Genomic DNA, 267,071 nt, shown 5'->3' on the forward strand with positions numbered 1-267,071 from the left:
ACTTTGGAATGGAGTCTGAAATCAGTATGATGCCCCAGCTTTTTTTTCTTCCTCCGGATTGCTTTGGCTTTTCAGGGTCTTTTGCGGTACCATGCAAATTTTAGGATTTTAAAAATATTTCAGTAGAAGATGCCATTGGAACCTCGCTATGGATTGTACTGAATCTGCGGATGGCTTAATAATATAGACATTGCAATAGTTCTTCCAATCCATGAACCACAGGATAGCTTTCCATTTATTTGTAATTTCTTCAGTTTCTTTCATCAGTGTCTAATAGTTATCACCATACAGATCTTTTCCTTTTTGGTTAAATCTATTCCTAAGTGCATCACTGTTTTTGATGCTATTGTTAATAGGATTATTTCATTTCTTTTTCAGTTAATTTGTTGTTAGTGTCTAGAAATGCTATTGATTTGTTCATGTTGATTTTTGTATTCTATAACTTTACTAAAGTCACTGATTAGATTTTTTGATGGAGTCATTAGGGTTTCCTCTATGTTAGAGTATGTCATCTGTAAACAGAGACAATTTTACTTCTTCTTTCTTGATTTTGATACCTTCTTTACCATTTTTTGCCCGATTGCTCTGGTGAGGATGTACAGTAGTGTGTTGAGTGGGAGTAGCGAGAGTTGGCAACCTTGTCTTGTTCCTGATCTTAAAGGAAAAGCTTTTAGCCTCCCACCATTGGCTTTTATTATGTTGAGATACGTTGCTTTTACAGTCAGTTTGAGAGTTTTTATCATGAATAGATATTAAATTTTGTCAGATGCTTTTTCTGCATCTATTGAAAGGATCATAAAATTTTTATCTTTTCTTCTATTAATGTGAGGTATCACATGTATTGATTTCATATGTTGCACCATCCTTGCATTCCAGGAATGAATCCCACGTGATCATGGTATATGATTCTTTTAATGTGATTGATGTTTTTGAAAGTTTACCAAACTTTGTTTCTGGTACAAATCTCCCTTGGATATAATGTATCTTTTTCATATATTGCTGGATTCTATTTGCTATTATTTTGTTAAAGATTTTTGCATCTCTATGCACAAGGATTATTGGTCTAAAGGGGGCTTTAAAATTTTTTTTAAAAGATTTTATTTATTTATTCATGAGAGAGAGAGAGAGAGAGAGAGAGAGAGAGGCAGAGACACAGGCAGAGGGAGAAGCAGGATCCCTGCAGGGAGCCTGATGTGGGACTCGATCCTGGGACTCCATGTTCACACCCTGAGCCAAAGGCAGGTGCTCAACTGCGGAGTCACTCAGGTGACCCTAGGGGGCTTTTTTTTGTTTGTTTTCTTAGAATGTGTTTGGTTCCTGTTTTTGATTAGTTATTTTTTATTCCAATTTTATCTCTAATTTTGACTAGTTATACATTTTAGTTTTAATTTTTTAATTTCGTTTTTCTAGTTGGCAATGTGCATATTTAACTTATTACCTTGTACCTTCAAATAATATTGTACTACTTCAGGTACAATGTAAGAACCTTACCACAGTTACTTCCATTTCTCTCATCCTGTCCCATTCCTTGTACTTTTGTCAAACATTTACTTCTGTTTATGTCATAAGCTCCATTCATTGATTGCTTTTATTCCCATTAAACAATTACCTTTCAGGGTAGCCCTGGTGGTGCAGTGGTTTAGCGCCGCCTGCAGCCCAGGGTGTGATCCTGGAGACCCGGGATCAAGTCCCCTGTGGGGCTTCCTGCATATGGAGCCTGCTTCTCCCTCTGCCTGTCTCTGCCTCTCTCTCTCTCGCTCTCTCTGAATAAATAAATAAATAAATCTTTAAAAAGCAAACAATTACCTTTCAGAGAATTTAAAAATAAAAAGTCTTATTTCCTACATATCATATATGTCATTTCTAGCATTGCTCATTTTGGGGGGTAAGGTACACATTTTGATCAGGAATCAATTGCTCATTTGAAGAACTTCTTTGGTTATTTCTTAGCTGATGACAGCAAGTTTTTTTGTTTGTTTGTTTGTTTTTGGTTTTTTGCTGCTATAAAATTTAGCGTAGGCCAGAGACTTAGAATGAAAAAATAATGTGAGCCATCTCAATGCTTTTTGATACTGAGTACTTTTTGAAATCATGTTTGGGATGTAGGGGTTACATAGGCATTGTTAAAATCTCACCTTTAAAGTGTGGCTACTAGAAAGCTTAGAAATGTGTTTGTGGCTCACATTTTTGGCTAAAAATACATTTTTTTCCTGGACAGCACTGATCTCTCTAAACAGTCTTTTAAAAATATAAATGCCTGACAGTTGCTAAAAACCCCAGGGGCTTCTCATCGTCCAGAGGCTACAGCGGAATCCAGCCTGTGCCACAGGCAGCATCCACCTTCATCTCCGTTAGTTCTTCTCTTGGCTCAATGTGTTTCAAGCCTCGGGCTCCTTCCTGTTACCTCCTTAGGACAGTCGCCAGTTCTCTAACCCCTGGCTCCACGTCCTTTGACCCCTTTCATCCTTCAGGTGTCAATATTAGGTCCTTGAAGACCCTGCCTCGCACGAGTCTGCCCTAACGTAACCCTTCCTACAGGACCTTGCCCAGCCTGTGCTCTATCCCACCATTCCACTGATTTCCTTTACAAAACATTCAGAATATGAAGTTGTTTTGTTTTGTTTATTTACTCACAGTCTCACCCCAATAGGCTGGAAGCTCCAGGCTGAGAAGCATCTCGCACATCCTAACACTGTGTCCCTAGCACGTAATATTACTTTAACGAATGAATAAAGTCTGAAGCCTCTCTGAACAAATGTAAACTTTTCAGTTCACTAAGGAGAAATGAACTCTTGATTTTCTTAAAATCTAAGCCAAATACTTTTTATGGTATGGTTAGCTAATACCAAGGTATCACAATACATGGGAACGACTAGCAGGATTTCTGATTTTCTGTTGTGCTTTCTTCTTGAGAATAAGAAAAAGCTCTTTTTTTTTAAGGATACTATAGCCTAGAGAAATAAAAGGTCCTCTTAGCTTTGTGGCCAGAATTTGAGGTCACGGCTCCTGACGTTCAAGTGTTATCTTCACTATTTAAGACAGAACAATGGGTAACTGCATCTCTCTTCCCAATGTATTTCCATGGTCCTAACACTCATCAGACCTCCTACTCTGCAACTAAACATATTTCTTTATAGTAAAAACCAAACTAACAGAGGATATTTGTTCATTTAATTTGCTCCTTTAATACTTGTGGGATGTTCTCAGAGAAAAATGATCTTGCAAAAGGGGTGGCATAGAATTCACGAAGTATCTCGTGACTTCAGAGATCGGCTTTCCGACCGTGGGCCATGACTGTTCGTAAGCGGTGGCTAACTCGGGACGGCGAGGGCTAGCCAACTGAACTTGATTTTCAGCTAAGTATTAGCTGCACAGAAAGAAATATGGTGTTTTTGAAAATTCAACCTTGTCTCTCAAAACTGGCTACTTTTCCTAGTTAAGCAGATTTTGTGGAGCTCCTATTTGTTTTCTCTTTTACATAAGCAACTGCAAATAGTCTATTTTGGAGGCCCTCACCTTCAGCTTAACATAGAAGGAAAATGCAAATTGCTAATGTATTTTATAAACTTCCAATTACGTGTCTATCGCTCGTTTCATACACTTAGTTAAAAATCTGATGCTTGTGATAGAGCTGCTGGTATTTATTTGTCAATTGACTATACTTTGAAAAGATGTTGGAATGCCACAAGGGTTGTAAGATTCAGGACTTATTTTAGGGAAGAGGTAACTAGGAACACTTGATTGTGTTACCTTATTTAATGCTCAGGAACTACTTGCCAGGGTTGTCATGACCCTACTTTACTGCTGAGAAAACTGCATTAAAGAAATTTAAGTAACTTGTCTTAGACCAGACAGGTAATAAATAGCAGTGCTTAATTCAGCCCCAGGGCAGTTTTTTTTTTTAATTTGGAATTTTAATTAAGTCCATAAACAGCGACAGGAGAAGGAGGAGTTCTAATGCTGGACGTTACCTGTAGGTGAAGGGTTTCCGATTAGTCCCCTTGTAGTGTGCCGTCACGCAGGATAACAAAGAAGCCCAGTATAGTTTTTCCTGAAGAAGAAAGCCGATTTCCTGCATTCAGTACAGACTTCTCTGCCATTTGCGTGGAGTTTCCACTGTTTACCTACAACTGATTAAAAGGGGCAGAGCGTGGAGCATTCTATTTCCTTCCAGGTGAATTCTTCACATTGCCTGGCTTGTGGAAGTTCTCCTTCCACAAATCTTCTACGACTATGGACCCTCGTAACCCCCAGTCCTCTGCTTTCTCCCCACTGACCTGGACAAATAGGATGGCTTGTTGTGCATAAGAGAGAGGCAGCGAGGCCTGGGAACCCAGGTGGATGCACCAGCTTCTTTAGCTCTGAACCTCCCGCCAAAGGAAGCCCAACAATGCCTGCACCAGGGTGGCAGCAAGTCTTGGAGAGACTCCAGGGGGTGCGTTATGGAGAGTCCTCGCCGTCTAAGCCCCACCCAAGCAAGCTGTGCACCTGGGGCTCGTTTGTGAGTACTTCCCTGCACCCACTCGTGTGTGGCTCGCAGCGACGTCGGGGGTGCAAGACCTTTCTCCAAGCTGGGTCCTTGGCTCGTCCTGCATTCAGAGTGAGCCTCAGGAACCGAGGAGAGTGGAAGCTCATTAACCCTCACAGAAGTCTTGTGAGGGGAGTTGTCCCTTTGAGGTGAAGGTGAGCAGGTAGGCTGCAGGCCCCACAGGCCTCCCACTACCTTGAACATGTGCTGGCAGCGGGGTTGGTCAGCCCCAGGGCGGCTTCCCGGCAGACCTTTGTACCCCGGGGCGCCTGGGGGCTCAGTGGTTGAGCCTCGGCCTTGGGCTCAGGCTGTGACCCCAGGGTCCTGGGATCGAGTCCCGCGTTGGGCTCCCCGCAGGGAGCCTTGTTCTCCCTCTGCCTGTTTCTTATGAATAAATAAAATCTTAAAAAAAAAAAAAAAGACCTCTTTACCCCAAGCCACCCCCCTGGGCTCCCTTATATCGTATTGACTTTGGAAGATTTTTGGCCACGACCCACAGAAAGCCGTGCCTCAGAGCCCAGCCCGGTCCACGCACGTACAGATCTATGTAGAAACACAAGCCCGCAAACTGTTTCTACTTTCTTTCGTTGACTGACACCGTGACGTACTGTGACACTTCCCATTCCACTTTAAAAAAAATTGTTATGACTAAGTTGATAGAATGAGCCATCAGATCTGTATCTTGAAAGCTGCTGATATAAAAAAATGCCCTCTAGACACCTTGCCGTCTGCCGTCCTGTTATAAAGAGTGAACACGCTGAACGTCAGTGACGAATCGAAGCTGCATGGATAAGACCCATGAGCCATCTGGATGATGTGGTTTGAATCTGGTTTTCTCTGGTGCTTGACAGGCTAACGGGATCTTGAGCTTCAGAAAAGCAGCTAATAGAAAACCCAACGCCTACGAGTTCCAAGTGGATATAATCCAAGCAGGTGTACGTAAGCCGGAGGAGACCCATCACATCCACCTAAATCTGGGTGTACTGGTCTGAGATTTTGAGAGCGTTCTTCAGGGTCTTTGTGGAAACACTTGAGTGTAGAACCCATTGCCACCAGGGCACTAAGGCTTTGAGTCCAGTGCAAAGGAGTTACTGTGTTGTGGCCCAAGACTAGTTCCCCTGGCCTCTTCCCCCCAGCTCTGTCCCTTGCTGTAGATCTGCCCCCCCCCCCCGCACACCTCCCTGTGCAGAGCTCAGAGCTGGACACCCCCCAGGACTCGCCAAGATGAAGCCCAGGCAGGAGGCGGACGCGTGTGGGAGTCGAGCTCTTCCCTGCTAGAAACGTCTTCTCTGATTCGTCCCTGGTGGCACGACCTTAACCGCACTCACTGTACCAGCAGCAAAGTTTACTATATATCAGCGCGCATGTGTGCACATCCATGTAAAAGAGTGTTCCGGCCAAGGGAGGGCTTCTGATGTTCTCAGAGGCATCGATGATTCCTGGTATAAAAATCCTACCTTTTTGGGGGTATTTACGACAGAAAAAGGTGCTTTGTTTGCTGAACACCTAATTCTTAGAGCTCCGCTTAAATAAAAATGAGACGTTTAACACTTGCCGACAGGGTGGGCCCTTCTGTGAACAGGAGGCGTTCGCCTCCTTCTATAATCAAACACAAATGTGTTGCGTATCAAGAGCTACAGATAGAAACTACAGCAAATTATTTCACTAATTCAATATTTTATTGGCGTCAAAGCATTTTAACTTTGAACTTGCATATGTAATTTCATTAGTCATTTTCGAAGAAACACTTCCAGAAAATATTATCCACTTTTATCAGTTGTGCTGCTAGAATTAAATAGAAGAGGGAGTTAGCTCTAAATTAATTTATTGAAGCATTTGCAGTTATATCCACTTAGGTACAAAACTTTTTGTAAGAAAGATAACACTTTTATTGCATTATATAATCTCATATTTTTGCAGGAGTCATAATGCAAACTCATAAGCATAAATATACATGATGCAACCAATCAGCAATGTAACCAGTAAGAGATTTAAGATGTAAAACTAGAATTTAACAGGCAAAATACTTAATATGGCTTTTAATGGAAAGTAACTGTTTAGAAATGATTGGTTATTGCCCCATTCTAGTCATTCAAGTGAACATGAAGTCATGGTCTCTATTTAAAAGCCAATGTTGTACATTTTACAACGTGTACAGGGATATGGTTCGTGGGCTTTCTTCAATATACATATATACACATGTACAGATGTACAGTACGCCGACGGTTCTAGTACCCCTGAACGTGTGGATTGAAACTATTACAGTATTTCTATTATAAAACTACTTGAAAAGTTGGCATCACTTCTTGGCTGTTGAAGTTCAATCCTACAGAATCGGAAGGAAAGAAAAAAAAAAGGCAACAAAATGTCGGTTATAAATACAATCTTTACAAAAAAAGTTGAATAGTGGTCCCGCACTCATACTTTATGTTACAGTGAGAACAGTTTCTTCGTTTAAAGGTATTTACAGCTTGTTGTCCTTGGTTTCTGTGTGGAATCTACACAAGGTAAGCGTGAGACTGTTGTAGGCAGGCCTGTTGGTTTGGTTTTGCGACTTGTTCGGTTTTTTTTGGTGGAAGTTTCAAATCTCTTCTTTTGAGTTGTTGTTGATTTCGGTTTGCCTTGTATTACTGCTGCTGCTGCTTCTTTTGGTGTTCGGGGAACACGGGGTGGCTTTACTTCTAGGAACAGGAAGAAAAGATTTGACTCTTGAAACACCCAACTCCGTCTTGGATTGCCTGTTGCTGCATTCGGCCGCTTGGTGGCTGCTGAGAGGACTGAGCTCCTGCAAGAGAAGGGGCGACAGGTGGGCCCGGGCCCGCGGCGGCAGCCCCAACCCAGGAACCCGGGCAGCGCCGGCTTCTCCCGCAAGAGCGAACAGCAGGCGGCGGAGAGGACGGGGGACGGGGGACGGGGGACGGTCGGCAGACCCGCCGTCTGACTTTCACTCGGGCCCCGGGTGGTGTCACGAGACTCCGTGACTCAAGGGCCAGAGTCTGGGACCTTCTTGGGGTTCGAGCCCCGGAGAAACCCCCACGGTGGATTAGGCAAAGCTGCCGTCTCTGTAGGCAGCTCCTCCCCAAATCCACTGTCCCCTAACTTGGGTTAGGGTGTCCTAACTTTTCTGCCTGGGTGTCCCCTAACTCTTCTGCTTTCCTAGAAACTGAACACTGAATGCTCAGAAACCGCGCAGGAACCGTGTAAGAGCTGAGCGGGGACCGCTGGGGCCCCCCCCCCACCCCGGTGCGGTTCGCTCGCGCTGCCGTAGCTGCCAACAGCAGGTGCGCGCCACCCGCCTCCCTGCCAAGCAGGTGCTGCTCGCTCCTCCTCTCGCTGCAGCCAAGCAGGCCCGTAACCATGGAAACAGCTTGACAAAACGATTTAACAGGCAAGGAACTGTGTGGACTCGGCTGGCCATGGAATTTTCTGGGGAATCAAAATGGGACGCCCGGTGAGCCCAGTCCCGACTTGTACTTTGGTCTACAGCACCGGGAAACCCACACGCATCACCTTCACAGGAAACCGCCTGCTGCCATGAAGGCGACAGCTGCGTGGTGCCCGGCACCCATGAGCCGGGGGTGGGGATCCAGACACAGGGGTGCCTTGGTTGGTGTCGGGGCCCAGAGGGAGGAAAGGGGGTACGTGGCGGCCTCCCGAGGCGAGGGCGGGGGTGCATCCCCGGGGCAGCGGAGGGGCGTTCCTGCCACCTGTGCAGCACGGATGGGCCGAGGCAGCGGGCCCACGGGTGTTTAATCAGGGTGCTCAGTGCTTTCGGGGTACACCCCAGGACTTCTATTAGACACAATAGGGCGACTCACGGATGGTGCGTGTATTAAGCTCAAAGGAAACCACTAGTTGGTGCAGAAAGGTGGCGCACGTCAAAAGCGAGTTTTAAGTTCTTAAGGTGATGCTGTTCCGTCAGGGCGATTCATTCATTCAGTATGGGCCTCGCCGCTAGGAGGGTACAGCAGCCCCTGCTGTCCAGCTGGGGAACCCGGGGGGCGGGGGGTGCACAGGGGAGGACAGTGGGTCACATGTAAAAATAAGTTACAGAAGGTGTATCAGCCGCTCCAAAGGTATGTTTAGAAATGGGGGGGCGCACTGCGGACCAACGCCGCCCCGGAGCACCGGGTCTCAGCACGGGCTGCACACCCAGTCACCAGGAGGTCCGGGCTGCACCCCAGAGCAATTATATCAGCACGTCGGGGGTGGGGGAGGCAGAGGGGGAGCACGATGTGGGCACTGGCGTTGAACAACAAAATCCTCCAGTGGATTTCATGATGCAAAGAGGAGACCTTGTGCCTTCGGGGGAGCCTCTGGGCAAACCTATCAGATTTAAAGAGGCGTGCTTGCTTTTAAGTTAGAAGGCCAGCCCGCCACGGCCTTCCCTTACTGCTGCAGCGCTAAGGGGTGCCGTCGGGACAAAGGTTGTCCAAAGCGATGTCCACGAACCCAGAGAGCTCATACTTTAAAAAGAATTACTTCCTGGTATCGGAAGACCCTGGGCATCTAACCAAGAAATGCTAGCCGGGTTATCAGGATCGAAAACAAGCGACCCTGCCAAGCTTCCAGAAGGCCGTCAGGTGTGCTGCTTTGCCCCCTGCTGGTAGGTTCTGAGATCACCTCCTGCTAGCCCTTGCTGGCGGCGGCGGGAAGGGGGGGCGGCTCACCCCGGGGTTCAGGGCTGCAGAGCCGGCAGAGGCAGCTGTCCTGATGCCCCTCCAAGCGCACATTCAGACAAGCCCATGAGTCTCTGTAAGAGCCCAGAGGGTGTAAGAGGACGCACGTTCTGAAAGGTCCCCCACAACCAAGCTGTCCTCGGTTGCTCTGAGCAGAGCCTACGCTCGGTACTCTATTTTGTGGGCAGGGCCTTGGTGTGGCAACCAGTAAGGTCCCATGACCCAGGAATGGGTGCGCAACCTTGACACCTCAACAACGGCAGCTGGTCACTACCAACCAGTTAACTTTTTTTATGTAGGAGAGAGACTCGGCCTCGTGGAGAAACAGCGGCTCGTGGTTCTTCCCGCACTTCAGGGCCTGCCCGTTCCACGAGGAACCCTAAAGAGCGGTCCTGGAGGCCCCAGAAATCGGCTCGGGAGGAAGGGACAGCGCCCAACCAAAAAATATATTCCAGCCAGAATTCGCCTGTTACCTCCCTAGTCTACACAGTTCCCGCCTGCGGAAGGGGTCGGGAGGCAGACATCAGCATAAGCAGGAGCAGAGGGCTCACGCTCCTCTTCCCGGATCGTCCTGGGTATAGATCTTTATTTGGGACCTCGGCCCTGCCGATGCTTCCCACCGCCTTCCCCCCAGACCTAGAGCTCACGTAACACGAACCAGGACGTGCTGAAGCGGTGGGAGAGCAGGGGCTGCAGGGAGCGGGTGACGGATATTTAATAGCCTCACGGTGCTCACTTTAGGATCCTCCTCTCTGCAAAGCCGCCCCCATCCCCGGGTCCTCATCAGCCACCACGGGAGTGGGTGAGAACCGACGTGCACCCCACTCCGCGGGACTTGGTGAGCAAGCCACCTCTCACCATGAAAACCTGCATCCTCACAGCACGAGCACGGGGTGGGAAAGAGCTTTATTGTTTCTGCTCAGCCAGGAGTACCATGCGGGGCCATCTCTCGGCATTTATTAACCGATCACAGAAGTTATTTTGAGAGGTCAACGGAGTCTATTGGAATCCTGGCTCTTGTACTTGCCGTTTTCACTTGTTTTAGGAGGAAAGCGTCTCCCGGAAACCACTGCGTGTTGGAGCAAGTTAAGAAACGACTAAAAAGGACTCCCCCCCCCCCCCCCCCCCGCCATGATATATCTTTACATTATTCAGCCTGTTGGAATTCTAAAACGCAGGAAATCTTAAAGGTTCTCAAGTGAATACTTTTTAAAATAGAACAACCGAGACGGAAGTTACATCTGATCTGGTTTTGGCACACAACGCGCGTTTCTAAGTCACTCTTCCAAGCTGTTATCTAAACGGTGATCTTTCTAACCCTCGTTGACTACTGAACACACTCCTCTTCTTACAGCTGTGGTTGAAAAATAATTTTGTGATTCATACCGAAAGAAGATCTGGAAAGTGAATTCCACAGCAATCTTTTTTTTTTGTCTCATTTTTGCAGGGAAAATGGGCGCTTACCTTTGGTGACACTGGCATTCTTGGGTTAACACTTGCTGAAAAGGCAGGGCTGTTTCCTGAACTATCAAACCTCCTTAAATCATCCCTGGAGTCAGCAATCTGGAAGACACAATTTAAGGTCACTAGAGAAAATCGGCAGAAGCGTTGCTCGTCTCCTCTGACCCTCGGGAGCTCTTCGAGCACACCCTCAAGCCCTGTACTGTTCCCAACAAAGACTCGAAGCCTTTACGTGAAACTACCAGAAAAATGCATGAGAAATAATCTCTAAGGGAGGAGGATCTATTGAAAACACTCCAAAGATGATCAGATGAGCCCTAAGGGGGGAAAAAAATCCATCCTGGCAAAATTGTAAGATTTTAAGTATTACCTTATTTTTCCAGTAAGTCTTTCAGCTCATTTCCAGCGAGATTAGATAAGACTGTCGATTCGCTCTTGTCCCAGAGATTAGGACTGTTCAGATGTCAGAGCTGAGTCTTTCGGTGGAAACCGCACGTTAGAACTACCGTCTTATCTTCCCTTTCAAGTAAGGGCACTTATCAAGGAAGTCGGGGCAAATTCGCTGCAGCTAGCAGAGCCCGAACAGGCTGAGCTCGAGGCTACCGACCCTGCCACTGAGCTCGTGGGTCACTGATTTCTGGGCGTGGGTCTCCGTTTATTTTCACAGCTTAACTATATGCATTGCGTAGGCCACACTCCCTCGGAGGACAGCTGTGGCCGTCCCCCTGTCTGTACCCCAGGCCTGCCGTGAAGCGCGCTCACTGATAGGGCGCTTGTCCGGCAACGTTAGGAAAACAAAAAGGGAGACACAGTGCTGGTGTGATCGGTGCGAATGCCATCAACAGGCGATTCTAACGTGAGGTCCCTGAGAGGTCAGCAAGGCCGTACTTACTAGGACTCCTTCAGTATATGAAAGATGCTGTGGAACAGAGCGCTTCCTAGGCCAGTAAGGAGGGGGTGACTTGGAGCATCACCCACCCTCCTCAATCAGGAAGTTTTCTCCCAGGGAAGGTGTGTCATGATGTGGCCCGAAGAAATCTCTCCTGGGTTGGGGCTGCCCATCCACGACCTCCCCCTTCGTCCCGCTTACCTTGCTTATGTCAGATTCAGATTTGCTGGAGCACATACTCTGAAGCTCCTGGACGAGGTCTGCTTCGTCGTCCGAACCCAGAGAGAGCCTTTGTTCCAAATTCAAGGTCAATGACAGATCATTCTCAAGAGACCTAATGCAAAGTTCAGAAAAGGGTTTTTTTTTAAGGTGGGAGCGAGACTCTAGTTTTGGGGGGGGATTTGGTGTGGGGTAGGAAAAGGGTTTTTAAATACCCTTTAAGGGGGAAGGGAGAAAAAACGAGTGGGAAATATCAGAGAGGGGGACAGAACATGAGAGACTCCTAACTCTGGGAAACAAGCAAGGGGTGGTGGAAGGGGAGGAGGGCGGGGGGTGGGGGTGACTGGGTGGTGGGCACTGAGGGGGGCACTTGATGGGATGAGCACTGGGTGTTATGCTGTATGTTGGCAAATTGAACTCCAATAAAATGAAATTTAAAAATAAATAAATGCCCTTTAAGGGACACCTGGGTGGCTCAGCGGTGGAGCGTCTGCCTTCGGCTCAGGGCATGACCCTGGGGTCCTGGGATCGAGTGCCGCATCGGGTCCCCGCAGGGAGCCTGCTTCTCCTCCCTCTGCCCGTGTCTCTGCCTGTGTGTGTCTCATGAATAAATAAAATATTTAAAAGAGTTTGAAATGTCATTTGACGGCACAGCTCACTCTCCCAGGATTTTGGTTAACTTCCCACTCAGGATTTTATCCTATGGAGAAATCTACCTGCCTTACACCATCCCAGGCCCCTTGCTGTCCCCGTCTCTTCCCCCGTCTCCAAGCCTAGATGAAACCACGCCACGAAACACTATGGGGGAGTGGGGCCGTGCTACCTGGGGAGTGCTACCCTGGGACAATCAGGAATTTTAAAGTGGGCTCTTCTCCTCACTAGCAACGTGGCCATGGGTCATATTTTATTTTCCGGGTTATCTGCATTTACAGCGTTCCTGGGGGAATGACACAGGCTGGCGTATATAATGGGTTTAGCGGTGCGCCTGGCGGAAAGCAGCCTGCGTTAGGCTTCCTTCATGGATCTGCTCTCTACAAATCGGCGAACCTGGTTCTAAATGCTGCTTGTCAAGTGACAGGGCCCACGATTTATCGGGATACAGTGGGGAGCTGTTATTTACATACACGGCCCAAACGTTTCTATTCTACGATTAACCAAATCCTCCTTGTGCCTCAAAATCCGTAAATGGACACAATTCCCTTAGAAGCAACATGACAAAATGATCACTTAAAACAGCACCTAAAAGCAAGTTTCAGTGTCAAACATCAGTCATCCAAAGCCCGTTTAAAAGTCCACAGATGTAGAATTTTACCTCTTTATGTCGAATGCATTAATCATCAAGTTTGAATAGAAATACTAGCTTCACTTTTTTTAACCTTTTCAAAAACTAAAAGCAAAAAAAGGCTTGATGTGAAGTTAGATTAAGCTTTAGATTTCACGTGAAGGAGAGAATGTGCCACCCCAACGTGTCACTTTGGCACATGCGTTATTTTGATCTGACGTCCATCAAGACCAAGCCCCAGCCGACTCAAGGAAAACCTTTACCTCTCCCTTAAGTACCTAAAAGAATTTAGAATTTAAGAAAGAGCTACCATCCTGTGACTCGCCCCCTCCCCCTTGGAGCACCAGGTCCTTGGCTCAGGAGGAGCCTCGACTGCCCCACTTGCCCTCGAGTCTCCTATCTTTGGGGCTCCCAGACCTATGAACTGAAATTCATTTTTCTTGTAATTTTTTTTCTTAAATATTTTATTTATTCATGAGAGAGGCAGAGACACAGGCAGAGGGAGAAGCAGGCTCCCTGCGGGGAGCCGGATGCGGGACTCGATCCCAGGACCCCGACCTGAGCCACCGAGGCATCCCCCTGGTCATCTGTCTTATGTCAATTTGATCATTAGACCAACCAAAGAACGGACAAGGGGAAATTGTCCTACCCTTACACATTCACTGGATTTCAGTTTAAAACCGGCATGTGAATGAAGCGCCGGTTTTTTAAAATCTGTATATTGACAGCCTTAAGGGAAACTTACTTTTGTTTCGACAGAGAAGCATTCCTGTTATAGTTCAGCTGAGATAGAGCTTTAATTTTGATACCTGTGTAAAGAAAAGTGTAATCACTTTCAATAGAATGAATCATTGTCCCTGTGCATCCTGAACTCTGCACTTTGATCTTGTTTTTGGACCGAATCCATCTCTTGAGGAGTGTTTCTCCTCAGGACAGCGGCTGTGGATGTAGCTTCCTGCACAGGCGCTGCTTTTATACGTGAACATCGCTAGCACAGATTACCTCTAAAACATGATTTTGAAAAGTTGAAAATAAAAATAGAATAAAGAATGAAAAGTAAATTGAATTTCATACATCCTCATAGACAATCTCTATATAGTTTCTTTGCCCATATTTCTGTCGTCATTATCAGAAAGGGTGACTAGCAGATTTCCCTAATTACAATACGGGTGCCTGGGCTTGGTCCCGGACTCCTGAAGCCTGACTTGACATCATGGCTTTTCTGTTTCAGGTCGGGAGAAAAAGAGGCCGTGTCTTTACCAAAATTTATGATCACCCTGTGACTCTCTGTGTAGAATGCAAAGTGGTTTCTATTTTGATAAACAGTGGTGTCAAAAAAAAAAACAAACCCAACCAACATCTCTGCAAACATTGTAATATCAAATCGAATTTTTTGGGGGAAAAAGAAAACTTACCTATAAAAAATGAAATATCTTGGGTTGCACAAAATTTTACTAATCTTTTAAACAGGACTTCATGTCTCAAAGGGTATATCTGATATACCAAGTAGTTCTAAAACTATAAAATTATAAATGACTTTATATTTGATTCTTTTAACATTTTACATAATATTCTGGGTTTGACTTAATGTTGCTTTAAAGTCACATTCATTTGATTGATTTTTGTTCGTCAACTCTCAAGTACGCACTGACAATGCTTATTGTTGATGTAATTACTTGGCTCAAGCAAGAGGCTCATCTTAAACCCTACAGAAATCGTAATAAACTTGGAAATGATAGTGGGGAGCCTGGGTGGGTGCTTGCTATCTGAGGGCTTAGGTATTACTCCCTGCCCATGGGATTAGAATAGCACGGAGAGAGGAAGACACCGCTGGCCTCGCAAGGGACAAAACGATGGACTGCAGCTCCCCGTGTTTCTAAGAGAGGTGACAGGGACACCCAGCCAAGAGTTTCTGACCCTGTTTTGTTCCCTGGAAATGGAGAGGATAATCTTCCTCTTAGAGTTCTCTGGCATTACACATAGGGATAAACAGGTGGAAGGTATAAGCCTCGCTGCTGAGGTCACTTCGGGAGTCTACACCACAGTAGGGGGCTGACCTCTAATAACTTTACTCCCTGAATCAAACACTCTACCTCTGGGAAGTAATGGCAAGCTCTTAGGAAATGTCATATTATAAATACATAGCAATCACCTTAAAAAGGTGTAAAAACTCATTTTCTTCAGTGACTTTCCATTCAATCATTAAAAAAAAAAAATCACAGTTTATGGACACACACTTGGGGTAATTATAAAACTCTAGCATGTATTAATATTAAGCCCGTATTTTGTTGATTTTTACATAGGAGATCACACTAATGAACAAAAAATTTTCAAGATTTTAGGCCCAGTCTCTTTCTATAGCAACTCTGCTGCTATAAAGTTGGCCTGAAATTCTACATAACAGAATTTGTTGGGGGTGGGAGGGGCTCCTGAAGACCCAAAATTAATTACATGTATGAGAAAACCACAATGCGCCTATGAGGTTGGAACATCTTTTCAAAATTACTCAAACACGGATTTCCTTTAGGTAAGACAATTTGCATAAATACCGATTACCCTATCATCAAAGCCAAACGGTGTATGTCTAACACCAGAGATAAATGTGTTTATTCTTGTTAGAATGAAAACTTACATATTTATTTTTTATAGAGGAAGTTCCACGAATCTGTTTAATAATTTATGAGAATGTAAACCCTAAGAGGGCAGGGATTTTTGTGTTTTTTTTTCTGCTCTAGTTGGCAGGGTGTAAAATAGAACCTGACACATGGTACAACATATGAAAAAAATGTGTAAAAACGATTGACTCACAAAGGCCTTAAATGGGGTATCAAATAGATCTCTATACATACTTCAAAAAATTAAAAGGAGGAAACTATGCCAAAGCATAACTGTTGCATTACATAGACTTAATTGTGGCTGCCACAAATAAACGATTTCCCATGTACGGGGCGCTCCCAAATATTTTTGGAAATGTACCTACTACACCCTGTTCATTCCATGAAAATATGAATTGAAAGACTCAATTTTGTCAAATGCACAGTGGAAAGAAAAGCAAAAAAAAGCACATTTGCCTTCGGCAAGCAGACGAGGAGCGCCCGCGGTCCTCCAGCCGGCACGGCGGCCTCACTTACCTCCCTCGCTCAGGCCCGGCCTATTCCAGGAGGGTGGAGAGTAGCGGCCGGACTTCTTGCGAGGACTGGTGCTCACTCTTCTCCAGGCTCCACTCTCTTTCTTTCTGCTACAATGGTTGTAACTTGAGACTATAGATAAAGGGAAACCTCCTCCTTTGAAATCAGCTGTATGCTGGTCCAGCTCTGAAACAACACAAATCGTGGTTTGCCAAAAAAAAAAAATAAGGGGGGGGGGCAGCGATCGTGCAGTTTCATCGTCAAACAAAACGTAAGCACTGCAATTCGCCAAGAAACACTCTCCGGAAGTCACGGCTGCGCCGAGTTCCCCAGCAGGGGTGCTGTGACCCAGCGAGCTTTCCTTGGAGATCCGGGATTACAGAGCCGATGGCTAAGAAAAGAGGGTGCTCTGGGGCAACGGTGTGACCTGTACGTTAGGGCGGAGACTATTTCTTTGCTCATGAAGAGACAAAGAGGCGCCCCCTTCGGATGCGGAGCCCCACGCGGCCCGGCGGCAGCCCACCTACCTGCTGTCTGCAGGGGACAGCCGTGCAGCACGGCTTTGTTGAGCAAGATGCTGAGCGCAGCTTTGACCACGGCCTGCTGTCCTTGGCTGGGGTGGCTCTTAGCAGCTGTCACCCCCAGGCCGGGCGGTCTTTTCACAGAGGCTCTTGACAATATTGCTTCTTGAACCCTGGGCGCGATGATGGCGTTCCACAGCTTAGCCATCCACCTTGCAAAGAGAAGGGCGGTTCGCGGTTAGGACACTGATCACACCACACCGGGTGGATCTGGAGATCGTGGAGAAAGCGTTCGCGTCTCTACACTCCTAGGTCGTTTTGAGACACATGGAATCATCCCATGTCAAAGATGTTTGGCTTTGCCTCAAAAATACAATGTTTTGCAAATGAAAACGATTTCTGTAACTCTTTCCTTTCACCTTTGTAAGATCATCGGGAGCAGGAATCAACACTTAATCAATGCTTTTTTTTTTTTTTTTTAACAATCAATGCTTAATCAATGCTTTTTTATGTATCAACGCCATACGTGAAATACATGGAAGGGAAAGTGAAGTTACAGGCAAAAGTCCAGAAAAACAATTTCCTGGGGATCTATGTCTAAATAGCTTAAACTTATCTGCCATAGGACCTTAATAAGATACACATATTTGAATATTTCTGAGATTGGGATGGATCTTATAATCGGTGGCAAACTTGACCTGTCCATCCACCCCACGGCTAAGGCTCGGTGTCTGCACGCGGGGACAGGTCACCAGCCGTCTCCTCGTGTGCCCCTTTGCGGTAACAGCTGTGGCACTGAGACTACCCAAGTTTGGGGCATCTGATAGCAATTAAAACTCTTTCAAAAAAAGATTACACTTTGTTGAGACATGAAAAACAAGACAAAACAAAACAAAAAACCCCCAAAACAAAAAAAACCACCACTTGATTCAAGGCTGTAGAAACCTAAACCCCATCTGTGGGTACGACAAAGCTTCCAAAGCTCTTAGATGTCGGCATGAGCCTTTCGAGACTGTTAAAACTTTTACCCAGGTATCAGGCATGGGTCTTTTGTAAGCTTCTCTGTTAATGTCTAATGATACATAATTCAAGAGAAAAAAACTCTATCATAGGAGATTACAGACAACCTGGTGTTCTGTACCAGGAGTCGGACTTGCACAGGTCCTCCTAAAGGTGCTAAAGGGGTGAAGATGATAAGCTTTGTTTTAAAAACAAAACAAAACAAAACAGTGCTTCCTTAACGTGGCTGTTGGGAGATAATCCCCTCGGCACTTGCACACATCTAGCGTCCACTTCCGTTCCAGACTATCTTTTCAAGGTGAGCGTGCATATGGCAAACAGCCTTGGAGGAGAATGAGAGCCAGCGTCTCCTTCTGGAGCAGGAGGCAGATCTGTTTCCTTACTGGGATAATAAAAGTGATGTTACCTTCTAAGGCAAAGGGTGGGCACACTTGCTGGCACCCTCTTCCAGGAGCTTGGCATCCAGGGGCCACTGTGCATCACCCCCAGGGACCTGGGACGGGGATGCCAGGCCGACCTGCCCACAGGTGGGGCACAGGCCGGGGCTGCACAGGGAGTGATGAAGCCCTGGGCCTCTCACCCAGGGTCGCGCCCCTCTGCAGCCCAACTGCTTAGCTTGCAAGGAGGGTAAACGGCTCGGGGCAGAGCCTCACCAGCTGTTGCCCGGGGCTCTGCTCCAGTTAGGAAAGGCCCAAATTAGCTCCTAAGAATCTCGAGACTCCGGCTGTGAAAAAAGCTTATGTTTAGTTATAATACCAATGAAGAAAGAGGTGATCGTATGAATTAATGTGTTAGACCAGAATTCCTCCTTTTCCGCAATTAGCGGTTATGAAATGGACAGTGACAATAGCGAAGACAGGTTATTTGTATCCCCTGCTTTCCAAAATGCATTTCTGCCCCGGATGCCACAAAGTACAGGATCCACGCTAACAGCTAATCACAGAACCTTACTAAGCTGGGTTGCGACACAATTTTTCCTCTCGATTTTCTATTGCGTTAACTTTATTGTTAATATGTCTATTCTCATAAGCTGTAACAAAGGAAAACAGTGAGTATTCAAATCTCGTTAATAGAGGAAGAATTTTTTTTTTTTTGAGAGTTAGGGGGAGAGCAAGCACAGGGGGAAAGGGCACAGGGGGAGAGAGAATCTTAAGTAGGTTCCATGCCCAGCATGTGGGGCTCAATCCCAAGACCCTGAGATCATCACCTGAGCTGAAATCAAGAGTCGGGTGCTTAACCGACTGAGCCACCCAGGGGTCCCAAGGAGGAAGCTTTTGTTTTCGGTTACGGGATCCTTGATGAATGGCTCATGTAGGCCTCTCCCAGGAGACACTGCACTGCATGTTCAACAGGACCCTGAGGGGACTTTCTTAACGATTTTATATTTTATAAAAATATTTTTATAAAATATTTTTATATTTATTCATGAAAGACAGAGGGGCAGAGACATAGAGGGAGAAGCAGGCTCCATGCAGGGGGCCCGATGCAGGACTCGATCCCAGGACCCAAGGATCACGACCTGAGCCCAAGGCAGACGCTCAACCACTGAGCCACCCAGGTCCCCCGAAGAGAGTTTCATACCAGAAGGAAACTGCTACTTATTATTTCTCAGTAAAAAAAGCTTCCTTAGGAGCTACACAACAGACAAGTCATGGTCGTCCCCTGATAGGACGTGAGGCACCCCTTGCTCTCACACATTCCAAATTGGCTCTATTTTAAATACGTAAATAAGGAGAGATGACACTTACTTCACTGTTGCTTGGGCATGTCCTGGGACTACAGGACAAGACAGGAAATACTTTGGTCCAAGAAGTGCTTCAGGTGTGCCCAGGCGGGCCAGGCAGGAGTTCAGCTGGCGCCAGACGGCCAGGGCCCAGTCGACGGTCTTGCACACGGGATCACAGGCTGAGGGCACCTGACCCCTGAACTACAGAGACAGAGAGGCCTGACGTGGGGTTTGGCTTAGAACAGTGCTGCTGCTTTTTCCTTTTGTTTTTAATAGTTCAAAAATAAAAAAATATAGACATTGGAAATGGTACAACAAAAATGTAAGCTGGATCTGATCCACTTGTGGCTCAGGGAGGGAAAGCTAATATACACTATTATGTGCGTTCCGCGAGCTACAGATCTGCAGGCTACTACGCAAGATGAAAGCATTAAGAGCAGTAAGAAGACTAAGAAACCTTAAACAAATTCTTAAGTATCAGTTCTGGAAGAAATTACGATCTGAGAGTACCTCACGGGGCCTGCCTCTGTGGCAGGTTCACCTTGTATTAATTTTAATTGCCCTAGAAGGAAGGTCTCAGCTAATACCCCAACTCTATCGAAATGTGCAGAGCTCCGGTGGCATAAAGAAATTGAAAATTTTCAAGATGGTACGTAACGTACATGGTTTGATGGCAGCAATTCCTTTTAGAATTATACTCTACAAAATCAAGTCCCTTTTTTTTTTTTTCTAGTACAGAGGGTTCACAAAAGGACAAAGATTTCTTTAGTATCAGGAGAAACATCCTTCAATTATTTAGAAGACAGACACAGCAGCTAACTCAGTGTCTTACAAGAAAGGGATTCATAGAAGTCTTTGTTTTACCAAGTAATTATGATATTAGCACTATGAGTGTTACCCATAGATCGTTTCTATGGGTATGTCCTACTTGAATGGATGTAATTTGGCCAAATCAAAATAAAAGAGTGGTTCAGCGATCCCAGCAGCTCTGCTGAAACAAAATTCCTGGGTTACGTGAGGCTCTGGGATCTCTTACAAGTTCCCTGCCGTTCGAAAGAGGACCGACTGTATTTCTCTCTCTGATACTCTCCCGGTAAGAATGAGATCATGTACTATAATTAACGATAGTTGAATATTTGCTTATTCATACAATTATAATCACTGTTTTTAAAATACTAGTAGGAGGCCCGGTGTTGTCCTGAAAGGCCTCTTGACTTGCACTCCTTTCAGGAACTGGAGGAAGAAATTGTGATCAAGTGCCAGCGCAGGTCTAAGCGCCCCCTAAGATCTGGGCCTGCTCCGCAGCTGTAAGACGTTGGAGGTTTTGCAGGAGTCATTCATTCCATTGCACATGTGCCCAAGGAATCTGTTTTATTAACCTAGTTGAAGTGGCTCTTGGTAAGTGAAAGGCACCGTCCCTCCCCCCGTCCTATTCTTCACAGCACACCCCACATTCCCATTCTCAAACACAGTGGAGAAAAGAGCACAGTTTGAAGCTTGGAGCTCCCTTTTAAAAAAAAGTAAAATAAATCCATTATAAAGTATGTGTACGTGTGCCAGTGAGCGGGGTGTGTGGGGGGAGGTGCATTTTACCTGCAATAGTGCCACATCTACAGAATAAAACTGGGACTTTGCAGAGATCAGCACGGCCCCTGTGCAAGGATGACATGCAAATTCATGAGGCAGTCCATATTTTTCCCTTAAACTATGGACTTTGGCTGATTACAATTTATCAGTGTAGGTTCATCCTTGGTAAAATATAAAATAAATATAAAATAAAATATAAAATATATTTAAATATAAAATAAAATAAAAGGACCATTCTGGTGTGTGATGTTGATAACATGGGAGACTATGCATGTATGGAAGCAAGAGGTGTTGGGAAAATCTGGGTACCTTCCTCTTGATTTTAATGTAACCTAAAACTGCTCTTTAAAAAAAAAAATAGGGATCCCTGGGTGGCGCAGCGGTTTTGCGCCTGCCTTTGGCCCAGGGCGCGATCCTGGAGACCCGGGATCGAATCCCACGTTGGGCTCCCGGTGCATGGAGCCTGCTTCTCCCTCTGCCTGTGTCTCTGCCTCTCTCTCTCTCTCTCTCTCTCTATCATAAACAAATAAAAAAAAATTAAAAAAAAATATAAAATTTTTAAAAAGTTCATCTTTTGTGATATTTATGTGAATTTTTTTGGCAAAGAGATTTAAATATTAATGATAAAATTAATGGAGACATCAGTAATTTGCAAAGCTACACACCCATGACTGTCATTACCTCACCTTTCTTCCCACTGGTTGGCGTCATACGATGGCCTAGCTTTGGCCTACCTAAAGCGTGTATTTATGACCTACGATGGCCTAGCTTTGGCCTAAAGCATGTATTTATGACCAATGGACTCTCAGACAGAGACGGCCACAGCCCTCTTTCCCCCGTAATAGCATCCAGGTTCCCGCCTTTGAACATGCTTGAGTCAGGGTGTGGCGCCTGAAGCCCTGCACACATCCTGCCATCGTGAGGGGAGCTCCAGAGACTCCCCCAGAACTGGGACCTGACATCATGGCAGTGAACAGATGTCAGCAACACCTACCACAAGACATCGGTATGTGAGGGGGAAAAAAACGCCTCTCTTTGTGAAGTAGGCAGCACCGTGGGTGTTGTGTTATTATTTATAGCTTAAAATATCGTGATAGATGCCGCCCTCCAACTGCAGCCGGTTGTGCTGGATAAAGGGACAGAGTCTTACTAACTCAAGCTCTAGTGTTTCAAATCCATCTTGACACTCAGATACTAGCTCGACTCAAGAAAATTAAATAGCAACGCACCAGATTTGATTGACATTAATTCTGGTATTTTTTGGGGGGGAAACTACAGAATATTTTATTCCAGAAAAATTGCCAGAAGTCATAATTACTCTTCAAAGCGTGTCAAAAACGAGAGCATTTTAATCTTCCACGTGCCCTTTAAATACTTGCTCTAGCACAGTGTAAGAGTCCTACATTGAAACTGGCTTGAGTGGATGGAGAATGTTTCGAAGGCTCCAAGGAAGCAGCAGCTATTCTTAAAACAAGCGGATCGTTTTCTAAGAGAGCCTCCTATAGCATTCGGAACTTGGAGAGACTCCTTGAGGACGGTTAATAACGACACTAGTAAAACCTATTTGCTTTTCTCTTTTTCTCCTTTATAGTTAACATAGTCCAGAAACTGTTCTGGGTTTTATATGTATTATCTTACTTAACCCTTGGCTATCTAAGAATATTCCTTGCCCAAGGCCATGCGGTCACTAAGTAGCAGAACCCCAGCCCGGCCCCCGGACACTGATGCCCCTTTCTCCTGGCAGAGGCTGCGGCTGCCGTTTGTTACCTTATTCACTACTTTCCTTCGTAGGAACCTCTGTAGCAGCCCCTGCATGGGCTCGCCGTCCCACCGCAGCTGAACCCAGCGGAAATGCTGCTGCACCGGCAAGTCAGAGCCCTGGAGACAGGCCTTGGCAATGGTTCCCATGAGAAAGCAGTTTTCATGAAAGTAGTAGCATTCAGACGTTCCATTTCCTAAAACAAACCAAAAGCCATGGCCCGACCTCAGCCAGCCATGTGATGACACAAACACAGAGTAAAAGAAGCCTAAGAAAGAAGAATACGAAGCACAACTCCTCCTGGGTAACAGAAGGACTAGGATAATCCCACAGAAGCTGGCTTCGGGGGCACGGTCTTGGCACTATCTTTACCTTTTTGAAAGGTCCAGGGGCTTTCAGTGCTGCGATTTTCCAGAGGTGCCAGGAAGTCTCCCAGTAACTCTGACAACGAAGATTTTTCCAAATTCTCTAAGATGACGATGACTTTCTTGTTAACAGGGGACTGTTTCACTGGGATCAGACAAGCTGTGGTCAGAAACAAAATTTAGGGATCACAGTTTTTATGGGGGAAAAAAAAAAAAGCCTTTATGAGCTGGTTAAAAATCGAAGTCCGAAGATACAACGTGTTGGCTAAGTTGTGACACGATCAGAATGCTCTGAACTTGCTGGCAGAGTATGAGGACTCCGGAAAAGAGTCTGGCGTTGTTTGATAGGGTCGAAAGTACACACATACAGTGATCCAGTGCTGGTGGCACAGCAGATCCCAATTAGGACCAACCCCGATTCCCATCAACAGAATAAACAGGAGCATATTCATAGGATGGGCAGGACAGTGAGCAGATAACAAGCGGCCACACGGAAGACTGTCCCAAACAACAGAGTAAGAAGCAAATCACAGAAGCGTCCAGGATCTCGCCTCGTGAAGTTCAATTACGGGCACTACGAAGTATGTAGAGATCCACAAGGGAGGAAAGGGACTGAACGGTAGTAAAATGATAGAAGCAAAATAATGATTCTCACCAAAGATGAACTAATGGTTTACCTCTAGAAGGGTTTGTGAACTGGAACGGGGCACACCGCCACATCCTGGAAGCCAGGAACAAGCTCTCTCTTGGCCTGGCTGGTGCCTAAGTGGTTATTTAAAATTATTCCCTGCGGGGGGGGGGGGGGGGGCGCCTGGGTGGCTCATTGGGTTAAGCATCTGCCTTCAGCTCAGGTCATCACGGTCCCGGGGTCCTCGATCAAGCCTCCGCCTTGGGCTCCCTGCTCAGCGGGGAGTCTGCTTCTCCCTCTCCCTCTCCCCCCCTTGTGCTCTTCCGTGTGCCCTGTCTCAAATACATATGACCTACAAATAAAATTCAATGACCTATAAATATAGGTAGTATGTATTTTACGGATGTATACTTCCTCATACAAAAGGTCAAAAACCCTTAAATGACCTTTATTTATTTATTAAAGATTTATTTATTTATTTATTTATTTATTTATTTATTTATTTATGATAGACATAGAAAGAGAGAGAGAGAGGGGGGCAGAGACACAGGAGGGAGGAGAAGCAGGCTCCATGCTGGGAGCCCGACATGGGACTCGATCCTGGGACTCCAGGATCGCGCCCTGGGCTGAAGGCAGGTGCTAAACCACTGAGCCACCCAGGAATCCCCTTAAATGACCTTTAAATGACACCTATGTGAAATAATTCATAAAATTATAGGACCTCAGAGAGATAAACAGATCCAGCCTTTCATTTTACAGACCTCAGAAAGGTTAAGGTGGTTGGGCTAGGGTTTCACAGCAGTTGTCAGGAAGGACTAGAACTTGATCCATCCTTCCTTCCATCCTTCCTTTTTTTTTTTTTAAGATTTTTTTTTTTTTTAAGATTTATTTATTTACTTGAAAGAGACAGAGTGGGTATGTGTGTGCCCGTGTGCCGTGTGAGTGGGTGAGAGACGGGCCTCCGCCCTGGGAGCCTGAGATCAGGACCTGGGCTGAAATCAGGAGTCGGATACTTAAGGGACCGAGCCACCCAGGTGCCCCGGGCCTTCTAATCTTGGCTTGGTGGACCTCCTCCTGAAGAAGGCGGCGCTAAATTGCATATTGACCCAAAATGAGAGATGGAAAGAAACTGGAAGGTTACGGGTGTACGTAGGAGACCGTGAAGTCTGTAGACAGAAGGTACTTGAAACAGCGCCGAGCACCTACTAAGCACTCAGACGTCCGTGCTGCAGTTACGACGTTTATACTATCGCCTACACACCAGTAAATGGATCACAAGTTAAAATCGCTCCTTGATTTTTAAGGTTCCAAGATCCCTCAGTCCTAGCCAGATCAGCCTTGAGAAAAAGAGATCAATTTAAAATACGTGAGGGTCATTTTACCAAGTATTCCGCTTCCCACAGATACTCAGGGTAAGTAACAGACTCCACGCCGGTCCGCCTCGTGACGCTAGACACGAGGGTCCCTCGCACGTGGCGGGCATCTCCTGCATGTCCTCGGGCCTGAAGCAGCCCCGGAGCCGCCTGCCGGGGGCACCTGCGGGTGCCGCCCCTTCCACGCAGCCCCCGGGGGAGCGCTGCCCGCGGCCCTCGGTGTCCCTTCAGAAACACCCGTGGCGGAAGGAGGGGCGGTCAGGTCGAGAGTTCCCTGAACCACCCGATGAACCGACCGACCCCTTCTTCCTGCTGGGGAGCGCGCAGGTGCGGGCGCGGGGGTCGGCCTCCCCGGGCCCGGGGAGCAGGTGCGGCCCCCCCAGGCGATGCGGCCTCGCGCCCGCCCCGAGCCCACGCGGCCCCGGCGCCTGTAACATGCACCTGCCTCCGGGGCGCAGCATCCTCGCGGGTGGGCGGGGTAGGGGATGGGAAAGGCCTTCTGGTCCCGGGGACGGCCCGGCGGGGACCCACGCCCCAGCTCTGGCCGGAGATTTCTTTTAACCTGTTGCCAGAAAGCCGGCCAGCTCCATTCCCTTACCTTAAGCTACTTCACAGCTCTATTTTGGGAATGAAGCTACTCTTTTTGTCCTTTTTTTTTTCCTTCCAGTTTCACCGGCTTTATCAGCTTGGCTCCTCTGCTGCACACTGGTGATCGTGATCACACACTTCCTGGGCTAGGCTCGGGGCCACAGCCCAGTGCTGGACACACTGGTCTTAAAGATTCTGGGGAGTCCGTTCCAGGGCAACATTCATTGGTTTAAAAATAATTAAGCTATTTACAGCTAAATCCAAACTTGCCTGTGTCTAAAGTGCCCACAAGTCCACCGCCTCCCGGCCTGTCTTCCACCGTCCACTTACCCCGAGGCTCTCCGGGGCGGAGGTTCCGAGCCCAGATGAGGAGGGGCAAGCCTTGGAAGAGCTTCAGGACATGCAGGCCCAAGGGGCTAAACTCAGTTATGTGCACTCTAATGACCACACTCCCCGACTGTCATTTCGGTCATTCTACCTCTATTACTTCCCAAAAGGAAAGTCTTCTCAAGAATTCAAAGTGTTACCTTAACATACCAATCTCGTGCTCAAAATCACTTTTTTTTTTTTTTTTTACTACTTACTGTCACATGTAATTTTTAAAAGTATCCGTCTTGCTGACCGAACTCCGTACTTTACACTGAGGGAAAAATTCGACCCAATTCTAATACACATTTACACCCTCTTTAGCAAACAACAGGGCCCATGGGCTGTGACGACCTCTCACAAAAGGCAAGACGAAAAGGAAGATGTGATTTTTCTTAATTTTTTTTTCTTTTAGGACGATGTTATTTTAAAATAAGCACAAAATAACCCGTGGTTACGTCAGTGCTAGGTGTTTTATTTTAAATGTGCTTTTCTGTTCCATATTCCTTTCTTCGTGGGAACCATTTTAATCTCTATATAAGTTCTAGGTTCTTTTTTTTTTTTTCTTCTTCTTCTTTTTTGAGAGAGTGAGCAATAGAGAGTGAAAGCACAGGGGGAGGAGCAGAACAAGGGGGAGAAAGAGAATCTTCGGCAGGTTCCATGGCCAGCACGGAGCCCCCGCCCCCCTTGCAGGACTCCAGCTCACAACCTTGAGGTCGTGACCTGAACCAAATCAAGAGGCAGATGCTTAACCGAATGCACCACCAGGCCCCCCTTAAAGCTAATTATTTAAAACACATCTATTACTCTTCCTTTTTATATATTTTGCTCGTATATTTCTTTTATTCATTCTCATGACTCTCTCCGCTTGCTTTCTTCTGCCGTCATGCAGACGAGCAAATATGTGTTCTGTGCATAGTGAAGGTCAAAGTTCAGCATCCTTGCCCAGCCTCATTCAAGTAGTTTCAATCTCTTTTTGTAGAGAATGTAGGTTAAAAGCCAGGAATAAATGTATTCCTTACAAATTGGTATATCCTTCACTTATAGTAATAGGATTTGATCAACTTAATTACTTGATAAAAATGCAAGATGATTCCTAATTCCTCAGTATTCTAAAAACTGCAGTGGAAGAGCCTCAGAACACCTTTTGCCTCATCCCGACCTCTGACTCCTCTACTCTCTGCCCTTTCTCATCACTTCTTGGCCGAAAGAACTTTCCCTGTTATGTGCTTCCTGCAGAAGTGACCCCACAGCCATCGACGACTCTTCCCTTTGGCTCCTGTGAGATTACCCTGCCCTACCCGGAAGCCGCGTGGCCCCTTCTACTCTACTCAACAGGCAGGGCGTTCTCTCCACGAGCTCTCCACCAGTCACCAGTTAATAGCAGCAGGTCTTAGGGAGAACACGATGGGCATGATGGACAGAGTTTGAGGAGATGAGGACGGACAGCTGCAAGGGAAGCTCCGGGGCCAGACTACAAGCTTCTTGACATCCGCTCAGAGAACTGTACTGTTTGTCCTGCAGCCACCTGCGTGTAACGGCAGGGAAATGACAAGAGCAGCTCTGCATTGCACAAGGAACCCAGTGGGAGCTGCAGACCCTAGTGAGGGAGGGACCAGAGGAGATCAGAAGGGTTAGGGATGAGGTCTCCATAGTCCCTTGAGCAAGAAATGACGGGTGGAGGGGGAGGTGGAAATGGGAGACAGGGACCAGATTCAGCAGAACTGAGGGCTGACTGGGCACGGAGAACTAGTCACACTGAGGAATGTGCGGCAATGCTCAGGTGCCCTCCTGGGGCTGCTGCATTTAAGGTCTTAGAGATGGGCGGCGCCTGGGGGCTCAGTCCCTTATGCGTCTGCGTCCGGCTCAGGTTATGATCCTAGGGTCCTGGGATGGACCTCCTTGCTCAGCGGGGAACCTGATTCCTCCCCTCCCCAGACCCCTCCCCCTTGCTTGTATGCTCGCTCTCTAAATAAGTAAATAAGACCTTAAAAAAAGGATCTTAGCAGATGAATCTGCATTTGCATCTTACTTTTATTATTAAAAAGAGAAAAAAGGTATTTGATAATTATAAATTACTGAGCTGAATAGAGAATAAAATTCTGTTCCCACTAAAGGTGGATATACCACTTCCTACACAAGAGGATAGTTACAATGGGGATTTTTTTTTTTTTTTTTTTTGGCTCAGTCTGTCCAAAACCTTCATTTTTTAAAACTCTGAACCACTCTATCTTTATGCCCTATCGTCACCTTCTCCACCATCAACTTTTGCACTCTCTCATCTTACCTCCTTCTACATTCACTCTAAGAGCTTCTTCTACTTGTGGACACCCGAAGAGGACACATGACGGGCATTCCCTTTGCCTTTGCCTGCGCGATTTCCTCTAACAGGAGATTCACCCACACGTCAGCCAATACTTATTAGCTATCAGTGTACAAGGCAAACTAGAAGAATAAGGTACAGTACTAGCCTACAAGGAGCTCACCCTGTGTGCGTGGGCCTCGGCCAAAGCTCAAATATTCCCTGCACCGCCTTGACCTATAGTCAGGTGGACACATAAGCAGTCTACTGATGCTCATTAGAAGGACAAATCATATCTGGAGGGATGAGAGAAGCCTGCATGTGAGGGGTTCTTAGAGAATTTTAACAGATCCAAAATGGCAGAAACCATGTCTGTTTTGATCAGTACTGGACTAACATTTTGCATGGCACCTGCCATGTTGGTAGGCACAATGCGTGTGGGGTATGCTTGTTTATCATTAGATGACAGCTGCAGCATGAACAGAGACTGGACAGTAGAAAAACAGAGGACATGTAAAGAAGAAACAGCATATTCTATTGGAGTGGAGAAATCTATTTTAAAAGGGTCCGATTCTGAAGATGTCCGTGAAAAGATACATTACAAAAAAAACAAAAAAAGATACATTACATCACTAATGATCAGGGGCCTGCAAAGCAAAACCACAACGAGATATCACGTCACACCAGTCAGAATGGATATCATCGGAAAGGCAAGAGATGACACGTTCTGGCAAGAGCGTCGAGCAAAGGGAACCCTTGAGCAGGGATGGTGGGAATATAAGTCGGTGCATTTCCATGCTATGGAAAAGAGTATGGAGGTTCCTCAAAAAATTCAAAATACCACATTGTCCAGCAATCTCACTTCTGGGTATACATCCAGAGGAAACAAAATCAGGATCTCAAAGGGTAATATGCACCCGCACGTTCACGGCATCATTATTCACGATACTCAAGATATGGAAGGAACCTAAGTGTCAACAGATAAATGGATAAAGAAAATGTGGTCTATACATAGAACGGGATATTTTTTACTCGAGGAGAAAGAGGAATATCTTGCCATCTTCAACAACGCGGTGGACCTTGAGGGCATTAAGAGTTAAGTCAGACAGAGAAAGAAATACACTGCATGACGTCAGGTCTATGTGGAATCTAAAAAAAGCCAAACCTATGCAAACAGAACAGGGGCTTGGGGCCAGGGCGAGGGGAAGGGGGAGGTATCAAAGGATACAACATTCCAGTTACATAAGATGAGTAAGTTCTGGGGAGCTCTGCATGGTGACCACAGTTAGCAGTCTTGTATTACATACTTGAAGGTCACTAAGAAATCAGACCTTCAATGTTCTCACCACAAAAAGAAAATTGTAATTGTGTGAGGTAGGAGGGGTACAAGCTAATGGTGTAGTAATTACTCTAATATGGACGTGTATCAAATCAACATGCTGTACACCTTTAGCTCACACGATGGCATGTCTCGATAGTATCTCAATTAAAAAAATATAATAAAGGGTCAGATAAGCCAATGAGGTGGATCAGTGTCCTTGAATGGAAGGCCTTGAATGGCCCCAATGAACCGCTTAGTTCAGTGAGCGATAGAAGCGTGTGCAGGGCAGGAATCACAGACAGCTTTTACCTAAGGGTCCGACTGCCCGTGAAGGATGTTTGAGGAGGAGAAGCAGTAGGCCGAGTAGCCATGCACGGGAACGTAGAAGAGATACAGGCAGAGGAGACATAAGTAAGATGGTACCAGCGGGAAGGAAGAAAGAGGCATGCCTGGGACCCGTCTGGCAGGACTGACCGTGGACCAGGAGGGACAAAGGTGGGGGTGTCCATGAATGGGGAGATCTGGGAGTTCTACATGGTCCTCATTTGGCTTTAAAAACTGAAATAAGTGCCAACATCGAAGGAAGAAAATCCGACATCTTCACATAAAAAGGGATTTCTAACTTCTTAAAAGTCACAAAACCACATGACACTGGATCTACGTGCCATCAGCAACCAGCTGCTGCAGCTCAGAGCTGCTGCCCTCCTGCACATGGAGACAAGGCTCCCGCCGCCCCCCGCCCCCCGCCCACTGCCTTTCCCCTTCGGTGAAGTCGCTTGGCCCCTGTGGACATTCAGGTTGTCGAGTCTGCTGACAAGCCCGAGTTTCAAGTGGGAGAGGCTGAGGAGGAGGAGGAGGAATGCTTCAGACGCTCCCCCAGGTTTAGCAGGGCTGTGTTGTCTCCATCCTTTACGACCTCATTCACTGCTAATTTTCTTAGCTCCCTATGCTCAGAGCAGAGAGAAGAATTCAATCTGTAGCTGCTATCTGCTGCGACAGGGTGAGAACAAAATATGTCGGCTTCTTACTTTGAGGTAAAACAATACTGAACGTTGGGGAAAAAAATGTACTGGGCTTTTGTTGGAAGACCAAGGCGTGGGGGGCGGATAGAAATTCCGGCACAGGTGAGTTCCTGCGGAGTAGTGGCTGGCAGTGATGAAGGACAGGCTCAGCAGCAGTCTGAGTCCTGCTTGGCTGTGTCCTTGCAGAGGGTTCTTTGGTCAGGGTACTCTAACCTCCTGGTTCAGATTTTTTCATGTTTATAAATCAGGGTGTTTAGAACGGGGCCTAACAGAGTCAGAGCTTAATAAATGTTAGTGATTATTAGTAACAGCAGCAGGAAAAACAGCCTTCTGCAGCTTTCACTACTTTCTGAACAAAGACTAACTCAAGCACCATCATCCTATGCTGATTCTGGTGGGATTTTCCTGTCCTTAAAATGCGGGTCTAGGTCTCTGGAACCCTCAGTCCCTCCCCAAGCCTGCCTCTTAACTCTATTTCTTGATTTACTAGCTGCTGGCACTTCCTCCTTCCCAACGCTGACCTAGCCAAGAGGTTATCTCCCTCCATCAGTGGCTCCAAAGATGAGAAAAACCTAAAAGATTTAAATGTGCATTTCAGCTCATCTATCACTGATCTTGCAACTGCACCCCCTCCCCAGGGGTCCCTGCAGCTTTGAGCTCTTGGAGACTGGAGTCCAGTCCATGTGAGTTTTGTGTCAGAGCTGCTAGTCCTGCTGTGCTATGCAGGGTATGCTAATTCCACCTGGGGTGAAACTTGGTGGACTCTGGAGCCTAACTAAGAAAATGCATGAAAAAGTCATATTAATAAGCGTATTTAATCCTGGTTCTGCCCCCCTGTAGCTGTGGCGAGATACCGAACCCCTCTGTGCCACTTTCCTCATGTTTGAGACAGAAATGACACCTACATGCACTGGGCTGCTGTGGAGATTAAATGAGTTAATGAATGCACGCAGTGTGTTTAGCAAAGCGCCAGGCACCGACCTGCCAATGGTTAGCTGGAGAAAGTTTAATTCAGGTGCTTCAATGAGGGGTGCTTTGATGGTAGAAAATCTATGAATAATATCATTTACTAAAAACCTATCTACTTCTTATTATCACCATGCAATCCTGAACAGCGTCATTGATAGAATACTTAGTCCTGCAAGGGTGGGTGGCTCCCAACACCCCCTCCTCCCTTAGTATACCTCTGGTGCCAGTTAAATAGTATGTTCACAACAGATGATGATTTGTACACAAAAGATGGGGGACAAAAAGAAGAGAATGTAGGATGAGCAACAAATGCAATGACAGATACATGAAAATAAGTTTTTTGTGTGTTCATCTGGATTCCCCATTTTCATCCCAACACTGTTGAATAATTGAAGTCACCCTAAATCTACCCCGCCCCCCCGCCAAGAGAGAAAGTTTATTTCCTTTCAACAGTATCATTGAAGATCATGCCCTTTTAGTTACGACAATTCAGTTTGCTGGAATGGTCTTACCACTACTGATGAACAGGTCTACGAGCTGTTCCTTGGAGAAACCAGCATCCACTTCGGCTCTCACTATTTCACAGGTGAATCCCGCAGCCATTTGTCTGTGCTGTGATAAGGAATCAGTGATTAGTTCTCTACATGCTTTCAAATTCTCAGAGAAAAGGAGAGGATGCGCAAGCAACGGGTACCTTCATGCAGAGTGCAAGCTGATGTGCTATGTAGTCTTGCAAGCTTCCCTCTGGGCCATGGAAAATGACATTATGGTATTGCTCGACCTATTAATAAACCAAGAGGAAATCTTAGGTGAAAATGTGAAGGAGAGGGAAAAAAAAAAAGCAGTACCCAAGCAGGAAATTTCCTTTCTGATTGTCCTTTGAAAACATTAAAAATAATAATTTCAGGATTCATTTTGTTCATTGGGCACTTGAAGTCTTTCAATTTAATGTGAAATACTGGCAAATATAGTATTTATATATTTATATAGTATTTTATGCAGTATTTACTTATAGGAAGAGCTGACACTGTATTAAGCAGCATACTCTTTCTTCCCTGTATCTTCCATAGTGAGGTTCGGCACGCAGGCTGGGAACATGGTTCTTAAGTGTATTTTGTCCCTTGCAAATATTTTTATTACCTCTTGTAGATGCTCTGTAGTTTGAATTTTCCCAATGTTTATTTTGCTTTTGAGTGATATTTAAAATAGCAATGAATTTCATTAAGGAAATTCTGGAAAATACAAGGAAAAATAAAGTAGAATACAAACCACGGATAGTGTCAGCACCGAGAAGCAACCACTGTAAATATTTCTATGCTTCCCTTCCCAGCCTCAGCAATCAGACGATAAAAATAAATAAAAGGTATTCAAATCAGCAAGCAAGAAGTCAAAATTTCACTCTTCACAGATGACATGATACTCTATATAGAAAACCTGAAAGACTCCACCAAAAAATTGCTAGAACATGCACTTGGCCAAGTCGCAGGATATAAAATCAACATACAAAAATCTTCGGCATTTCTCTATGCCAATAACAAAGCAGCAGAAAGAAAAATCCAGGAATCAATCCCATTTCAATTGCCCCCTAAACCGTGAGATACCTAAGAATAAACCTAACCAGAAAGGTAAAAGATCTGTACTCTGAAAACCAGAAAATACTTTTGAAAGAAATTGAAGATGACCCAAAGAAATGGAAAACATTCCATGCTCATGGATTGGAAGAACAAATATTGTTAAAATGTCTATACTACCCAAAGGAATCTACATATTCGATGCGATCTTTATCAAAGAACACCAATACTTATCACAGAGCCAGAACAAACAATTCTAAAATCTGTATGGAACCCGAAAAGACCCTGAATAGCCAAAATAATGTTGAAAAAGAAAACCAATGCTGGGGGCATCATAATGCCGGATTTCAAGCTCTATTACAGAGCTGTGAACATCAAGCTGTGGTCACGGTACTGGCACAAAAACAGACACACGGATCAATGGAACAGAACAGAGAACCCAGAAATGGACCCACAACTACATGGTCGACTAATCTTTGACAAAGCAGGAAAGAATAGCCAATAGAAAATAGACAGTTTCTTTAATAAATGGTGCTGGAAAAACTGCATGGCCACACGCAGAAGAATGAAACTAGTCTACCTTCTTACACCAGACACAAAAATAGATTCAAATGGATAAAAGACCGAAATGTGAGGCAAGACAGCATCAAAATCCTTGAGAAGAACACAGGCAGCAACCTCTCTGACCCGGCCCGTAGCATCTTCTTACTAGACATGTTGCTGGAAGCAAGGGAAACAAAAGCAAAAATGAACTACTGGGACTTCTTTAGGATAATAAGCTTCTGCACAGCAAAGGACACAATCAATAAAACTAAAAGGCGACCTACGGAATGGGAGGAGACATTTGCAAATTGCATATGGGACAAAGGGCTAGTATCCAAAATCTATAAACAATCTATCAAAATCATCACCCCCGAAATAAATAATCCAGTTAAGAAGTGGGCAGAGGAACAGACCTTTCTCCAAAGAAGACATCCACATGGCTAACAGACACATGAAAAAATGCCCAACATCACTCATCATCAGGGAAATACAAATCAAAACCATGATGAGATACCACCTCACACCTATCAGAATGGTTAGAATGAACAACTCAGGAAACAAAAGATGTTGGAGAGGATGTGGAGAAGGGGAGCCCTCGTGCACTGCTGGTGGGAACGCAAACTGGGGCAGCCACTCTGGAAAACGGGACGGAGGTTCCTCAAAGAGTTAAAAACAAAACTGCCCTGTGACCCAGCAATTGCACTACTGGGTGTTTGACCAAAGGATACAAAAATACTGATTGGAAGGGGCACATTCACCTCGATGTTTATAGCAGCATTATCTAGAATTGTCAAATTATGGAAAGAGCCCAAATGTCCATCAATGGATGAATAGATAAGAATATGTGGGAGATTTATACATACACACATACACACACACGCGTGCGTATAAGTACATACATATACTTACTTTCCATAAGTGGGATTTCAAGTGTTAATTATTGTGCAGACCCCAGCACGTGGAGAAGGGGAAACTAGGTCCAACCCCATACGTACAGCAGCTTACACACACACACACACACACACACACACACTGGAATATTACCCAGCCATTAAAAAGAATGAAATCTTGCCATTTGCAACAACATGGATGGAGCTAGAGGGTTCCATTTCGCTTATGCTAAACAAAATAAGTTACAAGAAAAGACAAATACCATATGATTTCACTCCTATGTGGAACTGAAGAAACAAAACAGATGAACGTAGGGGAAGGGAAAGAAAAATAAGATAGAAACAGAGAGGGAGGCAAACCATAAGAGACTCGTAACTATAGGGAACAAACTGGGGGTTGCCGGAGGGGAGGGGGGCGGGGGGGATGGGTGAAATGGGCAAGGGGCATTAAGGAGAGTAGTATTAGGATGAGCACTGGGTGTTATAGGTAAGTGATGAATCACTAAATTCTACTCCTGAAACCAACACTATCCTATATGTTAACTATCTAGAATTTAAATAAAATCTTGGGAGGAAAAAAAAAAATCTTGGGAGGAAAAAAAAAAAATTTTTATGCTTCTTTTAGCTTTTTCCTTTGTATAGCTGATATGTGTATGTGTATGTATATTTGTGTATTTTTAAAGAGGGATATAGGAGTGTAATCTTTTTACAGCTGTTGCATATCAGAGAATTATCTTTGGCTTCTTTCATGAAAGATGTCTTCATGACTGAGATTACTGGATCAACTCCCTATATTGTTCCACTCTGGGATTCAGTATTTCAAAGAAATCTGTGTAGAGAGTGATCACTTTTACACCGTAGAAAAGAAAATCTGCCTGGATGCTTATAGGAATTTTTTTAAGCTTTTTTTCCCTCACATGTGGGGAGGCCTTGCCTGAGAACATATAGAGATACAGGATGCCCTGGAACAGAAAGCCAGTGGCCATCTACAGGGGGCAAAGGGTGATGTCTGGAGTGAGATGTGGAGGGGAGTCACTGTCTGCCAGGGCTGAGCTCCCACTCCCAGCCTACATGCCTGGGAGCAGCTTTCTTCCTGGAAAGATCTTACACGAAAGATCTGCAGGGTGAAGTAACAACCTAACCAGTAGAGGTGATACCGCTCGTGTGTCCAGACAAGCACACAAGCACAAAAGAGCAATATAGATGTCAAACGTGAACAGACCCTTTCACATTGCTCTAAGCCTCTTTCCTGTACTGATGGGCCTCTCTGAGGTCCCAGGGGAAGGCCACATCCTTGAGGGTGGCTGGGGTAGATTTGGTGAAGAACATGCCACTGGCCCATCATTACAGGAAAGGAGGCTTCGAGCAACTCCTGGAACATGGAGGAAAACCAGGCTTGACTGCTGGGTTTCAGACCATGAGCTAAAAAGGCAAGTGGTTCTTTGAGGGGACCACAAATGTGGGACTTGGGACCGAATCTTAGGCTCTGAAAGACATCATGCCTGTAGCCACCAGAGATCTTCCCTGAATACAAGCGTTATTTCACTATGCTAAGGCTAGGGCAGCATCAAGGAGAATGATGTACCGGAAAGAAAGAGGACAGTGGCTACAGCTGCCCAAGGAACATCAGTGACCTGAAGCCACGGGACGGGCCCCACAGTAGCTGGCCTGGGCTGTCTTCTATGGTTTTGGGGATGAGACAAAAAATGGCAGTAGTGCCAGCTAGGACCAAGACTGGCACAGGGATTACCCCAGACATGAGAAAGGGAATATCCTAGAAGGTTCAGACAAGGTTCTGTTTCCAGGCAGCGAGGGTATGGATGATTCTTAAGGAATTATCATTAAAGAATAATCTGTTCTCATTGGTACCTAAGAGATGGGGAGGCTGAGGGGATGGACACATTGTACTTATATTTTAAAAAGTCACCCTGTTGTCTGGTTGTGGCCTCTTTCTCCCAATCTCAAACATAACATGCTCAATTCTTTCAATCCACAGTCACACACCCTCCCCCCCTTTTTTTGGCTTAGAAAATTTTTCTTCTGTTTTTGGTAATTTCTCTTCTAATTCTCTTTATGTTGAAGGAAGACCAATAATGCTGAAGTTCCCTCTCTGTCCTCGGAGAGTGTATCCGTCCCCTCACCACCACCACCATCATCATAACTCTCTGGTCCTCTGCTTCTGCTTTGGGGAAAGCTCCTTCCGTGGGTCTTTCCCAGCACTGACGCTCTTTACCGTCGTCTCAGGCACACGTTTCACGACGTCACTGCGTGTTTAGTTCTTAGACTGCCTTACCCAGCCACCTCCCTGGCAACACTTTTGCTTTCATCTTAGCCTGCTCTCTTCCATGGCTTTCTTGCCTTGCTTCTGCGGTTGATCTGGCATTGTCTAGGGAAAGAATATGATTTTCCACATTCTTCTCCATTTTATCCCTGCCTTTATAAGGAGGAGATCTTTTAGAAGATCTTTTATAAGATAATGTGTCTTATAACACATCCTGTGTTTTCCGAATGACGGCTCCATTCTGTTCTGCGGTGTTCCTCCGTGGGTAGGAGGTTGTTACCGGTGTTCACATTCTGTGAAACCTTTACTGCAGGAAGAACCTGCAGTAAAGCAGGATGGATGGGCCGTCGTTGGCTTCACTCACTTCCCACTAATTTTTCAGCTGGTTCTGGCCTTGGGTCATCAGCTGGACGGTGGGCGGCTGTCTACACCTGCCGGTCACACCCCAGGACAGGGCCCTGGGTGCCGCGGGCCGAACCTGGGCTGTCCACTGTGGGGGACGATGCCCGAGGTAGACTGCAGCCCTGGGAAGTGGGGTGCTCCAGCACCCATCCTGCTCAAGATGCTTAAATACACTCCCCAGATGAGCACCCTTGCCAACACCCACCCACCAACTTCCTGCTCAGGTATTTCTAGCTTTAATCTCTGCATGAATGTAGATGGAGGAGAATGTCATCCTGCCGCCCAAAGCACAGACTATGCAGTAAGGACACACATCCGATTTTCTAACTGGTATCAACCTTGCTTTTCTGAATCATTTGTAAGATGGTAATAGAAAAATAATAAAAGTGTTTTCCTGCCTCATTTCAGGTAGGCCTCAAATAAGTGGGTTTAAATACTCTCTTGCTCCTGAAGGGGACTGGAGAAAAAAATGATTTTTTTTTTTTCCAGATTCTTGCCAAAAGGAGACCGCAGTTCTATTCTCCTCTGCTATTGTGAAGTTTTGTCACTTTTCAAAAGCACTTTAGTGGGAAATTGTGTTGGGTATTGCAAGCCAAGTGCAATTTTAAACCAGAAATCTTCCACTCTCCAAATTAATCCCAAACTGCCATGACTTATTGGGTAGAAATTCTCTCACAAGGAATGGATTGTTTCATACCAGTGAAACAGGATACAGATTTTCAAGATTTACTGAATATGCTACCCCTGAGATTTTCAACCAGGATTGCTATTTAATCTTGTCTCACTTCTGAAAACAAGAGTGCTCTATTCATTACAGCCATCCTGTCAAACTGCCTTCACTGTCTTAAGATTGATTTTGAAATCCCGTAACAGGCAAGAGACCCGATTTCATAGATAAGCTGTCTTCAATTTCAACACCTCATTTGTTCTCAGATTGTAGATTCTTACAAAACACAGACAGGAAACATTCTATTTAAAATTGCATTGAAAAGGCCATTCACTAGCAGTAAGCATTTGGTCTTCACATAGTCTAATACCCTTCCTGTAATAGGGTAAAATAGAAATCAGGAAATAAAGGGAAAAAACAGGCGTACAGACAGACTCCCAGGCCCTGCATACATTCTAACGCATGCGTTCCACTAGGTTTTTCCTCATTTCGGATATTATCAATTTTTTGTTGATGGTATTTTGTTCTAACTCATCAAAGGATGTAGTTGTGCTGGTTACCATTTAAGATCTAAACCACCGCACCAAAATAATTACCAAGAGCCTGTGGCTCTACTGAGACTGATGCAAACATGCGAAGCTACGCAAAGAAAACACATTTAGCTGCTCTAGCTAAAAATTACACTTCTCCAAACAGCAAGATCTGAGGTATTATAAATACACAGGCTTCATGCTTCCAGCAGAGGGCTCTAAAGATAGATAGGAAGACAGGCAGACAGACGAGATTTTGGGGAGACGGAAGGTAAATATTTTAATTGTTTTGAAGGGAGGCCTGCTGTTTGAGGAAATCAGACTCAACTTCCCAAAGGTGAATTAGAGTCACCACCACGACTCCTAAGTGTGTGTTTGCAGTGGCGTATTTTAGCTTATTAGTAAAGGGACACTGGCCTTTTTATCACAATCAGTACCAAGCCCTTTTATTCTTGGGTCTCCACAGCGTATTCAGGAAGCTCTTATCACATCTCAATTAGCGCTTTGTGACGCAAATGATTCTGGCTTAAAGGGAAACAGTGAGCTCAACAAAGGCCCATCCATCCCTTGATTGTTTTCCCCTCCACAGCGTTTCTCTGTGGGATGGAGTGTCCCAGAGGAGGTGCCCTCTCCTCTATGGTCAAGGGGGCACCTGTGATGTGTTTTCAGATGGCGGCACTATTTTAAAGCACTTGTAGAGTCCGAGGGAAACTTTCTACTGTCGAGAGACGGTTTTAGGCCTGGTTGTGAAAAGATGAAGTCAGGAAAGAATAGAAAATAAAAGGTTTTACTGAGCCAATAAAGCTGAGATGGCTTTAGCTTAAAGTGTCATGGCTTTAGAGTCAGGACTTAGATTCTTACCTCTTCTGACACTGATTTTAACGAATTTATATATGACTTTAGAGCCACAAACAACATGGTTACTGTTACTGTATTCATATACAATCCTCCCAAACAATACTGGCACATCCAGCATCTGGCCTACAGAAAGAAAAGCTGGAGTCCTTCAGGGTAGAGAGGGAGGGTTGTAGCCACATGCTGAGGTCCCTCGTTCTAGAACAGGCATACAAGAATAATGGGAATTCAAGAGAAATTACGATTTACGGAGAGAGACACACCATAGGTTTTTAAAAATTAGCTTCCTGAAACTTTAGGAGCCGAGATCGAACTTGGTTACTAACTACAAATAAAGATAGGCCCTCATTTAGTAACACACAGACATAATAGTTTGGGTATTGTAGTTATTAAAAAAAAAAATCCAAAAACCCCACAAAAACCCAAACAGCCCTAAGATGTACCTTTGGATCGAACTGCTCCCTTATCACCCAGCCTCTCGCACTCATAAACTCTTCCTGGGGCAGACCTCCTCTGGCCGGATGCTTGCCTTGCTGCTCAGGATCTTCTGCAGTTGTCGTAGGGGCCAAAAGATTCCCTGGGGTCGGGGCCACCCTTCCTCACACCAGGAAACTGGCTTCTTCCTTCTGCTAAGACCTTACCCACATTTACTCCTCCATGCCCTGAACTGGCCTGCCACCTGCTAACAGAGCTGATGGAGATTTGTAGCCTTAGATACCTAACCATCATCACTTACAACATGATCTTTGCGGGAACATCGCAGATTTGTTCTGAGAATCTATCAAGGTAGAAATTCCTAGTTGTGATTCTGGACGGTTAGCATGGCATGTATTGGGGTGGATGGCTAACAGGCCGTGGAATCTTAGCAGTTATGTCCCGGGGGATTCAGAGGCCTACGTTTTAAAGTTGTGCTTGGATTATGATGATCTATTCAAATATTTTTCTAATATAATAATTATTCATAGTCACTGAAGTATTAAAAAAAAAAGGTTGCAAATAAGCCAATAAACAGTGCAACTGGCTAGGAAAAGTCTGAGTTAATGCGCAAAGTTCAACTATTATAATAAGTTATCAGCGATTCAAAACTCGAGTTAGAGAGGTTTCCTTATTAGGTGTCAGAATGGAGATTTAAGATCTGTATTATTGTAGTTATACAATGAAAGTCTTTTAAAAAAATAACACCATTTAAAAAAAATCTGATTTAAAAACCACACTCCATGTGGTTTTCTGCATAAAGGCTTTAATACGTGCATTTTAGGTAATACAATTACACACACAGTTAAAACTGTTTACTACAATTCCTTCTTAACCAGGAGGTTAATAACCAGGATAAACTATTATTACATGAATGAGGCTGGAAGACAGACGAGGTTCAACTCTTTAGGTTCAACCACTCATTTGTGGAGAACCTTGGACAAATTACTTTGAATCTTGGCTTACTGACCTGTAAAATGGGAGTAACGGCTATAAATACCTACCCCAATGCAGTGATTAAATGAAGCAATCTACGTATCTGACCACAGAGCTTGACGTGTCATCCTCAATGAAGCCAGATATTACTAGGTTTGCACCTGGTACACATTTTCAACAATTCAAAGAGCTCTCAATGGGCCTACGGCGAACACGGCACTGGGTGGACAGGTCACTCTCCAGCTCAAGCCCTACTGGTGGTGGCTTCTCACACTCGGAATAAAATTCAAAGTCCTTGCCCTGATCCCATGTGATCTAGCTTCTGGTCATGTCTCAGACCTCATTGCCGGGACAGACCCTTCTGTACCTGTGGTTCCAGGTGCTCCAAACACCCTTCACAAGGCTACCACCTTCATTCACTTCAGTTAGCTTTGTCCATAGGTCACCACAGAAAGGTCTCCACCCAAAAATTCTTTCTGCCACTGCCTCCACTAGATCTTTATCTCCTTACCTGCTTTATTCTCCTTTATACTTGTGCACTTTTCCATATACTTGTATACTTGACCGGTCACGTCATTACAGACGCATTTACTCATTTGCTTCTTATTTGTCTCGCCCCCACTAGAACGTAAGCTCCCTGAGGTCAGGGAATGCACCTTACGTACAGGTATATCCTCCATTTCCAAAACACTGTCTGCATTTAGAAGGCTCACAATAAACAGTCATCAAACAACTGAATTCAGCAGGATACCGAAATGTGTCAATGCATTGTTGGGGGGAGGGGGTTATCATCTCATATGGAAGATGAAACATTCACAACCATGATACTTGTATTATTGCCCAAGTCACTTTGAATCTTGAAGTGATTGCTAAAATGCATGATGAATTTTTGCTATCTTCATCCAGGGGTTAATTGTTGAATTTTAAAAAGCTGTTCGTTCGTGTACATTCACTGAGAATAGGACTGACGAATAGTTAGTCTCTGGTTTGTTGATCACTGGTAGTTAACCGTGCCTTATGCATGAAGAGGCACACATATAAATGCACTTGGAATATTCGGGGTATAATGTACTACTGGGATTGCATTTAGCAGACGTGCTCACTCAAGCCTAATGTGCAGGTGTAAGCTTCTGGATCACCGTTCCGTGCATTTTATCACCCGAGTGAAGGAGAAGCCCTGAGCCAGAACCTTGCCTGGTACAGAGAAGCTGGGACAAGGGGGATAAGACCAGCTCATTCTACAGGGAGCCTAGGCTCTCATTCCCGAAAACCAACTGGTCAGGCAGCTTCAAGAGTCACTAAGGCCCAGGTGGAAGGCAGCCCCCTCCCCCCACTTGTATGCAACCCTCAGGCTTACTCTGAAGAGGAATACATAACAAAGAAAACTAGTGAAAGTCTCCCACTGACAAGACATCATCTCTTCGAAATTGTAAAGCCTCTGCAGGTTCCCCTGCTACTGTAGCTACTCTTACGAAGGTCACCCCCGCAACTCTGAGTGTAGCAAGAACACCAATAGAATGATTTTGAACACGTCTTTTCATGGGGAACAAAGATATCCATTTAGAGTTAATAGAAACAATTTTTGTAAAGGGCCACAGGTAAACCCATTCATTTTTTTTTTATAAAGAAAATGCTTGCTCCCTTTCCAAATTAAGGCAGCGAGCAAAATGAATGTTTGCTTTCAAGTGTCATACCTTCAATATTAATTTTAGTTGGACAGATCTCGCAGAGAGCCCCCTGCATGTCGCAGGGACTGCACAGTCCTAGCTGAATCGCTCACTGGCCTCGCGGCCTTGGGTACATTATGACGTCACCTTGGCCTCTATTTCCTTATCTATAAGATGGATGATGCTATCTACCTCGTAGGGATGTTTTGAGAAATAAATTGAGACACGTAGGAGCATCGGGCACACTGTCTGGCATGTAGAAAGTACTGGACAAATGCAAAGCGTTACATTCACTCACTGTCTAGGATTTGCTACTTTCTCTCCATAATCATATGCTTCTTCCCTTAACAACAGAACTAGTTTTTGCTGGTGCGTGGTTGCCCAGCAAAAGATCACATGTCCCAGGCAGGCGTGAAGACGTCTCAATTCTGGTCAGTGGGTTGGGGGTAGGAACGGTGTGCAGCTCCCCAGAAAGGAAGGGCCTTCCCTCCAGGCTCTCCTCCCTCCGGGCAGAACCTGGTGACTTCCACCAAACCCACATAAGCAATTCTCCAGGTCACAGTGGCCCGCTGGGAGAGAAGGTGCTGACACCCTGCAGGAATCACCCTGCCCCACATCCCCTGGCCGGCTCTCTCGCCCGCTGGGATTCCTGTTTGAGAAACACAAACGTCTAGACTGTTGAAGCTCTAACTGTTTGGTTTCTGTTGAAGTGGCCAAATCAATACTTTAACTAATATTAGCCTGTTTAACTTAGTTTTAAAGTATAAAAGTTTAAAGGAAAGCATCTTGAGATTTATAGCCATTCTCCTCCATATTGACGATCAGCTCCTTGATGTCAAGTGCTGAGAAAGACCATCTCCTCCTGCTCCAATCGTAACACTCCACAGGTCACAGGTGAACACCCGGATGGCTGTGACAGCAATCCAGAATCCAGAACTAAGTGCCCAGCCGCCTTCCCGGGAAGGGGCTGCTGGGAAAGGTCACAGGGTGAGTGGGGCTCACACTCAAACACGAAAACGGGCCACCCAGTGTATTCCAGCATCAGAGACTCTTGGCAGCCACCACCTACCAGCCTGAGGTAGTTCTGTAGCATCTGAAGAGGGATCATTGACGCATAAGTCACACTACTGAGGCAGCCTTCTTGAGGACCTATGAGAAAGCAATACACAGAAGGAAATTGGTTCTTCCATATATATGTACTTTTTTTTTTGAGAGAGAGAGAGAGAGAGAGAGAGAGGGAGGAGAGGCAGAGAGAGAGAGAGAGAGAGAGAGAGAGAGAATCTCAAGTAGGTTCCAAGCCCGTGCAGCCCCTGACATGCTGCTCAACACCACAACCCTGAGATCATAACCAGAGTCAAAATCAAGAGCCAGACGTTCAACCAACAGAGCCGGCCTGGCACCCTGGTTCTTCTTTATTAAATACAAATGATCAAAATACAACAAAACCTGTCATAACAGATACAACAATGTCTGTTGACTTACATCTGCAGAGCGGACATCTGGCCAAGAGGTACCTTGGTGTCTTTACTGCTTTGCACTGGCTGGTCCACGGCCACTGCTCCTGGCCTCCCCGGGGCTCCCCAGCTGCCCTTCCTTCCCCCTGGAAGCCCATCCACCTCCTGTCTATCATAGCCAGGGCCTCCAGATCCTCGCTCAAGTACTGTAGCTAGTGTCTGCTCCAATCCCTGGAGTCACTGCTTTACTGTTCATAAGCAAGCGGTCTCAGAGGCAATCCCAGCCCTTTGGAAGTTCTGGCCTGGGGAGCATTACTGCGGCTCTGGGGGTTACCCTTTACGTCCTTTCCCAAACTCTATCCCCCTCACTCCCCTTCCAAGTTCTGCTACTCTCTCAATACAGTGCTCAAGCCTGCAGGAATTTCCTGGGATAGTCTCCTCCCCCTTTTTATGACTTCATTAAGTGGTTCAAAGAATAGAATATAACTTTCTTAGTTGAACTTTTCAAGACTCCATTCCCAGATGTGAGAAATACATGAGGAAATCCCTTTCAGGGCGAAGGGCTGAGAAACTGTGTATGCCTGTTCGCTCCTAAGAAGAGAGGCGATCAGAAGCTCAGCGGTGGTGGCCTAGGTAGCTCAGCTGGTTAAGCATCCAACTCCCGATTTCAGCTCGGGTCATGATCTCAGGGCTGTGAGACTGAGCTCCGCAGAAGGCTCCCCGGTCAACACCTGCTCCTCCTCCTTCTTCAGCTCCTCCTCCACCCCCACAAACAAACAAACAAATAAAAATCTTAAAAAGGAAAAAACACAGTCACAGCAATCAATAATCAGGATGGATACCACAGGTTCAGAAATACAGCTTTTGAGTTTTTTTCTCCTTAATCAAATGTTTGAAAAAAAACAAACAAACAATCATCTGATTACTTAGTAGAGGGAGTCGTACGCGCAGTGCTAGAGAACGCAGGACAGAGACGCAGATTTAAGAACGGACACTGCGAGCCAATCACGAAGCCAACGCTCTGTTACGATCACCTCAGTCTGGACCATCCTTACCTGATAAAAGCACAGTGACTTGCTCGGCTTTATTCTTCTTCATAAAGTCCCACGGGGACTGGGAAAAGCTCTGACCTGCTGACCATGGCACGTTTCCTAGTTTAAAAAAAAAAAGAAAGAAAGAAAGAAAGGAAGTAAGATGTCAAAGAAGCTTAAAAGTAATTTTTTTCTTTTAAGGGGCAACGTGCAATCTCCTACGTGCGAACCGTAAGGAATCCAGAGCTTAAACTGCCAAGGGCACGTGCAGAGTATGTGAAGAGTCATGTTAACTCCCCAACACACTGTCTATCGAAGGTCAGAAGGAAGGCCCTCCAACTACAGGCTTCTCCAGAGCAGCTTTTAAGGAGTAAGATAGAAATCTGGAGAGCAAAACCACTACTCAATATTTCTAGGGTTAAGTTTTTAGGAACAAAGCTGATAACTTTTTTTTTTTTTTAAGATTTTTATTTATTTGACAGGGAAGGGGAGAGAGAAGGAGAGAGGGCGTGAGAGAGCGAGAGCGCACACAAGTAGGGGGAGCGGCAGAGGGAGAGTGCAAAGCAGACTCCTCGCTGAGCAGGGAGCCCAATGCTGGCTGGATCCCAGGACCCTGCAATCATGACCTGAGCTGAGATGCTCAACCCACTGAGCCACCAGCAGGCCCCGGGCAATAACTTTACATGGTTCTTGCTGTGCCTGCTTTGCAAAGTCCAAGTACTTTAGATGAGGTAACAGGTCCTTTATGATCTGTTCCCTTTTCAACAAATTTTTAGATTCCAGAAAAAAAAAAAAAAAGCCCAGGTAACTTCAGGAGCTCAGAATAAAGCCAAGCCTTCTCAGAGTCTGGGCCCTCTGCTCACTCTTGCTCAGAAAGGGTCCCACTCCACAGGTGTCTACTCCAGGAAGGGATTCATAGTAGGCACTTGTCACATTCCTCCTCTTCCACAGATCTTAAATCCATAAATACTCTGACCACGCATGCCTGCCCTACCTATAACTCATCGGTTATCTGTTGGCTTGGGCCCCTTTAATCTAGATAGGTTATCGACGTAGTATAGTCACTTACATACATGTATTAGTAACTAACGTCATAGTTGCTCATTGTCAAGCAGCTACAGACAGACACTAAGCTAAGCCCTTTAACCACAAAACTCAGTGATGTCTGTGTCTGAAATGCTGCTATGGAGCCCCACACCTTGGTGATAAGCATGAACACTGGAAGCATCAGGCCTTAGCATGCGCGGCTCACACAGGTAGATCTCTCTGATGGTGGTAGATATCTACTTGCTTATGCCTGCTTCCAGATTAGCTGGGTGAGGGCTGGTGATGAAGGGCCATTTTCTTCGAAACAAGTCTGTGCTGACTGCATTTATTAGACCCCTCGGTCACAACCACACCTTGAGCAATAGTCCATTGTGTGGGCAGAATGTGTTTCTGAGAATAATTTATGACACTGTCTTAATGCAATGGTTTAACCACATAATAATTCCTCTTTAGTAACTGTAAGTATTTCAATGTTCTTGCCGAAGATTCATAAAATTAAGTTGTCAGGATTGATCTGCCTTAAAAACTAATAAAATATACGTTTTGTAAGTGACTTAGCATATATTAGTTAATAGAATAGAACACTTTCTGATAGAATAAGCTGACCTATTAAAAGCATGGTGAAACTCACCCTCTCTCCTCAACCTTGACTCTTCTTTTGCAACATAGTGCTGTTGACGGACTGGGATTTGAATCCTGTTTTACTTCTTAGCTCTGTGATCTCAGGCAAGTCATCTTGTAACTAGTTTAGTTATTTGTAAAATGAACCTGTTTTAAGGAGTCGTTGAAGTGCTGCGTATAAAGCTCCCAACACAGTTCTGAAATAACAGCAGCTTCCCTGGAGATGCTAGTTCTCCTGGTATAAGAGGAAACAAACTAACCAGGGACATTTAAAGAGCACCTAGCTATGCTTACAAGAAAGCAAATCTTATTTTTTTTCTTTTTAAGATTTTATTTGAGAGAGTGAGCACGTGCGAGAGAGAGGGAGTGAGCAAGTACACAGGGGGAGGAGCAGAAGGGGAGGGATAGGGAGCAGGAAAGAATCCCAAGCAGACTCCACGCTGAGCCGAGCACAGAGCCTGAGGTGTGGCTCGATCTCACCACCCTGAGATCATGAACTGACCCAAAACCAAGAGTCAGTCACTTAACTGACTGAGCCACCCAGATGCCCCAACACATCTTACAAGTTCTTCGGAGTCTGTTTCATGTGCCTATCAAACAGAAAGAACCACCCTGACTCATCCCACGTGGGAGCTCTGATTTTTATCTTCAATGAAGAGCACTTCTTCCAACTCTAGACTTCATTAGGATTCCTGTCCTGGAGAGAAGGTGTTAATGTACTACAAGCATCCCTGGCACAGCCCCAGTACAAGTCTGGAGCTATGTTCGGAACTTGTGCCTCAGTAAGCAGCTGCAACGTGGTTAGTTTCTTGCATTTATCAGAAGAGCAAGTGCAATCACAAAGCCTCATCAAGGGCTTTCTTGTTCTCTACCAAGTATTATCTGACACATAAAAGCATTTTTTTATACTAACAGGAAAAATTATGTAAGGGCTGCATTGTGAATACTCAAGTTTTTCAGCGCAAGCAGCTGTCACAAGTGAGCTCTGAATGTATTTAATCAATGAACTAAGTGCCAGGTTATGGAGCCCATAAACATAAATAAACCCAGAAATTTAACTTTCTCCTTATCACAGGATTATTGATACCTAGCATGACGGATCGCACGCTGCTTGTACTAAGGCCAATGCTGGAGTCGGTCGTGTTATTAAACGTCACATCCTCCAGACTCCGCCATCCATCAGATGAGATTGCTTGGAAATGATTTGTCAGAGCTTGACTCACTGCTTTTGAAAAATCATCCCATGATGTCTGTTTGCGGATATTTAAAGCGCATATTGTGTTTTCACATTCAAAGTCATCTGAACCATAGGTGCCTGGGGGTATCTCACCCACTGAAATCCTTAAAGGTACTTTAAGAGCGTCTGTGGGAAGAATGAAAGAATTAGGAAAAAGAACCTTGATAGGAAAAATCAGCAAAACTCTTATATACAATAGGCAGATACAAACATTTTAAAAACAAAGGGTAGCTATCAAATTTCTTTAGCTGCTATTAACTGAATGCTCTTCTACTAGTAAACCTTGGTCTCTCAAACTCTTCACAGTTTCTTTGGAACCACGTTGCTTGAATTGTTTATCTTCCCTTGTATCTTTGGCCTGCTGTTGTTCACTGGCTCTTCCCTTCAGCCAGACTCTCAAGTTCTTTAAAAAAAATAAAAAATTGGGGAAAACGAGAGCGCTCTCTTGATCCCCGATTCTCTAAGCATCCCTTTCTCTTCACCTTCAACGACAACATCATGAAAAAAGGCAGGTTACAGCTGTAGAGGATAGTGGCTTCAGACTCCTACGCACGTTGGTCTGAGGCTCAGGGCCAGCCTCCCAGCAGCCACGCATACTTGGTAAATTGTCTTGATCTCTCTAGACCCCAGTTCCTTCTACAAAATGTTAGGAATGTGCTAGTAATAGTAAATTGTTGTGAAGACTAAAGGAACTCATATTGGAAATGAATTTAACACACTATTGGTTACATGGTAAATACAAGTGAGTGTTCAATAAATAGCAAATGGTGCAGTGGAGGCTTTTAAAATAATCTTTCCAATCTCTCTTGTGACACCAGCTGAGTGAGGCTCCCCAAGGTGGGCAGTGCACCATGTACTTCCATTTTCATGAATTGAATTATGTGCTCCCCAAGTCACTTGTGCTTATTCTTGAATCTTTTATATCTACTGAACTCATGACTATAATCAGCATATTAAATATTCCATATACTGATGAAATGTACTATTCCTATAAAAATGAAGTTGAACATTTTAGAAACTCTGAACAAAGGCGGTATTAAAGAAATCATCTAATGAGGTATAGATGAGACAATTACATAAAATTAGAAAAAAAAAAAACTTTGGACAGATGCTGCCTTTAGTTCGCTTTATCAATATCTGTAAGTCCTCAAACACCAGAAATCATAGATGAAGCATAAGAGGCGTGGTTTTCAAATAAGAATATATGGAATTTCACTCAGCCAAACCATACTAAAATAGAGACCTTCACTTGAAAGTTGATGAAACAAATATTTGTATGATTAAAATTAAAATTAAATGTTAAAAACGATTCCCTTCTTAAACTGGCTTTTTCTATGAACCAACTATTAGATTAGTTTCTTTTCCTTTTTTTTTTTTTTTTTAAATTTAAATGTTTTATTTATTTGAGAGAGAGTGAGGCTGACAGGGGGGAGAAGCAGAGGAAGAGAAGGGAGGGAGAAGTAGACTCCCCACCAAGCAGGGAGCCCAATGTGGGCCTTGACCCCAGGACCTCGGGATCACAACCTGAGCTGAAGGGAGACGCTTAACTGACTGAGCCACCCAGGTGGCCCTAGGTTAGTTTATTTTCCAATTATCACTCATTCTCAGCTCTCATCTTGTCAACAGCATTTGATACAACTGATCTCTCTCTGTTCTCTGATACACCCCTACAGGATTCCCTCATGCCTCACTGGTTACTCTTCAATGGTTCTTTGCTGGTCCCTCCACACTTTCCAGATTTCTTAACGGTGGAGTGTTGCAAGGCTCCTTTCTCTTACTTTTTCTGTGTTTGCTTCCTTAGTGATCTCATCCAGTCCCATGACTTTAAATATCGTCTATAAACTGCTGACTCTCAGGTTTATGCAACCAGCTCATACTCATCTCCGGAATTCCTGCTGACTTGGCATCTCCACACAGATACCCTAACAGACATCTCAAATTCATACTTCGAAAACGGAGCTCCTGATCCTCATTAGCAAAATCTGCTTCACCTTGACAGGTGATGGCCACTCCATCCTGCCAATCATTGAGTCTAGCTACCTGGGGCGGATGCACAAATTCCGCCCCACCCCACCCCCATACATCAGATTCAATCCATCAGCAAGTTCTGCTGGCTATACCTTCAGTTGTGTCCAGAGCCCCATCACCTCTCACCAATCCTAGATTGAGCTGTTGTCTCTCACTAGAAGACATCAAGGGCCTAACAAGTTTCCCTGACTTCTCCTGTGACTTCCTACAATCATTCTCAATGAAGTAGCCACAGCTACCATGAAAATGTAGAGTGGATCCTGTTACTCTGGAGCTCGAACACTGAAATGGTTATCCATGAATTCCTACCGGATTAGGCTGCCATCCCGTCTTATAACCGCTCTCCCCTTGCTCATTCTAACTTAACACTTGGCCCCCTCTAGGGCTCCTCGGACACAGCAGCATGCTCCTACTTGAGGGTCTCTGCCCACTTGATGACGGTTGGCCTGGGAAGCTCTGGGCCGAGGTGTCCACAGAGCCGCGCTGCTCACCTCCCTCAAGTGGTTGCTTCCTGTCTCACCAGGGAGGCTACCCTGACCATCATCTTAAAAACTGAACCCCATCCTCACACTCCCAATCCTCCCTAGTTGTTTCCACCGCATGTATTACCACCTCATATACCATGTAATAAATTATTTTTTATGTTTATTGTTCATTTTCTGTCTCAATGTTAGAGTATAAGTTAAAGTCGAAATACTAATAATATAGCTGGATGACTGGATGGGCTGAGAATCTTGATATCAGAAGTTGTAATGTTTTGTAGGATCTGAAACTCCATATTCCATAAACCCACAACCTTTAGAACATGTGAACCTTTTAGAACATGTGTTGAGGAGTGTATATTCTGGGAGCCGGAAGAGACCCAAAAGATCAATTATTTTCACAGGCAGGTAGGCAGGTAGGCAACTAGGCATCGAGAGAGAACTAAGTTTCCCACATTCATATGATCAGCTGATGGCAAAGTATCCCGGCATGATTCTTCATACCCTAGGAGTTTCATGTCTTAGGGAGACCATCTAAGTCAGAAGAGCAATAATTATTTAAATATTGTCTAAGGTCATTAAAATACAAAGGAGATCGAGCATTATTTGACTAGCAACTCATTCTGGAAAAAGCCAATTCTACACGGAAAAAAAATAATTACCACATTTATAATCAATAAAATGTTCTGGAGTTCGAGGGTTCAAAGAAGGCTAAGAGGAGAAGGAGAAAACTGGAGCTGCATGAGTATCTCCCCATTGTGGCAGAGGCCCCAGCAGCGCGGAGGAAGGATGAGCAAAGCTGCGAACGGCACTCACTCAGGTTCTCCAGCAGATGCTTGCAGTCATCGGTGGCGACATCATGCGCGGTCCTATTGCACTTATCTCTCCTTTCTGGCTCAAGCCCTCCGTGCTTACACAAGATTTCCAGGCAGTTCTGCAAAGGCAAGGGCTCTATTACCTCACGTCCAAATGAAAACTCAAATGAAAAATCAACTCAAACAACCTGAAAGATCAATAAACTCAAATGAAAAATCCAAGGGGAAAGTCATTTGCCTCTAACAAGCAAATCAGAAATTCTCAGCTGGAAATCGTATTTCAATTCCAGCAACCCAAATACACACATCAATCTAAACATTGGCTCAAAATGGGGAGCAAAGAGTGCTTCACTCGAATGTGAATCGCAGCATCACATGGCTCCACAGAACAGCTTCTTAGGTTTCGAGAGAAAAAAAAAAATAACTACCAAAAAACCCCCAGCTTACTAATCATTAATTAGCAACTAATCGATCACTAATCACTAATCAATATGTTACAGAGTGAAATTAAGAAAGAAACTGACTTCAGCAGAGTATCCTTTTACGGCATCCTGGCAATATAAAGCAAAAGGACTTCTGCTACGCCCGCTGCTCCTTGCTGTCCTCTGGACGACGAACTGTTTTCCTGCTCACGTAAGCGCAGGGCTCCAGTTTTAACAATTCTGTCTCAGAGTCCCCACGATCACATTTATATTTGGGATCATCTACTGTCCTATTTTTTTTTATTTGAACAATATGAACGTCATGTTGACTGAGTTTTTAGAAAAATAGTCCCAGTTGATGTTCTATGTCCTCTCTCTCTCTTTTTTTTTTTTTTTAAAGCTTTTTCTTCTTGTATGTTGCTTCAGGAAATCCCCATCAAAAAAGTTACAGTAACCTATGAACTGAAAACTCTTAAGTTCTCCAAATTTTTTTCATAAAAAATTAGTAGAAGACAACATATGTATAAACATTTTCAAGTAAGTAACTGCGTGGCGGGATAGAACATCAGGATATTCGCCAAGGACCTGCGCTAGATCAACTTTTACTACTTCATGATTTATGTTCCGACTTCTCGCCAGAATAAGCACAAAACTGAAGAGACCAGAAACCATTAAAGGAACTAACAAGCAGACAAGCAACGTCCTTCTCATCTCTGCCCTACACACACAGACACACAGGCTTTGGGTTGACTTCACTTCTAACAACAGTAAACCAGGTAGTCTGAAAATCTTCCTCTAATCTTGCCAGAAAACATCCTCCTTTTCTGTTTTGTAAAACACAGAAACGTACTTTTCCCCCGTTTTTATGTAGATATTTTTATCGTCATATACTATCCTCATAGAAAAGCTCACAAAGAAGCTTGAAAAAGTCTCACAAAGTGAACACAACCATGTAAGGAGCCCTCTGGAAGCCTCCTGTACATTTTGTCCCTGTCACTAGCCCCGTCCCTTCCCCCCACAGATAATTACTGTGATGATTTCTAAGACCAGTTTGGTTTAACCCGTTTATCGACTTAGTATAAATGCAATCATATTGCAGTTTCATGTTTATATTTGGCTTTTCATTCAACAGAATGTCTATAAAATTCATCTATATGTTAGGACTAATCACGATTTATCTTTTAAAAAAAAAAAAAAAAAAGCACTGTGGGACGCCTGGGTGGCTCAGTGGTTTGGCGCCTGCCTTTGGCCCAGGGCGTGATCCTGAAGACCGGGGATCGAGTCCTGCGTTGGGCTCCCTGCATGGAACCAGCTTCTCTCTCTCTCTCTCTCTCTCTCTCTGCCTCTCTGTGTCTCTCGTGAATAAATAAAAAATAAAATCTCCAAAAAATAAAAGGCACTGTGTGGTATTCCATGTGTGGTATATATCAATACATCGTAATTTCCTTATCCGTTCTCTTGTTAATGCACATTGGGTTCTACTACGGACATTCTAGTATGCGTCCTTTGATGGACACGTGTGCACATTTCTATTGGGTGTTATGTACAGAGCTGGCTGGCCTGCTGGGTCACAGGCTATGGGTATGTTGTTTCAGGTCAGTATATACTGCAAAGAGCTTTCAGAAGTAGTTGTACCAATTTCCACCCCCACCAGGAGTATACGTGAGTTCCAGTTGCTTCCTATTGCCCCCAAAACAGACTTTATACATGAGTTCATAAGGAAGTGAAGGAAATCTCTAATGGTCAAAAAGAAAGAAAGAAAGCTAAAACCTCCCATTAAGTGAAATCCGAACAGGAAGCCAGCACTGGTGTGAGGGCAAAGCTGATGTAGGGAATCTTTTCAGATGCTGGGGGGATGGGAGGCTAGGTCTTTGGAGACCCCAAAATGGAGCAGCTGGACCAGAGGTCTAGAGGGAACTGATTAGAACTTTGGTTTCTCGCTGTGCCTTCTCAGGTTGGAGGGATCTCTCTAACATGTGTAATCACAGTCTATAGGGGTTCAAATTTAAAAATGCCCAAAGCCAAAAATGAACTGAAAACAAAGCCAAAGATATAAAGAACAGTCCTTATCAAATTGTTATGATGAATTTGTATAATACCAATAAATGCATTAGGTAGTAAATGAGAAATTCAGAAATGCTGATTTAGAAATGAACTTTAATGGGAAATCGAATAGAATGCAACTGGAGCAGTAAACTTTGTGAATTCCCAGAGAAGAGAGAAAAATAACACATTTTTATGCAAGTTAGTACTTGCAGCAAAAGCAGGTAAGAGCCAAAGCAGACCTGGATCCTCATTCTGCCAATGCCAATATAAATGGTTTTATCGATGACTTTTGGTAAATCATTTAACATTTTTGTTTCGGTTTCCTTATCTTTGTTCAAATATCTGTATTTTTAGGGTTGTTAAATGAAAAGATGCATAAAAACGTTCATATTCTTAGCATATACCGAGAATTAGTTGTTATCATTAAAATCAACAAAATCGCCAACTGGAAAGTAGCCCAGATATTCAATTAAGTGGTGACGAATTACAGCACGTCAACAAATGTCCGAGATCTCAACATAATTCTAGGTGATGTTACTTCACAGTTACAAACAGAAATGATAAAAGATGAAATGCAAATCTGCAAGATTCTTTTACCTTTGACCTTCAAAGTGGGGTGTATATGATCTTTATTATACTCAGCTAGGTCAGCTGGGACTAATATAAGCAGTGACTTTCTCTATAAGGAAGCAAGCAATGTCGGTCCCCTGGAGGCTAGCATGACAACACAAATCCAAACCCACTACAGGTGTGAATTCTACGCCATGCTGGACTCTCTGCGGAACACGGTGAAGTTCAAAACCTCCACCCAACTGACACTCAACAAGCACAGCTACTGGAGCGCATACTGAGTGCCGGGCTATAGTTCTGACACTTTGCAAGCATTTGGTGCCCATCAATCCCCACAACTTTAAGAAAGAAGGACTAAGCCGTCTGCCAGGTCCTCTGTTAGAACTGAGGGTTGTGACGATGAGTAAGGTAACAGTTGTTACTTCTTAGGGAGGAACGCAAAGTGTAGTAGAGACATGGGCAAAATGGAGCTGAAGTGAGGTCCATGGTTGTGCGAGGTTGGAAGAGGAGGGAAAGGTAGAGAGAGGAATCAAAGCTCTCTCCTCAATGGGAGGGGTTTGTGAAGAGGATAAATGCTGTGATGCCTCTCACTGTTTCTGGAATTGGTTCCCAGGGGTCCTGAACCAGGCAGGGTGTCCTACCCAAGTGATGTAGAGCAAGAGACCTGGACGACTGGGTTTAAACCAAAGTCCTATTAATTATGACAGACACACCTCCATTGTAACAGACACTGCAACAGACAGTGGTTTAAGCTTTCACTTCCGTTCACATCCCACTCACCAGAGCTTAGGTAGGTGATCTCACCACCTGCAAAGAGGCTGGAGAATGTGGTCTTCACTCTGAGTGGTCATGGGCCCAGAACTCAGCAGAATCCATTATTACAGAGGAAGGGGAGGAGCGATGTGGAGGGTCAGTGACCCACCTCTGCCATGGTCCTTTAAGGAGAGCAGAGAAGCAAGGTAGAAGTGCCAGGAAGACGAAGGAGAAACCCCGAGTCCAGAGAACTACATACAAGGGCAAAGTCAGGACAGGGAGTGGAGAGTCCAACACTGGGCGGAGGCGGGTAGGGTGAAAGCAGGCTGCAAACATGCAGGACGGGCCAGCACCGGTGCAGGGCACGCCCCGGGGGCTGGGGGGTGCCCGCTGTATTGCAGGCCAGACAGAGGGAGGCTGTTAAGGTGAGAAATAATGGCATAAGCAATGAGGTAGATTTAGGGGTGAGGGGCCGAAGACAGGGAGAGCTGGAGTTAGCTGTGAAGGGCTGAGCTCTAGGGTTGGCATGAAGGTATGTTTTGTGCAGGCGTGAGGATATGTTCAGGTAGCAAAGTGCCTGATTCTGAGGACCAACCGGTGCGTTCGGAAGGTGTGCTGGAAAGGAAGGTGATAGGAAGGAGCGGCAGCCGTCCATTCACTCATCAGTTCAGCCAACAGTACTCGCCGGCCAGAGACTCTGCTGGACACAGGACATATGAAGATGGAAAATTGATTTTTTTGGAGGAGATGGAAAGAGAGACAGGCATGCAAACAATGAAAGCATAAGCGCTCTAAGTGAAGTGTGGAGAGGGCCCTGGGAACATCTTACTTCTGGAAGCCAAGACTTAAGTTGAGATGTTTTCCAGGCAAGGAAGAAGGGTCAGGATGGGAGGAGAGGCCGTCTGAGGTAACGGGAACACAGACGCAATGACAGGGAGAGAAGGGAGAGCAAAGGATGTTCACACAGCAGCCAGCAGTGCCTGCTTACAGCACAGAGCGCATTGCGGGAGGAGACAGGAAGTGTGCTTGTGGAGGTAAACTGAGTCCAGATCAAGAAGGGACTTGTCTGTCACCATACAGGTCTGGCACTTATCCTCGAAGTGACAGCCCCTGGAAAAGATGCTAAGCAGGGAAATTACATGACCAAGTCCCCCCGCCTGAAAGGCCCGTCTCGGAGTGGGCTACGGGAGCAGAGGGTCTGCAGATGAGGAGACTTGCTGACCCCGCAGAGATCTGGGCAGCAGACAAGGACGACCCCCCGAGGGCAGTGCCCACGAGACATGGAGGGGGCAACATATTCATAATTCACATGCAAAGGAATAAAATCTAGAGTTGGACCAGTCATCTGAATTTGGTAAGTGGGGAAGAGGAGCAAATAAACGCAACGGCCAGGTGCTGGTACTGGATGAAGAGAGGACGAGGGATTGCAGCAGCCTGGCTGAGGAGCACCAACACAGGAGGCCGAGGGTGCAGCCGCGTGGAGCTGTCTGACCACCAGTGGGCTTACCAGAGCATGGCCCAAACTGGTACACTTCGAAGGGTGACAGGGGGGGCTCTTAGTAATTCCACTGGGATGACAGGCATCGAGGATGACCGTAGCGGGCAGAGGAACTCTGCTAGCAGGGTCTTCAAGAAGACGCCGTGTAAACCCTCCCGAGTAGCACCTTCCTGGACAGCCTCAGGAGATGGTTAGGTAGGGCTAGAGGCAACACACTGGAACCTCTATAGATTATAAACTGGGGATCAGTATGGTCACTCAAAGGAAAAAGTACAGAGTGCAAGGAGGGAAAGGATCAAAACCCAGATCCATGAAAGCTGTTAGTGGGAAGCAAGGAGAGTCCGTGTCTTGGGTGAGGGGTAGAGCGGGGCTCTGGTTGGCTAGGTCTAGATTAGAATCCTTCAGAATCCTGTTAATCACTGCTGCTCAGATTAAGCAAGGATGCAATAATACTCTTCACTGAATATTCTGGAATAAGTGTTAAAAAAAAATAGCCTTCCCTTTGTTTGCTAACAGCTGACGTCAGTCTGGCCTTTTCAAAGATAATTTTATAAATAAACATTAAGGGGGGAAAGAAAGGGAATAATTGTGGAGAACCCACAGCACAAAAACAGATTCCAAAGAGCAGATTTCTATTTATCATGATTAACATCCAGTTCCAAAGAGTTGGGCCGACTGCTAGGTATCTTATCTTTGTCCTCTCCCAGCCAGTTACCCAACTCCGCGTGACAAGGAAGAAATTTAGTGACTCCCAATCACCTTATTCTTTGCAGCCCTGACCCAGGGAAAGGAAATCTAAATCTCGGGGCCCCTCGTGGGCCTCCATACTTAGACACACCCCCTTCTCCGGACCATCCAGTCAGGGTGGATGCTGCTGCGTGAGGGGAAGTGCCTGATACCCCCTGGATAAAAGACAAGAATGTATGGGCACACCCCGATCCCAGCACAATGCAGAATGGCCTAAAGACGGTACGGAGAGGGCCATGCCTCATCAGAGGGCAGGGGGCCTGCCCAGGGAGGATGACCTCTAGGATGCTGGAAATAAATGTCTGGGAGACAGGTAAAAAGCCAGCTGTGCAGATCTGGGTTTGGGACGGATTACTGCAGAAACCACAGGTAGAGCTGAAAGACCGGATAAGCTCTTAAAAAACAGGACCGGCCAACTGTAAGTGGAGCATGGGAGTTGCTCGTGGTTAAACAAAAGAGAAAAAAAACCCAGAAAAACCAAGAGAAAGCCTGGTCATTGTATTTGGAGGGGAAGTGAGGGTGAGGCAGGGGTCTGAAAGCGGAGGAAGGTGTGTGAAGTAGCCCACCCGTTAACCCAGAGATACTGCGTAAGAGCCTGAGCGACGGGCCACCAGCTTCGGTCACACGCATAAGCTAGAACCATAAGCGAGCCCTGCAGCCAGACACACACACTCTCCTCCAAAATAAAGAGTCCCTTTGTACGAGAGCTTCAACAACAGAGATATCAAATTCAGATAATCTCCCTAGTGTTTCTGCCGCACAAACCCGACATGTCAAAGGTCTCGTGACACAACAGGGTTTCATGAAGGAACTCTTCTATTGACATTGCGACGAAAACAAAGGTTTATGCTCAATGATTAGTCACAGGCCTGCTTTAGAGACGCACTCCATCACCAAACACTCAGTGGTGACCTGCGTAAATGGCTTAACCATTGGGAGAAAGACCAGGGCCTGAAGTGGGAAAAGCACTGGTTTGGGAACCTGATCTTCCGTGAACGGGCCTTGGGGAATTAATTACACTATTTTCTGAGACTCGATTTTTTTTCATCTACTAAATGAGGAGGTTGGTCCGGATGAGCTATATATCCCTTCGAGCCCTGAAATCCCACAATTCTTTATTGAAAAATATGTGGACACTGGAGTAATGATGTACCTGCTACCTTACGTAGACTGGACACATACATGCTGCTGGGCAGAAACATTCACTTCTTAAGCTCAGCTTGTGGTCAGAGTAGAATAGAATCTTTCACCTACACAACGATTAATTCAGAATTGCAATTAGTTTTTTCAGGAAATTAGTCTTCGGGCCTCAGTTGTAAAACGGATCCCCTCTCTGGAGAAGTATCTCAACCAGGATACGAACGCTGCATTAGGCAAATGGTGCAGAAGAACCTTCCAATGCCTCTGACTAGGAAGGAAGGCGGCGTGGTACAGTGTGAAGATAACGAAATCAGGCAATCTGGGCTTCATTCCCGACTTCTCTCTATTACTCCCTCCAGGGTTTAAATGTCCTAATCATAAAATGAAGAAGCTAGACTAGAAGATGAAGTATCCATTCCGGGGCTTAAAAAAAAATCTATTATTTTAATCTATGATTTTACTCGGCAGGGTGCCAATGTTGTCAGTCATGATCACTTTTTAAAAATCTCTCTTTTCTCGTTCAAGATGTATCTTATGCCCTTAAAAAAACAATACAGGGAGAGTCATATTCTATGAGAGAAAGTGGTCATACTTCCCTTTACTCAGCAATGACAGAGCATCTACTTGTTCCCGGGGCCTGAGGATCCATGAAGACGGCATCCTTGATTACAAAGAGCTCCAGGACTAATAAGGAGCTCATAATTAAGGAGCCAAGCAACAACACAAGTGCCCCACACTGCAGGGTGACTCACCCGGGGAGTGGTTTCTCGCTCTGCTTTGCAGAAGAGGTTCGCAGCTGAACATTCTAGATCAGGGATGCTCAGGTTTTCTTTTGTTGTTGTTACTATCGTTTGGCTCCAGGCTGAGTATGTATACAACCCACTCCCATCAGTAACATCTTGCACTATACTCAGAGATTTTCTTGAGGGGGTAGCAGTAGGTTGAAAACAACCTCTTCAATGCACCTTTCTACCATCAAATTAAAATTCACGGTCTTAGATTAACTGTGCATTTTTAAATGCAAACTTTTCACAGTTTGCATCTCTGTCTCCTAAAAACCTGTATGTCACACGTGTTGCATCCCATTCAAATCAAGACGTGTGTTTTAGGTTCAGAAGATTTTTGTACCTTTTTGTTAAAGGGTAAAACGGGAGCAAACTACTAACAAGTAATAGCTCCACACTGAACTAAATCATGCCTTGGTCTCATTAAAAAAAAAAAAGTTCAAAATGAGCAGCTTTTGTTCTAGATCATAATAACAAGAAGTTACCCAAGCAGGAGCTCCAAATGCAATTTCTAGCTATTCCCAGATATCTCCATCTGGATGAACATCTCAGCACTTAAATCCAGCAGGTCTAAACCCACGTTCTATCTTCTTGATCACAATGACGCCTCTTCTATTCTCTTTCTGGAAACATCCCTGTTCCCCTTCCCGTCAGCTCCCTCTTTTCCTGCATCTAATCTGTCTTCAACCTGTGGATACTTCTGGTCCGTAACGTCTCTCATTATTTCTCCCACTCTCTTCATCTTTCACCTGGTCTCTCTCCCGGCCAATATTTTTTTCATAACCCCCAACCTTCTGTTTGTTACTTCTAAATTAATCATTCAAACTATAGAGCTGATTATTTTGCTCCCTTGTACAAAACCTTTTGGTGGCTTTAGTCTGACCAGAAAATAAAGTCCCAACTCTTTAAAATGTCACTGAAGCTCATGTCATGTTCTGAGACCCCAGACTCATCTTATTTCTCACGACCCCTCATCAGCACAGCCAATGCTGAAGGCCACCTCCCTATTTCCAGTCTCTGTTTCTGCTGCTCTCCAATCTGAACTACTCTCCAATCCCAGTGATGAGCGGCAAATTTAATCCACCTTGCAAGGCCAAGATCACTTCCACTGACTCCAGAAATAGCCACTTCTAAGCCTAATATCCCTATGACTCTGCTCCCTGAAATATGTGCATTAAAAAAAAAAATCATAAAATTTGCATTTTTATACTGTTCCAACCACAATTCTGTTACCCTTGTTTTAATTTGCTGGGCTCTCTTATCCTACTCTTGTCTTGTATCCTGTACTCTTGCCACGAAACTAGGAGTTAGCTGATGGCATAAACGATTCCTGAGAATGTGAGCTTTTACAGTGTCTTGTGCTCAGAAGCATCCTAATAGCTTTTTATTGCTAAACCAATCAAAACAGAAAAAAAGTGTGAGTGAATGGCCGACTGTTTCTGTAATAATCAGAATCATTTTCTACTCTAACTGGTGAGTGAAATCTTGAGCTCCCTCTTACCTACCAGTAAAATACACAGGAAGGGTATAAGTGAGGCAGTTCAGAGGTGAGGGCTTTTGAAGAATCCTGGCTCTCCCTCTAACCAGTAGCATGGCCTTGGTCCTTGAATCAAACAATCCAGTAGACTAAGTCAACACCAAACTCTTTCTCCTGATTTTACATGGGATTTTAAAAAAATGTCTGAAATTACACCCACATTTGTTAACAAACTCCAAGTATGATTGTTATAAGAAGTCTCAGGGCGCCTGGGTGGCTCAGTCAGTTAAGCATCTGACTTCAGCTGGGGTCATGATCTCGGGGGGCCTGGGACGGAATTGCACGGAAAGTCTACGTTTCCCTCCCCTGGCTTGTGCACATTCTCTTACCCTCTTTCTCTCTCAAATAAATCTTAAACAACAACAACAACAACAACAACAAGGAAGTCTCATATATGGTTAACTGCAAATACTACCGGACAGGAAAAAAGTCAGTTCATATTGGTAGCTGATCGTCTCCTGCAATGGTATCCCTCAGTCTCGAGCCATTCTGTTGAAATCTACTCAGCCAATAGCACACAATTTTGTCATCATCAAATTACAGCTGTGTAGTCGCCCTAGCTGCTACCAGACACACCTTAAAACCTTTCGAAGCAGCAATATGGGCAGCGGTCCAGCCTTCTCTGTCAGCGTGGTTAACGAGGTCTGCAGGAACCACAGGCTTGGGTGTGCCGTCAGGACTCTCTTCGCCTTCATCCAAGCCAAAGACACCGGACTCGGGTTCTTCCTCATGCAAAGAGTTCCCGCTAGCTGGTGTTCTATGGTACATGAGAAGCTTGAGGCTGTCCACGTTACCAGTGTCCACAGCTGCGTGAACCGGTGTCCAGCCATCCTGAAGATAAAATGACCAGGAGGAAAGGGTTGATTACAACATTAATGTTGAGAACAGTGTTATTTAAAGTTCACCTCTAAACGTTCTTGGGCATGAACCACTGAGCTCGGAGAAGCAGGCATTCCAATCCTGAATATCACTGATGAGCTGAGTCAAGTTCTCTGACCTCTGCCAATTACCATATTTCCCATTTGCTATGACTCATGTTTGCTGTTTTGTAGGAATTTCCACTCAACAGTCAACCACTTGGAGTTTAATTTAACAATACAAAAGAGAATGAACATTAGCATACAGATTTTTCAAAATTTATATCCAATTACAGTATTATTAGTAATGTACTAAATGAAGGCTACTATAAGCTAGTTTTGCTTATAGGGCAGAGTCTTAACTGGTGATCTTAAAATTTTGTGCCAATGATTCCCAAAGGAAAAAATTTAAATAATAGGGAAAAGGTAGACATACAGGAAAAGCAAGGCCAAATAACTTCGTGAGATGTCTGTGGGCCATTATTGAGGGTTCTGTGTAAGCTTAGAAAATGTCCCAACTAAAATTATTAGGCCCATTCTCTAGAATATATTCCTGTGAGGCCTTCCTCATTCACTTAACTGGCTGCTAGAGTAAACTCAGTGGTTCTCAGGTGTGGTCACCAGGCCAGCAGCCGCAGCGTCACCTGGGAACTCGTTAGAAATGAAGGTCGTTGAGCCTCCACCCAGACCTACTGAATGAGAAACTCTGGAGGGAGACCCAGCAATCTGTGCTTTAACCAGTGATTCGGACACAACCGAAGTCTGACAAGCACTTTTCCAGGGAAAATCTTGGTCCCCTTTCCATCTCTCAAGGGTCTTCCTTCCACGCAGGCACCAGTCTTTACTACATTTTTAAGACTTTCATAGAAGAACAGAATTATTTTGGTGATTTGTGATTTTGACTTGTTGCCCTCACCTTTATTTTCTTTTTGGCCTATTTTTTTCATGTGGTATTTCATATTGCTCTATTAAATATCTCTCAGTGAGCTAGAGAACACTTTTTTTTTTTTTTAACAATAGGGTAGAGGATAAGGAGAAAGACAGTAAGTGGTAACAATGTACACTTAGTGAGTTATCTGATTATTTGCTAAAGCCATCTCTTGAGGAGGATTTTTCTCTGGTTCTATACTTCATTCCAATGAAGTCAACTTGGCTAAGACAAGGCTGTGGCTGGGCGGTAAATGGAATACCTTATAGTCCTTGGGCATACTCCAGCTAGTAAAGCATTTCATGGCTTACTCTTCGTTGGGCTGTGGATGCCCTTACTTGGGCAAGCCTTGATTTGGCACAGAGTGTAAGCGCTCCTGACCTTCCCTAGTCAAATCTCTCAACTTGTTTCCTAATTCTTATGTTACAAAGACAATCTAATCATTTCTGAAAAACTTTCAATTTCCCATTCCCCCTTTGATTTCTTATTAAAAGACCTAAAAAATAATTATTCCCTTAAGTTTCTCTATCAATTATACTGTTTCTCTCTGTACTTGGGAGACTCTCTACTCCTTATGATTTTGTTCAGTCCATCAACAGGTAGCTTGAGAGCATGGACTTCTGTGTTCTCTAACTTACAGGATGTGACTTAATTTTTTATTTTTATGCTGCACTACTTATTTTTTTTATTCAGTTTGGTTATGTAAAATTTACTCATTTTTCACATATAAGGTGGAATTTTATATTAAATATGTGTAATACCACAGATTTCTTAGATCAACTATATAAAATAATATGAATAAATGTACCACTGGGCTATTTTCTCAGGTTTTCAAAAAATGAGTAAAAAGCTTTTTCTTTTTTTGTTTTTGTTTTTATTTTTTTTAAAAAAAGCTCTAGCAATAGAACTCAATGGAAAATATTTATCCTGGCTTATATCCCTGGTTATAACATTAATTGTTGGTTCTATTTTGGTAAATTATTTAAGAAAACTCAGGATCTGGTACAGCCACTATGGCAAACAGCATGGAGGTTCCTCAAAAAGTTAAAAGTAGAACTAACTTATGACCCAGCAGTCACATTACTGGATATTTGCCCAAAGAATACAAAAACACGAATTCAAAGGGATACACGTACCCCTATGTTTGTAGCAGCATTATTCACAATAGCCAAGATATGGAAGCTGCCCAAGTATCCACTGATTGATGAATGGATAAAGAAGAGGTGATATATATATTATATAGATGTGTGTGTATGTCAGAGATAATATATATTAATATATATATATCTTATGGAATATTATTCAGCCATAAAAAAGAATGAAATTGCCATTTTCAACAACACAGAGCTTGAGAGTATAATGCTTAGTGAGTCAGAGAGAGAGAAATTCCATATGATTTCACTCATATGTGGACTTGAAGAAACAAAACAAATAAGCAAAGGGTGAAAGAAAGAGAGACAGACAAATCAAGAAAGGATCTTAATAAAAGAGAACAAACTGCTGGTTACAGAGGGGAAGTAGGGGAATGAGGGGGAGATGGGTTAAATAGTTAATGGTGATTAGGGAATGCACTTGTCATGAAAAACAGACAAACAAAAGAAAACATAAAAACAACTAACCACCTAGGATCTAAGGGTGACCTGTAACGTAGATACTATTCCTTCTTATCCTGGGAAATCTTAAGGATGTTTCCTATGAAAGGAATGCACAGCACAGCCAATTTTCTATCAGAAGAAATCCAAAATTCAGATAACCTTTGGAAATTAAGTATCTACCCTCATCTTCCATTAGGAATATATGATAGGGGTGGTGACTTACACAGTCCACATTCTGGGAAGCTGCAAAGACAAAAATAAAGTGATTCCTGAGCACAATGAAGAGCAGATCACGATGGAAGCTCCTCAACTCCTCCAGCGCAGAGAGGGTGCAGCCAGAAAAATGCCTGTCGGTAAACACAGGGCTGATTCCTCAGTCTCAGCGGGCTGATGGAGATTTGGGAGGCTAACACAAGTTTTGTTTCAAATGCACTTCTGTGTGGCTGAGCCAGAAGTGTTATCCAAGGACTCTTCCCACGCATCCAACTCTCAATGTCTTCAGTTTCTAAACTGCTGACTATCTGTGCACCTTGCATGGGAGACATCAGAACTGTGTGGGATGGAGTCAAGAGCGACACGGCGCGCATAGCGGATTTCTGCAGATAGCACTTCCTGAATGACCCTGACCTCTGTGAGGTGCTACACATCTCAGCAATAACAGACCATCAGTCACAGGAGTGAGGGCGAGCACAAACAACCCCCCTCTCTCAGGGCTGGCAACGGGCACTATCTTGTCACAAAATTCCCTTTTGTGTACGTGTTTACATGTGTTACAACAGAGTCCCGTGTCCTAACCGGGGATGGTGGTGACCATGGTGACAGCTAACATCTGTTCATTGCTTACAATTCCCAGGCTTACTATACCAAACTACCTTACGTAGATAACCTCATTTCACTTTAATTCCCCTAACAATGGCTACTGTTATTAGACTCATTCCGTAGAGGGGTCAACCAGGGCACAGAGAAGTAAGCCCACTTGCCTAAGCTCACGCAGCTTTGTGAAGGCATGGCTTGAGCCCCAAAGGCTTGATATATCAGAGCCTGATCTCGCAGCCATTATGCAAATAATTTTGTATCATCATTACTGCCACTATGGCAGCAGGTGATACTTCTGCAGCTCTTTGTAAAATGTACATTTTGAAAACATATCCAGAATCGGACCGTTTCCCACCATTTCTACACAACCTTGATACAAACCACCATTACTTCTTCCCTTACTTAAAACAACAGGTTCCTACACATCTCCCTTGCAGCTTCTCTGCCCCACCTAAGGTGATTCTCAAACCTGCAGCCAAAGTGACTCTTTATCAAAGGGAGTCAGTTCATGCCCTTGTTCCCTTCAAAACTGTCCATCCAGAGGCCTTATTCCAAATGCTCACCAAGGCCTGCAAGGCCTTTTGTGGCGAGCCACTGGCCACCTGGCCTAACCGAAGTGCACTGCGGGTACCCCCACTGTCCCACCTCCAGCCTGGCACACTGCTCCCCAGGTCTCTCCATGGCCCACATTCGTGCTTCTTTCAGGTCTTGGCTCGACTGTCACACTTTCAGTAAAGACTTCTCCCACCAACTCCTCTGAAGTCACCCACCACCCCAGGCACTCCGATCTTCTAAACACCCAGCACCTATCTATCTACTCACTTGTTGATTGTCACCCCTTCTGTCCCACGAGGATATAAGGCATAGGAGGGCAGGACTAGTTTATTTGCTGCTGTCCCTTCTGTCCCTAGGACAGCGGGCACTCAGGAAATAATTGTCGAATGATTAAAAACTTAGACTTCCATGATCTCCCCTGATCCTGAAAACAGCCAGGACACAGGTATTCATTTTCCCATTTTGCAGATGAATAATTTTAGGTTCAGAGGATAAAGGACTGGTTAGACGAATAGACAAGGCTTCTCATTAGCAGACACCCAAACACAAGTCAGAGGTCAGACACCATCCATGTTTTATATCCAAAAAGCAAAGCAAAACAAAGCAACCTCTATCTTAATATATTTTGATTTTCTGGCTATAGAGTTGGCAGATAGGGTAAATTTGAAGACAAACCCCCGCCCAAAACTGGTACTCACTCTGGTTTCCACACTTCGGTCAGTTCCGGCTTCCAGTAGGTATTTAATACACTCCTTATTTCCATTTTTACAGGCCAGGTATAGAGGTGTCTGTCCTTCATCAGCAGCATGATTAATGTTGGCATCATATGCAATTAATAATTCTACACACCTAAACATAAGATTATGATTAATCACAATAAAACCGGTTTGCGTTCTGAAGCACCTGACCCAGATACTATAATGCTAGAGGAGGTCTGTATCTTTCTACATCAATTGTTTTTACATATATCAATTACAGTAGGTCTTAAAATATGGATACCATTTTGTAGCAGGGATGGAAGATATATTTCCAATCACAAATTTAATTATTCCCATGAAAATTTAAAATGGCGGCATTGATCTGGTGCTAAAACTTCGTTTTGACACCTTTCTGTAGCCAACTTGTGAAAGTGGAGTCCTTGTAACATGTTTAATTGGGATGAATGGCTGAACTGTGGTTGACATACATACATTATTTGTGGTTCAAAATAGTTTAAACCTTGAGAAAAGTCATACTGCTGAGTCATTTTGAGACTTTCACTTGAGAAAATAATTATAAATAGCTCAGACAGCAGGGCACCATGTGCCTCCACTATAAAAGGCAGCAGGGAGGCAGAGCTAGGGGCTGCCTTGGGGAGAACAGCAGAGGCTATAGCCTGTCTCCTGAAGGGGGGCTAGTGAGGAAAAAGACAGCTAAGCAGAAACTCATTGCTCTGAGAATCAGGGAGGAAAGAAATGAGGTAAATTTGAGACGTTGTGACATTTGTGCCAAGTCTTTATGAAATCAGATAAGAATAAATGGAGAAAAGTGGACTAAATCATAAACAAATGAAGAAGAAATTTACATCACCTCCTTTTTTTTTTTTTTTTTTTTGTTCTTCAGATATATGCTTTCTCTCCCTACCCCCCACCCTGGGGCTTTTCTTGAAAACAATTGGTTTATATATATTTTTAAAAATAACTTACATATTGACATGTGTTTATATCTCATACACATTTAAACTGATCAACCCCAGGGTTCTTCTTTTTGGCAAAGCTACTCATGCCTGGTTTCCTAGGACTCTTATACCTTCCAAGTAAGTGGCACTACAGACTGCGGGGTGACAGTAAATGTAAAAGCACAGCTGAAGAAGAAATCCCTTCTGGAGGACTCAGGATACATGCACCAAGTAACAGCAAAACCAGTATCTGCAGTTCTCAACAATAAGCTCATGAGGTATACATCAGACATGCAGAAAAAAGAATGTATACTTTAAAGATGCATTCTGAATATTTAAAACTTACATTTATGATTAATAACCTTAATGTGAAACTTAGAACCCATATTACAGGAATTACGAAATATGTTAAGGATACTTCTATCAGTTTGAAACAGTCCGCATTTATTCCTTCTCGGCCTTTTGGCTAAGATCAAGTGAAACAGTCCGCGTTCCCTACAGGATCTTTCAGAACAGGCAGAGGAAGCAGCTTAGTGACTTTATATTTTATTAAATTGTAACTCATAATCTTAAAAACCCATGTCTATGTTCAACAGACTTGGTAGGCTCCTGAAGAAATCACTGCTAAACTAACATATGTTTCAGTTGGTAGGTTCTTTTGGGTTTGTGCTCTAAGCACTTTCAGTAGGAGATGTTTCTGCTTTAATTTTTTAAAAATGATATGACAAGGTGAATATATTGGGATTTAATATTGAATAAAGTGTCACTAGGAAGTTAAAATTCTTGTAATTAATATAATTCTAGGATTTATTTTTAATGCCATCATAAGTAAAAAAGCTTTTGTGTGTGGGGGGGGAGGGTAGAAAACAGTGAATGACAGTCTCTAACAGTGGATGTGTCACCACATAGCTGTTGATAGACTATAAACTGATTATCTTCATCAGAAGCAAATTCATTCATGTGAGGTTGACACACATGTTTCTCTTCTTTATTTCCCTCATACACAACTATTCACCCTTAAAGAAGAAGAGAGAATTTAGGATCCTACTTTGCATCTGAATCTTCAAATATATTTAGTGAATTTATTTGCCAATGGATTTTAAGCACTAGCGTTTACACATTCAGCCAGAACTGAAATATGTGTGCAAATTATAGAGAGACTCTTTTTATAGTGGGGGGAGAAAGAAGAATTCAGAGCATCACTTACTTGAAATGTCCCTGAGCAGCTGCAGCACACAAGGGTGTGAAGCCATTTTTATCAGCAGCATTGACTTGGGCTTCTGCATTCAGCAGCAATCTCACACAGTCTACGGATTTTAATAGAAAGCCATTTAAATTCCCCATTTAGAGTTACGGTGAGCCAAGTTCTAAACAAGCTCTATGTAAATGTTAAACCCAAAGGACCTCTCCCGTGCACAGTCCACCTGACAATTTTAGTATGGTGGATAGATGGGAGACTCCACAGGCTATTTTACAGAGAAAGGAGACTCTTTTCCTGAAGACGTAAATGCCCCAGACTCACCAACTAAGACACGTGTGTGTGTGTGTGTGTGTGTGTGTGTGTGTGTGTGTGTGTGTGGCTTCGGGAAGAGTTGCTAATGAGTGAAAGGATTATTAGGTGTCAGAAAACATTTCACCAGATTTTCCCATCACTCTATCCCAGGAAAATAATGTTATTGGATGGAGAACTAAATCTACTTATCAAATTGAAGTACCATTCTTTGTATTTAAATAGTTAAATTCTCATTTTGTGATAATTAACCTTTAAAACACTTCCATGTAATGGTCATCACACACTTGATTCCACGGGTGAGGTGAAACCATACAAAGTCACCTGACTCTGGCATAAATATCATCTAGGCCTTGTGTTCCTCATGGTATTTACTAGCTTTAATTTCTCTATATGAAGGAAAATTCCCACAGGACTTTTGAAGTAAAGAAGAATCCCAAAGTATTTTTAAAATCACGAGCTATCTTCTTAGCTCACTAGATCCTTCCATTTAGTCCACTTGAACACCGTGAAGCTCTGAAGCTTCTCTGAATTACTCTACAATCATGCAGCTTATGTGCACCATGCTATCTGATTTCGGATTTGCAGTCAAAACATCTTTTTCTGCACTACCATGTTTTAGTAAATCTGACCACAAGACTTCACATTTTAAGATAGAAGAATAATTCTGACTTCATCAATATGTCACTTATAGCTGTACAACTTCTCAGTTCTCTTAAAAAAAATCCAAATAACTATAAATTGTTCCGAAGATAGAACCGTTTCAGACCCGTGCCCTCTAACTGCTAGATCTTGCCCTCACCGTAGCATGTGTTGAACCCCTGTCACTTCGACTTTCATACACAGGTATTGCTAATAGACAAATTAGAGCTATTTTGTCCTAACTCAAGTGATCACAGACGGAAGGCTTTATTCTAAAATGTGCTTAGTGCTAGACCTCCAATTTCAATATACACAATCTATTTCATCGTGCATAAGACTAAAAATACTTTTGCTAGCTGCAATAAAATCTAACTTAAAAAAAGCTTATTTATTTATTTATTTATTTATTTATTTATTTGAGAGCGAGAGTGAGCATGCATGGTGGAGGAGGAATAGAGGAAGAAGGAGAGAGAGAACCTGGAGCAGACTCCTCACTGATTGCAGAGCCCAACACAGCTCGATCTCTCTACCCTGAGATCAAGACCTGAGCCGAAATCAAGAGTCGGCCGCTGAAATGACTGAGCCCCACAGGCACCCCTAAAATCTCACATTTTTACGGAACTATAATTTCCAAATTTTTTCAATATTTGCAAAATCTTTAAATCACGTAAGAAAAAAATGTGTCCACTACTACCTGTAGAAGAAAATCAAAGCCAGAAGAACCTTTTGCTCCTAACAATGGTTACCAGTGCTTTTGGCTCTCCATCCTTTTGCAAGAGGGTGGTACAGTGAGGTCAGATCATGCCATCTTTACCTGTATGTCCATTCTTAGCAGCAGAATACAAGGCAGAATGGCCATCTTCACAGGAGTAATTAATGTCCAGTCCTTCTTCATTAAGCAGCATTGATAATAAAGTGACATTTCCCTGGGCAGCAGCTTGCTGAAGAAGGGTGGGCCTGCCAGCCAGGGGGGCAGGACCACCACTCATTAGCAAAGGGGTTAGGGAGGGTGACCAGCCTGTGGGTTAAAGTGACCCTAGTTAGAGTAGGAGCAAGGACAAGAGACGGATATTACCCACTTAATTCCGAATTACACACACACACACACACACACACACACAGATGTATGAATACATATCCTTAGAGGATTATGCAGTTTCTAACATTATCAATCTGTTAATATTTACTTAGCACAAATCTGTACTGTTATTCCAGTCTCATACCTGCTAATTAAATTAACATACACAGTGACATGATTTTTAGTTGTCAGTCTTACACAGATAAATGTTAAAGTGGTGGTTGGTTTTAGGAAACTAAGGTGGCTGTCTCATTTTAAGAGTTCAAATTCCACTGTAGGATTTCAAAACAATTTGAATTTTAAAATTATATACGAATTCCCTCAATTTCAATATCAATCTGAAAAAAGTGAACTGACATCTCTAGGTATAGGATGGAAAGAATTGTAAGAAATGGAGATTTTCCTTTTTCAATAATGTTTCCAAAGGCATGTAACTAAAAATTTTACACAGACAATTAGGATGGACCAAATATTGCCAAGAAATCTATTTATATTCTTGAATTCCCTTAGTTGGGGATAAAAATAACAGAGGGGGCCAAGTGCTATTCAGTATCAAGAGCTAACAGAAGCGCAACGTATATAATTGAGTCTAGAATACTGTATTCCAGCCCAAATATGCAATATGCGATTCTGCAGACTTTATCATCTGGCCATCTTTATAACTTGTGTACCAGAAACTTTTAACCAGCCAACGAAACAGGACACTCTACCATAAATTTTTAACAAGAATCATAAGAGTTATCATAGTTAGATATTTCTCTCATCAGTATTTAGCAGCTTTAGAAGAGAATCTGTTAAGTGTGTGAAGTCGGCTGCATATAGCATGGAAAATTTTCTGAATTCTTCCTTGGTCAAAAGGCTGTAAAAACAGTAAAGTAAAAAAAATGTTTATTTAATGTGTCATATAGGTATTTTATGTGTTTTAGATACAATTAACTTTCAAAAGAAGTCATTTTACTTTCTTCCTTATGAAGCCCCAAATACCTCAGGGTAATGTCAGCGTATATAGAGGGGCCCATGTGCACATAGCTACTCCTCAGGGTCAACAGCATAAATCCAGTAACATAAATCCAGTTACATAAATCCAGTAACATTCTCTGTGAGGAGGACACAATAGATGGACCTTTTATTAGGTTTCCTCCACCTTTAGGATATTAGGATAATATTTTAGGTATATGGGTATTACATTAATAAGTAATAGATTTGCATAACTGAGACTTAAATTATTTTAATCAATATCGAAATCAAAGGATTTCCTGGTATTTTAAAAATTCTTTGCGAAAAAAGTTTATACAAATAAAACTCGACTGTCCATTAGAAGCTGGATATTACATCTTCATAATTAATTATTTGGGTCCATGAATAATTTATTGTTTTTAACCCTGTTAGACTGCAGTGACATATAAAATTCAAATGCTCATTAAATATTCATCTAAACTTTATGATATCTTTCCCATCGATAGTCACTAGCTCTTCTTACAAAAGTAGTATTTTTACTTCATACTTACAAGAAGGCTCCTCTCTGGTACATTTTACCTTTTGTATTTTCTTAAAAACAAACAAAAAAAAACAAGCCCACAAAAATTAAATCAGTACTTATTAGAAATGGATGATAAACAGAGAAATTATAAACACCAAGGTATGAGAGCTTGACTGCAAAGCAAACACAAAGGTAACATGAAGGCATTGCACGGTGGCCCTCCGTGGAACAGAAGGGAGTGTGGCTCACAAGGCAGTGAGTCCTCTCCTTGAGCTCCAGAGGCCTTCTCTCCCCGCCCCTCCCTCCTTCCCCCCCACCTTCCTCTCTCTCTCTCTCTCTCTGTCCTCTCACTGTCCTTCCCTCTACCCCCACCTCCTCTAGCTCATCCAAAGAGTCCTGGTTATTGACAGCCTCTAAAGAACATCAACAGGTATAAATAAATCAAATGGTTTGCTCTTCTTTTGGGCTTTGTTTTCATTCTTCCTTTTTCAATGCGCTTCTAGGCTTTGGGGGACAATTTAAATACAGATACGTTTTCAACTGCTTTCTATGGAAACTTGGGATACAGCATCCTGGGAAACCCTCTTTTTACTGCTAAGCTATCTGAAAGAGAAAATATTCATTCAAAAATTTTCTCAATCTTTCCACCACTCAAGACTCTGTTTCCTGTCATACAAAACAACAGAGGAATATAGATTAATTTTTTTTAAACTCTCTAAGAGACGGGCAACAGATTTTTGAAATCTTTGACAAAAGAACAATGCTTTATAAATACCCATATTCTTAAAGTTTAAATACATTTTTTTTATCCCCATATCGTTTCCAATTGCTTGAGCTATTTTAATAAAATAAAGACTTTATGGTTCATTTGAAAATTCCCGACAATGATGAGAATGGTGATATTTATTGACGGGTTAGGTGATGCTAGAACAGGCCTGCGTCATACAGCTACTTTAATGATGTTAGAAAAAGGTCACTCGGCTTTGTGGTGTCATGTGCAAACATTAGTAAAGGTGAGCATCTTGCAGAACATGCGCTGGGCTACTAAGGAAACAGGCAGGACATGCGATGCAAGAGGGAAGAAAAGTTGAGAACAGCTTCTGGCATCAGCTTCAGAGTGTGGAGAAGGTTAATGTCATAGCTCAGGTCAATCTAATTTTCAGATTTCAACTTTAAGCCAATCATACATGGAGGATAATTTTTTTAAAAAATATGTTTTAAGGCAAAAAATGTCTGAATCAAATTAAAGAAGATGTACGAACCCACCCGTTGCACCCCCCCCCCCAAAAAAAATTCCCCAAACGAAACAAACCAGAAACAAATTTCCAAGGGTATGAAAACTCAGTTGCCTGGGGTGATTTCTGGTTTAGGCTTCTGTTCATCTAACAGTTAAAATGTGTTCACTGGACAAGTTCGGGGGAACAAAAAAAAAATTCTAATTCATTTAGAATTTAAGATGCTATTTAAAATGTAACATTCGGCCATCCCAACTGCTAATAGAGTAATTTACAACCTAATTCATGAGAACGGGATCTTCTACCATTGCAGTTCTCCTCAGGGGTGCTTTAGCTTTACTCACTGTCGCAGATCTAAGCTGATACAGAAGCTCAGAGTTTTAGAGTTTTTAAAAATATGTGGGATCCAGTGGTTCTCCGAGAAGGGAGAGGTAACGTACTGCTGTTTGAAAAATTCAACAGGCAAGTTTAAGAAATCTTTCTGGTCTGGAACTATTATTATTATTTTTTTGGTTCGATGATTTCATTTTTGGATGAAAAAAACTAAGGGCTCAGAGCAAATGTGCTCTTTAGGGTGATTGAGAAAGAGGCAGAAATGACCTAACCCTGCCTTCTCAGACTCTCCAGAGCTCTTTTCCTCACTGAACTGGGAACAGACATCTATCTACCAAGGATTTGGCAGACGTGCTCTGTCCTCATGCCTGGCTCGTACCAACCACATGGCAGGAGCGGCTATTTAGAAGATTGATAACCTCCAATGAGCTTATGATCTAGGGAGGCACAAGCTCACCCAGGCACAGAGAGATTCAGAAGTAGGATGGAGGGGCACCTGGGTGGTTCAGTGGTTGAGCGTTCACTTTTGGCTCAGGGGGTGACCCCGGGGTCCTGGGATCGAGTCCCACATCGGGCTACCCATAGGGAGCCTGCTTCTCCCTCTGCCTGTGTCTCTGACCCTCTCTCTGTGTCTCTCATGAATAAATAAATAAAATCTTCAAAAAAAAAAATAGGATGGAAAGAGCTCTGGTGCTTCCTGGTTGCAAGGAGCATGGCAGCAAAAATAGGGGCAATCTGAATGAAAACCAGTTGAAATCCTGTATCTCATTTGGAAAATTTAGGCTGACCTACCTACACCCATGGTTGATTTAATCACCCTTCCTGTGTAACCACACCAACTTTTTTATTCCCCAGACAAGATGGTCAGGAAAAGCTCGCTGCATGACTACTCCTCCTTATAATCAAGCAGCATGGAAATTTATCATCCCACCAAGGTAATCCTGGAATTCTGGATTATTTTGGCCAAACTGCAAGATCAGAACAGAAAATGAGGAAGCAGTTTCACCTATCTTTGGTGGCTACTACTTCTTCGGTTCCATTATTCATTCTCTTTTGCTCTCTGGACACAAGCCAAGGGTTTTATCCCCAGGGATTATTGCTCCTGTATCCGAAATTCCACTCTATCCCAGACAGGTCATTCTGGTGAGTACATTATAGACTAGGAATTCTCTGGTCTTAAAAATTTCAGATCCTGCTGAAACGTTCCTCGGTAATAGATGCTGATTTTAAAGCTTTTCCACTGAAACCAAGACACTGAAGCTGAACCTGGGGCACAGTAAGGACCGAGGCAATAACTGGTAAAGCATCAAGGTACAAAGCAAAGATGGTTTTGTAGTTTTTAAAAACTGACAAAAGTTCTATATCCCAGGAAGTGTTTTCTGTTTTAGTTTGTGCATTTACATCAACAGCAATGCCACTGCCCCAAACATTTTTGGAACTTGTGCTTTGAGGCTGCCTTAAGAGCTTATGGTACATTCTTGGATTCTCCTGAATGGTAGCAAAAATTCCTCCTGTGAGCATGGATTTAGCTCTGGACAATAGCTAACATCCTTTTAGGCCATGGGAAGGGCTGTCCAGCTCAGTAATACCATTTTGAATAAAAAATATGGAATGCCGAATGCCTGTGAAGCTAGCACAAAGTAATAATAGCATAGGTCAACTTTAAAGCAAATTCTCCAAGATTTTTTAAGCAACAATATCGATGAAGCAATAACATCACCTCTATTTATTCATCACTCATGCTGCTCTAAGTGCAATACCAAGCTCTTTGCACGTGAGGAGAGTTAATCCTAATAGCCACCCTGCCCCCATATGAGTAGCATAAGCTCCATATTAAGGATGAGAAAACTTGCTCAGTCCAAGAAAAAATCACCAAAATGCACAGCCATAAATTGCGGATCCTAGATTCTAGCGCAGCTCTGACTGCCATCAAAGTCCGTGCCGTCTCCAGTTCCCAATTACGCACCAACACAGGAACAGCAGCCTCTCAGGGAGCATAATTTCATGGAGACTGCTTGTAATTAGATAAGTAAGGCCTGGAATATTGCTCTCATTCCCTGACAGTCAGCAAGAACAGTGCTACCTATGTTTCTCATTCCCATTCCCCACACCCTGAGTTTTAAATATAACACCACTCAAACTTTCCTTTAATTCTTAAGGTTCTCTCTCATTAGGACCAGTGGTCTCTGGTAGCCACTAAGATCCCATGGTAAGAGAGACTTCTGTCAAGTTTCAACAGAACTTCGACACTCCAGCATTATTTTAGAGCCACCTTTACTCAGTGAAGAACTAATCCAGTCATGTCAAGCATTGCTTCCTCTACACTGTGTAACAAAAAGGAGGAAAGTCCAGTTTTTTTTTTTATCAACTCCCTTGTTTAAGAGTCCCCCATTTGGGGACTTCATAAACCACATCTGCCATGAGGACCTCTTCTAATAGAGCCCACGTGCCAGGTTATCCATCTGTGCTCAAGTGTTGGAAGACAACAGCCTGGAACAGAATAAACGGCTTTTGAAACAAACTAAGAACAGAGACTTAAAATACACATACTCTGTTTTTGAGGTCAAAAAGAATGCCATACCAATATTAAAACTTGGAACATACCAATGGCAGAGCAAATAGAATCAACCTGATAATCCCAGGCAGACTGTCGTGTCAATGGCCACTTCAAAAGATGTTTTTAACTTTATCTCAGAAGGGACAGAATTGAACGCAGATTGTCTGGTGATGACCCCCTAATACTGAAGGCCTGTGAGATAAATATTTAAAAAGTCTTTCTTCCCATGGAAATGCTTCAGTGTCTCTAAATCCATGGTCTCCGTGTGCTCCCAAACTGCTACTTTCAGGTTATTTTAAGAAAGTACTTAGCATAAAGAAACCACAATTCATAAAGCAAGATGAATCACCATACCCCGGAGCCTTTAAAGAAAAATACAAGAAAAGAAAAGAAAAGAAAAAGGAAAAGAAAACGAAAAAAAAAAAAAAAAGAGAGAGAGAGAGAGAAGGAGAAAGAAATAGGAAAATAAAAAAAAAAAAGTCTCAAGGCAATGTGAAGGAAATGAAGGCAAGTGAGAAGACAGGCCGCATTTTTAAGGAAGGGTATAATATTTCAATCCCTTTACCTGATGCTGTTACCAGGAGGCTGTCTGAGGCACCTGCTCTACAGGATGAGGCACTAACAGGGTTTATGGAAGAGCAAAAGGCAATGGTGGCGGGAATGACAAGGGAACGCTCGGAACATGCAGGTTGGTTCGGTCCAGGGGTTTCAGCGGGCCGGGGCCGGGCACCCACCTGAGACGTGGCCAGGGCCGCAACGGCACAGCCTGCCGGTGCCACAGTTAAATCTATGGACGGTTTTGGTGGCAGCTGAGGGGAGGATGACTTGGGGACAGTCTCCTCACTTACTACCCTGCTCCCGTGCGGCCCGCTGGAGGGGGGCGAGGCCGGACTTCTGCTATCGGCTCTGGCGCCTGCGCTGGGGGCCCTGCTCTCCAGGAGGCCCTTGAGCTGGGGGTGCGGCGCGGAAGGAGTCTGGGAGAGCCCTGGCTTTTTTGGCGGGATGGGAGGAGGGTTTCCTCTGTCCACTCGGGCTACCCCGGGGGTCTTCAGGCTGGTGCGGCCGACGGGAGGGCAGGTGCCGAGGCCGAGGCCGAGGTCGCCGCCGGGGCCCCCCGCCGGCCTGGGGGGCGGCCCTGCCTGGGGGCCCGTGAATCGCGACAGCGCCTGGGTCACCGTGTTCCGGGCCAGCTGCTTGGCCACGAGGCTGTCGCGGCTCGTGGGAGACACGTCCCTGGACGGGGGGCTCTGCGCGCTGTTCCCGTTCTGGTCGGGGTCGTTGGCGCCGGCCTGGAATCGGAATCTGGCGGCCTGGACGCGCGGGTTGGGCCCCGGGGGGAACGCGGCGCTGGTGCCCGGCGGGTGCGAGCCGGGAGCGGGCGGCGGCGGGGGGGGGGCCCTGCGGGGCGGCACCTGCGGGGGGCGCGGGGGGCGCGGGGCCCTGGGGGGCGGCGGCACCTGCGGGGGGCGCAGGGCTCTGGGGGGTGATGGCACCTGCGGGGGGCGCAGGGCCCTGGGGGGCGGCGGCACCTGCGGGGGGCGCGGGGCTCTGGGAGGTGACGGCACCTGCGGGGGGCGCGGAGCCCTGGGGGGCGGTGGCACCTGCGGGGGGCGCGGGGGGCGCAGGGCCCTGGGGCGTGACGGCACCTGCAGGGGGTGCAGGGGGCGCAGGGCCCTGGGGGGCGGCGACACCTGCGGGGGGCGGGGGCGCAGGGCCCTGGGGGGCGGCAGTACCTGTGGGGGGCGCAGGGCCCTGGGGGACGATGGCACCTGCGGGGTGCGGGGGCGCAGGGCCCTGGGGGGTGGCGGCACCTGCGAGGGGCGCAGGGCCCTGGGGCGTGGCGGCACCTGCGGGGGGTGCGGGGCCCTGGGGGGTGGCGGCACCTGCGGGGTGCGGGGGCGCAGGGCCCTGGGGCGTGGCGGCACCTGCGGGGGGAGCGGCGGCGGGGGTCACGGGGCCCTGGGGGCCGGCGGCGCCTGCGGGGGGCGGGGGCCCGTTCTCCTCGGGCCTGCGGGCGGCGGGGGGCGGCGGGGGCGCGGCCGCCAGGTCCCCGGGGGCCGCCTGGCGCTCGGGGGGCGGCCGGCCGGGCGGGGCACCCGGGCCCGCGGCCCCCCTGGCGCCCCCGGGGCAGGGCCGGGCGGGCAGGGGCAGCGGCGGGCGCCGGGCGGGGTCGTCGGGCGCCGCGTCGGTCTGGCAGGCGGCGTGGCAGGGGGCGGGGGCGGGGGCGGGGGCGGGCGGGGGCGAGCGGCGGTCCCTGGCCTGGTCCCTGGCCTGGTCCCTGGCCTGGTCCTTGGCCTTCCGCGGGGGCGCCAGGCCCGGCCTGCGCAGCTGCTCCAGCGCCCGGCGCAGCCGCTCCAGCTCGTCCCGCAGCCCCGCGGCCAGCGCCTCCTCGCGGTGCAGCCGTGCGCGCAGCTGCTCGCGCTCCGTGTCCGAGTCCGACAGCTGCTTCTCCAGGTGCGCCTCCAGGTCTGCGCCCCTCCGCCGCTCGGCGCCCAGCTCCTCCTGCAGGGCCCGGCCGCGCGCCCGCTCCTCCTCCAGCTGGGACACGGCGGCGTCCAGCTTGCGCGCCTCCTCGATGACCTTGGCCGACAGCTGCTTGCACTCCTTGACCAGCATCAGCACCACGTGCTTGTTCTTGCCGCGCTCCTCCTCCAGGCGCGCCGCCAGCTTCTTGTGCTCCTGCTCCAGCGCCTGCAGCTGCAGCTTCTCCATCTCCAGCTGCAAGAGGGCACAGGGCAGCCCGGTTAGCACGCGCACGGCCAAGCCTCCCGGCGGAGGAGCCAGGAGCGCCTCTGGGCACTATCCCTATGACCCTGTGACCTGGGGGGGGGGGGCGGGCACTCCTGCAGCCCTGCAGCGAGCACACGGGGCTCAGTGGCTAACGGCCGCCGAAGTCACGGCCGCAGAGGGTTTTTAAACATCTACCAACTGTAGAAAAAGAACCGCAATCTGATACTTCCCATCACAACACAGAGTTCGGAAAGTTCTGTTTTGGTAAAAATACAACTCTGCAGGGGAACTGTTCTTTTTTATTTATTTATTTTAAGGTTGAATGTCTTCGGATTATTAACAAACCCTGGAGGCACAATATAAAGAAAAGCACTGAAAACGGAGGACTTGAGTTAAATTCTAAGCTTCTATATTTGCTACTTGTATGATTTAGCTGATTTTTTAGCTTCAAGCTTATGATAGGTTGCCGTGCAAATCCTACAACATCACACATGAACATTCTTTGAGAACTGTAAGAACTAAAGGAATATTTTACTAGGACTATAATCAATGTCAGGAAACCCAGAGTCCAGCTCCACGTCCTCCAATCCTATCTGTTTGCTTAGCTCCCACTCCACCCGCCTCCCTGGTTCTCACCCAGCCTCAGGGTCTTCCACTTTCCTGTCTCTCCGCCCAGAATCCCACCACGCACGGTCATTCTGGGCTCCCGGGCTAAGCAGTTTCTGGCCCGCACAGGGACGGCCAGCTGGCGAGGTGAGTGGGGGAGTGGGAGCCCTGTCCACTCCCCCATCGTCTGCCCGGGCGCGGGATGGCACCTGCCTGGAGAGGAGGGCACCTTTCCCTTCACGAGAAGACCCTGTCTGCTCACCACGCCACAGGCCACTAGGATCCACGCTTTCCAAAGGAACGCTTTTCTAGTCGATCAGCGTAGGGGAGGAGCTTTTTAAAAACCTCTGTATTTCCAGGGGGGGTGGTGGTTTCCAATATGCGTAAAAGCACCCAACGCACAGAAGTTTGACGTCCTCATTCCTCCAGGCCTCTGTGCAGCACCTGTCCGCTTTGCTGCAAGGGCTCCTTCTCAGTGCCCAGCTGAAAACAGTGGTCCCTCCCATCCCTGTCCCTCGTTGTCGCCCTTTGTTTTTAGCGCCTACCTGCCCCCCCCCCCCCCCCCCCGCCCCCGGCACGTGGCTCCAGGAGGGCAGGGACTCTGTCTCCTTTGTGCTGCGGCTCCCAAGACCCAGAACAGTACCAGGCACGCGGTGGCGGTCAGCACATGGGTGAGTCAGGAATGAAATCAATCTAGTTCAGAGAAACCACAAACTTCTGCACACTGATGGCCCTTCTGGGAGCACGGGCCTCACAGCCTCAGAGATGCACGACTGTAACAGGTTTGCACAGGTGTCTCACTTCTTTCCAGAGGACCACCTGCTGCCATGAGGGGCTCAAAAAGGACAAATCCCCGAGCTGGGTGGCAGCAGTCAGGAAGGTTAGGAGGCCTCACCCTCCCAACTACAAAAGCATCCCTTTGGTAATCCATGAAAGGGATTTCTGACTCACAAAGGTTAAAGTAGATCTACCTGATAAGGACGAAGAAGGGACTCCCCCCATCCCACGGACCACCACCCCAGATGTTACATGTAAACATGCTCTCGGAGATCCAGTAATAACAGAGGAAGAAGAGGCTCACATGACCGACCCACTGGTTGTGAGAACGTGCTCCTGTTCCTCACCCTGCTGAGAAAATCCATTACTTTCCCAGTCATGGAACCAAAAGGAGAGAATGGCTCATTAGAGTCAGCGATATTATTCATTGACTTTAGGATGCTTCCTGCCTTGAAAAAGATGAATGGCATTGCATGGGTCCCGTTAACAGGTGGTCAGGAATACAGGTAATTCCCCGAGAATAATCAGTGACAACTGTTTATACACATACACTCGACTCTACTATATGTGATTTTTGGGGTGTCTTCATAAATAGATTAGGTAAGATGTGGGGAACAAGGGCGCTGTCATATATTTATATGCATATTTTATTATGTAGGTGCCTCACAGAAAATTTGACTTTTAATAGTCAGAAACACATTCAACTCTTCTAACTGCATCAAATAGTTTCTGATGAAGGCATGGCATACACAGAGTCGGAACTGTGAAGAAAATTTTAAATTTTGTATTAACCACTGCCCCAATTTTTTTACAGCAATGTTGGGAAAAAAGCCAAACTAGGTCAATTTTCAGCCTTTTTTAAAAAAAAGAGGAGTTCCATAATTTACCTTGGAAGCTGGAGAAAAGAAAGATGCTTTGCAGAACTTTAAGGGCTACCTTCATTTTACACAACGACTAACTAGAAGCCAAATTAGTGCTCTCTCTGATGTCATTGAGTTAACCAGTGTCAGACTCCTGGAACTCAGATTTCCACTTCTCTCCAGCTTCTCTCACCACATCATAGATCTTGCTCACATTATTTCTTCACTAGGGGTCATAAGTTTTTTGAAAAATTTATTTTGAAGACTTACACCTCACACTTGAGAATCAAATTTAAGAGAGACTTCTAACAGGAGATCGACTCAACAAATCTCACATATTCATACAAAAAATTATACTCCTATAAAAGCACTCATAATTCTTTTGCATCTATGTTCTTGCATCACTCAGAACTTACACGTCCTATCTCAGATGAACACAAGTCTTCTAAAACCTTACCATAGATAGTGGAGCACAGAGGAAGCCGCACAGTCAATCCACCTACACACACAGGGCTCCAGCCTCAATGGAGTTCCGAGCCCGTCATCAATCCCTCTACCCTGGTTTAGCCTCCTCTACCGTTTACACTTCGGGGAATATTTAGGCTTCTGCCATTCTCCGCAGAACATCACCCGATGACCACTCAACTAACTCTCAGTCTACCGTGATAGTCTTTTAACAAGAAAATTCATTCCCTGTACATCCTCTCTCTCCCGAAGTGTATTTTTTTTTTTAAATACCCACACCAAGTTCTATTTCCCTCCCTTTACTCTAAGGGAGAAAAATTTCCATCTGTTCAAGGTCAGATGTTTCAACAATTAATCTGTCACCTGAGACTTGCTCCATCAGTTATTACATGGCTCTTTATAAATAATAAACATCCCCCTCTGTACCAGCTGCTTCCAACTGGTTTATAAACATATTCCATACTTAAAAATATTTTTTATATTAAAAAAATTCCATGGCCATTCTGGCCCAGGGACAAAGTTTTTGTGCTTGCAAGAGGTAAGAGATGTAGTACCAAGGTCTGATCCCAAACTTCTTAGCTGTGTGACCTTGGTAAATTCTCTCTAAAGATCAGTTCTATTTGGTTCCCTTATCTGCACCATAGAGTAATACTTATTACTTTATAAGATCAAATGAGGCAATGCATGTAAAGCATGTATCATTGTGCCTAGCATTGAAAAATGTTATGTTTTCAATTCATAATATAATAATTATTTGTGCTATTTAAAAGTATTAATATAAAATGAAAAAAAAAAAAAACCTAACTGGATAGGCTTAATAGATTTGAGAGAGTAGAATAAAAAAGGACAACGAATTTGAAAATAGAACAAAAGAAAGTATCCTATTTAAGGAATATAAAAAAAATGATTGAAAAAGTGAACAGCACCTCAGGGACCTGTAATATAAAGTGTTACAGGGACAATACAAAGTGTTTTAAATTCTACATAACTGGGGTCTAAAATGAAGAGAGAATGGGGAAGAAAAATGAAAGAAAAAATGGCCAAAAAATTCACAAATTTGGTAAAAAAAAAAATCTAGAAAGCTCAGTAGTCCTAAATCACATATATGTATTATATATATATATAAAATCATACCTAAGCACATCATAGTATAAATACTGATAACAGGGATAAGAAATGATCTTGAAAGCAGCCAAAGAAAAAAAGACACACTATAAACACAGAAACTATAATATAAATGATAATAATATAAATTATTATCTCTATTTGGAACAGAATACTCCAAGACTCGAGAAGCTACAGTCTTTCCAGATGCACTTGCTGAGCTATTAAAAACCACCAACAATTTACAGAAGACTAAAGTCTTACAGATTATGTTCTCTGACAACAGAATTAAATTTTAAATAAATCACAGTAAGATATTAGGAACAGGCCAAAATTCAAAAACAAAACAACATATTTCTAATGAGAAATCACAAAGTAAATTAGAATATATTTTGTGCTGAATGAAAATAAAAACACAACATCAAAATCTGTGGGATGCAGTGAAGGAAGAGAATTTAAAGCATCTAAAGCAGAGAATAGAGAGAAATTTCTATCTCTAATTGTATATATTAGAGGAGTTGTCTCAAATCAATCATCTAAGTTTCACCTTAGGAAGCTCAAAAAAGGCAAATTAAATATAAAGTAAAAGGAAATAATAATATAGGTAATAAATCAATGAAATAGGAGACAAATACTAGAGAAATAACAAAGCCAAACATTTTTCATCTAAAAAATAATATTAAGCAGTTAGCAAAAGAAGACTGAGCAACATAGAAAACACAAATCATAAAAATTAGGCTTTTATGAGGGAATATAACTACAGAAGGAATATTAAAGAATAAGGATTAACTTTGTGTCAATAAATCCAACAAATCAAATTCCTCTTAAACACACAACTTTTAAGATTGACATAAATTGGAATGGCTTCATATCTTTTAAGGAAATTGAATCCACAAATAAAAACTTTCCCCCAAAGAAAATTTCTAGCTCATATGGCTTTACTAATGACATCCACCACACATTTAAGAAAGAAATCGTGCCAAACTTATACATACCCTTCCAGAAAATAGTGAAGGAAATGTTCCAACTCACTTTACGATCCCAGAATTGCATTCAAATCAAAACCAGTCAAGTATTTTTTTTAATTTACAGAAAAATGATCACTCACGAATATAGACACGAACTCCCTAGAAAAATATAGGCAAACTAAATCCAGCAACACACAAAAAGATTAATAAAAGGTGACCCTCTGAAGTTTACTTCAGGAATGCAAGTTGTTTCAGTATTTGAAAGTAAGTGTAATTCATCACCTTAAAAGACTAGAGAGAAAAACCATGACCACATCAATAGATGCAGATAAACCATTTCACAAAACGCAAAACCTATTCATGATAAAAATCTCTCAATATGGAATAAAACCTCAGTGACATTACGAGCATCTATAAAGAAGCACAGCTAACAGCATACTTAATGGTGAAACACTCTTTCCTCCCTGGGAAAAGGAGAAGGCCCTGAAGTCCTTCTGTCAACAATAAGTTCAACAATAGGTTCAACAATAGGTTCTAGTCAGTGCAATGATGGGGGGCTATGGGGAAAACAAGGCAGGCAGGCAGGCAGATAGGCGATTAGAAAGAAGTGGTAAAACGGGCTCTATTCATAGACGATATGCTTATTTGCCTACAAAATTATATACAATATACAAAACAACTGCTAAAACTAAAATCAAGTTTAGCAAGATCACTGGATACTATGTCAACCTACAAAAATAACTTCAATACCTGTATACGAGCAATAAATATCTGGAGAAAAGTTTTCAAGCTGTGTGATTTACAATAGCAACAAAAACATGAAATACTTATGAATAAACCCAGGAGAAGGCATTTAAGACCACTACACTGAAGACAACAAAACTTGTCAAAAGAAATTATAAAAAACTAAAAAAAAAAAAAAAAAAAAGGACAAATATGCTACGATAACGAGTTGGAAGACTCAATCTCATTCATGTCCATTCTTAAGAAATTAGTCTACGGAGTCAATAAAATTTCAATCCCTGCAAACTTTTGGCAAAACCAACAAGCTGATTTCAGATTTGGTTTTTGTTTAGTCTTTTTTTTTTTTTTAAGATTTTAAGATTTTATTTTATTTAAGATTTATTCATGAGACACACATAGAGGCAGAGGGAGAAGCAGACTCCCTGTGGGGATCCTGATGTAGGACTCGATCCCAGGATGCCGGGGTCACACCCTGGGCTGAAGGAAGATGCTCAATCGCTGAGCCACCCAGGCGGCCCTCAAATTTGTATGAAAATAGGCAAAACAATTTTGATGAAGAGAAAGTTGATCTTTCTCTACCTTATTTATTTCACTTAGAATAATACCCTCTAGATCCTTCCATATATATATACACCATGTGATTTCACTTACATGGGTATCTAAAAAAAAAAAAAAAAACACAAAAAAAACAAAACAACCAAATGAACAAACAAACAAAAGAAACAAATGCTTAAATACAAAGAAAAAGAAAAAACTGATGGTTGCCCGAGGTGGGGATGGTGAAGGGACAAGTGGAATGGGTGAAGGGGATTAAGGGGTACAAACTTCCAGTCAAACACATCGCAGAAATGAAACGTACAGCAGAGGGAACACAGTCAATAAAACTGTCATAATACTGCATGGTGACAGATGCTACTTACACTTATCGTGAACGCTGCATAATGGACAGAACTGTCTCATCACTACATTGTCCATCTGAAACTAACATTGTAGTCAACTATACTTCAATACTAAAAATTTTAAAAAAAGAAATAAAATTGAGAGACTGTTCCTGCATCTAAAGCTTAATATTTAACTACGGTCATCATTTACCTGAATTTCTAGTATAAAGCTAAGATCAATTCATGATAAAAAATTTAGAAGATGGTTCAGTGGTTGCTTGGATTGGGGAAGGAATTTATGAGTTAAGTATCCCAGGAAACTTTCTCTGGTGATGTAAATCTGTTCTATCTTATAAGGGGTACCAGATTCCACCAGTGTATGCATTTTTGAAACTCATCAATTTGTATACTCCTCTAAATTCTACTTTGTGTGAATGTTTCCTTAGAGATCTGTAAACAACGGTGAATTCCAGGCTTGTGTATTTGCTCTTTAATTAGCCCACTAATTCTGAAACGACTCCGTGTTCACAGCTTGCATAAATGAGAAAATGAATTGAAGTATAATGGAAGCCAGGTTTCTCACTCTTGGAGAAGTTAGTTTGAAATAGAGAAAGGACAAGAACATACTCTGTGGCTTTGGTTTAGAATCAGGGGCATCAATTCAGTGTGAATTCATGGTTTGATAATAAAGAGACATATAAATATAAATATGTGGGTTTATAAAAATAGATAGGATTATGATAAGGATACCTAATTTCCTAACTCTAGGCTTGTTTCTAAATACTGTTTTCCATTAAAAAGGAAACTAGTGGTCCTGGGACTAATAGCTAATTCCAGAAAAATGGGATAGGAAAAATATGAGCCTGGAATATCTTGCTGCAAGAAAATAAGGAAGTACTCAAAGAATGATGAAAACACATCAAAAGGAGCCAGCTTAAAGGAGCTCTCAGTGGCTCAATCTGGGGTGGTTCTGAGCAGTGATCCAGGGGCTGTGGACCCTAATGAGGCGGGTAGAGATAGCCCCCAACTCAAATACATATTATTATAATTATACAGGAGTCCTCACCTCCTATATACATAGGTTATGGAGTCCCAGTTGACTTTGTTATATTACCGTCCAATTTGTATCTACTTATAACCATTTTCAAGTAGTGGCCCAATTCCCTGAAGGGGAATTTTTGCATGAGCAGTATCGCCAAACCCTTTTGCAAAAAAAGCAGTGGATTGTGTGGAAGAGCTTAGAAGAACTAAGACAGCTTCATTGGTGGTGAGAAAGTGGGCGGTTGCTCCAAGAATAGCACCCAGACTGGAAGCCATGAATGAAGAAACACCAAACAACTGTTTTTTACAGAATGAAAGGGAAAACTATGTAGGTGGGAGCAGAGCAGCAATGTAAAGGCAATTAGTTCTAATTCAAAGCGGAAAAGAGAGGAAAGCAATTACGGTCAATCGTAAAGCGAGAAAGCAGAGCGCACGCGTCCGAACCACAAAGTACTCCTATGACATTGAACTACATCCCGCATTGCTCCCCCAAATCATTCAGTACTCACGGCATCCTTGTTCCCTTCTCCACCTGGTCACCTCCACCCATCTACCCAATCTTAGTCAACAAATATATAACAATAAGATACCTGGAAAGATTTTTTTTCTTTACAGGGGTTATAGCTATCATCCAGGCTCTGCAGTTCTCCTCTAACTCTTCCTCTTGATCTAGAGTTTCAAGAGAGGGAGGGCAAGACATGGATCCAGCCAACTACCCTCTCTTCAAAATCTCTGCTCAGAGCCACAGACCTTAGTCTCCAGCTCCCCCTTTTCTAATCACTCCGCAATGCTCCTGGGAAGTCATAGTGAATTACTGTTTATAAAAAATATTAATGAATGAGCTAAAAAAAAAAAAAAACTATTCTCGTACAAGGTACCCTAAATACTCTTTCTAAAAAATATTATTTTAGATGATTCTCTATCATTTTATTCTTGAAAGTCTAAAAAGCAACTTAAATTGTATTTCTATGTTATGAGGCAACCGCTATAATGAAGTAGAGAGTACTGAATAACAAATGGCAGAACCAAGTACAATTATTCATCACAGGAAGAAAAAGGCATATGAAATAAATTAAAAACAATTCGATTGTTCTTTTCTGGCCCATTTGTCATTTCTGTGGTTGTCTAGCACCTGTAACTCCTTCCTACTTTTAGAAGAATTCTCTACCTTATGATTCTTCCCTGTTAGAAGCTAAACATGCCCAATAGCTGCTTTCCTGGACTTCCCTGTAGCCAGGGAGAGGGTGTGGGGCCTAAGCTTGGACAACCAAATGCATCTGCTCTTAGGCTTCAACTTGGAAGTGAGTGATGCAAAGAGCAGGGCTGGGGGAGGACCCACTCAAGACCCAGAGCATGATGTAGTCATGCTGTCTGGTGTCAGCAAGCTACAGTCCTCACCTCTCATCAGCAGAAGCCTTACCCACTGCAGACTCGCTTGACAGTGGTCACCTGTCAGTGATGCTAGCTCATTAAGACCTGGTCCCCTAGCTTTCCCAGCCATGCTCTACCATTAAACCAACCAAAACGTTTTCCTGCTTAACCCCATGAGCTAGCTTCACTAGCTCACAACTAAAAATCCTACCTGGCACAGCTAGTGCCTTTCAGCGTACCTCATTATACTAAGCTGCCACCTAGAAGCAATAGCTACTACACAGAGCGACTGTTAAGTTTTTTTCACTGGTTAAAAAAAAAAATGCTCCCTTTTGAATTTCCTAGTTATTATTTTGGCTTCTGACTTTGAAAGGCTCTGTTCAAATTAAAAGGTCTTTCCTATTCCAGGGCTAGAAATTGTACTTTATAAGTATGAATAAATGATTGAAAATAAATTAGCATGGAAATTCCATTAGCATATGATGCACATGATAAATAATAAAAACCCAAATATCATTTCACCCTAGGTTACTGGCTCTAAACAGAAAGTAGATTACTGGAGGCAAAGTTCCCCACGATGATTACTCATTAGCTTATTCAAAGTGGCTTTACAGGCTTTAGTGCATTTGCCAAATTGACTCTTGCCCAAATTTTCCTGGCACACAAATTACCAAACAGTTAACCCTCCTATTAGTAGTCTCAGCAGGAATCAATGCATGAATGAGCATGGAGCCTCTTCTCCCGCCTTGAAAGGCCAACCAGAGCAGTGTTCAGGCCAAATGTCTTAGAATTACCAAAGAGCTATGGCCAGTGTCAGATAATAAATACTTGAATTGTAGATAATGGGACCTTTGCTTTCCCCAACTTCTGCTCTGGCAGTAATTTAAAGAACTGGACTCATTTAAAATAATGGATTTTTTTTGTCTTGCCGCTTTTAGATTCCTAAAGCTTCAATTTACTCTATATGCAAGAGAAATGAAGATGTTTGGATAAAATATTTACTTTCAAGATGAACAGCGTGACAGGTAGTTTTGGTGCTAAAAAGGTAACTTTGGTGTTTCTGCTCTTATCAGCTGATGTGATGTTTTCTTTATAAGAGTCAGGATAAGAGTACAAAGTGTAACTTCTCACATGCTATGATCTACCAGGAGAGAATATTCTTTATGGATAAAGAGCAGCAGTGCCTATCAGAGCAACCTTTCACTGAGACTACGCGGGCCAATGAGTTTGACCATAAAGGACTCCTGTCTCCCCGTTATACATGGGAGACAGATCACTGGCTCATTTCGTATTAGCCTCTCAGGACCCATAGGACAGAAACAATTTCCTTTCACTCCCAGCCAGGTTGGAAATGACCCAGTCATTCAGAAACAAACAGGATGTAAGTTGATTTAAAAAAAAAAAAAAAATCAGCCAGATAATAAAATCTTTGATTCGACTTGAAATGAGTTCCTTCCTTTTTCTCTGACAGGAGAAATGGTAGATATGAATGCAAAACTGAAGTAAAATTTAGGAAAAGCATGCATTTTCATACATTGAACGCAAGTTACAATGAAAACAAAATATTTTCTTGATTTTTGATCACGCAGCATAAAACCCAGAAGGCACACTTTATTATGAAATAGCTCATTTGACACGTTAAGAATATAATTGAAACGTGCCTCATCCAAGAAACACAAACGAGCTTCAGTGACATCAGCTGAAATATACTGGCTCTCGCTCATGCGGTTCCTGGGGATTTCTGAAAATCTCCAGTAACCTCAGTGGTCGTCTGCAGGGCTTCGCAAAGGGTTTGCAAAGTCCAGAGTAAAACTGTTTGGTTTTGCCGCACGTCCGGGGAAGGCCTTCTATCCCTCTGTACTAATTACCCAGTGCTTTAGCTTTCTACCTCCTGACATACTGAAGATGAGGTTTGCTTTCCGTCCACACCTATCCCGGAGCACGGGCACACATATGTCAATGCAAGGATATGATTATAGGGACAAACACACACATGAAATGACAGCATCGTAAATATTTCCAGTATACTGCACTCAGGTTAATCATCCACCAGGTGTTACGTGTGAACTCTAACTAGTTCTCTGAAAAGGACAAATAGAGGAAACATTTAAACCTATGCTTTAATGACGGATGGAAGAACAGATCACTTTAAATTCTCATCACTCTGGACGATATGAGCCTCTCTGACTTCCTTACCTCTTCTAATAAACGCAATCAGGAGTCTTGGCAGCCTATCGGAAGGACAACATTTAAACCTCCATTTCCTTAGGGCTGATGGCAGTAAGTCAATAAGTTTTTTATCACTTAGGACTCTTTGAAGCGTGTACTCAAGTACAGTAAATACGTGTGTGTGTGTTGGTGGGGGAGGTGAGAAGGGGCGAGGAGGTTGGTTTAAATGAAACACATGTGAGCAGGAGCCTGGAGGTCTGCAGCAGACACCGCCACCAGCCCCCAGAGGCGAGTCTGAGACTAACCAGGACTTCAAATGACACGTTGTGAGACTGCATATACCACACAAATTTCATTCTATTCTCCTCATGCTAATTTCATTTTCCAAAGACATCACTGAAAAAAAAAAAGTAATTTCTAGTTGCAAAGAAATAGTTGAGACAGAAGCTGGATAAAGAAGTTGGGGGTGCCACTATCTGATCAGAATCTTGGTTCTAGGAGGAGTCCTGGGTGGCTCAGCGGTTAAGCATCTGCCTTCAGCTCAGGGCATGATCCCAGGGTCCTGGGATCGAGCCTTGCATGGGGCTCCCTGCATGGAGCCTGCTTCTCTCTCTGCCTATGACTCTGCCCTCCTCCCCCCTCTCTCACTCTCTCAGTGTCTCTCATGAATGAATAAATAAAATCTTTAAAAAAAAAAAAAAGCCAAAAAAACCACTAAAAAAAAAAAAGAAGAAGAATCTTGGTTCAAATAACTGGATCCCCCATCCCCCACCCAGCCGCTGAGCACGTCTTATGGCACTAGAAAAGGGAAATCAAAAAATCAAAAAAAAAAAAAAAACACCCACATATTTTAAAGACAGCACCAAAGTAACCTTTATAGGAAACATAATTTCTTTGTAATATTTATTTTGTAGCTCAGTGTTATTCCTGAATTATATTTGAAAGAGGCCACCAGAATCTCTCCATATTTTGCATTTTGAGGCATTTATCCTCACCCTTCTTGAAAATGACCAGATTAAAGAACAGGCAACAAGCCTGGAGATGGTTTCTTCATTCGACGCGGTGCTGGAGGAAAAAAATGACTGTGTGAGAGACTCAATACCTTCTTTTGTCGGCTTTCAGCAGCAGCCAGCTGCGTGGACATCCTCTCCTGCATCTTTCTGCAGTGGGCCATGACCGCTTCAAGGATGGAGAGGGGGTTGGTACAAACTGGCTTCTTCTCTTTCTCGCCGGCACCTGCCTCATAGTCTCTCTGCAGTGCCAAGAATGGGTCATTCAGATTAAATCTCCCATACCGTTCCTGGATGAATACCTCCTTCCTGCGAGCCTAGAACGAAATCAGAGGAATGTATTGAAGAAAGAAATAAAAATATACAGAAAGATATTTATAAGAAGGTTTCGTGATTACTTTTCCAAATGGTATTCACAACTGTTTTGAGTAACGGCTTGTTGAGCGAGAAGTGAGGGAATGTGACCCCAATCCCTGACCAGCCTGGCGTGCCCCTCAGTGGACATTCGAATTTCCTTCCTTTAAGAATGTCTTTTAAGTTACGAATGATGCAAATACAGTTCTTTTTTTCCCACGACGCACATTTCTTCAAGGATCTGTGTTTTAGGTACAGTCTTTTTTCATTTAAGGTCAAGTCAGAAGTACCAACAATTAAAATAACTTTTAGCAAAAGTTCAAAAGTGAAATTATCTCCATATCCTGATAGAACTTCTATTTCACCTAATACTTATCAAGCTAAGTCACCAAATATAAATCTACAAGTTTTGTATAGTCAGAATTTATAAGGATCTTTGCTAAAGAAGAAAATGAGATTTTTATGTCAAAGAGTCACAACATTCATATTTTGTGAAGTCTGACAAAGCAACAACAACAACAAAAACCTCTAGAAGATTTAAGATGCAAATACCTCCTCATTGTTGAAGGGCATTACAATCGAGTTCCCAGAGTCCCAGAAAAGAACGTAACCTCATTTCACTCTCAGTGTCAGTCCTTCAGCGTCAAAGTTAATTTCACATCCACATGGCACTAAATGCAATTTTCTATAATTAGCCTACAACAGTCTTTGCATAAGACGGAAAATACTAGAAACATACTGAAACGAGCAACATTTTCCAAACTCAGGTCATGTGGAATAGCCACCAGAAAAAAATTATTCTATGTCACTGCCAGCGGAAAAACTAAATGACTTTACAATAAATCAAGCTAATTGTCCAAAATGTTAAATGTGTTTTCTAAAGAAATATTACATAAACTTCCTCACTTTAAAAGTAGCTGCATTAAACAACTAGATTTTTCCATTTTTAGACCACTGTGGGCAAGCCAACAACTAGATAAACACAAGGGCAAATGACAAATGGGAAAATCTAACATTTCTTTTCCTATTACCAAACTAGATTAAGAAATACAGTTTACAGAAAATCCAGTTCCACCGTTAAATTTCAGCTAGCTTTCAGAGGACTGTTTTAAAGTTACAAGTCAACCCGACTTACGAGTCAAAAAGCATTCGCTATTTCTCGATTCTTCAAATTCAATGAAGTGATCAATACATGAAGTATCACTTCCAAGATGCGATTTCAAAAGCGATTTCACTTTGCCTTCCTTCACTTTTCTTTTACCTTTTATTCAATGTACTAGTTCGTCCCCTACCCTGGATAAAAACTTGAGATACTCCTATGGTTTTTCTCTTACTTTTTTTTTTTTTCCTCTTACTTTTCTCCAATACAAGTCCTACAGTCATTGTAGGGCATAAACCCATTTCGATTTTATTAAAACATCCAACTTGAGTGGTAGGACAACTTCCTTTCCGCAGCAAGGACTGGCTGCAGGGTAACGTGTACCACCTGGGAAAAGAGGGTCTGTGAAAACCTTTCTCCCTTTAGACAAGTGTCTAAGGGGGGACACTAGTCTCCCTTTCTAGGTGGTGTTAGTTCTCTCTAGGTGAGAAGGGCCTGGAGGTAGATGATGAAGATGGAGGTGAGAGGAGCAGATGACTCTATCCGACTGGTTCATTTTGAACGCTATCGTTACCAACTTAGTGCAGTAAATATTTAAAGCCTACTGCTTCCCTATGAAGTGCCTGGTGACTTTAGAGGGCCACCACCCCGTCGTCCCACTGCTGGGGTCTCTTCATCTATAGTTTCCCTTAATGTAGCTCATAAATTTAGGACAGACTACATAATCTGAAAGGACCAGTAAAAAAAATGAAAACATAGAGCTCTTAACTCAAAAATTAAGAATTCCAAGATGGTGCCAGGATACCACTTAACCAAGCAAGGGACCTTCCTAAGTGCATGGCCCTTTGCATCTGCCCAGGTTGCACACCCATGAAGCTAGCATTGCATACATTCCTTATGCAGCATCTAGAATCTAGTTTTTGTCAAGTGCTCCAGACTTCTCTATTGAACAGGACCTGAATCAATCTCATTCCCACTCTTTGGTGCTCATGGCCCAACCTAGTCTATGGGAAACGCTCATGAAACTTCATTTAAACAAAATCTGGGAGTACAAGATGACGGGGCACCCAGTTTATAACCTCTATTACAGGAAGAGTCCAGTCACTGTGGGCCTGGCGGGGCTGTCTTCTCCTTAACATCTGCTTTGAGCTCCTTTCAAGGAGGAGCACTTTTCGGAGCTGACATTGTGCCAGCCCACCAAAGAACACACAATGAGTATGTCTTGTATTCTTGCTGCACAGATAAATGTAGCCTCTAACAGACCTAGGGAGACATAATGTGTAACCCAGAGCCCCCTAAGGCAAGAGCTCAGGCCATTCTCCCCCGTTAGAGGACGTCAAATTTCCTCACAAAGGGACAATCTCACCAGGAACCTGCAGAGGAAGTCAGACCCGTGTCAGACGCCTCCTCCTTGCAGAACTAATTCCTGAGAAAATGATGACCAAGCATTAGTTGAGCCAGAACTAGGGGATCCCGGGAAGGACTGGATTAACTCACCAATCTAAAATAAGGCAAGAGCATTTTCAGGAAAAGCACAGGGGGTAGCAGTTGGTTTCCCATGGTTCATGATTCTTTGTACTACTTACACCCCAAACCTAGAGTGTGTGTAACAGAGGCACCCTGCTTGCCAGAGTTGTCAGAATATCTTTCCAAGGAAACCTCACTTTTCTGCTTAACGCCCTTCAAGGCTTCCGTATTCATTATTAAGCACCCTCCCCCACCCCAGGCCTCCGTCCACGGACACCTTCCTGGCCATCGCCTGGGTAACTTCCCACTGACCACTAACCCTCACTCTTCTGCTCATCTCAAATGATTCAGAGTTTAACCTAATTTGGAGTTAAGCAAGCATGAGCACATGCCCAAGCCAACGGAAACCCCTTGATTTTACCCACTTTTCAACTATTAATGTTTATTCCTTTCAACATTCTTGAAAGAATGTTTACCTTTCTCAGGACATCTTATTTTGTAACAGAGTATTTGATTCTTTACGTGCTATGTCACTTTTGGTAAGGGCAGATCAACAATACAGACAAGTTTTAATACTGAAGGAGATCATGTAACAAGAAAAAAAGAAAAAGACTGACGTTTATCATACTGGGTTTGAAGAGGCCTTTCCCTAAAAAAAGGAAGAGCTGAATGTGCAGATAACTTCTTGGTTTATGCATCAGAATTACTTGAGAATGAAATGCATTGCAGGGAAATGAGTCATTATAAAGACATAGACTATAATTATGAAAACAGACTTTTAAAGGAACCCTTAAAGCTAGCTAGAAACATAATTTCAATCAGAATCTGAAGTTTTAGGAGATCTTGTTGAGAAAGAAAGAAAAACATGGCCATTATTAGGAGAGGATTTGACAACATAGAGTTTCTGCTTTGGGCTTTAATTGTACAACCAGATCAACTGAAGTAGGTTGGACCTGATTAGTAATAATAAAAGGAAAAATACTTAAATATTCAACTTTTCCTAGAGCATGTAATGGTCTAAAAAAAAAAATCTAAAACTTGCATTGTGGGTCACAATTAAAACATATCACCAATTAATTTTTAGACACATTTAAAAGCTTATAGCTAAAATTATTTTATGAAAGGCCAAAATGACTTTGTAATATTTAAAAAAATAAGACTAATGAAAGATAACTTTTATTGAGAACTTATTATGTATTGCTAGGTGTCTTATATTCATTTTCTCCTACAAATAAATCCAACAGATGGTCATTATTTTAATTCACATTTTACAGACAAGCAGTCTGAGGCTCAGAAAGATGAACCTTACTCTCCCAAGGTTACTTCAGATGGAGCTGGTGTTCAACCCAGGCAGTCTTACTCCAAAGTCCACACTTTGAATTATTATGATTATTTTGAAATACTAAAAAAGGTTCAAAAATAAGTAATGTTTATAACACTATCCAAACTAAAGACGCAAATATGACTTCATATCTCAAGAAGTTAAGCATATTCTCAATGTTCTACATGTACTTGTTACTGACCATATGGCTAATAAAATTTAGTCAAAGTTAAGAGTCTTTTTTCTTTTTGAGATTCTTCAGAGAATGTCATTAAATGTAACAAACAATTTAACAGAAAAAAATGGTTTCTAAATGTGCTCCTTCAAAAAAGCATACTATCGAAAAGCACTGATGAACTTAAAAAATATGGAAAGCATTGATACAGATCTAACTGCAAGACTAAAATTTCTGTCCTCGGCTCTGGCCTCCTCAACACAGCTTCCACTGTCTCGGATGCCAATGACATAAAACCACAAGGGATGGTTGAAACGATGAGCCCAATCTGACAAGACAGATTTTCTCAGGAATAAATATAAGTCAGTTCTTGAGCACAAATACAGAAGCAAACCATGAAAAACCTAGGGGTTGCAATCAACACCATATTCAAGGAGCCAACAATGAAATGGAAACTGTCCCTCCCCCACACCTCAAACCAGCAACTCAATTCCAAGGTTCGTTAATTAACAGAAGAAGACATCAGAACTAGACAATTCCTGGACTACTGGGCTCGCTTCTGGGTAAAATATTTAGATAATGATCAACAGAGAAAGGGCCTGAGAACAGAACTGAATTTTAAGAGTAGAAGGAAACAGAAACACTTACAGTCACTTAAGTCCACGTATTCTTTTTTTTTTTTTTTTCCAGTATCTGAAGGCATCTTGGGTTTAAAGAGGTATTGGACTCTTTACATGACTCCCAAACAACTGGATTGTAGCCATGACAATAAAAATTTGAGGGCCAAAGCTATTCTAGAGATACAATAAGTTGCCCTGGCCTGAAGTGAAATCTGTGTCTCGGGCTCTGCGGCAAACATAGGCTGAAAAAACATGTGGTAGAAACGGGTACGGGAATCTCAGAAATCAGGAAGGTCAGTGGCTTCTAAACTGTTACACCCCTCTCAAACCCTGAAATACTATTATTCAGAATCAAGAGGGATGGAAAATAGGTAGAGATTTTTTTTTTCCCCAATAGTCAACATAAAAATGTACTTATCTCACCTTAAATTTTGTCTTAGTGGAAGAGTTCAAATAGACCAAGATCCAAATAACAACCTCCTCCCCCACAAAAACCCCCCAAAAACTATAATTAAGAGCTCTTCTGAGAAGAAAGGGGGATGGATTCTACTTGGGAAAATTCTACTTGGGAACTAGAGATAAGCCATGGTCCTTAGAGCTCATTCTTACTCTAAGATGAGTTGACTAATGTAGGAGAAGGAAGGGTCTACTTGGGAATGGGAAACTGGAGATAAGCCATGGTCCTCAGAGCTCATTCTCACCCTAGGGCGGGTGGAATAATGTAGAAGAACGTGTTTACACATTCCTATACACACACACACAGGCCTGCAGACACAGACACATGTCAGGGGGGGTAAACAGACGACGGAGGGTAAAACCACAATATAAAAATTACTTAGTCTTTTGGGGGCACAGTCACTGACGTTCAATGATTGTTAAGTCTTAGAAATTCACTAGCCAGGAATGAAATATCACTTCTTGGATTATGAATTAAATCCCGAAAAGTCTGAAAAGTCTGTTTCAGCGAATACATTTCAGAGGCTGTTTACGTGTGGCAGGAGCCACACGGCCCGCAGAAATGAAGGGGGTCACGCGATACAGGCCCTGCCAAGCCATACCGGAACAGTAAGCCAGAGAAGAGGCACATTTTCCCTGCTCTCTCTCTCCTCCCTCATTCCCCAGCCTCCTGCCACCTTCAGTGTCACAGCTGCTCATAGACCTGCTAACCTGCATGTGTGGAAACTGTCACGGCAGGAATATCCATAGCGCATATTATGAATCGTGTATCAAGACAGACTCGGGTGTATTTGGTTCCTAAGGCAAATATCTAGAGGTCACACTTCAATAAACCACTAATGTTCTCTCAAAACACAGACCATGCTAACAGAAGCCATGAAATGGTCTGGTTTCAGGGAAATCGGAGCGGGAAGTAATCTTCCAACCTTTATTTGGAACTCGGACACCACTTACCACCTTGCACACATCCATCTCGGCCAGACGTGCGGCCCATGCACATCTGTAAAGATAAGATTACCTTTATTCCCTAACTAGGTCAAGCATGGCACACAGGGCCGCAGCGTTCTGTGCTCTTGCTCAGAGTACACGTTATTAAGTTATCGGCACACTTGAAGCAGAATCCGGGAAAGGCCTCTCAATTTGTCCTAATTCATCTCTCCAGGCAGCCACCGCCCATCAGTCAGAACTGGGACACAGATGAACCTGCCTGCCAATGCTGCCCTAGACATTAATTACTACAATTAGCTGTATCTTTCTTTACCTATACTCGACAGCTAAAACCACGCCTTTTCACATCTCTGTGATTCAAAGAACAACTAGCAATGTACCCCACTCACACCAGTTAGTTATTTAAGGTTAAGAGAAGTAATGGTTTCTGTCACTGGGATTAGTCATTCCTAGGTCTGTTAATTATAAGTGAACTTTTCATATCAAAAAAAACAAGACTTTTAAATTTCATGAGGCACTGTTTTTTCAACATTAGTAAAAAAAACTAAGTGTATTTATCAAAATCTATGAGCATATTTTTACTATTTCATATTTTTCTTTAAAATAATACATGTTCACTAAACAACACAGGAAAATACTGTTAGAAGGGGGAGAAAAACTATCATACATACATAATTCAATCACTTAATAGAAGGAACCATTAAATTTGCCTTGTATTTTTTCCAAACATGCATTTTTTTTACTTTATTTATTTGAGAGAGAGCACGGGTGTGCACACAAGCAGGGGGAGCATCAGAGGGAGAGGAAGACGCAGGCTCCCCTCTGAGCAGGGAGCCTGATGAGGGACTCGATCCCAGGACCCTGGGGTCATGACCCATGCCGAAGCAGATGCTTAACAGACTAAATCCCCCAGGCGCCCCTCCAAACATGTACTAAAAAATAGTTATCCAAGGACTTAAGGGAATATATTTAAGTATCCTTTCCCACTTAGTTTGCTATTTCCCATTTCAATGATCTACAGCAATATATTTTTTAAGTTTTTATTTATTTGAAAGAGAGAGCACGCTTGAGCCCATGAGTGGGGGTGGGGTGGGGTGAGGCAGAAAGAAAGAGAGTCTCAAGCAGACTCTGAGTTGAGCCTGGAACCCGATGCACCATCTCCATGATCCTGAGATGCTGATCTGAGCCAAAACCAAGCATGGGAGCCTAACCGAATGAGGAACCCAGGAGGCCCAAATCAGTATTTGGAATAGTACCGCATAAACGACAATCTCATGGTTTCTGAGTTTGCATTTGATTGTTCTAACCTACCTGGAGGTAAACCTGTAGGAACATTTGCTACAGTAAATCCATAAATATTTTAAAGCTTCTGAAACTATCAAATTCCTCTTCAGAGAGAGTGTGCCAATTTATAGTCCCACCTAGTTTTTTTTTTTTTTTAAACTGTTGTTATGACAGACATCGGTCCAGAATTTCCTTCTTTACTTTTTAAATATCTTTGTCAGTTTGGGGATTGGAGTCCGTTAACCTCATAAAATGAAATGGGCCACGATGCCCCCTCATGTATTTTTGGAAAGGTTTATGTTTATTAGTTTAGTTTTATTTTTTTTGTTTTTTGTTTTTTTTAGTGTTTGATTGCATTTACCAGTGAAATCATCTGGGTCTGGAGCATTCCTTTGGGGAAGGTTTTTCCAATGAATTTTTAAAATAGCTATGAAGCTCTTTGGATTTTTCCTTTCTCATAGCAATTTTATACATTGTATTTTTCGGGATATTTGCCCACTTCATCCAGGATGTTCAAGCTGTTCATAGTATTCACTTAGTATCTCTGTGATGTCGATAGGATCCGTAGTGATAATCCCTTTTTTCTCATTCCCAATATGGTGATTTGTCTTCTTTTGTGTTCTTACTCATTTCAGCTAAGGATATGTCAATTTTCTTTCCTTTTCTTTTTCTTTAAAGTAAACTCTAGGCCCAACATGCACCTTGAGCTCACAACCTTGAGATCAAGGATCTCGTGCTTTACTGTCTGAACCAGCTGGGCACTTCAGGAATATGTCATTTTTGATGATTTTTTTCATGAGCCAGATTTTGGCTTCATTAATACTCTACGTTGTCTATTTTGTATTTCACTGATTGCTGTCCCTTAAGAAAAACTTTTCTTCCTTCTACTTACTTTGTGTTTATTTTAATCTCCCTTCCTTATTCTTAAAGTAGAATCTTAGGTCATTTTTAGATCTTTCACCTTCTAAATACAAGCATTTAAAGCACTAAACTTTCCTCTGAGTACAGTTTGGGCTATATCTCAAGTATTTTGATGTATTTTTTGCTGTCATTCAGATCAAATTATTGTCTAATTTCATTGTTTGGTCTTTGACATGTAAATTATAGATTTTTTTTCACAAGTTTCCAGATATTTGGAGTTTTCCTAAATAGCTTATCCTTATTGGTTTCTCATTTAGTGCTGTGAGGTTACTGAATACAATCTACAAATGTTAACTGATTAAGATGGTTGATAGTGTTATTCATATTTGCTATGTTTTTACTGTTTTTTTCTCCCCTAACAACTACTAGCTCTTCTATCAATTATTGAAAGACATATTGAAACCTGTAATTTCAAAACTGTTTTTCCCTTTGAATCTGTTGACTTTTGTTTCTCATATTCTGAGGCTCCATTACTAGTCACATAAACATTTATGTCTTTGTGAGGAATTATTCCCTTTATGATTATCGAACAGTATCATCTCTACAATAATGGGTCTGTTTTGAAACTTCTATTGTTTCCTTTATCTTTCCATTCAGAATTTGCCAGTACAAATATTTTAATTTGTATTATTAAATCCTATCAAGCAGTAAGACAAGCCTCCTTCACAATAACAATTTCTAAAACTTTGTTATGCTCCCAGCTTATTCTTCTAAATGAAATTCAGAAATTGATAAAATAAATCTCAAAGAAAAGCAGCTATAATTTTTATTGCTATCATGTATAAGTTAGATATATATTTGAAGACAGATTTTCTCATGAAATCACATCTTGCTGCTAGAAAATAATCCCCTTTATTAAAATTTGCTGTTGTATCTTATAAAAGTTGTCTATTTTTAAATCAATTAGCATTAATTTGAGAATAAGGACATTCTTTTCCATTGTTTTGGGCAATATCCCCACTTTGCTAATTATCTCTGTACATACTTTATCTTGATTAAACGGCTAGAGCATTTCTCAATCCAGGCCGCTCATCAGAATCACGTGTAACTCTGCAAACACTCAGCTTCAGCCCAACGTTCAATGATGAGTCTATGAAGATTCCCATAAGTACTAATGCCCTAGCCAAGCATAAGAACCAATTTCTTGTTTCTTGTTTTTCTTTACACTTTAATACCATCATTTCCACACTTAATATCTTTACGCTTATTTCCAGCTAGGTAAGTCTTTAGGGCATTAATTTTTCAAAGCAGCTTCTGGATGAGAACGTTTTATTTCTCTGCCAATCTAGGACTTCCATTTGCTTCTTACACGAATAACACCTCGTTCGGGTGACAATGTTCTTGGGTCGTCTCCCTCAACACTAGATACTATCCCATCACCTCCTGCATTTACTTGGGCACAGGAGCAAGACTCCTTGCTAGGTAGGTTTTTCTCCCTTTAAGGGAAACCTTCTACTTTTCTTCTGCCTAATTAAATCAGTTCCTTTTCTAACACTTAAGACCATTCCTAGCATAGGCTGGTATTTTCCTGCCCCACAGCCTTTTTAACCTAAGGATTCTGCTACATCTCATTGGTAGCATCCATTCTGCTTGTCCTGGTCTTTTTCAGGAACATCAATTTTCTCCTGGTGGGTCTGCACTCCCTGTCCTCCACATACATGTGTCTTTGTCTCTACATTATCACTTTAATTTTTTCCTCTGGGTTCTGGGAAAACCTCTTATTAAATTCGTTATGGATTCAATTTTGGAATTGGATTCAATGTTGATTGAACACTGAACATTCAATGTTCAATATGGATCCAATGTTGACTTTTCAGGATTGCTTCTAATATATGCTTCAATTCTCCTCGTGCACTTTAAACTATCACGAGCGAATCAGGTTGGTATCATTATCCTCACTTTACAGACGAGAAACCCAAAAGGGCTTGCTCCAGGTCATAGGGCTAGAAGCGGTGGAGCCAGGACTCACTCCAGCAATCTGTCCCCAACATCTGTGCTTTCGGCTCCCCGGCTCTGCAGCCAGTTCACTCTTCATCATAGTCTGGCTCATCCACCATTCAGTCTCACTTCAAAGTCTATGTTTCTTTGAATTTTAAGACACAAAGCAGATGGTGCCTAAAAATTACTTTCTAAAATTTACTTGTTTCTCATAACAATGTTGTCAGATGTAGGTCGTTCCTCTGCATTTTAAGTGTTAGGTTATCTTCCCTTTTCTCTGCTACAAAATCTTTCATAAGCCTTATGTTCTTTCTTTTTTCTGTTTACTCCATCTTTGGACCAGGAGGAGTCAACCCAGATATGGTGTTCATCCTCAAGCAGGGCAGGAAGACCAAGTACCCTCAGCCTCCCGCTGGTTGCCATTAAAGTGCTTCTCTGATATGGGGAGCCAGTGAGCAGACCTGAGCAGACCAAAGCTAGTTTACAGCAGAGCTCCCTTCAGCTCAGGGGGGAGAAGGCCAAGTCAGAGCCAAGCCCCATGAGAGAAACAGGCTCCTCTGGTGGGATTTTTCCCTGCTGCCCTGCCTGTGGAGGACAAGTAATCTCTCCCTTGCACCTTGCCCCTAGGGACAAGAGCATGTCTGTGCCATCCCGTGGCCCTGGCGCCCAGATACACCACCGGAAAAGGTGGTGGCAACAATGCTGCCTTCTGGTGCTTCTCCTTCACGCTCACAAAAGGTGTGTTAAGCAGAGCAACTCCCTACTCTGCCCATAGTCTGCCCTTGCCTTTCCCAAAGCAGGAAGGTAGGAGATGGCTGGCTCTTTCCAGGTTACAGTTCCGCCACCTGAGAGAGCATCACAGGGGTCTCAGGAAAGGAGTCTAAGCCCATTTATGCCTCGGTCTGGCCATTCGGATGTTGCATCTAGCAGGTGTTCCTTCCTTCATAGGCCACGGGTAGAACAGCAGTGGAGAGGGTGGCCTCAGAGATCATACAGAATGGGTCTGACGTTCTCTGCTACTTGGTAGTTATGTACACTTGGGCTAGTTACTTTACCCACCCTCCGCCCGCCCCCCCCCCCCGGGTCTTTACCAGCAATGGGAGGATAACCAAGTCCCCAATCCAGGGTTTGTTGTTGTCGTTTTGAAGGATTAATGAAATAATGCATGGAAGACGCTTAGCTGAACAACAGTAAAACACGTCATCATTATCAGGTATCATTTTAATAATGATGACATTATTTCTTTCTTGTTTTTGCCTGTTTTTACATCATTTAGGCTATCTCATTAGAGAAAGGGGAAGTTCTAAGTCAGATGCCAAAGTGCTAAAGTTTCCATTCTAGAGCTCCCGGCAGCTGGGCAATTGCTTTCACGTGTGGGTCTACACATTCACAACTATTCCATCTCCTCTACTGCATCACACTCTCAAGGAAAAAGCCGTGGGCTCCTAATTGTCCGTGATTCTTGAGGCCCCGTCATGCATGTGGAAGGCCAACGACTGAGGGCACAACTCATGAGATAATGGCACATGAAGTAAAATGGAGCCAACATGCTCCTGGATGGAAATGAACTCATCATCGCCCAACACGTTCAAAAACACACACGAACACAACGCTCCACCGGCAGAGAAACATATTAATAAATTCTTTTAAGAGATTTGTTTTAAAGGATTACAGAGCAAAAAGCAAAGACTCAAAACAAAATACAGTGGAATCCTATTTCAGTAACACTCTTTAACGTAAAATCAGGTTTAACGTAAGTCAGATGATGTGTCCTCGAGCACCACATTTAGAGAATGGAGATGTGGTTATGCCATTATCGTTATAAGCTCTGCCCTCATTCATGGAAGTGTTTTTCAGGTTTCAGAGGACATTTAGATATCAACACGCAGCCCTAAAACGACCAATCTACATGAACCATTCATTTGCTGAGGCTCTAAATCATATTCTTTATGGTACGTTCTCTAAAGCTTGTAGGTACGGAGTAAACCAGCAGAGTTTTCCAACAATGAATAACTGCATCAAAAAATTTTGCCACGTTTTTGACAAAATGGTCATCTGGTGAAGAGTCGACTGAGAACATCTGTAAGGAAATGTTTCCAATGATTACAAAGAGTAAAACTGCATTTGACCAGTGATCTTAGAATAAGTGTTTGAAAAATAAGGCTTCCGCCGAGTAGCCTGGCACTGTCCAGAGAAGCAACTAACCACCTGCGGAGATGGAATATTCCTGTGCCAAGGGCACGGGCAGGAACTCCGCAGGTACTGTCCACCCCGCTTCACACTTGCTGGATCACATTCCTGTTTCTGAAAATTTCCCAACAGATTTTCCCTCCCTCCCCCCACTTTTGTATTATTCACACTGTCATGACTGCACAGAAGCGTTTTCTTAGTCGGCTTTAATCATCTAGGGCTTTTGACTCATAACAAACAAACAAAAAAAAACTGGCATTAAACATCTTGCCTAAAATGAACACAGACAATTACCCAAACAAACCGACCCATCTCAAGAGGATCCAAGGTGGCCTCCCTGAAATGTTTCAGTATTTCGGGAAAATAATGTGGTTCTCCAACAGGATAGTTCCGGAAGTGCCTATTTATTTGCGACAAGGGAAAAGAAATGTGGAAGCAGCAGTGGGTGGCTGTGGGAACGCTGTCAACAAAGCATCCCCAGCCACAAAACTTTACAGCGAAAAACAAAGAAATAAAGGCCGTGTCTGGTCTGCTGGGGCTAATATAACAGAGAATGTCTGTGGGCCGAGGTTGTGATTAAACATTTTAAACACAGTCCTTTTCATAACTTAAGGAAACACAAGTTGGCCTGGTTAAAGAGTTCCCCAGGCCAGCGAGGGGCTGGTGGCGACGGCGTTACTCTGTCACGCCCCCTCCGACGGAACTAGCCGTGGACACTGAGGAATAACTCACCAAAAGCAAGAACCTGCTGAGCATCTGCAAAACTGAACCAGAAGGCGCTTCACATCCTCCCCTTCCCCCAGCTGAAGATGACTCATTCGAGCAAGGGAAAGGAATGTCAAGGGTTGGAAGCCGTCGTCATTCAAACCCTGCTAATAATTTTAGCACCCTCAGACGCTCCCCTGTCCTTGCAAGAGTGCATGCCTACTGCTACGTGGTCCCCACGGCAAACCAGAAAGCCCTGCCGCCGCCAGCAAGGGATCGGCACGCGGAACCCCGGGAGGGTAACGTCATCACATGCCTGCCGTCGAGATGGGGGCCCGGCAGGTGGCCGACGCGCCAACCGCAGGCCCGATACTCCCAGCCACCGTCAAGTCAGAGGTGCGGGGACCCAGGCAAAGGTGAGGGGAAGACCTGGTCTTGTTCAAGGAACAGACGGACCTCAGCAGGCCTAGCGTCACTTGCAGGAATGGGCAGGACGCCTTAGCGACCATCGGCGGTGGTGCGTACGTGGACCGGCATTAACATAAAATCAAACAGGTCACGCTCCTCACAAGCCCACCCGCCTCGGGTCACACCGGTGGGAACGCTTGGCTCTGTGTTTCTGCTACACTTTCCCGTTCGCGTCATTTACTCAGTGAGAGCTCAAGCCTGCGGCTGGGCATGGGCCGCGTCTCTCCAAGCAGCTTCCCTGGTCTTCCTCCACGGGGCATCTGTGAGCAGAAGCGGGGGGGGGGGGGGGGGGGTGCATCTTGATGGTCTGCAGTAGAGAATAAATCATAGGACGCTGGAGGCTTAGGCTATGCATCATGAAACAGTGACCTGTGCCATCTCCTCCGAAAGAGTTTAGACCGAGGTGAATGGCCAACATGTCCTGAGTCCCCAACAGTTTATGCCGGGCTGTGATCAAGTGCCGAGAGGAGGAGACCCGAGCGGCGGGGTGAAGGTCTATTCTTGTAAGAACCCATTTTCTCTTCTCCAAGCTACGCCGCCCACGCACGAGTCTGCAAGCCTCTGTGGCCTCGGAGCAGATGACAGCACCCATCTGTGTAGGTGGCCCATTACAGCGCTCGCTGGCATCTGCTGCAGGAGGGAGCCTGGGGCCCTGCCATTCCACCCCCTCCACCTGGACCAGCTCCCCAACGCAGCCGTTTCCGGCCTTCAGTATCCTCAGTCTCCCCTTAATATTCCCGGAGAACACGGGTGGTAAAAACAGCCGTCAGGGTGGGAATCGAGGTGTCACCCTCCACCCAAACACCGCGGTTCCTGAAACCCTGGGGCCAGCCAGGCTGAAACGCTGATTAGACGGACCCAACGCCTGTGGGCACAGCCCCTCGGCCACAGTAGACAACTCTGCCGCCCTGGTTAGAGGTGATCGTGTCCTTGTCACCTGCATGCTGTGGCTTTATATACAAGGGGACACACGCCCGCACAGAAGCACGGGGCCAGGAGCAGGGCACCCCCGCCAGCGCCCCCACCCGCCTGCCCACCTGACGGGCCTGAGGCCGGGCCTTGGGGACCCGGGAGGCGCCCCGCCCGGGGGTCACAGCTGCAGCCCTGGCCACCGTCCCGCGCCGGCGGGCACCATGAGCCCGGGGACGCCCCTCCGAGGGCATCGCACACCTGCCCTGGACGCACAGGAGCCTCGGCCGCGGGCGGTTTCTAAATATCCGTACGCGCCGTCTGGGCCACTGCCACGGCGTTTGGAGGCTGAACACGCCGTCCTTGCTCACGGCGGAGGGCCTGCTGCGTCGGGCGGCGGGGCCCACAGGCGCCCCGAGGCCACGGGCACCGGCCGACAGGCACCCCGAGGTCACGGGCGCCCCGAGGTCACAGGCATAGGCCGACAGGCACCCCAGGGTCCCAGAGCCGAGCTGCGCTGCGAGGGGCCGAGGCGAGGCCCCTCCGTGAGGCGGGCTCAGTAGTAGCAACGCCCCGACCCTGTCACCGGGCCCCAGCACTGAAGTGACTTTCCCAGAGCTCCCGCACAGCCGACACACACGGGGCACACCACGCGCTGCCCGAGTCTCTTTCAGGGAGGACGATGGGACAAGTGCCCCCATGGGGTGACCGAGGCTACAGCCCTCGTGCCCGGATCCCGCCCAGGCCCAGGGTCGCATCATGGCCCGTGCGCCCCGCGCTCTCCTTCCCTGCTTGGTCCAGAACTCGGGTTGGAAACGAGCGCCAAGAGCTGGGAGTCGGGTCCGCTGGCGGGAACGTTGCCCTTAGAATGGGCCCATCAGGAGGGAGAAGGGACCCCGGAGGGCCTGCTCGTCCTGCGCCGGGGCGCCTCTCAGGCTGAACACCAGGCCCACGGCCCCACGGCCCCACGAGTGCCTGCCCCTCACAGGAAGCAACATGCCCCAGGCTGGGTCAACTCCAAAAAAAAAAAAAGAAATATTGTTTTTGTTTCACAGGTATTAACAGGGATTTACACTGGAACCACCCCTGGGGATGAAGGGTCTAGATTACCAAATGGTTAGAAGAATGTTACTGGTTAGAAGGAGGCGAATGGTGTTTCCACATATAAGCTTTAAAAAAAAAAAATAATAATAATAATAATAAACTGTAAGGTATGATTCTGTGAATGGAATATTTATTGGTTATTACATTTTTATTTTAAATTTAAACACTTAGAAAAAGAGATACCATAAAGTGCCTTCAGCCTCTAGTCCCTGTATCCACGCAGAGCTTTGCCCGTATCCCAGAGCACGCGGATCATATGGGTAAGCAAAGGGATCAGAACCCGCAATTTCCTAACGTCCTTGGTTCCAACAGCCGTCATCTGAACTCCCCGTCAACGTCCTCACATCCTTGACTTCCATCACCACCCGTGGATCTCCTTTTCCCCTAGTTCATCTCCCACGCCCCAAACACTGTTTTTCTCCATCCAGTGTGGAGCTCATCTTTCTCCAGATGCTTCTGTTCCTTCAGTCATTTCTCACGGCGGTAAGCGTGGGTCCATCCAGCATCTGCCACCTGTGCTCCCCCAGGATGCTCAGCGGGGCTCAAGGACACGGACACCCTACTCTGAAGCCAGCACACAGTCCTAGTCTCCACGCTCACCTGGTCTCGGAGCCGAGAACCCCGCAGGTTCAGTGAATCACACTGGTGAGACGGAGGCCTATCCTCCCAATGTGCCCCTGGTTCCATGGTGGACGGTCCAAACCTCCTCCTCTAGGCTCCTGTTCCTCCTCCTCCTCCTCGTGGCCTCCTTGCTTTCTCCTTCCTGCGGGTGATCTTTCCCCCCAGCACTCTCAAAACTACCCACTACCACTTTTCTCAAAGGAAAGTTTCTTTGCCTCTCCCCTGGGGTTGTTAATCCCATCCATGCCTTGTCTTCCCTCTCTCCTTCCTTTCATCTCTAAGCTGCTAACAATGGCCCTCTACAGCCAAACCTACCTCTTCCAGAACGTTGAATTCAACTGTCTGCTAAATAACTTACTCCAAGTGTCCAATAAGGCCAGAAATTCATCAAGTACCAAACTGAACTCTTCATCTTCTCCACCGGACACCTTTACCTGAACTCATTCCCTGTCTGGGGCTGTGGTACCACCAGCCTGCAACTCACCTGGCAGTCAACGGAGAGACACTTTCACCCTCTCGCACCCACAGCCAACCAGTCAAGGCTCATCATTGCGACCTCGTGGAATGACTCGTATCTTTCCCCTCCTCTCTATCCCAGCCACGGCTGTCTTCCTCGAGCGCCTTGTCCCCCTCACACTACCACTTGCAACTGTCTCCTGCTCGGTCTCCACACGCCCCCTCGCCAGTCAATCTCACTCTTTGCTGCTAAAAAGAATTACGCTGAAATGCAGGTCTAAGGTATCAAGGCCTTGCTCAAAGTCTGTCAAGGGCTCTCTTTCTTAACAATAAAGCCCAAACTTTCATCGAGGTCTTCTACGATCTAAACCCTTATTCTATCTCTACTCTCATTTTTTTTTTTTTTTTTTTTTTTACATACCAGCACCTGCCCCTCCTTCTCTTTACCCCCTAAGCTTTGTATTAACTGCATTTTCTTATTTTCTGCATTCTTCACAGTCTGGCATCTGAGGTCTCAGTGATGAGAGCAAGAGAGAGAGAGAGAGAGAGAGAGATCGATCCCTCCCAAGATCAGCCTGTCCTTAAAGACAGCCAGCGACTCCCCTGCAAACGTGCCAACCAGTGCAGAGTCCATGGCCCCTCTGTCTACCTCCTGTCAGACGCTCACACCTGCACCCACTATTCCGCACCCTGATCTCCCCCAGGGCGAGGCAGCCAACAGCGAGGGGCAGTCTCTCCATCCTGGGGCCTCTGGAAATTATTCAAACTGGCCAATACTAAGTCTGCTTACGTAGCCTTACCCATTCCTTCCCATGTAAACCACACGCTCTCCCTCACTCTTTCCACCTCCAGACTGACCCTAGGGCTTCCCCATGCGGTCCTGGTGGCAATGCTGGGCCTACTTCCAGGGACCTGAGTACAAAAACCTCTCTGACACAAACCTTCTTCCTTTGTGACCGTCATTTCCACAATTGTGTGTCTTACCGTATGTGATTAAAACAAATCCTGGGTTAATTTTAAAACCAGTTTCATCTACGAAACTATTTACAAGGCCCTGAGCTCACCATGCTGTCTTAGGTCTCTGAGCACTCAGCTCGCTGGTAAGTCGTATTCTTCCTGAGGGAGTCGACGTCTAGTTTGTCTTTCTGTGCAAAGCCTTTTCTGACCACCCCAGGGCTGAAGCCCTTCTCTTTGTGCCTCCACTGTATGTGGCTCGTGCCCAAACTCTTCGGTTCCATCTCAACCAAGTTAATTGCTTCAGTCTCTCCCTTCCCCCATCCAAAGCCAGGACATGAACTATCATGAGACTGGCCTATACTCATGTTTACTGTGAGCACTGAGCCTAGTATGCAATAAACGACCATTTCTTTATGAATTTAAATGTATATTCATGGGACACCTGGGTGACTCAGTGGTTGACCATCTGCCTTCAGCTCAGGTTGTGACCCCAAGGTCCTGGGATCGAGTCCCACATCGGGCTCCCTGCAGGCAGCCTGCTTCTCCCTTTACCAGTGTCTCTGCCTCTCATGAATAAATAAATAAAAATTTTTAAAAATTAATAAATAAATGTACATTCATAGTGCTCGTATCGAATAGTGCTAATGACCAGCACTATTGCTGCTTTGCAATAGAGCTTTCCATTTAAGACTTTCCAGCTAGAAGGAAAAGAAGTTAATCAGTAATAAATAGCTCCAGACTTAATTTATTCTTAGTCATTTCAACTATATCCTCCCCAAAACAAATACAAATAACATCTTAATGGTGGCCCAATGAAATGTGCTGACTTTGGAACGTATTTTCATAAATATGTCTGGCTAGGGTCTGTGATATAACCTTAGGATCAACCACAGTCCTTTCAAAAAACAAAAAAAACAAGAAAGCCAATCTGATTCTGAATTGGGAATCTATGCTAATTTCCTTTTTATCTCCCTACTTAAGATTCTTTTATAATTCACTCCAGTTAGGAAATGATATAAAGCACGGATCTAAACAAACCGATCTTTCTTTTCTTCCTCATGAAAGGCAATTTAAAATTTCAATGCTAGCTTGGTTAGAATTCAAGGTAAGTGCATAGTCTGAGGAAAAGAGTATTAAAGAACTATAATAAAATTAACATTTAGAAATGAACAAACATTGCTTTTTCAAGTGTTAAGCATAAATTTTTCCATCTTGACATTTGGAGAAATCTCATTTAGACCATTCAAGTCTACTGCTTTGAAGAAGTGGCGAGCTTCTATGCAGTTCTGAATACGGGAGCAGGAATCCACAGACTAGTTCCTCGGGCCACAGGGAAGGTGCTTGCTTGGGTTTACTCATGAGCTCAAAACCAAACAATTCCAGCCCTTCAAAGCTACACAAGCAAAAAGGTTCAGGCTTTGTTTCTGTATTGGTGCCTCTTAGCCACGCCCACTCTCTGAGATGACCCGCAGCAGCGTAAGGGGCAAGCGCTGGCGGGGCTCACTTCCCTGGGTGGAGCCGTGAGCCTGAGCAGGCCAGCGGCCAGGCCCGGATGGGTGCTCGGGCCCACCAAGCTCCCCACGGAAGGCGGCTGAAGGTGCTCGGAGGAGTGTTTGCAGGAGCGATCTGAGCCTCAGGGACAGCACGACGGGTCATCAATGTGTCCTGTCCACATGAGAGACAGGCACGCTAACTCACACGGGCTCATCTTGCTCAAAGCTAAAGGGTCTGGTTAAGCATCTGGAAAGAGACCCAAGACGCTAGAGACGTAAAGCCACATAATTGGGTCCTGAAGGGACACTCTGGCTTCCAACTGCCCGGAATCGAATTTGGTCTCTAAAATCCCCGAGCTCTGCGGCCGTTGCAAAGTGGCTAACCACTGAGGCTATGACGCGTAGGTCCCAGGTTTGCTGAACGGCTTAAGGCGATGACGCACTGTGCACAGCAGGTCGTGGGACACCATGACCAGTGTTCAGCCCTGTCACTCCCAGGAGAAGAGAGGTGACGCCCCTCTTCTAGGCTACCTGGGCCAAGTCTGGGCTGGAGCAGTGGGTAAAGGAGGCTTCATTACCAAGACTGATGTTCCTACTCCCTCTTGTTACAAGTTTCACGCACAAGTCACATCCTTGGATTAGCAAACTACAAACCACTGCTAATGACCCACTGGCTGTTTTTTTAAAGACCTTATTTTTAAAGCATGTTCAGATTCACAGCAAAACTGAGAGGCAGGTACAGAGATTTCCCATCCACCTCCGCCCCTACACACGCACCACCTCCCACATGGCCAACACCCCCCCCTCCCCCCAAGTGGTGCAATTGTCACAACCGATGGAGCTGCACTGATGCGTCGTCACCGCGAGTCCAAGTTTACCTTCAGGGGTTCTCTTGGTCTCGGACATCCTCTGGGTTTGAACAAACGTCGAATATACGTCCATCGGCATAGTATCATACAGAGTAGTTCTGCTGCTTCAAAAACCCTGTGCTCCACGGAATCATCCCTCTCCCCCACCCCGCTCCTGCCACACCACAGACCTTCTGACTCGGGTTTTCCTTCTTTTTATAATGTCATATAATTAGAACCATGCAGTAGGCAGCCCTTTCAGATTAGCTTTGTTCACTTAGTTACATGCATTTAAGGTTTCTCCATGTGTTTTCGTGGCTTGGTAGCTCATTCCTTTTTAGCACTGAGTGCTATGCCACTGTGTGGCAGGTACCACAGTTTACCCCTCCCCTACTGAGGGGCACCTCGGTTGCCGAGCGTTGGCAGTTATGCAGAAAGCTGCTATAAACCCCTGTGCGAGTTTCTGGGTGGACATAAGTCTTCTGCTCCTTTAGCTCACTACCGAGAAACGTGACTGCAGGACTGCATGGAAAGAGTGTCTTCAGTCTCATAAGAAACCTCCACGTGGCCTTCCCAAGTGGCTGCACCATGTTGCATTCCCAGCAGCAGTGGAGGAGAGCTCCCACCGCTCCACGTCTTCCCCCGCACTGTGTGTTGTCATTGTTTGGACTTCGGTCGTTTGAACAGGTCTGGTCCCTGTGCCAGGCCCCCCCAACACACACTCACACCCCTGCCATTGGGAGGAGATCATCCGCCACCCTTTGGTGAGGGACAGCACGCTAGGGTGGTGCCAGTAGCGGTAAGGAGCCCACCACCCGTTTTCCTACAGTATACCCAGCCCTCAGGATCAGTCAACGGAAGGTACTAGAGCCCCTGGATGGAGACATAAAGGAGAGATCAACCATAAAGGAATACTTAAAATGTGAAAGTTTGTAAATAGTCTAGTCCATGATGTTGGGGCAGAGTCTGATTTCTTCATCAAAATGACTTTTTTTAATTCCTTACTGTGCAAGCTCTGTGCTTTTAAGAGTATGGGAAATGGCTTGGGAAGGGTGGTCCCCAATCTAAGAAGGCTGTTGTGTTATTTGTTTAGTTTCAATAAAATTATTTGTAGACCCTGCAAAAAAAAAAGTGCTAATTTTTTTTTTCATTTCATGTTTTTTTTTTTTTCTTCACATATTTCTCTTTATAAAACTGAAGAGAGAAAAAAAAAAAAACTGAAGAGAGAGCTCTTTAAGGATACTGGGAGGGTCAATAAATGTAATTCTTATAAAAGATACCTTAACCTTCCAGTTCTATCAGCACTGTACTTTTCAGAGTTAACCAGGCCCAGTCCTGTGCCTGAGGAGGGTTAACCTGAAGAAATCAGAGTTGAGAAACGGAGCGGGAAACTGAGCTCTGAACACTGGCCTCGTTTGAGTCCTTGGGTCCAGCTAGCCATTCCTAAAAGCTGGACTTACACATGAGCCGTTATATTTCTTGGGAGATATTTGGTTTCTGTGACTTGAAACGAAAAAATTTCTCAATAACAAGGCATTCAATTCCACGCTTTTGTAAGGACAATACCACCAATCCCAACACAACAGTCACTTGTTAACCAACGTCTGTGAGCCCGATGGAATTGATCACCACCGCTAACCCTCACTGACAGTATCCCTTCTAGATTCTTTCCGATTTCTGCTTCCTCCTCTCCTGGTACATCCTGGCAACCTTCTTTGCTCGCTACTCTTCCTGTCATTTGCCCTAAGCAATCTCTCCCGGTTAAGGAAATACCAAACACTTGTATATAAAGGATGGTCTCGAGGCCCCAGAAAAGTGGCATCCACCCAGTGCCAACAAGGTCCTCTGGCACCTGACCTTTGCCCTCTCAGCCTCACCCTACCGCCCTATCCCTATCCTACCGCTAGCCCAACTGAAGCCAACCACCCTACATAGACCATGGTAGAAACAAATCCTTACTTAAAGCCAGAAAATTCAGGTGTAGTTTGTGATGTGGCAATAGAGAACTGAAATATTTGCCCAAGCGTTACACTCTCCTGAGGGGCGGTATGTAGACTCCACCTAGAAGTAAGGACTACATTTACAAGATGCTCAGGAGCACTGAACCATTTAAAGCTTTCTACAAACCCTCCGAGTCTCAGAGCCCACCCTTGGGGTTAGCAACAATCACAGTGAAATGGGGGGAAAAATCAGACTCTGAAGCCAAAGATCAGAGTTTTGCCACTAAGACCACAGGAGAGTTAACCCACTGAGCTGGATTCCCATTTAGTAAAATGGAGCATGTTCTAAAGAATGCATAGCACGCAACAGGAGCGTGGTCTGCGATGCTAACAGTATTATTACCGAGCCTCACACGGTACCTGATGCCGTGTTGGAGGGCGTAAGACTACAGGCAATTCTCTCCATACGCTATTTAATCATTACAGAAGGAACAGAAACAAGAATTTAAGAAATTCATTAACATATATTAACTCTGCATTAATCACAGGCGCAATCTTTGAAAACCCTCCTAAGCTGTTGAAAGGATTTATAGATCTGAATTCCGGGTTGTTGTTGTTGTTGTTTTTTCCCCCAAACAAATGATAAGCTGTTTAACAAGTGATCTAGCTTGAAGGATCTGAGGCAGAAATTCTCCAAAAATGTACTATTTCATTTCAGGGGTTGGACTATTATATATCACCTTTGACTCTGTCTTGACAAAAATGTTAACGAAAACAGTAGCATATAAAACACTGAAAGAAACCTGCGCTAGGATGAAGATTTCAGGACTTAACTACAATTTCTCTAGGCTTTTTCTTATAAATCTTTTCAATAATAACCATTTATGCAGCAGCTGGTAGGCACTGTACCATTTTATTATTTAGAATTTTTCCACTACTTTGAAGAGTTTTCCACATTTTTGTTTAATCATGTATAGAAATGTTCCAAATGGGAACTTAAAAAAAAAAATCCTCTAAAATGCAATTTCCATAGTTTCATAATCACATCCCAGAGAAACGTTAAAATTTATTTTAAGGCCTTCTCCAACCACCTTATCTAAAGTAGGAACCTACCTATTATACTCTTAGTACAAAGTCTATCACATTAGCAATTTTTTCACGCAGTTTGTTCCCCTTCCCCTCTCCCTATCCACGTCACGAAGGCAAGGTAACTGTTAGATATTACTATAAGAATTTACACTTGTAGCCTCATTAAAACCTGCCACATTAAGATAGCTATTTATACTCTATTGTCAAAGTGGTAAATGAGATTTAAGTTACGGGAATACATTTCCTCAAGTCTCCCAGCTAATAAAGGCAGAGTCTGGACTTAGTCCCAAAGCCCTGTATTAATATCACAGAACTGCCCTTAGAGTGCATCTGTTGGTTAGTAAAAATCCTCTAGTAACTGCTAAAGGGATCACGATAAATGAAAAACTTCAGCACACTTATAAATGTGACAAATCGTTATTTTTAATATGCTAGCACACTATTCATTGTAATGGGATCCAAACACTTTACTCCCGTCAATGTGCTCTTATGAGCATTCTAGCCACACAGTTATTTAATAAAAAAAAAAAGAAAAGAAAAGAAAAGAAAAGAAAAATGCTACTTCTAACTAAAGAAGAAATTAGGTCAAATCTCTGATTTCAGGAGTCACACAGCAAAGCGACAGGAACCTGAGGCCCAGCTCTGGTTCGACCTCCCACGCCAGTCCTGCCAGCTTTCGGGCTCGAGCCACGCAGCCCCACCCCACTACCCTCAGTTTATCACTGACAGCCCAACAGCTCAGGTCCCACATAGTAACGCACCTTTACTTCTACAAAATCACCCTAAGATGGTTTTAAAAACAGGCTTTACCCATCACATATTTTGTTTATGACCATGAACTACTCTAATAATAACACATAATAATTACCAAATAACCAAATCTGATTAATCGAACTCCTAACATTACATCTCAGAAAGTTTCACTCTCCCTAACTTGTGTGGAGTATAAAAACACATACACATGCTCATTATGTATATGAGTATCTATACAAGAAACACCTGTTCACATATTCCATAAACACTTAAGGCATGTTTTAAAGGTTCTGAAGGACTGAAAAGTACAAAACTATAACTAAGTAGCACAAGTTGCTTAAACCCATAGACTTCCAAAACATTTCTAGCTTCGGAAATAGCTTAGATGGGGAAAAAACTGCTTTTTATGAAGACTAGGATACTCAGCCACCACCAACTCCTCTGTCCAAGAATCAAGGGAGAAGGGATTATTTTTGATTCTTATCAGCATCTCCCAGCATCAGGTTGGGGTCAGGCGCATCACAAGGTTAAAAATGAATCCTTTCCCTCCCCCCTAGTAACGTCCTCCTCACACAGGTAAATTATCATCACCCAGGTACGTAACCTGCAAGCACACGCCTAGGATCCTGCAGTCATCTTTATGGTTACAGCTGACTTCAGCAGAACATGGCTCTAGCTCTTTGAAAGCATTCTGGGTTTTTCCTGTGGACATTTACGTCCATTGTCATTGGGGAAAACTATGTTTTCCAGCAGGAAATAGGAATGATGAGGGCAAAACCAATTAATCAAGAGAGACTGCTCGGTGTGGGATCCGAAGGAACAATGGCTGTAGGTGGGACACAGGTGAACATGAGCAAGTTATATTTCAAAAGCCAAATTATCTGACCAGTGCTTCTGTAACTTTCTGATCTCAGGATGATTCTTGAAAAATATTAAAGACCCAAATAACTCATTTATGTGGACTACAACTGTTGTCATCTATCTTACTGGAAATTAAAATTGAGAAAATTTAAATCTATTCATTAATTTATTTTAAAACAACAAACCCATCGCATGTTAACATAAACATGTTTCATGGGAAAAAAATCACTATGGTTTCCAAACAAAAGTGAGGAAAAAATGGCATTATTTTAGATTTCTGCAAATTGCTCTAACGTCTGGCATAATAGAAAATATCGAGATTATCGTATCTGCTTCTCCATTTGATCTGTTGCCTAATCATACATCACATAACCTCTGGAATACTTCCATCTACACTCATGACAGGATTAAAGTGAGAAAATAAAATACCGTCTACACTTGTAATAAAAATTGTCTTGGTCTCCCGGACTTAAAGGATCTTGGGGATTCTGAGGACACTGAACTACACCTTGGGGTGGGGGGGTGCTGGTCTAGATTCTACAACCGTTTTCATTTTACTTTCATCTCTACCCTTTCGTTAAGTCTTCTGGAACATTTCTGTCTCATATCGGTTTTGCTACAGAGAACGAAGAAGAGCCCTCTATACCCACTTGTGCCAGAAAGTTAATAGGAGAACAGCAACCCTCACCTATCAAAGTGGTGGTAGCCTCAGGATCCTAAAAGGGTCTACACCTCTCCAAAGATAAAGTAAATCTCAAATAAAAAGCCAGGGCCTTTTGGTAGAATTTCTTCTTCTCACCAAAAGTCATGTGCATAAAATGCAAAAGAAGGTAGGGGAGGATGATGAATAATGGCTATATGCCACATGCAGAAAGTCAGAGACATCAACCGGTGCAGTCAGATTGAAAAAACCACTTTCTTTTCCCATGATGGTTAAAAAATGATGGGGTAGGAAAGAAAACAGAAAGTCAAAGCGCAAAAGAGGAAAAACAGAACAGTAACAATTACAAATAGTCGCCATTAAAATCCACAACCAGAACAGCAGATGCAGGGAGGAAACCACAGCAGCCACAGTTCCCCTGGCTTTAGGGAGAACATGGGGGGAAAAGGGACACCTGGTTGGGCCACAATTCTCCAAAAGCTCTTCCAGGCTTCATGGCACCACTCTAACCACTAACTAATCTCTATATGTCATAAGGCGAACAAATAAAAAGCCACAGTGAAGTATAGAAAAGTTGGAGCACTCTAGAGATGTAGCCTCAACACCACAAAGTAGTACATAAAAAACTGTCCTCTACAGAAAAAGAAAACAGAGGCAGGGGGAAAAAAGATATTCACAGAAAAAAAAAAATCAGAAAATGTGTATTTCTGTGTAACAGAACAAAGACATAAACAGAGTGCAATCAATACGTCTATGGCTATGCCAGAGTCCTCAATCTAACCTCCTTGATACAAAGGCACATCTGTATTTCACAGTGGAAGTTTGGAGTCCACCTAAATCCATCCATTCAATAAATATTTATTGAGCCAGATGCACTAGAGTGGTGAACAAAACAAAAGCCCTGCCTTCACAGAGCTTATATTCTAGTGGGAAAATAAAGACAAATGTAAGTATGTTAAACATATAAACATATATAGTATATTTAATAGCAATAAATGCAATGGAGCTAAAGAAAGCAAAAAAGGAGGATGGGAACTGCACGTGATATGGACAGGGGTGAGATTTTAAAAGAGAAGGGTCGGAGAAAGCCTCACTAAGGTGACAGTTGAGCAAAGACCCACAAAGGTGGGGGAAAGAGCCACGGGTCTGTTCCGAAGCGCTTCCTGGCCAGAGAAAATAGATGCAAGAGCCCCACGACTGGAACAGGCGAGGCAGCCAGCATCGCATGCCAGTCATCTGGCATGGATGGCAGGGGAACGAGGAGGGGGACACCGCAGACAGAAGTCAGGGAGACCTTGGAGCCCAAGGCCACTGAAAGGCCGTGGCCCCAGGATGGTGACCACTGAAAGGCTGTGAGCTGAAGGACGACAGACAGGCTCAGCCTCCTGGTATAAGAGGACCCCTCTGGCTTCTCTGGAGAAGAGGGACTGCCTGGGCGGCCGCACGACAGGGAAACCACTGAGGAGGCTACTGAAACAATCCAGGGTGTCAGTGGGCAAGATAATTACGCCGAAAGATGTCCTAACCTCTGGAACCTGTGACTATATTTTGGCAAAAGGGATTGTGCAGATGGGATTAAGTTAAGGATATTGAGATGAGATGCTGATCCCAGATTATGTGTGTGAGCTGATTACAGTCACAGGGGTCCTTGAAAGAGAGACGCAGAAGGGTCTGCAGAAGGGTCTGAAGGAGACGTGACTACGGAAGGAGAAGAGGGAGGAGAAACCACTTACTACACAGCTGGCTCTGAAGATGGGAGAAGGGACCAGAAGCTAAGGAATGCGAGCGGCTTCTAGAAGCTGGGAAGGACAAGGAAATACTCTCCAACAGACCCTCCAGAAGGAACCAAGCCCCCGACCACCCACTGTATACTTCTGACCTCTGGAAATATAAGTTAATCATCTGTGTTGTTTTTAAGTTAATTATCAGTAAGTTTGTGATAATTTGTTGCGCAGTGCTATAAACTAAATGTTCATGCCCCCCCCCCCCCAAATTCACATGTTGCAACCTAATCCCCGAGATGACTGGCATTGGGAGCCGGAACCTTTGGGAGGTGACTGGGTCAAGAGGGTAGGTTCTGCATGAATGGAAGGGGGTTCCCTTGCACCTTCTACCCTGTGTGGACATGAACCAGGAGGCGGGCTCTCCCCACACACTGAATCTCGATCGTGGACTCCCCAGCCTCACAACTGTGAGAAATGTTCGTTGTCAAAGTCACCCAAATCTAGGACATTTCTGTTAGAGCAGCCCAAGTGGACCTAGACAACAGGAGCTCACAGAGAGAGGTGTCCACGGAGATGGGAGAAGCAGTCAGGCTGTGGCTTAGTTAGAGCCCACAGGATTTATAGAGAGGCTAGATGGGGGGGGGGGGGGGGGGACCAGGTCTTCCTCCAAGATTGTTTTTGATTTTGTCTTCTCCTCCTGGCAACTACAAGAATGGGTTGACTTTTGGTTGGGCTAATGTTGGAAAAAGCCTGATCAGAACAGGACCAAGAGAGAACGGGCGACGAGGAATGGCGTCAACTAACAGGCACCTCAAGGAGCTTCGCTCTAAGCGGAGGGAGCACGCAGCAGCAGAGGGAAGGCAGGCAGGTCAGATGAAGGACGGAACTCGCTGACACACAGGGCTGGCATGACTGCTCAAGTCACTATGCGAGAAGGCGCAGAAGCCGGTGCACAAGGGGCAGCCGAACCAGAGCCCAGAACAGAGGGTCTGTTCTCGGTGAGCAGGGATGGGAGTGTGTGGTACAGATGCCAGGGACCGGAGTGAGGTGACGGGGACAGGATATGGGAGTTCGGGTTGCTTCTGGCTCTCAGAGAGATTCAAAGCAGCCGAGAATGAAGCAAAGGGAGGAGGTGCTGGAGGAAGGTCTCAGAAGACCGAGGAGAGCACGAAAGAATCCAGGGGAACAGGTGAGTCAAGTGCTAAGATACGTGGTGCAACTGCCAAGCAGCATGAAGCGCCCGGAAGAGGATCCAGTTGTGAATTCAAAGGGAGGCCGTTCGGCAAGACTGGGTGGCTTTTCTCCTGCCTGTATAACCCGCGAGGCATGAAGGGGGCAGAGCGTTGAAGTTAGCAAGCATCAGGTGTTTGCCAAGTGAACTGGGCAAAGTGAGAGGACCACGGGGATTGGGAGGGTCTGACGGAGGAACTGCGGCAGAAACTCATGTAACCTACGAGGGTGGGCGAATTTTGGACCACTGAGGTCTCAGCTTAAATCCACGTATGCAGTGACTTAAAAAACCACAATATGGAAGAGTATCCTGCAAAATGTTCACAATGTATCACGAAAGCAGGTGGCCTGGGGGCACCTGGGTGGCTTAGGTGGTTAAGCGTCCGACTCTTGATTTCTTGATTTCAGCTCAGGTCATGATCTCAGGGTTGTGAGATCGAGCCCCACATGTGGCCCCATGCTCCGTGCAGAGCCTGCTTGAGATTCTCTCTCTCCCTCTTCCTGTGCCCCTCCTCCCCTGCTGTATTCTTACAGAAATGTCTTTTTTTATATATATAGAGAGAGATTTTATTTATTTATTCATGAGAGACACAGAGAGAGGCAGAGACACAGGCAGTTGGGCGTGTCAAATCTCCCACGGAGCAAACAGGAGTGTAAGACGTCAACGAAAACTACAACAACGGTAACAGAACATGGTTATTACACCCAGTTCTTAGTGTCTTCATGATGGAGGTTTTATTTGAATCCAACGCTTCGTGAAAGCTCCTTTAGCCCTATTTCCACAGCCTTCTCTGAGAACAGGGCTGGACTGAGTGGCTCTGAGCCTCCTGATGATGGCTTTTGGAGAAGCTGTCCTGAGACTGGCCGCTGGCGGCCTTCTTCCTCATCAGAGTCCCTTTATAGCTACAACCAGCATCAGCCACCCATTTGGCTGGCCATCCCGCTTACTGAGCAGAGTCCTTCCAGCTCTCAGGGACTGTAATCAGCACCAGGGATCCTCGGTGCACCCTGATGTCCTGCTACGTGAACACACCTGCTGTACAAGTGACCATCCCTCACACCAGTGGTTCTCAAACAAAGATCAGAATCACTTGGTGGGCGTGTGAAACCACAGAACACTCTGCTCTTCCCCCGGGGTTTCTGAGTCAGTTCATCTTGGGTGGGTTTGGGGGGTGGGGGAGTCTGAGAATGAACACTTCTAGCAAGTTCCTTTGTGATGCTAATGCAAGTGGTCTGGAAACCACTTTAAGAACCAAGGCCTCGGGCAGCCCTGGTGGCGCAGTGGTTTAGCGCAGCCTGCAGCCCAGGGCATGATCTGGAGACCCTGGATCGAGTCCCGCGTCGGGCTCTCTGCATGGAGCCTGCTTGTGTCTCTGCCTCTCTCTCTTTCTCTCCCTGCATCTCTATGAATAAATAAATAAAATCTTAAAAAAAAAAAAGAACCACCAAGGCCTCGGGGACGCCTGGGTGGCTCAGTGGTTTAGTGCCTGCCTTCAGCCCGGGGCATGATCCTGGGGTCCTGGGATTGAGTCCCACATTGGGCTCCCCGCAGGGAGCCTGCTTCTCCCTCTGCCTGTAACTCTGCCTCTCTCTCTCTCTCTCTCTCTCCCCGTCTCTGTCTCTCACGAATAAATAAATAAAATCTTTAAAAAAAAAAAAAAAAAGAACCAAGGCTTCAGTCCATTCTTCTGCTTAAAAATCTTGAGGGGCTGTGCCCTGCCCATCGTGTTAGGTACACAAACGTATCAGCTCGGCATTCAAGACCTCCCAGATGAAGCCTGGCCTACCTCCTGCTCCATCACCCTATGCCTGTGCTCCAGGCCAACCTACCTCCTGTGGCCAGAGTGTACACCGATTCTGTGTTCCTGACTCCCCTCCACGCCTCGCCGTCTAGTTACTGATGTCGTCACTCTTCAGAAGGCTCCCGAATGCCCCCTCTGCCCAGAAGGCATCCATAACTCAACTTCATTAGAATGTTTTCGTCTGCGATCTTCTTACACACAAGCCTGCCTTGCGTTAGAGTTCATAGCAATGACACAGCTCTCTGCCACTAGATTATATGGGGCGGTGGTTAAGAAGATGCACTTGGGGTCAGCAAGGCCTGGGTCCAAGTTCTGTCCCCACTTGTCAGCTGTGTGACAGAGACGACGCTGCTTAACCATGAGTCTGACCGTGAGATAACAACAGCATCTCCTTCAAGGGAGACTGGTGGGGATTAAATGAGATTATCCATGCCAAGTGCTAAAGAGCAGTCCCGGCAGATAAGGCTCAGGAGATGACAAGCAGTTTTCTGGGCTTATAAGAACATTACCACATTTCTTTGACCCTCCTTCCAGGTGGTCAGGTCTGCGTCTCTTCCTCTTGAATCTCAGCCCTGCGACGGCTCCATGGATCCAACAAATGTCTTTTTTTATATATAGAGAGAGAGATTATCCATGAGATAATCAAAGTAAGTTAGTGACCCAGATTCCATCGCAGATTCTGTGTCCTGTCTCTTAGGATGTTCGCTGATGGACCCCAGCCACTTTGTGACAGGGGAGCCCAAGCGGGAGAAGAGGAGAGGAACCCAAGCCCCGGGCCACAGGGAGCCCTCTTGGAAGCCGGTCCTCCAGCACCCAGCACCCTCACTACCCACCACTGCCACATGCGGAGCAGATCGTCAGCTGTCCCCACCAAGCCTAAATTACAGATTTGTGAGCGAAATAAATGACATCGTTTAAAGCTATGAAGTCTTAGAGTGGGTTTGTAGCATAGCAACAGGTGACAAAGCAGGCGCCTATTATTACCGTTGCGTCCTTTCTCCTCTCTAGAGAAGAGGACTGTAGGTAAGCATCATCACAAGACTCAAACTTTTCTACAAGGAATAAACTCCCAGGGGTTCCCTTTTTGTGAGGAAACACAGAACTTCCTGGGAAAGAATTCATTTTAAAGCAAAACACAACCTCAGTTTTCATCGTGCCTAACCTTGGCAGAACCCTGCAGAATCGACAATAAATAGGATATATGTAAGTAATAAATGGGGCTTAAAAAAAAAAAAAAAGCTCTGTAAAGTCAGTAGTACAAATAGCTGTACTGCTTTTTAATCTCAAATAGCCCAATCATGCTACACAGGGGAAACTAACCCCCACTTTGAAAAAGCAAGACATACAGGAGGCCACCGTCTGCTCGCATCTAAGGAAGGAGCAAGAGACAAAGCACAGCAGGAAACACCCAAAAAGAAGCAACTTTGGGGGAGAGCTGCACACAACCGAAGGACACACAGTAGGTAAGGAGCAAACTAGAGAAGCGTGGTTATTTTCCTTTCCTAAATACATTAAAAATGTTAATATTTTGCTTAGTCATTAGTATTCTTACGTTGACTCCTTTTTTTTGTTTGTTTGTTTTTTACTCGGTCTTCCACGGTGAGTCTGGGAAGCACACCAGTCACGGGACATGCGCTTAGTGCCCAGTACTTGGGCTCTGCTGCATTTATCACAAATGGGACGTGTTAGTCCTGATTAGCCTCCTTTCCGAGGCAGGAGGTCCCACGAGCGCAGGGACGGTCTAGATCCTGCTGTCCCCCGAGCGCCCAGCACCTGCCAGGACAGAAAGTGCCAATACATACCTGCCGGTGAGATGCTGGAGGACTGGCACGGAGAAGGCCACCGGGAGAAGGCGGCCGATGCTCAATGACTCCAGTGTGAATTCTCAGGGGGCACAAACACAATATCCTTTAAAAATAACAAGGGTTTATTCCCTGGCACTGAAATTGCTTTAGAAATTACTGGTTGCTGTCACGAGTTAGAAAAATAATGTGCTCTTCTCCCGGAGGAGTTATTTTTATTCACAACCTCCTCTCCCGTCTACTCAGGCCTCGTAATACTCCCAGGAGCGAACCACCTCGCGCTTAGAGCCCTCGCGCAGGATTCAGAGTTCCACGGAACCTGTACGTTAATACGTGTCAACTGTAACTGCCTCCTCAGATCCCTTCTCTCCCTTTTTCTGTCAATCTGCTTTCCAAAGCGGTTAACGTAATCTCCCTTAAACACTGTTTTTGTCATATCCTTTCCTACCCGAGCCCACGGTGAATTTCAATCCTCCACTGTTTGAAATTTAAACTCATTAAGAATTTAACATATTAACGATTCCCATTAAGGGTTTCTGAGGTTCTCCCGTTAATTGTGCTACCCATCATCCCTCCAGACCAGACTCCCACCTTATCATCATCCCTCACAGGGGCACAGAAATGCGCGGAAGCCCTGATGCAGCCACGCAGAGGGGATGAAGGTCTCCTCTCCAGACACCAGCGAGGGCTCGCTATTTTGTCAGGACGCTACAAGAGGACGTAAACGACCCTCCAGAGTGTGCGTGAAGGACTTCTCTCCAGTCGCTCATCAGGGAAAATCACTGTCAACTCCAAAGTAATTTCTAGGGATTACTTAGACGCTTGTCTAAAATGATCTCTTTAAAAACTATTTGATTCTGTTGATGTAGCCTTTGTGGGAGGGAACCTGAACTCTCTCCCAAAGTCAATGATACATCTGCATTTTAACACGCTGATTACTGAGAATATCGAACTCTTTATTGGCAGCGAATCTATTATTATCCTGACTATATAACCCACCCTCACAAATTCCCTGTAACTCTAACTGGAAAAAAAAAAAAAAGAATTGAAGGATTACATAATTCAAGGAAATCAATACAACAAACAGCCTTTCATGAAAACCACTCAATTTAATGACTCAATTTACCACCTGCCATTTCTAAAGATGCAAATGAAAAGAGAAAAGGTGATCCAGTATCAAAAAAGATTAAAAAATTAAATAAAACGTGAGTACAAAAGACAGAGTTAATGATGACTACAAAGGGAAGGATAAGGAAATGGCAGTTCCTTGACTATTGATTGGATCCTTGTCCATTTTATGAATCTTTACCTTCCTGCAGTAAACTCGGATCGTTCAGCCCGCAAATGTCCCAACGTGTTCTCATGCAGAAGACGAGAGGATCCTCATTACGGAAAAGCGCCAACTTTTTGCGCTCGGTATGATAATTAGAGGAACCGTTTAAGAACTCCATGGATGCTCTTGGGCGTCATCCTAGCTGCCATTCAGGCCCTCCGAGTCCTGCAGGATGCGCTTGTTTGTCGTCACCTGGAGCCGATGGACCAGGAGCGAAGCGCAGATGGAGGGGTGAAGGGCGGCGACCGCCCAATGACTCGTGCGCGGCTTCGGCGGCCCAGCAGGTGACAGGTGCGTGGGGAAGGCCCTGGGCACCCACCGCGTCTAAGGCAGAGCCCCCACCGACGCCTCGAGCTTCCACTGTCAAGGGCAGGGGCCCCGCGGGAGGCGGCCACGCCCGGGGTCGGGGCAGCGCGGAGCCCAGCGCGGGGACCCGTGGGGACACAGCTTGCGGTGCCAGGCCCTGCTCGCGTCCTGCTCCCACGGGGGCCTGCAGTCCTGAGCGTCCCCCCAGAAGCGGCCCTGCGGCCCCCGGGGAGCCAGGAGGTTGGCCAAGGCGCCCGTCCGGGTCCCGGAGGACGGAGCCGCCTCCTTCCAGCCCCCCGCGACTGCGAGCAGGTGGCCGCGCCACCGAGCCGGAGCCTCCACATGGCCCAGAACACGACGTCAGCGAGGAGAAGGCGCGGGCCGCAGGCGGGAGCTCGGGCTGGCGGCGCCCAGGCCTGTGCTGCACCGGCCGGGCCCACGCGCCTAGGAAGCCACTTTCAAAACGGACACATATGATCTGACCCCCAGCACACCCTCGAAGCTTCCCGAATTGTGAAGCCCTGCTGGGGGGGAGTGGTTCTGCTTTAGGGCAGCACCTGACACACCACTGCTCCCCGTCCAAGGTCCAAGGTGCCCTCACAGGCAAGCACTCGGGACCGCGGCAGCCCCGCACCCCCGCACCCTCCTGCAGCAGAGCTGGCGAGGACGTAACAGATGGGCCTTGGCTTCCAACCCGCCGCCCCCAGCCTGGGGAGAGCTCGGCCCTGGGCAGGAAGAGGCACCAGCACTCTCTGAGGTAGGAAGACCGCCACCACTGATCTTAGGACACGGGATGGCCTGTAACCCTCAAAGCATGAAGAGAAGGGGAAGGTTTAAGGGGAAGATCTTTCTACTAAGATTGAGGTTCGACTGGAAACAGTTTTTTCAAGAACCCTCTTTGTGCCGGCCCCCGGCTAGGCGCTGTAGCCTGTCTTCCCATTGAATTCTTCCAATTTGGAGCCAAGTCCGTGACCACACACCGAGACCAGAGAGATGTGATATCAAAGCACCCACCCAGCCCCATTTACCTGGAAATTTAAAAGCTGATTTAAAGGCCAAACGGCTGTCATACCCAGACATCAGCACACAGACAGTCCTTACCCCCTAACCTGGGGAGTCTCAACTTCTCTGCACATAAAAGTTACCGCTCAGGCTTGAATATACAAAATCACGTCTTATGAATTATTTCAGAGCTTCCCCAGGGTTTAGTCTCTGCAATATTCTAACCATTAGAACCTAACACCTGTAGGAGCCCCCTCTCCCCTCACCTGCACGGCTGAGTGCCTAGTTGGTGCCTGATACCAAGAGTGAACTCGATCCATGGTTTGCTTTCCATGGAGGAGTTTCAAGAGAAGTGTTAAGGGCTTGTCACATCTAGCAGTTTATTTTAGCGGAGGGCAAGCGTGTGGACTCCAATGGTCCACTAAAGGCAGGTCAACATGCACACATTCAAGCAGAACACATCCAGACCCTGTTGAAACAATTTTTTTTTTAATCATTCCTAGGTCACTTTCAGCACTACGTGAAGCAATCCTCCGCTCCTCTATCCAATCCTATGTGAAAAAGTTAAAAAGGAATTTTATTTTAGAACAGATACACCTTTAGAAATATATAATAAATCTTAAGGTCCGAAAGAAGAGGGCTTTTGACTACAAAATTCATTTAACGTGAAATTCTAAACCGAACTGGGACAGACTGGATGGGAAAAAGTGAAACTGAAGATAGGATCTTGCCTTTCACAAAATTTCATGTGGAGAACTTACCTTATCAATCTTATTTTAGGTGCACAGCACCTTAACTAAAAACCATCATCGGCTTGTCTTAACCGTCTGAAGAAAGATACTGTTCACCTGCTAAGTGACAAGAGTGACAAACAAGCACATTTTCCATGCCTTCTTAAAGGGCAATAATTATAAGCATCTGAGATACATTTCTTAGACAACCACCGTGACACCCTGCCTTCACTCTGGCTCTCCTGCAAACACTTCCGTCTGCCTTGTAGCTAGGGTGACCTTTGCAATTTTTTTCCCCTGACAATGATGATCAATTTTAAAGATGGACATTAAATATTTACATTTAATAAATTAAAATTTTAAAGCAAAAAAAAAAACCAAAAAACCCCTAAACACAATATAACTGGGCTATTAGGATGATCTTTTAGAAAATCGTATCACATCACTGGCATTCTCAAGCTTAAACACTTCAACGGCTGCCCTGAAGAAGACAAAATCCAACCTTATCATGGCCTTCACCCTCCAGCATGGTCGGGCCTCCGCCTGGCTCTGCATCTGATCCTGTGCCATTTGCTGGGTCAGTCTCTGATTTCCTGCAGGTCCTATAAATTGTCAAGCTCCTTCCTCTCTTAGGGCCTTTGAATGTGCCGCTCCCTTTGTAAGAACACTGTTCTTCCAACTAGATTCACGCTACCCCGCCACGTCTCAGGGCTCCGGGTGGGCGGGGGGGGGGTGGGGGGGGTGAGTGTGTGTGTCACTTTCTCCGAAGAGAACTTTCCTGACCCAATCTAAAGTAATCTCCCTTCTCATGGCATTCTTTCCTTTGGCAATCGTAATTTGAACTTAGATGTTTTGGTTTATTGTTTTAATGTCACTCTCTCCCACTGGACTCTAAGAGAAAACTCAGGCTCCTTGTTTCCCACTCCTGAAACCTGGGACATCCTTTTGAATGAACGCACACATGGACTGCCTTCTCGAAGATCCTCACCAGGCTCAAATGGCATTTCAAATATACAATACAGACTTTTCCTTTCTTATTTGTTCAATACCCATTTACATTTTGACTCCAAACACTGAAAGGCAGAAGCTAAAATCTCTTACGTTTCTCTCCAAAAGAATCACAAAGAGAAGGCAGATTTTTGAGTAGTGCCTTGGATCCTTGTTTCTTCTTCTAATCAAGACAGAGTTAGTCACGAACATGGCAAATGAAATTCCCATAAGAATACGTGGCCTGTAGCTTAGCCACTGAGTGTTACAATGAGGTGGCTAAAAGGTTATCAGAATGCCTCAGAGGTGCACTCGGTATTCTCAGATCAAAGGAAGTCATTCTTAAAAGGAACTGTTAAGTGAACAGTCCCCCAAATTATGAAAATCTTCAAAGTGCACAAAATGTATTCCTGTTTTCATGCCATTTGTAACTCTGCATCTATCCCGAGCCCAGTGTAAAACAAACAAGCTTTAATTTTCCTCACAAATGTCCTAATGATTCACAAATAATCATCAGCAAGAAGATGCTGCTTGAGTGAGTTCTGCTGCTAAATAATAGTGATAAACATTTTGCTTTCATAGCACTATCAACCTCCATTTCTTAATATATAAAAAAGCACTATTTTGCCTGGTGTTCCATTTTTTCTTTCCTTTCACTAACAGTAAATGTTCATGAGGGAAAATAAAATTTCTCAGAAGAGTGAAAATTGATGTTTCCTATGTCTGTCTTACTGGGCAAAATATAACGCTAGTTACAAATCATCAGCTATTTGTATTTTATGAAGAGTGATTTGCATTCAGAAACAACACACTGCGTCTGGTCAACTCCTCTTCCTGTTTCTCCAGACATGGAACAAAGGCGTTATCTCAGCGGACAGGAAAGGAAACAATTTATGTTTTCATGAATTCAGCTCTGCTCAGCAAATTAATTCATTCATTAATTAAAATGAACAAAAAAGGGTATATTTTGGTCAATCAATTGCCTGAAATCATAGGAGAATTCTGAAATACAAAAGACTCCATGTTCTACTTAGCTGAAATCAGAATGCTCCTCTTTTATCATGACTTAGCAGACATGTCATAGGAGGAAAACCTCACAATACTCTGTAGCATAGCAGTGGCTGCTTTCAAAACCAGAGTGGAAGCATTATTCTGTTAGGTGATTTTAATTTATTTGAAGAGATTGCCTCTGTTCTATTGAAGACTCAACCCTGAGCCATAGAACTATAAAGGTTTTTTTTATATATATATAAAAAGCATTTAATTTCTACGTAAAAAAACTATAATACAATTTTAAATAAACGTGGTATGTTGTGAAATTTGTTTAATGGGCATTTTCAAATGTTTAGTTTAGAGGGAAAATAAAATATAAATAAAATTTTAAAAATCACTACCATAATAAAATGTATTTTTAATTCCAGTATAGTTAATACATAGTGTGTATTAGTTACAGGTCTCCAATATGGTGATTCAACAATCCTATACATTACACAATATTATGATAAATGAATTTATCACTCATTTATCACACAACCTACTTCACTCATCCCTCCACCAACCTCTCCTCTAGTAACCATCAGTTTGGTCTCTATTTAAAAGTTTGTTCTTTGTCTTTTTTCTTTGTTCATGTATCTTTTAATTCCACATATGACTGAAATCACATATTTGTTTTTCTTTGATTGATTTGTTTGACTCAGCAGTATATCTTCTAGATTCATTCATGTTGTTGCAAATGGCAGGATTTCATTCTTTTTTCTAATATTCCATCGTGTGTGTGTATACACACACATACGTACATAAACATATGCACACATCACTTCTTTATCCATTCATCTAACAATGGGCATTTGGGCTGCTTCCATAACTTGGCTATTATAAATTATGCTGCAATAAACATATAGGTTGCATATATCTTTTCAAACTAGTGTTTGTGTATTCTTTGGGTAAATACCCAATAATGGAATTACTGGATCACAGGGTAGCTCTATTTTTAACTTTTTACGGAACTTCCATACTGTTTTCCACAGTGGCTGCCCCAGTTTGCATTCCCCCAATACTGGATGAGGGTTCCTTTTTCTCCACATCTTCAACACTTGTTGTTTCTTGTGTCTGATTTTAGCCCTTCTGACAAGTGTTAAGGTGATAGTTAACTGTGGTTTTGAATTGTATTTCCCTGATGATTAGTGATGTTGAGCATTTTTTCATAAGTTTGTTTGCCATCTGGGTGTCTTCATTGTAGAAATGTCTGTTCATATCTTCTGTCAATTTTTAATTAGATTTTTTTTTTTTTTTGGTGTTGAGTTGTATAAGTTCCTTATGTATTTTGGATACTCTTTGTTGGAGAAGTCATTTAAAATATCTTCTCACACTCTACTGATTGTCTTTCAGTTTTGTTCATTGTTTCCTTTGCTGTGCAGAAGCTTTGTATTTTGATGTAGTCCTAATAGTTTATTTTTGCTTTTGTTACCCTTGCCTCAGGAGACCTATCTAGAAAGATGTTGCTATGGCCAATGTCAGAGAAATTAATTACTGCCTATATTCTGTTCTAGGATTTTCATGATTTCAGACCTCACATTTAGATCTTTAGTCCACTTTGAGTTTATTTTTGTGTATGGTATGAGGGAGTTGTCCGGTTTCATTCTTTTGTATACAGCTGTCCAGCTTTCCCAACACCATTCACTGAAGAAACTTTTTTTCTCATTGCATATTATTGCCTCCTTTGTTGAAGATTAATTGACCATATAATTGTAGGCTTATTTCTGGGATTTCTATTCTGTTCCATTGATCTATGTGTCTATTTTTGTGCCACTATTACTATTTTGGGTTTAACTTTATTTTTTTAGTGGTCTCTACACCCAATGTGAGCTTAAACTCACAACCCCGAGCTCAAGAGTCACCTGCTCTTCCAACTGAGCCAGCCAGGTCCCCCAGTACCATAATACTGGTTTTATTACTCCAGCTTTATAGTATATATTGAAATCTGGGATTGTGATACCACCAAGTTTAGTTCTTTTTTTAAGAATGCTTTGGCAAAAAAGAAAAAAAAAAGAAAAAGAAAAAAGTAGAATGCTTTGGCTATTCAGGGTCTTCTGTGGTTTCACAGAAGTTTTAGTTATTATTTGTTCTAGTTCTGTGACAAATGCTATTAGTATTTTGATAGGGACTGCACTGAATATGTATATTGTTTTAGGTAGTACGGACATTTTAACAGTATTTGTTCTTCCAATTCATGAGCATGAAAGTTCTTTCCATTTCTTTGTGTTGTCTTTAATTTCTTTCATCAAGATTTTATAGTTTTCACACTACAAATCTTTCATCTCCTGGGTTAAATTTATTCTTAGGTACTTTATTATTTTTAGTGCAATTGTAAATAGGATAGTTTTCTTAATTTCTCTGCCAACTCATTATTAGTGTATAGAAATGCAACAGATTTCTGTATATTGATCTTGTATTCTGACCTTAACTGAATTCATTTATTACTTCTAACAGTTTCTCAGTAGAGTCTTTAGGGTTTTCTACATTTAGTAACATGTCATCTGCAAATAGGGACAGTTTTACTTCTTATCAATTTGGATACTTTTATTTTTCTTGTCTGATTGCTATGGCTAGGACTACTCTGTTGAGTAAAAGTGATGAGAGTAGACATCTTTGTCTTATTCATGATCTTAGGGGAAAAGCTCTTAATTTTTTTTACCATTGGGTATGATGTTAACTATCAGTTTTTCATATAAAATATGTTGAGGTATGTTCCCTGTAAACCTACTTTGTTGAAATTTTTTTTTATCATGAATGGATGTTGTACTTATAATGAAATGTATTTGAGCAGCATTTTCTTGACCAATATCACTTTATAGAAGTGTTTCCCAAATGGGGGCAACTGTGGAACCCAAGGGAAGACCCGTGCAGAGGTGCTACTAGCATCTAATAAACAGATAGACCAGGGCTTCGGCAAAGCATATCACAACGTACAACATAGCCCTCTTCTCGCAATAACCACAACAAATACCAGTCCCAAGTATCAATAGTGCTGAAGTGAGATAACCTGCTTCAAAGCAAAAACCATTCAAAGCATTGTTTTAAATTGAGTTTTGAACCCAATGAACTGTTCATGTTTTTTAAAAAGGAAGATCATTCTAGACAAAATCTGAACATATGTAGTCACAATCTGAGAAAACTAAAGCATGGCCCAAATGACATGACTTGGAACAATTTTAAACATATAAAAGGGGGACGCCTGGGTGGCTCAGCGGTTGAGCATCTGCCTGTCACTCACAGCATGATCCCAGAGTCCCAGGATTGAGTCCCACACTGGGCTCCCTGTATGGAGCCTGCTTCTCCCTCTGCCTATGTCTCTGCCTCTCTCTGTGTCTCTCAAGAATAAATAAGTAAAATCTTAAAAAAAAAAAAAACATATAAAAGGTATATACAAAAATAAATAAATAAAAGGTATACACAACGTTGTAAGTGGAAAGAATTTTGGCATAATTGTCTCCACTTATATTCATTTTGAACTTTCATTTTTAGACCTAGTACACAGTAGGTATTCACCAAATATTTGAGGGAAAGAGGAAAGGAAAGATCTATTTTCTTGTACCATACCCCAGGATATTTTATAACATTAAACCAAACAAATGGACTACATTAGGTTATTAGATGTCCTCCAAAGTCCTCCCTTCCTCCATATTACTGAAAGGAAGCCAGCCAGCCAGAACAATTACCCAGTCTCCAACTCTGCTGGGTGTGTCCACAAAAGTTCTCCCTGACACACATGATGTTGCTTTTCTTCATTCCCTCTCTTGCTCCCTTTACCATAGGTTTGGGATGCAGACATGGCACTGACACAGTTTCAACCATGCCAAAGAGTCTAATACCCTATGGAAAGCCATAAGATAGATATAATTTGGGCTACTGAATGACCTACTTGGCTTAGAACTACTTCTCCAGCACAGATCGCTCACTTCCAGAAGGGTACATGAGAAATAAACTTCGTATTTAACCTATCATACTTTGCGCCTCTTTGTTTCAGTCACTTATACAAGGCAATTCTATAATCTGATATCCCCTATGACACAAGTACTATAAATGCATTCTGTCTGAAAAATTGTTAAACTGGTAATTTAAAGAAGTTTCAGTGCAAATAATACTTGAAAATCTGTGTTTTATAGTAACTATAGGTTATGAGGAAGAAATGCCATGTCAATAATACTGCTAATTCTCATTTATCAATCTAAAAGGAAAAAGAAGGCATACAAGAAATCTGGATCTGATTGTCCAAGGAATTCATAGTTTCAGTGATGTAATATTTATGTAAACTCACACTAATGACAGCCAGCTGGACCCTGTAAAATGTAGGCTGAAACACAATTTTGACCCCTAAAATTCTGTAATTATAGCATTTTCATCTTCTTGTCCTTGTTTCCCTTTGATTAAGGCACTGATAAAAATTCTAGAAGCAAGAAGGAAAAGAAGTGAAAGCCAGAAGATTCCACAAACTAAACCTTATCAAATAGATGATCTCTTAACAGGTTATATATTCAAATTTTGAATATGCAATTAAATTTAATTCAAATGGCTCTGTATCTCTCATGGTTTTCAGAAAATGTAGCTGCTTCTCCTAGAGCACATTCTCAATTAAACTTCAGTTTTTTCTTCCAAACTTCATTTGGCATATCTGTTTAGTCAAAGATTTATTCCTACTTTTTGTGGATGAGGGGCAATCACTGATAAAATACCTCTTATGCAATTAAAATATATTTCAGTTAAGCAGTTCATATTTTACAATAATGCTACACTTATTAAAATATAATCTCCCCAACAAAAATTAATCTCCTGAATATTATATGTTATAAAGTCAAGGACTTCTCCTGGGAAATATTTTTACCTTAAACACGAAAGTAATAAAAGTACCAAGATACCTATTGTAATTTCATAACATCTTCCCCTCCAAATCATATTTATGAATTGTTCTGATAAGTTTATTGCCATTAATCCAATAATCTACATAATTGTTTGTGATAACTTGAAAATCAAAAAAACCCAAGGGCCACCTGGGTGGCTTAGTCAGTTAAGCATCTGGCTCTTGATTCTGGCTCAGGTCATGATGTCAGTGTCATAAGATCAATCCCCGCATTGGGTTCCACACTGAGCGTCGAGCCTGCTTTGGATTTTCTCTCTCCCTTCTGCCCAGTACTGCCCCTGCTGCCACTCACACTCTTAAAAAAAAAAAAAAAAACAAACTCTTAAAAAAAAACACATCAGGGTAGCATGATTTAAAAGTAAAGCTTGGTCTAAAATATCTTTTTAAAGATTCTAAAATTCTAAAGGATTTGAATGCCTCATAACACAATCATTTCTAAATTTTCATATAGTTCATGGTGTAAGCTATATTTTTAAAGGAATCACAATTTATATATTAATTTTAAAAATATTTCCTACATTCAGAGAAATATTACTTTTGACATTTTTTTTAAAACAAGATGTATTTGTCTCCCAATTGAATAGCAATATACTGATTGCTGATTGAGCAGATTTTGAATTTTAATTCAGGAATATCTTTATCGCATTATATGAAATAAAAATAAAAGTTTCACATTCTCTCTCCTACCCATTTTTTTTAGCCAGCCACTAATTTATATTCCATTAGTAAAGCAAAAGGCAACTAAACGACACATCTGAACCCAAGTAAATAGTACCCTAGTTTCAGTAGTTCCAGTGAATGCACTCAAGGGAACAGTGAGTGACCACAGTGAGTCTACGACGGCTACGACAAATATAGGAAAATGGTATCATCTACTCTTAAAATTATCTAAACAAATCAATCACAATTCTCAAAATTTTAAAAATGACAAAAGCTTTAAGAATCTCCAAACATACCAAGTTCATGGATGCTACATTTTCTACCGGAGATGAAGTCACCATCTCCCTGGGCTTCCTTTTTGTTTGTCTAGATTTTAATCTATAAACAAAGTAGGCTGGTGTCAGCCAGTGCTTCTCCACAGGCCAGTCCCCTAGAAGGTGATTTGGAAATAGGCAGAGCACTTTGTTTTCACGGTGACCGGCACGTAGGGCAGGGCGAGGGGTGTGCCAACATCCAGGAACTGTCTCAAGTATCCCTGAACTTTCAAATGTCCCTCTATTCATTCCTTTCATAGAACCTTCTCAGTATGACCACTTGAGCTAAAGAGCAACTCCTTTTACACATAAGTTGTTTTAATTTAGTTTTAACAAACATTAATTTTCCAGGGCCTCAACTTCCATGTAAATGGGCACTTTTGTTTGGAATTTTACCAAGATTCATTCACCATCTCAGGGGAAAAAAAAAAAAATCACCTCATGCATGGCAATTCGCTCAACTGTATCGGACTCCCGATAAGCACGCCTGGATCAGGATTCTTTTGCAATGACTGCACTCATGGCAATGCCACCAATAGGTGCAAACCGCCACTTACTTTATCATGTCTTCCACTAGACATGTGTGAGCATTTGTACACTGAAATGCGTATTTTGTTATAAATTATTTCCTGTTATCACAATCAGGGCAGTGTACTGGTTATTTTTAACATAACCTACTTACATATACAGTTATCTATACACTTCATTGTGGAATAGTTAAACAGTAATGCAAAACATTTTATAAAAGAAACCAACCCCCCCCCCACCAAAACCCCCACTAAATTTGGAGGGATGCAAACCACTGACCTAGATTATGTAGTAAGGCTCCTTGCAACTCCAACATTTCTTGATTCTACGGAAAACTTTCATTTTGGCAAGCCCTGATCATTACCAAACCTTTAACTCTACTCTTATATTTGAAAGCATAGCGATTAAGTTAAAAAGAGAAATAGGGACGCCTAGGTAGCTCAGCGGTTGAGCATCTGCCTTTGACCCAGGGCGTGATCCTGGGGTCCCGGGATCAAGTCCCACACTGGGCTCCCTGCAGGGAGCCTGCTTCTCCCTCTGCCTGTGTCTCTGCCTCTCTCTCTCTCTGTCTCTCATGAATAAATAAATAAAATCTTTAAAAAAGAGAGAGCGAGAGAGAAATAGTACGGTTGCTCAGATGACAGGTAAAAACACAGACTCTGCTAAACTTTCAAACATTTGCACAAGTGGTGGGAGATGTCACAGTAGCTGATGCCTTTTTCAGAAGGCAGAGACAGAAAAATACCAGAGGTAGAACTGGAGCCTCCATATCCATTTGGTCTCAAAAGTCTACACTATTGGGCTCACAGGTGTCCCTGTCCCTCCTTTGGGCTGAGTGCAATTTTGTCTGTGATATACTGTCTTAGCAATTCTCCCACAAAGTTCATTTGTCAAGAAAATATACGCTGGCAAGCAATGCAAATGCTTCAAGTGTGGAATGAGGTGAATACCTCTCACAACCAAACCTCCTGCACAAGTCTACTTGGCAAAGCTTGTCATTCAGAAAGCACCACCTCAACTCAATATTGGCAGCTGGTATAACCCTACTCCCATTTTTCTGAGGCAATCACTCTCTGTCATCAGACTGAGGAGTAATTATCCCCACGGTACCAATTTCCAGCCTGTGAAAATTAACTGTAGCCACCCCTTCCCTACACAACTGGATTCTCAGCACACCCACCTTCTTCATTATGTCTGACCATCCACCGTTGTTATTATACCTCTTTCCCCCACTCTATTAGCTCCCATATGGGGCAGAAATTCAGCATCTATAGATGTTCATATATTAAATAACCTCCTAAGACAAAGTTTGAGGACCCCCCACCTTGGGGGGAGAGAGGGGGTGTTCAGAAAATAAGCCCGTACTTCATAGATAATAAATATAGTCATCCTGGCCAAATAACCAAGATTATATACAAAGTATTTACTATAAAAGAAATAAAACAGAAACACTTAGGTTTGGCTAATACACCAAAACAAGTACAAGACTAACAACCACCAATGACAAAACTGTGCATCAAGAAAACTTAATGTTATGTTTAAAGCAATAAAAATCTTAAATATTTAAATAATGTATAGAATACTTCACAAGCTGTGAAAATTTCAAAATTTCTAGAAGATCGGATGAAAACGTAATGCAACAATGGGAAGGTATATGTAGTTTTTAAGAGATAGACATGTTAGTTTTTAACTCTTCAGAGTTTCAGAAAATAAGAAGTCATTTATAATTTACACAGGAAGGAAAAGCTCTATTATCAGCAACATCTTTTATAAATGACTCTCTTAATTTTTTCCTCCCTGACCTCACAGGCACATATGATACCAAACTTCCAATTTTCTAAAAACTTATAACCAAATAACCACATGAAACAAAACAGCTTAAGTCTCAAGTTTCTCATGCTAAACACTTTAGTCTCAATCCCCATCATTAGACTGACCATCTGACTTCAGTGTTTGGGGTTTATAAAGATTATGGGTTGGCATTTGGGGTGAGGGGTACATTTTAATCGGATGTAACATTTTAAATATACATGGTTCAAAAATTAAGAAAAGCAGCTTTGCCATTGGCCCTGAAGAAAGAAAATGATACAGCAACGGGGCTTGGCCCCAGAAGCTTCTTACCCGCAGGGCCTCGATGACCAGGTCTCTGGCCTCCAGCTCCCCTTCCATCACGCTGAGGAGCATCCGAAGCTCTGATTTACTGAGAGTGTCCACATCAAACTCTTTTTTCTGTAACACAAATATTGAAGAAGCAATCACAAAGCTCTTCATAAGACAATTCACACATCTTCAGGTACGCAATGGATCATTTTTATCTCAGTGGCTCAGCAAATCCCAGCAGCGCAGGGGCCCTATTCAGCAGCAGACAATCTATGCCCAGACCTTCTAGGAGGGGGTAGAAACCAGGAGGCCTAAATCCCAAATCTCTTCACTAAGGAGATCTATTTTCCCCAGCCTGCCTGCCCACCTGGATTCAGAATCTGTTCAAATTGGGGCAGAAATGTTAAGGTCTCTGGAGTTTCTATCAAAACAGGCCTAGTGTAAGTTCAGGAAAAGTTGCAGGGGTAGCAAAGAAAGCACGAGAATGTATTCCTAGAAGGGCCCCAACCAACATAGAGGCTCCTGGGAGGTTATTATAAATTCCAGGACATCCAATAATAACAGGTCATGTTTATAGAAGGCTCTGCAGCAGAGGTAACCAGCTGGCAGCCTTCAGCCAAATCTGGCCTACAGATGTGTGTAACTTGGGCAACAAAGTGTTTTGTTTTTTCACTCAGCCAGCATTTAAAAAAAACAAAATTTTGTAAACCCTGAAGATGTCACCCAAAAATCCAGATCTCTGGTTTCTCTTCAAAATTCAGGTGACCAGCTAGCCCTGGATTTGCATTCCCACAGAGTAATAATCTGCAGAAGCAGGTAGGGGCAGTCCCTTTAGAAGGAGCATGCTCTTCACTTTGCTGCCCTGCCCTCCCCACCACACACACACACACACACACACACACACACACACGCAGGCATGTGTATTCAAGAGGTCTGGCCCCCCCACTCGCATTTAGTCAACTGGGTCCGTGCTCAGGCGAGTCTGGAACCTGCCACGTGGTGATCAAACGCTTGCTTGGGCAATGCCTCCGTAGCTCCTTCCCGTTCCAAAGGTAGGCCAAGTAGAGCAAGCGAGACTTCCAGAGACTCAGTTACACCACGAGGTATTAGCACCGTGGCCCAGGGATTGCAATCCTCATCCATCACTCTTCCAGCCCTGCTGTCTCTTCTCCACTCCTGCTCTGGTAACTGCATCCAGTTTCACCTCTTCAAATCCCACAGATATACCACGATGCCCAAAACTCTTGTCTCCAACTCTGCCCCCTTCTTTCCTGACAAGCTTTCAAGCAGGTCTTTTGGCAGCCAAATTAGAGAAGATCAACTTGAGCCCTCACAGCTCAGCTTGGGGTGAATCCACAGCCCGGGCTCCCTTTACATGCACCATCCAGAGAGCCCTTCTGGGCAGACTCCTTGGATAAACCCACTCCCATCAGAGGGAGAGGGACACGTTCGCCCCCAAATGCCTCAGAATGCCCAACCCTCAGAAGCCATTCTTCAGGCCATTCTGGAACATCATTTCATATTTGCATGGCACCCAAGGGTTTCCAAAGTATTCTCAAAGAACCAAATCTAATATGTAAGGTATTATTGCCCATCTTAGGTTAAGAGAGCCTCAACCCAGAGAAGTTGGATGACACAGCCACCTCGTTCCACCAAGAAACGACAAAACGACAACCAAGTGCTATGACTTGTCTGCACACTTTACAAGCACAGGGACTGCATTCTAGAGATGGAAAATGGTGCCATTCTATCAATCAGCCAATAAGAACTCGTTTAGCACCCAGATACCTGACTGTATATTATCCTCGTGATGACACGTAAGCAAACACTGGCAAGCCCATAAATGATTCCAGGGCCTTTCAAACAGGCATAACCAGAACTGGCTATTTCTCAGTTTCAAAGAAACCTTCTAGGAGGAGATAACAGCACAAAGGGGAAAGAGACCAGAGCTAGCAGGTTCTCCACAGAAAGATTTTAAAAGGGCCCTCCTCTTAAAATTGTTGCATTTTGCACACACATTAGAGCAGTTATTTGGAAAGGCAGGGGCTCAGGATGGAGAAAGAGAAAAGAAAAACCTACAGCCAAGCCTTAAGGATGGGTCATTTCTAGGATGCCCTTGCTCAGAAAATTAAGAGATCTTCCCTGTTGGGGCGCCCACGTGGCCCAGCTGGTTGAGTGCGAGCTCTTGGTTTCAGTTCAGGTCATGATCTCAGTCATGAGACTGAGCCCAACGTTGGGCTGCACGCTCAGCGTGGAGTCTGCTTGAGGATTCTCTCCCTCTGCCCGCGCCCCCTCCCCCCGGAATAAATAAATAAATCTTTAAGGAAAAAAAAAAGATTCCTTGTGAATTGCAGAATCTAATATACTAGGGCTCAAATTCTGCTCCCACTACATAGTGCTGTCACACAGGGTCTTATGACCCAGTCGTTCTCAAAGGTGGGCCGGCAGAAGCAGCATGGGGAGACCTTGTTAACAGACTGGGGGAGGCGAGGGGGCACCTCTGGGGTTCCTGATACAGGTTTGGGGTGGAGCCTTGAATCTGTCTTTGTAAAGAGCTCCTGTTGCTGCTGCTGGTCCAGGATTACCCTGGGAGAGGCATTTCCTGGATCTTATTTGATCTGAACCTAACGTTTCACCCGCAAAGTTCTTACACATGAAGGAAGAAAGTGCTAAATAAAAGTGGTGATTGTTGTTATTTGCACGAGAACACCCAGGTGTTTTATGTAGGGAGGAGTGAGCTATTGGCTATAAGCCTATTTCTTTGAAAATCTACCAGCCTCAGTCCAATAAAAACTCAGTTTATTGACTATGATGAAAGACAGACTCTTTTATCCTGCTTCTTCCCACTGAGATGGGAGAGTAAGCTGCAATTCTTATGTGCTTTAGAGGGTAATGTTTTATTAATGCTGCTGCTGGTTGTTCTAAAGATTTTAATTAATTGTATATTTTATTGTCCTTGTTTCCCCGAAGCTTCATAAGCAAGGCACTCTATTTTAAATACTAATAAATTATGAAAGACATTGCCAAGATTCTGATTCATATTAGAGTCAAGAGTGCTTGCTCTGGTTCCATCATCATCAACATAACATGTGACCTGCAACCAACACTTCTGTTTTTTTAATATACCGCCATCAATAAAAACGGAAATTCATTAAAATAAAAAAGTTATAAAGGTTCTTGCTAAACCACTGATTAGGTCACACCGAAAGGTAAAAAAAAAAAAAAAAAAAATGTTTCCCATAACAGTGTATTAAGTGATGCACTATTCTATTTATTTTTATTTATTTTTTATTTTTAAGGATTTTATTTATTTATTTATTAATGAGAGACACAGAGAGGCAGAGACACAGGCAGAAGGAGAAGCAGGCTCCATGCAGGGAGCCCGATGCAGGACTCGATCCCGGGTCTCCAGGATCACACCCTGGGCTGAAGGCAGGTGCTAAACCGCTGAGCCACCCAGGGATGCCCCAACACTATTTTAAATATAGGGTTTGCCTGCCTGCCGCTCCCTCCCCTAGGCTTCTCACCCCTGGGTCCTCACTAAAAACACTACCACTTCCTGGCCTTCAAGAATAAGATAATTTTAATACTAGTTTCAAATTGTCATTCTACAGTGCTTGATGTTTCTGTCCACTATCCTGGCAAACAGTAAGTATATGAAACCATGTTAAATGTCATTTATTTCACAAATAAATTTGAAGTACTTTAGTATTGAAAATATAAAAAAGCCCAAATGCAAAAATCCCAATAAAAAAGTATCTTTGTTTTGGGGATCCCTGGGTGGCTCAGCGGTTTAGCATCTGCCTTCAGTCCAGGGCGTGATCCTAAAGTCCTGGGATCGAGTCCCATGTCGGGCTCCCAGCAGGGAACCTGCTTCTCCCTCTGCCTGTGTCTCTGCCTCTCTCTCTCTCTCTCTCTCATGAATAAATAAGTAAAATCTTAAAAAAAAAAAAAAAAAGTATGTTTCATATGAAGTGGTATTTATCTGACTTGACACGTGTATAGTACAGAGGTACTCAGGTATAGAAACATTATTAATGTTTTTCCTCTAAGAACAAAATAATGGCTCTAAATTTCTTAATTTTTAAACCATGTTGAGGTATGACTGACATACAAAATGCCGTACTGATTTAATATATACAACTGCATTTGCAGATATAGGAAACCATCACCAGAATCCATGCCATGAATAAATCCATCACTTCCAAGTTTCCTCCTACCCGTTTTTTTTTTTTTGGGGGGGGGGGGCATAAATCTTAAATAGCAAACTAACTTGATAACCTAATTTTCAAAAAAAGAAGATAGGATAGATGCAAACGCCACCACTCCCATAACAAATTAGGATCTCCGACAGGACATCCATGAAAACGTGACACGTCCACACCCTCAACAATGACAACAAAATCACAGCAGACATGTTCACGCCCTAAGCTTTATTATTACTGTCCTTGTTTTCCTAAAGAAAAATCCAGATCTCATTTTTAAGTGACAGCAAGGCAGTCAAAAAAGAAGGGGGGGGGGGAGCTACATTTCAACTCCACAAGCCACACCCCTGCCTGTCATGTTTGTTGTTTTCCAGGAAAAGTGCTTAACACCTAGTTTTAAAAATCTGACACAGGCAGCTTAACCTAATCCAGAGTCTGGTCATCAAATGGAGAGAGAGAGCTCGAGCCTTCTTTGGGATATAAAGGCATATACAAGGGAGGAGACACAACCCCAATCTCTTAGTGTTCAACACAGCAGTCTTCAACAAGCTCTAAATTACTTGGGGGTGGGGGTGGGGGTGGGGGTGGGGAGGGTATTCTTTCAGATTTTCTTATACAGGCTCAGAGAGGGAGGGAGGGAGGGAGAAGACGAAATAGAACCCGGCTGAGTTAAGTCTTCTTCAATTGCCAGAACTAAACCTACGTAGGCCAATACCAGTTCCCTCCACCACCACTCCACACTCTCACCTGGGGCGGGGGGGGGGGGGGGGGGGGGGCGGGGATCTAAAAATATTGGGGTTTATGTAGGGAATTTCAACAGTCACAGCCAAATAGGGCCAGAAGATCCTCACCATATCCTTTAAGAATATAAGGAGTCAGAGCATTGACCATTGACGGCTGCCAGAAAGCACTTAAGAGAGCCGATGCCCCGCAGTGGCAGGAGCACCTCCCAGATCTTTGCCCGAACTTCTGGTCAAAGATCTAGTGACCAAACAGAGAGCCAGATTCATTCTCTGGCACTTCCCGCAGACACCGAGAACGTGTCCTCTGGTTTCAAGTCTCGTGGGCTACCCCGCGTGGGATCAACGAGTTTCCCACACGGCAAAGAGCCAGTGGGCCAGGAGGACATTACTTCATGTGCTCGGGCCTTCAGGTTTCTCGTCGGTAAAATAAGAATGTTGTCCTAAGTGATCTCTAAGATCTCCCCCAGCTCCAAATGTCCGGACTTCACAGGCTATCGGGGTTCCTAGGTTACTGCACTGAGGAAATTTAGGTCCTTTTATGAAGCCTTTGAAAAGTAGTTGAGATAAATTGGTTTTTGCCTCTTTGCTCTGAAGTTACAGACCTGTGTTTTCTTTCCAGTCTAACAGTGCGTGCTAATAATTAATAAGATGCATTCAGAACTTCCCACGTAAGCAAAATGTGTGGCTTGGGGATGAATAAGAGGCGGTGAAGAAGGGGGAAGGCAATGAAATTCACCTTAAAATTTCAAGGAGAAAATAAAAATCTGAAGACTGTATCACCAGCATGGAAAAAAAAATCCACCTTTCCAGGTACACAGAATATTTACAATATTAACATATGAATTCAGACACTTCTGTGGATTTTCATGAAGAAAAGCACATTTTCATGCTCTAAAATGATTTCAAATCTCTCACATTAACTCCTGCTTTGAGATTATTCCCCCCCCCCCCCCCCCATTTCCTCGACTGGGAGGAAAGAGAGTTACTGACAGGGTTTGCATACCTTCGATTTTATTCTTCCTAATGATTTCTCCTCTAATCCGTGGGAATCCTATCTTTCTAGCTATCCTATCCTAGCTCAAATCCCACTCTCAGAGGTCTTGATGGACTCCAGAAATCTCTCCTCGTCTACGCTCAGCCCTACAGACTGCTCTACTGCTTCGTTCAGCAATTAATCACATCCCGCCTCGTGTATTTCTATATTTTCCACCCACACTAGAAATGTGAGGCCAGAGTATTGCATCCTCATGTGATTTTTACGTAACACGCATGCCCACCCACTTTTGGTATAAAATGCCTATTTCGTGCAGTCAGAACACAAAAAGCATATAAATCATGTGTAAAGGACACATCTGGGGCGCCTGGGTGGCTTAGTCTGCTAAGTGTCTGCTTTGGGCTCAGGTCATCATCTTCAGGTCCTGGGATAGAGCCCCACGTGGGGGGTGGGGGCAGTGGTGTTCCTGCTCAGTGATGAGTCTGCTTGTCCCTCTCCCTCCACCCCTTCTCCCCACTCATGCCCACTCTATATTAGTAAATAAAAAAATTAGTATACACACACACACACACACACACACACACCTGTCTTACTAAGACACAAGGTTGTGGCCCACTCTAAGGCCAACCAAGTAACTGGTCAATCATCTTCCATCTTCATTCATCATTTGTTGTTTCAAAAATCAATTAGAGTAATCTAATCTAGGGCCACTTGGTGTGGGGCTTTGAAGGACCATACTGAGAACGGGGGTTACCTCTTCATGGCTTCGCACCTCAAATCAACCCAGCCTGAGGGTTTTCATGCAAGACAAGCAACCTAGGATACTGATGGGAGATAGAGCTCACAAGTAAACAGAATGCCAGGAAGGAAACCTGGTATGGAGAGAACTAATTTTGAGTATAAGCAAACCAGAATGAAAAGCAGAGAAGTAGCTGGGGCAGGGATGACAAGCTCTGATAATTAAGCGCAGCTACATCCCTTTTTCTCCTTTCAGAGCTCCTGTCTGTCTGCATGACCTCTTTGGGAAAAGAAAAAGACCACATCTCAGGATAAAACAAATGCCTATTTCCACTCTAATCCAGCTTTCCCCATGTTCCAACAGCCCTACATGGGACAGCTCCACATGCAAACTCGCATCCAGATCCAATAATTGCCCTTTAAGAAGCTTATCATGCATTGAAGAATGTCAGCTTGACAATCTGTAGGTGGCGAATGGCAGCATGCTGATTTTCAAATGAAGAAGCTGAGACAGAGAGTGCCAGGTGATATTCTTACAGTTACAGAGCCCTTCTGTGGAAGCACTCGGGTCTTTGGAATCGTCTTTTTGCCTTTTCAATGAAATGTAAACGTGTCAGAAGCCAATCATTTGTGAACAAGCATGCAGAGTGATGTTAACTTGGTTATACTGCATTTACTATAACAACCTTGTAACTCCATCCTTTATCTGCTTGGCTATTTACTAACAATATATCTCAAGAGCGGTTTTTTTCCCCTAAAAAAAAAATCAAGATTTCTATGGGCATGGCATCATACTGTGTGCAGCATTAATAACATGATCTCATTATTTTTGTACAAGGTATTTATAAAAGAGTAACACATTTTTAAAAATCCTTTGACTTCAATGTCATCATCATCTTTCCTGTACCTGTTCTCCATTTTTTAACCTAATGTCTAAAAGACAAGTTTCCATGTTATTTATACAAGTCTTTCAAAGGAGCCCCAGTAGAGAAGAATACAACTGAGCACACTGAGATCATCTTTTCTAAAGCAACACTCAGATATGCTTAGGTGGCAAAGTTTATGGGGGCAGAAGGGAGACAAACCGCTCTCTCTTTTCCTGGGCACGTTTAAAGTTGAATTCTAGCCCCCAGATTGCTGGGCATTTGCAGATTATTCCAAAGCCTTGTCTGTCTTCCTGCCCAATCTTTCCTTTTACTCCCTTTTCCTGTTTCCAAACTTCCTTCCATTTCTGCCTTGACCTCCCCTCAATCACCCCCTCCCTTCATACCTCAGTGGGTGACCTGACCTTGACCCTACTAGAGGAACAATTCAGGATGGAAAGGATGCAGTTACCATTCCACCAATACATTCCCAGCCTCAGTCATTATTCTGAAGACAGATCATCTAAAGGGAAAACTAACAGTGTTAGAAATTATTACTATCATTTTGTTAAAACCTGTGAATCTGAAAGGTCGCTGAGAAAAACAGCTTGGAAAAAGACAATATACAAATGAAAACAAGAACCCAGAAAATCAGAAAAATCAGCGTTATCTTCCAGAAACAAGAAAAAACTCTATAACATCTATAATGTTGATTACTATAAATCATAAGCCACTAATTTCATTACAATCTAGTAACACACAAAGTAAATTTCCCAATCAGCCAAACAACGTTAAGTATTATGACACAGCTTCTTGCTGAGTGTTTGTTTTCTTCATTCGATATATGTGAAACACCTACCACGTATTTGCCAGGCACAGGGCTTAACCTTCGCTTTCTTTTAGAGACAAAACCCACACTGCGTTTCTTGAAGGAGGCTGCCTCTTCCAGCTACAGCCCTGCCGTCCATGAGATCAGCAGCAGATATTTGTAAACGGCTGAATAAGTGCTCAGACTGTGAAACGTTTTCTCACCTCATAAAGTTACATGAAACACAAGAGGACAGAACCAACTGGCAATCTAGCCTAGGCATGGATTCAATCACTGAGAAGACAAATGCCTTTCTCTACCCAAAACTGCTCCTATGAGAAATGGAATAGCAACATACCAACAATAATAATAAAGCCGAAAAACAAAAAAAAGAAAAAAAAACAGGCACAGAAGTATACATTTAAGAAGAAAAAAAGGGTGAAAAGCATCATGTTGAAAAGCATCAGTTATATTCTAATTGTGGGGGAACATTTCAGTCTATTTCCTCAATTTCTAACCTATTTTTCTAACGTACACAGTTGAGATTGAAGCTGAAACCTCTATGCTCATCTTGGAAAGCCACTCACATGTGCCCCAGGCCACCTTTCAAGAAACCCGAAGTACCAGCCACGTGGTACACAGCTTCCTGCAGTCTCCACCGCAGGTCCTCCTTCCATCTCTAGGCCCAACTCGGATGCCATCTGTCTGTGGAATGTTTCCAGGTCCTTGCACTAGGGATCCCCTCCATGACCCTTCCTCCCCAGATTCCTAATACAAAGTATTTGTGCCTTTCCTGACACCATCATGTCTGGTTAGATTCCTTGGTATTTATGTTTCTACAGCTGGAACGCAATGTGTTACTTCTTATGGCAGCAACGATGTAACTCGAAACACCATCATCTATGGTAAGTGGGGGATAATGTGTTAAATCTAAATTATTCCCTACTTAATTCTGCTGTGAAACTTTCAATATTCTGTAGCTGCCATATAACTATGGTTTTTGTTTCTATTTTCAGGAAAGCTTAGCACAATTGGCCAAGAAAGTGCTTTTCTTTACATTTACATTCAATACTGTCACCTGGAAACAAAAATTTCCAAGGTACCAGCTGCTAATTTGTTGAATATTCCTTTTGTGCGTTTGATAGAAGCACTGTCCAAGTTTCTTCAGTATTATCACCATGACAACAAAAATTTATGTCTACTTTTTTGCATATTAGTTGCTCCAGAAAAGTCCAGAATGACAAGAATGTCCGTCAGCTTGCCAACCACGGCTCTAAAGGGATCTCCATTTTCCTCTCACTCTTAAATTCTTTGGTGACAATAAAAAAAAAGCAGGAAGATTTCTGTTTTCCATACTGCCTCATCCATTAGGAGTTATTTTCAGAGTAGAAATAGCAATATAGCCTATAAAAGTCATCCCATTTGGCTACGGCACTGAAAATAACCCAGGTCTCCTCAGCACGGTTCACAGCGAAGACTATTAATATGATCCTATTGAATAATGTAGCTGTTACCCAGCTTTACACTTGGGATGCTTTCAGGATTTAAACAGCTAAGAACAAGGATCACAAACTAAATTTAAAACACTCCACTGAAAATCACATTAAGCTGAAAACTATAAATTAAACTTGTCTCTAAGCAACAATCTAAATAGTCAAAACTTAGTGAAAACACTCACTTTCAAAAATAGCCTACTGCTTTGGAGTCTCCATTGGCTCGCGACTGCCAAATGTACATATAAAAGTGCCTAAGATGTAAACTAATTCGAAAGGAAATAAATCTCTAAAAGGCCCCCCCCCCCCAAAATAAAATTTCACTAAATAAAATGAAAAAAGCTAAGTCCTCAGTTGCCATGAATCCAAAAATGCATAAAAATGTCTTTGATTTTTAATCATTAGACCTCCAACCTGGCTTCAATTTTAAAATCAGTCTATGCATCACGGAAAGTGATACGGGCGGGAGGGGCCTCTGTTAAGTGAACAGTAAAATGGCCCAGGTCACTGCATAAGCCATCATCAGGATTTTACTAAAAAGTCATTTCTAAAAAAAAAAAAAAAAAAAAAAAAAAAAAGGGTATTGGATCAAGCATCCTACTGCATCCTCCGGAGATTCTACAGAACAGAAATAAAAAGTGTCACTGTCACATTTCCCCCGTGGCCATGGTCGTCACCCAGGGCGAAATGACAAAATCCCGCCTCTCCGCAGCGAAAAGTCGGACTCCTGGAGGCTTTCGGCAGCGGGAAGCGAGCACCGACCTTGTCAACGAAACCTGCCTGGGGTCCAGGGCTCTGGCGGTGGGGCCGCCCCGAGCTCGGCCGCCGCGCTGGGCGGGTCGGGGCGGGCCGGGCCGGGCCGGGCCGGGCCGGGTCGGGCCCACCCCGCGGGCAGGTGCTCGGCGGTCGGCGGCGGCCGCTCGGGGGCGCCGCACACACCAGTCCCGGCGCGGGGACCAGCCGCCCCCACGTCGCCCCCCGCAGCCCCCAGGTCGCACCTCGCAGCCACCTTGCAGCCCCCAGGTCTCCCCCAGGTCGCCCCCTGCAGCCCCCAGGTCGCACCTCGCAGCCACTTTGCAGCCCCCAGGTCGCTCCTCGCAGCCACTTTGCAGCCCCCAGGTCTCCCCCAGGTCGCCCTCTGCAGCTCCCAGGTCGCCCCCCGCAGCCACTTTGCAGCCCCCAGGTCGCTCCTCGCAGCCCCCAGGTCGCACCCCGCAGCCACCCTTCAGCCCCCAGGTCCCAGGTCGTCCCCTGCAGCCCCCAGGTCGTCCCTTGCAGCCCCCAGGTCGTCCCCTGCAGCCCCCAGGTCGTCCCTTGCAGCCCCCAGGTCGTCCCCTGCAGCCCCCAGGTCGTCCCTTGCAGCCCCCAGGTCGTCCCCTGCAGCCCCCAGGTCGTCCCTTGCAGCCCCCAGGTCGCCCCCTGCAGCCCCCAGGTCGCCCCCTGCAGCCCCCAGGTCGTCCCCTGCAGCCCCCAGGTCGCCCCTCGCAGCCCCCAGGTCGCCCCGCGCAGCCCCGGGAGGAAGGCGCCGCTCGCTCCCACCCCCCAGAGGTCTGCGGCGTCTACACAGCCCGTTCCGCGGGGTATGTCACCGAAGGGAGCCGGATTCCTCTGAGCCCTGCAGCTCACGTCTTCCGTGCAAAGAATGAAAAGTCGATTTTTCCCGAAAGTTTCCGATGAGGACTCGCAAGTTTTGCAAGCGGCACCCGGCAGCCCCGCTCCCCGGGGCGCTGGCCGGTCGCGCCCCCTCCCCTCCCTCCCCTCCCTCCCTCCCCTCCCGGGCTGCGGGCTCCCCGGGGTCCGCCTCCCGCAGGAAGCGGTGCGCCCCGACGCGGGGAAGAGCGGCCCCGCGGGTCCCGGCCCCCGCCCCCGGCACCCGGCCCCGGGCTCCGGCGCTGGCCTCCCCCCGCGCGGCCCGGGCTCGGGGTCGGGGTCGGGGTCGGGGTCGGGGTCGGGGTCGCGCGGGCGCCGCTCGGGCGCACACAATGGCCCACCTGCCCGGGCCGCGCCGATGCCCCGAGGCGGCCTCCCCCGCGCCGCCAGCACCGCCCGGCCCGGCCGCAGGGCCCCGGCCCCGCCCGCCCGCCCGGCCCCGCGTACCGCCGCCTCCGCCGCGCCGCCCGCCGCGTCCTCCGGGCCGCGGGACACGCCGGGCTCGCAGCTCGCGCCGGACGTCGCCATCTTCCCCTGCGCGTCCGCGGCCGAGCTCGCGGCGGCTCCGGCCCGGCCTCCCCGCGGCGGCGCTCAGCTCCCGGCGTCGGCCCCAGCTCCGGGCACGCGGCCGCCACCGCCGCCGCCGCCGCCGCCGCCGCGCGCCCCCGCCCCGCCCCGCCCCGCCCCGGACGAGCCCCGCCCGCAGACCGCGCCCCGCCCCGCCCGCCCCGGACGAGCCCCGCCCCGCACCCCCGCTCCCGCCGCCTGCGAGCCGCGGCCCCGGGAGGGAGCTGCGGGCAACGGGCGCGCGCCCGGGCGGGCGGAGGGAGCGCGGCCCCGGACCAGGGAAGGCGGGCGGCCCCGGGGGACCCCGAGCCCGAAGGGCCTTCTCGGCCGCCGCCTCCGCCCCGCCCCTGGGCACCCCACGGGGCCGCCCCCTCCGCCCCGCCCCACCGTGGAGCATCCCACGGGGCCGCCCCCTCCGCCCCGCCCCTGGGGTCCCACGGGGCCGCCCCCTCCGCCCCACCGTGGAGCATCCCACGGGGCCGCCCCCTCCGCCCCGCCCCTGGGGTCCCACGGGGCCGCCCCCTCCGCCCCACCGTGGAGCATCCCACGGGGCCGCCCCCTCCGCCCCACCCCACCGTGGAGCATCCTACGGGGCCGCCCCCTCCGCCCCACCGTGGAGCATCCCACGGGGCCACTCCCTCCGCCCCGCCCCTGGGGTCCCACGGGGCCGCCCCCTCCGTCCCGCCCCACCGTGGAGCATCCCACGGGGCCGCCCCCTCCGCCCCGCCCCTGGGGTCCCACGGGCCCGCCCCCTCCGCCCCGCCCCACCGTGGAGCATCCCACGGGCCCGCCCCCTCCGCCCCGCCCCACCGTGGAGCATCCCACGGGGCAGCCCCCCCGGCCCCGCCCCTGGGCACCCCACCAGGCATCCTCTTCTTCCTTCTTGGAGCTGCTGTTTGCTGTCGTGGGGGGTGCGAGGTCCCCCCCCCCCCCCCCCCCCCCCCCCGGGCGCGCCCCCTGGTGCGGATGCGGGCTCCGCTCTGGCCCAGCCTTGCCCCGCGGGAGTCCCGCTCCAGCGCCCCAGCAGAACGCGTCCTGCCTCCTTCCTCCCGCGCCCCCGCCCGCTTGGCCTGTTCCCTTGCGCACAGCCTCTTTTGCAAGAACCGTGGAGCAGGGCCCCTTGTTTGTTTTGTTTTCTGACCCAAGTCTGGGGTGGGTCTTGAAGGGCTAACCCAAAAATGTCAAGTGTCACTCTTGTAAAAGGAAGCTTTCTACTTTTAAGAGAATCTAAGAGACCCCCCATGAGGTGGGGACAACGCACACACGCATAATTTTTTTTTTTCCTAAAAATTGAGTTTAGGAGAATGACGGGCCTCAGAACATATACCATGAGATGAACTAGGCCCAAACTCTTAATTTTCTCTTCCCACATCTGATTCCGTTCCTACCCTTTCCTGCCAATTCCCAGGATGTGAAAATCTATCACCTTATCAAGACCATATGGTACAGGCCTCCCCAAATCACCAGAGCCCAAAAATGTGTCGAAAGCACAAAATCAAAGGGAGGCATTCAAGCTGTGTCTCAAAAAAAAAGTAAATTCAAACCACAACCCGATCCTGGACTTAAAATTCTGCAAGATGAATAACTGGAATGTTCAGTCCAAGGGTTAACAGATCAAAGCTCATTTTTAAAAAAAAATGGCAACTCCTAACGAAAGGTTTTGGCACTCTAATTGCTTCACTTTCCAAAGTAGATCTAAATATGATACAAACCAGGGTAGAGAAAATCTTTCCTGCAAAGGACCTGAAAGGGGTGGATCAATAAATTGTTAAAAGTTCTTTCCCCCATGGGGTCTACATCAGGCAAGAAGTTTCACCTGGAACCCTGGGGTTAAGGGTCGCAGGTTAGAAATCGCCTCCAGGTAATCCTGTAAGCAGAGGTGATCATTTATTTATTGTCTTGGACTTTATTCTGGTAGCTGCTCCCTCTCTGCGCCCTCCGATTTCCATCTCTGTTCATTAGATCACTTTCTTTTATCAAATATTCTCTCTGATACTGCTCGATATTAGAATAAGTAGACTATGCAATGAAAAGCATTTGACAGTAAAACTTCACTGCTGAACTGACGATAAAAACGCAAGCTTCGAGCCCAAAACCTCCCTTGTTCTTTTCAAAATTCATTTTCACACATCAAAAGGCAATGAATTTTCTTGACACTGATACTTGTACTGATGTTCAATTACTGCCAGAGAAATTAACTGGCTCCCTTCTTGGGGGGGGGGTGGGGTGGAGAATAAAATAATAAACCTCACTTAGGTGTTAAGAACTAAGGATATAACATGACAGTATCTATCTCTGAGAAGCAACCCCCATTTATTGTATACATGCAGTTCAAGGTTTCAAAAATCATCATTGCAAAGAAAGAGCTGCTATGAGTCTAAATGTAATTAAAGCAGAGTTGCGATTCAAACCCTGAGTGATTTGTTCCCTCTTACCACTCCCCCTTTTGCGGGGAGGGGGCGGGAATAAAAAATAAACAGTTGGAAAAAGTCACAGAACAGCACATTCTCTAAGAGCCAAAATCCAAGACCTAGGAAGGAAAATAAAAAGCATTTTGTCCCTACCTGCCACTGCCTACTGCCAAGAATTAATAGGACAGGACAGGCCCCCTTGCCGCCCAGCAGTAGCACCCTAGGAGTTAACCCTCTCACCCGTGGCCTGAGAATTCTCTCCTGAGAATTAACCTCTCTTGAGACTGCAAATTAACTCTTTCTAAAACACTTTTTCACACAAAGACAGGCTCTACTATAGAGTCAGACCAAATAGATCTGAAAGAGTGGTGACTTCCAGGCTCTAGAAATTCAATCTTTGGAAGCTTCATTAAATACCTTAAAAAAAAAAAAAAGACAACCCCAGGGCTAGAGTGAAAATTTCTGAAAAGCAGGGGAAGGTAAAAGATAGGCAGGAAGGGGAAGTACATGCAGGAAAGAAAGAAATCCCTATGCCAGAAATGAATCATGATTTTTAATCAGTAAATTTCTTCTGGGGTTAGAATGGAAGGAGAGATCCTGAATGCATTGCAGAGAAAACCGTTAGTTGCATCGTCTTCCCCTTTAATTACATTAAACGTAACGATGTGGCTGACCCACTGACAAATGAATTTATTTTGTCGTATTAAACCAATTGTTTTCTGGACCCTGGAAGAGAGGTGCGTGTGCTGAGCTGCACTCCAAGGTTCTCTTCTAAGACCAATGAAATGGGTCGTTGCAGCTAGGAACGCAGACTGTGGTTGGGGAGCCCAGTGCTTTTCTGATTAAACCGTGGCCTTGGCCTCACCAGCCACATCCTCCAACCCACTAAACCAAAAACCCAGAGAGTTATATATAATGATGCAAAAGGATTCTTCCTTCCATGTGAAAAGATAAAGGAACATACACATATCCCAGAACAGTTGCTCTGGTAGAGTAAGAGAATTCTTTATTTCAGTTAAATGACAACATTTATGTGAACTCCAAAGAGCAAACCATATGTTACCATGTCGTCCTATTGCCAAATGACAAAATTACTGAGTAGCGAATCGTTTCTGACTGCATCCCCAAGGCTATAGTTATACAATTTAAATATCCCAGACCACGTTTATCCCTGTCCACACCATGGTGACCCACCTAGAAGGCCCCAGATCTTGACACGGGGAGCTCTGACAAAAGAGAGCAGATGAGCTTGAGTGCCCTGTATCTATCGCATGCTCTTGAAACCAAGACGTTGCCAGAAATGAATTTTCATATGACCTAACTACATTCCCTCATAGTCAACTTGTCATTATCTACATGTGTTTGGGCTCTTTGTGGATTTTGCCCAGTAAATTTAATCCTAATCTAGTTAGCCGCTCTTGTCAACAACCTATGGTTTTGGAAGGCCTTCTCCACCAACTGCAGTTGGCGTGTGCCAAGGGAATGCAAGCTAATTTTCCCTAAGCTGAAGTAAAACATAATTAGGAAATTAAATCTGCTAGGTGGGATGCAGGCCAAAGCCAAAACATAAATATATCATTTACAATCACTCCGAGCCCCTTTTAACACCACGTTTAGCTGGAAACTGCATTTGGTCATTCAATGCTAAAGCGATGTCCAAATAGAAGGTTCCATTAAAGAGTTAAACGTACAGTTAAGAACATTATTCCCCAATCCAGTCACTCAGAACAGAAACTTGGGCTAATTGAGAACAATGAAGCAACGTTGATTCAGTCCTGTTGAATGTTTTTAAAATCTTAAGCCATTACTTGTTTTCAACTCTCATCTGCAGAAGTCATTTACTAAAGTAAGTTCTAGTGCAAAAGATGTTTTAGTGCAAAACCATTATGGAAAAACAATTTTAACAAAGAAATCTGGCCCACTGCTGCCCCTCATCCACCTGAATTGGAAATGGATCTGAATATTTCCGTTTATTCAGCCTCATTAGCAACCCCACAAGCCTGCAGTATGTAGTTACTAGGCAACCACTAAGGCAGGGGTGTTTATACCATTAGGCATCAATTATAACAAGCTTTATTTTTCTTAGAAAGTTTAAAAACTATATAAATAGGTTGTGAGATCAGACCCTTTTCTCATTTGATTAGGAGTGGAGAGCTAGCTGTAAAACCAAAGCTGACATTTTCTTTTCACTATGGGCTACGTAATGTTCAATTCAAAAGGAAATATAGTGTTTGGAACACTAATAAGGACAAAATACTGATGCCTTTCAATTTTAATAAATAGATGGTATTTATGATGGACTCAGTGATGATTTACTTATGGTGCAATACAGGAGAAAAGCTCTCCAATGTAAAACTGAAACAAAAAACCAAATACATCAATAGGTTCCAGGCAATCATAATCAATTAGCTATATGCTAAGTTAATGGAGTTTCAAATACTTTTGGAATTTTTTCTCTAAGATTTATTTATTTGAGAGAGAGAGAGAGAGAGAGCGGGCGTGGGAGTGGGAAAGGCAGAGGGAGAGGGGGAGACAATCCATGCAGAGTCCACGCGGAACACGGAGCCCCACGCAGAGTTCCATCGCGGGATCCCAAGATCACGACCTGAGCTGACACCCAGTTGGACTCTTAACTGACTGAGCCACCCAGGTTCCCCCACCCACGTTGGAATTTTCAAGACATAAATTCCATCTTACATCGCCCAGAATCTCACTTGACGATAACAGTTGTTTTGTCTACCAAGGCACTCTTTCATTCAAATCAATTTAGCCCATTGAGGATTGCCTGAAAATAAGAAACCATTATTTAAAAAAGAAATAATATAAATAAATGTAGGAGAAGTTATTCAATTAACCGACAAATACAAAATAAAATTTAATTCGCAATATTTGTAAAACAATGTCGTGGCTAGACTCGAGGATTAATTCTATTTATGATTCAAGAACTAAAAGAAAAAGCAGTTTAATTTTATTTATGATTCAAGAGCTGAAAGAAAAAAAAAAAAAAAACTTGCTGTTTCATTCCAGGGAAGGGGAAGTCACTTATAGAAGAAAGGAAAATACTTCTGACAAATCAACATATAAGTAGTCTGGAACGTTTTATTCTGGCGATTAAAGAAATTTGACCCCTGAAGTACTTTTATGCTAGCAATACAATATTTTTTTCCTTATGGAAAAACAGAAATAACCACGTACTGACCATTACTGTCACAGTCGACATCCCTTTATCGTTGTAGCATTCTTTTAACGATGCATCACTTTCAGCCTTTACATCTTTGTTGTTAAGAATCAATTCAGTTGGAAAGGATTTTACTGATACTTTTTCCTTCCTTCAGATCTGCTGAGGACCCCACTTTGTCAGTTTTCAGCCTCTACTTCCTGACTACTGACCATCCAAAGGGGATGATGCCATTTGGGTCATGAGATGCTTTGCTTGACATATTCTGCTTGGATCAGCCCTCGACCCCCACCCACCCAATGTGGCCATAGATACCAACTGGAATGGTGGTGGCGAACCCCCTTCCCAGAATTTAAAATCGGAGCAAGAGGCAAGAGGGAAGTTGAATGCAAGCCTCTTCAGACGCCCTGAGCTTGAGCAGCGGATAAAGGCACCCTGCTTATGAAAACCACATTGTTTAGCTCTATTTCCTGGAAGGAATCATTTTTAGAGCAAGAGAAACACACAAAAAGGGAATCATACATTCAAATGCGAAAGGCGAAGCAATAAAGCTTTAACAGGAAAATATTTTTATGAACTTGTAAATCAGAACATAAGTTCTGACTTTTAATGCAATCCAATTTATCAATCTTTTTCTTGTGTCGTTAGTGTTTTGCGTCCTGTTTATGAAATCTTTGCTCAGCTCCTTGGCCTCGCAGATGCTGTTTTGGGTTGGCTTCCTTGGAGTCTCATCCCGCACATGCTCGGCTTAGAATTTGAGAGGAAATCATGTACAGACGTCTTTGGACTTAGGTTTTTTTCCTCTCTGGGACTTTGTCCTTCAAGCCCAACATACTCTGGCAATCCCGAAATCCTGACCTTTATCTCTTTGGCCCAGTAAAACTCATTTTTCCCCAACTGCTCCCCATCCCATCCTCACCCTTCTCTCAAAAATCATAGCCCCTCAAGTCCTGCCTGCATTTATGACTTGCCAATACCTTCTACCAGTTGTTTCATATGTATGTTGTTTCACTTCTTTGGGTTGTTTTTAACAGGAGGGTTGGCCCTATACTAAGGACCCTGTCATAATTAGAACTGATACCATTTGTGCTTCTTTTAGAAGGCGTGTTTGTAACTAACAAAACTTCCTAATGTTCCCTTGCCTAACTGGATTGTATCCAGGACCATATTATTTATTTTCTCATCCTGTGGATGAGAGGACCCTTGCTGAGACTTTCCAGTTGCCATTGACAAACAGAATCCAGGCACTGATGTGCTCCCTCAACCAGAGTCAGACATGAAAGACTATGTTGGGAATAAAGGATGACATTGCAGCAGTAGACGTATAAATTCTATTACCACTCCTGAAAAGGTAGTGATGTGCCTCCTATTTCTATGGAGTAGAGTGCCTGATGGCTTTCAGAAAATAAAGGAAAAATGAGAAATTGAAAAGAGAAGGAGACAAAGACTAGAGTGAGGTTGGCCTTGGGTTTCCCTTAGTTAAGAGACTAATGGTCAAATGGACGTCTTTCAAAGAACAAACACATCTGAAATGTGGAGATTCTGGTTCATTCTGGGAGACGCTGGAAGATTTTCTGGATTTCAAGGTCAAATGAAGATTGGAAGAACATTAACTCCAAGCCTGCAGTACCTAACACTGAGCCAGCACATGACAGGCAGTCAATAAATATTTCGTCAAATTAATTCAATGGAGCCAATGCATGGATAGATGGAAAGATAGGTGAATAAGTGGATGGAATAAACATTACTTATTACCCACTTACTTTTTGTGCCATTGGCCTCTCAGGCATTGTGGTAAAACTTAGGGATTCCTTCTCAGCAAAAAAATAAAAATAAAAAATAAAAAATTAAAAATTAAATGCATAAAACAAAACAGAACATCATAAAGAAAATCACTTATGTTCAAATCCAGTGATTAAAATTCTGCATATAAGAAAGGAAATTTTGTAATGTGGGAATAGATGTGCTTCTCTCTTTTATAAGGAAATAAGATAGTATAGTGGTAGGCCCATAATTATCGTAGTTTTGAAGTTTCCATGAATGTAAATGATATTTAGAGATCTCTGTAACAATTGTATGAGATTTAAAAATATCTGTGATTTCTATGGAGACAAAGTCATTGGTGCTCCCAGGTCTATTATGGTCTGTTGCCTAAATTCATACCTGAAGTAAACTATCAGTGAGAGATGAGTGAACATGAAAATATATATATTTTTTGAAAATATAATTAAAAAAAAATTTCTTCGACTTCCCATGGAATTCTACCCATGAATCCAATAATTTAAGAAGCTCACTCAATAGATATTAAGGAGAGTTCACACTTGTTAAAATAATCATTTCTACCCAATTTGAGACATTTAGTGAGTTCTATATATAAATATATCTTATATGAGACATTTATATAAAGTGTTTGCATATGTATACTATATATATATTATATATATATATTATTGCAGTGGAAGAGGATGGAAATTTAGATGTATTAGGTTAAGTAGGGCATACTGAGGACAGAGGTTAAAGATTCCCAAATGCCACCCCTGCTCATCCCCCAAACAAAACAAAACAGCTCAGGACATACACTGTATGCAGTTGGTTCCATGATTAAGAACTTCTTTCTAGCTGTGTGAACTTGGGCAAGTGCTCCTCTCAGTTATCTCATCAGCTCAGTGGCTATCATAATTGCTCTTGCCTCTACAGGGTTGTTGGAAGGATTATACTGAGTGATTCATTTAAAGCACTGAGAACAGAGTTTGGCCCCCAATAAATTCCTAGTAAGTTTTGGCTCATTACTATTTTCGTGCTCTGCGTATACCTATTAAAGCATAGTCACCCTTATGCACATGACATGTCAGAAATAATTTATTGAACTTATTAAAATGATTCTACAGCTACACAACAGTCCTAACAAGCTATTTTGCATAAATTTTCAAATTTTACATCAGGTATTCTAATATTTTAGGTTAAATAGTAAAAATTCTCCATAAGTGCTTGCAAAAGTCACAATTGAGAAATGTGGGATGGATCCTTGTAAGTCAGTTCTGGCCAAACTGATGATTGCCACATTGAAAGCACACCTCTTCTCACTCAACAAGGAAGTGTTTTAATTAAATAATACATAGTATTGATCCAAAAATATCAATAGGGATCGGGTAGTACTAGTCCAGGCCATAAGATCTAAGTTCAGCCTAATCTAAGTCGATGGGCTAATTCCGGGAAGCAGACATGTATGACTCTTACAATGTGTTTTTTTTTTTTAAGGGAAAAATTGCCCACATTTTAAAATTGAGAAATTTCATATAAAAACTCGGTCTTTCAGCCTCTCGGAAATTCAAAGTATCTGAAACCACCGTGCTTACCTGGAGTCCCTTTGAAACTGAGGCTTGTGCTATCCAGCTGTCTAGAATCTCCACTGCCCTGTTTTATTTTTACTTTACTTCCTTGTTTCCCGTAATTACATGACTTTGTTTTTCCATAGAATTTTAACTTCATGATCTCTAAGTCAAAACATTATAGTTTATGTGATTCCAGTAAGATTGTATGTATTTATTTTGATCAAAACGTGGAGGAAACTTGGATTTAAAAACATGTCTAAGACCTACTGATGCAAGTATCTTGTCATCCACAAAATGCATGCTAACAGTTCAGAAATCCTTTGACAAAGGTCAATACAAGCATCCATGAGCTACATTATGAGCTACATTATGTCCCCCTCAAAATTCATTTGTTGAAGGCCTAACCCCTAGTACCTCAGAATGTGGCTTACTTGGAGATAGAGTCTTTACAGAGATAATTAAGGTAAAATGAGGTTATTGGGGAGGGGCTCTAATCCAATATGTCCGGTATCCTTATAAGAGATCAGGACACGGACGCAAAGGAAAACCATCTGCAAACCAAGGAGAGAGGCCTCAGAAGAAACCAATCCTGCTGCCAACTTGACCTTGGACTCCTAGCCTCCAAAACAGCTAGAAGAGAAGTAAATTTCTGTTGTTAAAGTCATCTAGTCTAGGGTACATTGTTATGGAATCCCCAGCAAACTAATAGAGCGCCTGTTCTGAGTGAACTCATTCTTCCTGTGTTCTCCCGCAGGTGAGTTGATATCAGCCGGGTCATCTCCAGAGTAAGCTCACATCTCTAGAGGAAGAAGTTATGGACAGACCTGCGGCAGCGTGGGGTGCCTTGGTGCTTCTCGGTGCAAATGTGCCAGTATATGGGCTTGTTATCTGTAATCTCAAGCAATTTGTCCCTAATAATAGGCATCGTTCTAAAGTTTGCTTCTTTTCTTTCCTTTTTAGGGAGTAGGGGGTACTGAAAACGAGATCAGATTCAAGGTCATTTCTATCTCATCTCATTCACTTGATTTTGAATATGCTTCAATGAGTTTGACCAAAAGAGAACTTAATAGCCAGCCCACCGGGAACTGCACAAAGCGTGTCACATGTCTTATTGATGCTTGCAGTATACCCCGTATGCAAACTTTTCCATCAATACACCATGGCTTGGAACTTTCCACACCACACAATTCCAGGGGGCTCACCTCCTCCAGTGGTCTAGGTTGAATACGAGTCAAAAACACTGGTTGTCATTTAACGTGGAGGCCGTTGGCATTAGAAGACCCATTTGACCTGAAGCAGGTGATTATCTTTTCATCACTCTAAAATGGGAATGAGCATTTCAATAGTTACTTCACAGGGTTGTGGTGAGGATTGAATGAGATTAACATGTACAAGTGCCTCAGATGCTGAAAAGAGCTACACAAGCCATATTGTGATTTTGAGGTACCTTCTAGTCCTCAGGTTCAAGGATCTTTCCGCTGGACATCTGCTGCCTCATCATTAAGACATACCACCAGCCTTTGGTTGGGTCAGGCCATGGTGGAGCTTCTGTCCTGTGCACACACATATTCCTGAGCTCTTCATTAAGGAAATGCCTCCGGGGTTATGGAAGGAGTTCCCCTTTCCCTTATTACCACATTTTCTTAATAACAGTAAAATTTCCCTTGTCAGAACACATCAAGATACCATGGTGACAATTGCTATAGAAATGCTAGACTTAGAAAGGAACAAGGTGATCTCAATTCTGTTTCCTGCTACCTGTGTTCAACAGCCTAGACCAGACCTGTGCTGGCCAGATGACAGAAAGGGAACACCTGTCTCAACTCTCTTGCTCACTCTGCTCTAGAACCTCACATGTCCCCTTCCTAAGGCCTTCCAGCGGTTGTGCATAGAATTAATTTCTAGCCTGACATTACCCGGAACACATATATACTGGGATAACATGAACAAAAAAAATCTTTTATGTAGCTATCCATTTGAATCTAGAGCCTAGGCCATTAAATCAAATGACTACTGAGAGCCAGGTATGTAGGATATTGGAATAAGGGTGGCCAAGGGTTGAAGGTGATAGAGAACAAAGGGAACTTGAGCCAATGGGAAGGCACAGGCTCTGTCCAACTAAAGGGGAATATTTCCTTGAACCGAATCAAGAACCAAACCCAGTGATGTCAGAGCTTCTCATTTTCTAAGAGATGGAAAAAATCAGATGTTTATGTAAAATTTTCCAATTTTAAGATCATATCTGCAAGTCAGATCTGGCCATGGCTGCCAGTGGTTGATTGATGCCCTGACTCCAGGAGTCATCTCCTCCCGCTCTTAAAGCATAGAAAAATGGAAGCATGCTAAAAATGTGCATTCTAAGTGGCCTCCAAAGGTATCTCTACTGAGTAAGCCCCTTTTGAAGGCTAAAGAGCTGCATATTTTAATCAGCAGCCCAGAAGTTTCATCTGGAGATCACTCAGGGCCCAGCACTTGAAGCACACTGCTGAAGACTGCAAACTACTCACAAGCTAATACCCGCCTCTGTGTACCCCCCCCCCCCAAACACACACCCAGGGCCTCACACAATACCAAACATGGGAAGTTTTAGGAGTGAATGAATTCTTCCTTATGACAGGGTTGTATCATAATGCTAGCAGATGTTTCCTAACAGGTGTATTAAGTCATTTTCATCTAATTGTCTTTAAGCAGCTAGCAAGGCCCCCAAGATACAAGATGCTAAGCAATTAACTTCAGATTGAGGCAGAAGATAAGAACAAGAAAAATTCTGGAACATGGGGCATGTTCTGGGGAGAGCAGATCTGGGTGTGTGTCTTTCTTTGCTTATTTTTATTTTTTGTTGTTTTTTTTTTGGGGGGGGGGTGTCTTTCAATGTGTCATCCCAAAGTCTGAGAGGCACTGAGAAATGCTTAAAGGGGTTGGAGTAAAGGTAACTATTTTACCACAATAGCAAAGTTCGACCCATTGGAAAACAATTAGGCCCTGAATATGTAGCAATTACCATTTATCTTCAGGTATTTTCATTTGTCAAAATCACGGCGATCACTAAAATACATCTATGAATTAAGGACAGATAGTAATAGAAATCTCTCGATCAAAATAGAATACATATTGATATTTTATTTCAAACTCCACATGTTCTTGCCTTAATTTCCCTTGAAACTCATTTATATATTCCTCTAATTATCTTTAGAGTGAATCACAATTTTTCATTTATTAGAAGTACCTATGCAGCAATAGATACTTTCCCCCAAGAAGGGGTAGTGAATTTTTAATCAATGTTGATGTTGGAATACCATTGAAGAACATTTAAAAGGATTAGGTTTTCTCAAATTAATTATTTTGGGGGCCAGCAGAGTAAGAAAAGATAAGAAAAGGATATAATAAAAACAGTATGTAGTTACATTTAGCATTTTCTTAATAATTATAAGGATCCCCTCCCCTCCAGAGATCTTCTTTTTCTGATAGCAACTGGAGTTTCCTTGCCTTCCTTTTTGTCTCAATAAACAGGGTTGCTAGGACCCCTTGAAGCTTTCCAAGGCTGGTCCTCTTACCTCAACTCCAATAACTCTGTCCTCTCTGCTATCCCAAATGGAATCTATCCACTTGGCCTTGTGACATTATTTGATTATTCTAATATAAGTGTTGGCAAACTTTTTCTATAAAATGGAGGTGATAAATATTTTAGGCTTGTGAGCATACACCGTAGCAACCCCTCCACCTCTACCCTGTGCAATGTGAGTCGCTGTAGATGTTGGGCTGGATTCATCCCACAACAAGCCAATATTTTGCTTATCTTTGTTCTAATGGAAAATCATGTACTTTTTTTTTTTTTTTGCATTATTTACAATTATACCTGGTCTTCCCAAATAGACTGTAAGGCCCTTGCAAATAGGAAAGTCTCCATCCTGTCTTACAACACCTAGAGAATTTTGGCCTGCAATGTTTTGATCATTATATGGGATGGATAAATATTTGGCGATCAACTGTTGTCTGTTCAATTTTACCTGTGTGTGTTCACAGGGGGGACGTCTCAAGAAATGACAGAATTTTTGAATGGAAGAGACCTTGGCTCTCATCCATTCTCCAACTTTATAGATGAAACCAAGCCCCCTCCCCCCCAAAAAATTTAAATTAATTAGAGTTAATAAAAACAAAACAGAACAAAACCAAGGCCCGGATGGGCTTGTGATTTTAGCCATGCAAAGGTCACACATTATGCTTCAAACGAATGCAATTCTAGCAATGGCAGCTTTGTCCACCTTCTTTTAACATCCAAATGAAATACACTGAGCTCTCATGCCACACAACCAAGTGTGTCCAGGGCCCTTTTTTATATTTCTAAGGATTTTCTAGAGGTATTTTTAATCTCCTGATGTTATTCCTTTACCCACTACTCTGAATTCTTACCTTTTGACCTGCTCGCCCTCAAATCTCTCAATCATGCCATAGGTTTCTTTTTTCTGCACAGTGAAAGATCTATTTTTAGCTTTTCCCGTCAAAAAAAAAATTCCTCCACATTTAAACCCAATGTGCTTTTTAATAAATGTAAAAATCCAATCCCCTGCTGATTCAGAAATTCATCCTCCCAACCCTGCTAAAAAAAAGTCACCAACATTTATATATTCCTAGCAGCCAAGAAGACGGTTGAATTTTACTTGTAGGCATTTCAGCATAAAAACACTTATTCTTCAAAATATAAAATTGCATTGTTATGCTAAGTATGTTTTTTCTTACTACACACGCTGCCCATACCTTCAGAGATTCTAACTCCCTCCTACTAACCCAGAAATCCAGGCTTCTCTAGTTAAGGATCAGGAGCCTAAAGGAACTGAATATAAGTCCAGCCTTGGCAGCCAACCGGGGTCAATTTACAGAGTGTCCAGGCTCAGATTCCCCAGGACTGACAGAGGATGGTAACATTCTGCTCCTTCTGGAGGCAGCCAATTGTACAGGGTTCATGTGCAAACAGCAAATAGCAGTAAAGGCTCTCATTTAAGGAGAAAGCAGCACGGTGCTAACTCTGCTCAGCGATGATAGTCATGGGGAGAGACTTCCAACTGGATTAATGGAATTGAGGGGTAAAACAAAAAGATGACCCAGAACCGCGGGTATTCTCTTAACTATACCCGGCCAATCCTCATAGGAAATGAGCTGGAATATAGATCATCTGTGGTGGTCAAGTAATATAATGTCTGATGAGAATTCTCATTCTACAGTACTGGTTCCCTAATTCTCAACCAATCCCTTTGAGGATTCATCAAGGTATTATCTAAATGAAGGAACAAAACTGGGTAACGACCTTTGACTTTTTATGGGGCTTATGTCTCCATGTGCTCTTATGTGTTACGTGGGATATATAGCCTGCATAAATTTTTTACAAGATTTTACTTATTTATTCATGAGAGACACACATAGAGGGGCAGGGAGACACAGGCAGAGAGAGAAGCAGACTTCCTGTGGGGATCCTGATGTGGGACTCGATCCCAGCACCCCGGGATCACGCCCTGGGGCGAAGGAAGATGCTCAACCACCGAGCCACCCAGGCATCCTGAGCCTACATAAGTTTTGAATCTCAACGAAGTTACCATAAACTGGTTCTTTTATGGACTTTGCACAATAGAGTAAAAGTGTGGCAATGGTCCATTCTCTAAGTCCCATTTGATCACACGGGAGGATGACATTTCTCAGCCTGAAGAATAGTTTGGGGTCAAGTGACTAGTTCTAGTAACTTGGCTGTAAATAGAATTGACACATACAGCATCCAGGCCATAGCACAGAGAACAGCTGTGATCTCTTCTCCCTTGTTCGGGGATGTAGAAGCCAACAACTCCACAAGGCATCCTTGAGTCACCACCAGGATGAGCAATGTCTCTGAGAGCCTCTGGGAGTAAGAAAACATGATCCTTGTGTTGTGGTGAGATGCGGGCAGTAATTTATTACCACAGCATCACCTAGCCTATCTTGACAATAGAAAAATAGAAAGAAAGAAAGAAAAAGAAAGAAAGAAAGAAAGAAAGAAAGAAAGAAAGAAAGAAAGAAAGAAGAAAGAAAGAAAGAAAGAAAGAAGAAGAAGAAGAAAGAAAGAAAAAGAAAGAAAGAAAGAAAGAAGAAAGAAAGAAGAAGAAGAAGAAAGAAAGAAAGAAAAAGAAAAAGAAAGAAAGAAAGAAAGAAAGAAAGAAAGAAAGAAAGAAAGAAAGAAAGAAAGAAAAAAGAAATTTGATGTTTAAATTACCAGGGGAAAATTATAAAAATAAAATACAATTAAAAATTTGAATTAGAGAATCTTTTAAAGGAAATGCAGTCTTGTGACATTCTGTGATATTCATTACCTGGGGATGATGAAGTATGTTAATGAGGAAAGTCACAACCTTGGATGGCATAAAAAATTATACAAACAATACATTTTTAGAAGTTGAAAGTGAATTTAATGATTCTTTAAGATTTAAGGCCTTTTGGTTCTGATCCTAGGTAGAACTATTTTATTCCCTAATAAGACTCTAAACATTTAGCAAATCCATAAAACTGTTCACATTGTAAGCAGTACAGTTTATTTTCATGTATATCTATGTTATGCAAATTAAACTATGAGGCTTCCACCCTTAATTTACATGATGACCCTTCTCCACGTTAAAGAAGACTGGCTTCCAATGCTCTTGGTCAAGGGTTGCAGCCTAAATCCAGCCTACTATCTGTTTTTGTAAGTAAACTTCTCCTGGAACACAACCACGATCGTTAATCTATGTACTGTCTATGGCTGCTTTTGCTCTTCAACAGCTGAGCTGAGGAGCCGCAGTGGAGACTCTACAGTTTGTAAAAGCTAAAATCTTCACTCTCTGGCCCTTTATGCAAAAAGATTGCTGAGCACTACCCTAAGGAAAGGCAGATCAGAGCAAAAATGTAAAAACAAACATGAAAAAGCTTTGTCCTTTGAACCCTTGGATTCTCCATGTTTTTTTTTTTTTTTTTTTTTTTTTTTTTTAAGATTTTATTTATTCATGAGAGACAGAGAGAGAGAGAGGCAGAGACCCAGGCAGAGTCAGATGCAGGCTCCATGCAGGGAGCCCAACACGGGACTCAATCCCGGGTCTCCAGGATCACGCCTTGGGCTGAAGGCGGGTGCTAAACCTCTGAGCTACCGGGGCTGCCCTTCATGGTGTTTTTAACTACAGGCAATTTTTATCTCCATGCACCAATTTTACCTATACTGTGCTGTGACAGGCTGGAGTTTGTTCTGAGCACCCCATCCCACTCATAAGTGGAACCCTTATCCCAGTGCAATGATGTTAGGAAGTGGGGCCTTCGGGAGGTAACTAGGTCATGAGGGTGGAACCAAAGTAGAGACCAAAGAGTTAGCTGACTCTCTTTCTGCCTTGTGAGGACACAGAGAGAAGATAAGCATCTGTAAATGAGGAAGAGGCCACTTACCAAGAACCTGATCCTGCTGACTCTGTTATTTCTAAGCCTCCTAGTCTGTGGTACTCTGATACAGCAGCCTGAGCTAGGACACATGCCTGGTCTAATGATCTCAAGTTCTGAATGAGAGGAGTAAAAAGTACTTTACATGTTACCACGTATGAGATTCAACTTCAATGTACGGCTCTGTTGCTTGTAATTCTTCTTCCAAATTATCTTGCCCATTATTGTCAGAATAATCTTTCATCTTATGGGGGGGGGCAGAAAGGGAAGGACATAGGGAGAGGGAGAAACAGACTCCGTCTGCACTAAGCAGGGAGCCCGAAGGATGTGGGGCTCCATCCCAGGGCCCCAAGACAATGACCCAAGCCAAAGGCTGACACTTAACCAACTGAGCCACCCAGGTGCCCCAGGGACTCGAACTCTAGATTTTTTCCACAGTGTCACATGATGGCCACTGCAGCACCAGCCATCATATTTAATATTCAAGGCAGAAAGAAAGGGGAGAGGCTAGTATAAAAGGGAGAGGTTCCTTTTATCAACAAAACAAAAACTTTGCCTCAAACCCCAAGCTGAGTTCTATTCATGTGACTTATGATCCAGAACCAACTCTCACGGTCACATGACCTGCCTTAACCACGAAGGGGTCATGGAGAGGATTTGGCTTCTCTGAATCCTAAGTAGAGGCAGATAAGGACAAGGGGGCTAGAAAAATGTGTTGGGGCCTACTGTGTAGACATTGAGCTCCTGTCTCCACGTTCTTGCAATGTCTCTCCCCGTGTAAAATGCTCCCTCCATCTCTGGTGACGCCAAACCCTACTCTATTCTTCCGGGGTCCAGCTTCACGTTCCATGTCTTTCACTGAGCATACCCGGAACCTTCCGACCACCATGATCCCTTCTTTCTCTGAAAACATGTTTCCCACACGTAAACATATACAAATCTCTTTAGTTTTCTAAAAACCCAACCTATGTTCTACTTAACGTCACATGCATTCATTGTTGTCCTCTTGACAGAATAGTTAGTTCTGGATGGCGAGACCGTCTGCAGTACCTTCTCTTCAGTATCTTCTCCAAAAGACAGTCCCTTAATAGGGAAATGTAGATGTCTTCAAAAGGGACACTTTTTACTTAATTATGTTTCAAGGACCCCATAGGATTCACTAAGAATTATTTTCTAAAACTATTGCATGAATTGTGACTTTACAGTCATGAAACTGGGCCCTTAAATCAAACGCAAGTATGACTTTAAGGCCAGATCTTATACATTCGTACACTTAATATTTTTAATAAGATGAAAGGTAGTGACTTTAAAATGCAATGTGTTTTTACATCAAAATTTTTCTTTTTTCTTTTTGGAGGCTGATAGTTTACGGGACTGTAAAAAGGCTAATTTGTGTATACCACGTAGGAGGTCACTTTATGATAGTTTCAAAAAAAAATGTGGATTAGCCAGGAATTTTAAGCAGGGGTTTGCATTCTTAAGTAACTCAAGAGGTTGGAACTTCTTGTTGTGTTTTTTTTTTTTAAAACTCTTCTCCAGACCCCCTAACTGACTTTTTAAAAGCCCTAGTCCATTTTTTTAAAAAAGATTTTATTTATTTATTCATGAGAAACACACAGAGAGAGAGAGGCAGAGAGAGAAGCAGGCTCCATGCAGAGAAGCCGATGTGGGACTCGATCCCAGGTCTCCAGGATTATACTCTGGGCTGAAGCCAGACGCCAAACCGCTGAGCCACCTGGGGATCCCCCTAGTCCATTTTTTAGCACGTCATTCCTCACTAGGTAAATCTTATTTTTTCTCCCCATTCCTCTTTAGGGCTTCGTGTTTTCCGTTCTGAACTGAGTACTTTCAGATCTGCTTTTTCAGATGAAATCTATGTCTTTCTCTCACATCAGAATTTTCTTTCTCCAAACAACCTACCAAGTAGCACAAAAATTGCTTGAACTTCCTAGGTGGAGATTGGAGTGACTGCATCTAATTGAGAAGAACTCACATCACTGCAAATGTGGGGACACTTCCAAAAAAAAAAAGGTGAAAGAGGAATTATTGGAAAGAATTCCCAGGTGCTTCAACATGAGTCTGAGCGTTGGGTACCAACGTCAGCTTCGAACACGCTGCCCCACCAACCCAAACAAGCTCTTAAGATCCTGAGGCCCTGAAGCAGGAGAAGCTCTATAGGGTACTATAGGGTACACACGATTTGACGTTAGAAGAACCTGGTGGGGCCAGAGGCACAGATGAGAGGATGCGGGGCCCCCTCTCGGCCTGCTTCTCTGGGAGAGGGTCTCGCATGGAGAAATAAACCATGTACCTTTTGAAGTTTAGCCACATCAATCACAGGTCTCTATATACTGATTAACTGCCTCTCTCAGCAAGAAGGATGAGCCAGCTAGCTCTCTCAGCATAAAAGAAACCAGTTTTGCAGCTCATGAATTAACCCTTCTATTGCCGGGTAAATTATTTTTCAGGATGATGAAAAACAAAGAAATGACATGTTTCCAAGGATTGGCTAGCAAAAAAGTAAATAATCATTATCTTCTGGCTAAACTTTCGCTGAGAGCTCTAAGATCATTACCTACTAATGTAGAATGGCGGCCAAAAACCCAAAGGTGGCGACGGAAAGAGAAGTCACAAATTGAGTGTTCTTATGCATTCGGTTGGCAGCAGTCTGAATCCATGTGAGATGAGCAAGAAACCCACATAGACGTGGGTTTACAGAGGACTGTTGAATGCTTGCTGCTTGGGAGGACTGACTGGTCTAATTTCCCGTGTAGGATTTTCTGGAGTCGTGCTTCTAGAATCTCAGTATGCCTACGGATCACCCAGGAGCTATTCACATACTGATGTTAATGCATCTGGACGGGTCCTGAGATCCGGCATTCCTAACCATCACCCAGGTGATGGGCTGCTGCTGGCCTATGGACCACACACTCAAAGGTAACGTCATACTAGAAAGCTCTGAGCCTTAACTCATCAGTCTTAACCCAGTCCCCAAAGCAATGTTGTGAGCTTCAGTCCACTTATGCACATTCTACTTAGACGTGTGTTCGTTTCAAACGAACATAGGGGTTGCTTTATTAAAACCTTGCATAAATTCAAACAATATTAAATAGAACAAGTGGACAGAAAAGGAGACTTGATTCACCTGGGCGTATGAGTTTTCTGACTCTTTGGCATATATGGGACATTTGAGGCAAAAACACAAGCGTGAATTTGCACGCAAGGATGTCTTTGCCGCGGTAAGCAAGCCAGTTACCCAATTCTGCCGCTTGGATTAATGCCCAAACAGGGAACAGTAATGATACCTTACTTTTGTATATTTAGTTACAGGGCACAGTCGTGGGCATTATCTCTTTAATCTCTCTAATAACCCTCTGGTGGAGGTGTTATTCTTCTTTTACAGTTGAAGAAACAGAAACTGGGAGGTGCCAGGCCTAATTTCCCAGCTAATAGGTGGCAAACTCTAAACCCAGGGTTCTGAGTCCACTCCTCTTTCTGGCATCCTATAAACTCTCAATGGTTCTCAGCCTTGGTTGCATGCTGAGATCACTGGAATGGCTCACAGAAGGCTGACGTTCGGCTCCCACCCCGAGACATGCAGAAGTAACTGGTCTAGAGGAGTGGTCTGGGCATCAAGACTTTTTTTTTTTAATTTTTCAAGCTTCCAAAAGACTTTATTTTATTTTATTTTATTTTCCAAAAGACTTTAATGCAGAATTTCTCAACCTCAGCAGGATCGTTGTTTGGGGACAGATAATTATTTGGGAGGAGGGCTTTCTTGTGCATCGTAAGATATTTAGCAGCATCCCTGCCCTCTCCTCTAGACGCCAACTAGTGACGCTAGTTGTGGCAAACAAATATCTCCAGACGCGGTCAGATGTCCCCTGGGAGACAAGATCATGTGGTTGAGAAGCACCGTGCAAGTTACCAAGTTGTGAATAAAATGGCTGATCAATAGCTTCATTAACAGCAGCAACTATCAGTTTGCTCATTTCTTAATTTACTGCAGGTCAAGGAGTTGGAACAACTCATCATTTTTGCCTTTTCCCAATTACCTCAAAATTAGGAACCGAACTTGGCAAACAATTTTGAGATACTGTGTTTATGTATTGATTATCCGATCTAAAGGAGAAGGGAAAGTTCTGTTCATTTGTAGTTCTTTAATTCACTCAATTATATGTTCTTAGTTTTAACCACATGCTGAGCCAGGATTTCTCAATCTTACCTGATGATAAGAATCACCTGGAATGCTTGCAAGAACAATAGATTCCTAACCCAGAATTACTGGACCAGAATTTCCAGAGAAAGGCTAGATGGTCCAGATCATTTAACAAGTGCCCCTGGTCTTTAAGGAACTTCGAGAAAAACTGGGTAAGGCAAGGGAGACGCAGAGATGAAGAAGACACAGCCCTCCTCTCAAGGAGATATGGATCAAATAAGTATGATGGTAAGAGCAAAAATACAGTGTGTAGAAGCCTATAAGGCAGCATAAGGAGGGAGTAATAAGTCTTATTTTGGTTGAAGAGGCATTGCTCGGAGAAGGGCATATGTAAGATGATATCTGCCTTGGATGTTGAAGCACAAATAGAACTAGTGGGAGGTACAAGGCATAAAAGTACATTTCAGGTGGAAAAGGCAGCAAGAGAAAAGGCCTCACAGTTCCAGTTTCTAGTTCTATAGCCTATAGCTTTACACATAGTAGATGCTCAGTAAATATCTATTTTTTGGTCAGCCTTAACCCCACTGCTCATTCCTCATGGTGCTCCCTTGCCCGTGATTCCGCACAGCCAGTCTGGTGCTCAAATGGGCGTGAGAAAAATTTGCCTTGACTAGAAGGTTGCCAGTAGGTCAACATTGTGCATCTCATGTAAGCCCCAATATACCTAGATTTAATTCTTTCTTCCCCCCTCAGAGTTAGCTTTTCTACACTTTCTTGTCAGCCTTCTGGTAACTATTGATTCATGGAAAATTTACCCAATAGCTCTTTGTAGAAGTTGAATTACTGTGTATTATACAATTTACTGTGAGGGCAGAAAAGGACTCAACAAGCTCCTCGAGAGTATCGAAGGAAACTCGTATTTCCAGGTTGTGTAGAAAACAAGGGCAGTAACCTGACAAGGGCACTGGCATCAATCGCAAGCCTACCTGAGATCGGGGGCATCTCTGAATGTTCTTCCTGCTTTAAAGGCTGGTTCCCAGGAAGTCTGAGAAGGCAAGTTCCTTCCAGAAGTAGGAAGCCAACTCCAATGTAATCTCAGAATGGCTTTCCAGAACTACCCACTCACTATTTCCTTCGTTGTTCTTTCTTATCTTTTCCATAGTATTTATCATTCACTGCCCTTGTATTATTTATCAATTTATTTGTTGTTTCTCTTTGTTTTACTAGATTGTAAGTTCCACCAGGTCAGGGACCCCGGTCATCTTTAGTCACGGGTGAATCCCTAGTGCCTAAGAAATGTCTTTCATAGATAGTAGCCACTTGTTAAACAACTGTTGAATACTGAGTAGGTTCTAGGTCCACCTAGGATCTTGATTTTCTCCTTTGTAGACTCAACGTGGTTGCCATTCCTTGTGTCAGCATCTAACTGTTTCTCTGGACTGTTGCATTAATTATGGTAGAGATAGGGTCTATCCTGTTTTCTATTTATCTCCTGGCCCAGGATGTAGGAGATTCTTAATAACTATTGATTGAATTAATCGATCAGTGAATGAATGAGCAAATCAAAATAGAAGGCCAGCACTAAGTGGCTTTCATTCCATAAGCCCCATTTCCCCAATAGCGCACTCACCCTCAGTGTAAATGTTTGGTTCAGCAAATTCCAGGAATGAACAGCTCTGATCATTAGAGCAGTCAGCTCTTCCTGGGACAGTCATAAGACTAGAACAAATGAAACGGCTAATGAGCAATAATCCTGCAACACTTGAGGTAAGAAAAAAGTCAAAGAAGAAAAAGTTCTACATCGGTGACAGGGAATCTGTTTGAAACAGTTGGTCAATATAGGTGAAAGAGAGGGCCTTGCAAGCCAAGAAATATGGGCATCTCCAGTGAGGAGAGAGCAGAAGTAAGAAAGCCCAGTCTAAGGGTGTATAGCATAACCCAGAAGCCCAATGGAAGCCATAGTTGAAGCTTTATCCCTTGAGTTTATGTTTACTACTAGTAGGAGGCATTCTACTCTCGGGAGGCATTCACAACCTAAAAACGGATTTCACATTAAAAGAGGAATCTCTCTTGACATCTCCTTTAAATAAAACCTACTTCATGCTCACTATACAAGTATGTTCTGGAATTCTCGGCTCTCAGAAAAGGAGCTCTGATTTTTGTAGGGTAGTCATTGTCAGTGCCCTCAAATATGCCTTACAACGTCTTTTCCCATTATGCCACACAAATAACATAATATTTGCATGACACACTTGCACAAACAGGCAGGGCTACTCCACCTGCCAACTTGAAGGCCTAGGAAAACAGGATGTCAGGCAGCCTGGAAGTCCTTTGAGAGGTAGCAATGGGGCTACAGCTCACTGTTTAGAAGTTCTACACCAGCGGATGTGCTATCACTTTCCAAAAGTTGTGGAGGGATGATTTCATGCTACTTTTTTTTTTTCATCCAAGAACTATTTATAGAGCACCCATTATGCACTGGGCATTTTTCAAATCAAGGGACAAAACAGTGAATAAAACACAGACCCCTCTCTCAAGGTCACACTCTAGTAAGGTGAGATAGAAAAAAGACAACTAAACCCGTATCAGGTGATAATCAGGCTCTGAAAGTAAATCCAGCAGGGTAAGCAGAACATGCAAGGGATGGGTGTGGGGGCAGAAACATGAGCAATTTTAATGTAGAGAGTGAGAGAATGTCTGTTAGTTTCCTACTGCTGCTCTACAAGTTACCACCAACTCTGAATTTATTATCTTACGGTTCCGGAAGTCAGAGTCAAAAATAGATTCCTTCTAGATGCTCTAGGTGAGAATCTAGTTCCTTGCTGTTTTCAACATCCAGAGGCTATTTGCATTCTTTGGATGGTTGATTCGTCCATCTTCAAAGCCAGCAACGTGACATCTTTCAAATCCCCCTTCCCTTTCTCCCAATCCTCCTTCTATAAAGGACCCTGTGATTTAGTAGGCCCGCTTAGATAGTCCAGGATCCTCTCCCTACCCCAACATCCTTAACTTAATCACAGCTGAAAAATCTGTTTTGCAACATAAGGTGACCTATCTGTGGGTTCCAAGGATTGGGACATCATCATCTTTGGGGGAGGCATTCTTCTACCTACCACAGTAGGATTCTCTGGTGAGGTGACCTCTGAGCAATGGACCTGAAAGAAGGCTGAGGAGAGCTCTCCTGAGCCATGCAGCTACCAGGGATGAGGGTTCTCAGCATTGGGAACAGCAAATGGAAAGGCCCTGAGAAGGCAGCGGATTTGGCTTGCTTAAGGGATGGGAAGGAGCCAAGTGTGCCTGGAGCAGGATGAGAGGGGCACTATAGTAGGAGAAAAGATCAGAGGGGTAGCAGGAGCTCAGGCCAGGTGTGTAGGGCCTAGGGGACCACGTCAAGACCACATGGATACCCTCATCCAATCCTTATAATCCCATGATAAGGTAGCCACACTGATTGGCCTCCTTTTCTTTTGGGGCTCAGAGAAGTTAAGTACAGCCAGCTCGAGGCCCTATAACGGGCAAGGGGGGAAAGCCACGTTTTATCCCAGACTACCTGATTCCAGAGCTCTCACCGGTGAGCCCTCGACTGAGCTGCCTCTTGAATGCTCTGCCATCTGATGAGCCAGGGTCGAGCCGGAGCCAGTTGGAAGAGTGAGAAAAGCCCCCATGGTGGAGAAAATACCCTTGTCCTGCAAGGTCACTACTTCAATTATGACTCAGAAGCCATGTGGGTGGGACAGAAGGGATGAGGGGCAAAGGCCCAAGTTACTGTCCTCCTAGTATTCCCCCAAGTGATGACAAAATTAAGGACTGTGGCAGCAAGGATGCGACTAGAACAAGCCGGGTAACCTCTTTGTCCTTGGGGTTTACCATCTGTTAGTGGGGATACACAGTAGTAAATGTGGTTGAGATTGCAAAACAAAAGAGAAATTCAGACTAACATGAATTTTCAAAACAGAAAGATGGGGCTCTGTGCCATGAGAGACCCTGTGTATTAATGAAAGATCGTCCGAAGCTTCCTCTGTAACAAGAAGTCTTCCGGTGTGGGCAAGCCCGCACGCGCCCACGCACACACACAATTTCTGATATTTAATTGACAATGTTTTTCAGAAAAGCACTGATCACCAGCAGTGCCTTTATTTTGCATCGCATATATTAGCTCTTTTCCTCAGCTCAGAGATCTTGTCATACTTCCTGGTAAAAGACAGGAGTCTTGGGGATGATTTTGCAGGTTGTGTCCCCAGGGGGCTGACTCCTGGAAAGGACAAAAAAAAAAAAATTCTGGAGGTTTCTTCGTCATAGAGGAGTCTTTTATTCCTTTTTCCCCGAGCCCCATGCTCAGTGAATGCAGTTCATTTAGGGGGAATTGTCAGACCCGGGGTGGTTGGCATTGTTGCTGGAACAGTCCAGCCATGTGGACTATTAATAAAATTATATGTTTATAGAAATTGAGCAATTTAAAAGCAGAGCTATGTGTTCCTTTCCAAACACCTTCTCGGTTGTTTAGAATAGAATTGTTAAGCATGTGAGTTGATTCTTTAGTTTCCAGCGTTCACAGCTCCCACTCACGTCTTTGAAAATTCCTTTATGTCATCTACTTACTGTAGTCAAGCTGCAAAAGTTAAATAATATGCATTAAGAAAAAACCAGACGCCTGGGGCTGCTTGTGCTTTTGTCATCATGTTGGAGTCAGGGGACCTAGGAGGACCTGCTTGGTTCCTGGTGCCCTGGCCTTGCAGAAACAACCCAGGGCCCGTGGTGTCAGAAATCATAAAGCAACCCCCTTAGTGTGAGCCACCCCCAGCCCCCTGCCCGGCCACCTGCCTCCCCAATTCCGTTACACAAGTGGGAGGGCCGTGGAGCGGGAGGCCCACGTCGCCACATTGTGATGGCCAACGTCTCGTGTCTTCCCACCTCGACCCCACGCCGCCCCAGATGAGTGTTCTCAGGGCCACAGAGCAGCCAAGAAAGACCCAACAGATGGAAACAAGTAGAACAAGTCTAGATGGGGGCTGAGAAATGTCCCCCAGGGGAGATGTCACTTTGCAGCCCCTGTGGTGAGCTTGCACCATGGAGCAGGCAAAGAGCACCATGAGGGACCCAGGGGTAAATGGTCTTTGGTGACAGTGGAGAGAGAGCCCCGTGGAGAGTTTCCTCATGTGCAGATAGTTGATGGGGCAGGTACAGTCTCCCCTTGTAGACACTGAAGGTCCCCGAAGTGAGCAGAACGTGCTCCTGGGACTTTGAGGACTTGCGGGCCTCCTGTCCCAGCCTCACCCAGCTAGCTGGTTCCGGCCTTTGGTGTGGCCCACACTCTGCTGACAGGGAGGGGCAACCGGGAACACATCTGGGAAGTAATAGGTGTGAGCTTGGGCCTTCCCGCTTACTAATTCCATCAGTTTGGGCAGTTTGCTTAGCCCCTGGAACCTCGCTATCCACACAGGAGAGTGGGCTTCATGATGCTTCTCTTACTGGGCTGCTGCGAGATGCGAATGAGATCACATAAGGGGAATTAATTTATAAGTCAGAAAATGCTACAAAAAATGTAACTTATTGAATCAATAGTGGGAAAGCCCGGAATTACTGCCTTGGCCTTGTACTCACTCATCTGATTGCTTCATTCTGTTTAAATGCACTAACCTCTCCCCAAAGGGGTTTTGATATCTTGTGGGTAATTGGTGGCATCAGGAACTGATTCGTTCTTATCACTAGTTTCAACTGGCCAGTAATAATGTAATAATGCAGAATCGCATTCGTTATAATGAAAAACAAAGAAAAAAGCCCACCAACCCTACTTGGGAAGTAGTCGTACGAGTTCAGAACGGTGCAGCTCTTTTGGACAGGCTGACCGAGGAGCGGGCTGGCGGGAGTCGAGGGGGGCTCTTCCTATCACGCCCCGGGTCAGGCGTTTATGTCCGCAGAACAGCCGATTTCTTCACGTGGGAGCTAATTTCTCTTAGACCAAGACAACTGTGCAATTCTCCACTAGGCATGATTTAAATGTATCCCCAAATCCGGCACGTGGCACGAGTAACACGACGCCTCAGAACGTTCTGCGCCGCGTGACGAGGCCTACAGGTGCACACGCTGCAGACCCGACTGCTGTCGGAGACCGGCCTTCCTCTTGTCTGCACTCACCTGTGTCTTGCTCTCCTTTTTTATGTCCTTCGGATTGCTCTTCTTCCCTTACTCCCCCCACTTTTTAAAATTCAGTTCTTCTTCTCAGTGAGACCCCGAAATGCTTAAAGGGGGTCCCAGTCCACCAGACAGGCTCCTCCACTCAGTGAGTCAGATCAGACTAAGACAGTCGGTTGCAGCTCCGGCTGTTGGAAGGCCTGGGTCTCCACCAGGAGCATCTCTGCCCGGGGCCCTGGAATAGACCACGAGGCCCTGGGCCGGACAGGGGCAGGTACGTGCAGGCCCGTTTGGGAAAAGAGCAAGTATCTACCTTAGGAAAACAAGAGGCAGGTGCAAGCTGGCCGCTCACCACGCTCGGGGGGGAACGGCAAAGGGCAGCAAGGCTGACACGCGCAGGTAGGCCGCCGAACGCCACGCGGGCGCTGCAGATGGCTTGGGTGACCTTTGGTGAGAATGAAAATACCACCCATACCCCTAGTTGGATATTTCTCATTTTGCCTCTTCTGAGTCTGACAAATCCGTGAGAACGCAGAGGCGTATGTAACCTACGTCTTTACCCTTAACGTTATTGCGATTTTTTCGTGTTGTCCCATTAATTAGAGTGATTTTCTCCACATGCTCCAATTGTCAGAGTAGGAATAAGAGAAATGTCTTAATGATATGATTTATGGCAGTGGCACAGAACGTTCAGAAGTGGAGAGCACGGGGCCTTTTGGATTTTTTCTGTTTTTGTGACCAGGCTTTCAAAAAAAAAAAAAAAATAGATGTGAACTATTCAAATTAGTTTTTCCAGGACTAGGAATCCTCAGCTGCCATTTTAGTTGCTTCTGCATTTCTAGCCCTGAAATAATATATGCCGTCTGCGCTCCATAAACACAGAAATGGAGTATGAATTTGATTGTTTTATTACTTGGAAGCCAGTCCTAATATCTAAAGATTTTTCATATTCTTGTCATATCCTTAAACTCAATTTAAAACAAAAAAAAACCAAAACAGAACTGAATTCAATCAGCCTTAAAAACATACAAAGTAGAATCTTCTAGAATCTTCACTTGGGTTGATATTTTCGTTTTTTCAGTCCTGCAGTAAAACATGTATATATATATACATATATATGTATATATACATACACACACACATATATATATATTTATGTATATATATATATATTTAACTGCCATGAATTATAATATGAAGGAGTTGCAATTTGGGAATCCTTTCAAATCTTAACTGAATTTCCCATAAATAACACATATAAAAGGATTTTTATTTTTTTTATTTTTTATTTTTATTTTTATTTTTTTTATAAAAGGATTTTTACTAGAAAATACTTATTCACCTTGGCTTAAAATAAAAGCAGATTCGGGATCCCCGGGTGGCTCAGTGGTTTAGCACCTGCCTTTGGCCCAGGGCGTGATCCTGGAGACCCGGGATCAAGTCCCACGTCGGGCTCCCGGTGCATGGAGCCTGCTTCTCCTTCTGTCTGTGTCTCTGCCTCTCTCTTTCTCTCTATGTCTATCATGAATAAATAAATAAACAAATCTTAAAAAAAATTAAAATAAAAGTAGATTCCATTACTTATGGTGAATTTTTTTTTAAGATTTTATTTATTTATTCATGAGAGACACAGAGAGAGAGAGAGAGGCAGAGACACAGGCAGAGGGAGAAGCAGGCTCCATGCAGGGAGCCCGCCGTGGGACTCGATCCCGGGTCTCCAGGATCAGGCCCTGGGCCGACGGCAGATGCTCGGCCGCTGAGCCCCCCAGGGGCCCTGTGGTGAACTTTTTTTGAAATGACTGATAGAAACCATCAGATACTGTAGACAGGCATTAACAGAAACATCAAGTTCATGAAGGACATTTTACAACACACGTCGTCCTTTACGTGGCATGAACACCTGCCTTCTTCAGGTTGCTCGTGGGACTTCATCCTACACTGAGCGAAGAAATGGAACAGGGCTTAAGATTTTAAGTACGTCTTCCTGGTGTCAGTCGTTCCTGTCGTCTAGGCCGGGACCCGGGTCTGGGGCATTCGTGTTTGTTTGGTAGCAGGCAAAGCAGCTGGACGGGTCTCTGGGGCGTGTGAACAGTGAAAGGGGCTCTGCTTGGCCTTCCCCTCCCTCACCTTCCGCGACCCCCCGGGGCCTCTCCTGCGCCCCCGAAGCCACTTGCTCTTCCCTACTGTCCCTGTCTGCCGCCACCTACACACACCAGTCGGGGTGGCTCCGACGTCCCCCCAGGGCCTGAAGCCAGGGAGGCCCTGGCCCCGGTTCTCTGTCCGCCTCTGGCCCAGCGCCCGTGCCTGTGCCTTGGGCGTGAGAGCAGCACTGGGTTGGCTGGAGCAGCGGATTGCCCGGCGTCGCCCCCTGGGAGGGCGACACATCCCACCAAGGGCCACCCGTTCCTCAAGAGCGAGTCGTCCCTGCACTGGCGAGGTTATCATGAATCTGGGGTCACACGCCAAGTGTTGATGAGATCCAGAAAGGGCACACGTGCTTCCTTCTTCGCTGCGACTCTACCGTTCAAATGTTTCTCATGTTTGGCCAATCAACCCTCTCATTTTCATCACCACCTAAATCAGCTTTACGATGGTAGAGGGGGAGCCCTCGCAGCGTGACCCTGGGGTCCTGGGATCGAGTCCGGCCTTGGGCTCCCCGCAGGGAACCTGCTTCTCCCCCTGCCTGGGTCTCTGGCTCTCTCTCTGGGTCTTAAATAAATAAAAATCTTTAAACAACAACAGCAACAACAAAATAACATGATACTTAGATGAGTCAAAACTCCTAGCTAAGAGCAAGAATGCACCGAATGTGATGAAATCAGACTCATGTATTTAAGATGCGTAGAATCTGACCTACTGAATAGCTATTGGATTTTCCAAGACTTCCACCTCTCCCCCTTCGTTGGCCTTTTCTCTTCCATCTAAAAGCCTCTACTCACACCTTGTCCCCTTCACTGTCCGGCTTCTCACTCTCCTTATTCCATCCTGCAACCACCCACCACTTCTGCGTCCGGATTTGTCTCCCACCATAAGCTTTCCCCAGGAAGCCAACCGTGGTCTCCCAGATGCTGTCCTTCGGGTGATTTTCAGTCTTACTGTTTTTTCCTGAGGCATTTTGGGGTTCCATTTTGGTTCCTCTTTCCTCCTCGTGCTGCATTTCCTTGCCTGTTTTCGTTTATACCCACACGTCTGGTCTGGGTTAGGGTTCTCCACAGAAACCAAACCAATAGGATATATAGACAATAGGAGAAGATTCGCTATAGGAATTGGCTCACACGGTTATGGAGGCCGGAGTTCCACGACCTGCGGGCGAGAGAACCGGGAACGGTGACAGTGTCATTCTGTGCACGACGGAAGGCCTGAGGACAGGGGGCCCGGTGGTGTAGGTCCCAGCCTGAACCAGGAGTGCCTGATGTCCAAAGGGAGAAGGAGGTGGATGCCTCAGCTCAAACAGAGAGCGAATTCACCCTTCCTCTGCCTTTTTATTCCCTACAGACCCTTGATTCCCACCCAGTTGGATGATTCCCACCCGCATGGTCTTCCCTCAGTCTCCCCGATGCACGTGCTAATCTCCTCCAGGCTCACCCTCACGGAAGCTCCCAGAAACAACGTTTAACAAGTGACTTGATATCCCGAGCCTAATCAAGCTGACGCAGAATTGATCATCACAACTTCAGATGTCACCTGAAAGTCCCTGCGTCCCAGGATGAATAGTTCTGGTCCACACCTCTTTCCTGAGCTCCAGGTTTTCATGTCTATTTGCCCATCAGGCGTCTCTGTTCAGAGGTTTCATAGTGATGGTCTCCCGGACAGCATCGGCCTCTCCGCAGTGGGTCTACCCGCTGCCCCCATGAATCTTTTCTCAATCTCTTACCTTATACGTGACACTTCCTTAACTCAGCTGCCCCAGTCAGAGATGAGGTATCGCCTCGGATTTCACCTTCAAAGCTCACACCCTGTCGAACCCTGTGGCCCGTGGATCGGGCTCCTAAATAGCTTGTGTTTGAGGCCCACGTGGTCACCCGGGTAGCCAGGGCCTGGGCATTACTTGCCCATTTGTCATAAAAGGCCATGTTCTGATTGTCCCCCTTCTGGCCTTGGCCTCACCATCCTCCCACAAAGCTGCTAAAGTGACATTTCTAGCGTCAAAATCCGATCCCTCCCCTCCACAACTCAAAAGTCTGCAGTGGCCTGACTGCCTTGGGATACAATTGGGAGCGTTTTGCTTACAAAGTCTCCCGCATCGGGACCCTGCACCACCTCCCCTCCTGTCTGTCCTGTACTTCAGCCCCTCTCCCCACTGAGCACTTTACATACCGGGAATATGAAGCCAATTCTGAGTTTCTCCAAACCCTCACGGTCAGCGCCCCGCTTGACTCGCGTGCTGTTTCTTGCCTGGCTTGCCCTCCGCAGTGATCTGCCCGTTGTTTCACACATGGGATCGCCTACTTCCATGCATGTAGGCCTTATTTCATCATAACTAGAAGAATCCTTTCCCTTTGCCTCTGTCTCTCTTAACAGTTTGTAACCTTGGATGAGACGTTTTGGGTTTTCCACCCACGTATTTGTATCACATACGGGTGTCTAACACGTAGTGGGAACCCAATAAATATTTGTTAAAGCAGTGAATAAGTGAATGAGTAAATGACTGGAATTACTAAAACAATCAAGAGTTTGAAACTATGTGATGCCAATTTTTTTCTGTTTCGGCTTTTATCTTGATTCTGTGCATCATTAATTAAATTCTGGGTGGATGGCAAGCCTTATAGAGCATTTAAGATGAAGTTAAAAATATTTGCATGTAAATGAGACAATACTCAGCCTCACAGAAGCACTATCTCTTGATACTCCAAATAAACTCTATTACCTGTTGGGAAATAAATGAAAATGAATCCACTGTGGTAATGGGTTTTCAGACCAATTTTCCAAGCAAGAGCTCATTTCTTGCTGGAAGTAAATATGCTTCCTGGGCTCCTGAAATCAGCTATTGCTATGTGTGCACATGCACTGAGAATGGGCTCGCGGCTCATTCAGATCTGTGAGGTTTGCAACGAGCCCTGAGTGTAAGACATCTGTAGGTTCCACGGATTTCGTTTGCACAAATTAACAAGCATATACCCTTAAGTTTTGAAATAATTTGAGCTGTGAAGGCACCTCATAATTGAAGCATTTGCTCCTGTCTCTAAACAGAAAACGATTTCTTAACTCTTAAGAAAAGAAGTTTCTTAAGAATCTTAAGTTCCTTGCATTCTTCTTAATGGAAGTGCAAGGCAATAAAACAGGAAAATACCTCCATTCTTTTGATGGCTCTAATTCAGCCTCTCTTTCCTTTTCTGTTCATTCCCTTCTTAAATCTCTTCAATTCTCTTCGGTTGCTGATGGCAGGATGGGAGGACTCAGTATGTGTCAGCACTAGATGAAGCCATCGTTTGAATGAAATTTAACCCTCCTAATAGCGCCATGAAATGGACACTATCCCTATCATCTCCGAGTAACAGCCTCATGCGGGCAGAGGGCAAGTCATACATGCGGCTCTTAATTGGGAAGCCCAGAGCTTGAACCCAGGTCTGATTCCAAAATCCTGCCTGTCACCCTTTATGGCCTGCCTCATCCAAAGCATGGGTGAAATCTGTGGGATGAAAAATTATCCCAGCTCCTTTTGAACTTCCTCATACTCTGCTTAGCAAGAATTGCACACGTCCCATCATCTCATTTTACATGGTACTCGATGAAGTAGGCACGTTTGCCGCTACAGGGGCTGTGATTCTACTTTGTGAGCTGTAATAACTTGTTGGGATAGCTGTAGCTACGGAGCACCCCCAAACAAGAGAAGGGAAGAGGGAGGGAAATTTTTCTACTTCCTAAACAATTTATTGAAATAAGAAAACAAAACAACAACAACAACAACAACAAAAACCCCCCAAACCCAGAGAGACTTCAGACTGAGCAGCACTGCCAGACTCGTTTTTAAAGAAAGACACGGTAAATATTTTGGATGTTGCCGTTTCTGTTGCAGCGATTCTGCTCCGCTGTTGTAATGCGAAAGAGACCAAGGGCAAGATGTAAGTGAATGAGTGTGGCTGTGTTCCAATAAAACCTTATTTACGAAAACAGGTGGTGGTGGGCCAGGTTTAGCCCATGGACCACAGAGTGTTGACCCTTGCTTTAAAGTGTCCAGATATATTCCTTACATTGTGTCAGCAACCCAGGTGTTTGGAAAGACCTAGATGCTTAGTAGAATGGAGGTGACCCATAGGAGCCCCACAGCCTTTTGGCCCCAGCAGGATGGTTCCCATGCTCCGTACGTAGCTACAGCACCACTGCTTAACCGGGCGTTAGAAGAGTTCAAAGGGAGGCAACCGATTTAAACTCTAGAAGCAGGCTGTCTGGCAATTTGTGGCATCAAACTGTGAAGGCTTAGAAAAGCGTTTGACAGTGACGGAACTGTGTTCATACAATTTAGGATTGCAATCTTAGCTGGGAGGATTTAGATTCAGACTCAAATACAGATAATGCAAACAAGGGTGCTATAAATCTTTGCAGTGAAACCAATAGGCGACGCTGGGCACAGCAGATTTATGGTGCAAACTGATAAATCGCATTTTTTTTTTCCTCCAAAAACATTAGAAGAAAAGAAAACCAGAGCCTGACACACAAATTTCAATTTCACGGCTCTCTTTAAGGTTCTGCTTTATTAAAAAAAAAAAAAAAATGGCAAGCCTCACTTAAGGTCATCGTCATTGTTATTTTCAGAAGGATGTAGAATGGTAGAGATGTCTACGGACACAGGGTATTGAGCTGGGTGTGCTACTCCGGCCCTCCTCAGCTGTGTGCACAAACGTTTAGGCCTCTTCAGCTTGCACACAAACTACACAGCACAGGCCCGGCACACACAGGAACTTCTCGACAACTGTTTGCAAAAATGATGATGTGCCTCTTCTTGATCTCTTCTGTCACAAGGTGTAAGTCTCTGTTTTCCTGAAAATAAAAAAAGGAAACTAAATCTGAGCGTGGCATTCTAGCAATGACTCAAGCACTAAGGGGAGGGGCTTAGAGCGCTTCCAAATCATCCATCCCATAGTCTACAAGCAGCTTCCTCATCTTTAGGATCGTTCCTTAGCAGTTAGCCAATTGCCCAACCTTTCAGCAATAGAAAAGACAATGAAATTCTCTTTCTGTGGCTTTTCGGCGCTGTTAAAAAAATAATCTGTACGCAAACCTATTGTATGCATTTGATACTTGCTTTAAAGGAAACATGTTGTCCTTTCCTGTATTTGTGTGTGTGTGTGTGTGTGTGTGTGTGTGTATGTGTGAGAGAGAGAGAGAGAGACAGAGGGACAGAGAGACAGAGAGACAGAGAGACAGAGACCAGGAGAGGGAGAGGGCTAAGGTGCTTCCTCTGGGTAATATACATTGATGGGAAGAATCAAGCTAAATTTCGTCCTATTTGCCTACTTTACTGATATTTCAGAAGGGGAAATATCCACGTAAGCAGAACCCAGGACATATATCCTTCATGTCACCTCCATCCTAGGCCCCGGGGGCCAAGGTTTCCAGGGCCTTATACCCCAACTCTAAATTCCATGCGGTTGAAGGAGAGACAAATGATACCCAAATAGACAACTAGATTAAAAGAGCAATTACAGGTGATGAAGAGACTGGTCAGGAAATAAGATGATGCGATAAAAGTGTTTTATTTTACATGTGCTTTCTATTTGTGATTTTTAAGGAGATGGGTAAAAACTAAAAGTGCATTTCAGGTGTAGCAGAAAAGAGCCTACATTTTCTGGTATTTCATCAACTGAGTCCAAGTATGATACTTGGACGCGCACAAGTGTGTGCGTTCAAGTTGAAAGTAAGAAGAAAGTTACTGTTTGAAACAGTCTAAATTAGAATAAACATAGAAATAAAACAAAGACCCACACCATTTAATGTTAATTTATAGGTCTACCTAGACCTAAGTTTTCTTTATGCGATGTCCCAAGGCTCAGGCAACGGTACTAGCCTCATGAATTTTTGGACGTCCGTAGACCTGCATTATATCATCTTTTTATTTCCCAGTCACTGAATCAAAGCCATCCAAACCCACCCAATCTCTTTGTTTTCCTAGTATTCCAGAATACATTTTGGAACATCTATAGTCATCAGAGTATTTTAACTCTCTATGAGTTTAGTATTAACTATTGTTAAAAAATGTATACTATTAACTATGTACAAATGAACTGTTTAGTATTGTTAGTATGTATTGAGCAGCTACTATGTGCCAGGCATTTTATATTATCTCTCCAATCTTCCAACAACCTTGTGTGTGTGTGTGTGTGTGTGTAAAGGAGTGTATTATTTGGATACGTTGGATACGTCCTCAAGGACATGAGGCTCAAAGAGGTTTCATTTATTATCTGTGATCAAACAACAGCTTAGGCAGGGAAAGGATTTAAACCCAGGTGGGTCTGGTCCCAAAGCTCATGTTAATTTTCAGATTTGATTATTTGAATTTTTATTATAAATAAAAATATAAATTTTTATTATAAAATATGTCCTTTGTAAAAGTGGGTATGTTAAAAAAAATGTGTAATGACTAATAATACAATGACAAGGACTCCGCTTTGCATAGAAACCAGATGACCAGAACTTAGAAGGCCCTTAGAAGGTTCCTACCTGATTACACCCTCTTCTTCTCCTGCAGAGTGAACCGCTATCCTGAAATCTGTACCAATCTTTCTTCTTATTTTATTTATAATTTAAAAATCTATATAGATATCTCTAAACCTGTGCTGTCCCGTAGAAATATAATGAGAGCCACATGTATGATTTAAAAAATCTCTCTTTTTTTAAATTTTAAAAAATTTTTTTATTTATTTATGATAGTCACAGAGAGAGAGAGAGAGAGAGAGAGAGAAAGAGAGAGGCAGAGACATAGGCAGAGGGAGAAGCAGGCTCCATGCACCAGAAGCCCGATGTGGGATTCGATCCCGGGTCTCCAGGATCACGCCCTGGGCCAAAGGCAGGCACCAAACCGCTGCACCACCCAGGGATCCCTAAAAAATTTCTTATGGCTACATTTAAAAAACTAAAAAGAAACAGATGTATTTTATTTAACCCAACGTATCCAAAATGTTATTTCAACATGCAATCAACATAAAAATTATTAAGTATTTTCTATTCTTTTTGTTGATCCTTCAAAATCTCCACATCTAATGTGTATTTTATACTTAGAGTACCTCTCAGTTTGGACGAGGCCGACTCCAAGTTCTCAGTAGGTACATATGACTGTCGGGGATACCGTGTTGTCAGCACAACTTTGAATAATATATTATTTAGCTCTAACAGGTTTGGGACTTTGTATAAACTATGTCGATCTTTTGGGAATTGTTACTTTTGCTCAAATTATGTTTTTGAGATTCATCTGTGATGATGCATGCAATTATTTTCATTTTCGTTGTTGTATAATATTTCATGGTGAGAATATACCACAGATTATGTATTTTTCCTAATTCTGATCTACCTTTGTGTTGTTTCTCTTAGTATGAATGCTGTGGTATTTATGTATGCTTCAAGGGCACATTTACAGCAGTACTTTTTGGTAAAAATACTTGGTATGTAGGACTTGCTTTTTTCCTAATGAGTTGTATACCATTTTACCATTAGCAGTAGGTAAGAATATTCCTGGCTCTACATCCTTACTAACATTTGAGATTGTTACATTTTAAGACATTTTTTTCAATCTAATGGGTTTGAAATAGATTCTCATTGTAATTTTAATTTGCATTTTTCTAATTTCCAATTGAGGTGCATATGTCTTATAGAGAAATATAACCCAAATGTCTTATATATGACATAATATAAAGATTCTAGATATTAAAAGATGTTTGTATTCCTTCTGTTGAGATATAGTAAAGTCTTTTGCCCATTCCCCCCAACCGTTGATTGCTTGTCGAAATTGGGGCAAGGTAGACCGGGTAGCCCGATATTTTGAGTACAAAAGAGACTGGGACTCGATGAGGATACCTGGTGAAGATCATAGAAAGGAGTTACGCTGGGGTGTCCGAGAGCAGATGCTTTCGCGACCAGAACCCCAGGCCAAACCTCAGCACATATATGTTCCAAACAATTACCTGGTGCCAACTGAGAAGAAAAGATCTGCCCTTCGTTGGGGTGTTCGTTGTGACCTTGCAAATGGAGTCATGCCCAGGAAGCTTCCTTTCCCTCTTTTTCCTTCTTAAGTATTTTTTAACCTCTTTTATGGGATTGTTTGAGGGTAATCTGGTTCTTTATCTCTGTCCTCTATTTAAATAGAAACAACTAACTTGCAAGCCCATGGAACATTATTCAGTAAGGACTTCACCCACCATTGGTCTTTCCTAGGTCTATATCACATTGGTAATCAAATACCACTTCACTTCCAAATTACCACTCTCAAATCTACTAGCTGCAAGAGAAATAAGGCCAGAAAGAAAAAAACAGACCTAGTCTTTCTACTTTGTCAGATAGCACTGTTTCTGTTCTATATTGTTTTTAACCTTTGGCCAATGTGAACTGCTGTTTTTAAAGTTGCTGGGCATTAAGCTTATTCATTAAAGAATTGGGATTTTGTGGACTTGAAAAAAAAATTCTGTAAGATTTTTAAAAATATATTCTAGATCACAATCCTTCTCAGATGATAGGTATTGAAATCATCTTTTATGGTTTGTGACTTTTCATTCTTCTTTTGTACTCGTTCATGAACTGAGTTCTTAATTATGAGGCAGTCAAATTTGTCACTCTTTTTCCTGTTGATTTTGAACTTTTTTTTTTGGTCTTATGTAAGAAATCTTCTCTGCCTTAAGGTCATAAAATTATCTTTCTAAATGGTCTTCTAAAAGTTTTACCATTTTTATTTGTATTTAAGTTTTTAACATACACCAAATTGATTTTAGGTACAGCATGAGGTCAGGATCCAATTTCCTTTTCCCATATGAATAATCGGTTGTTCCAGCATGATCGTATTAAATAATCAATTCTTCCCACTGATAAGCAAAGCCTGATCTGTCACAAATCAAGAGTCTATGTATTTCTGGTATCACTGTGGATTCTCTACTCTTCCCCAACCATATTGCAGTATCACATTAAAGGAGACTGAAGCTGACTAAGTCTTTGTATCCAGCAGAGTAAGTCGGCTACCTTGTCCTGTTTTTTCCTCCCTCAGGACTATTTGGCTATCTTCATCCTTTGCCCTTTCACCTCTGTGTTAAAGTAAGCTTATCAATTTCCATAAAAAGCTCAGTCCTCTTGAGATTTGGATTGGAATTGTATTGAATCTAAATTTAGAAACAATTGACATCTTTATTATGTTGAAAATTTTCCTATTGGAGTGAATAGTATCTATATCTCCATCTATTTAGATATTTTCTATTTTTCAATAAGGTTTTACAATTTTCTCCCCCCCCCTCAAAAAAAATGTTCTTCTCATATAGCTCTTATTACATTTTTTTCCTAGGCACTTTATGTTTTATTGCTTTTGCAAAGGATGTGGTTTTTAAATTGCACTTTTCTTACTGATTGCTAATATATACGAAATGCATTCACATTTGACACATTCATTTTTATTTATGTAGCAAACCTTGTGTGGTTCCTTTTGGAGTTTCTTTATTGTCACACACCCTTTCATTTCTTATACATTTGAGATCGTTTTTGCTTTTTTTCTACACTGGCCAAGGGCTCAACTGTGACATGGACAAGCGAGGTGCTAGTGAGCATATTTGCATTTTTCCTGATCTTAAAAGGAACTATTTTGATTTCATCATTAAGTCTGATTTTTGTGATACGCTTTTTGCAGATGGCCTTCCTTAGACTAATGAGATCCTATTCTATTTTCAGTTTGCAAAAACAGAAACATTATAAAAGTTTCCTGAGTTTTAATAATCTTTTTTCTGCATCTATTTAGATGACCATATGGTTTGTCTTCTGTAAGTTATAAATGTGGTGAATTATATTGATTGATGTTTTTGAATTTTCATTTACATGTATTTTAAAATCACTACAGCATGCTTCACACTTTTTTGGTGTGAATGATGCAGTTTACATATAGTAAGCTTCACACTTTTTTCACCATACAGTTGTATGAATTTTGACAAAAGCATAGAATTGTGTAACCATCATCATAATGAAGACTCAGAACAATTCTATATCTCACCCAACTCTCCTTCCCCATTTCTCCGGTGGTAATCCTGTATGGTTATAACCAACTTCACCCTTATCCACTGGAAACCACTGAACTATACTCTGTCCCTATAGTCTTATTTTTTCCAGAATGTTATATAAGTGAAATCATACAGTATCTAGTCTTTGAGTCTGCTTCTTTTTTTTTGTTTGTTTGCTTTGTATAATGGATTCAAGATTCATCCATATTCTTGCACATTTCTACATTTCCTTTCTTTTTATTGTTGACTAGAATTCCACTGTGTGAATGTAACAGAGTTCATTTGTTCATTACCCATCTGAGGTATATTTGTGTTGTCTCTAGTTTATTTGTTTGTTTGTTAAGATTTTATATATTTATTCCTGAGAGACACAGAGAGAGAGGCAGAGACACAGGCAGAGGGAGAAGCAGGCCCCATGCAGGGAGCCCAATGTGGGACTCGATCCCAGGGCTTCAGGATCACGCACAGGGCCTAAGGCAAGCGCTCAATCACTGAGCCACCCGGGCATCCTAGTTTTTGACGATTACGAATGAACTTGTGTAGGCTTTTAAATGAACAATGGTTTTCATTTCACTTGAAATGAAATATTTAAGAGTAGGATTGCTGGGTTGTAGGGAAAAGTGAATTGGAAATCATTCCTCCTTTTCTGTTTTCTGGAAGAGATTATGTGGGATTGGTGATTTTTATTCTTTAAATTTAGTAAAATTCACCAGAAATATAATCTGGGGCTGGATTTTTCTTTCTTGGAAAGTTGTCAGCTGTGAATTAAATTTATGTAATACATATTGCACTATTTGAGCTCACTTGGATAATTTATGTCTTTCAAGGAAATGTTATGTTTCATTTAAGTCATCAAATTTATGGGCATTGTTCTTGTATTCCCTTATAAAATAAATAGATAAAATTTTAAAAAGGGGTGTCGGGTGTCTCAGTTGGTTAAGTATCCAATCCTTGATTTCAGCTCAGGTCCTGATCTCAGGGTCAGGAGATTGAGTCTTGAGTCGGGCTTCATGCTGGGATGGAGCCTGCTTAAAATTCTCTTTCTCCCTCTCTCTCTGGCCCCCGCCCCACTCCACCCCACGTGGTCTCTCCCCCACTCTCCATCTCCCTCAATTTGACCTCCCCAGACTCTGCAGCAGGGGGCAGTTTCTGTTTGACCATCCTGGATGCGACAGGGTAGAGAAGAAAGAGAACTGAACAATCATTTTGATTCTATCTTATACTCACTTTGGGTAAGTTCAGCAAACCCTTGTGAGCTCATTTGTTCCCTCTCCAGTAGAGAGACAATCATTTTACCCTGCATTCCTCATAAAGTTAGTGGGATGAATGTGAAAGTTACTTGTATAAACTGCAGGTTGCTATACAAAGATGAAATCTTTTGGTCATATAAAAAACTTCTAGAGATATTTTACTAGGAGACGTGATAAACAGAAGGCACAAAGAAAGAGAAGGCAGTAGAACATGAAACATAAAAATGAATAAATAAAAAACATGAGCTCTGTTTCTAGCGGTGTTTCTAGCAGACTAGATACCCTGCACAGCTACCCCAACTGGAATAACTAAAATTCTGGATAAACTATAAAAAAGAAACCTCCCTGCGATGCCTAGATGGCTCAGTCTGTAGAGCATGTGACTTTTTTTTTTTTTTTTAAACAAACCATTTTTTTTTTAGAGGGAACGAGAACACGGAGGGTGGGGCGGGAACTATGACATTGATTTCATAGTTCTTCACTGGCTTCCTGGTTCCCCTGCAAGTTGAATGTTAATTCAGTAAGGAGTCTTGGAGATGCTTGACTACAAAAGTATTCTCCTTTTTATTAAAAGCTACTCCCCAAAATGGAAGTTTCTTGGTTCAGCAGTCCTAATAATCATATTCAAGACTTTTAAAAATTTTTAGAAAAGTAGAATTAGATATGTAGAGACTGCCTTTGATCCTGAAATACCAGGCAAGGAAAGGTGCTGACTCAACTTCAAGCATAGGAAAGGCTTATTTTTGTTGAAACTCAAGTTCAAAATATGATGTGTCTTTAGTCTAATAATTTTTCATAATATAGATGTTTTCTTTTATTATCTCTGATGACATTTCTACTGCACTGAACTGTTTTAAAATTGAAACAATATATCTCTCCCTTTAAAAAAAAGAATTTGGTGTAATATCCATGCATAAGATAGTGCTATTGAACAGAGTTGATGCCTCCAGTTGTTTTAGGATTTCTTTTCCTTCAGTGCCTGCAGTGCTTGGTCGTGTTGCTTTGAAGAATGAAGAGGTAGACCAGATGAAGAGTGGTGGGCAGCAGAGCAAATTTTATTGAGTGGTAGTAAAAAGCTTCTGAAGAGGGAGGGACCCAAAAGCGTTGCCCTTTGGGTTTGAAAGCTTTTATGGGCTTGTTGGCAGGCTGTTTTAATCTGCTTAACCTTCCACACACCTGTCACCCAATCAGGTTTTGGTCCACACACTCATCCACCTATCAGGTAGTTGTTCACCTGGGAAAGGGGGAGAGCTCCTTTCAGGGTAGTGTAGAATAATTCCCTTAATACTAGACCCCTTACCCCTGCCTGCCTTTCTTCCGACCATCCTCTACTACAATGATCCCTTGTCAACTTAGCCATAGTGTGATTTTCTTCACTATATTCACTAAATATGTCTCAATACCTTGAAGAGACTAGCTGGAGGGAAGCAATGCAGATCCACCTTTTGTTTTATTTGGTGTAGCTTATCCGGTGCTAGGGGTAAAGCTGCATGAAAGGCATTGGTAGGTTGTTCTCCAGTCATTAAAAAAGGACATGACCCTGAGTGGCTCAGTCATTCGAGCAACCTACTCTTGATTTCAGCTGAGATCTTGGTCTCAAGGTCATGGGATTGAGCCCCACATTGGGCTCCCCACTTGGCAGGGAGTCTGCTTGAGATTTTTTCCCTTTGTCCCTTTGTCAGCTCACACTGTCTCAATCTCTCTCTCTCTCTCTCATTCTGAAAATAAATAGATAAATCTTTTAAAAACGGACATTTGGTTAAATATTCATCTTGAATCTCGATTTCTCCTTTCCTGGTTTCCCTAAATCTAGTTCCTTGATGATGCTTAAAATTTTTCATGTAGATTTTGACCCAAACTCTACTATTCGGATTCTGTGTAGTTTAATGTCTAATATACAAAGACAGTCTTCTACAATTAAAAATAACTTTCCAAAAAAATAACTATCCAAATATTTTCTTCTAACCTATTGTAATGATTATGTCAAAAATTCCACACATATTTGCCTCCACATTTCTTCCAGTTATTGCACCCATCTGTGAGTCCATAATGTCCATTCTACTTGGCCAAAATTTTTTTTCTCAGCCAAATCCTGACATGACTCCTTCTGCTCCCTGCTACTATGCTCCAAAGGAGAAATGTAAGCACCCCTGACACATCCAATATACAAATACAAGAAATATTGATTAAAAAAAACCAACCTGGCAGCCTGGGTGGCTCAGCGTTTTGGCGCCTGCCTTCAGCCCATGGCATGATCATGGAGGCTCAGGATCGAGTCCCACATCAGGTTTCCTGCATGGAGCCTGCTTCTCCCTCTGCCTGTGTCTCTGCCTCTCTCTCTCTCTGTGTGTGTCTCCCATGAATAAATAAATAAAATCTTAAAAAATATATTAAAAAAACAACCTAAAACTCCCACTTAAAAAGGATTATTATACAGGAGTAGGGGGCAGGGAAACAGTACACAGTGGCACTAACCTTGCCTTGCTAGCTAAGGAAGCAGGTTAATTCTGCAGGGACACGCTCCTTTACAGCAACGGATGATCTACTGGATTAGTTAGGCTAGTCCGTTATCTACCAGAAAGGTTTAATGTAATCAGTGTTTTATATAGTTTGGATCATCACGGACTTTTGGGAGGAATTTTCAGTGGGGAGACATATTACATTAGTCTGTGATAACAAATAGAATGAAACATGTAAAGGCTCAACAGGATACAAGTTCATGTCTTGTGTATGCAATAGCCCAGGAAAGCTCCGGTTTTGCCATATTCAACATGTAGTTGGTTTCCAAGGCTGTCCTGATAGTCTTCTCTACCTCTATCAACTAGACAGGAGAAAGAGCATGGGGATGTATGTACAGTAGGTTTTCAAAAGGCACCTGGGTGGCTCAGTGGTTGAGCATCTGCCTTCAGCTCAGAGCGTGATCCTGGGGTCCTGGGATCGAGTCCCGCATCGGGGTCCCTGCATGGAGCCTGCTTCTCCCTCTGCCTGTGTCTCTGCCTCTCTCTCTCTCTCCATGTCTCTCATGAATAAATAAATAAAATCTTAAAAAAAAAAAAAAGCCAGGACTAGGGAGGCAGATACCACATCCTCTCATTCACCATCGCAGAATATTTAGACATAGGACCACAACTCACTGTAGGGGAGGCTGGTGTGCGCTCAAGGGAAACACTATCTCAGTGGACAGTGAGTGTCTTTGCCCAGGGGCCTCCTCAGCTGTGCATTTCTTGCTGCTGGTGATGTAGAGCATGAAGAATCGTCCTAGGCGGTGGGCAGTCCTGGATTCCTTCAAGCCAGGCTTGTTTTTGTGTTTCCTTTCTTTGTTTGGGGATATTGGTGACAACATCTTGAAACCCTAGGAGGCTGCCTGCTTGGGAACTCAGGTTTGCTAGTAAACCAAGCAGATAATCTTGCCATGTCGAGGCATTTGAATGTGGATCCTCTCCCCGTCCAGAGTCCGTCTCTTGGTGACTCTTGAGGGGGCACTGCCCACCCTTCCAGACCACATCGCAGGGCATCTCACTTTGGTCTCTGTGTCTGTGTGGTGCGGTGCTGTGCTGGGGCAAGGCCAAGGGTCCCTCTGTCCCAGGTGCACCCAATATCCTTTGTTACCTGTGGAAAGGAGGATAAGCCTCGCCAGGCAGCCGTGCTTTGTGGACATCGTTCATTGTGGCCGTGTACCGGCTGCCTTTGGGTGCAGTGGGCTGCCTTTTGGAATCCAGAGAGAGCTCGCCGGCGGCAGGACGGGATCTCCTCATACAGTTGTGTCCCGTCGCTACTCCTGCTCCATGTTCAGATGGCTCTGCCTGGACCATATTTTTTTGTTACTCTTGCAGCATATTATTAAAGGTTGCAAAAAGCAGCCAACACCTTCAGATCCCATTTTGTTTTCTACCAAGTCGAGTCAACCTCTAAGCCCAGTAAGGATAGGCCCCTGTCCTGGACAACAACAGGTAACCAGTAATGGTTAACTAACTGCTTTGCTCCCAAGTTTCCCAACTCATGATGGAGAAAATCTTCCTGCCCCCTCCACACCTGAACACAGCCCGTTCCGCATTTTGGATCCGTCTCTCTCAAGGCCTCTGTTCCGGTTACAAAATTTGGCATTAATTAGGGCCCTGTCGGTTGACAATGGCACAAACTCCACCCAGAGCAGCTAAATAAGAAACAAACAAACCCAAACCACAGACTCACGAGTAAGCTGTGCTGTTGCAATAGAAATATAACTTGAGACTCCTTTGCAATATAAATATTTCTGGAAGCCACATTGAAAAAAGAGGTGAAATTCATCTTAAAATCTAGTTTACTGAAACGAATATACCCAACATACTGTGATTTCATATGTATTCATTATAGGGAATCATTAATGATGTATTTTGCATTCGTGTTTTTATGCCAAGTCTTACAAATCCAGGGTTATTTTAAGCCATATAGAACGGTTCATTTTGGACTGGCCATGTTTCCAGGGCTCACTAGCCACATGTGGCCAGTGGCTGCTACGTTAGATCGCAGAGCACTGAAGCACATTAGCGTGACTCTTAGAAGAGTTGCTTAAAACCATCTCTGCTTTTGGGATTTCTTGATTAAAAAAAAAAAAATTCTATACCGAACACAGGGCTTCAATTCACAACCCTGAGGACAAGAGTCACATGCTCTCCCGCCGGAGGCAGCCAGGCACCCCCCACCCGCCTACTTCTGACTTATATAATAGCTTCATTTTTGTTTGCTTCTGATTTGCTTTCTCAGGGCACCTGGCCACCTGGCTACCAGCCTCTCTGGACTCACCCCCCCAAAGCTTCACCGTCAGAGAGGAGATAAGTCCTTTTCATCTCCCTACCACTGTTCTCCTAACCACTGCAGCTCCAGGTCAAGAAATCTTTGGGAAGAACACTGGGTGTGCCTATTTCCAGGCCAATCAGGTGGCCCCTGGATGAGGTGCTGTGGCCTGCAGCACCCAGTAAAAGTCCTGAGTAGAGGAGGGCAGGGAGGGCGGCTCCTGGAGGACAGGGGCTCCCGTTGGGAATCAAAAACAATAAGTAGATACTATTATACTTGGAATAAAAATTACTCCTGATGACAGTACTATGAGTCTTTTAGGCCTAGAGTAACAGAAAACTCAGGTATAAGTGGTAGCATATGTGCTTGCTCCGGAAAATAGTCCGTGAACAGGTTTGGAATGCCAGGAAAATGAAAAAATGATAGCTTCACTTAAAGATTAACTTCTCAATCAACCTATTACTCACACTGATTTTTGTTCCTTTGTTAAACAATGATCAGGAAGGGTAGCACGTTGATTTGGTAGTTTAATATTAAGCCCTAAAATGTTGTGCTCCTAACTAGGGATGAATGTGCGGAATGTCTGAAGGAAAAAAAAAAAATATTGCAGGGATCCATAGCATTTTTGAGAATATGGTCAAGGTGATTGTTCTACAACAAAATAAAATGTCAACCTCCCAAAAACACTCTGATAAGCAACAGCCCCTGCTGGTTCCAGAACCTCGCCAATTGCTGTCATTTTGCAAAATCGTTCCTAGAGAGATTGACTACTGTAGAGGTGGGACCTTGGATCCTTTCAGATCAAGACCCAGAACAGAAACTTCTCTGGCTGCGGTGATCATTTTAAGGTCGGGGCTGAGAATGACTGTGCATCGTAAGCCACCGGGATCCATCAGTAGCTCTCAACACGATGTCCCAGGGGATGCTCGCACCCCCCTGACCTGTTGCGGCCCCTGTAGGGGAGCCAGCTGTCTCGGGGCAAATGCCCTCCGACCACCCACAGCTGAAGATGTTCTGAGGCTTCGTTTAAATCGGGACTGAGGGCAGACAATGTCTTGAGAATTGGTGGACTTGAGAAAAGTGTCTTTTATGTATTTTTCTTATGTCCTTTCTATCTCTTCTACGCTTTGGCGGCAAGTCGAAAGCAGAGAACACCCGCCTCCAGCCCCTCCTCCTCCCAGAATCAGCAGTGTCCACAAGGACATCAGATGGGCGCGGTGCTGGTTGCAGATGGGTCTCCTGGCCCCACCGTTAGAGACTCGGTGTAGCGGGGGAGGCTTGGGCACAGGGGTGTTGCATAAGCCCCGTAGGTGAGTCTAATACAGATCACACTTTCAGAAAACCCACTTTCGTTCATGCATCGTGTCAATCTAATTCTCCATCCTTATCACGGATGGACGAATGAACTAAAATGAAATGAAATAATCCCCTGCATGGAAGGTTCCTTCTCAGACCCTCCCTAATCCACGTGTCTGTGAAACCCCTGAGATGGTCTGCGTCCTCCTGTGCCAGGTGCGCTCTCCTGGGGGGAAGGCAACTGAAACTTGGCCGGATTCTCAAAATCCCCAAGCATTGCCTTCCCGGCTCCCCGCTGACCACTGAATTAAACACAAATCCCTCAACTTGGCATTTCAGACCCGCAGAAAACGATCCTAACTCCCTTTCTAGTGTTTCCTCTCAGTCCTCTGCACGTACCCGAGTTCTAGTCGGGGACTATGGCTTGTTCCCCGAGGTTGTTTCTATCCTGCACGTCCGCAGTCCAGGCCATCCACGGGGTGGCTGAAACAACCAACACTTATTTCTCACTGTTCCGGAGCCTGGGACATCCTCCTCTTTCTATAAAGGCAATAATCCTATTCAGGAGGGTCCCACCCTCACGACCTAATTGCTTCCCAAAGGCCCCACCTCCAATCGTGGTGACAACGACCTGGGGACAGGCAGGTGGACGCGGATGGTCAGCGCAGAGCATCCACTCCGTCCTCGCTCGCCCACGTGGAGTCCACAGCCCTGCATCTTCTGTTTTCAGTCCCACCTCATCTACCTGAAAGTTCGCCTCCCGTTTGGGCACGATTGCTCCCTCTTCTGAGACCCCAAAGCATTTGATTTGGGTCGGTTTTGTATCAGTTACTTGCTTCTTATTTTATATACGTTTTTCTAACTAGAGAAGAACTGTTTCTGGGTCATCTCGATAACCAGCTGCGCTTGGTGTAGCGTCTGCCACAGGAAATGGTAAATCAATACCTGTTGGGCTGACTGAACGCGGGAGTCACCTTGGGATGTCATACGCGACTTTCAATCAGCAAAGCACTTTTCCAGCTCTTCTTTCGGAGTTAAAGGCAGAACACGTGACGTCTGTTTGTTGTGTGTCTTCGGTGGTGGAAAAATCATCATCTTTGAGAAGAACTTGATATCAGAAAACAATAAAAAATCATGTAAAGCCAAGTCAGCAGCAGCGTCACTAAACATCACTGGTGTTCACAAGGTTCCGAAGCCTTTGCTCCACACATTATAAACCAAGAGGTACGTCAACCTCTAGCACTTTTTGAGGTCGGGGCTAGTGAGGTACAATCTGTGTTTAGCAAACTGCTGCCTTTTTAGGCGTATGAACAATTTATGTTTGGTCCAACTTATACAATTATGTAATTGCCACGGGAATCAAGACATGGATTGTATCCCCTGACTCTATCCTCAATACTTCCCTTGTGCCCTGCGCACCCTCCTCTCCCAAGCTGCTGACAACCACCCATCTGTTTTCTGGCATGACGGTTGGCCAGCTTTCTCCAGGGTAAATGCATGTTCTATGAACGAAATTATATAGCATGTCACTGGTGAGCCTGGCTTCTTTTACACAGATAATGTTTTTGAGACCTGAGGGGACTTTGAAAAAGAGGACAGCAAAGGGCACCTTGGGTGGCTCAGTGGTTGAGCCTCTACCTTCGGCTCAGGGCGTGATCCCGGGGTCCTGGAATTGAGTCCCTTATCGGGCTGTCCGTAGGGAGCCTGCTTCTCCCTCTGCCTGTGTCTCTGCCTCTCTCTCTCTCTCTCTGTGTCTCTCATGAATACATAAATAAAATCTTTAAAATATATATATATAAAAAGAGGACATCGGGTTTTTTTTGTGTGCATATTTTGGCAGATTATTGAAAAACTGCATCAGGGAACCCCAGACACATTTTCTACTGCTTCGTGACTATATTAATTTCCTAAGGCTGCTGTAGCAAATTATCACACACTTGGTCGCTTAAGACAACAGAAAATTGTCCTCTCGTAGTTACAGAGGCGAGAATTGTAAAATCAAAGTGTCAGCAGCGCTATGATCCCTTCAGGGCCTTAGGAAAGATTCCATTCTTTTCCTCTTCATGGTTCTGGTGGCTTCTGGCATTTCTGGTCTGGTAATTGTGTCGTTCTACTCTGTCTCCATCTTCACAAGCTCTTCTCCTCTTTTCCCTGTGTCCCTTATCTTCTATCTTTCATTAGGAGGCTTGTCTATGAATTTAGGGCCCACATGGATAATCCAGAATGACCTCATCTTAAAATCTTACAATTATGTCCACAAAGACCCTTTTTCCAAAAAAGGTCATGCTCACAGGTTCCAAGTATTCAGATGTGAGCCTCTCTCTTAGCAGCGGCGGGAGAGTCACCCACCCTTTAATCCACTACGGTCTACTCTCTGGTCCTCCATATTCACATCTGTCCCATGTGCAAAATACATTCACCCCATCCCGACACCCCCAAATATCTCAACCAATATGGCATCAAGTCCAAGTTCAAAACCTCATCTAATTATCATTAGGCCAGAAAGTTCCAAATCTCATCATCTACATCAACCACATCAGGTGCGGGTGAGATCCTGATTATTATTGATCCTGAGGCAAAATTCCTCTCCATTTATTGATCCGTGAAACTAGAACAGAAGGCATCTGCTTCCAAAATACAATGGTGGGACAGGCGTAGAATAGATATTCCCATTCCAAAAGGGAACGACCAGCCCGAAGCCCGTTCCAGATAGGCCAAGCAAATTCCATTCATCTCGGCGGCTCAAGGTTCTGTCCTCTGGGGTCACTGTAGCTCTGTAGCCCCCATGCTGCAGGCCCTGTGCTCCTGCTAAGGTCCTTAGGGTCCTTTCTCCTGCATCTTGAAGGGTGGCACATGTTTGCATCTGACTCACTGTATCCGCTCATTCACTAAGTGGAGTTTTGGGAGTTTGACAGCCCTCTTTTACTTTGTCCTATCTCTGTCACCTTCCGTCCAAGCTGGCAGTGTGTCGGCTTACACGATGGCTTCCGAAACCTTGTGGGGTTTTGTCAATGTGATTAACATATACAATCAGTTGACTTTAAGTAAAGGAGATTATCTCAGTGCTTCTCACTGAACCTGGCTCAACCCGTTGCCTTAAGAGCAGAACCGAGGTTTCCCTGGGGAAGAAGAAATCCTGCCTGTGGAAGCAGTATCAGCCCCTGCTCGAGAATTTCCAGTCTGCCTGCCTTTTGGATTTTGGCTTTTGTTCTTTCCTTTCCATCACAGAGCTGCCACCACTTGCTCTCTCTTAAAGCCGTCCATCTCTCTTTTTAACAGCTTCGGAATAAAAAATCAAACAGGATAACAAATGTAACCAACGTGGAGATTTTACAAACATTCCCATTGGGCTGCAAAATGTTAACAAGCCCTGTTAAGAAACAAGAAATAGGATTCTTCAGGGCATTTATTTATTTGAGGGAGGGTGCTCAATAAGCACCTCTTCTATTAATCTTTCCTTTCTCAAGGGCCTTCATACTAACTGAAGGGTGACCAGAAGTAGAGCAATGGATGCCTCTTCGTCTTGGCTGGCCAGTCTTCTTCCCTATTTAGAGATGATGGGGTCCCTGACTGTTGTCTCTCATGTCTTTAGCTGACAGGCAAAACTATATGGGTTCTAAATTCTAACTTGTTTAATATTCCTGACAAGCAACATTTTTTTCCTAGCCCAATAATGTGAATATATTTTTTTAAAATATCAAGATTCAAAGCATGACTGTTTGTTACACCCAAGCTCGTCATCGCTGATTGGATTTCTAATGGCTCATTTATTTAGGATGAGTGAAAGGAACTTTTCAAAAATGAATCCTGTTGGTATCATGAATGCCAAGGCAGTAGGCTGATTAAAATGACCCTAGAGAAAATGGTCAAAATCCTCTTTAGTTCCTATCTTATATCTAGGAAGATAATTTTATTGCAACAAAATGAATGCCAGGAAGACTTTGTTAAATAGAAATATGACAGGGTTCTACCCTTTTATGCTATTTTACTATATGAGACTGAAAGTGTTTACAGACAAATTTAGTATCCTTGCACTTCAGACCAATGGGAATGACATGTTCACATTTTGTCTTTCCCCATTCAAGCTCAACAAGCAAAAGACAGCACAATAAGCAGGTGAGTCCTGAGATTTTTATAACACAGACAAGTTGAAAAGTCATTAAAATGTGAATGTTTTTGAGATAATTTTTCTGCTTTAACTCTGAAAAAGAACCACCGGGTCTATGATGATTTTCCTAGATCTAATGAATATCAGCTATGCAGTCATGGATGCGGTATTCTCTGCTGTGGAAGGAAAGGAGACACTGCATGATGAAAAAAAATGCAATTTTCTATTTTTAAGTCTCATGACTGCCCCTAAATCCCTTGCCTCATTTCCTTCTAACAGCTGTCTTTGAAATTGGAGAAAATACGTGTCCAAGATTAAATAAAGGCCAAGGCTTTCAAATGTTCCTCTGGGGATTGTATGTATCAAATTTCCTTCATGTAGATCATTTATTCTCTAGTTTTGAAACCATATACATCGTTTAGGTCCATGAAACTTGACATGTAACTGGATTTTGCTGCTATAATGATGATAATGGTCAATATCTCTCAACTTTTTAAAAAAAGTTTTGAGCAGATGTGTATGCCTTTTGAATACCTAATTTTTAAGGATGAGTCCATGTGCACAGTTTTTTGATATAATAAAATAAAAAGCAATTTATTTATTCATTCATTAGATATGTATCCTTTATTAGAATTCTGACTTTGGATAAATTATGTAACCTCAAGGGGTTTCAGTTTTCTTACTTATAAAATAGAGATGCTAATAAAATACATAACTCAAAGGACTGTTTGGAAATAACTCACTCAGTAGAGTGCCTGGCACATTGTTGGCACTTGTAGCTTGCATCATTTCTATCATTGTGGTTGATAATAGTATTTGCAGTTTAGCTCCATGTACAGGCTACCTCCTAGGTACATGGCATGAAGGGCTGATTTATATCAGCCACGGTCCTTTCTTTTGAGAAACTCCTCACCTAATGGGAGAAAAGGCATACAAATGTTTGCTAGTGCTTCATTGTCACACCTGCAGGAACTGAGGTCCACAGCATGGGGCATTATGACAAGCCATAGGAGAGAACCTTAACATGTCCCAGGATTAGTAGGAAAGGCTTGGAAGAAGAGCTGACTTTGAGTTGAGCCTTGAAGGGTGGGAGGGCACCTTCCAAATTGGACTGGAAGGGAAGGAAATTTTTGTAAGTAAGGAAATCACATTTGAGAGACATGCACGAAAATGGTTCATATATAGAAAGCTGGGAGTTCAGACGGGATGTGGCATAGAACACACGTGAGCACATGGGAATGAGGTACAGTATGATATACCTCTGTTGTTTAGTTATTTATTATCCACATTTCCCATTAAAATGCAAATTTGAGCAGGGCAAGGACTCAGCTTGTTTGGTTTTCTTCCTTCTGTGTTTCCAGCAGCTACCAAAGTTTCTGCAACATGGGATGAATATGTTATCAGTTGAATAAACAAATTAATCATTTATTTATTAATTACCAAGGTGCATGCCTCTAATATATTTTTAATCCACTTCCTATGGACCTCTTAGTAACTTAGAAACTATACTTTTCTGTGTATGTGTGTCGTGTCTCTTGCAGACTAGAAGCTCTCTGTGGAACCTGATCAGTATCACGGCGGCTGGCTTACAGCTGATATGCATGCATGTTTGCTGAATTTATTTATTTATTTTTAACGATTTTATTTATTTATTCATGAGAGACACAGAGAGAGAGACAGAGACACAGGCAGAGGGAGAAGCAGGCTCCCTGTGAGGAGCCGGTCGTGGGACTCGATCCCAGGACTCTGGGGTCATGACCTGAGCCAAAGGCAGATGCTCAACCCCTGAGCCACCCAGGCACCCCTGTTTGCTGAACTTAAATACTAAAGTGTAAAATACTTGTATCAGGTTATTTCCTATTTCATTATAGGACATCAATATGGTAGATGTTGGAAATAGGGGAGAAAGAAAGACACAGAAGGCAAGCTAGCCCTCTCTCACAATTATGCATCTGGAGGCTGTTTGTGCTCACCTTACCGGGAAATAAAGGTGCACTGACTCCGCAGGTGTTTTATACCACGTATGGTTTCAGTGCAGCGCCCAGGAATCTTTGGATACTGGTTGCCAGGTATCTGTGTCTTTCCCTACACAGGATGAATAACTCACATATTTGGTTCAGGCAATTTTAACAGACCCAAACACATTTGGAATGCTCTACTCACCCCCTACATTTTTGTGGGCAAATCTTTTTACATAAATAAAATGCATGACTCTTGTGGGGCCTGGTAGAGTGATTTAGGGCGGCCTAAACTAACAATACAGCTGATGGCCATCGACTCCCTTTACAGAGAGCTATCCCTGGAATTTCTCACACTTTGACCGCCCTTCTCCTCCCCTGAATTGTGACATGGTGGTTATAAAAATGTGTGATCTTTCCCCTCTAGGATTTATAAGCAGCTAGAGAAGAGACTTTTCATGAGAATGTTATAGCGTAAGGGGGAATGGGGTGGGTGGGTGGAACGGTCGGCTCCACTCATAAACAATCGTGAGCCCAAACCTTAGCTGTTCAAATGATCGACTGTTCCCATTTTCTTAGTGGTTAGATCAACTCCAGGAGGACCGAGACCCTATCAATCCCATGTCCTATTGCACCCCAGTCCCTAGTCCAGGGCTTCTCACAGTGAGTGTTCAATATATCTCTGTGGGATAAAAGGTCGAATCCTCTCCTATCTAGTAGAAGAGTTTTGTTGTCTTACCAACCCATTTTGATGCTTCTGTAGCTCCTTATAAACAAGGAGCTAGTTCTTTGCACAAGGGCTAGTTCGATATTCATCAACCTCTTGTAGTGTGTGTGTGTGTGTGTGTGTGTGTGTGTAGGTTTGTCCTTCAGTGAAGCTGCATGACAAGGACTGGGATTCAGTAGAGAGAGCACTAGAATTAGTATTATTTTGAGTCCCTGTTCTAGCGTTCCTAGATGTGTCACCTGAGTAACTCCCTTAACTCTGAGACCCAAATATCAGTAGGAACAGTTCCTCTCCCGCTCTCTTCTCAAAGCTGCTGCATATAGAAATGTTCGCAAATTCTCAGGCAATATAGCCAATACAAATAATTGTTAGTCCAAACCTAAAGTCAGGATGGGTAGAATGACTGTGCTTCTGAAGCTATTTGGTGAGCCTTCTTGACCGCTAAGTGTTCCACTGACCTCATCAATGATGGCTATCAGACTACTCTGAAGGCAAATGCTCTTTGCAGTAGGTTCAGTTCCTACAGGAGGCCGATAACATTGCAGTGGTTGGTACATCCCGGCTGCGTACAAGAATGGAATGTCACATAGGCATTAAAATGACTTCTCAGACTTGCTTTTATATTTTTCTTTTCTCAATCTTGACTACTTCTTGCACGTATGGCTTAGCAAAAAGGCCTCAGAGACTGGCGATCAGCTCTTCTGTGCTGAAGAATACCTGTGAATGTACACCCAGCCTTGAGGCAAATTCAGGCAGGACCAATCTCTGTTATTGCCTTAGATGTTGGCCGTGAATGGTGTTGGCAGCTTCACAAGGGATATAAATCTAGATGTGACAACAAAGCCAGGAGCAGACTCTCATATCAATCCATCCTTAGATTTAAAATCGAAATGCAAACACCCATCAGAGAGTTAGTCATCAAGCGTTATCAGTCACGTCTGTATGTGTGACTACACCTGCTCCTCTCTTGACGAAGGACTACAGTAGTGATGGACACGAGGTGCCCTGAGTGCTGGGAAGGGAAGGAGGGTGAGTGAGCAAGGGAGCCCTTGGAGGGGAGAAGGAGCACAAGAAGACCATGATGGGGGCACAAACAGATAGTCTGTTAAAGGCTGAAATTATGTTAATTTCATCATTGTGCCAACTACATATATTAATTCATGATCAATTACAAACTTTTTAAAATTTAAATTCAATTAGCCAACATATAATACATCATTAGTTTCAGATATAGTTTTCAATAATTCATCAGTTGCATATAACACCCAGTGCTCATCCCATCACATGCCCTCCTTAATTCCCGTCACCCAGTTACCACATCCCCCTACCTACCCACCCTTCTGAAATACTTAGTTTCCCAGAGTTAAGAGTCTCTCAAAATTTGTCTCCCTCCCTGATGATCAATTATAGTTTAAATGTTCTAGAGAAAACCTATATGTTCAAGATATTTTGTTTTATTTCTACAAATAGAAGAGGAATTTAAGTGGTATCATATACTTGACTAGCCTTATAATACATTTCCTTGGTTGTTTTAAAATTCCTTCGTGTTCATGCAACGAGAACTCCAGGTTGATTTATTTATAAATCATTCTCTTATTTTTGTGAAGTGTACATTGTAGAAATGGCAGTGGCTGTCTAGATGACCAAACCATTCAATGCTCTTCCAGGTACTTTTGGCAGAGTCTTCATGGTAGAGCAGGGGGTTTTGACCATGCATCTTCAGTGTACAAAAGATCGATAGATTCCCACCAGAGTTCCTTTTTCTGTTAAGGAGAGGAAATGGTACTATATGATTTTTAAGGTTATGTCTTCTATTCAACATTCCTCCTTGAAAGATATTCAATCTTTGCCACGATGAGGTCTTGTGGGATTTATGAGGCTCTCTTTTTAAAAAAAAATTTTTTTTTATTTATTCATGAGAGAAACAGAGAGAGAGAGAGAGAGAGAGAGAGAGGCAGAGACACAAGCAGAGGGAGAAGTAGGCTCCAGGCAGGGAGCCTAATGTGGGACTCAATCCTGGGAATCCAGGATCATGCTGAGCCACCCAGGGCTCCCTACGAGGCCATTCAAAGCTGTGTCAGAAATACACTGGGAAAAAGCAGTTTATCCACCATTTGACTGCATGTGAGTCTGGAGAGTCAGAATTCTGAAAATTTAGCACTTTGGGAAATGAGAAAATGCTGGAATGTTTGGGGGAAGTACATTTGGGATTATGACTATGAAAATCAGTATACAGTAGAGAACACATCAGCTGGAGCTCTTAGGTGAAAACAACAGAACCCTAGAACCCAGTCATGTTAGTGAACACAGTAAAGAGCATGTACTAAAGGATATTAGGCTGGTCCTAAACTCTGGGAGGTCAGGGGATGGGCAAGAATGGAGCCAAGAACAATGCCCGAAACATACACTGAGTTTAATCCATCAGAGACTGCTCTGTTGCTATTTAGCACAAATACATGATTTGCCTCACTGCTGTTTGGCACTAGAGTCTATCACTGCTTCTCTGTAAACCAGATATCTCTATGTTTATTCTTTCTAACGGATTCCCTTTCATAACTGCTTCCCCAAATTCAGTTCTTTCTATCTAAAAATATCAGGTAATATATCTGACAATTTTTACCCGAGCTTCAAGAAAGGCTGGGAGAGAGTTCTACCCTAGGGATATGTCACCGAATAAGAGAAATACTTCAAATAATAGAAAGAGAATTAAAAAGATACTGGTCACATTCATAACAAAGACCACAACAAATAAAATGTCTTTATTTGCTCTTTTCCTTCAGCTAATGCAGGATTTCAGCCCCTAGCACAGATGCCTTTAATATATGCTGGAATTTCCAAATAAATCTCACCCACACTCACACAAAAATTTAGACCATTATCACATGGGGGTAAACTTGGACATAATGTCTCTCAACACTTCTGAGAGTTGAGTCTATGAAAGAGTGTCAGCGTGGTCAATTAAAGTATCAACATGGGGTCTTGATTACTTCCCAAAGTCTCATAGAACTTTTAAGAAAACATATCTTGCAGTTTTTAATTACAGCTCGGTCTGTGTCCCCGTCACTGGCTTCAGATACGAATCCCATGGGCACTGGGCCCTGTGCAAAATCTAAATGCCTGCACATTACACTTAAAATAGTACTGTTCCTGCACCCATTATCACTGAACTTTATTGCCAGGTCAATCTGCTTCTTATTTTTATTAAGATGCCTCTTCTCCCAAAAGATGTCTTAGTCCTTCCTGCAAATAGACTTCTAGATGACTTGCCCCTAAATTATCCAAACTCACCAGGACATTTATGATTTCTCCTTAGGCACTAGCATGCTTTCTCAGTTCTTACATATCTGAAAAGTCTTTATTTCACTTTTCTAAAAAAAAAATATTTGCTAGATATAGAATTCTAGATTGAGAATTTAACTTTTCTCAATAATTTAATGATGTTTCCCCATCTTCTTCTGATTTGCAATGCATCTGATGAGAAGTCTGCCGTCATTCTCATACTTGCTTCTCTTTACATAATGTCTTTGGCAGGAGGGATCTCTTAAGATTTCCTTTTATCATTAGTTTTTAGTAGCTTGAATATGATATACAGTGATGTTATTTCCTTTTGGTGCTCATGAGCTTTTTTGAAAAATTAGGATGAAATAAAGATTTTCAGACATATTAGAGCTGACAGACTTTATTACCCACCAGGTCTGCTCTAAGTTACGTGATAGCATATGTTTAACAAATAGCTTTCCAGGAAAATAAGTCTAGATTTGTTGAATATTCTGATTTCCATGTTGTAACTAATCCTACAAAGGCCAATTTTAAGCTATCCACCAGCATAATATAAAATCTTAACATTTGAAGAAACTTTATAATCTGTGTTTTCAAATTAGTAGACAGTCAATTTTTACCACCGGTGAGGAGTTCGGCTGGGCCCTGAGGTGAAGGAATACAAAAGGTTATAGCACGTCATCTCTAAATTTAACAAGATTGATCATAGTCTAAAAAGAATGAAGTAAATTTAGTGTTCTGGATTTGGAATCAGAACATCTGGATAGGTGGTCTCAGATGTACTTTTTATTAGCTATTTGTTTTTTGCTAAAGCATACTTTTCTCGGACTCAATTTCTTTTTCTATAGGACAGCAGGTTTTCTAGGGAAGTGAGAAGTCACTTATCAATATTTTAAAATATTTGTGAAACCATCTCACAATCCTCCCAGACTTTAATATACTCGCAGGTTGAGTCAGAGGTTCTACACAATCTGTGTACATATTTTGAAAAGTCTCTCCTATAAGTCTGATGAGCAGTGCCCACCCCCAGCCCTATAGCCTACCTACCAGCTAAGGATCCCTGAAGGAACTCTTCCATCTGTAACACTTACTGATTCACAATTTTGTACAGAATTAATATTCGAGTGTTCTTTAAATTACCTCAAATTTGCAGCCAACTATTAAGCTAGTGCTGATAAGACCCAATCTGGCTCCTTGGCATCTTGCCATTTTCTTTCAATTGATATATTGGAAGTGGCCCATTGTAATTTTGTTGATTTACCTACAAATATTTTATTTCAGGGTAAATGCATATAGATAATAATAAATAATCTAATAAAGAATGCACTGTAGATGCACATCTTTCGTTGTCTATGCAATTCAGTTCACCACAGAAGAACTGCTTAGGGACTGTTTAATGCTATTTTGGTCTAGGGTAGCTGGCATTGATCTGTTGAAAAATCAATGAATTCTGTGCTTTGGAAAAGAGAGCACTAAATTAGTTTTACTGGTTCACAAAACTGGAAAGTAGGTCATTGCCCAACATTCCAGTAATTGCTGCTGGTTCTATGGCAGGCTCCGTGGCAGATACTGATGGACAGGACAGCCACTCAGAGCCCTGCGGGTAGGGGGAATAAGGCCCCATGATTCCAAGAAGGGTTAGCTAAAGCATGTCTTCAAAAAGGGAGAGGAGAACCTCCTCATTCGGCCTTCATCTAGGGTGCCAGGAAATAATTTTCTGCCACAGCATATGGTTTGTTTTAGTCTTAATATGTCAGAGATGTTTCCTTTAATTATTTTCTCATTACTTTCTGCTTTTTCAAAAAGACTTTTACCCATCCCTCCCCTGAGAGTGCTTGAGGATTCTGTGTTATTTCATTTCTAACATGTTGCATTTCAAAAGACTTGCAGAATTAAATCTTGGCAGAAAAAGAGGGGGCTAATTAAGTAAGAGGGGGTCATGTTCTAATTTTTCATTCTTAGTCAGAATGAAAGTCTCTTTAATTGTAAGGCTTAAGTTAAGGGACTAAAAATTTTATTTTAATAATTATGAATGTTACCCTCTCATACATGGGTCAAAAGAGAAGCTTGTACAAATCCCACAGAAGGAAGCCATTGATGATTTCAGAGGGATGGAGATAGGAGGGAAAGTAGAATAGCAAGGTATCATGGGCAAAAGTGACACAGCTCTGGTGTTAGCTCTCCTATGGCATGGGGTGTGCTACTCCTTTTTTTAAGGTTTATTATTTATATTAGAGAGAGAGAGAGAGAGTGAGTAGGGGGGATGGACAGAGGGAGAGATAGAGAGAAAATCTCCAGAAGACTCCTTGCTGAGCACAGAGCCTGATGCAGGGCTCCATCTCACAACCCTGAGATCATGATCCTGAGTTGAAATCAAGAGTCAGACTTAACCGACTGAGCCACCCCAGCGCCCCATAGTGTGTCACTCTAGCGGTTCTTGGTGGGGACCTAGACTACAAATTTAACAAGGGCTACACCTTATTGAAATAAAAATATATAAGAAGTTTTTCCCCCTGACTTCATATTTCTGTTCCCCTTTTCATTGGCCTGATTCCTAGTGTCTCCCCTTCCACTCTTCCCCCCACAGAGAAGTTGACTATCTTGCCCTCAGATACTTATCAACAACAAGACCATAACATAGCATGACCCCAGGGGGTCCCACTTAGAGATTCAGCTGGCAATGGTCCCTGGATTTGGGTAATACTATGACTCTGTTGCTTTTACTTAAAGTCTTTGAGGCAAGAACCTCATCCTCCAGTAGATGGGGTGTCAGGAAATTCGGCAGGGGACAAGAGAAACATTTGATCTGGTGGCTTCCCAGTGTCCTAGTGTGACTACATTTGGGCATTATTGTGCATCATGCAGCCCTAGCAATGATTCTTAAAGGATAGGATCACTGCTGCCTTGGTCAGTACATTTTCTGGAGAATATAATAGGGAAGGATAAGAATTTATTACCAGAGAGCTTGTGATATTTGCAAAGTGCTCTGACATACGTTATATTCGTTCAGATTCTTGACATCATTATGCAACTAGGAATATCAGATATTATTCTGTCCACTGTATCAAATTAGAAATGAAATCTGAGAGACCAAACTACATTCCTAATATTCACAAGTGAACAATTGAGCTTCACTAGGAGTCAAGTGTCCTGCCTCTTAGTCCATCTTGTCCTAAGTGTGTGTGTGTGTGTGTGTGTGTGTGTGATTTATTCTATACATTCCTTTCACAGTAGAGAGTTCCATTTTGGAGTAGGTCCACTTAAGGCTACAGAATAGAAGCCAAAGCAAACATATATAGCTCTTTGGTCTTTTAGCCCAGATTCTCTAGAAAACAGAGCCTGAGGCAAGAGCTTACATGCTAGGACTTTATTAGGGTTGTATCCCAGGGATTTAAGAGTAACAGAAAGAAGGAAATGAGGGAGGAAAGGAAGAAAAATTTAGTAGATGCTGTGATATGGCACCTGGATCTCACTTCAGGAATGACAGGATTATCAGTGGCTAGAACTGCTGCTGGGGGACAATCCTGAGCTGTCAGCCCCCTTCAGGAACTGCCTCAGTTGAAGAGAGATGCCTCATCCAAGCAATACCCTCTTCCCAATGACCGGGCAATGCGGCAGCATAGAGGCCTGGCCCTTGTCTCAATTTGAAACAACTCTGAAGGCTCTTCTCAGTTCCAGAGTCCCTCAGAGTCAGATGGTGCCTTTGCTGTGGCTTATCATAGCCCAACTTTTCCCTTTGCCCACCTCCGTTTCTATCCCTTTGCAAGATCACGCCCTAACAGATTTCTTGCACGTTAATCCCTGTCTTAGTCTGCTTCCCCAGGAGCCCAACTTGTAAAAATATGCATTAACATTTTGCAGTAGGCCTATGTTAACTCTCCTGTCGCCTGTCGTAAACTGTCCGAAGAGACCTGGGTCATCTGAACGTCTTGCAGAGCACTATGCTGGTCCATTATATTGAGAACATCGTGCCAATTGGACCACAATAGTGAGAAGTGGTAAATATTTTGGAGGCTTTGGTAAAACGCAAGTGCCCTAGCAGGTGGAAGATAACCCTTGTGAAGACTATCCCATTATGGCATTTTGGGTGTCCAGTGGTCTAGGATGTTTCTTTCAAATAAAAAGAAAATCATTGTATCTCTCACCTGCCATACAACAAAAGAATCACTACATCTAATAGACCGCCTCAGCTCCTGAGGTGGCATACCCCGTACCTGGGAATATGGCTCAGACTTGTATACCAGGTGCCAGGGAGTGGGGTCTAGAACAGGAAAGAGCTCTTCAGCTGGTACAGGCAACACGCCTGTTACTTGGGTCACACAAATGAGCTGACCCTTAGTATTAAAGGCATCAATAGTGGGAAAGTTACCATGTGGAGTTTATAGTAAGCCCCAATGGGAATGATAATACAGACCAAGATCATGGCAGGTGCAGACAAGGATCATACACTTTTTAAAAAAACACTTTCTGTCATACTACCAAGTAGAGATGGACCACCTGACAAGAGGATTAAGTGACTGTGTGGCCAGAACTGCCATTATGAGCGGGGCTCTATCAAACCCACTAGGCCTTTGGCTCAGGATGGCACAGCAGTAATTCATCTCAAGATGGAAGAGATATATCCCAAACTGAACCCGGGCAAGACCACAGCCTACAAGCAAGCTGCATAACAGGTGTCCCAGAGCCCTCATGTCGCCTACCACTGTTGCTCCAGGTGGACTCCTTGAGTTCACTCGTACAGCTGCAGAGGGTGATCTCACACCCACCTGATGGAGGAAAGTCCTCAGGCTTGATTCATTGATGGGATAGCTTGGTAGACAGGCATAACTCAAAAGTGAATGGTGGCTGTTGTACAGTCTGACTTGAGTGTGATCAGTGGGCGGCACTTTGGTTGGTGCATCTGGTTAATTGACTTCATGAACAAAAAGGACCTGCCCGAGGTTGTAACATACCCAGATGTATGGGTAATGGAAAAAGGCTTGGCCAGCTGATAAAGGGTCCCGAAGGAGAAAGATTGTAAGGATGGACACGCAGGAATGGGCACAACATATGAAGATCTTTGCATTATATGCAACACCTACTAGAGCGTCTGTCACAGAAGTGCTAAGCAATCAGGTGTGCAAAACAGCTCAGACAGTTGATGTCAACTACCCTCTGTCACTGACCACTTAAGGTTGGCATAATGAGCTCATGAGAGGAGTCATCGCAGTAGCAGGCCCTATAAGACGAGCCCAATGGCACCCACTTCTGCTTACCTGGGCTGATCTATTATTGCCATTGCCCAAGTCTAACCTGCCATCAACTCTATGTCCCTGATACAGCATCATCCCTGAACAAGGAAGGCACTTGGTGGTGAACTGACATTAGTCTCCTTCAGTCTGGATGGTCCAGCAATTCATTCCATAAGAAGAGACACGTATCCCTCTATGGATTTCCCTTTCCTGCCCACCAGACCTACTGAAGGTCTTACAGAGTATTCGATCCATTAGCATGTGATCCCACATACTACTGCATTGGGCCAAGGGACCGTCTTACACCAAATGAGGCACAAAAATAGACACATGACCATATCACGGACTTCACCACTCAGAAGGTATGGGCCTGAGGGAGCAGTGGATTGGCCTGACCAAAGCACAGTGGAAGCAGCAGCTCTGAAGCAGTACCTTGCCAGAAAGGAAAACCTTCCTCCGGGGTATAGTACACACTCTGAGCCAACAACCATGTGTGACATGTTCCCAGCTGGTAGATTACACGAGTCCAGGACTGGGAAGTGGAAGTGGGAGTGGCCTGTTTGTCATCACTTTCAAGAACCCATTGGATGACTTTTATGGTTTCCATCCTCACAATTCTGCCTTCTGTGTTCCTAAGGGTCCTGGTTCCAAAGAAGGAACTTCCACTAGAGGACACATCAAGGTTCACATTGAACTCTAAGCTCTGACTGCTGCCTGGGCACTGGGAGTTACCATCCTGTCAGGGTTTAACTGACACTGAGGTCAGGCTAATGCTACACAATGAGGATATGAGGAAATACATTGCCCCCCTCCCCCTATCCCCAGGTGACCCACCTGGATATCTCTTCAGACAGGAACCACAGTATGCAAAGAGCATGGTACTCTTGGGGCTCAGATTGTTCAGGGATGGGGGGCTGAGTCATGCTGCTGAGTTAGCCACCGAGAGCAGCAGAGGTGCCAGCTAAAGGTGAGGGGGACCTAGAAGGGACAATAGAGGAGGGGGATAAGGAGTATGAACTGAGGCCCGGAGACCAGCTGCAGCAGCGGTGCATACAGTCAACCCCATGAACCTTCCTCTTATGATTTTCTCCCAGAAAAAGAGGCCTACCGGAGTCCTAAAAGAGCTGCTCCCCCTACTTATACAACTGGATCTGAGGAGTACAGGGGTACATTGAAGTAGATGCTGGGAGGCGTCTCTCACATGGCTGCTCAGGAGGGTGGACTATTCCCTAACTGCCAGGACTGGTATCAGAAGAGGGCCCTCCATTGTCAACCTTCTTTAGCGTTTGCTTCTCTCAAAGTCATGCTGCCTCCCCAGGACAGCCTCCACCCAGTGACTGGCTGATGCCCAGTCTTTTTGCACCAATTTGGGATAATTCTAGAGGGCCAGCAAAGCTTCAACGCCATCTGTAGGTACGGCTGACGTCCTCATCAAGACCGTATCACAACCAAAGCTCTTTTTCTGCCCAGACGGCTTCTCCCTTCCCTTCTCCAGGCATGGATCCCAAAAGTTTTCCCTGATGCAACACACCACACCCTGTCTTAGAGCCTGTTTCCCAGAGAACACAACACGAAGGTGTACATTCCCAAGGTGGCTATGTCCGTCACCAGACGTAACGGGTTGCTCAATTTTTATAGGACATAGAGAGGCCTTGTGAAAGACCTGCCTCTCAGACCTGTCCATAGGGATGGAGAGAGTGGAGGAGGACAGATCACTTTATCTCCTGGCTCCTTCCTCTCTCTGATCGGTCAAAGTCTGCTCCATTGGGTGGGAACACCTCCGTACTTCTGTGTTAGGTCCCTCGGCCACTCCAAGTGGCCACTGGGGAGGCCAGATCCTTCCCTTGTGCGATCCAGCCAGGATCTCAGTACAGGGAATTCTCCTTGTCAGTCAGAGGTTCACCGGGGGTCCCAAACCTGCAGTGATGTTGGCAACAGCAGCCCGAATTTCTCATGACAGGCACAGTACGAGCCAGCAACAGCGTCACTCTGGTCAGAGGGGAGAGCAAGAGCCAAGGAAACAGGGGCGAGTAGAGGGGTGATGGAACATAAACCGCGATCAGGACAGCGAGTAGGGATGTGTGCACACATGCCGGAGTTTTGAAGGACCCAGTTATATGTTTCTCCTACTATGAAGCTTTACTTCTCTCATCTGATGGTCGGAGAAAGAGGAAGCACCATAGTGAGAGCAGCACAACAGTCACAATAAGAGCAACAGCAATAATAGCCGATCATATGATCGTACCGTTCTTCAAGGCTAAGAAAAATGGAAAAATATACTTTTGTAGAGGAGGGATGGGGAGACATGCTCCCTCTAGTCACCCGCAAGGACTTCAACCCACTCTCCCTTTCAGCAAAGGGGACAGTCTGATGGCTGGGCTAACCTGGATTTTCCTACGCAAGGGAGAGCTAGGACGCAATAGAGGCCCGGATGCTGAAGGACACTGGAGGTGAACCATAATCCGGCCACCTCACTTCACAAATTAGGAAGCAGGTCTCCAGAAGGAAAATGAGCCCTGCCTCAGCTTTTGATTTAGGAGGAAATGACGAGGAAAGAAGTGATTGCATGCCTGTTAGAGTTCAGTGGTGTCCTCATTAAAATTTCGCCTCTTAGGAAACAGGCATGGGTGGAGACTTGCATTTACTGAATCCCTGTTATGTTCCGTGGATTTCACACTCATTATTTCCTCTAATTAACTGATTAATCTTCACAAAATCCTCAGAGGTAGATATCATTATACCTATTAATGAAGCAGTTGAGTAGCCTGTACAAGGCCAGATTAATAATTAGTAGCTCCTGGAGTCCAACCCTGGTTTCTGACCCTCAGGATTACACCCATACAACAGAATTGCACTGACTCCAGAAGTGAAGCAGTTAAAGGTGACGGAAGCCCAAAACAATGAAATCATATTTTCATTTTAATATGCTGTTTCCACTTCCTTTTCATTATGTGAATTAAAAACATCAAAGACTATAGAACAATGGCTCGTCCCAAGTTAACAAGAGCTTAACTTTCCATGTGACTCCATAGAACACTGACATAAATATGAGCAAAAACATTCAGGAAAAGACACATTTTCAAATTTCCTCACCACCAGCTGGGTCAGGAGCACCAAAGTCCTTCCACGCCAGTGTCTCTCTGGGTAAAATGAGGACATTCCCCTCCTGGGCCTTTAGCTCTAAAACACCACACGACACAACACAACCATGATAGGCCTGCACAGTTTCTTTCTTTTCCTTTCATGTTTTTAAGGCAAATCTTTAAAACTTCCAAGAATAGGAACACCAATGGGAGGGACCGACTCACCGAGAGGCTGACCCCCTGCACACACAGGAAGTGCAGTTGCTTCAGGAGACTGGAGCGAGTCCCCGGGAGTGTTCTGAGTTTTTGCCTGTGGTGGTTTAGGTGAACTGGCCCCTGCCGGTTGGCTGCACGGCTCGGGGGAGCCTGGATGCTATTGCTATGGCCTGCTCAGACCTCAGGTGCTACCTCCAATGGGCCTGTGCCTTTCCAGGCATGAACTTAGAAAGAATGTTCTAGACAATGGAAGTGCTTTGACTTGTTTGGACTTTTGTGTTAGGGATAACTTTTCTTCTCTATTTAGACTAAACTTGCTTTTGTTACTGCTCCCTCCCAGTTACTTAGGAAAAGAGTAAGCGATCCCTTTAGACCCGCTGCTCTGATCACTCACAGAGAATATTTAATTTTTTTCTCAAATGAGTCATTCGCTCTTCCCTCCCCCTCTCCCTCCTCCCACCCCTCTCCCCATCTCGTGCTTACTGTGTACCAGGCACAGTTCTAAGTACTTTACATGTTGTAGCCCCGAGAAAGTTATATTTGCTCTTCTCATTTAACGGGCGGACACACTGATATACAAAAACAGTCAAATAAGTATCTTTGGTCCCACAGTAAATGCATTTTGCAGGCCAGGGCTTGAACCCAAGCAGCCTGGTTCAGAGCCTTTCAAGTGATCACGACGCAGTTCGGTCATCAGTTAAAGTCCTAAGCTGCACGCGCTCCCTAATTCCCAGACTTGGTTAACCACGTGCTTATTGGTTTACAAAGGTCACTTAAGATACTGGGCTCAACCCAAAACATCTTCATCAGCTTTTAGCTCCTTTGCAGGTCTGGGAGACAATCACAGTGAAATTGCTGGTTTCTCACAGCACCGCCTTGGCCTGCTGGGGTCACACTTGGGTACCGGTTTGGTTGATTCCTTCATCCTTCATCTCAGCTTCATGCTCATGTGCAGCCTTCCACCCTCCGTGTTCCAGGCACTGCTGGTGCCCTCCTCACTGCCATGCCTGCTTTGCCCACACTCTCCCTACCACCCCTGACACTCTTCCTTCCCTCCTATTCCTCCTTTCTCCCTGCCACCATGCTAGCCCAACAACAAACTACTACTACACACCTATAAGGATGCCTCAAACTAAAATGCATCACTTATCTGTGGCCCAAGCAAAATCCTTCAAGATCATTGTAACTAGTGCACTGCAAGAGAGTCAAATATCTAGAATTTTATAGAAACATTATAATGACTTGCTTCTCTGTCCTTCGCCCCTCTAGACTGAATTTCCCCTGAGGGACATAATAACACTGTTTTACTCCTCTGTGTGTCATTTCCCATGAGAGTTAATACAATAAAGGCACTAAGTTAACTCATAGATGTTTTATCAAGAAAAATGTAAATGTGAGGAAAACCTTTTAAAATATATCGGGTACTCAAAACATTACTGAGGCATTTTGGGGATGAGTCGTTTGGAGCTGGGTTCATAATCCTCTTACCTTTACTCTAAGACCTTCCAACCAGCAAGGCAAATACATGTAAAGATAATACAAGGAAAAAGGTTCACGATAAAAATAAACTTGTGTAACCCAGTGCGATTTGTCACAGACTGTCAAGGACCTAAGTAAGGGTCATTGCCCTCTGTTAGCATGATGCCTGGCTGCCTGAAGCACGTTCTCTGCTGCCAGGGGTTCGGAATGTAAGGCTTGCAGGGTTCAAGGTAGTTTACGTTCATTTAGGACCTAAGAAAGTGCCACAAAGAGATTACTCAAAGTTTACCCAATGAGAAGGACCGACGTAACTTTACGTTCTTCTTGGAGAGAAAACCTTGGGCTGTGGGACATCCTCCCACTGTACTTAGGACCGGGCTGAGGGTAGTCTGGCTGGGGTACACCTACCGCCTTATCCCCAGAGGGCTGACGGGCATACATGTGCTACAGCTGGGTTTGTCTGACACTTTGTTGTGCCCCGAGGAGTATGTGAGGAGGATCCAGCAGAATCTGGTTAGGATGGGATGGGCTCTTGATGTGCCCCCACCTCATCTAGTACAGGAAAACCAACATGGAAGCAAGTCAAAAGGGCCCACATCAAATATTGTGGACAGCTCTGGACAGCTGTAGCCTAGTGGAAAAGGTAGGTTGATACTAACATTTAATTTTGTTTTATGTTATTCATTAGAAACCAGTCAGAATAGAACTAACATGTGATTTATGGCTAGATAATAACAGTAATAATAAAGCAGGCCAAAAAAGTAGCGTCATTAAACTATTAGTTGACTTTCTTCCACTAAAGCTCTTCTAGAATACACCGAGGGCCTATTTTAGGATAAGAATGGAATTGATATTCTATTTCAGGAATTTCAGTGACTAATTTTGCTCAAACTGAAAAATGCGTGAACTCTCTTCACTTGCAGCCCCAGTTCCCTGAAGGTAATACAGGCCCACAATTCTTTATCAACAATTTTGAAAATCAAAAGTTTTTCAGAACTCATTTGGAAGCAATATCCAATCTGAACTGTCTTGGCAGCAAAATCAGATCTGAATAGACATGAAGCTGTTTAGAGTCTTTTATTTATCCCACTCAGTGTGAATTATTCAGACGTTTCTTAGCAGAAATATGAATGTGTTTAATTTGGGGTGCTACCCCAGATCTGGAAGGAGATGTCTGTCATATGCCCACTTTACCTTCCTTTTAATGACAAACTCTGCATCCTAAAACACTCCCAGTTTCAAAGGATTCAGATATTTGACTGTGGACTTGTAAATAGATAACAATGCCTCCCCAAACCCACAGAGGCTCAAATGCACTTTGAGGTGCAACCAGCCAGCAGCTTGATGTTTTATCTCCTATTGTCTGCACTTGACAAAAAAATGTTAAATTTTTGGGTAGATTTCAAAATAAATCAGAGTTGGTTATCATCATGCTTCTCCTCCCACCAGATAGATACAGAGTTGATTTTCCAGCTTTTAACTGCTAAAACCACCCTGGGTTTATTAAAAAAAAAAAAAAAAAAGAGTTATCCTATTTTATCCCAGGGATGGTGTCCTTTCTATTCAATGAAGGTGAAAGGAAAATGTTTAATTTACATTTTCGACTCCAACCAGCCAATTCTAGGATAGAGCACAGGGTACAAAAATGAGGTTTTTCTCAGACAGACAGTTCCAGGCTCTGGTCAAGCATAGCTCTCTTCAACAGGTAATAAATCCAAGACAAAGAATAGATGTTTCTTTTTAGAAGTTAGCGATGATCAAGTCATACTGCAGAGGATCACAGTTGTATTTCTTTTTATTTTCCTTTCTTCTCCTACTTAATTATTCAGTCCAATGCTCTGTAGAGGGTAGGTATGCTGGGGAATGCCAGTTAGAAATCTCAAATTGGTTTAACTGCTTTAGGTGGGGGAAGGGGTATCTCTTACATCTTTCATCTCCTCCTCCTGTGTTGTATTCTGGGTGCTCCCTTCTGTTCTCTTTCTACTGACTACTTTTATTATTTTATGTCAGTTGACTCTTTGTTTCGTATATTAAGACCCTTTCTACTTTGAGTAACCATGTTTTCATTTCTATTTTTTATAGTTGATCTGTTTTCATATATTCCTACTCTTGTTTGATAACTTTATGTTCTTGTTTCTAGGATGTTCTTCTATATTTTTGAGAGATTTAAGCACACTTATTTTAAACGCAGAATGCTATCTTATTTATATTTTATCATTTGTGAATTCTTATTTATGAATCTTAGACTGTCTCACATGGAAAAGATTTCCTTATAGTTTTCAATCATCAATTTACTTATCAAAATTTTCTCAATTGTAAAGGACCTTATGTTTATCAATACCTCTCCTGATCCAGTGGGATCATAGTTGCCTCATTCAGCTTTCTGTGTTGTTTAGCCTAATTAGGCTATTGGTTAGGGTGGGTTCTTAACCTTTTCTGTCCTTACTACTGTTCTTGCTAAATGACCTCATTGAAAATTTAATAATGTCCCTATTTCCTTTCCCCAAAAGATACCCAGATAAGCACATAACCATTTTATCGATAACTTCACAAAGTTTATAGGCCCCACAAAGCCTAGTCAGTCAGCCAGTAGGAGTATTTAGATCTCAGGTTACGAACTCTGGGTTAGAGATTTTGCTTTGTCTCATGTGGGTAGAAAAATTCTAGATATTTAACTTTCTTGCAGTATGCTAGTTACAATGATCTTGAAGGGTTTTGCTTGGGCCACAGATAAGTAATGCATTTTAATTTGAGGCATCCTTATAGGTGTGTAGTAGTAGTTTGTTGTGGTTTTAGTTTGCATTTCCCAGTGACTAATGATGTTGAGTATTTTTTCATATGCTTATTTACATTCTGCATACTTTTTGGGGGTTTTGATAAAGTGTTCAAATCTTTTGCCCATTATTTAAAAATTAGATTGTTTTCTTATTATTGGGATTTTAGAGTTCTTTATATATTCTCAATGCTAATCCGTTATCAACTACATGATTTGCAAATATTTTCTTTTCTCCCATTCTGTGGCTTCTCTTTTTATTCTTTCAAAGATCAGAATTTTAAATTTTTGATTAAGTTCAATTTTTCAACTTCTTTTGTGGAATGTGCTTTTGATGTTTCAAAGATTATGAAATCTCTCTCTCTCTCATAATCAAAGATTATGATTTTCTCTCCCTCTCTTTTTAAGTTTTGTAATTTTAGGCCTATGATCTATTTTAATTTTTAGGTATGGTATAAAGTTACTGCATTTTTAACTATGTTTTAAAAAATATTTTATTTCTACTTTTTATTTGGAGTTGTGGGGACCTGATTATGAACTTGCTTACTCTAGCAGATTGACCCCTAATTGGTGCTATATTACACACTGTTTTCATTCAATAGTTCATTTGCTTGTTATGCAAACTAATTATATATAGGCTAATTGGCTAGTTTGCAATTAAGAGAAAGAAATGACTGGCCATGCATGAAATACTGGTTAATGCAGAACAGTATGTAAATCATTTTTCCTGACTCTCAACAGACTGCCTGACTTTCCTAAACAACTGCACTGGGGGAGTTATTTGCATAATGAGACCAAACCCATACATTATCAAATGCAGATTTGTAATTAAGTAGTATGTATCAATGGAATATAAATAAATCAGAGCAAAGGTGATTAGAAAATTGAAAATGTACTGTCAGCTCATGCAAGGATCTCTTCAAAATACAGTATTTACGAAAAATATTTAATGACTACACATGTCATGATGGGAACTGATGGGTTAAGGGTTTTCTAATGTTGTATTGAGCTTTAATATATTTTTTCACCAAGTTTCTAATATTGAAAAATGCAGAAATTCATTCACACTTTTCTTAAGAGAATATAAAGAAGTTTATAAAACAAAAAAGTTAAAATCAATAAGTCACAGAGATGGAAAGTACAGGATAGGGAATATAGTCAATAATATTGTAATAATGTTGTATGATGACAGATGGTAACTACACTTATTGTGGTGAGCATTGAGTAAAGTAGAAAATTGTTGAATTGCTACATTGTATACTTGAAATTACTATAACATTGCATGCCAATTATACTTCAATAATGAAAACAAAAATAAATATAAAAATATGTTTCTTTGTGACCCAGAAAAAAGGGCTTCTTTTATAAAAAGCACATATTTTTAGAAGAGAAAAAAAATCAAAAGAAAACAAAGAAACTTAGAATGAGACAGTGATACCTGGAACACATGTGCATGACCGGTTTGAAAAATGCATTATCATTGCGATGCCACTTTATCTTTTGTATAAAAATCCCCAAAATCATAAAATGTAAATCATCAGGAAAAAAGTCTGCATTTTCACCTTTCTGGAAAATCACTGCTAACAATTTTAACTATTGTAAAGAGTTTTGTTTTTGTTTTTCTCTTTTTCTTGCAAAAAGTTTTTAACCAATGTTTGCCCTAAGATGGGAACTATGTTTCATTGAGAAAGTGCTTCAGGTAAAATATAAGACCTTAACAGGGTCCTGATATTGATGAAACTTTCTTTTTTTTTTTTTTTTTTTTAAGATTTTATTTATTTATTCATGAGAGACAGAGAGAGAGGCAGAGACACAGGCAGAGGGAGAAGCAAGCTCCATGCAGGGAGCCTGATGCGGGACTCGATCCTGGGTCCCCAGGATCATGCCCTGGGCTGAAGGCGGCGCTAAACCGCTGAGCCACCCGGGCTGCCCTTGATGAAACTTTCTATATAAAAAAGGAACAAAGGTTTACTTGTTACTTTGGAGAATAGGAGATGAGAGAGAAAATATGAGATCAGCTAGGGAGCAGACAACTGCCCATACCCTGTCGTGAACTTCCGCCCTCAATCCCAATCTCCTCAAATCTTCAGTAAAATGCGCCCACAAAACACAAAACATACATCACTGGACATCTTGTGAGCCTAATAAAGAAGCCAAATCCTCATCCTGGACTAATAGAGCACAAAGACAGAACATGAGGATGAAGACCCTGAAGAAGTGAGGACAGGAACTAGCAGAAACCACAGGATTTGTCTGACAGGACTGTAGAATTGGTGTTTGGACCAAGTTTAACCAGATCTCTAAGAGTCAAGGAGCCCCCAGTGAATTGGGGAGAGGGTGAGGAAACATTTATCCAGCCCAGTGAAAAGTGGAAATCTGGGGCCTCTGGATGAGAAATTTTGAAGATTTCCGAGATGGCGACTACAGAGTTATTAAATCACATGTGGAGGCCCCCTCTATAAGCTGGTCCTGTGCAATTGCCCAGGTCACATGCCCACGGAGCTAACCCTCAAAAGACACAACCTATAATTCCCGTGCCTGACTGTATGCTTTTCTCTTTCTCCTTTAATTGCCTATTTTTTGGGAAAAATGTCTCTTTTCTTCCAAAGGAAACACATGGTGAGACAGTGGAAGTTTACTTGGCCCAGACCTCTTTGCTTGCCATCTATCCTTGCTCATCTCAGCTTGGCAATATGGAATCACCCAAATCTCTTACATTGACCAAGACATGAAATCTCGCATGCACTACACTCTATTATGCCATTTACCTATTATTTCACATTTCCAATGAAACTTTCTTCCTACCTGATTGTTGTAGGAACAGGGTGGTAAAAAGAGCACATGCAGCAGGTTGTTCATATCACTTCACGAATCAATGAATTAACAAAGATTTCATTCTAGTGTCAGCTCTCACTGTTCCTGGGGAAGTCATTGAGAGGCTTCAGCTTCTCTTCAAAAAAAAAAATAACGAGTTGAGATAAATATCAAGTCTAACGCCATCAAGGTGGTTCAATATGTAGAAAGATAGCATTTAAAAAGAGAAAGAGCTGAGAAGATGGGAAGGGCTTACTTCTAGCAGGTGTTCTCTCTGCTTTGGAAAAGCAATATGCCATCTGTTGGAACAGGAAAAATTTCATAAACACAACTTCTTGATTTCCAACACAGAGTCAATTAATGGATAAACTTATAACTTCCACGTTATAAGTATCTATCTATCTATTATCTATCTATCTATCTATCTATCTATCTATCTATCTATCTATCATCTATCATCTATCTATCTATCTATCATCTATCTATCTATCTATCTATCATCTATCTATCTATCTATCTATCTATCTATCTATCTATCATCTATCTATCATCTATCTATCTATCTATCTATCTATCTATCTATCTATCATCTATCATCTATCTATCTATCTATCTATCTATCTATCTATCTATCTATCTATCTATCATCTATCTATCTATCTATCTATCTATCTATCTATCATCTATCTATCTATCTATCTATCATCTATCTATCTATCATCTATCTATCTATCTATCTATCTATCTATCATCTATCTATCTATCTATCTATCTATCTATCTATCTATCATCTATCTATCCTACATGTTCAAATCTACCATTATGCTATTTCCTACATAGAAGATGTGCCTGAGGAGGTTCGGGTGTGACTGTATCTAGTTGTGCATCCAGACTATTAACTGGGTAAGAATTGAGGTCAAGGTTTGTAACCCTGTGTCTTGGTCTTCATGCAGACCAAAATTAGTTGTCCTCGTGAGCCATCTCTTTAAGTACGATGTGTACCCCCAAAGCATGCAAACTGCTGTTATTTCCCAAAGAAGTAGCAGTAGAAGCAAGCAAGTGTCCAGAAAAACAAATGCCATTGTACAGGATCCAGTGTGGAGCTAAAATACAAAGTTTCTCTTGAAAGGAGGCTTCACGTATCAACAGACAAAAATCAGGATGTTAATCACCATTACTAATAGTAGGTGATCTAGATTCTTTTGGAAATTTAAAAATTCATTTTGGGCCACAGTCAACAAGGGAAAGTAATGGCCTCCTTATTTGCCCTTAAATATCTACATCACGCTCTCTCTCTTCAGAAGTGGAGATAGAACTGATGAAACATCTTCCCAACAAAGTTTCACATAATTAAAGCAGACTAATAGGAAATTTGGAATGTCACTTCATGGATGAGTCCAATACAATCTAGTGAACAGACTTTTCAAGGCAAACATAATACCATTCTATTTTTTCCCCTCACTTTTTCCCATTCAGGATTATCAGCAAGATGGATGATTCAAAGAAGACAATTCTGTCTGGGAAAACAATTGCAGTGGGGAAAAAAAAGACCCTGCAAAATTCCATAAAGTTGAAAAAACAGTTTATATACTTTAGTAGGAAAGGAAAGTAAACATAGAGCCAATGATGACGCAGTAGAAAGACAACTGGACATCACCGAGTTTTAGAGATTTGAATTGTAGCTTTGTCACTTACTAACTTTGAGGCTTTAGACAAGTTTTAAAACTACTCCAGGCCTCTTTTTTCCACCGCGTAGGGATCTGATAATCTGTAGCTCACAGGGGATGTTGTGAAATCCATCCAGAGGAACACCACCACGTTTGTATTTGTCACACGAGTAATGTGCATTCTCCCACAAAATTAAAATCCATAACTGTGTGCCCTTCTATGTAATTAATTCTTTGAGAAATGAATATTGAATACTATTGTTTATTGCATATTTTACATTTAAAATTACCTTCATACATATGTATATTTTAAATATATAAAATGATGCATACGACTCCTTATGGGCTGAGGGACTTTCATGGGTAATTTTATCCATATGTGATTTTCAGCTTATTAAAATGATGTCAGAACACAATGCCCATGTAAGATGTAACTCCACGGCATCCGGAGGTGTTTTGCCAACCATAAAGGTTTAAAAGGTTAAACAGGTATAAATATATTTTTTTTATTCATGAGAGGTGCAGAGAGAGAGGCAGAGGCACAGGCAGAGAGAGAAGCAGGCTCCCTGCGGGGAAGCCTGATGCAGGACTCGATCCCAGGACACTGGGGTCATGCCCTGAGCCAAAGGCAGAGCCTCAACCACTGAGCCACCCAGGTGTCCCGGTTAAATAGGTATAAAATGTTATTAATATTTTGTTTCACTGAGGAGAACAACACAAATACAACAAGAAAAAGGAAGAAAAACAAACACACCTTACAGGAAAGTTTTGTCATATTATTTTTCTTAACTGCCCCAGTTTTCTATTTAGATGAAATAATACTGCAATTTAGAATGTGCTGCCTTTAATCCTGAAAAAGGATATTTGTATTCAGTTAAATCTCTGTGAGCTTATCAAAAGTGGTTTAATTTTTTTAAAGATTTTATTTATTTGTGTATTTATTTATTTGAGAGGGAGAGAGAGAGAGAGAGAGAGAGAAGCAGGGGGAGCAGAGGGAGAGGGGGAAGCAGGTTCCATGCTTAGCAGGGGCCCACCATGGGGCTTGATCCCAGGACCCTCAGACCACGACCCAAGCTGAAGGCAGATGCTTAACCTATTGAGCCACCCAGGTGCCGCAGAAGTGGTTTAAATTTAACACAATATTACAGTTATTAGTTATTAGAAATTCACCTTTAAATAATAAACAGCTTAAAATCTTGAAGAGTCACTATTAAAGATATGAGATGAATAACCAATTTGAGAATCCTCTTATTTGCTCCATGATTGCTGGAACTTCACTAATAATTTTCAAATTAACTGGCTATTCAACCAAAATTAATACATAAATACCTGTCTTACAAAGAATTTTTAAAAAGAACATTAAGTTATAATTTACCAAATGTTGGAGCCACAGAAATTGTAAAGATAATTTTCACTCTCTTTTACAATTTAGAAACAGAAAGTGTAAAAGGTCAAGTGGCCTGTTCAAGGCCGAGCACATTATCACAGAGAAAATGGACGTGGAGGCAGGAAAGTGGGAAGCCAGGGAGGACAGGTCGGCAAGGCAAGGACAGCTGGGACAGCCTGCACGCGAATGCCACCTCCGCCAGACATCCGAGCTCTGGGCTGGTCCTGGAAGGCTCCAGAATAAATGGGGGAGGCCACAGGAAAGCATGCAAGGACGTGACCTCTACACTCCAGCGTTTTCCACAGCGTTTAGGGAAATGCTGCATGTGCTCTATCAGTGAGCATCACATTGCTATTATATGCTAGCCAGCCACTTCCTTGGTTTTATTTCCATTTTTTGTAGACTGATTTTTAAAAAAGATTTTATCTATTTATTTTGAGAGAGAAAGAACACAAGTCTGGGGAGAGACAGAGGGTAGAGGGAGAGAGAGGATCTCAAGCAGACTCTGTACTGAGCAGGAACCCGATGTGAGCCTTGATCATGACCTGAGCGGAAATCGAGAGTCCGTCCCACGCTTCGCCAACTGAGCCACCAGGGGCCCCTGATGTTTGTTTGTTTTGATTCTTTAACTTGTGTTCCAATATGATCACATCTTAATCCCAAGGTTGGTTTTTTTTTTTTGAAGTCTCTAGTATATTTATTTGTATAAAGAGTAAACAAAGTGCATATAGAGTAGCCACAGACAGACAGACACAGACAGACACCTTGGTGATGTTGGGTTATTGAATAAATTTAAATGGCAAGTTTATTGTTGCCATTGCATCAATCCAGAACTCTTTTTCAGGCTCAAAAGGTGAAAAGTAATGATATCAAACAAATGCTAGACAGCATTAACAGAAAGATTTTTCAGACTCTTGGTCATAAAGTTCTTATGGTTCACACTGAATCAGAGAGTAGACATTTTTGATTACTCAGCTACCTCCAAGCAAACTGAACACTGTCTAATAGAACACTGACTGGTTGCATACAGCATCCAAAACCAATGCTGGAACAAGTGGTAGAGTTATAAAAGGATACACATGAACATTTCTTAAAAGCACATATGATAATATCATAGGGGTAGCCGTTACCCTCAAGGGTTTCTGTGGTACGTGGCCTGCAGGAACATGTACAAACGTCAAGTGAGACCATCTTAGGTATGAATCCTGTCTCCAGAATTGACTAGTCAGGTGCCCCGAATCAGGAAACTCATTTTTGGAGCCTCCATTTCCTTCCCTGTAAAATGAGGATAATAATGCACAGTAGATGTGCGGATTAAGTGATAAAATGCTTATCACAAAGTTGGCATTCGATACATGGCAGCTCTTTATCTCCAAGACATCAGAAGTTTCTCATTTTCCTCAAAGAGAAGAAATAGCAACTTCAAAGAGAAGAGTAATGACTGTTCCATGGGGAAAAAAATCTTGTTTCAATAGTCATAGTGATTTGTCTTTTTTTTTTTCATGATTTTCTCTGACTTTCCAGCATTTATGCAGCACTTTTCAGATCATACAGTATATATATTTTTTGAGATATGATTGGAAAATAAGAATTGTATATATTATGTTATGTTACATTAACATATGCTAACTTGGTTATATTATATTATACAATGTGGTTTATTTTTAAATTTTTTGAAAGATTTTATTTGTTTATTTGAGAGAGAGAGAGAGCACAAGTGAGAGAGAAAGAGAGAGCACAACAGGGGGAGGTGAAGGGGCAAAGGGAGAGGGAGAATCAGGCTTCCCACTGAGCAGGGAGCTTGACGTGGGGCTGGATCCCAGGACCCCGGGATCATGACCTGAGCTGAAAGCAGACGCTTAACCAACTGAGCCACCCAGGCGTCCCTACAGTGTGCTTCTTGAAAAGGTGTGCCACATGATGATTGGATGGGCACATATATTGTGAAAGGGTTACCACAATCAAGTTAATTAACATAGTCAACACCTCACATAGTCACTATTTTTGTGTGTATGGTGAGAACACTTAAGACCTACTCTCTTAACAAATGTCAAGTTTACAATACAGCACTATTAAGTACAGTTATCAGGTTGTACATTAGAGCTTCAGTACTGACTCATCTTAACTGAAAGTTTGTACCCTTTGACCCATTTCTCCCCATTTTTCTGACCATCCCCAGCCCTTGATAAGCATTGGTCTATTTTCTAGTTCTATGACTTAGATATTTTTAGATTCCACATACAAGTGCAGTAGTATCTGTTTGTATTTCACGCAGTGTAATGCCCTCCAGGCTCATCCACATTGTCACAAAGGGCATAATTTCCTTCTTTCTTATGGCTGGGCTATATTCCATTGTGTGTGTATATATATATACATATATATATTTTATATATATATATATATATACACATTGTGTGTGTGTGCATATAATGTATACACACACACACACACACACTTTTTAAAATCCATCCATTCATTGACAGATGCTTGTTTCCATGTCTTGGCTATTGTACATAATCCTATAATGAACATGCAAGTACAGATATCCCAAGCTAGTGATTACCTTTCCTTCTGATATATACCCAAAAGTAGATTTCTGGATAATATGGTAGTCCTACTTCTAATTTTTTGAGGAATTCCGCACTGTTTTCTGTAGTGGTTGTACCAATTTACATTCCCACCAGTTGAATGCAAGGTGTCTATTTTTTCCATATCCTCACCCACACTTGTTACCTCTTTTTATTAGTAGTCATCTTAATAGGTTTGTAGTGATAACTCATTGGGATTTAGAGTTGCATTTCCCTGATGATTGGCGATGGTGAGTATCTTTTCCTATATCTGTTGGGCATTTGTTTATCTTCTTGGAAAAATGTCCCTTCAGATACTTTACCTTTTTTTTTCTTTTTTGGAACTGAGCTGAATGAGTTCCTTATATGTTTTAGATGTTAGCCTCTTATCAGATATATGCAAATATGCAAATATTTTCTTCCATTCCATAGGTTGTCTTTTAATTTTGTTGATTGTCTCCTTTGCTGTACAGATTCATTTTGGTTTGATGTTGCCCTACTTATTTATTTTTGCTTTTGCTGCTGTATGTTTAGTGTTATATCCAAAATATCATTGCCAAGACCAATGTTAAGAAACTTTTTCCTTTTGCTTTCTTCTAAGGTTTTCATTGTTTCATGTCTTACACAAAACATTTACTCCATTTTAAGTTATTTTTTTGTGAATGGTGCAAGGTAAGGGTTTAGTTTCATTCTTTTGCATGTGGATATCCAGTTTCCAACACCATTTATTGAAAAAACTATCCTTTCCCACTGTGTACTCTTAGCACCCTTTTCAAAGACCAGTTGACTATATATGTGTGGGTTTATTTCTGGGCACAATGTGTGTGTGTGTGTGTGTGTGTGTGTGCATGAGAAAAGCCTTGTTTCTCAGTTTATTCAGTGAGAACATGAGCAAGGTCCAAAGAAAACATGTTATTGTTATTCTAGAAAGATTATTGTAATAGATTATTTATCTTGCTATTTCTTCCTGTAAAAAGGAGTAAGAAAGACTTTTTTAAGGGATAAAAACTGTAATCACTAGATATGTGTTATATAATCTTAGGCACCATCCTTTGGGAATGTGCATTCTATCAAGTTCTACCCTTACTGAGATGCTTAGTGGCTAAATAGTTTCCTTTGTCTGTCACACAATCTTAGGGCAGAATCTGACTTGGTCATTTAGGCTCCCAACACAACTCTGAGTAATGGTAATTGCGGATGTCAAGGAACATTAACGTTTTATACTAATTCCCAAACAAGATTCAATAGAAAACAAGAAGTCATTAAAGCATCCAGGTCTAGAGGAGTAGCAAACAGTGTGCCAACAGTGACACTTGTGTACTGGGCTACGTCTGGGGGGTCTGAAGAGTGATTTCACAAAATAGAGACCAGCCAAGAGGACAGGATGCTTTTGCTGCTTAGAAAAAGTAGAGATAATCTGAGGGTTAGTGTTGTCATTCCAATTTATCTCAATTTCGGCATTACTCAATTTATCTGTATAAAAGGTAATGAGCTTTTATGTCGTGGTGGGAAATAGCGTGAGACAAATGAAAACAACCCTTCTTAAAGGCTCTCCTGATCACACAAGCTGGAAATGGACCTTTTTGTTTTCCCTCTTCACTTGTATTAGTTTTTATTCATTCTTTCTTAAAAAGAAGTGAATTGTGTGTGTGTCTTGTCCTTCCCTCTGAGGTATGTATTTGTTGAGAACAGGTAACTTTGTTCTACATATTTTTCTGTCGCCCACACACCTCACATACTTCTTTATATACAGAAAATAATAAAAATGTATGAAGTGAGCATGTAAATGGATAAGTGGAAGCAGTGCTTTGGGCCCAGTCAAAAGAGTAATCATGAAATGAGAGTAAGCAAGAGAACAGTAGCCCAGAATATAACTTTGCCATAAAGCATGGAATCACTATAAGCCTGCAAAGCATTATTACCAGGTCAGTCTCAATTCTCCACTTTTCCTGCCAAATACTTTACTTCTTTAGCTTTTCCTCATGCACGTGGTTTTTTACTTCTTTATCGTCTTTACTTTTTATTTTTGTTTCTTTATAAGTTAGCTCTTTGTAGCTAAAAATTTCATTGAAATTGAGCAATTGTGACTTTCTTTAAATAAGATCATAAAACTATGAGAGTTGATGAGTTTTTTTCTGAATTCTGTTCAGACGTTCTCAGTCCTCGGTCATTACTAATGTTGATAATACTAATTGTACTTCCTTGTGGAGTCCTGCTTGACAATACATGATACAATTAATCAAAAGCAAAATGAAAGCAAATCGTGGTCGGGCTAATTCTTTTCATAATGAGTAATATACATTGATAGATGATTTTTGTTAATGAGAAGTTCACATTACTTTATAAATTTGACCTTCCCTTCCTTGCAAGCATCTGGTAAGGATTAGTTTCCCTGTCTTTGGAGGAATTGAGGCTCAAGATTGCACAGGGATAGTCCTGACAGGGCCCAGTTGCAGACTTCTAAATTAATATAATCTATCTCCCAGATCATTTGTCTTCCTATAGAAACCTATTAAGTGCCTCTGGTATAAAGACAGACACTCATCAATCACATAACAGATGTGATAACAAGCTTGCAGTGAGGCTATATGAAAACAGAGCGACTAGATGAACACATTGCTCTGCTCCCTGGCTGTAAGGTGGACTCATACACCCTCCAGAAGGACCCAGAGGCTACTTCTCCTTCTTCCCCCTACATCTCGCCAGGACACAAATTTTACAATCATTCTAATTGGCCTCAAACACCACTTAAGACTGGAATTCTTTGTGGGGTAGAAAGACTCCTGACTCCTTTCTAATAATTTTCTGTTCAAAATATAGAAAAGAGAGAATGGCGAGTATTGTTAAGGGAATAATAGGGAATTAGGGAGATACTGTCATTTTTAAAATGGTGTTATATCTTCTCTTTTGTTCTTGGGACAGTAATCTGAACAATGCCACAAGGGAGTTATACACAAGATGAATAATAACTGAACAATGGACTTTCAAAACAGAATAGTGTTTCCCATCAATATCCCCAAAGTGTATGAAATAGTATTATGTTATTGGAGAAGAGCCTTCACAGTTTTCATTTGGTTATTAGAGTTTTCATTTTTCGTTTGTTTTAAAATCAAGACCCCTTTCAACAGAAAGTGGAAACCACACTGTTTCCAACTGGAGAAGAATGCCTCCTGCCTAATGCTTCTGTTGATGGCATACAAGTATTTGTATAAATGGTTGATTCTGCAAGCAGTGATCTAATAATTCTTGTTTTGCTAGGAAACAATTTATTCTGAAACGATGTCTATTTAGCCCCCCTCAAGACTGAAATGCTCATTATCCTTCTTAGTCTTTGTGGACCCCATGAAGACCCTGCAAGACAATTTATAGTGCCCTAAAGCTACCACCACCAGAGGAAAGAATTGCCCTTTATTTTGAAAGCTGACTAGAGAATGATCTCTATTGATCTCTGAAGTAATATTCAGGTTTTAACATCGGGTTATGTTTCCTTAAGTCAATAAACGAAAAATGAAGTAACCCTCAACCAATTCCGTGTTCTTGTGATGACGGGATTGCTATGCCTTCCGCTGGCACCGCGCGGGCAGCTTGCTGAGGAGGCCAACTCCCCAAGTTCTGCTGTCAGGGAGGAGGTTATCCAAGCCCAGAAACAAAGCTGTTCTGTCAGCCAAAATACCAGTTCAGCTGCGTTTGCTATGGCAGAAATAAATGTTCCCTTCAGATCCAGCCAACGTGAGAAAAACAAGGAAATTACAAAGGGTGGTTTTAACGTTAAGGAGACAGGAGGTTAGGAGGCACGGAGAAAGTTTTAATTGTTTCACAAACGTCTCCAGTAAACCATCCTTAACAGTTAGGCCTACAAAATCACCACCAGGACATTTCAGAGCAGAGTATCTTAGACGTGGAACAAGAGAAGCAAGCAGGCTGCACGGTCCTCCGAAAATGCATTTAGAGAAATTACCAGAATAGCACAGATGCTAGCGAAGCACACAAGCTTTCCTCCTTTTCCCCAGCAGGTGAATTTATGCAAACAAGATACTATTCTGAAAATAAGCCATCCCCTTTTAAAATAACATTTTAACTAAACACAGCCATAAATAAGTCTTCAATACAAAGGGTGACGTCAGCCTCCTGTAACTCTGGAAGTGATTTGAGGAGAAGCAGAAAATCCACAAATCCTGTGAATTTTTAACCTTGTTCTGAAGACTGTATTAGCACATCACTAAATTAAAGGAGGTACTTTTCTTCCTACCTCTTTGAATAATACAGTCATTTTATGCAATAGCTCTATGGTTTGTCATGTCCAGTAGAGAGTCTTTGATACCGGCATGAGGGGCTCGGCCTTAGCCATTTTCTCCATTTGGCCTACAAATTAAACATACGTAGGTGGTTATGCATCTATCTCTCTGTGATATACATTTATTACTTACGTATCTGTGTATGTGCTTATATCCCAGCTTATCCCATGAAAACTTTAGGTGCTAACAGTAAAGACATGCAATAGGTTGCAAAACAAAAAATTAAGACTGTAAAACAGGAGAACTCTAAATTAGCATAAGAAATGTAAGTGGGCTAGAAGAAAGCATTAGGGAGAACATATGGTGCTTAACCAGGCAACAGACTTCTACTTAGTTGCTCTAGCAGGGCCATGAACTTGGTTCTGAGCTTTAGGAATGACAATATAATCACGTAAACGGAGACAATTAAATTGTTTTCATTATATATAAAGATCAAAAGCAAGACACAGAAGGTTTTCAGGAGGATCACCGCCTCTGCGTACCAGTTACCTCCTAAGACATTCTGTCCAGAGTCTTTGCGTTGGGCATACGTCACAGACAACACCATAAGCACAAGCTAAATCAATATAATCTATCTCCCAGATCATTTGCATGACTGACTCCCAGAGTCATGCATGGAATAAGCACAGCAGAGTCATGCATGGTAGTGCGTCCTGAGGAAAGATGAGAGCATGATCTCCCATTTCCACTCAGGGAAACTGTTCTTCTTGACATATTCATGGGACGGGAAGGTAATATTGTCCACGCACAAAGAGTTCGGATGGGTGGTTTGGCCCAAGGGTGGAACATATTGTGCCTGTCGTCAAATAGTTGGACTACATGAACATACGTGCAGGGAAATCTAGTGTCAAAAGTGACCTTATAGAAAGTAATAGTTTTTTATTGAGCTGCTACCATAAACCAGGTGCTTTGTTTATGTGCATTTTCTACACATTTGTCCTCAGATTCTTCAAAATAATTACCATTTCCGCTTCCATATTTTACAAAATGAGGACATGGAAACTGGAGAGAATTTAATATACCTATCAAAGAGGGGTGTGTGTGTGTGTGTGTGTGTGTGTGTGTGTAACCTATATATTTAAAATTGACAAAATTAAAAGAAAAAATGAAAATCCGCCAGCATAGTGGAATATTTGAATACAGCTCTCTCAATAAGTGATAGATCAAATGGGCATAAGGCAGTACGAACAAGAAGATTTGAGGGCAACAACAGCATTGCTTCGCTGCAAGATTTCTCAAGTTTCCTTGATGGCTCAGTACCAGACCTCGTGAATGATAATTTCCAGGAGAGAGATCCAGAAAGCTGTATTTTTAAGAAGTGCCTCAGATGATTCTTATCTTACAGGAGATTTGGTAAACACCGATTTAATGAATACGCAGAAACTCCTGAGCCTGGTTCTTTTCAAGTTACAAGGAACATTTACCAAAATATGAAACATTTACCATGACAATGCCTTGGCCATTTAGTAAGTTAGAGTAGATTCCAAAGAATTGATTTCACATGGAATTCCACCTCTGACCACAATTAAACAAAAATGAAATTAAAAAATTAAAATTAAATTTCACACCCATGCATACACATGCAGAACAAAACAAAAATAATTTTGGAAATTTAAAAATATGTTTTTAATAACTCATGGTTTAAGGAAAAATTGGAAATTCAAAAATACTTAGAATTGCACAATAAAGAAAACACTATAACTCCGAATTTTGGAAATGTCGGTGAGTGGTATGTAGTGGGAAATTTTTAGGTTGAAAAGCTGTCTTAGAAAAGAAGAAGAAAGTCTGAAGATTAATGATCTAAGCATCTATCTTAAAAACCTGGGGAAGAACAGAAGAATAAACTCAAAGGAAGTCAAAGAAGAGTAAAAACAAAGGCAGAAAATAATGAATAGAAAACAAAGATGAGAGGATCATCAAAGCTAAAAACTGGTTTTTGAAGAGCCCCCCCCCCCCCAAATTGACAGCTCCCTGGAAAGTTTCATCAAGAAAACAACACATAAGTTTCAAAGAAACACTTTCAAAAATGAAAAATTACAGGTACTGGAGAGAAGAAAGAAAAAAAAAATGCTTTGATGCCACAAATTTTGAAGACTTTGAACAAATGGATATTTTCCTAGGATAATATGGTTCATCCAAATTGAAAATGTGATGACATAGAAAATGTGAGTAGCTTTGTAACTATTAGAGCCATTAAACAAGGATTTTGTTTTTTAATTCCCAGGGAGAAGATGCCATGCACAGATGATTTTAGAGATGAATTTTACCAAATGTGCAAGGGAGAGAACTCCAACCCTGGCACAGAAAAAGAGAGAACATCCCACAATTCATTTTATGGGGCTAAATAACTTTGATGACCACAGCAGAACATTATAATCTTGAGAAAAGACACTTAGGGACTAGTCTTACTTACAAATATGGATCCACTGTTTTTTTTTTTTCAGTAACAAGCTATTTCTATGATTTTATTAGTGCTATAACATAATTATTTTTTTAATGACATAATATAATTCAAGTTATATTATTAGTGCCTAAAAGCTGAGCACTGTTATATCTTCCTGGTGAATTGAAAGTTTGATCATTAGGTACGGAACATTTTTATCTCCACTGGCGAATTTTGCCTTAAATTATATTTATGTATTATAAACTAACTGTATCAGCTTTCTCTTAATTAGCCCTTTTCAGGTACATCTTTTTTGTTATCTTTTCCAACTTTTCTGCGCCTTTAGTTTTAGACATGGCTTTTATACACACATTTAGCTGGACTCTTCTTATTTTAGTCCAGTTAGACAATCTATGTATTTTAAGAGGAGAGGAATCAGTCTATTTACATGTATTTTGGTTAATTGCTGTCAACAGTTTGGATTTTCTTTGTCCTGCTTTTTCTTTTTCCCCTTTTTCCCCTTTCTTGTCTTTTTTTAAAGTTCAAGGCTTTCCTTATCATTTAAGTTTTTTCTCTTTCTACTGGTTTGGATGTTCCTGACTCTATTTTTGATCTTAGTCAAAACTCTTCCAATTTTACCCTGCTTCCATAACAAGACTTAACTTACTACAAATATTTACCTCCTCCTGAGTAGCCCCTGGTCCCATGAATATTTACCTCCACCCACCACATATACTACCTTCCAGCTTTCATGCTATTTTGTTCATTATAGTTCTTTGCCACGTCCAGTGATTTTTATTCTCCAAATTGAACATAGTTATTTTTGCTTTGTTCAATGTTTTCTTAGATTTATTCTAATCTTTTTAGTATTTTCTTGATTCGCCTGTCTCTCTTGCAATCTGAGACTCCTTCCTGGGAATTTTTTTTTTTTTTAATCTCTCTAGAACCCATCCTTTACATTTTCCTTGACCGAGAATCTATTTTTGTTTTTCTAAAAATGTCCTTCTTTTACTCTCTTTTATGAATGTTTGTATTAAGCATTTTGTATTTGCTACTTCACCTACCTTCCGCCTTCCATCTTTGCGGTTGAGAAGAAAGGCCATTAGACTAATTATTTCTCCCTTTTAGCAAGCCTATCTTTCCTCTCCTCACTGGCTGCTTTTACAATCTTTTATTTTCTCTTTGGATTTCCCTGGTTATGTTTTGATATGTAATTTTTTTTATACGTCATGTTTTGAATTCACTAGGTCTGCTCGATCTGAAGATAGATGCGTTATCCATTCAGGAAAAAAGCTCCCATATTTACCTTTCAAGAAGTTTTCTCTTCCTCTTCCCTTTTTAAATTCTTTCCTTTTGGACCTCCAGTTGGATGTATTTTGGGCATTTATCCTCCATGTTTCAGCTTCTTCATACCTTCTGTCTCTTTGTCTCTCTGTGGTGCGTGTTGCGAATGATTTTAGGCCCCGTCATCTACTTTGCGTGGACAACAGGCCTTTAGACAATAGGCTTGAGCAATGGAGACTTGATCAAGGCCAACGGGCCCACACTGACCCGGACCCCCTGGCTGAACACAGGTCCCTCCGGTGATGCACCTCAACATAACCATCGGCCCTACCTGACCACTGGGCTACTTACAACCAGTCACAGTTCCCCAAAAAGGGAAGACTCCATGCACCCCCATACCTCCTCATCTTCCCACTTCCAGCACAACCCGTCCCCTGCCTCATGGCAGATAGCCTCTCCTCTGCTGTCCTGCCCACTGCTGCCTTGTAGTTTATTCAATAAACTTCCAGCTCCTTCACTCTGCCTCAGGTGAATCCTTTCACTGCCCATGCCACCGGCTTCCACCCAACAGTTACCCCACATTTGGGGGCCCCCATCCAATTGGAGAGACACCACAGTTTGTGATTTTCCTTTTCAGTTAATTCTGATTTACTGTAATCATCTATCGAGGGTTATAATTTCAATGATTTTACATTTCATCTTGAGAAGTTTTGATTTTTGAAAAATAGGACTGTTTTTAAAAAATACTCTCCTTTTCCTTATGGTTTTAATTCTCTATTCTATGTCTTAAGCATATTAAATATGCTTTTTTGGCATGTTTTTGCCCAATAATTTCAATATCTGAAGTCTAAAGGTATTTAGTTTTGATGGGATTTTGTTGTGTGTTTGTCTCACTGATTCCTAGTTTTGGTGCTATTACCTGGTATGTGTTAGAACTTTGTTTTCTAGTATGAGTTATATTCATTGCAATATTATTTATGAGAATGTTTTGAGGTCTGGATTGGGAGGCATTCTTCCAGAAAGGATTTCCTTTTGCTTCCACTAGGCATATGGACACTGCCAACTCTGGTGTACTTTGTTACGATTATTGAATTCAGGTCGTAGAAGACAAGGAGTGTAGTGTCAGCCCCGAACCCCCATAGGTACTGGCCCTTGGCTATGGATTCTCAGGGGAGATATAGTTTGCCTTTCTCCAAAGCCAAGACTGACAGGTCCTCATGGGCAGGTTTTGTATGTCATTTTTTATTCCTACCTCCCTCTTTCCTGGAGGATATAGTCCTTCCTGGGCCTGTACTCTGTACCATGGACCTCCAACTTGACCCCCACCCAGACTCTGCCAGCATGCATGCATGCAAGGCCTTGCCTCTGGGTTCCAATGTGGCCATGAATCTGGAGATCTGGCCTTCCTCCTCCTCCTCCTCTTCCTCAGAGCTGCATGGCCTCAAAGTTTTGTTACCTCTCGTCTCATGCTCTTACATCACATTCCTGCCTCAGAGAATTTTTCTCACTTTTTTTGCAAATTCATTTATGACTTGTGAAGAATGTGTACATAATATTTTATGCAGCATATCAGTGTTTGGCAGGTTTTAAAGATCTCTAGTCCATCCTAACGGTGAAAATAGAAGCTCAGGTATATTTCCTTTTTTTCTTTTTTTTTTTCAGGTACATTTCCTTAATGGCACCTAATGTGGGTCTTTCAACTCTGGACTCGATAAATTCAAGATTTGTTAGGAACTACAAAGAGTTTTCTGTTTAGTTTAAACATAAGCATATATACAAATAACTAAAACATACGCAGGTAAAGCTGGAGAGTAATCCCACCATGTGATGGTTATTGGTGAACTCTCGCCCAGGAGCGGCTGAAAGAGTCTGCAGTTGTCATGAGCAATCAGTAGTGCCTATTGATTTTTCCTCTTTAATGATGCTGAGCCACACTAGGCCACAGTGCAGCTTCTGAGGTCTTGCAGTCTTCATGCCTGTGGTGGGTCTGATTTTAGTCTCCAGTGATTATAGGCCAAAGCTCTAGCCATTCTGTGGCTGTTGTGACTCCCTATATCGTGCATGTGCTCAAAACGAACTAACTTGCAGTTGCCTCGCACTCATGGGTTCAGTTGGCTTGAAATATTCTCCATGTATTGTTGTAGTGAGAAGAAACCTATCGGCTCCTTGAGTTTTGATGGGAAAGAAACAAAACCATGATCGGATCCTGGGGCAACATAATAAGGATGGTATAGGTGAGTTTGGGGTTAAAGCCCAGGGCCTTTTTTTCTCTATGTACTCTTCTTTGTCTGAAAAAGGTGACATCTGTGTTAGTTAGGCTATAGGTTCAGCCGCTGTGATTGGGAGACCGCTGGGTAGTGCCAGCCAGACCACGCACCAGCCAGAACTCAAGGTTCTGCTGCTAGGGGAGGAGGAGGGCACAGTGGAGACGGGAACAACTAAGCCTGTGGGGAGAGTGGTAACGGGAGTCCGTGCTGGATGAGTGAGTTGTGGGCAGATCATAAAGAATCCGAAGTTGAACACGTTAGCCTTAGTCTGACAGGTCAGGGAAAACCACAGAGGGGTTTAAGCATTGAACAGAATGTTCATATCATGTGAAATAATAAAGTGCAAGCACCTCCCAGGGAAGGCCAGAGATAAGAGCGGTACCAAAACCAATTTAAAACTGTCAGATCTACATTCCAGCTGGGGACGCCTGGGGGCTCAGCGGTTGAGCGTCTGCCTTTGGCTCAGGGCATGACCCTGGGGTCCTGAGATCGAGTCCCACATTGGGCTCCCCACGGGGAGCCTGCTTCTCCCTCTGCCTGTGTCTCTGCCTCCCTCTCTGGGTCTCTCATAAATAAATAAAAAAAATCTTAAGAAAAAATAAAAAAGAACTACATTCTACATGCTTAGTACTCACATATTCAGTCTTTCCCTGATGTACGTTTCATATGTGCATCAAAACAAGCTTGTTTTTAATATAAACCATTCACACTTGCAGTGTGGCAAATATGTATTTTTAGAGCATTTAGTGAGTGGGAAAAAGAGCCTTTTGTGACATACTTTGGTTTCCATTATCTGTCTGTTGAAATCCCTTAAAAGGGAATACCTCACATTTACCACAGGATGATAGCTTAAATTCAATTTAATACTCATCTTTATTCTTAATATTCCCTTGGGTCATTTCTCAAACAATAAATTTAGTTAATTGGGTTGACACAGGAAGTCAGGAGTAATTTCATCTGCACATCCCTCTTTGTGAATAGGCAAACTGTAGCCGTTAGCTCTTCAGTCCCCTAGAAGAAAACTCTGACCTAAGCACAAAGTGCTTAGCTACTGAAAACTTTAAAAGAGAGTCAAATTGTGAGTTCCTCCTAACAACATATTTTTGGTATTTCTACACAGGCCTTCTGCGAAAAGATTTTAAAGGACTTCACTGATGTTTTGACAAAGTGTCACTTCACTTGGTTAATGACAAGGAAATGAAGATGTAGGTTGGCTGTCTATAACATTCAACATGACTGAGTTAGCTATTTTCCTGTCTGCTCTGATTTTGTTTTTAATAAATATTAGCCCATTAGTGACACAGCAGTCACTCGTTTTTGTCATCGATTGAGCGAAATAATAAGATCCAGTTACTTGGCTTGATTTCCATGCGGACCAAACCGGCTGGGCAATATTCCACTTGTTGGAAAGGAAATGATCGTCTGGTCGTGTCCCTTTGTAATAATTGACACAACTTGGTGATGAACTCATACCCGACCAATTTTATGTCTTGCTACAACTGACTGATGAGCCATTGAGCCTGCAAATAATTTAATTCCACTTCTGTGACATTCAGAGCTAGCCAACTGTTTCTCAAACTGTGAGGCTGTGAGCACTCAGCATTCCTCTCTTACTGAACATCTGATTTCTTTCCACTCTATTTCCATGTCAGCACATTATACTTTATCCTTTATTTTTAGGCATCATGCTCTTGCCCTCTTCCAAATGAAAGAAGAAGAAAAAAAAACACTCCATCACTTGGCTTGAGAACCTGTATATTAGGAAACAAGCCTGCATTTCTCTGTTAACAATCAGAAAACCTAAAGGGTTTGTTCTGTTGTTTAGCTGGTATTAGCAGGTCCACTGGAGGACTCAAACATTTTTATGTCTTAAGATTTTATTTTTGAGTAATCTCCACACCCTATTCTTCTTTCCTATCCACACTGCTGGAGTGTGTCGATAAATGTGGTGGTATATTATCAGTTCTCATTGTTTCTGATCTCTCTGCAACATCCATTGCCACCATTTGAGTAGCTATTGTGTGTAGACAATGCCCTAGTTTAATGAATGTTTGCAGAATATTTTCCCCCAGAAGTGTCAACTTTCACCATCTTGGGAATAAGTGAATATTTTTAATGTAAAAATCTTCATGAAAATGGGTCCAACCAGTGATTATTAAAATGTGGGTTTAGCTTCTGCTCTGTTCTTCTCCCTGTAGGCTACTCTGTACATTGGGAATCCACTTCCGTGGCACTTAGGGAACAACATCACACGCTCGTTTGGAAATGTCATTTTTCTAATAATCAGTGTAGAGCAGTTAAAGGCACCATTATAAACCACAACAAGATATGAGCAGACCTTTCTATGCCCTAATTACAGAAGTCCCTGTCATATGTGAAGCCTCAAGTCTCACGTACTAGAGGTTCTCTTTTTTTCTGGTGTAAAATGGAAATGTACTTAGCCAGAAGGTTTTCTTTTCAGGACTTCGTGTATTATTAATGCTTAATGAAAACAGAATAAAAAATAATCTTATTGACAGAGGCATCCTTCCATCGACTGGCTCGTATCTCCCCAGAATTTCCTATTTCTCTTGCTTTTAAAAGCCGCTTGCTTTACCGCCACCACCACCGCCACCCTCCCCTGACACGCACGCACACGTACAAATGCACAGAAATGAAACATTCTAAACACTTTGCATAGAAGCAGCTAGAGAATAAAAGATCCTAAGATATATTTTCAGATGGAGATCACTGCCCATACCAAACCTAATACCTGCCAAAGCTCCCTTTATGCAGAGTAGCATTATCTTCCAGGTCACTGTGCTTTACCCAGAAAGGACTGTGCTTCTGGTTTTCTCCCCTTATAATTTTAGGGTATGTCTCTCTGTGATATCATGTGAAAGGAGGGGGGAAATACTGGTTGACGATTCTGCTTCACATCCCTGGAGAGCAATGAGATAAAGTAAATAAACAAATAAGAAATTATGAACTAAGAGAGTATCTCCAAGAAACCCTGTATGTCAGTTCACGTCCTTGTTTGTGCTCAGCTCAAACCGTTCCTGCTCAGCCCTGTGTCACAGGTACGGAGCCAGCTCAGGCTCCTGTGTCTGCTGCTGCTCACAGATGGGCTTGGGCGACGCGAGGCGCTGGTAGGAGCCTGGAGAGCAAGAGGAAGGAGGAAGCCAGAGCCTTTGTCCACCCTTCAGGCTGGATGGATGCCACTTTCAGTTCATGGCTCCAGTTCCCAGTGAGGCCCCCACGGTCCCAGTGTCCTCCAGACAGCCCAGCCCCAGGCTCTGCTAACATTGGGGCTTCCCTTGGTCCCTTCGGCCTTGGGGTGAGAGTGGCTCCCTGAGGTTGTTAACCCCTGCGGTGCCTCAGGCTCCCTTTTGGTCTTACCGTCTTTGTAACCAGTGCCCTGGACTTAATTTTAGCTGTTCTAAATATTCAAAGTGGTTTCTGTCTTCCCGGTTGGATCCCAACAGACACATCCTGGATATTTAGAAAAACCCAAAGAATCCAATGACTCCCTGTTTCTTCTAGACATATATTTTTATGGACGGAGGGGAAAAAAAATCTAAGTGGACCACTTAAAAAAATGCCAACATCACTTGAATTTAAAATGGAAATCACCTCCAAATATGGCCATTTTTTCATTTATGGCTTAATGTTTCTATATTGCGGTCTCTTAACACCATCTCCGTTAACACCGACATCTCACACCAGCTTTTTAACTATTCTTCAGAAGGCACAAAAGTGGATGTTGCCTTTTTCCGGAGTTTCCGCTCCTTGTCAGGCCCTCACTCGTGGCCATCCCCTGTGGTTCAGCTTCTCCTTCTCACTGCCAATGGGTCCTCTTTTCCGAGTCAACCTCCAAGGAACACTGCGGTTGGACTACATGAGGCTTTAACTCATTCAATCCAGGGCACACTTTTGATTCAACCACCACTCTCAGGGGCTCCGTAGTATTTATTTGGTGCCTACAGTCTACAACCGTGCAATACATGTGATGGGAAGGTGAACCCGAAGGAACCTACTCGGCCCTACCTGACGGCTGGGGAGAGAAGTGCTGCTTGGCCTTCACGGGATAAGGACCTACGTAGAAAGGCCGGAGAGATACCTGTAGACGAAGATGCAGGCACGGGGGGGAGATCTCCACTTAGGTGTCATGGGGGGAGAGTCCATCCTGAGATGAGCATGTGAGCAGCCTGCTGTTATGACCCAGTAGGAATGACTAAAAAACTTCATGCAGAAAGTCCTCTGGACGCTGAAGAAAGGGACCAGGCCGCTTTAGTGGAAACGGAGGGACACATGGCATTTGCTGGCAGGGAAGAGGCGTGCGGAGCCTTAAAGGCAGTGAAGTAACGAGCCAGTGGACTTCCCAGCAAGGAGAAGAGGAGAGAATCAATTAGGAAGCAGAGCAGGAGACTGGGAGCAACAGACACCGCGTGGAGAGGCCCCTACAGAAGCCGGGGAGAAATTCGATTTGCAAGACAAGAGGATGCTGAGGATGAAGACAAATAACTTTCTTCCAGCCTTATCTCATTTGTGCATTTAGACCAGGAAACGATGTGCTTAGGGCTTTGGGGAAGTGTCCCTAATATTCGAGAATAGATTAGAAATGTGGGTAGAGCAGCCTGTTTGTGTTGAGGTCACTTGGATGCTTGGAGGTCAACTGCTCTGTTCACGTTCAGGCGGCCTCCGTAAAGGCCGGGGCTGCGTCCTGCAGAGACTGCCTCGTGCTACTGGCAGACAAAAGCCTGGACTGAGGAGGTAACTGGTCCAATCCAAAACAGCATGTTTTTAAACCGATGGTTACCAGGTTACCAGAGGAGAGGTGCGTGGGGGCTGGGTGAAACAGGTGATGCACACTGGTGATTACAACAGAAACTTTTAAAAAATGGCATATATATTTTTTTAATATTTACTATTCAGTTTATTTTTGGTACTCTACTTTTTTGGCTTTGTGTTTGTTTTTTTTTTTTTTGTATATTTTTTTATTGGAGTTCAATTTGCCAACATACAGTCTAACACCCAGTGCTCATCCCGTCAAGTGCCCCCCTCAGCCTCAGTGCCCGTCACCCAGTCACCCCGTCCCCCCTCCCACCTCCCCTTCCACTACCTCTTGTTCATTTCCCAGAGTTAGGAGTCTCTCATGTGTGTCACCCTCTCTGATATTTCCCACTCTGTCTCCTTTCCCCTTTAATCTCCTTTCCCCTTTAATCTCTTTCACTATTTTTTATATTCACTGAATGAATGAGACCATATAATGTTTGTCCTTCTATGGGAACTAAGTCCCAATAGTTCATTTTTGCTTTTATTTCCCTTGTCTTCATAGATGTATCTTGCAAGAAGTTGCTGTGGCCGAGTTCAAAAAGGGTGTTGCCTGTGTTCTCCTCTAGGATTCTGATGGAATCTTGTCTCACATTTAGATCTTTCATCCATTTTGGGTTTATCTTTGTGTCTGGTGCAAGCGAGTGGTCTAGTTTCATTCTTCTGCATGTGGATGCCCAATTTTCCCAACACCATTTATTGAAGAGACTGTCCTTTTTCCAGTGGATAGTCTTTCCTGCTTTGTCGAATAATAGTTGACCATAGAGTTGAGGGTCCATTTCTGGGTTCTCTGTTCTGTTCCATTGATTGATGTGTCTGTTTTTGTGCCAGTACCACACTGTCTTGATGACCACAGCTTTGTAGTACAACCTGAAATCTGGCCTTGTGATGCCCCCAGCTATGGTTTTCTTTTTCAATATTTCCCTGGTCATTCGGGGTCTTTTCTGATTCCACACAAATCTTATGATTTGTTCCAACTCTCTGAAGAAAGTCCATGGTATTTTGATAGGGATTGCACTGAACATGTAAATGGCCCAGGGTAACATTGACATTTTTACAATATTAATTCTGCCAATCCATGAGCATGGAATATTTTTCCATCTCTTTGTGTCTTCCTCAATTTCTTTCAGAAGTGTTCTGTAGTTTTTAGGGTATAGATCCTTTACCTCTTTGGTTAGGCTTATTCCTAGGTATCTTATGCTGTTGGGTGCAATTGTACATGGGATTCACTCCTTAAGTTCTCTTTCTTCAGTCTCACTGTTAGTGTATAGAAACGCCACTGATTTCCAGGCATTGATTTTGTATCCTGCCACACTGCCGAATTGCTGTATGAGTTCTAGCAATCTTGGGGTTTTCTATGTACAGTATCATGTCATCTGCAGAGAGGGAGAGTTTGACTTCTTCTTTGCCAATTTTGAATAACAATGGCATATTTTTTTCTGTTTATGTCTTCGTGGCAAAGTCCTTCATTTCCTTTCCCCTCATCCCAAGACCCTCCACGTTAATGTTGGTCTCATTCTCCTTTGATCTGCCCTCTACCCTGGTGACAGAAAACCACATATGATACAGTTTTGCTCATGATATCCCAGTGTTTAAAATCCACTGATGCTTCTCCAACGCCTGCAGGATTGGTCCATCCCATTTCTATGGCACACAGGTAGGGTTGTTGGATTTAGCAAATAAAAATCCCAGGACTCCCAGTGAAATTTGAATCTCAAACAACAGATTTTCTAAAATACATGTTCTGTCCAATATTTGGGACACACTTATACTTAAAAATTATTTGTTGTTTTTCTAAAATTTAAATTTAACTGGGATTCCTGTATTTTATCTACAAATCTTGTCAATGGGGCCGACCTTCATCTTCCTTTCTAGGCCCCTGCTAGTGGCACAAAGGGTCCTGGCTGTAGGTTGTAGCTATGCTGTTGGGGGGCAGCAGGGCAGATCTTTTCCATCTGAGGCCACTCTGCTTGTTTCCAAATGGCCAAGTCTTGCTCGTTCCTAAAATAACCTCCCTTACAGCTTATGAATCCAACCCTGACTTGTGGCTCCCTGGAAAAATCTGGTCCTTCCCAAGGCTGTTCATCCCCCTTTCCAGACTAACCTGGTTCACATGCTCCTTCCTACTCCAGCCACCTGTTTACAGGCATCCAGCTCGCAGCCACAGTGGGCAGAGCTCTCCAACGGAGCTGCTCTCACAAATCACACCTCAAATGGTCAAGTTTGTGCCAAACCGGGTTCCTTCACTTTACCACAGTGTCTGTGTTGTAACCCCAGGAAACCGGAGCCTGGGGTAACCTACTTCTGAGCTAAAAACTCTACACACTGTGTTGAGAGTCTTTGAACTCAGACACGTAAACGTTAACCCAAGAATTCAGTGTATTTTCTCTCATGGTAGAGGACTATGAATAACGAGTTTAATCAAGTTACTACTTGTGAGAATATGCTGACTTAGAATTTAAAATAATCCCCTCATCCAAGGAAGAGCTCCTTCTTGACATCAAAGGGAGTAGTTCCTCTACTCCTTGAGATGGCTTATCAAAGAGGATGGCAGTGGGATCTCTAGCAGGATTTCTCTGGATAAGTAAGAAAACATTACAAAGGTTTTACCAGGGTACCACTAGAAGTGTCGGAAATTGCAAAATAAATAAATAAATAGATAGATAAACAGATAAATAAATAAAACAAAATAAAATAAAATATAAAATAAAATAAAATAAATCTGCATGTGTCCTTCGATCCTTCCTTCCTTCCCTGGGTAAGGAACTACATGCAAAGCATGATAACCCTTTCTCCCTTTGCACTGAAATCTCCACAGAAGAACATCATCTAAGTCTTCCTTTTTGACTTTAGAAAGCTTTTCAACAGCAAAATAATTACCAGGAGGTTGTAGCCCTGGTCAAGCCGTTCCCTCCCGAAGCAGAGGCACAGAGCAGAACGTGAACAGGAGCTGATTAAAGCAAATAGGCCAGGCTGGGGTGGGGGGCGGGGAGAGGTGGGGCACTGCAGGCAACACCGGCTGAGTTACCCTACACCATGCTTAGGTTCCAGCCCCAACGGCTTTGTAACGAGTTCCATTCCTTGGAAGGACTTCAGAGCTCTCATGACGAAATATAGCTGCTCATTCACGTCCTTGAATTTTAAGCTTCTTTGGTTTACAAATTAAACAGTAATAGTATAAAACCAACATGCATAAGGACAACCACTTCAGTCAAACTAATTGGCACCGGTGTTATGTAAACCTCCTTAGAGGAATCCAGATTTGGTGTTAAAATAAAAGGAAAGCCTCATTTTTGAAAAAGGAGGACAGTGGACTGGTGAAAATGTTCCTCGTCCCCTTTTAGCATTTCCCTCCTCATTCCGCACATGAAATAATGGACAGCATTTCCTCTAGTCTATCAACCTGCTTTCCACAACTGGCAAAAATTAAGGGATATTATTGGATTAAAAACAAGCAAACACTGTACTCATTCTGTCAAATTCACAGCCGTGATGTGCCATGTTCGGAAGATAGGCTGTGCTCATTTTCATTGATTTATTTCAAAACTTCTCTCAGTCAAAGGGTCCTTGGAGGCTTAATAACTTCCTGCTGTAGACTGTAGCAGGTGTATTAGGCGGGCTTGGTGAAATGTAGCCATTAACATAGAAACCCAATGTCTTCTCGAGAATACCAATTTGAAAGTAAGTTGGGGACAGGACCTGAAAATCATCATTTAATACCATTATTTCCAACAGCTTCTTCATTTGACATGGACACTCTAGTGATTTAGTGCTATGACTGTAAAATGTCAGGAAGATTTATGGACATGAAGCAGATCAATTCGTATTAGAAAATAGGAACAAGAACTAGAACATCCCTTTTCTGAGTGACAATATTCAGCTATTCTAAGCAGAGCAGATTGAAGTAATAGCCAATTGGATTCTGCAATATTAACATTAGAACTATTTTTTTTCTTAAATTACCATCTAAAGTAAATAACGTCTGTGTCTCAGAGTCATGGCAGAGAACGGAAGCTATTGCATCCATGGACAGCAATCATTTCCAGTTCCATCAAACTCAAGTGATAGTTCTATCAATGACCATGGAAGGAGTAGGTTTTTAAGTGAATCCTGCATCTTTTTAGGGGAAGAACTACCAGTTTATTAAACCATATCAAATACAGTCACAATGGATCCCTCCTGCCATGTTGATGGTTGCTTCCATGGAAACAAGGCCTACAAAAGTAGCAAATATTCTGTTATGCTTAAGAAATTAAGTTTCTGTGTTTCCTCCCGCACCATTACTATTACTGGCTACGAGAGTTGTGAGTAGGTTTACTGTTACCCCCAAGCAAGTGCAATGGCTGTGCTCATTTTCATTGATTTATTTCAAAACTTCTCTCAGTCAAAGGGTCCTTGGAGGCTCTACCCTGAGGTAGAGGTATGCTCAGGGTGCACAGGGGTCACTCAGTCAACCCAGGAAGATTTCCCCAGGTGTCCTGGAGAACAAGTAGGAGCTCGCTAAAGAGTGAAGGGAAAGCTATCCAGGCCAGGATAACAAATAGGAAGAAGAAAATAGCGGGGAAAGAAGAACCAGGTCTTAGGCGTCACTGAATGCCCCACGGACAATCTCTACCTCAAGGTGAGGTAGAGAGTGAGGGCCTCTAGAGGACATTAGTCACGTCTATATTCCCGGCATCTGTGTTCTAGGAAGGTGATTGCACCTCAACTTTCCTTGCAGAACCACACTGATTGCTTACAGTATCTCAGCATTTAATTCTAGACTAAGGACGTATTGAAGTGATCTGCCCCCAATGACATACCTACTGTAAGAGTCTCACGTAGCCTGTTCTAAGGATATACAGATTAATTTTCTCAATTTACTACCCTAGCACTGAACAAAATGACTAGAAGGAAAAACTCACCACAAAAGAAAGAATCAGAAACAGTCCCCTCTCCCACAGAGTTACAAAATTTGGATTACATACAATTCGATGTCAGAAAGCCAATTCAGAAGCACAATTATAAAGCTACTGGTGGCTCTAGAAAAAAGCATAAAGGATTCAAGAGACTTCATGACTGCAGAATTTAGATCTAATCAGGCTGAAATTAAAAATCAATTAAATGAGATGCAATCCAAACTGGAGGTCCTAACGACGAGGGTTAACGAGGTAGAAGAATGAGTGAGTGACATAGAAGGCAATTTGATGGCAAGGAAGGAAGCTGAGCAAATAAAAGAGAAAAACAATCAAAAGATCATGAGGATAGGTTAAGGGAAATAAATGACAGCCTCAGAAGGAAAAATCTACGTATAATTGGGGTTCCAGAGGGTGCCGAAAGAGACAGGACCGATTTACTACCCTGGTTAGTTCCTGGTTCCCCTTTTCTATCACGACATTTACACATATAGTATACAGCAGGCAGTAGGCATGGAGAAAATGAACAATGCCAAGCACCCCCTGCGCATTTAGGAGACAGCTAGTGTTGCAATAGGGATGGAAGGTAGTGCGAGGCTCTAGATGAAGCTTTGTGAGTGCCGGAGTTGTCTGTGGGGCTTTATCCCTTGAGAGGCAAGCAACTGAATATGGCTGGCATCAAATTTGGGTCTTAACTCGAGATTGGAAAGGGGTATTTATCATCCCAGTAGAGCAGAGTAGGACAAAACTCAGAGGGGGGAAAAGCTGTGGAGAGTTCACTGCAGTAGAAAATTCTCATCTCTATGTTGCCAGCATGGGGCAGGCGGTTATCCCAAGTTTCCCTCTCCCCTTTCCTGCTCTGGGCAGCCACAGAGTGATCCTGAAGAAAACTGAACAGGCAAGTGCTCAGGGGCTGAGTAAGCCACTCGGCACTTTCCCGCAATGCACGTCCACATTGGTTTTGCTTGTATACCCACGAGGGACCATGGATTGGACCCCTTGACACCATCGATTTGGGTGTGACTTTTCGGTGGCTGTCAGCCCGAGTTCCCTTCTTCTCTTCCTGTCGGGCCCCCATCCTGACCATGGCCATCTCCACGCTCCCAGACCTTGCAGCATGGCCCACGCCAGACTCCAGGGCCCACAGAACAGTGCAGCTTTCCCGGCCACGGTGCTTCCCTCAGAACTTGGCAGAAATCTTTCTGGCATTAGACGTGAGCGCAGAAGAGGACAGGGTTGGGGGCTCAGAAGTGGGAGATTGCAGGTACCCCAGGGCCAGGCAGGGACATGTGCTTTACTCCTTTCATCTCAGGTAGGACTTTTGCGCATGTTTTGTTCTTGTGTCTTGGGTTTGAAATGCAAATGTCATCTGGGCATCAGGACAGAGCCATGGAGAAGAGATGTTTTAAACCCCTTCTGTGCCTGCAGATGTTTGAATCCCCTCCCCGCCCCCCACAAATTATGTTCATCCCTGAGGACTCAGATTTTTAAGGGATTGGTTGCCTCCGGCTCCTCTGGCTCCAGGAGAACCCCCCCACCCACAGGAAAGATTTTGTGAGCTTAACAGACCCTACTAAGGATTTAGGGTCAGGTAGGGGGTGGGAGCTTTTCTCTTGGCTCCGTTCTTTCTCTCCACTTCTCCTTTCTCTCGCTTCCTTCTCTGGAATGACAGAAAATTCTCCCTTTGTCTAACGTATAGACATCGGATTTTTGAGGAGTGCTTTCTCTCCCACCGGCATGTTCTACCAAACGCAGTGAGTGTTCCCAGAGGAGTTTGGTGATAATGTTTTCCTCCGAGATTTCCACTGGGAAAAACAGAAGCCATCACCAGAAAGGCTCCCTTATCCTCCAGTGCTGGGTTTTATAGGCTTAGGTGTGTTGGCGTTGATCTTTGCCTTCTTTCCTCCTGTTACGATTAGGAAGTCTCTCCTTGCCCACGAAAGCTAAAAGCTCATCATGCTTTCCGCATGGGCCTCTTCCTTTGCTTTCGTAAGCTTCTTACTGTTATTCCCTCCTCCAGGATCACTTATTTCTCTTGGTCGCCTGAATCTTGCCCATCCCTATACGCATTCTCTTGTGCCTCCCATTTTAAACAAAATTGAAAACTAACTTCTGTCCTTCTCTAGCTGCCACCCAAGTTCATGGTTCCCTTTTCCACACAGAAATTTGTAAAAGCCTTATTTATGCTGTCTCCCCATTTCCCCATTTTCAAGGAACTCTTCTACCCATTACAATCCACCTTTCCCCTTTAATCCTACCACTGGAAAAATTTGCCAGAGGCACCAATGATCTCTATGCTGCAAAATCCAGTGGCCACTTTTCTTTCTTCCTCTTCCTTGACTTCTTAGCTGCATCTGACAAGTTGATCGCTTCTTTCTTTCTGGACCCATGTCTCATCTTGGTTTCTGACTCCTTAGTTTACCTCTTAGCCCTCATGCTTCTATTTTTCAGTCTCCTCGACTGACTCCTCCTCTGTTCATCCATTAAAAAAAAAAATGGATTCTGCAAGGCTTCGGCCAAGTCCCCTCTCTACTCTCTTCCCATATAATATCACCCAATACTATGACTGTAAACACTGAGGACTCCTAAATTTTTTCTTCCATCTCCAAACTTCCATCTCTGCTCCAGGCTCAAATAGCAACATGCTTATTTAACACTGTCAGTCGGGGAAATATGGTTAATATGGCTAAAACAGAAATTTTTATTTTCCCCCTAAAATCTATCCCATGCCTGTATAAATAAATTATATCATCATCTTCTCAGCCACCTGAAGACACAAACTGTGAATTATTCCTGGGTTTCTGTCTCTCATTCTCCACAAAATGTCCCTTAGCAATTTTTATTAATTCTACCTCCAACATAAGTGAAAATCTAACCATCATTGACCTCCATCCAGGCCAGCATCACCTTGTGCCAGGGTGAAATCTCACAAAGTCCTAATCAGTGTCCTTCTTCTCATCCCTTTTCAATTGATTTTTACCATCCAGAATGATCTTTTAAGTGCAAATCTGATTAGGGGCTCCTGGGTGGCTCAGTTGGTTAAGCATCAGATTCAGTTTTGGGTCAGATCATGATCTCAGAGTTGTGAGACCAAGCCCTATGCAGGGCTGCACTCTCAGAGGGGAGTCTGCTTGAGATTCTCTTCCCCTCCCTGCCCCCCCTTGTTCACTTGTGCTCTCTCTCACTCTCTTTCTCTCTCAAATAAACAAACAAACAAACAAATAAATAAATAAATAAATAAATAAATAAATAAAGCTTTTTAAAAAAAAAAAAAAAAGAAAGAAAAACATATGCAAATTTGACTAGGCCATGGCTTCCTAGTCTTTCTCAAAGCTTGGTCTTGGCCTAGAAGTCTCAACATTACTACTTACTTTGGCACCTACAACTTGTCAAATTTGCCATTCACTCAGTGTGATCGACACCCCCTGCCCCCCACGAGCCCTTTCTTAACCCCGTATATATGATAATTTTCTCCAGTCGTAGGGTTTTAGTACCTGCTGGCTCCTCCTCTTGAACTATGGATTCCATGGCTCATTGCTTTGTTTTCTTTTCCTTCAGGTCATCTGAATGGCCTCTCCTAGCCATCTTAGGCTCCCATCCCCATTCTCTACCACTGCCTTTTTTTATTCTTCTACTACTTCTAGTTGGTTTTCTGGTTTGTCTTCGCCACGAGACATTGGTTTATACAGCCTTTAAACTTGCATGCCTAGGTCCCACTCGAGATATTTTGGTTTGCGTGACTCCTGAGATGAAGTCTATGGTCAAGATTTTTAATAGCTCCCTGGGTGTTTTTTTTTTAAATTTTTATTTATTTATGATAGTCACACACAGAGAGAGAGAGAGGCAGAGACACAGGCAGAGGGAGAAGCAGGCTCCATGCACCGGGAGCCTGACGTGGGATTCGATCCCGGGTCTCCAGGATCGCGCCCTGGGCCAAAGGCAGGCGCCAAACCGCTGCGCCACCCAGGGATCCCCCCTGGGTGATTTTAATGGGCAGTCAGTCGAGATTGTGAACCATGCCTCTGGACCGGGGCTTCTCAAAGTACCCAGTTAACAGCATCAGTGTCATCTTGTTAGAAATGCAAATCTGCAGGTCCAACCATGAACCTACCTAATTAGAATCTCTCCGGGTCATTCTGATGGATGCTAACGTTTAAGAACTGCTGCTCTAGAATAATGTCCACAAAGGTTATTCCTTGTCTCCAAGGTGCTGTGTCTTTGGCCTCAGAGGCATAATAGGTATTTGAATAAACAGCTGAATAATCCATAATATTCATAATAAAAATGAATAAATTACATAATAAATGATATAAGGTCTGAATGGCTTTCTCTTGCAGAGTTGAACGTAGGTGATCTGATACCAACATACTTTCCTTTACTAAGACCTAAGGATAAATTTTTTCTACTAGCCCTCACTAAGGAAGTATGCTATCTCAGAGAGAAAAGAGCAGCAAATAGTGTGATTTTCTGAACTGCTGCCCCAGCGATTTCCTTTCTCAGCCTCATTTATATTGTTCCCAACACTATAGCACTGGGTGTTTTGACAAGTGTGCTATTTTCACATCCCTGACTTCCACCTCTAATTCAAAGGTGGTAAAGTGGAGAAGCTATTTATTAGATTTTGTTGGTAACAGATTAGCACGCACATTTCTTTCCCTTTAATTTCCCAGTGAGTGGGTTACTCAGGGCCTGCCCAATCACACAAGGGGATGTCTGCCTTTTCCTGGACGAACTTTCCTGTGTTGCACAGTCTTTTTTTTTTTTACAGTCTTCTGTTAGAAGCCCAGTGTAGCTGTTATCTGCATCTCGTCCCTGGCACCATCTGGAAACCTCACTATCCTCAGAATGCAAGGTGCATCTGCTTCATTCTTAGACATTTTATCATGCTGAGAACGCGCAGGCACGGGGAAGACTGTCATGATGGTCTTGCTAGAGAAAGAAAAACCAGATTATCTACTCTAATTCAAGTATGGGGTTGAAATATTAGCTGGAGAAAAACAATATTAGTTCAAGCCACTCAGAAGTGAATTATCCCTCCCTTTGGATTGTGTCTCCAACAAATAAACCAAGAGCTGCTCCTGAAGGTGGATGCTAATTCTGTAGCTCAGGCTTATTTCTGGCATCATTCTCTATAATGCATCACTCTCCCAGACCCCAGGGAGAAATCATGTCAGAGCTCTATATTGGCCAAGAGGGCTGTGCCTGCAATCTCCTCCACTGCCAGGGGCGCCCTGGGGAGCTTTCCTCCAATTCACAGGGGCCTCATTGGTGCTCGTTTCTGTGGCTTTCTTACAGAGGCAGCAGCTTTGGAGGACACTGCAAGGACTTGCTCGAAAGAGATGTCCTCCCTTCCCCCGCTAGTCTTTGGTGGCTGAAATTCTTAGCTGCCATCACTCTTGAAAAGGCAAGAGTATGGTACTGTTTGGGGAAATTCATCCTTGACTAGCTCCTCCTCTGTTTTCTTAGCTTCCACCTTTTTATGATCACTGAAGATTAGCTTACCATAGATAAATCAGTGCAAAATATTGAGGGGGAAAAAAGAAAAGATCCAGACATGGCCTCTGCTCACTGCACTCTGCAAATCAGGCAAAACAGATACCCTGTGCTGCATAACAAACAGAATTGTACATGCTCTGAAAAGTAGGACATGCCTCCCATGTGAAGAAAAGAATGGGTAGCCAGCTGCTACAATGAAAATACACTATGGAAACCGATCCTGCTGCTAGACCCTTCCGGAAATGATAAAGCAGGATATTTAAGGCTTAGCTCAAGGACTACATCCTCTACACAGACTTTCTCCCACTCCCCTCTCCACCTCCCCCCGACACACGTACACAACACACAAGTAAAATTGGCCACACCCTCTTCGGTGCCATAAGGGTAGGAATTTGTTTTATTAATCTTTGTATCTCCAGTGTCAAGAACAGCGGTACTCACCGGGTGAGTGTTTAGTATTTTTTTAAACAAATGAACAGACCTCAATTTATTAAAATGGTCCAGCAATAGAGTGATTTGATTTCCTAGGGAACGTAGAATGAGTGCTGCATTTCTATGTGAATAAGGTTTTTTTTATTATTATTATATCCTCTATTTATGGATGAGAAAACTGAGCTTCCTGGAAATTAGGTAGTTACTTGCTCAAGGTCACTCAGCTAGAAGGTAGCTGATGTGGGATTCAACCCACATTTGTCCTCCCGTAGTCATAGCCATTATGTCATGTTGCCCTGTTACTGAAGCCACTTTCTGACACGCATTACTTTTCAGATCTAACCCAAGTAAAGCTTGGTTGATGCAAAACACTCTTCCCAAAGATAGGAAGATTCTATCTTTGATGATGATTAAGCTCTCATTGCTGGCCACAGTACTCAGATGGAAATGAAAAGCTTTAGGTCATAGGGTCTGGTGAATCGCTGCTGACTTGGGGTAAGTCATGGGATCCTCCTGGGCCTTCATTTTCTCATCATTAATTACAGACAATACTGCCTACCCCGTTTTAGTCACAGGGTGGACAGGATTGTGTAATAATATGTGAAAATATTCTGTGAGATATTAAGTGGCACAAATGTTTTTAAAAAAAGAGGACATATCACCAGGAATCATTGCACTGTAGAAAATTGGGCTGAAGTTCAAGAAATATTTGAATCACTTTTAAAAAATTCTTTGAGTCTATAAATGCATAGTATATACTAGATGTATGTTCTTATAAATCCTAGTTGAGGTTTTCTATTAATTCCAACCAAGGAGATCTAGTGGGTTCCTTTGCCAGCCCGCCCGAAACGAGGTGCCTCGTGACCATGTGGCCCCCTCTTTTAAACAGACGGAATAACACATTCAGTGCTAATTAAAATCTTCAAAGGGTCTTCAAAGGGTAGCCGAAAATACTATGTATTTCCCTTATTTCAAACACTAGCAGATGAAAGGTTTTTTTTTTTTTCCTTAATGAATATAGGATTCCCATCTGTTATCTTTACAAAAATGTACCATGTAATGCAGAGGAAAAAATAGAATTGAAAAGATTGTGTCATTCTCTTTCTTTTACAGTAAGCCATTCTTTTCTAGAACCAGATAATGTCTTTTTTTTCTTTCTTTCTTTTTTCTTTTTCTTTTTTTTTTTTCTTTGCTATCATATCTCCCTTCAAAGCCATGGGAAACTATTAGTCAGTCCTGATGATAAAACATAACCAAGCAGAACTCCTGGCTGCCCCTATTTCAAAAACATAGTGATGATACCAGAGGTTGGCGCACACAGCAGCCACCCCAACCCCTACTGGCTTGTCTTCTTGTGTTCGTGGCTGGAAAGCGTAGGCCTGAGAGTCCCAGAGGTCAACAGCTAGAGCCTTGTCAGGAGAGAGGGGCTCTGTAGGCAGGCAGGTACCAGGTCCCTGGTTCTTCTGGGGCAGCCATAGTAGGGTTTCTGGTGTCTGGGTCTAGCTCGTTGGGTGACAAGCAGTGGGCAGTGGGGACAGCAACGGCCTTGCAGCAATACAAATTTTGGGAGGAAACTGGGCATTTTTCATGCTTTTGTCTGTGGCTCAATATTTGCAACTGTGTTTTCCTGGCCATCCCGCAGAAGCCTGTGAGCTACCTACCATCCTTTTATAAACCCTTCTCTGTTCAAACAAGCCAGAGCGGAATCTGTGGCCTGGAAGTGTCCTGACATTTATAATTAACACCACATGGAGTTTTAACCAGCATTAACATAGATTTGTGGATACGCTTTGGCAAACACTGCTAGTTGCCTAACCAAAAGCCATTTCCCCTCTTTCTTACTGACAGAGCCCTGTTTCGTGGGGGTAGTAAATGTCCTCGACTAAAAAATGACATTTCCCAGCTTCTCTTGCCATTAAACATGGCTGTGGACGTACCTGTAGCCCAAAGGATGTCAGCTGGAGGTGTCTGTGTAAGTTTTGCTTCCCTGATAGAAGTACAGCCCCCCTTTGTGTTTCTTTTTTGCCTACAATCTAGGTGAGGCGGCTGGAGCTTCAGCATCCATCTCGGGACCATCACGGAGAGACCAAGAGAGGCAGAGATCCTGACATCCACGGGCCTCGGTGCCGATGCCAGCAACGAGCACCTGCGCTACCTCCAGACTCTTCCACGAGACAAATCCATCTCCAATATCCACCGTCCAACACTATCACACTGGGGATTAAAGCTTCAACATATGGGTGGGGGTCAGCGTGCAAACACGGGGAGCAGCCGCTATTTTAGTAACACACCCGCCGTGACGGGTAGACCGCCCCCGTCCGTGTCAGGAGTCTGGGCTGGGTTGCCAGGGAAGCCTCACTTCCTTTCCTCACTAGTAGTTCCTTCTCTCTCTCTTCTTTCCTAAAGAAGTTTTACATTAGTAGGGAGAAGGATCTTGCACCCTCTCTAGGACACCACAATCATCTCTCAAAGAACAAAAAAAAATAGAAGCCATGGGGACGCAGACTTCAGCTCTCTCTATCAAAGACTCCTCTGTCTGGGCTCCCCAAGTGTCACACAAGCTTAATTGAAGGTAACAAGTTCCCATGACCTGGGGGGTTTAAGTGTAGGCTGAACGACCTGTGGGAGGAGATAGTCAAAAATTAATATCCAAATATTAGATTGTAGTAAAAAGAACACCCTCAAGTCCCTTCAATTTTATGGTTCTTGGATGCTGTGTCACTATGTCTTTCACAAGCACTTTGCACTTGACCGTGAAGAACTCGTGTGTCATCTTTGTGATGAACACCCCACCCCTCCCACGCCACGTGTACGGCGCGGACGCTGTTCTTTCCTGGGTGTGAAGGAGGCTTCGGAAAGAAGTGAAACCCTGAGGCCGAAGGTGGGAGATCTTGCTCTTTGGAGACAAGAGCAAAGATGGAAGGAGGCTGGCGAGTACAGAAAGGAGGGCACTGAGCTCCTGCAGATGGGAGCTGGACGTGGGAGATCACGGAGCCGAGGAAGATTCAGTTCCTGGAAAAGAACCTGTATGTAGAGACCTGCAGCTCGGGGGACCAGGTGAGCGTCCAGCTCAGGGTTCTGGAGAAGACAGGAGACCGGGGTCAGCCTGACCCCTTATGCCCTTGAAGCGAAAAATGCTCGCTCGAGGGCGCAGAAGCACCCGGGGAGGAGCACACACGCTTCCGTCTAACACTGCCCTGCGCCACCTGCAGCAGGTGAGTGGGGACTGCTCACCTGTACTGGGAGGTTTTGGTGACTCTGGCCAGGTTGGCCTGGTGTGATGCTCCCGATGACTCATCACAAAGTCGGTGTCCTGGAGGGCCTAAGGGACCGGGCCGTGCTCCCAGGCCCTCGGGCCAGGCAGGTGGGCGACTAGTCTGGGCCCACCCCCAGCTGCCTGACCACGCTCTCCTTGACGGCCAGCACCGCTGTCCCCGGCAGTGGTCCCCGCGGTCCCGAGGTCCCCCCACTCCGCCATGCATGGCCCAGGTGCCGTCCAAGGTGCAAGGGCCCCGATGCCCTCTCAGGCTCTTGAGCCTCTGGTCAGTTCTTGGGGTTTGTCCACGCAGGCCACAGGTGGTTGGAGAGAGGCATCCTTCCCCACTGGGTCCCCTGTGCCCCCAGGACCCAGTCCCTGGGCCACTGCCTCCAACCCAGCAAGGCTCCAAGGAAACAGAAACCCCACGGCCTGCTTCTCCTGGGCTCCCCTCAGCTGACTGGGAGGCTGGCACCATCGGTTCCTGCCCCACGGAGCCACCCCGGGGCCCCGGCAGGGCCTCCGCCTCCTGTCCTTCCCCCCGGCAGGTGCTTCAGGGAAATGCCCCCCTGGGGTCCTGCACTCGTGCCCCCGGATGCAAAATGTCCCTCCGTTTCCTGTCTCCCAGCTCCACCAGCACCCAGCGTCAGCCCCGGGACCATGTGTGGCCACATGACTGGCCGTCAGAGAGGTCGAACTCTACTTCCCGGGACTCTGAGGAACGTTCCGTGGCTTTCTATGAGCGGGTGACTGAACTCTTGTGAAAACTATTTAGGTCCTGGCCTTCCCAAGAGCATGTAGGTTGAGTTGGTGTTGGTAGGGAGGAGGTAAAAAGGGCAAAGGGCCTTTGGGCCTTGTATTGACCATGCAGCCTCCTTGAAGTTGAAAATGGGCTAAACATCACAAAACTGGGGACCTGGCCAACTGAGCCTTCTACGGGAGCCCCCGGGTCTGCTTGTCCAGTTTCCTTAGTTTGTAGTCGGTCTGTAGAAGGCAGAGATGGGTAGGGCAGGGTAACGAGATTTAATTCAATTTAATAAATATTCGTTGAGGGCTATATACATGGTGAAGTCTTCGCATAGAAGCATGCGATGCGATAGTAATAGCTAATAAGTGTGTTTTGATGAGAGCCCTATTTTATAGATGCTGTGAGGCCTTCGAGTTTTGTTACAGGATTTTTTGAAAAGTAAAGAGAAAATAATGGCTATGCTCCCATCACAAGTCTAGATTTTATTAAAATTTCATACTATTATATTTCGAAGAACTTCTAGACACCCTTCAAATAAAGTGTTTTGGGTTTTTTTTTTTTTTTTTGAGTTGGAAAAAAATAGTGGAAGAAAGTATTACTTAGGATGTATTTCATGCTAACATTCCTTTCTAAAATTTCAAGAAATTAAATGATCAAATAAAATCCATGCAAGTGATTGTTCCAAACCATCTTCATGCTGTAAATGATGGTTCTAAAGACACAAACATGGGGTGATTGGAAACAAACTTGGTTGGTTTTTAATCTCTCAATCCCAGTCACAACTGTGATCATTTAGCACATCGTGGGGTGGGGGGGTCATTCTCTAGTCCGATGGGCCAACATGAAGAACATCCTGCCTGAAGTTACGTAAAGTCCGTGGCCACGGAGGCTTTAGTACTTCTTTTACTTCTTCAAAACAAAACTTGACCTGGAGACAAACTTCAAAAATAGCCTGAAGCCATCTCCTAAAATATCACAGTTCGGTGCCCTTGTAGTGAGTCTCGGAGCCCACGATGAGGACAGAGGGAGAAGAGTAGGACACACCGTTCAGAGGCAGGACAGGTTGTTGCCTCCGGGTGCACGTGATCCATGCTGAGAAAGGTCACCTGCCCCTTCCTGGCCTCAGAATGCCTGCAAGACAGACTTTAGATTTGGGTTCTGCTTCTCAGGAGCGACTTTGGTGACTGCAGTGTGACAACACTAACAGCAGCCGGCACGGAATCAGGCCCTTTAATTCCAAGCAGGCACTTAGGTTCCAGCCAGCAGTTTGTACATATTCACCGATTTAAGCCTCCTACTCTGAGAGCTACACAGTAGGACGGGCTCCATCTTACAGGTGAAGGATAGGAGGGACTGGGAGGGTCACGACAATTGTCCGACATCATGAAGGCAGTAGGTGGTGTAAGTAACCTCTTGGGTATTGGCTTCTTCTTCCATAAAATGGGGACAATCTACTTACATTGCCAGGCTAGTGGGAGGAGTGGAGAAGTAATAAAGGTAAAGAACTGGGCACATAATAGATGCTCCTTAAGTGGAGATATTAATAATTCCTTTAGATGAAAAACACTTCTCCTAACACCCTCCTGATATAAACCCATCATTTTATTTAGAAGTGGCTTATCTACCGAACACACAGCCAACTAAGAGCTAGGAAGGAAGCACAGAGCAAGCAAAACAGTCTAATCAAAATAAGCAGTCAAATCGCCCTCTTACCCATCATCCTAGCAGAGCCCCCGGGAGCCTTGCCGAGAGCCTATTTACTTCAAGGGAGCCCTGGTTCTGAGGAGCTTGGTTATAAGGCTTCCAACTCACAGGTGATTAGAAATGCAAATTGCAAGGGGGAAAAGTCTGCTAAGAGCAAGACGGACAGCTGACCGTCTGCCTGCAAGGGGGAAATGGAAGCACGTCAACCCCTGGACCGGGCTAGACTCTCTGGGAAGGGCAGAGGCCCTCATGATAGATCATCAGCCCTCTGAAGAGCTTCTCCTGGCACCTCACACCCTATTTTGGCAAAATTGCTACTCTTCCTCTGTGTCCCCTGGGTACCCTGTCCATGCCCTGTTCACAGCCTTAGTGCAGCCTCGATTGCTCCAGTAATTTGTCATCAGCATCTCCTTCCAATTTGATGCCAGCCTCTTCCAATGGCAAAGGCCTCATCTTTGTATCTCTGAGCCTCTCACATATGGATGCTCAATATGTGTGTTGAGTGAAGGTTATTGATTCAACATGTTACAGGAGAAGCAGGAATTGAATTCGTGTTTTCACAGATAGGAACCAATGCAAAGGACGTCGAGAAACTTCCTGTTCAAAGCCATTGAGCCTTTAAAAGTTTTCAGTTAAACAGGTGAGCTTCAATAACTGGGAAAATAATGTCGGTGTGGAGCACATCATTACCTGAAGGATCCGGATAATGTAGGCGTGACGCTGTCCACCAACCCACTGGCAGGAAGAGGGGAGGAACCACCAGGGGAGAGGGATCCCTGTCTTGATGGGGGTCTGGGAATTGAGGTGGAGGGAGAGAAGGAGGGCCCAGGAGACAGATCATGAAAATTGAAGATGAGTGTGATTGATGTCACGGCGCAATGGAGTCCCAGCCCCTGTTCTGTCCTTTACTTTGAAAGTGGGATGACATTTTCGAAGAAATTTGGAAGACTCATTTATTTTGGACAGTGGCATCAATCTTATGCATTTGGAAGAATGAACATAAGGTAGGATAATTAAGACAATAACTCATCAGTTAAATGGCGAGGCATCTATGTTTCACAGAATGGTGTCCCGACAAAATATAGAGACAAGCCTTTGATGAACCAAGGACTAGACCCTCGAAAGACTTAGACAATAGAGAATCTATGAGCATCAAGACCAGCTAGTTTTTCAAAGAAGGAGGAGAATCAGAGAGAAGTAAATAATAAGCCAGTGTCAAGGGTGGCGGGGATGACAGTTAGGGGTAGGGTTAGGAATAGCAGCAGGTCCAGAGATGGGGCAGAAAGAGGAGACGTATCAGACTGGTTTGGGGGATCTGAATTCAGAGGAGACTCATACCTGTCTTCCAATGTAGAATCCAAGAAGCAGCAAGACTCCCGAGTACAAACACTTTGACGATGTGCCTTGGCACACAGGCCCGAGCAGCTGTGGAGCGCTCTCTCCACCCCGGGAGCAGGGCAATAATTCCTGCGTCCCTAAGCATGGTAGGGAAGGAATAAAGGGTCTGTAGGGGCACCAAGCTTTGCATGGCCCCATGCTTTGCAGGCACACGGCGTAATCTATGCTCCTAATAGGGTTGTGGGAGTGAGCTCAGGGAAACCCAGACCCGGGCAGCCTCGGAGTGGGTTCCTGAGTGGACCCTACTGAAGACCAGAAGGGTAAACTTGAGGCCTAAGGAAGGGAGGACCCTCTAGGTCAAAGAGCCCTCCAGATGCCACCTGGGCGCTCGATGAGGCCCCAGATTAGATACAACCTCAGTGGGCAGGGCCGTTTCAGCCTCGTGGGATGAGGGGAACTTGGCTGACTGAGGTTCATACCTGCAAAGCCTGGTGGCCCGTCACGACTGACCTGCTCTAGGACCCCCACCTGGAGCACCTGCCCGGCCGGACGCCCAGGACCTCTGGCTTAGCCTTGTGAGGATGGAAGCGGCCCACGACCCGCCTGCCCCGATGCCCTGCGCAGGCCTGGATCCGCTGGAGGCCGGAGGGAGCCGCGTGTCCTGACACCACGGCCACTCGCCGGTGGCCCGGGCTGCCCCCCTGCTGTCAGGCCAGTGCCCGCACACCCACAGGACTGAGGCAAGCGGGGGCTTCGGCTTCAGCCCAGGGTTGTTTTTTTCCTTTTGCAAATCGGGTTTCTGCTGCTGCTCGTCCACATTTCATACCCTTCCGGACTGTGCTTTGCCCCCACATGGTGTGGCTTTCAGGGTATGAGCTGCGCTTCACGTGCAGCCCGAGGCCTGCGACAACCCTGCTCCCAGCCCGAGGGCCTCGGGCGGCACCTGCCACAGCTTCCCGACTGCGCCAGGAGCGGGAGCCAGGCCTTGCTGGCGGGCGCAGCTCCACAGCCCAGACGCCTGGTGGCCCGCGGCCTTCCAGGCGCCAGCCGCGGCCTAGCTTCTCGCTGCGGCCCAGCCAGGCCGGGGACACGCCGTCGCCTGAGCCCTCAGCCGAGAGGACGCCTTCCCCGTGCAGATGAAGGGGGATGAAGCTCGGTCGAGTCAGGCAGGCCGGAGTGACCGCTTGGCACCAGGTTGGCGGCTCCAGCACCGTGACAAGGTGCCATGGACGAGGTGGTGGCTTGAGCTCTTGAGGAAGGACCAGAGGTTACGGCCCCCCCCAGGACCAGGCTCCAAGCCCCTGGTGAAGCGCAGCTCCTGCCCGAGCATCTGCCCGGGGGATGTGGCCAGCGGGCAGCCCGGAGCTAGGGTGGTGGGCCGCAGGCTGCAGCTGGTGGGCCACAGGCCGCAGGTGAGCACAGGTGAGCACAGGTGAGCTCCAGGGCCACTGCACCCGGGAGAGCCCGCTGCTGCGTCTGCGACCACCAACAGCCGGGCCGGGAGAGGGCACGAAGCCCTGACCCTGGACGCTGGGCCCGGTGGCTCCCCAGCCTGAGCACCAGACATCCGTCCCCGGGGCCCAGGAGGCCTCTTGCCAGTGTCCCCGCCGGCAGAGAGCTGCAGAGCCAGGGGTACACTCTTCCTCTCCCTGGGAAGCACCAGCCCCATCCGAGCAGGCCACGCCCTGTGACCCCGTGGAGCCCCGCAGATGCCCTGAGACTAGCCCCAGGTGGGGTCGCAGCAGGGTCACATCATATCAGCACCAGCCGGGAGGTGTCCTTGCTGGCCCTGACCACGGCTGGCGCCTGGCCCCGATGGGACGTCTCAGGGCCAGTGGGTCTGTAAGCGCCAACTCTTGCTCGTTACAACGGGAATCCTCCCTTCAACATAGGGGTCCCCCCGGGGGGGGCACTAGGGAGTCAGAGGGAGCCCCGGCCCGGCCGCACCGCAGGCCAGAGCGAGCCCGTCGTGGCTTGTCAGGGGCCTTCCAGGGGGTCCCAATCTTCACCCAACATCCCCCACCCTGCCTTCCCTCGCTCCCCCTGTGTAAGCCCAGCCTGCCGTTCAAGACACGCACAGATGGAGGCCGAAAGTTCCCCTTAGGTGACACCTCATGTCCTGTTCCCCACACCTCCACTCCTGAGACCACACGAGAGGTGTCTCACCCGCAAGGGTGGCCCGAGTCCAGGTCTCGTCCATCCCACGAGGCACCTCACTCCTCATCTGAACACAAAGTGATCCTTCCTCTCCAAGCTTCTGTAGCACTTACGTTTCAGGTTTGCTACAAATTCACCTGGCAGGTAACTTTCTCTACTGCAGGCCGGTTCTCGGGCACCGTCTGTTCTGAGAACTTGGATGTGACCGTGTGTGTGTCTGTGTGTGTCTGTGTGTGTGTGTGTGTTTCATTTCATTTCATCAGCCTAAGGGCTGCCCTGGCTGTCCAGGCGTGCCCTGGACCACCAGATGAAGACCTGGGAGCCGAGAGTCGCCTTGCGCGTTCATGCCCACTTGAGCGGGTGGCCGTTGGGCCTCTAGTAGTTCCACTCGAATCATAATTAGCTGATAAGATGATCTGCAGACTTCGATGCAAATGGTACTTTTCGCATTAAGCAAAAGCAAGGTATGCCTCGTGCAGAAGAAAAAAAAAGTGTCTGGAGAGCATCGCCCCTCGGCACACAGAGAAGCAGGGCAAACGCAACAAATCCACGCCAATTTAGCTTCAGTGAGACGCTATTCCCTACTGCCCTTGATGACTGCTAATTGGAATATTTGGAATATGCGGCTTTGCTATTTTTTTCATTTATTTATTTATTTATTTTTTAATTTTTTTCATGTTTAATTTACAGGTGGCTTAGGTTCTCTAGCTGTGTGAGAGCCGTAAGCATATGAGGCGTACATGGTTCCTATTTGTAGATATTTGCCTTACAGTACAATATACATGATCTAAGTCAACACTGGAATCCTACAGGCTTTTTAAAAGTTATGACTGTAAGAGAAGGTTTTAAATAAGTTATGACTGGAGATTACTCTAGAGTATAGCTGTTTGATCAGTCGTTTGGGACTTAACTCCCCGTTCCAGAATCTTGTCTGTTTGTTTTTTTTAAAATTTACTTCTAAGAAAGATATATTTTTAAAAAAATCTATTTAGTTGTATGTTTCTGGCGTCTACTCTGATCATAGCCTGCTTTCCTGAGTGCCAAGGGCTGGGTGCTCAGGGCTGCTCTGAGCATTTTATACAGATCATCCCACTTCATCCTACAAACTGTAGCAAGGAAGACGGGGTAATACACGGATCACCTTCTGCTTATCGACGAGGAAGCTAAGACGTATTGGGTTCAAGCGCGTTGCTCAACACCTACACACAACTCATACAGCTAGTGAGTAGTGAAAGGGGTTCTAACCAGGGCTTGCCCACCGTCCATCCTTGGACTGCCCGAGTCTTAGGTTTGCTATCAGAATGTGAAAACTAATACTTCATTGCCACGCTGAGGGTTTTGTATCCTACGTCAGGAAAATGCAGGAGAGAGAGGGAAAATACTCCCCCTCCCTCTGTCGGGAGGTATGTGGCTACTACACCATGCATCAAACACCGACCGTGTGTCTATTATAACGGTGCAAACGACAAAGTCTGAGTTGTTCAAACTTCAAATTTATTAAATGAACACCTTATTGAAAAGCAAATATTTTGATATTTCTGTGGTCTATTACTCATATTTCATTTTGCCCTCTATTTCCATGGCAGCAGTGCTTGGCACATCCACAGCACTCCAGTATTTGTTGAACGGATGAAATCCTTTCCTCTTTCAAGCTTAGAAATTGTCATCTGCCCCAGAGTTTAGGTTCACCTCCCATGTGTGCAAAACTCACTTTATTTTCATTGTCAAGTCATTCCTTACCAGTTCAAAAAAAAAAAAAGTCCACTAGGTCTCAAACCATGTCTGGATGCCTGATAAAGTGGGCTCTGGCGAAGATGACCTAATATTTTTATGACCTTCATGATGCAGTCTATTCGGGCCTAATGAGTTACTGGAATAATGACCTGCGTGTGGACTCCAGAAGATCAATTCAGCTGTGGTCAGTACACAGAGCCTTTGAAACACGCTATTTTCACTTTATTATTTTTCCGCCCTTTTGTCTGAGCTGCCAGAAGAATGGATGGTCCCTGACAGGCCTGTCCTCCCAGCGCATTTGTAGTACATCCTCTGTTTGAATGTGACACATTTAATTCCCTCAGCTCTTGCACGGAGGTTTGATTTCCCAGGAGACTCTCCTTGTTCCTGCCCTGGTGACATGATCTGCTCCCCTTAACTTCACAGCCTGGTGCCTCACCTCCCAGAAATGATCAGTCCCATCCTAGACCCCTCCTAGACTCCTGCTAGACCCCTCCTAGTACCATCCTAGACCCATCCTAGTCCCATTGTAGTCCCATCCTAGACCCACCCTGGTCCCATCCTAGACCCATCCCACACCAATCCTAGTCCCATCCTCGACCCATCCTAGTCCCATCCTAGACCCATCCCACACCAATCCTAGTTGCATCCTAGACCCATCCTAGACCCATCCTAGACCCCTCCTAGACCCATCCTAGTTCCATCCTAGACCTATCCTAGAGCCACCCTAGACCCCTCCTAGTCCCATCCTAGACCCATCCTAGACCCATCCTAGACCCCTCCTAGTCCCATCCTAGACCCATCCTAGACCCATCCTAGTCCCATCCTAATCCCATCCTAGTCTCATCCTAGACCCATCCTAGACCAGACCAACGTCGTAGTTGTTGGCAGCCAGCTGTGTGAGTGCATGGCCTGCAGTCATCTCAGAAATTTCCTGAAACTCCTTAATGGTCTATTTATTCATCCATTCCTTCAAGATAATTTATTGAATACTTACCCTGTGACAGGAATAGGAGGCTAGGGTTACAGAAACGACTGGGGGAGAAAAGCCTGCTCTCAGGGCACTAACACTTTGGAGGGACGTGCACATAACCGCTCCATGGGGAGATAAGCACGGGAATATCATGGGTGCCCTGATCCTATGATGAGGGTGCGGTCGGGGTGAGGTGGTGACCTAGAAAGAAGCATGACTTTGGGCTGTTTGATGCCTCTTTTTGTGCAGTTCTCTAGCAATATAAGGATGTAGGACATTTTTTTTTCTTTCTTTTTTTTATTTATTTATGATAGTCACAGAGAGAGAGAGAGAGGCAGAGACACAGGCGGAGGGAGAAGCAGGCTCCATGCACCGGGAGCCTGACGTGGGATTCGATCCCGGGTCTCCAGGATCGCGCCCTGGGCCAAAGGCAGGCGCCAAACCGCTGCGCCACCCAGGGATCCCAAGGATGTAGGACATTATGTAAGTTTGACACGTGGAACACAATGAGCTGATAAATGTCTACACTAGGAAATAATCCCACAGTAAGTTTACTCAACATCCATTACCTCACATAGTCACAGATTTTTTTTCTCCTCATGATGAGAACTTTAAAAATCCACTCTCCTAGTAACTTTCAAAAATATAGTACAGTGTCTTAACTATAGTCATCCTGCTGTACTTCCCACCCCCAGAATTTACTCATCTTCTAATGACACATTCATACCTTTTGACCACCTCCCTGTCCTGCCTCTGGCAACCACAGTCTGATCTCTGCTTCTACGAGTCTGGCTTTTTTTTTTTAGGTTTCACTTATAAGTGATATCGTATAGTATTTGTCGTTTTCTTCTTCTTTTTGTCCATCTTATTTCACTTGGTATAAAACCATCTAGGTCCATCCGTGTTGTTGCAAACGGCAGGATTTCCTTCTTTCTTTAAGGCTGAATAATAGTTCATTGAATATATGGGCAACGTTTTCTTTATCCGTCCATTTTTGTTGATGGGCACTTAGGTTATTTCCATATCTCAGCTATTGTAACTAATGCTGTACTGAGCAGGAGATGCACGGATCTCTCCAGGAGAGTGATTTTGTTTCCTTCCGATATTTGCCCAGAAGTGGAATACCTGGGTCACATGATAGGTCTATTTTTATTTTTCTGAGAAAGTTCCATTCTGTCTTCCACGATGGCTGTACTGCTCTCCATTCCCCCCAACAGGGCACAGAGGTTCCTTCTTCTCCTCCTCACCAACACTTGTTCTCGTCTTTCTGATCATAGCCATTCCAACAGGCGTGCGGTGACATATTATTGTGGTTTTGAGTTGCATTTCCCTGATGATTAGTAATGTTGAGCATCTTTTTTTTAAAAAAGATTTTATTTATGTATTCATGACAGGCACAGAGAGAGAGAGAGGCAGAGGCAGAGGGAGAAGCAGTCTCCCTACGGGGAGCCCGATCTGGGACTTGATCTCAGGACCCCAGGATCACGTCCTGGGCTGAAGGCAGGTGCTAAAATGTTGAGCCACCCAGGTGTCCCTGTTGAGCACCTTTCAATGTAATTGCTGGCCACTTAGGATTTTTGGAAAAATGTCTAATAAGGTCTTTTGCCATTTTTAATTGGATTATTTGTGTGTTTGTTATTGAATTGTCTGAGTTTTTAATATACTTTGGATATTTACTTCGTATTACCTGTGTGGTCTGCAAATATTTTCTCCTATTCCACAGGATGCCATTTAATTTTCCGGGTTGTTTCTTTTGCCATGCAGAAGCTGTTTAGTTTGATATATCCCACTTATTTGTTTTCTATTTTGTTGCTGGTGCTTCAGGTGTCATATCCAAAATAAATCACTGCCAAGACCCATGTCAAGTTTTTTCCCTATGTTTTCTTCTACTTTTATGTTTCACTTAAGTGTTTAACACATTTTGAGTTTATTTTTGTAAGATAGAGGTCTAAGATAGTTCCTTTTTTTTTTTTTTTTTGGATGCGAATATCCAATTTTCCCAGTACCACTTATTGAAGAGACTGTCTTTTCTCCATGGACTATTCTCAGCTCCTTTGTCAAATATTAGCAGGCTCTATATGCATGGGTTTATTTCTGGTCTCTTGATTGTGTTATGACATCTTGAAGTCTGTTTAGAACAGCACTCAGAGTGATGGGTAGAATGCCCCATCTGCAAGACCATCTTTAGAAAGGATGAAACCTCACCCAGAGATGGAATGAGAACCTGAAAACTCTGGCATCCAACTTAATAGTTACTTGAAGTTTTGCATGCTGTCCTTTTTTAATATGTATAAATTCACGTGAATTTTCATTCTAGCATAATATAGCATATTTATTTTAATATAAAAATGTGTTAAATTAATTAGCCTCCCCCATTTTGCAACTGACAAGTTCCTCAAGTAAAATGCATGCTCCAGGAAAAAATGCCAAATTGTTCCTAGGACTTTTCATACTCTTTGGCACAGGAATGAGTACTCCTATTTTAAGTTGAGAGGGGAAAAAAAACACTAAGAAAAAAGAAATAGAATAACGGAATATTTCATTCAGTATGGGGAGAGTATGATAAGCCCCAAATATCTTTGACTAAGCTAATTAACAAAACAGCATAAAATTCAAATCAAATCCATAGGCCATAATAATTTTGGCAAAAAATTTAAGAGAAAGTTTACCAAGCTGTTGATGTAACTAATTTTGAAAATGCAAAGCACTGGCTTAACAATTAGCATTTCTTTGGATAGATAAGGGGGAAAATTTGAGAATATTTACATACTAGTTACCATAAAATGGATCTTAAAGTTATACTTACTCTATAACTTGTCATTATAAAATTTGATTTTGATCTAAGTCTATTCCTTTTTTAAAATATCTTCTTTTGAACATTTTGTGTAGGTGGTTCCAAGTTCTGTTGATTTATAATCTTGAGACTACGAATGTTTATTGTAGGAAGCTACATAGAAAATGCTTGTTAAAAAAAAAAAAAGTTTAATGTTTAAACCATTTGCCCTAGGAGGCT

General features: G+C 43.6%; 1 protein-coding gene, 1 long non-coding RNA gene and 2 pseudogenes across 5 annotated transcripts; 2 read left to right on the top strand and 2 right to left on the bottom strand.

The window, feature by feature from the left end:
- Window positions 1–4,160: 4,160 nt before the first annotated feature.
- Window positions 4,161–4,732, bottom strand: LOC140599576 (MICOS complex subunit MIC26 pseudogene; annotated as a pseudogene).
- A 1,453-nt stretch (window positions 4,733–6,185) lies between these two features.
- On the bottom strand, window positions 6,186–148,937 carry CTTNBP2 (cortactin binding protein 2). 4 transcript variants are annotated; one of them, XM_072764893.1, is made up of 24 exons: window positions 148,747–148,937; window positions 136,827–136,934; window positions 90,824–91,048; window positions 77,993–78,723; window positions 76,571–77,481; window positions 70,137–70,340; window positions 68,378–68,477; window positions 66,212–66,362; window positions 61,339–61,593; window positions 51,266–51,383; window positions 47,790–48,065; window positions 45,059–45,154; window positions 43,619–43,698; window positions 32,428–32,514; window positions 32,246–32,345; window positions 23,172–23,324; window positions 22,808–22,995; window positions 19,476–19,654; window positions 16,714–16,919; window positions 16,190–16,372; window positions 13,804–13,867; window positions 11,759–11,891; window positions 10,672–10,770; window positions 6,186–7,313 (listed from the first exon to the last, which is right to left on the bottom strand). In XM_072764893.1, the coding sequence occupies exons 1-24, from the start codon at window positions 148,825–148,827 to the stop codon at window positions 7,110–7,112; spliced, it is 4,932 nt and encodes a 1,643-aa protein (XP_072620994.1). In that variant the 5' UTR covers window positions 148,828–148,937; the 3' UTR covers window positions 6,186–7,109. The 4 variants fall into 4 exon arrangements, with proteins under 4 accessions (XP_072620994.1, XP_072620995.1, XP_025867929.1 ...); XM_072764894.1 differs by having other exon boundaries at window positions 76,571–77,376; window positions 77,873–78,723; XM_026012144.2 differs by lacking the exons at window positions 77,993–78,723; window positions 90,824–91,048; window positions 136,827–136,934; window positions 148,747–148,937 and having other exon boundaries at window positions 76,740–77,271.
- LOC112929910 (U6 spliceosomal RNA) lies at window positions 21,051–21,150 on the top strand (annotated as a pseudogene).
- A 66,564-nt stretch (window positions 148,938–215,501) lies between the features above and the next one.
- On the top strand, window positions 215,502–237,827 carry LOC140599585 (uncharacterized). Its single transcript, XR_012002393.1, has 3 exons — window positions 215,502–215,719; window positions 236,391–236,480; window positions 237,634–237,827. It is a non-coding gene; the product is annotated as an uncharacterized lncRNA (long non-coding RNA).
- The last annotated feature ends 29,244 nt before the right edge of the window (window positions 237,828–267,071 follow it).

Source organism: Vulpes vulpes, chromosome 7 (genome assembly GCF_048418805.1).
Source record: "Vulpes vulpes isolate BD-2025 chromosome 7, VulVul3, whole genome shotgun sequence".
Lineage (NCBI taxonomy): Eukaryota > Metazoa > Chordata > Mammalia > Carnivora > Canidae > Vulpes > Vulpes vulpes.

Bases quoted from the DNA above. Each gene is read 5' to 3' on its own strand.
- CTTNBP2 (XM_072764894.1), bottom strand. From the start codon at position 148,827: ATGGCGACGTCCGGCGCGAGCTGCGAGCCCGGCGTGTCCCGCGGCCCG. The intron at 78,724-90,823 runs GTATTGAGTCTC...GCCCTCTTGCAG, and splicing joins CTGAAAGCCGACAAAAGAAG to CTGGAGATGGAGAAGCTGCA. The intron at 43,699-45,058 runs GTAAGGATGGTC...GCTTTCTCATAG, and splicing joins AGTCACTGTGCTTTTATCAG to GTCCTCAAGAAGGCTGCCTC.